Raw genomic sequence first — 288,358 nt, 5'->3', positions numbered from 1 at the left:
TAGCAGTCAGGGCTTCCAATCTACTGCTAACTCACTATGTGACCTTTGGAGACTACGCACACACCTGTTCTTGGTTCTAGTTTATTTTCTTACAAAATGAAAAGGTTGAACTAGATTATTTCAGGGTCTTTGCTACTAACAAGTTTCATACTTTAAAAAATTTGTTTTACAGATTTTGACATGACAGAGGATATAATTTGACTCTTAGTACCATACCTGTACAATAGAAGTCTACCAGGACGTTAAGCATCCATGAGGTAGATATCCCTTCCTGAACGGGAGCATTACTTTTTCTTTGTTACTTTGTTGCAGCCTGGCAAGTTATCCTCACTTTACAGAGAAGGAACCTAAAGTTGAAAGAGGATAATTTCCTCTGTCACAAGGTCTTATAAGAGGTGGAGCTGGGGTTAGAACTCAAGTCTAAGTACAAAGCTCATGCCCTTCACATGATACCAGAACAAAGTATCTATATATTTTTTATATTCTAGAAGCCACTGGAACATAATAATGATACCTAGTATATCAGGGCCTTCCACTGTGCTAGACTCTGTTCTAAGAATTTTACCCGTATTATGTCATTCTGTTTACAACAATCTCAAAGGGGAAACCATATGAGAGTTAAGATTTGAATCCCTATTATCTTATGGCAGAGCTTGCTGCCCTGTGATGTCTCTGCACAAAAACATCTCCAATTTGAAACTGAAGTTTATGCTTAAGCAAATGGAGAAAATGCTTACCGGTCTGGGTCACTGCATTGCTATCTGAAGGAAAACAATTTTTTATGTGGGCGCCATTGTGGGTCCTCCTTTCAGGCATATCCCAAACCAGAGTGTTTGATTAAATTCTGGTTCTCCCCTACTCAGCCTGTGCAAAAGCATTCCCAGGGGCCGTCAGTTACTGGTGCTCACCCCGTGGCTCTGCCACCTCCCTCAACTTCAGACTCAGCTCTCACCTGTTCCCGTTTACTGTGAGGGGCCCCCCATAACTCCCCTAGACTGATATGGCACAACAGTGAAGGTGTGCTTCACTACTGCCACAGCTGAGTATTTAATAAGTGAGATGTATGTTGCATACATGTGCAATGAATCATACTTTGATGTATTTTAATGTACAGGGACCAAGAAGCAAGTGTGTATATATATAAAGTAGATATTCCTTGTTTTCTTTTCAAATACATCTGCATCAGATTTTCAATTTTTCGTGCATCAAGTTGTCCTTAAGTTTGGCATAGCAGAAAAATCGAATGCTTGAGGAAGATCAGTTCTTAGGTTTGCCTTTTGAGAAATGAGTCCTTGTATACTGTACTGACATGCCACTCTTTGGGGAGATTCACGTTTATACTAAACATGCCTGAAGTATCATCTTTGGAGGGTGGAATGCATGGTCTTCTGTGACCTCAAAATGCTAAATTGTTCATTTGCTCAGAAGGGTGATGCTCCTGGCTGGGACACACTGAATACACCCATCATATTTTGTCACAAAGTAGTATCCCAATTTAGATTCCATAACCTAAACATTCATGCTGTGTCCATAGATGAAACGTGACGTGAAAGGAAACAACTAGCTATTGACTGAACTCGGCAAAGGATCCTTTTCACCATCTTCAAACAACCAGTTCATTAAATTGATCAACTACCCCAAGCCAGTTTGTTTCTGTGTTAAGATAGTTTGAAAGATCTCGTTTGGCCCCTAAGAATATTTTTACCTCACACAGTGAGGAGGAAAAGTGGCATTTGCCCCTATTACCCCCTCAACTGAACAAATATTGGCAGCCAGTCTTGATTATAGAGACCCCAAAAGGATGAACATCTGGGAATGCCTCAATAGCTCCACGGAACTGCTCCTTCTATCGGAAATGTTCCTCCCCCAGGCTCCTGCACAGCTCACTCCCCTTTCTGTTTCACACGTTTGCATAAACATCACTTTATCTGTGAGGCTCATTCCAATCAGCTAATTTTACCTTCCCACTGCATTCTCTAGCTCCCTACTAAGAAAAAAAAAAACAGTCATTTTTCTCAGTAACACTATTACCTCTGACTTTCCATTTATTGTTCTTGTTTTCAATGTCACCTGGACTGTAATGTAAATTCCCCAAAAGCAGAGAGTTTGACTGTTCTGCTCACTGCTATATTCCCAGCTCCCAGAGCAATGCTGGCCCAGAGTAGATGCTCAGTAAGTATTTGTTGAGTGAATGAAGGCATGATACCCTCCAAATACAGGTTTGTAACATTTTCGGTGGATGCTGTAACATCCCAGATTTATATCTCAAATATCTTCTTATCTTATCAGGGATAACGTCTACTAAGAGGCTTATTCTCTGTTCAAAACAATAACAAAAATGTTAGTTGTAACATCCAGCATTTTTTTTGTAAGATTTTACAAGTCCAGGAACCTGACAGCTGCTAGATTTGGTCCTTAGTCTTGATCTACTGCCGTCTTCAGCAGAATGACCTTGTTCAAATCACTTAGATCCTTAGAGCCTCAGTTTTATGGGAATGGAAATTAAAGAACAACTAAATGATGCCTGATTTTGTTTCACACTCTGAAAGTCTATGATTTGTAGAATATTTTCTTCCATCCAGTCGATGTTTTAAGCACTTCATATCTATAGAACCTGTACTGGTTGAGAAAAAAGATAAAGACAAAATGGAAGACCTCAGTGCTTACTCAGTAGACAGAGAAAATAAGAAATCAGAGAGCTCTATTATCCAGGTTTTACATGTAAATTTATGTAAAACTTATTTGAAAAGTCAAGCGCTTTCTTACTGTTGCCTCCACCATTGACAGATCTGAAATTGTGAATTATGCCCGACATGAGCACAGCTTCACGATCCTTTCTTTATCCAGATTACAAAGCCACTGAGCTGTCTTTTCATCTAGGATGCTCCATTGAACATACTATACAATTTTTCAACACCATAATTTGATCGGAAAACATCTGCAAAAAATCTGGAACACGTTTTTCCCTTTCTCAGCATTTGACTTCAAGCCACCCATATCAGACATTCTTCTACAGTTTCTGTGACATATTGTTGGGCAAATCATCAGCAATGCACTGTTTTGGACAGTGCTGATAGAAAAGAAAATGAGCCAGATTAACATCATCATTAACAGAATTCTTAACTACAGGCTCAGCGATGGATAAATTTGTCATTTGAGAACTAACAACCTAGGGCCATTTTCCCCACTATTATCCTTTTGAAATTGCTTATCAAGATTATTTCGCTCATATTTATTTTCCCAAATACTGTAAGATTTCTGGAAAGAACTGTCAGACATTCCTTGGGGTCATTGTTTCAGAAAGTGAAAAAGTTCAGGTAACATTCAAATTTTATTTCCATCATGTACATATAAAACCTAACGTGTACTTTCTTTTATTGTATTCTTTCCTTTTATGCCTTATAGTCATCTAGGCCTCATTGCCTCCATTTCCCAGAAATTTAACAACAACAACAAATGCACCGTGGCTATTGGTTCCCCCCTCCCCATTTTTCCTTGTTTTCTTAATTGCATTATATTATTTGTTTACTTTTCTTATTTTCTAGTAGCTTTCTAGCTACTATATCTGCTCTCCAAATACACTCAGATTCTCAGGTTCCAGGGATTAGGATGTTATGCATATGAATGGGAGGAGGGAGAGGACACAATTCAGCCCATAACTGGTTTCTTTCTTTCTCTTTGTTTATTAATCTACTATTATTCTATGCTTCACCAATAGGAGCTCATTCAATCCAAATAAAACACAGGGAAGGAGTTGTAGGAGATATTATCCCCATTTTTCTAAGTATCTTCTACCGATTTTACTAGTGAGGAAAGTAAAACTCAGTGAGTTGCCTGAAACCCCACGTCTTAAAGTCAGATCTTCTGATTTGGCATATATGGGTTTTATCTCAGCTCTTTGTCTTCTAAACAACCCCTATTCACCATAAACAGTGTGCTCCCTGCTCCCCCTCCCACACACACACAAAATTGTCATTGAATTAAACCAAGAGATGCCAAGTGGTATTTAGACACCCAAGAGTATTTAAGAGCAAAAACTAGAGAATTGAAGGATCTGGTCTAGACCTCAGAACAGTCCAGGCTCTCCCAGTCCAACACAGACTGTATGCTTGTCCTGTGCGTTTCTGGACAGGACAGAGTGGACTTCAGACCTACTTCTGACCATTGGCCCATCCATGACATTATTTTATCACTTACAAAAGCCCGAAGTTAATAGTCTAATACTGGTCTTGTCCATACAAAGTGAAGGTGACTTTTGTTCAACTTCTCCTGCTTAACATTTTACAGTACAGCTTTTGTGCTGAATGCTACAAAGCTCAAACAGTAAGGTAAATACTAAAGTAATTTAAGAACCAATGTTGCTTTTATGAGAATTCTGCTTCTGTTTTATCTAAACATTTTCCACCCAAATGAACTTTAAATGACTTGTAGACAATGTATGCCCCCATTTCTACAAGAACTACTTAAATAATGCTGTAATTAATATGCACAGTCACACAGATTTGCCCTGTGAATATAAACACAGTCTCCACTTAGTGTACCTATATTTATACTTCTCTAAAATAAGCATCGATTGAGTTAAGTGGAGTGATGTGTGCAATCTGCAGCAGCATCCTGAGCATGCAGAATGTACTGAAAGTGATGTGTATGTGATGGAGCCAATATTAAACACGTAGCAACATGACTGACGGGAATGCTCTGTGCTGAAAGTCCAGTGAGTGGGGAACACCTTCTTGTGCTATTCTACAGGGCAATACACGAATGCTAACACGTAACAGTTACAGAAGCAATGATTTGAATGAGTCTCTGTTCAAACTTCCAGAGGGATGTAACTGATTTTTGGTTTTTGTTTTAAGTCAAAGCAAAGTTATAACAATTTAAACAATCTTTTAAGGCAGAGCTTGCTTTTTGCAGCGTATGTGTCACTTGCTGGAAAGCAGGAAAGAGGAGGATTTTCGAGTGCCCCTGAGGTCCAGCCTTCTGTAGGACGACACCTTGGGTAAATGGGGTGGAGGACGCATGCTTATGCTCACAGTGTGGCAGGAGGTAGGAAGAGGAACTTTGAGGCAATTTCTTCAACATCTGCATTTCACAGCTGTGCCATTTGAGAGCCAGAAAAGCAAAATGACTTGAGATCACACAAGCAGTTAACAACAAAGCCAAGACCTTATCATCTCTCAGTTCCATGCCTCTATATGTTTGGTATTATTTAGAGGAGTTGAAGATAATCCACTTATAGTAAATACATGAGGCTCTATTCTATGTTTTATGAACATATAATAATTCATGCCTAAGAAATCACCTGTTTTTTTGTTCTGACAACCTACCTTCCAAAAAACGAAGTAGAAAGTGAATACTGACATGCAAGGGACTGGTTCCACCCAACTAATATCTAGTTGCATCCATCTAATATCCAAGAGCTGTTCGCATTCAACTTTGCATCCTCACAGGCCTTCATTCAGTGGCAGGAGGTCACTTCGCTGTCACTGTGCTCTAAGAAATCATGAGGCAGGGGTAAAATGTCTGGGTCAGGAAGGATCTGAGAATACATCTATTAATGTCCTTCCATCATGGATATCTTCCCTGTGATATCACTATTAGGTGGTGATGCATCAGCCTTTGCTTTAGAAATTCCAGCAGCAAAAGCTTGCTATCTATATATTTTGAGGCACTGTGGTCCATTACATAGTGTTGTTTATTTGGGAATTGGTGATCAGGACCATGAAGAACGATTGTATAAGCATTTTGAGATTTGCGCAATGATGACTGATCATGCAGAGAAAATCGCAACTCAAATATAGTAGCCCTGTTCACTGCAAACGATTGTCTACTTGGACAAATGCACCCGTGTCTCCCAAGCCGGACATCAGTGGGGCTGCCAGCAGTCGGGGGAAGAAAGGAGAGGAATTCCAGCTTTTTCCAATTTACACAGACACAGTATAAGCTAGCGGTAGCCCTAGTGGCAATACGTACAATGCTTTCAGACATCAGGAGAAAACTGAGCGGGAAGGGCCGTGAGAGAAGCACGCTAAGTGGGGTACTGATGCCCAGAAGTGGTTTCTCCAGTTTGGTAAATAGATGAACCAGTTCTTTGGTCCTGCAGCACCAGTGAGCTTCTGCATTCAACAAAAGTTAAAGGTATGGACCCCTTCAAAGATGAAAAGAAGCTGTGCCCAGGGACTCTGGCCGGACAGCCTCGAAGATAAAAGTAAAGAATGTAATGCTAAAGGCCCATGATTCTGGAAGGTCCCCTAATGTAGCCACACACCAGATTCTTCTGGCATCTAGCTCCAGCCTAACTTCCCAGACTCATTTCCTGCATGTGAACCCTCCCTTACCTTGACTTACCCCTCCCCTTTACCAAACTGACACCTTCAATGCTCTGGCCACACTACACTCCTCACCATTGCACAGACATCAGGCTCTTGGGCCTTCTGTCCCTCTGTGCTAAGCTGTTCCCTAGGACTGGTCTCACCTCTTCCCTGTAATTGACTTGCCATCTCTACTCCTGACCCAACTCAATGGTTATTCCCTTTGTGAACATATCCCTCCCCACCCCATTTCCGTAACACTCAGGTCTCAACGAAGGGGATCATTCCTTATTTGTCGTTGTGTCCTTGATATTCAGAAAGAATAAAGAAATTTCTTGCTGTATCTCTCTCTAAAGCAGGGCTGTCTGAAACAGTCCTTCACTGGACTGTGCTTTTATGTAGCTGTAATTTTCCTGCACCATCTCCCACTTCTTTTATCCCCCCCATTCTTGAAATTCCAAATCTGTTTGATCTCTAGAACTGAAGTTCCGTATTTAAAATGGAGCTAATGATACAAATATCTCATAGGTTAGAGGGTTAAATGAGATAGTGTATGTACAATACTGGGCAAAGTGCCTGGTTATATTAACCAGAACTTCATTATTACTGGTTTATATTCCATTCTCATGGTGCACCTGCTTTCAGATGTGACTGGAAGGGGTTTCACTGGGAACTAAAAGACTATACTTTTAAAACTAACTCAGGAAACCATAGACATTAAACTAAGAAAGATGTGAAATCAAAAAAAGAATAGGCATTCTTTGTTAAATTGCGACTCCCACATCTATCTCAGCAGACAGTCATTTCTTTGACTTTTTGTGGAACTCACTTCCAGTTCTAAAATTCCCAGGATTCCATGAATGGCTTTCAGAGACCCAGTGCCCTTAATTCTAACTAGAAGTGAGGTACGTAGAATGGGGGTAAATTACTCCTGATCCATTTTCCTGGTGGTTCTTGAATAAGCTAGATATCTGCATTAGAGAGGAAATCTGCCCAGTTTATAGTCCAAAAGTTTATTTCCTATGCTATTTAAAATCCATAGTAATTGATCTGAATGCAGTTGGCTGGGGCTCAGACTCTCTCCCTCTTCCATATAAAATTCACTTTGTTATAATTTCAGGTCATAGGTCATGACTTCAGATATTTCCTTCACAAAGCTAACTCATCGCTGTTTCTCACAGACCTCATTTGCATCCTGATTTTAAAGTCTACCTCGTTTAACTTAAAATCACTCTCAAGCATTATCAAAATGAGGCCTTGAATATGTCTTTCGGTTAATGAAAACCAGCATTATTGCCACATCCATATGTCTCAAAAAACAAATTTAATCGTACCCAGATCTGTCACAATTATTTGTCAGGCTGAAAGCTATTGATTATTAATGGTAATTACTGGCTTAAGAAATCCCTCCCCAGGTTCTGAATTTCAAACCACAGCACCTCCAGGCTTGCTGGCAGAGGCTGTTCCTGGGACTGAAGAGAGAGGGAGGGAGCTGAGGTGGCGGGCCTTTTTACAAAGGGGAGCCTCCAAGGAGATGGATGAAATCACAGATAGTCTTTAACCAAATACCAAGCCTACCTGACAGAAACCACACAGCAACTCAAAGAGTCCAGGAGCAAGAGCAATGCATTTTAAACATACTCCCAGCCTTCGGTCTGTCAGTAACAAATTAGACTTGTCACTTTCTGCAAGCAGATTTAGTGAGGACATTACCAATGTTAATGATCTGTGCTCGCCAGGGGAGGAAGAGGCTGGAAGCAGAGTTTGGTAGCGCCTAGGGAAAGCTTTCATTCTCTGTTCATTTCTTTTCTCCTGGCCCCATGTATCCTGACAAGTGCCGTTTTTCCACAGCCATCCCTCTCTCAAGTTTGGAAATGTCAGACCACATGAAAATCTCACGTATTCTATGCTGCAACAGATAGACCAACATGCCTACCCACTGTTTACTGCTATCCATGAGTTCAAGTTAGGAGTGTCAGGGGAATGAACCTTCCAGAGGAGTGTGTATGAGTATGTGTGTAAACAGAGGCTTGTTAAAGGACAAAAATTCTCTTAGGTTGTCCATAGATGTGTTTTAAATAGGACCCACACTCTCCTGGATCTTGATTCTTGTTTCCCCTGAAACCCATATTCTAGAGGAAGAAGCTTGAAACTAAAGTACAAGCAGGAACTCAGTGTGATACTTAGAGGATCTCCAGCTTTAAGAGGAAAACTCCTTTAAATGATCTTCAATAATTAAAGATTTTTCTCTAATGCAATCTCACCAGGCCGTTACAAGAACTTTTGAAACATGTAATACCTATTTAGTCAGGGGTGCAGACCTCTTTTCCTCTAGATTATCAAATACAAAAATGACAACAGCCAAAGCAACAATAGCCTTTGGGCGTGAATGACTTGTGTTCAACCATAAATATATAGGTCATATAATACAGTTGCATCTTATTGGTCACGTTGCATAATAAGATTGCATCTGATTGGTTAATTTTTGGTACCAGAAATTCTTAGATACAAGTATAGGCACCTGATTTTTTTAAAAAGCCATTTTGGAGCAAAAGGGGTAGGTAATCACTAATTTTTTTGTAAACTGATCCAAATTATACCTATTTTTTTTGCCAGATCAGCAAAAAAGATCCAGTATCCAGCAGTGGTAAGGCCTGCTTGAGTGTGGTTGGTAGGTTACGTGACTGTCTCACACAAGATGGACAGCAATTTGAACATTTCACCTAAAATGTCATATGGTGTTCTTGGGTCTGATAGTGTTATGCTACAGAATTACATGCTTATTATTTTATAATAAAAGAGTTTGTAATAAAAAGGGGTGTTATTTGTGCTGGACCCTGTATATGTTTTGGAGTGTGCCACTGAATTTTATGTTTACGTGTGCCATGAGATGAGAAAGGTTGAAATTCACTGCTCTAATGCATAGATACAATGCCATTGATAAGTATACTTTACATTCCTATATCATGTTTCAAAACTTCCTCAGAAATGCAAATGACAGTAAAATCAGGATGTTTCTCCTTCCCAAACATAACCATTGATTTTACAGCAGATAGGAAGTCGGTGAAAAAAATCAATCCATCGAAATCTACTAAGTTCCAGTAACTATTGCAGTGACCTGAACTCCAAAATTGAAAAATAAAAAAAATGTTAATGTTAATAGCTCAGATTAAGAATTAAACTTGCCAGGACTTCCACCAAGATGGAGGTGTAGGTGGAAGCACTGCACCTCCTCACACAACCAAGTTTAAAAACAACAAAGACACAGCCAAAACCACAGAAAATTGAACTATATGAAAGTCTGACAACAACGAACCCTTCAGCCAAGAGGGGCAGAGCCAGCAGCAGAGTGGGGTCGCGCAGGAAAGATCCACCGGACCGACCCAGGCGCGCAACCCAGGTGTGCTGGCAGCCGTAGGCGGATCCCAGGTGTGGAGTAGCGGGCAGACCCACTGAGGGCGCAAGGTGGTGGACTCACTGAGGGCTGACCATGGTCACACATTCAAGCACAGATAAACCGGTGAGGGAACAGGTGGAGAGACAGATCATGCAGGCCCCAGTGGCAGGAAGCGGCAGAGGGGACCGCCATTGTCCCTCTCTGACCCTGCCCCCACATACAGTGTCACAAAACAGCGACCTGGGTGGACCCACCCTGGTGAACACCTAAGGCTCTGCTCCTCATATATAACAGGCACAAACAGATCAAAACATGGCTCAAGAACAACTCAGAGCCCCAGAGCTGATAAATCTAAGCAATGAAGAAATAGCCAAACTTTCAGATGCACAGTTCAAAACACTGGTGATCAGGATGCTCACAGAACTGGTTGATTTTAGTCACAAATTAGAGGAACATTTGAAGGCTAAACTAATTGAAATGAATGGAAATGCACAGGAAACCAATAGTAATGGAAAGGATACTGGGACTCAAATCAAAGGAGTGGACCAGAAAGAGGAAAAAAATGACCAAACAGAAAAGAATGTAGAAACAAGAATTCAAAAAATGAGGAGAGGCTTAGGAACCTCCAGGACATCTTTAAACATTCCAACATCCCAATTATAGGGGTGCCAGAAGGGGAAGAGGAACAGCCACAAGTGGAAAACTTATCTGAACAAACAATAAAGGAGAATTTCCCCAATCTGGCAAAGGAAATAGACTTCCAGGAAAGCCAGGAAGCTCAGAGAGTCCCAAAGAAGTTGGACCCAAGAAGAAACACACAAAGGCACATCATCATTACATTAGCCAAGATTAAAATGAAGGAGAGAATCCTAGAAGCAACAAGAGATAAGAGGACAGTCACCTACAAAGGACTTCCCATCAGACTGTCAGCTGATTTCTCAAAAGAGACCTTACAGGCAAGAAGGGGTTGGAAAGAAGTATTCCAAGTCATGAAATCCAAAGACCTACAACCAAGATTGCTCTATCCAGCAAAGCTTTCATTTAGAATGGAAGGACAGATAAAGTGCTTCTCAGATAAGATCAAATTCAAGGAGTTCATCATCACCAAGCCCTTGTTATATGAAATGTTAAAGGGACTTACCTAAGAAAAAGAAGATAAAAAGATGAACAGTGAAAGGACAGCAAACTCACAGTTATTAAGAACCACACCTAAAGCAAAAGCAGACTAAGAGGACAGCTAGATCAGGAGCAGAACCATAGAAATGAAGATCACATGGAGGTTTAGCAAGAGGGGAGTGGGAGAAGGAGAAGGGGGGAGAAGGTACAGAGAATAAGTAGCATAGACGGTAGGTAGAAAATAGATAGGGGAGGGCAAGAATAGTATGGGAAATATAGAATCTAAAGAACTTGAGACACGTGGTCATAAACTAAAGGGGGGACATGGTGGGGGAGGGGTGTGCAGGGGGAGGGGAATGAAGGGGGAAATAGAACAACTGTAATGGCATAATCAATAAAATATATTTTTTAAAAAAGAATTAAACTTGCCAGACACCCACAGAGCTTACTAAATACAAGACAGACTGAAATGCTGTGTTATATGAAAAGCTATACATGGTTTCAAAGATAGGCTATAAGGCTGGTGTATTGAGATTGTGCTAGTTTTACTCTGGTTTGTCAACAGCTTTGTATTTGCAGTCCTTCACTCAACTCAGAGGCCTGAGCCCAGCGATCACAAATGAGTTAATAAAAACGATAATTAAGGATAACTCAGTAGGGAAATTTATTTTATAGTCCTGATATGATGGTGTTATGGGCTGTTCATTAACCATTATGGTTTTTAGGGTTGTGGGGGGGAAATATCAATGACAAAGAGAGCACATAAACCACTGGGATAGACCTGACAGAGTCAGCTTTGCTTTCAAGCCCTACGTTTTTTGCAGCCTGCTAGCCGAAAACACACCAAGAACAAGCAGAAAACAAACAAAAGCCTCAACAGGCAACTCTAAGGAAAGCTTTCAAAAGCAGCCCCAGTGTATTCTCCCCACTTGGTTAGCCCACACCAGCACCTGCCCCAGCCCCCAGGGGGCAGCAGAGCCTCTCTTCCTGTAGGCTGACACCTTCTTCGCTTTGATTCTCTGGGCTTTGAAGTACCTACATCCAGACACACACCCCAAACTGGATTTCTACTGGGCAGACCTCAGTTGTTTCTTTTTTTCAGGGTGTTTTCTTCTTTTGTCCCTTTGCCTTCTTGCCTCGTCCTCACGTACAGTTCTTCAGCATCTACTTCACCTCAACCCCATTTTTTTTCAAAGCTGTCATCCCCAGCTGTTCTCGTGAAGACACGGCTGAGTTCTGTGAGGCATCTCCCACTGGGAACCTTGCCTTGGTGCGAGAGGCTCTGAATTACAGGTTGGCTGCATTTCTGATGGCACCCTGAACATGACGTATCACCAACCGGGGATGGAGGCAGCCAGTGGCGCTTGGACTGGGTAGCTCAACAAACATATTTTTCAGACATATGGGATTTTGCAACATCCACATTGGATTTTGCCCCACAGGTATAGTACTTGTTTACTCCTTTAATCTCTAGGGCTTTATGGATTTAAGAGGGCCTGAATCATAGGAGCAAATTATCATGGAGCTTTTTCAAGTTTAGCCTAAAACCCAAGATACAAAGAAAAAATTAAATGAATGGCAATTCTGAATTTAGGGAACAATAGTTTATTTCTGACATGTACAACTACTTGTGGTTAAAATCCAGCAGTAATAAAGGATAAACACAAAGTAATGAATGCTGTTGTATATATTTGCCAGTTTTTACTGTGGCAGCAAACAAACTCAGGAGCTCGGTAGTTTATAACACATTCATGGGCCTATGAGTTGGTGATGTTCTCTCTGCTGGGCTCAGCTGGGTTTGGCTGGGTTTGGCTCCAGCTTGCACTTTGGGTTCACATCTGCTCTGCTGATTTTCATTTTGTAACCCAGGCTTGAGGAGCAGCCACTCTCTAGGGGGTGCCGTCAGGGTGACCGAGGGCAGAAGCTCAAAAGTATGAGCAGAAATGGGGAATTCCTCTTAAAATCCTGCACTTGGACCTCAGATAATGTCAGAGTTAGCCACATTTTTAAATTATTTTAAATTATTTTTTAAGTACAGTTTCCTATTAGTCCCATCCCAGCCCACTCCCTGATTTCCACCCCACTTAGTTGTTGTCCCTGTGTCCTTTATACTTGTTCCTCTAAATCCCTCCCCTATTTCCGCTAAAATTCCCTCCCCTCTCCCCCATGGCCGTTGTCCCCCTTTTTCTATTTCCGTGTCTTTGTTTTTATTTTTGAGTGAAATAAGCCAGGTGTTGAAAGACAAATACCATATGATCTCACCTTTAACAGAGTTAGCCACATTTTATTGTTCTAGGCAAGCCACATGCCCAAGTGCAAAGTCAGTGGGGTATGAAAGCTGTTGTATAGTAAAAAATGAATACTTGGTCTTTGTTTTTTGTTTCTTTCACAGAGCTCCTAAAACTTGTGAAATTTACTGTCTTTTATCTGCCAGTCAGGTGACACAAATGGAGGGGGCCCTTGGTAGCTTCAGGATGGGTGTTGGTTACCAGAAAAATCTACCATATGAACACAGGGTTAGACTCTCAGCCCTCACTCCCAGGGAGAAACAAGAAGCTGGGGACTGAGTTCAAACAGCAATGTCTAATGATATAACCCTTTGTGCCTATGGAGTAGGCACAAAAACGCCATAAAAACCCTATGATAGGGTGCAGGGACTCGCAGGGCTGTTCAATTCGTCTATGTGCCAGGAGGGTGGCAGCGCCAGGGAAAGCATGGAAGCTCTGTGCCTCCCTGGTTTCACCGCACCCTATGCGTCTCTTCCATCTGGCTGTTCCTGAGTTGTATGCTTTATAATAAACCAGTAACGTCAGTGAAATGCTTTCCTGAGTTCTGTGTCATTCTAGAAAATTAGTGGACCTGAGTGCAGGTGTGGAAGGGGGCAATCAGCTGGCAGAAGCGTAGACAACCTAGGGACCCCACCTGCAACTGACATCTGAAATGGGTGCAGTGTCGTAGAGCTGAGTCCTTAACCTGGGGGGTCGGCACCAACTACGGGCAGTTAGTATCAGAATCGAGTTTAACTGTTGGACATCTAGTCATTGCTGAAGAACTGGGAAACCTGATATGACACATTTGATGTTGGAAACCGAGCTTAAGGAATGGACGAATACTTAAAATCAAATAATGCAGTCCACCACAGGGCACTTTGGAACACATTTAAATGCATTAAAAATACTGAGTATTATTGAGGATCCTCAAATCCCAGCATTCTAGTCTACTTCCCAATCAACTGTAGCAAGTGGTATCATCTCCATTTTTTCCATAAAAACATCAACATAATCCAGCATAGGTCAAAGGAGGTCCTCCATTTTTTAGTGAATATTTCATATAATTTGTCTTCCACCCAAGTTACTCAGAGAAGAAGAAAAGAGGAATTATAAAACAATGCAGATAAGCCCAGCATAGTCCTTGGGGCTTCCCTTTCCTCAGTTTCTTTGATCTCACGACAGTTCTGTGAGAGGATTCCATTCAACACCCCCCCGCCAATGCCCCTCCCAGTTGTTCAGATGAGGAAGCCGAGATTCAGACATAGGCAATTTGTCCACACTGACATAAGTATCATGCAATGGAACCAACATTTGAACTTTGCCCTGTACAGCAAAAGCTTTTCCCTCTATTTTATATTTTTCCACGGGGAAGGTCACAGACCTGACTTTGTCCTCAGGAAAGACCAACTAAGAATTGCTGTCATATAGATGACCAATTCTATCCAATGATTCCTGTATTTGGAGAAGGAAGTAGTAAAGTAAAAACCATATTAATATCAGTAAACAAAGCCAGTGTTAGATATCTCTGGCAGAAGTTGTTCACAGCTAGAGTTTATTTGTTTATTTTTCCAGAGCCTTGTATGTACCTTGCAATCTACAAGTACATAATAGATAACCCCCAAAAGTGGGAAAAATATCTGAAGAGACAATTCACCCAAGAAATGAACAGATGGCAAAGAAACACATGAAAAAGATACCCAACACCCCTAGTCATTAGGAAAATGTAAATTAAAACCACCATGAAACACTATAGCACACCTATGCAGATGGCTAAAGTAAAATAAAAAGATAATAACAAGTATTGACAATGACATAGAGTAACTGGAACTCTTATGTACTGATGAAAAGTAATATTCTATAACCAAAATTGTACAACCACTTGGTAGAACAGTTCAGCAGCTTTTTAATGGTAGCAAACCATATGACACAACTATTTGACTACTAGTTACCCAATCAAAAGAACAACATATGTACATGATGATAGTTATCCATCAAAAGACGCACATATAAGTACAGTGTGGTACATCCACACACAATGGAATACTACTTGGTGATAAACAGAAATACACTGGATACGCACAACCACATGGGTGAATCTCTGTGCTAAGTTAAATAAGCCAGACCTCCCCACAAAATTATACAACCCAATTTATGTGAAATCCTAGAAAGTGCCAATTGATCTATAGTGACAAAAGCAGATCAGTGGTTGGACAAGGACAGGAGGTGGAGAGACGCAGCAAAAATTACAAAGAGCATGAGGAAACTTTTGGAGGTGCTAAATGCTTTTTAATTTGATGGTGGTGATGGTTTCACACGTATATAACTATGTCAAAACTTATTAAATTGTACCCTTGACGTATGTTCAGTGTGTTATATGTCAGTTATAACATAATAAAGGGTTTTTTAAATAAAAGTACATCATATAGGCACAATGTGAAGAATAAATTATTTCAGACACGAAAACAGCCATATCTGGCACATTGGCAGCATTTAATGCATGCTAAGGTCTCACTACCATTGTTTTTATTGTTTTTGAGAGGGGTGTTGCGGGGTCATTGCTGCCATTAAGTATATCTGCAAGGATCTACCTTCTACTTTCTGCAGCACTTGCCTTCCTATGTCGCTGCTCAACCATGACACAGTTGACAAATTCTAGGGCAAAGCCTTAAGACTGAATCTGACCGAAGAACACTGTCATGTCTACATTCTACAATGTGAGAAATATATTAGGAAAATAAAACCTACTCTGTGTGGAGACAAATAGTTTCTACTTAGAATGGCTTTTGAGAATCCTAACTGAGCTATGCTAATCACTGAGCTCAAGAGGTTAAGTTGTCCCCCAACCATTTTTCCTTTTACCTACCCAGAATGCTGAGTGGGACTCAGAAGCTTCTGAATGTTTTGCTGTTTGTTGGGGAATGTGGAGCGAAGCTAGCCCAACTCCAAGGTCAATCAGAATCCACATGCTTTGGCAGTTGTACTTATTTCCCAAGTATTAAAGGAGAAATTATTTTCACTCTTTTACTTGCGTTCTAATATCATCATTAGGTAGTTCACCTTCATGGTGTACAGATTCCTGCTGATACACAAAGACCCTGTAGGAAGTGCCCTTGGAAATGTAACAAATTTATGAGTTTCTCTTTCGGCTGCAGCCACAGGCCAGAAAGGACATGTGCTTCGTGCGCTGGGGACTGGCCAGGGAAGTCACCAGTAAAGTGGTTGTAAACCTCATCTTAGGTAGGAATATGAGTTCTGTCCATAAAGTATCCAGCCGCGTAAAATGAAAAACAGTGACACTTACTGAAGAAGATACAAGATACAAGAAACACTGTACATAGGACAATGATGCCTCAATCCCCTTCGAAGTAGGCACCTTAGGACCTCACACAGTTCTGCCAATTGCCATCAGTCCTATCGTATTTTCCTGAATCTCATCTACCATCTGAAATCTCTTCCCTTTCAAAGGTGATTTTAGTTTTGGGAAAAGCCAGAAGTCGAAGGACACCAAATCTGGGCTGTAGGGGGGCTGAGTCACCTAGGTGATTTGATGTTTTGAAAACCAACTCTACATGAGATGTGATTCATGAGCAGGTGTGTTGTCATGATAAAATGGCCAATCACCTGTTGCCCATAGCTGTGACCTTCTGAATCATGTGAATAGTTTCCATGGAGGAATCTTCAATTTTAATGCAAAATTTGATGCAGATTTGTTGTTTTACTTGCTATTTCATTTTGAATGCGATGGCCACACAGTACACATGCTCACTCAACAGCATCTGTCCCCACTGACCAATACAGTGAAGTCATCATTGTTCACACATGTGCATCCCAGTCCACTCTCCTTGGCTGTCAGGTTACATCAGTGTTGCACAAATTTTTCTCATTATGTTAACAACAGCTGGACTGTTTTTGAACAGAAATTCTATACAGGTTACTAGGGGTAGGTCCAGGCTGAATAGTGACTAAAAAATAAAAGTGGTGGAGTTTGGGGAGAAACTCAAACTCTACAAATACTTGGCTTGAACAACATCATTGCTATTGACCTTTCTAAGTTTTTTAAATATATCACTCTGAAAAGTGTTATCTGTGGTATTTAAGGACAAGATTTCTTGCTCTCAGCTTTATCCTAGCTCCTTATACATACTCTCTCCATCTTACTGGTCACTAGGAAGGAACAGAAAGGGGGAAATGTAAAATTTGTATCATCTTTATCTTCATCTAGTATAAATTGAGCACTTTTTGCCACTTTCTTAGAAGCACTCTATATGGAGATTAAGAGAAGGTTGAAATGAGGCTGAATCAACTGTGATCTTTGTCCTCCTAACTACAAGTGATCGAGCAAAATTCAACTCCATTGAAGACAGGGAAACTGCCAGCTCACCATCATAGCCATAGCACCTACAACATACTGACCAATAGACTTCATGGTTCCTAAAAAAGAAACAGAAAGAAAAAATTCCTTTTACACACTGAAACAGTTATTCATGTTCTTGTTGGTGACTGATTTCTTTGACTCAGCATCTTGTTTGTGAGACTCACAAACGTTGTATATGCCACAGTTTATTTGCTCTTCTCATTGTATAACATTATATTGGGTTGCCCAAAATGTCCATTTAGTTTTTTCCATAAAAAAGGCACATTTTTCATTTTCACCAATACCTTTATTGATTTGGATATCTTGAGTATGTCAAGTATCTCTCACGTGGTGTAACACTGATTGCTTCCAATGTCTCAATTTGATCATTATCAATTTCAATTAGTCTACCAGACCATGGGACACCATCCAGCGAGAAGTCTCCAGCATGAAACCTCACAAACCACTTTTGATACTTTTGATCAGTCACAGCACATTCTTCATACACAGCACAAATCTTTTTTTTGCATTCCAGTTGTGTTTTTACCTTTCTTGAAATACTAAAGCATAATATGCTAAAAATGTTACATATTTTCCTCCATCTTCAATAGTAAAATGGCTGCACAAAAATTCACCAATTTTGATAAGTTTTTTTAAAAAATGCACACTGATACGACAGCTGTCATAATAGCATCCATCAAAATTGTTTCAAATGAAACTAATCTTACAGAAAAAACACATGCACTTTTTGACCAACCCAATAAGTATATTGCTATTTATTTATCTGATGGGCATTTAGCTATGTTTTCAGTTTGAAGATATTACAAATAGTGCCACTGTAAGTATTCATGAATGCATATGTACCAACTGGGTGTACCCTGAGGAATGGAGATGGTAGGTCCTGGATATGCGCATTTCAGCTTTCGTAGACGTTGCACAGATCTCTCCAGTGAGTGTTCCAATTTACACTCCCACCAGCAGGGTGTGAGGGTCCTAGTTGTTCCACATTCTTGACAGCACTCGAAATTTTTGCTTTGGCAAGGGTGTGCTACATACTTCAGTGGAGTTTTAATTTTCATATTTGTGATGACTAAGGAAGTTGAGCATGCTTAGATCTAGCCATCTGGTTAACCCTTTTGTGAATTTCCTCTTCATGACTGCTGTCCTGTCTCTCTATTGAATTTTTCATGTTATTTTTTTTAGACTCTTTACAGATTCTGGATGTGTAAACCTTTTGATGAAATAACGTGTTGCAAAATAGTCTCCCCACTCTGTTGCCTGCCTTTTTATTTTCAAATATATATTCAATAAATAAAATTCTTAATTTTTATGTTTTTTATGTCAGTTCTTCTATGATTAGTACTTTCTCCCTTATTCTCAGATAGCAAAATCATTCTCCTAAGTTCTGTTCAAAAAGGGTAATCATTTTTCTTTCCCATTCAGATCTACAGTCCACCTGAAATTAATTTTTGTGTACAGTGCATAGTAGGGGTGAAGATGCGTTTTTCTTCATAAAAATACCCCATTGACCTTATATTATTAACTATAATATAAAACACCCCCAAAAAACCTTCCTCCCCTTTCTTTGCAGTAGCAAGGTTTTCATAAATCCAGTAAATCTGTATGTATGAGTTGCTTTTTGGACTCTGGTTTGTTCCATCAGCTGCTGTGTCTTCTCTTGCACTAATACCACACCATTTTAATTATGTAGCTTCATACTAAGATTTAATTTATACCTATTAAAGAAAGACTAACTTTTTCTATTTTTTCTTGTCTTTCCTTGGTCCTTAGACTTTCTATAAATTTTAGAATCAACTTTTTGGTTTTCAAAAACAAAACAAAAACATTTCTGGCATGTGACTGAGACAGCTTTGAATTTAAACAATTGGTCTATGAAAGAATTGACATTTTGAAATATTGAGTCTTCTAATTCATGGATAGTATAATTTCTTCCATTTATTTTAAAATTGATCTCAGCAAGTAGATTTCAGTGTAAAAATTCTTTCCACATTTCATTAAATTTATTTCTAAATAATCAATGTTGTTTATGCTACTATAAATGGCATTTTTATAAATTTCAAACAAAATTTATTTTAGATGAGATACAGAAGTGCAATTGGTTTTTAGGTTGACTTAGAATCTACTGACCTCACTAAATTAACTTACCACTTTTTTCATTTTTCTGTAGATTATTTTGTGTTTCCTATTCATATATTAAGGCTTTGGGTAAATAATGACAATTGAATTCATCCTTTCAAATCCTTACTATTTTTATTTTGTTTTCTAAACTATGTGCATTGTCTATGATCTTCTTACCTACTGGATATAAATGAAAATAGCATAAATTCTTTCATTCCCAGTGTTAGCTGCAAGTAAGACAGAACTAAGTATATTGTTCATATAGGTTATCTTTAATAAATACAGATCTTACCAGATTAAGAATGTTTGCTTCTATCACTAATTTGCTTGGAGTCTTTATTATGAATGTTTATTAGATTTTATCAAATGTTATCAGATACTTTTTGGCATCTTTTGAAATGAGTATTTTATTTTATCTTTTGTCCTAACCTACTTATGTAGTGAATTCCAAAATCCAGGAAGCTCAGAGAGTCCCAAAGAAGTTGGACCCAAGAAGAAGCACACAAAGGCACATCATCATTACATTAGCCAAGATTAAAATGAAGGAGAGAATCCTAGAAGCAGCAAGACCTAAGGGGACAGTCACCTACAAAGGACTTCCCATCAGACTGTCAGCTGATTTCTCAAAAGAGACCTTACAGGCAATAAGAGGCTGGAAAGAGGTATTCCGAGTCATGAAATCCAAAGACCTACAACCAAGATTGCTCTATCCAGCAAAGCTTTCATTTAGAATGGAAGGACAGATAAAGTGCTTCTCAGATAAGATCAAATTCAAGGAGTTCATCATCATCAAGCCCTTATTATATGAAATGTTAAAGGGACTTACCTAAGAAAAAGAAGATAAAAAGATGAACAGTGAAAGGACAGCAAACTCACAGTTATTAAGAACCACACCTAAAGCAAAAGCAAACTAAGACAGCTAGATCAGGAGCAGAAGCATAGAAATGAAGATCACATGGAGGTTTAGCAACAGGGGAGTGGGAGAAGGAGAAGGGTGGAGAAGGTACAGAGAATAAGTAGCATAGACGGTAGGTAGAAAATAGGGGGGAGGGCAAGAATAGCATCTAAAGAACTTGAATCTAAATATAGAATCTAAATATAGAATCTAAAGAACTTGAGACACGTGGTCATAAACTAAAGGGGGAGAATGGTGGGGTCAGGGGGTGTGCAGAGTGGAGGGGAATGAAGGGGGAATAGAACAACTGTAATGGCATAATCAGTAAAATTTTTAAAAATTTTAATGTTAAACATACAATCATAAAATAAATCCAGTTAGGTTGAGTTATTTAAAAGATTCATATATATAGTTGTATAAAATTGGCTAATACTTAAAATTTTGCACTGATGCTTCTAAATTCCTGATCTATATATTCTTTTCTTGTATTGTATTGCCCTTGGTATAGTATTTTGTAGCTAGATTTTGGTAACAAAATTATCTAAGCTTCTACAAGAGGTTTTGTTATTGTTGTTGTTGTGTTTCTCTGAAAAAGCCCATCTAAATTTGGTATTTTTAAAGCTATTTGTTCACCTCATTTAAACTTTTTAATGTATGGTTTTATCAATACAGTTGCTCTTTTTAAAGAATCAACATTTTCTGTTATTTATTCTTCTCTGTTGCAATTTGTTTCTATCTCATTAATTTCTACTCTCAATTTGTTTCATTTTTTCCACTTTCTTTCATTTTACTATAAAGTACCTTCCCAGCAGGATAATTTGATCCTCAGATCATTGATTTTTAGCCTTTAAAAATATTATGAATTATATTTTAAGAACAGCTTCAGTTTCATTCAACAAATTTGATATGTTGTACTTTTATTGTCATCCACACAACAGGATTTAAATCTAGAATTTCCAATTTAATCTAGAATTCCTTCAGCTAAAGTGTACTAGTCTTTCATTTCTTTGTTATCCATAAAGAAATGGTATTCGGCCCTGGCTGGTGTAGCTCGGTGGACTGAGCACAGGCCTGTGAACCAGAGGATCGTGCATGGTTCAATTCCCAGTTGGAGCACATGCCTGGGTTGCAGGCCAGGTCCCAGTGGGGAACACACAGGAGGCAACCACACACTGATGCTTCTCTCCCTCTCTCCTTCCCTTCCCCTCTAAAGATAAATAAATAAAATCTTTTAAAAAAAGAAATGGTATTCAAACTTTTATGTAAAAATACTTAGATAAAAAAAGGAATGAAACTCCTATTTTTAGTTTGCATATTCTGTGTCAGTAAATGGTCAAGCTTATTCCTTTTTTGTGCTTTTATATTTAATACTCAGAACAATGCTGGGGGTATGGATTATCTCCTCTCTACAAATAAAGTAATATGTATAAAAATATTAAGGGATTGTGTTCAACTAATGTGTATTAAACCCAAGATTTAAAGATGAACAAGATAAACTTTTCTAGCTCTAAAGTCTGTGTTTTCTTTCATCCTCTCCTATTCCATGCTATTTCTACATGTATATTACCATATATTCAAGTAATAGAATCTAAGAATTCCAACTAGAATGAGCGAGGTATCTCAAACCCTTCCTTATATTTTGCAACTAAGAAAACAAGATTCCAGAAAAGCTGTATGGCTGACCCAACTTGTATGCTAGCAAACGGTTTAGCCAGGACCGAATCTGAGGTGTCCTGGTTCCTAGAACAATGAACTCTCTGCCTGTCCGAATTGCCCCAGTTCACCATTCAGGAACGGGCAGTAGTGCCACACCGTCAACAGTGCTTACACGGCCACTCAGTTCACCTGGCTGTACATCCGAAGTTCCTCTCTCAGTGTAGCCACGAAAGAGTACAGAACATTGCTATTGGTCCCTACTAGCTCCTTGAAAATGTTTTTTGTAACTTCTTCAAAAGTTTTCTTGTCCCTCCTTGGTAGTCACTGCGGGCAGTTAATGTGGAGAGGAGAGGATGAGAGTTCTCAAGTGGTCAGGAGGAGTGTTTTCTGGAAGTGCTAGAAACTGTTAGCTGGGTTTAAACTTGGCTTCAGGGAGCGGAGTTCAGGTATGTGGATTCTATTAGGCTTGACTGATAAAACTTCACCTGCCAGGTTTTCCCCATCTCTTGGCCTCTGGAACTTTTAGCAGCTTACCCTCCTGCCCACGGGGGAATTCTGTGAAGGGTACCCAAAGCTTTGATATGGGGTCCCTGTGGGCTGTGACAGGGAAGAGGGGACCGTAGATGCATGATTTAACCTCTTTTCACTCTCCATACTCCTTGCCAGAGAGAATCTCTGTCTCATCAGCTAACGGCAGCGACAAGACTAGTGAAAGAAACCATAAACTGTGAAACTCTATTCTCAGAAAACACATCATCCAATGAATGCCTGGTGGCTTACTGCTGAGAGACAATAAATGCTACTGCTCTACAGTAAGGAGAAATGAGAAATCCTATTCCCAGGGGAGAAAAAATACATCTCCACGTGTGTCATGTACTTAACATTATGGATAGCATCTGCCTGCGCTCTCATCATGATGCAAATTTGTTTTCTATTCACTGGCTTGAATAGTAACAAAATAATATTAAAATGTGAATGAAACACCAGACACAAATTTTATTACGACTTCCAAGGCAATCTGACTGGTGCGGGGGTTGGTCTAGGAGTGAACAAAAGCAGACAGCAGTTAGTCAACTCTAGTATTTATAACCTCTATTGGAAAGCCAATCTGCTTATTAATAATAAGCCAAATGCTCATTGGAATAAGTTTTATAAGCTTTGCCAATGTTACATAACTGGGTTTTATATAAAGTTTCTGAAGTGCTGTGTACTAACTTGTTGACAAGATTGTTTACTATTTCTTTTGGATGAAATATAAAATGAAATTCTGGCCACAAGGATCATAAAAACTATTTTATGCCCTTTTTCCCTCCCTCAGAATAGACATACTAGTCGAGAGGTTCTGGATAAATCTCCTTCAGATCCATCCTTTATATTAAGCTGCCAAGAGAGAGGCCTCATATTTCTTATAAACTTAGTACAGCACCTACGTTGGGTAAGTTTGAAGGTGTGCATTGGTGACAATAAACTGGAGACTTGCGGGCTTATGCAGCAATAACAGAACTCCTACAAGAAGTGAACTCTAGCATTACAAGCAGACATAGAAGGTTTTATCTTTTTATTCCATATATACATGGTTTCTTCATGGGCATGAGCTGACTCTCAGAGAGCTGCTCATTTTTACCATAACTGCCTTCAGGAAATGGAGGGATGATTTCCTCGCTGCTAAATTTGGTTTAAGGAAATTCAATCAATTTCCTTGTTAGTACCTTTCAATTTACACATTTTATGCCTGTGTTCATGCTACAGTTTAAACAGTTATTTTTAAGTATTTATTTTAGGAATCACACTTTTATTTCCAAGATTTTTAATGATTCTTTTTCATTTTCTACCTGTTCATGTTTCATCTATGCATTTTGTTCTTTTCTACTAATCATTGCTACGACGTTTATCTTCTTGGTGATATAACCATTGTATACAAGTTTTTCAGATGGTTTACTAATTTCATATCACCTGGAGGAGTTGTATGTGCCACCGTTGACATTGTGCAGTCTTTTGTAATTGAGTTGTCTCCTTCTGCTTTGGAGTTTGGGTTTGCAGCTCCATTTGGAGGAGAGGAATTTCCCCCTTTAACTCCTTTTTTCTCTTCACTCATGCCCATTCTCTACTTGTAGCTTCTTCCCTTACACAGTCTTTGCCAGGCTCCCAACCCAGAACTTAGTCTCACATTAGTGATGTAAAGACAACCTGGACCTGGTTACTGAGCCCAGATTCAGTCTTCACTCTATACCCACGTCCTCCAGAAACTGCTCGCTGCAGACATGGCCTTGTGGAAGCCGCAGAGTCTAGGAGCTGCCAGCAGAAGTGGTTTTAGCTTTTTGTCACAAATGAGTTGGGAAAAAGGGACACCACTCTCCAAGTTCCTAGTTTCAATTTATCATTTTGTGATAGGTATTTTACCTGTCACTTTTAAGTGCTTGTATCCATAGAAACATTTCTGGAAAAGATATATTACTTTTATATAAAAGTATATATAATTTTGTTTAAAACACCCCTGGATGTGGGATACATTGACTAACAGATGTGAGAGTCAATTTTAGGTTAACCTAAGTGCAGAAAGTTGATCTTAGGAGCTGGAGAGCAATATTAGAGCTAGAAGCGTCCACCATTGTCGATTCTGGCCTCTTCCTTTTAAAACCGTAGAACTAAGACACAGAGAGGCTGTGAGTTGCTTCTCCAACATTTAGACTCCAGGCATGTGGGAACGAGGGGAGAGTGATTTCACTCTTTCACCAAGGCAAAGCCTGGGGTAAGCCTTTTAAAAGATGAGATGTTTCTCCCCTGAAGAATGCTATGCAAGGGCAGGGGAACTTGTGTCTGTTTAGGGAAGCAGAAACAAAAAAATCAAATTGCTGCTAGGCTTCACCCCACAAACTGCGAGGCTGGAGGAGTGAGGTCAGTCAGTGTGCATGTTGTTATTACATTTGGTCCTGGCTGGAACACTACCGCAGACAAGCCTTAATTCTGGTTTCTGCTCCTCAAAGCTGCGAAAGTCTGCTGGATCCATTGTGTTGGATTCTTATTGGTAATAGTCTTCCCACCACTGAAAAGTGTCAGTATTCTGTGTATGGACAAGGCTATTCACATCTATAAATTGATTATAGGAGCCAAGTAAGAACCCTCTTAAAGGGACAAAGTCAAATTAACTCACAATACACAGAGAGTATAGTAACTGGAAAAATATGAAAAAAGATCTTGCTAAATCTTCTGAGTTCCTGATCTACTTCACTAAGGAAAAAGCCAATGACAGGAATAGCAGAACTTTACAAAATATACATTACTTAATAAATTTAGATTTCCTTCCCCTCCACTCCAGTAACTAAATGCAATGTTAAAATCCCACTAATGTTTCCTGGGTTTCCCATGTCTTACATAACTTAATTCTCAATAAGGCTATGTGATCTACCTTCCGTAATAGCTACTGTGATCTCCACTCACATCTTGTCAGGACCCACTACCCATCCAGCAGCTGCAGGAGAACATCAGCTCTGACCGTTCACACTGCCTTCCTCTCGAGAAATTGCCCAGGGCCTCAGGGAATTGCCACACCTAAGACTTCTGCCCCCTTCCAGGGTGTAACATATAGCCACTATTCAGAGAATGCTCTGAAGAGCATCCATGCTATTGATGTGGCTAGTGCTTTCTTTTTTCCTCTATCAGAAAAGAAGTTCAGAAGCAGTTCTCACTCATCTGGAAATCTCACATAAGATTGGGGAAAGGTTTTTGAGTGTGTGTGTGTGTGTGTGTGTGTGTCTTTATATATGTCCTTCTATATTGCTAAATAACAAAGAGAAATATTTAATTGACAAATATATATTTTAATCAAAATAATTTTCTGCCCTGGCTAGTGTAGCTCAGTGGATTGAGCACGGGCCCGTGAAGCAAAGGGTCACTGGTTTGATTCCCAGTCAGGGCACATGCCTGGGTTGCAGGCCAGGTCCCCAGTAGGGGACACATGAGAGGCAACCACACATTGATGTTTCTCTCCCATTCTTTCTCCTTCCCTTCCTCTCTCTCTAAAAATGAATAAAATATTAAAAAAAATAATTTTCTGACAGGAAAGGAAGCATGCATACTTTACACCCATGAAGTTAAGTATAGTATATAAATATAATTGATCTCACATACCATGTTCATGCACAGGAAGACTTAACATCATTAAAATGTCCATACTACCCAAAGCAATGTATAGATTCAAAGCAATTCCTATCAAGATTCCAATGACTTATTTCACAGAACTAGAACAAATATTTCAAAAATTTATATGGAACCACAGAGGGCCCCACATAGCAACAGCATCCTGAGAAAGAAAAACAAAGTTGAAGAAATCAAAGTGCCTAATATCAGTCTATACTATAAAGCCATAGTAATCAAAACAGCATGGTACTGGCATCAAAATAGACACATAAACAAATGGAACAGAATTGAGAGCCCAGAAATAAATTCACACTTTTAGAGTCAACTAATATTCAACAGAAGAAGCAAGCACATACAATGAATTAAAGATAGTTTATTCAATAAATGGTGTTGGGAAGTGTGGACAGATATGTGCAGAAAAATGAAACTAGACCACCTTCTTACATCACACACAAGAATAAATTCAAAATGAATTAAAGAGTTAAATGTTAGGCCAAAACCATGAAATCAAAGAAGAAAATGTAGACAGCAAAATCTCGGACATAGCTCATAGCAATATTTTATCAGATATATCTCCCCAAGCAAGGGAAACAAAAGAAATAATAAACAAATTGGACTATATCAAAGTAAAAAGTTTTTGCACAGCAAAGGAAGCATCAACAAATAAAAAGCCAGCCCACAGAATGGGAGAATATATTCGTTGATACATCTGATAAGGGGTTAATATCCCCCAAAAAAGACCTTAAAAAACTCAACACCAAAATAACAAACAACCCAATTAAAAAATGAGCAAAGGACCTGAATAGACACTTCCACAAAGAAGACATATGGATGACCAATAGACATATGAAAAGGTGCTCAATATCACTGATCATCAGAGAAATGCTAATAAAAACCACTATGAGATGCCATCTCACACCTGTCAGAATGGTTATCATCAATAAATCAACAAACAACAAGTGCTGGCAAGGATGCAGAGAACGGGGAACATTTTTGCACTGTTGGTGGGAATGCAGATTGGTGCAGCTGCTGTGGAAAGCATTATAGACATACCTCAAAAAATTAAAAATAGATCTCCCTTTTGACCCAGTAATCCCATTTCTGGGAATATATGCAAATGAACCCAAAACACAAATTGGAAAGAACATAAGCACACCTATGTTCATTGCAGCATTATTTACAGTTGCCAAGATATGGAACCAGAGTGTCCATCAGTAGGTGAGTGGATAAAACAACTATGGGACATCTATACAATGGAATACTTCTTGGTTGTAAAAAAAGAAGGAAGTGTTACCCTGTATGACAGTGTGGATGGACTTGGAGAACATTATGCTAAGTGAAATAAGCCTGTCAGGGAAAGACAAATGCCATATGATTTCACTCATATGTGGAATCTAATGAACAAACTGAACTAACAAGCAAAATAGAGGCAGATTCAGAGACAGGGAACAGGATGACAGCTAAAGGCAGTGAGGGGAGGGGTTGTGGGACTGAGGAAAAGGGGAAAAGCATTCATGGACATGGACAGCAGTGTGATGATTGCAGGAGGCAGATATAAGGGGACTAAATGGTAATGAAAAAATACAATAAAAATAATAAAATAAAAAAAAATAATACCTGTTGAATCTTAAAACTGGTTCACATTTAGAAACTGAGTAAGGATGTTGACTATTTAGCATTACTTTCTTCAGCCTCTTAATCTAGTCTTGATTTATTTGGTGTATAAAATAAGTATTGTTCTTGGTGGCTGTTCATCTCTTTTGCTCCTGAGAACACTGTTCTAGTAACCATTTCACAGCTCTCTACAGGCCAGGCCTCTCAACTGCTGCTCAGACCCCGACATTCATTACAATAATTGTGCCAACTGGACTGCACTCTGCAAGTGCAGCCACCTGGACTCTACGATAATACATCCTATTATCCCACTGCTATGGAAGAGCCCAGCTGTATATTAACACTCCTATTCTCTTCCCTGGTCTACAGAAGTCAGAGTATCATTCAGCTTTCCAATGATATTTTTGCCCAGTCCTTTAGGGTGTTTCTTATTGCTTTGGTAACTACAGTATCTTTGAACTCTCTAGAATGCAGTTGGCAGGTGAGTCTTCTGGACCTCCTCTAGCATGCTCATTCCTCTGGGCTTTTTAATTCCTCCTTCCACGGTGTGCCATGGAAGTTCTTGCATTTCAGCTTAACTTACGGTGGGCCTTAGCCTTCTGTAAGCTTCCAAAGACATCCTATTAACATATACACATCATCTCCTAATGATCCTTATCAGAGCATTAAATTGTGTATGTCCATGTTTATAAATTCTCCATAGAGTTGAATAAATTTATGTTCTGTCCCTCTTGATTTACTACCCTCAAGTTCCTGTCCCATATGTATCCTCCTTGCTCTTGCAAACTAAATCCTTAGTTACTTCAAGCTCTTGCACCCTTTGGAGGCCCAGTACTTCCCAGGTAGGGTTATGTGCCACTTGACCTTAGTTATTTGACCTATGATGGCTATGAAGGGATGTGAAGGTAATTTCTGATGGGGTGATGTCATACAAGACAAAGGTCTGTGAACAGTCATTAAACAGATGGTGAGCACTAGTCTTTAATTTGACCAGGTAAGTCACTTCTGCAATCTCAGAGCATTCTAGACAGACTAAGGACTCAAGATTTTCAATTGCATAAAGTTCAGCCAGCCAACCCAGGGATCAAGGTCTTATTTCCATTCAAGTTCCTTACCTTGGTATACCAAACATACCAGAGCTATGAGGTCAACCCTATATGGAATTTTGCTCCCCATAGGCATTGGATAAAAAAATCCTACTGGAGAGGGACTGCCCTTTGGGTAAGGCAAGCTCCCTTTGGCAGAGATCACTCCCAGAAAGGAACAGAGCTTTGAGAATTCAGCAGCCAACACTTCTGATAGCTTGGGGAAAGGGTGCTTTATTCCAAGAAAGGGAACCTGGTCTATTTATCATAGCATCTTTTTGTAGTAAACCTAGGTTCATATAGCTCATGGATAAGGGTCTGAATCATCACAACCAACTGATTAGCCTAATCCAACAGAGGTGCCAGCCAAATATCAGATTAACCTAGACTAGAGTGTGTGGAGGAGAAAGGGGCTAGAGGTGTCAGTTATGACCTTGAGATCAGCTACCCCACTATGCCAGTCAGTGACCCTTCTCTTGTAAGTTTCTTCCGGAATAAGACCAATGAGAGTTCTGTAGAAGGTGTTCCTTTATAGGTTAACTTACTATGTGAAGCAAATGGACTTGATCCAATTAGGAATGTAGTATAGACAATTTTGTATGGATCTTCTTTGGGGGCCAAACTACCTATTCCCCAGAACTGGGATTATTAGCTGCTAACGGTTCATAGCTGTGTTCCTCAGTGGGACCTGCCTTCCACCAAGGGATCTGCTTCACCCAAGGGTGTGTTCTTCCCAGGGGGTGTCCCTTGGACAATGCCTGGCTGACACAGAGCTATAACAACTTGTCCTTTCACCTTGACTCAAGACAATAGAGGTCCAGGCTCCTCTGACCTGATTTGCCTGAATTTTCTGTATAATCCACTGAGCCTTTAATTGCAGCCCAATACTGCCTTTTTCACTTCCTAAAAGACTTATTCCAAGTGTTAGTTCCCCCAAACCCTGTAGCATTCCACTCTCCATCTCACAAATTGTTTCCAAGGGACCCAATCTAGAGAGTTATTATCATTCTCATTTATACATTAGGGAAAGTGTTCTCTAATCTATGGTTAAATCTCAGTCTTCTAATGGGGTTGTGTCTCTGAGCTGTGACCTTCGCAAATGTTTCTCCCCCACTCATACCCCATCTTAGGTGAGACAAGGGGCTAATAGAGGGGACTATATGGGGTAAATGTCCTTCCTCTGGGTGAGACAGAGAACTACAGAGGGAACTATGGTAGGGTAGATGTCCTTCCTCCAGGTGAGATAAGGCTCAAGTGGTCTTTTACCCTGGAAAGCAGGTCTTGGGAAGAACGGCCTGATTATGGGTCAGAGTGATGACTCTTCCTCAGCCTCCGCCGGAGCCATAATGAGGACCTTCCTCGGTTCATCAATGAGCAAAGCTGTGGGGTTAAATCTGCTAAGTGTGGCGATTCTCCCACGACTGTGGCTTCAAGAGTTTCTAATCCCCATGCTGGTGTATATTCAGCCTCCACCCATTTATCAAAATAACCACTTCCGTATTTCTAACATTTTATTGCTCAAGTGACAACTGCCCTCAGGTAAGAAAATACCGGCTGTGAGTCTCTGGATTTTCCTGTATCTCTTAATTTTGGTGTGGTTGTTTTTCTTGAGACCTCATCTCTTCCGTAGATCCAAGGAGGGTCATTAATTAATAGTTTGTCCAGTTTTTTGTATTGTGAGGTTGGGAGTGATGACTTCTAGCTCTTTATTTGCCAGCGCTGAAGCTAGATGTCCCCTAGTCGCTTTTAAAAGTTAGTGTCAAAATAAAGGTGGAGGTTCTAGAGAAAAAGGAAATTAATATAAATGCTGCCAAGTAAAATTTGTATTACTTTATTGGATTCCAGTTTGAACAATATGTATATTTTAGTACCACACATTTTGGGTACAATGGAAAACATTTTAATATGTACTTGTTATTAGATTATATTAAGGATATATTATTTTATTTTGGTGCCATAATGGTATTGTTAATGGTTTTTTCCAGATGCCATGCTTATTTTTTGAAATGTATATTTAAGAATTTAGAGTAAAATGCCATAATATTTATAATTTACTGTCAAAAACCTAGAACAAAAAGGTAAAATAAATGTCAAAATTTAACAATTAAAAAATTAAGGTAGTATATACATAAATATTCATATGTATAGGTTCATAGATATGTACATATGGGTATTAATTACACTATGCTATATAGTTTTCTAAATATTTAAACTCATTTCAAAATTTTAAAATAAAATTATAAAATTAACATAAATATTTATTATATTAATCAGTATAAATTATATGTTAATTATTGATTGTTTAATTAATATTAATTAATATTAATATTTAAGTCTTATAATGTTTAAAATGTTATAAAATTTAAAATATATCTATCTTGTCATGTAAATGAGTAGAAAATTATGCATATGAGATCCCAAAAACTTCATTTGGTTTTTTTCCATAAAATTTATTTTTACCAATAATTTTATTGACTTGGATATTTGGATATTCTTGTGTGGCATAAGGTTGATTGTTCTCAATTAATATTTTTATTTGATCGCTGTCAGCTTCAACTGGTCCACCTGACCATGGAGCATCGTCCAGCAAGAAATCTCCAGCACAAAACTTCGCAAACCACTTTTGACCCATTCAGTCAGTCACAGCACCCTCTCCATATACCGCATAAATTTTGTTTTGCATTTCAGTTGCATTTTTACCTTTTTTGAAATACTAAAGCATAATATGCTAAGAATCTCCAATATTATAATAAAAAATTGGTGCACAAAAATTCACCAATTTTGATCAGTTTTTAATGCACTCTGATTGACAGCTGTTATGATACAATCTAACAAAATTGTTTCAAATGAAGTTAAAAACAACTAAGCCCCGCTAGAGCCATCTCACGGAAACAAACAAACTTTTTGGCCAACTCAATAGAATGCAAGGCACACAGAAGGTGCTGAGTAAGTGCTACATGTAATATTATCCCCCAGTTGGAAATTTTTGGTCCTGGAGCAAGGGTGCATGTGTTGGCTTAGAATAAATAATGTGGCCCTCTGAAATTAGTTTCACTTCACCTAACGCTCATCTTTTTTGAGTAATGGAGGGCAAATCAATGTTGCTTGTCAGGCAAACACTATTAGCGTGAATGCAGCATATGTTAATGCCTTTGCCATTTAATGTTAAATGATCAATAAGTGAGGTGGACACCTGCAATGCCATCCCAGCTGTGAATTTCCTGACACTTGGTAGACATCCATTAAGTGGCTGATGCTTAGTGAGGAATTGGCAGGTCAGTAAATTTCTTGATTTTCTGTACTTCAAAGGAGTTTTCAGTCTGTGAAATTATACATTCGGAAGGCTAACTTGCATTTAGTACATGAAAGGTTTATAAACATGAAGTTGCATGCTTTCCTACCACCCCATTAAGCTATTTAACAATTCTGTATTCTGTGAGTTATGGATTGCTTTCAGAATCAGTTGGAAGACGGGAACCATCTGGCATAACGCTGTTGCTTCAAACATTGAGGCAACTAAGCTCAAGGAAATCAAAGGACTGCCCAGACCAGAAAAGAGGACTCTCGTCTTGGGTCCTGTCTCTTGATACATAAAACACACATAAAGTTACATAACATGGAGATTACTTCTTATTGTATTCTCAGATAATTGTGGTTCTCTCAAATATATGTCTATTAATTGTTTACCATGTGACAAGCAATCAGGACACTAAAAGAAAATTCTGCGTTTCTTGCCTTCAGCAAGCTCACAGTCCAGTGGGGAAATTAAAGGAGCGATGGTAAGCAAGTAACTGAGAACAATGGAAATATCAAATAGAGAGGAATGGACTTTGCCAGGGCTGCCCATGGGAAAAGAGTAGATGTCATGGACGAAATGGATCTGATCTAGGTCAATGAGTATGTATTCACTGGATGAAGTAGGAGTGACAAGGGACAACATGAACAATGACACAAAAACACAAAATGTAAAAGAAAAATGGAGATAGTAAATTTACCTGATGATTCAAGAACTTAGTTTGCTCAGACTGTTGGTTTTACCTGTTAAAACACTTTCCAATTCTCTGTAATAAAGTAAACATCAGATTCAGGGTTTAAAGAAACCTCAAAATTAAGAGACAATTTCTTAAATCTATCTCTCACTCAAATACCTAAATAAATTTAGATATGAAAGAAAGCACAATGGCCCTGGCTGGTGTGGCTTAGTGGATTGAGTGCCAAACGGTGAACCAAAAGGTCACTGGTTCAATTTCCAGTCAGGGCACAGGCCTGGGCTGCAGGCCAGGTCCCCAGTAGCGGGTGAGTGAGAGGCAACCACACACTGATGTTTCTCTCCCTCTCGTTCTCCCTTCCTTCCCCTCTCTCTAAAAATAAATAAGTAAAATCTTTTTTAAAAAGAAAAGAAAGCTTAATATAAGACATTCTCAACTTACACTCCCAGCCCAGAAGTTCTCAAGCATTGTTTTTATTCAATCATCTCAATGTTCATTCATTTAAAAAATATTTCATGCGTGTCAATGCTGTGCCAGGCCCTGACCGAGGTTCCGAGGGTCCTGCCTGAGTAAGACAAGCCCAGTTTCCGCACTCATGGAGCTCACACTCAGGCAGGGCCTTGTTTCATTCAGTTCATCTTGGGCCTTCTTAATGTCACCCTTTCATTCTTTAAACAGTGCAAATAACTCACAACAAACTGTATTTAGACTGAAATACACAATCACTTTTTCCCATGCCACTTCCTATTATTTCTCTTCCATTTATCTTCTTTATTGATAATCTCTTAAAAACATTGTCACTGCATGTCACTCCCTGTTCAAAAATCTCCAATAAGTCCCTATGGCTCTTTGCAGTGAATACGTGGTCATTTTTAATATCCTCTCCCATCTCACCTTTCTTTGAGGATCACTCTTGTGTCAGTTCCTTTTATGGAGATGAGTGGAACACATTCCCCAGGTTTATTGGGATAGAGAAAAACATACAAATTCCTTACACTGACTGCAGCTGTGCCTGACCCCCCAACTTCCTGTTCAGCTTTATCAGCCTCTGATACAGTGTTATTCTCATACTTTCCATATCAATGCCTGAAATCTCATTCATCGCCCTGTTTCTCCCACCTAAAAAGCCTCAATGTTTTTGGGTTCTTCCAATTTTCAAAAATTAATTCTTTTGCTTTCTTAAAACACCATCTATGTTATTATTTTCATTTCTATTTACCTCAAGAGTTGCATAGCCTTTTGATGGATCGGGGCCATATTCACCATTATGTGCATTGGTCATAATGCCCGGAAGTAGTGGGCACACAGAGGCAGCGAGGGATGAGTGTGAGAGCTTTGTGCTTAGAATCAAACAGACCTTGATTCAGATCTGATTTAGAATCTGACAGCTCTAGATTTATTCAGGTACCAATGAATAAAAGAAAAAACTCTGGATTTTTTTTTTTAATTACAACTCTGAGTCTCTTAATTTACCAACAAGGACGCATGCAGCAGTGCAGAAATTTATTTAGTTGTTCACTGGGTACTACAGAATATGCCCATAGTTGGAGACAGCAACCTTAAAGAGGTAATAATTAAGGTAAAAGGAAGTCACATAGGGATGTCGGAGAGCTAACCCGATGTGACTCGTGTCCTTATAAGAGGAGGAGATGACGAGGACCCAGGCACACACAGAAGGCTCATGTGAAGACAATGATCTACAAGCCAGGAGGCGAGACTTCAGAAAAAAGCAACCTCACTGACACCTTGACTGTGGGCTTCTAGCCTGGAGACCTGGGAGAAACTAAGTTTGTTGTGGAAGCCACCCTGTGTGTCGTACTTCCTCGTGCAGCCCTCACACACTAGTAGACATTGTGGTCCTGGAAGAGGGGTGCTGCTAGACAAATAGCTAAAACTGTGGGAGTGGATTGGAACTGAGTGATGGGTACAGGCTGGAAGGGTTTGAGGTGCGTGTTACAAAAAGCTTCGACTGCCTTGAAAAAGACTGTTGGTAGAAACCTAAAGATTAAATGTGTTTCTTGTAAGATCTCAGGCAGAAAGGAGGAAGGTGTATTTGGAACCTGAAGGAGAGTGATCCTTGTTACAAAGCGGCGAAGAACTTGGCTGAATTGTGTTCTCATGTTTTGTGGAGAGTAGAACTTGCAGTTGATGAACTTGGATATTTCGCTGAGATTACTATGAAAGCAGATCATTCAGTATGAATCAGAGATAATAGGAGGAGATGTGGGATAATGAGGGCCTGTCTTAGTTTTCAGAAAAGCAAGCTTTCCCTGGAAACTGCAGCTAGAAGTCAAGAGAGAAGCTTTCAATACAAATCTTACGACTTGCACTAACTTTCCAATCCCCCTAACGAGGATCACACAAGAAGTTTAAAGAGCAATGTGTTTAAAATCTGTCTCAACAAATGTCCCAAAGGACTAGTTAAATACACTTAGACTTAACTTTAGTTTGAGGCTTGCAAAGCCAATAATTCTTGACACATACTTCCTGTTCCTATTAATTGATGAAAAGTGACTTGAACTGTCTTTAGGGAAGTGCTTAGTTCAGAATTTTTCATCTTGCAAATGAAATTGCTGGCCTGGTTCCCATCCACAACTTTGTTATTCTTGGACCAAAGGCCAGAGTCCAGGAAGAGAGTTTGGTCTCTGATTTCAAGCAATCTGTATAATGTCAAATTTGAGCAAATAGACTTCTGTATCTTTCTCCCAGGTCATTATTTTAAAGACTTTAAAGATTTATTCAGGAGGAGGTCAGAATTCTTAACCAGACACACAAAATATATTAAATACTACATTCAGAATACCTAGTTCTTTTCCTCATAAACCACTGAGATAAGGCAATTTTTTCCTAGATTTTTTGCATCTTAAAGAGCACTTTTCTACTTTTAGTCTGGAATATATACTACAAAATAGTGATATTGTTAAATGTAGAAACATAACAGGACATCTTAATAGAATAGCATTTTTTAACTTTAAATTTTTCCACTTGTTTCATTTAGATCACATAAAATTACCACCAACTGAAGTGTGATTTTTCTTTCTATTCAAACATTTGACAATCATCTATGTGAGTCCCTGCATAATCTTGTCACACATTTGTGTGAATTTCTGCAAGGTAAGAACATGCCATACACTGCTGTATTTATTTTTATCTAGTATCACACCTTGCAGATGAGAGATGCAAGATATACATTTGTCAATCTAATCTAGTGAAAAACAATATGGAAAAACAACATTGCACATAGTACTTCCTTATGTCAACTTATGTAAATCCCAAACGATTAATAAAGCATCCAGAAAGACAGTAAGGACAGGCCACAGACCATCAGGAGCCCACTTCACTTAGTCATGTGGGTGTGGAGGTGCCTTTGTTTACTCCTTCCAGAGCACTGGGTCACAGTGCTTCTCCGAGTCCAACGGTCCATGGAAGCTCAACTATGCTAAAGATGGATGTGTCACTTCTATCCTCAAAACCTTTCACGCAGTGTTATTTCTTCTATAGTTTTTAGTTTAGATGCCTCTGTGGGCTTCACCCCAGGACTTGCTGAAGCTTCTGAATAAAACTTTGGCTCCAGACAAATTACTTCTCAGGGCATTCTTTTAGGGCAAAGATGGGAAAACTCTCTACATCAGTAAGAAATCAAACCCAGGTCTTTTATTTTCAAAACAGAAAGTCAATTTTGCCACCATTCTGCCTGGTTATTTAAATCTAATGGATCTCCTTTCAGCCCAAATTCAAAATATTTGTGTTTTCACCTTCTTATTAGTGTCCTAAACTTGAACATTTTTTGCCACCAATTTCCAACCTGATTTTTTTAAAACCACACCCACCACTAATAAGAGGGTAAAATGTCACCCTCTTTTGAAAGAATAAATATGAAAATAACTAGCATTATGGGGCCTCTGACATCATCAAGCATAACAACACCCATGTCATAGGGATATCAGAAGTAGAAGAGAGAAAGCAGGGGATTAAGAACCTATTTGGAGAAATAATAACTGAAAACTTCACTAACTTGGTGAATTGAAAAGACACACAAGACTAGAAAGTGCAGACAGTCCAAAATAAGATGAATCCAAAGAGGCCCGCAGCAAGATGCATTATAATTAAAATGCCAAAGATTAAAAACAAAAAGAGAATCTTAAGAGCAGAAAGAGAAAAGCTGTTAATTATCTACAAGGGAGCTCCCAAAAGACTGTCAGGTGATTTTTCAACAGAAACATTTCAGGCCAGAGGGGTTGACAAGAAATATTCAAAGTGATGAAAATCAAGGACCTAAAACCAAGGACCTGAACTTTATGCAGAAAAACTACCATTTAAAATCAAAGGGCAGATAAACAGCTTCCCAGACAAGAAAAAGTTAAAGGAGTTCATCACCACAAAGTCAGTATTACAAGAAATGTTAAGTGTTTTTCTTAAGAAGAAAAAGATTTTAAAAATATGAATAAAATGTTAACATGTATCTATCAGTAATTACTGTAAAAGCAACTGAATTAAATGCTCCAATCAAGAGATATAGGGCTGCTGAATAGAAAGAAAACAAGGTCCTTACATATGTTGCCTACAAGAGACTTGCTTCAAATGTAAAGACATAGATGGACTAAAAAGTAAAGAGATGGAAAGACAAATGCCATATGATTTCACCTACATATGGAATCTAAAAAATAAAATAAACAGGAAGAATAGATATAGAAAATATTTTGACATTCAGATGGCAGAAGACTTGGTGGGGGAGAAGAATGAAATAGATGAAGGAATTAAGAAGTACAAACTAGAAGAAAAAATTCAGGAGGTTATCTTAATTGGGTGGAATAAAATTAAAGGCAGCTTTTAAAACCTCTCAGAAGAGTTTAGACTTGTGGTAAAAAAAAAAAAAGAGAGAGAGATCAAGTAGCTAAACAAAGTTTGCTGTGGATAAAGTACTCTCCACTTCCAATAATCTTTTATTCATGTTTCCCTATTATACAGAATCCAGGAGAAGTACCGCTTGCCTGAGTGTGGTTGCTAGGGTAATAATATGGATGTAATAATTTGTAGTTTTAATTTGAATATTTCACCTAAAATGTCACACAGTGTGCTTGAGGGTGATATTGTTGTGTTACAGAATGACATTCTTATGATTTTGTAATGAAAGATTTTATACTAAAAAAGGGGCATTATTTGTGCCAGACCACAGTATATAATATATATAACACTTGAGTCTTATAAACTAGGGATGCTTGTACCTGTCACCTCAGGTGAAGGTAATGTTTCATTTCCCAGCAGATTACAAGCACCTTGAATATAGCAACACCATTTTTTGTTCTTTTGTCACTCCTTCTACACATATAGATACTGCAATGATTGTAAGTCACCAAGAAACTCATGAAAATTGCAAGAGGGAGGCGATAGATTATGATATGCCATAAATCTTACTCTGACCTTTATCCATGCCTCTGTGCAACATGACTTTACAGGGCTTCCCAGCCAGGAGCAGAATCTATTCATTAATCCTGTGCATCTGGCCTATTCTTGCTTTGACCATGGAATGGTGGCAGAATTGATGCTGTACCAGTTCTGGGCCTATTCTTCAGGAAGGCTTGCATGCCTCATTCTTTCTCAGAACCCTCCTAGTTACCACGTGAACCAACACAGGCTAGCCTGCTGTGTATTAAAAAATGCTTGACCTATTGTCCCTGATACCTCAGCTAATATGTAGCCAACCCCCCAGAAGCAAAGCCTCTGGGCTGACCAAAGCTGACTACAGATGCATTACTGAACCAAGATGAGAGTAGAATTACTGACTCATAGAACTCTCAGCTGTAAGTCTGTGCTCAAGTTTCATTTTTTTGCATGTAGCTGTCCAGTTCTCCCAACACCATTTGTTGAAGAGGCTATCTTTACTCCATTTTATGTTACTGCCCCCTTTGTCGAATATTAATTGACTGTAGAGAGTTGGGTTGATTTCTGGGCTCTCTGTTCTGTTCCATTGGTCTATGTGCCTGTTTTTATGCCAGTACCAGGCTGTTTTGATTACAGTGACCTGCCTTTTGACCCAGCAATTCCACTGCTAGGATTATATCCTAAGAATCCTAAAACATCAATATCAAAGAACCTATGCACCACAATGTTCATAGCAGCACAATTTACAATAGCCAAGAGTTGGAAGCAACCTAGGTGCCCATCAGTAAATGAATGGATCCAAAAATTGTGGTACATATACACAATGGAATTCTATGCTGCAGAGAGAAAGAAGGAGCTACTACCCTTTGCAACAACATGGATGGAACTGGAAAGCATTATGCTGAGTGAAATAGGCCAGGTGCTGAAAGACAAATACCATATGATCTCACCTTTAACAGGAAGCTAAACAACAAAACAAACAAGTAAGCAGAAAATAAAAAAACCCAAAAAACAAAGACACTGAAATAGAGAACAAGGGGATAGTGACCAGAGGGGAGAAGGAAGGGAAGTTAAGGGGAAAAAGGGGGAGGGATTTGGAGGAACAAATAGGAAGGACACAGGGACGAGAACTAAGGGGGGGAGGAAATGGGAGGGAGGTGGGGAGCAAGGGGCAGGGGAGGCTGGGATGGGAAAAATAGACAAAAAACTGTACTTGAAAAATAACTAAATAAAATTAAAAAAAAAAAAAGAACTCTCAGATGAATAAATGTTTGTTGTGCTAAGCCACTCTGTTTGGGGTGGTGTTTTGCAAAGAAAACCGTAAGTGATGGAAGGGATGATGGGGAAAGAAAGGAAGAGATGAGGCCAAAGTAGTCAGGAAGAGAGAAGAGGGCCTCTGTATGTGAATGACTTTTTCATGGAAGCTCTGAGTCTTGTATTTTATTTTTACTGTTGCACTGGTAGCATTGAGCAAAGTCACTAAAGTTATGTTGCATTCCTTCTTCAATTTTACCAAAATTGAAGTTTAAAATATTCATAGAGATAAAAGAACTCATTATAATTCAAGAGAAATGTCTTCGTCTGCCATTAGTTCATATGTACAGCAGCAGCACCTGTCTTCCAGCAATGGGTAGCTACTTAGTCTCGCTGGCAATTTCTCCTTTGATTAAGCCCACATATCAGAACATTACTGCTTTCCGGTGTCTATTAGTATGGTGGTGATTTACCTTTTTAAGGTTGTTGATAGAGCATTGAGTGAGGTAACGTTTTTCATAGAGATATTGATCAAATTCCTGAAGCCACATAATTCTGGATTCTAATATGAAGTTCTCATTTTTTTCCTTCTCTCCCCACCATACACCTCTAATATGTGTGTGTGTGTATTTTTAATCAGGAAATACATGAGAAATACTGCCCAATGAAAAATAGTTACAAAGACATTGGAAAAAAAGGAGGTTAAGGGGTGGAGGTATTGAACAAAAAGGAAAAAGTACTTGTTTATGTGGATAACAGTGTGGTGATTGCAGGGGGGAGGGAAGTATAAGGAAGTTCAATGATAATGAAAAAAGACAATTAAAAAAAGATCAGTATCAAAGTTAAGATAAGAGATGATTTACTTGATCCGCTACCAGACGTCAGTGTTCTGTCTCCACACTGGGCAAGGACCTCAGAGAGTATCTGTCAACAGAGGAAACTGAAGGAAGAAGTACAAGAGGTTAAAATAAAGAAGGGTAAGTAAACTCCTGAGTCACTCAACTGCTTACCCGCCTTGTTAAGGGTTTTTCAAAAATTGGAGGAAGACTGGGGATCCAAGGTGATATGCAAGGCAGCGATGCTGATGTTATTAGCGAATAAATAGACAGCAGGAAAATAGAGGAAGCATGGGATAGAGATATTTGACATTTTCTTCTGTAATTTTGGCTTTAGCCACCTTTGGTGGTCTTTTCATTCAGTGGACTGCCTGGCAGATCAAAATAAAATTATTAATGCAAGTAGATTTAGTTCTGCTTATCAGGACTCCTATCCCTGTGTATCCCAGTGACATCAGTCAAAGCACTTCCATGCCCCTTCTGTCCTCGCTCACTCTTGGGTGAAAAGGGCTGAAGGAGACTCAGGGTTCCCAACGCATTTGTGCGAGAGAATTGCCCTAGATATTTTAATAAACAAGGTAGACTTCTGTGAGGGTTGGGGCCTGATCATCCAAATTTAGAAAACTTCCCCAGTTAATTTCCTTGCAGTCATCCCAATTCTGATTTATGACCATATTTTTGGAAACCACAGGACAAGATGAATTAAGGTCAAGGTTCTAGCATAAAATATTTGTAGAGTTCTTGGTACAGTAAGTTGATTTCTACAGAATTCGTTTTAGCACTTCTATAAATACACCATTTTAATGCGCTGTAAAGCAGAGAATACAAACACGAACACCTACAGAATGAAGCAGGAAGACTGAAGACTTGAAGCAGGCAGGTGGAAAGGATGAAAAAATTGCCGAGTAACGCCCCTCCCTAAGAGTCACAGCCTACTACTGCCATCTGAACATCAGGGTGCAGTTTCATTTGTCAAATGCATTCAGAAATCCAGATATTTTAAAGGGAAATTTCCTAATTTTAAATGTTAACAACTTGTTTTTAAGAGCTTAAAACATTGTCCTTCATGGACTCAACTACATGTTTCTCTGGGCTGGAATCTGCCTGCTTCGAAAACTGCCTTCTGGCATCTGCAGGTGTGGCCTTACCTTTGTATAACTCCACCGTGTAATAAATATTCTGAGATATTTCAGGTATTAAAAGACTAAGCACAGCAAGGAAACTGCCCCAGATTTAATAATGACTAATCTTTACCAAATAGTACTTTTCTCCGTGTGCATTAATTATGACTTCATTCTAAAGACAGACCGACATGGGACTCAGCAATACCCTTCTGCCCGCACATGAACTCAAACATCCACACTTATTTCTCTTTCACCATCTTTTTGCATGGCCTTATCTGCACGAGGTGTTTGTTTCCTGGCTGGAGGGAAGCACGCATCCAGTGATGCTGGGTGTAATAAGGTAAAGGAACAGTGGCTACCGCTCTCCATATTTCCTCTGGCTTTTTGGTCCTTGTGGAGAACAATGTTAAAACTGCAAAATAAAAGAGCTCTTTCCTTGAGAGATCCTGTAAGGCTCAGACCAAACAGTGACCAGAACGTCAACATGGAGCCAAACATCCTATCTCTTTCTCTTCAGATGACTTCATGGCCCCAGCATCTGGGAAACTCAAAAACAAGGCAGCTTTCTTTGGCACTTTTTGGCATTGTAGCTTTTAATGAGTTGGGTTCAGCAATTTAGTATTTTTTGGAGAGTGGCACTGGCAGTGACAAATGACCTACCTAGAGTCAACTGTCAGCAGCCACCATCCACAAGGAAAGCAGAGTTGACATATGCCAACTCATTCCTGTGTATCAATGAAACTACCCAGGGAAGAACCAGAAAATTGATCTGTGCCCACCATATTCCTGCCTCTAGTGAATGCACTATTCAGCCTAACAATATTTTGCCATTTGGAGTCATTAGTTACTTTCTGGTAAATATCAGCTGTGTCCAGTGGTTAGAGATGGCTGGAGCCAATTGTTTCCTTGCATCATTATTGCCAGATATGATGGTTTTTAAAAAGTCAAAAACCATACCTAATTCTGCCACAGGTACTAATATTTATTGGTAAGCAGGCATCAAGACCTGCAAACATGAGGTCTTGCAGATTTGGCAAAGTCGCTGCTCTCCAACCTTCCTGTCCTGTGCTGTCCAGGCACGCCACCAGCCACCGGGGTGAAAGGTTCATCTTGCCATACCAACTATTCTGATAGCGGACCCAGCTGAGTTTCTAGTTTGATCAGAGTGAGGAAGTCACCATAAAGTGGGGAACTCGGGAAGAAGTGGAGTTCTAGAGCTAGAGTAACACTCAGAAAATATGATCCTGCTGGGCTTGTCAGAGTATTAATCACGCAAGGGTAGATTTTCCTGTACAAATGTTTCTGGCTGATATATATTGACACTATTCATTTCTCCGTGGCATAATGTAATATTCTTTATGTTAATTGATAAACCCTCTGGCACTAAATCAGGCTGTGATATGTGAAGCACTTTCTCTAGTCCCCTCTGGGGAGTATGAACCATAGAATAAGGTTTCCAAATTCTAACCAAGCACCTCTGAAGTGTTCTGAAGGGTAAATTATCAAGTAGCATACTTCACACATCATGTGACCATCCCTGCTCTACAGATTAATGTTAATGTAGCCATGTACATACACCTTATACTGTCAAACCGAAGCACTTCAAATAAATTTTAGAAAATAGAGCAACATTTCACAGAACACTGTGTTTGGCCAAGGAACTCACTTTTCGGTGAATTCACTTCCCAGGGAAAGAATCCAAGCCCTGGGATGATGGATCTTACCACCCAATCCATCATCTAGAAGCAGCTAGCTCTGTAAAATAGTAGAAAGGCTTATTGGGACACGCTGTTAACTAGAAGGACGTACCAGACAAGGCAGGGTGCTGTGCACAGATTTGGTATTCAGTCCGCAGCAGCAGCCAGGACTGGAGCCCCTTCTCACTGAAGTCACAGCTTTGGGAGTGAAAGGAGCCCCTCTCAGTTTACACACATAATGACCCTCTCATAAAATTTCCTCTTTTGCAGCAGTAACATTTCCCACTGGATAATCATGATCAGTTTCCTTGCCCAATATCCCCAAATCACCTCCTTTTCTGTTTAGTTGGAAGCTGGAGAAACCCAAATTAGCCAAGTAATATGTTACAGCTTCAGATTTATTGGAACCATATTTACTGGCAACACTATGCTCCTGAAATATTACTTTTTTACATTTTAAAAAACATTTATTGTATATTTTTATTGCCATTTAACTCCCTTTATCCCCCTCCTCCCTGCAATCACCATACCATTGTCCAAGGAAAATTTTCAAACCATAGGAGCTCTGGCTCTGGAAGGATCAGCTCCTGCTGACAAGCTGCCCAACTGCCTCGGAATGCCCGGGTCGGGGTGGGGATGCTCCCTGAATCAGCCTTTCACTGGAAGTCTCTAGGAACCAGTCTGAAAGGGGGAACATGAATGTTGAAGGCATTCAAAAGTGTCCTCTTATCTGACTGATGGACTGGACAGAAAGGAGGAAATTGAGGAGTATGTCTGGAAGAATGTGCCACCGCCTAGACATCAGTGAGGAGACAGGTTCTGAGAAAAGTGTGAAGCTAGCTGGCCAGTGCCGGCCAGAGCTCCGCCTCCACCTTCGGGTCACCTCACTGTCTGGGGAGGAGAGACCAGGCCTGAGGCGTAACAGAGGATCCTGACCACTTTGGTGCAAAAAATCCCTTCCAAAGAGCTGGTTGAAAACAGAGAGGGACATACCTGCTGCCATGCAGAGAGAAAAGCCTGTGTTGGTTGGGGAAGGGTTGGGCTGTTTGTCAAGGACTCTGAGATAGAAGGAGCAGCCATCATGGAAAGGTAAGGATATCTAATCTTTGTGTGCGTTCGTCCCCTCCCTTAACCAAATTCCTAAAAAATAATGTAGTGAAAAGGCCCCAGAAGTGCTTAATCAAGAAGGGGAAGGCTCTTAACATTGATATTTGTGGAATTACAGAATATTCATAGTGTCTGGTGGAAATCCAGGACACCTAATGGGTTACAAATAAAGGAGCCAAAGGGGTGATATTATCCTTAATTTAGATGTTTGACATTGAAAAGATGGCCTTTCCAATGGAAAAAGTGCCAAAGGATGTCAACAGATAATTTACTAGTGAATAAAGGAGACCAACCAGAAAATATTATCCCAAAATATATCTCTTTGACGTGAAAATTTTCTGAGCTGAAGGCAAATAAGAAATTCAGTAAATTCAGAAAAACCTCTTCTTTTTCTGCCTAGATACAGGGCGTACATTCTCTTTTTATTGCAGACAGACTTACCAGCCCAGAGGTGGCACCAGGGGACCCTGCAAACAAACCTCTGTTCAACTACCCCCGTCTCCCTAGTTGCTGGTCAGCAGTTAATCGTTTACTACCCCAGCACACACCCAGACCCCTTGTCTTGTCAGTCCTTCACAAATGTATTCACGTAGATTGTCGTTCTCTTTCTGTCTTAAAGTACAAAAGCTCCCTGTTCTGGTTACTTCTTTGGGTCTTTATTCCCTTGTGAAGTCTCCCCTGTGCACATAAAATTCAATTAAATGTGTACGCTTCTCTCCTGTGGGCCTGTCTTTTCTGCCCTACATGAAGAACTGTGACTTACAAATGCGTAATGTACAAACATTCAGTTTGAAAATCAAAAGAGAAATAAAAATTAAAGTGATAAAATGCATTCGATTACCAACCCAACTAATATTTTTAGAATGCTAAACACTACAGCGTGGGTGGAAGAGAGAAGACCCAGAAGCTTCCATGGGAATAGAATTGGCATGAGCTCGCCAAGTGGAGATTTGACAATAATTATTGAATGCTTAAAAATGCTCACGTTCTGTGACATAGTAATTTCACTTGCAGGACTCAATCCAAGGAAGTCACTAGAGATGAGGGCTAATATTTACAAAAATACTTATTTTTATAATAAAAACATCATTTTTGTAATTAAAACCCCGAAAACCTAAATATCTAGGGGACAGCTAAATAATTAAGGTAACATAAGTATTACACAGTCATTGAAACACTGTTTTGAAGTAATTTTAGTGACATGGAAAATATTCAGCATCTAACATACAACACAGGGAGAATAAAAGGACATGAAACTGTAAAGTATGATTACCTACAAGCCATCAAATCACTGAACCGTAGCTCAGGCACCAGCCAGGCCCCTGAAATCATTTTATGGATAAAGAAATTAAGGTTCAAAAAAGAAACGAGGGATGAGAGAGGATAAATGACTTCCCCAAAGTCACAGAATTAATTAAAACCAGACCAGGGCCAGAATTCTAGTCCCTCAACTCCTCATTCGTAGTTCCTGGAATTTGCTTACATAAATTCATTGATGCGCATCATGCACCTTCTCAGCTTTCCACCCTCCCACCTGTGTCAACACGGGGTTCTCTTTTCGTTAGCATTTCCCTCACTAACCAGTTAGGACTCTAGCTCAAGCTGTCCTATCTCCAGATCCTTACCTGACTAGGTAAAGGGAAGGGTTTTTTTTTTGTTAACTATTCTGCATCCACTCTAAATTATTTTGTTCTTTTCTGCACGATGCCATTAACACTTTAAATTATACACACTCTAGAGGGCAATGTCCTCAGGCCTTCTCAAATTCACAAATTTGAGACTATCATTACACATCACTTCACCATAAAATGCTATACAGTGTAACTTAAAATTTTAGGTAACCCCCTTAGACAATTAATGATTCTGTAAGTTGAGTACTAAAGTCTTTCACATAGCTATTAAAATAAATTCAGATAGAGGCAATTGCTGAAATAGTTACACAAATTGCTGACCCTTGTTTCTCTGTGATGGAAGTACCTCGCAGTTCTGAGCTGAACTCTCCATTTGAGTTCTTAATAGTATTTTCTGGCTTAGAAACACGACCTTTGGAGCCACTTAACTTTCATTGCAAACTTAATTGTTGACTCTCTTTCCAGGTCATTTTTCAAAAAATATAAATGTGGTTTTAGTTTTATTTTTAATCTAATCATGAGGATATTGTGAAAAGACAGCACAAAGTACAGAATAGAGTTGAGTCAAGATTTAGATATTGGGAAGCCAACTAAGGTCACCTACTTAGAGACTCACCATCATAGCCCATTTCTAGAATATGAAGTTCAAATTCATGAGACCTGCAAAATCATGGTGCCAAATAATTGACATTTAAAATGTTACCTGTAAATGCCAAGAATCTAGTCTATTGTTTCAATGATGATTTTTTTATTCTCAGTAGGACACTTTATTATCTACAGTCTTCTTTTTAAATTATCCTAGGCCTATCTTATCTCCCTTCCAATTAGCTTATTTCAATGTTTTTAACCCCAACCCTAGCACCTTAAACAGTTTCTCAGTACTTTCCTGTTTGTCTGACAAAAGTTCTGCAACACACCAGGCTCAGATTGTCAGTGGGACAGAGAAGAAAGACTATAATACATGTTCTTGGGGCACCCCTTTGGTTTTATGCAGTCAAACCTTAGGTTTTCTACATTATCCCAAAGTGAATGTTAAGGGGGAAGTTGCATTGTAAGTGGCTAGTGGAGGGATGAAATTCCACAATATATATCATTTACAAATTTTGCAATATATTTCACTTGCAGAAAGTAAAGATGAATACTCAAATTGTCATGTTCTTCCTTCTTTCTCCAGCAAATACCAATTCACAGAACGATTAGAAAGGCCTGTCAAAACATCATCTAGCTTTGTCACGCTGAGGACTATGAAAGGATTTAACATGTGCTCGAAAGAGCCAGGAAACTCAGACTTCTAACTGTTGACGTGTAAATGGGACCTGTTGGGTGTTCATTGTTACCTGTGTGTTTGGGACTTTGAACAAGTCAATTATTTTGACTCGAACTAACTCTTGAATATTTTTCTAGTATAAATTTGCTTTGGTTAAAGGAATATTTTAAGGATTGTTTGTCAATGATTACAATAAATTTCACCAGGTGTTAACAACATTTTGAGTCTAGTAAATAAATTTCAATTAGATTTGCACGGTAAATACTACTGTGCTTTACCACTGTTCCCATGTACGATCAGGGCTGAGTCCCCACAATTTTACCTCCAAAGATGTCTCACACTCATCCACTCTTCTTTGTTCCTCCCAACATCATCCAGTATCACACTGCCATATTCCCTGACTTGAACTTTAACAATCATGTTCTATTCTTGCTCTCCACCAATCTCTGCTCCCCATTACAGAGAGAGATTGCAAAACCTATCTGTTGTCAGGTCTCTCTGCTCAAAATGCTCCTAAGGCTTTTCAGTGCTGTCAGGATAGTAACCAAACACACAGGGTGTAAATCCCAAGACCCACCGAGCCTGACGTGGTCTGGCCCTGCACATCTGCCAGTGAGCTCAGAACCAATGGGCTGAAGTTTGTCTCACCTGGAGGGAGGAACCTGGGCCAGAGGAGATGAAGTTGGTGGTGGTGTTGGGGGTGGGAGTGGAATTTGTCGAGGATTTTTGAAAGCATCCCTCATGATCTAATATTCCAATATACAGAGTGGAGACCCAAGCCTCCCAAGTGGTCAGGGTCAGCTCACTTTGTCTTGAATTCCTATAGAAATGTGTTCACTTCATTTGGAGAACTTGGTTTCATTTGTCACTCTAGACAAGTTCAAGGGATTATTTTCTTGAAAGCATTGGAACCATTGTGGGCAAGTGCCTACTTTGCACTGTGGTTTCTCAGAATTTGTTCAGTGAATGAATAAATGAAGGACAACTGCAAGCTAGTTGATTATTTTATTTAAAACATTTACTACAAAGCAGTACGTATTCATTATAGAGACCATGAAAAATATATACTAAAAAATTCCTATAATCTCACCACTAAAAGATAACAGGTATCCCTGCACTATTTTCTTCAAATATTTTTTTAACCTAAGTGTAAATGTGTAAATATTATTGGGATAATAGTATACATTGAATGCTATTGCCTTTCTTAAAACAAGTTGTTATTTTATGATAATTTTCCATGCTATGAGGGGCAGGATAATACTCTACCATCTATGTCTTTATTCTTTTTCTTTTTCCATTTAATGCTTAGGTACTTTCTATTTTTTCATTATAAAATTAATTATCTTTTTAAAGTTTTTTTATTCTGATCTCTTAGTAAGGACAGGTAACTTAAAATAAATTATTGAGTCAAAGGAAATAAATATTGTGATGCTTTTGCAACATTTATATTTTCAACAGTGGTATTTGAGGCAAAATGTCTGACTTACCCTTATGAAAAGAAAATTTCCTTTAATTGGAATTTTCAGGTTGTTTTCAATTACTTGTTTTTATCTTCGTCACTGAATATTCATGTTCCTTTTCATTTTTCCAGTAGTGTTTAGTGTTTTGTATAAATTTTATAAGTTATTAATAAAAGGGATCAAAATTTGGGCCAATTAATTATACTAAAATATTGTTTGGTTTTAATTTTATGAAGTCTATAGCTATAAAAATGAATTTCCATATTATCAAAGAAATTCATTTTCCTTTTGCGATTTTTTTTCCTTTCTCAGTCTGCTTAGAAAATCTTTTCCCTTGCCAGATCAGATAAACAGCAACTGTGTTTTCTTCTGGCTTTAATTTCTTTTTCTCTCTTTTCTTCTCTCTCTCTCCCTCTCAGTCTCTCTACCTTTCTGTACATTTCTGGACATTCATCTGTAAATCTCATTTCTCCTTTATAGAACCAAGCTCTGGAATTAAGAAGAGACATGGTTTAAAGGAAAGAACACACACTTTGGGATCAAAGGATTGTGGCTTCTCCTTCTGATCAGGTCAATGATCTTAGACAAGTTAACTCACATCTTTGAGCAAACTGGGAGTCATAACATCCAGTGTCCAAGACTATTACAAAGGAGATGTTGTAAAATAGCTGGACCTCAAAGGTAATACTTCTGTTTTCTCTCCCCTTTGTACCTGTGTTCATTCTTTCATTTCATGACATATTTTTCTCTGTAATAATTTTGTTTCCTTCATCCTCTAAATTCTACATGATCTTTATTGGTGTCTCCTCCTTAAGAATATTCAGTGTTATCTGATCTCATAATCCCCTTTAGGGCTGCACCCCTCAGGGTATAATTAAGTACTAAATGCCTCTGCACAGTTTCTCACTGCTTTTTGTGTGTTTGCCTTCTCTGCACAACTACCTCCTCCACTAAATTCATCACTTAAAATGTGAAGAATGTCTGCGAGATGCTGTGGAGGAAACAAAAGAAAATCCTACAAATCTCAGCTGACACCTTATTTATCAAAATAAAATTGACATACAAGAACTTAACCCCTACTGCCATTTGTATGCTAACCAAAAACTTGCACCTTAAAAAAATACATATATGGAAGGATTAACCAAATTCCAGCTACAGAGAGCAAGGATCAATGACAAATGATGTATTATAGGTTAGTCCCCACCCCCCCTTCCCAATGCATTTGGGAGCCATGGAGCTATCTCCCTGTTCTGAACACAGTCTCAAGAATTGAGGCCTCAAGGTGAAGCATTTCTAGGTGGCCTGGGCCCACCGCCCAGAGTACCCTGTTTCCCGTCTCCCGTGGGACCTCAATGTCTTCAAAGTACCACTAGTCTGACTTCTTAGACGAGTCCCCTTCGGGAAGGCTGCAGAATGCTACTAATCAGGTGTGACTGGCCTCATTTCTTCAGCGTGCTCTGTCTTCCCTTCCGTCTATCCCCCACCCTGTTCTTTTCTCCTCGGTCTGCAGAGACCCCAGTAGGTAAGGGGACTCCAACAGAGCGGAGGAGGCAATCAGGACGGTCACAGAAGGCCATTAGAGATCCCTCATTAGCATCAGCGCCTACTTGTAATAACCCATGTGGCCTAAAGAAAGAAAGGAGGCTAAACCTCTCCGCAGGGAAGCAGCCTCAGATGCTGAAGGTTTCACTGCCCAAGACGAAGGCAGCAGCTTGCAACAGACCAATCCCTAAAACGATGTTTGGTTAACAGTCATGTCGAGAAGGAAAAGGTTTTCCTCGACACTCTTCAGGTCCCTGGTTGGGTCTGAAAATTAAACTGACAAAGCAAAATGAACAGGAAAAAAGAATACAAATTTTACTGAATTTGTACATGTTCACGGGAGCCTTCACAAGAGAAGGAAGACTTGAAGAAGTGATCGGAGAAGGAAGATTTTATACCTTTCAGACAAAGGAACAATACATTTGTGAAGAATTGACAAGGCCAAGGGGTTTGGAGTAGGGGTAGTTAACGGTGAAGGGGTAACTAGGAAAATAAAGACTAGTTTAGCAAATATTTTTACACAGCCTTCTTGGCCCTAAATTCCCCGTATGCCTCTGGTAATTAGAATGCTTTTTCTACCCAGAGTAGGGAGGGTACCTTTCACATGGCAGTTTTGTGACCTATTTCAGGGAAAGGCAAGGGGAAAAACAGAATGACCTCCTTGTTTCTGTCATTTAAAAAAATTCCTTCAGATATTTAATATGCCAAGGTGCCATACTTTGGGGTAACATGTCCTGAACTCCACCAGTGAAAAAACACTGGAGTTGAACAGACTGTAGACTGGGCTTTGAATTAAAATGATCACCTGTTAACTCAGAGACCTTGGATAAGTTGCTGAATTTTTCTAGACATCAAACTTTCCATCTCTAAAGTAGGGAAAGTTATCTCTCATGCAGTTGTGATGATTTAGTGAGACAATCTGCATGAAGGGCTTAATATGGAACTCTATGCTCAGTAAATGACAGCTATTGAGTATCCAAAATGCTATCCCACCGAGGGCTTAACATGCCTTAAATTTATAAAGTGCTTTTCTCACAGTACCCACTAGAACCTCATGCAATCTATGAGGCAGACAACGAAGGTGTTTTATCTCTCAGGAGGCTGTTGGGTTTCTGTTGTTTTCAAGTCTGGTCAGTAGTAAAGCCAAGGCTCAAAGCCATCACTTGGCAGTGAGGGCACTTTCTCCTGGCCACAAACAGTCCAGGGCACTTTCTCTTGGCCACAAAGGATGTCTGGACTTTCTAGGGTCGAAGCCACCGTCTACAGAGGCTGCGACTCCCCGGTAAATACTGAGTTTCTAAACGATGTGAGTGGGTTGATGTCATTCCATCTACTTGACCCAGCCAGGCAGTCCTGAAATTGAGAAGTCCAGCTGTGGTGTGCTGTCATTTGCCTAATGATTATTCCAGGAGCAGGCGATTTCTATCAGAGTGCAAGTGACAGGTAGCTTATTTCATAGAAATGCGTGTTTGTCAAGCCAGGAGCCCTCAGCAAACAGGGAGGCAGAGCTGTCTGGTCCCTAAGCCACACCCAACGGAAGGTTAACGATGTGATCTGAACATCTGGGGGTTGTTTGGCCAGGCAAGGGTTCTGGTCTCTGGACATCTCTACTCACCCCAGAACCGAGAGGCACATGGGACAGGTAGGGAGAGGGAGAATGAGCGTGTTTCAGGGGTTTAGAAAGAGGAGTCTAGGAATCGAAAGGGGCCCCAGAAGCTGATTTTTCCAGCTGGTGAGGAGGTTAGGGGGGTCTCACAAAGCCTCAGAAGAGTCCTGGACCACCTTTCTCACAGCATCACTGTCTTTCTGGAGCAAACTGTTGAATTTCTCCTGCCTTTCAGTGCTTTGTTTGGCATCATGGCATTCACTGGGGAAGGTTTTTAAAGATTCACCTGCTTATTTCTTGACTTGTGTGATGGATCTTGATTGTCAAGGATTGAGTTCACTCTTGTAAGGTGGTCTTTGCCCCAAGAAGACCCCACACTAAAGAAGACATTTTGAGTGGAAATGCAATGAAACAATTTGTCTTTTTGGTTCTCTCATTAAATTCACTAGTCCAACAACATTACTTCAGGGAAAGGGTTAACTTCACAAACATGTTCTGGTTCTCTGACATGTGAAAATCCAGGGAGGAAAGGTATCCTGTTACTGTCTCTAAACTAGTGAGATTCATGTGCACAGATGCAAACATCTGTCCTTCTAACGTCACTGAGGTGAGCTGAGGCACTGGCAGACAAAGGGACAGCCAGTATATCTCACTGTTGGTTGGGATTCCATTTCTTTCCCCCTACTCTGGGCGGGACACGCAAAGGTATAATTTTTTTGAAGGGTTTATTTGGAATATACTCCAGGTCCAAAAAAATACAAACAAACAAACAAACAAAAGGCTTTTAGGGCAAAAGTTAGTCAATGTCTCTCCCTTGTGGCACGATTTCCAAAGGGCAGTCTTTGCTTTGCTGAGTAACTGCAACAACGCTTGCTAGCTGGGAGCCTGGTCGTTCAGTGACATTACTGATCAGAGTAGTGTCAGGAGGCCCTGGATAGCTAGCTCCGTTGGTCCTGATATGCCAAGGCTGCAGGTTCAATCCCCAGCCCACACACATGTAAGAAACAATCAATGAATGCATAAACAATGGAACGACAACGTGATGTTTCTCTCTCTGTCCCTCTCTCCCTCTAAAATCAACAAATAAAAAGCAAAATAAAAAAAAGAAACAGTGTAAATGAGGAGAAGAAGGTGGTTACAAGCTCAGCAATGGCCATTCCATGGAGTTTGATTTTCTCAACTAACAAATAAAATCTTGCCACCCAAATGCCGCCCTGTTTCTTTTCATTATCTAGCCTGGCCAGAAAGGAGTTGATTCTTTGCTATGATACATTTTTCTTCCCACCATCAGTTTAATGGTTGTTAGAAGTGAGATAAAAAGATACTTTAAAGTACTCAGGAAGCTCAAAGATTTCACCAAATATCCTTGATAACTACTCACTATCAGGGGTTGACCTTTTTTTCTCTAAAACACTATGCATTTGGAGGAGTTGAGGTAGCTTTGCTTTCAGAAATTGAGGAATACATCCCCATGCCTTGGTCTGGGTTTCTTTGTTCTTAAAAGAAATAAGGAAGACTTAGGGATAAACAAACAGATTTAATGTTCAATAACCCTCATACCTAAATACACATGGTTTTTGCATATTATATTCTGAAAGGTCCTTACTTCCAGGATATCCCCCCAAAAGAAAATAAATGTATTAATACAACAGTTACATTCAAACTCTGAATCCAGGGCAGTGATTATAGAGGCAGGTTTTAGAGAAATGCAATTAAAATAATACCACTGAAGAATGTCAGAAATACTAATAAAATGGACAACACTATCATTTGATAGAAGAAATAATGGAGCAGGTGAATAAGCAAGGTGACTTAGAAAATGTTAACCCACTTAAAACACTTCATTTGCCCTATGCTAGCACTTTAGGTCACTTGTTTGAATTCTCTTCAAAATATGTCAATTAAAACATATTTGGTTATTATAAAGTTATCTGGTATCTGTAGAGCAAGAGTTTTTCTCCTGAAAAAAATTTTAAAACTGCTGTGCTGTACCCAAGCCAAAGATAGACCTAAAGGCCCATCTTTTCATCCCCAAAGCTTGCAAAGAGATGGGGCATTTTGATAGGAGTGTCTGGGTGAACATACCAATCCAGGGGGAGCTGATACAGGAAAGATGTCATTCATCTCCGATGCTGTTGATGAAAAGTCAGTTTTTCCACGTAATCTTCCAGCTGGATGTGATACCCAGAGACTCCAACACACACGCACACACACTATACTGAAACTGGAATTTGGGTAACACACACACATACACATAGAATCTGGATATCACAACCAGCTCCTGGGAAAATGCTGGGTGACTGGATAGTAGACCAGAACATCCCAAAAGGAGTAGTAGAGAGGATGGGCAAAGGGATGGCATGATGACCTCTGGCCAGAATCAGTGGCTAGAGCAGCCAACACTCCACTTTTGCTGGTGGGCAGGAAGCACCCCGATGAAGTCACTGGCTTGAAGCTCGGCTGGCCTGACTGCTGAATAGACCGGCTGCATTATTCATTTCTCATGAAAAGATTTTTAGGGCTCTCAAAGATTCATAGAGATATTAGGAAAAAAAACTCCAGAGTTATCAACAGTTTAATTTATCCTTCTATTCTTTTAAAAGAGGTAGTCACAGAGGATAAACAGAAACTGAATGGGAGATGGGTTTTTCATGAGGCTGAGTTGGGAAGCCCTGTACTTCATCGCATTGGATGTCCCTCTCTTCCTTGCTTAGCTTCTGTTTTTTTATTTCTTCTTTCTACTTCTTTCCAGCGGTGTCCTCCATCTTTCTTTAAAAAAACAAAAAGGAAACCAAATCGAACCAAACCTTGCTGCTGGTTAGTTACCTATGAAATACTTCCATCTACTGGCCAACTGGAGAAGTTTCACAGCTTAACATTTTTTTTTTGTTATACCAAAATTTATAAAGACCACCCTCCAAACATTTAGTGCAATAATTAAGAATAACAAATCAGAAATGAAAGAGGCTTATAAAATTCTCCACTTTGCACTTAGCAATTCACCCAAGTAAAACCCTCATGTATTTGATAGACACGTGGACCCACACGGGCAGTTTGCAAATACCCAAAATGAACCGTAACTGCATCGCTACAGAAAGCGAACAAGTGAGAAACAGGAACAGGAGGCGGAGCAGAGAGAGGGGACGTGATCATCTCTCTGGCAAACAGGTCAGCATATTCGTAATGAGATCACAAAGGAAAGAGGCTCTGGGTTCAGAGACGGAATCAGAGACTGTGGCCAAGTTAAGCCTATTCCCGCTGAAGAAAAGTAATTCCACGAGATCTGAGATGAAACTCAGGTTAATTTATCAAGAAGATATGCCTTCAAAACAAGAAGAAACACTCAGAATCAAGGATTCTTCCTTTCTGTTTGTTTTCTCCCAAAAAGAATCCATCTAGGAAATATCAGATACATCAGAAATATCATTTTCAAAAATGATAATCTGCTCAAAACGTAATCTGGAACTACACAAGCAAAGATTCAGAATGGCCAAAAGCGGGTAGGGAGCCCAAATACCAGTCCAGCCTCCTCATATTACTGATGAGAAAACTGAGATTGGGGAGCGTAAGAAGCTCATCCAAAGACTTGCATCTCAGAAGGAAACCGACGAATTTGAAGAAAAGGTAGAAACAAATCTCAAGCTTGTATGGATTTTAAATATAATTACACTGTTTTTAATATTCGTCTCCCCAGAACTGACGGTTTCTGAAAAGAAAACCACCCAAAGAGCAGGGACATTGTAGCGGATTAAAGGGCCTCCCACGTGGAGCGTCTTGCTGTCCTTCATCCATTTTGAAAAAAACAGAGTGAAGAAAAACGTGTGGTGCTTTTTTTAAAGGGTGAATTTGGGTAGGTTGTGAATCTAAACAGAATATGGACTAAATCATATTCCTTCACAAGTAACCTTTCTCTAGAAGTGGTAAATATACAATCTGCCCTATTCCATGAAACTTGAGGAGTTAAACCAAAAAGGAAACATTAAGAAGATGAAAGGTAAAGACTCAGGCCTGTAAACACCTTGAAAACCGGAGACATTAATCTTTTAAGTAACATTCCCAAAGTGATGGATACAATAAATTAGCAGAAAGATGTTTACCCAAGAAACAGCTAGTGTGATGTGCTTTCGCGCTGATGTGAGGGTTCTCGGGATAAAAACATCTTCGTTCTTGACCGTAGAGCTGGTTCTGTCACTGACGAGCTGCACGAACTGAGGCCCAGTGTGTCCTCGCCAGTGTTTGACCAGTGGTGTGGGGATTGTCTGGGGGTAAGAAATGAACGTCTGCCTACAGAACCAGAAGAAGGAGGGGTTTACCACTAAGTGTGACAGCTGGGTATAGGTCCTTAACAGATAACATTACAAAATGATTTACTTCTCTCAGAAGCATTAAATACACACCCACACATTCATGACTGTTAAATACACTTAAAAATGAAGTTCTATCCTTTTCCAAGTATGGCACATTTCTTGAAGAAAGTAAATTTTTAAAATGAAACATATGTTCAAACTCATTATAAAGTATAATTTTTCCAGAATATTTGAGTGCCCAGAAGTAAATTATGGAGATGTGTACAAAGCGAAGCTATTTTTTTAATCAAATCATTGACATGTTAAAAAATTCATCCTAAAAAAATCTTCAGTAGCATGTGTTGTTCATTTCTTAGATCTAGTTTTTAAAAGGGCCCAGCCACGACCCCGAGGTTCCAGCCAGCAGTGCAGGGTCGGCAGTGACACAGCCTCACACTCGCGTCCCACACACTGGTGTGCAGCCCTCCGGCCCTGGCCTTTCCTCGTGGCCGTCTACTTGTCCCACCCACCGCACGCTCACTGAACTCGCCTCCTCTCTGGCGCAGTGTCTTCTCCAACTGGAAGCCAGGGCGATCCTTTCACAACCGGCACTCAATCACGTAACTCCCTTCTTTCAAGTCCTTTCAGTGTTTCCTCTTATCATAAAGTGTGTGTGTGCATTTTCGTACCTCAAACTGGAACACAAGGCCTCTCTCGGATCGTGGCTCTCCACCCACCACCGATCGGAGTGCCATCCCTTTTCCACCCTTGCCAACAATACATGTGCCCAGTTTCCCCAGCCCACCAGGGCTCCTGGCCTAGGTAGCTTCTCGGGCTTCAAACCTCAGCTTCAAACATGGCACAGCCTCTGATCTCCCCACTTAGTTCGGGTTCCTCCTTCCACTACATGTTTTCCCCCCAAACACTTCCCCTGGTTTCTAATTGCAAATGTCCTCCTGGACCGCCTGGCCTGTCCGGGGTCAACCACGTTTGCTTTGTTGACCATTGTACTTCCAGAGCCTGGTACAAACACACACACACACACACACACACACACCATGTGTTCACACATACACATGCACACCTTTGACAAAGATTCTGCTGGTAGCCCACAAAATAGACACTATTTCATGCTTCTTTAAACTCTCGAGTACAGGGAGCACTTTCTTAGTTTCTGTGAAGGGTGACGTTGCTTCAAAGTTGTCTGCCTCCTGTGCTGTGAACACTGAATTGCTACCAAGTTACAAGTGGCAGCTTTTCTCTGTCACACACTGTCCCCTGTGACAAAAGCCTGGCTAGAACACCCCAGGTTCAAGAGGAATTTGGAGGGACTGACTTTGAAATCATTTTCGGACACTTTTGACTTATCCACAGAAGCTAATTACATAACAATAACAGAATATTAGAGGGACGAACTACCTGTCTATTTAAATTAAATCTATTTTCTTCTTATAGATTTATTTCTTGGAAAAGGGAAAAGACACCCACACAGCATCTTGGAAAGAACTGGTAATACTATGACAATATTAAAGAGCAAGTTAGGAAAATTAGAAAATTTCTTTGATGGTGATAGCTCCACCATTACTTAAGTGAGATCAGAATAAGTAAATGACATGAACAAACATTGACTTTGAAACTGACCTAATTTTCCAAATAGCTATAGGTGTGTGTATCAGTGTGTAATATTAACAAACAATTCCTCCTTCCCTCCCTATTTCTTTCCTTCCTTCCTTCTTCCCTTCCTCCTTCCTTCGTAATCAATGCCACTGAAAAGGAACAGAAATAACTCTTCTTATATGGAGCTTTATGTCTTTCAATATAAAACCTTATTGAATCCTGACAATAAGTAGATGTTCTCATCCACACAAAGTAAGACTATGAGAAGCACAGTGACTTGTTAGACATCACATAGTAACTTACTATAAGAACTGGGGCTGGGACCCAGGGCTCCGAGCTCCTCAACCAGAGTTCTTTGTCACACTGCCCTGTGCTAGTTCGCTAGCTTAGTGGCCTGGTTTTGTGGAAATTATAGGTGAGCTTAAAGGAAGGAACTCTAACCATGGCAATGGCTCTGGGAAATGCTTCTGTCTTCTACAACTAGTCTGACACCCAAAGCAGAGCCATGGCAGACTGCAAAGCACAACAAAGTTTCTCTCGGGTCTCATGTCAGGTCATCTTCCCAGTAACTGGGGGGAATAGACCCCCCCTTCAGGCTCTGACATTTTTCCTGCCACTTATAAACACTGAAAGGCAGGACATTTCTTACACCTTTGAAAACATCAGAGAAAACAGAAGAAATTGCTCTCATTCTGAACTTTACCTTTGCTGAACCAAAGGGCTTGCTGACCGGGCAGAGATAAACACAAGAAAGGGTAAGGTCCCATAAAGAAGTCAAGGGAACAGAGTCGCAGGTTCAAATAACAATTGACCAGTGCTCACCCTGGCAGAATTGCCTTCTATGATATCTGTACTCTATCCCATACTTTTCTTATAGAAAGGATAAACTAAAATCTTGAAGTTCTCCTCTCATCTGCCTTTCGAAGATTACTGAGAGTGTGCTATTTGCTCAGGTGAAGAACCAATACACCGACACACAGATGGTTGGATGTCATTTCATTCGAAAAGAGTAATTCTGGTATAGCTCAGTGGATTGAGCACGGGTTGCAAAACAAAAGGTCGCAGTTCGATTCCCAGTCAAGGCACATGTCTGGGTTGTGGGCCAGGTCCCAGCAGGGAACCCATGAGAGGTAACCACACACTGATGTTTCTCTCCCTCTCTTTCTCCTTCCCTTCCCCTCTCTCTAAAGATAAATAAATAATTTTTTTTTAAAAAAGAGTTATTCTGACATTGTTTGACTGTATAAACCAAACAGAGAGCCGGTTAACCATGGCCACAAAAGGATGTAGACTCCTGAAGGTCAAGGAGAAAGTAACAGAATGAGATCTAGAATTCATAGCATCTTAAGGCCCCTGTTGTGGACCCCAGCTTTCTCCCCCTGTTCATTCATTTGTATCCTACGAGTCAGCCCCTCTGTGATTAGCCAACTTGTGTTCTTAGAACACTCATTGTATTGCACCCAGCGTTAAGACTCTGTAATGCACTGAACTCTAATTCCTAGAATCATTACCACGTGATCATGACATCATAGAATTCTGATATTCAGTTTCCTGATGTTTCAAACCAAGCTACAAAATGCGAATGGGCAAGAACTGGGGAAAATATCCTGCACAACTGAGATCCAAGCTGCGTTTATTTTTTCCTCCTTGGGGACTTTCTTTTGTGGACTTCTCATCTTGTTCCTTTTCAGGCAAATCTGGACGGTCATAAGGAAATTGCACAACATCAAGGGAACAGGAATTCTCTTGGTCAGTTTCCTTATTTGAGATCCCACTGTATGAAGATCAGAGACAGGTTTGATTTAGAAATCATGTGTTTGTGTTTAGAAAATGATTAAGGCTTCGCTCAGTTTTTACAGGCTAACAGAGGCAGCTCTGATCTGGTGCCTTAGAAAGGAGCTGATCTGCTTGAGGCCAAAATCAGACCCCAGGTCACTGACTGCTTCAAAGGGACAAGGTCGGGCCTCCTCTCCTACAGTTTGGAGAAGAAATATCTTGTGTGGCTGCTGATGAAATGGTAGCTCTGGAGACAGAAATGGCTTTTCTAAAGAAAACAACAACAAAAACAAACAACAACAAAACCCCCCACCCACAAACATTATGTTTATGCCTCTATTTTGAATTTTTAAATGGCAGCTGTGCTAGGTCCTGTGAGGGAGGCAAAAAGGAGCACCAAAATTGCCCTCGCTTTCAGAAATCCATCATTCGTGGTGGGCATGCATTCACATATGTGCACTGCCCTTTGTATACCATGTTAACACAACACCTGAGTTACACATACTATCACATGGATGCCCACACCTACACACACATGACATCCTGCCTCAAATGCAGAGACCTTTTCATACCGAGACAAGTTTAGCAAGGGTGAGCGGTATTGAATGACACCTGGCAGAAGATGCTGAAAACAATGGTATCTTACCCAGATAAGATATCATGTAAGAGCTTGAGATAAAACTCTCAAATGCTACATAACTGCTATTCCACTACTAGTGGCCCCAGGGAAAGGGCTTTATTATGCCCTGTGTGGACTGTTTGTAAATCTTGTTTCCTAAACTTTGTTTCTCTGATTATAGTAATTTTCATAACAGAACACATTTCATCTGGACAGTATAATTAACACTGCAAGGTTGCTTAGAACATTTCTCTTCATGCTACACATTGACAAAATAACAGAATTTATAATAGCTTGGTAACTTTTTAAGATCATTGGCAATCTCATACTGCAGAACTCAGGCTTCTGCATTCGAGAAGCACCCAATATTGACGTTCACAGATTCTGTCACAAAATAAGTTCACTCTATTACTAATTATTTCTAGATGAAACACTTTAAGTAATGACATAAAAACTGGGGAAAGAATTCTGGGGTACTGACAGAGTATACACACAGGTTGGTGAGTTAGCCTTCTTTCCTATTTTCAATGCACAGTTAATTCAGTGAACAGAATTATTTAATCCTCTTAGACTCCTGTTCCAGGAACTGTATAGCTTCTTCTCCATTATATTCATTTGCATGTAGTCACCAAAATGTGAGAACACATTTGCCCATAAATATTTGCTATATTTTTCATTTCTTTGGATGTAATTCCTGTCTACCCTTTGGTCTGGAGTTCTACCTTTTAATTAAGAAGCAAATGTTACAAAATGTTAAGGAATGAGGTCCAAGAAACCAGAGTACTGTACTGTTCTGCTTTTGAGGTTTGAGTACTTCGATAAAAATTGAGTGACTTCTCAATAATTTGTTATACTAATACAAATTGAGAATGCCATATATTTTCTCTCAGCTTTTGGAAACTTGGTCTAATGTAAAAAATGTCACAAATCTGGTACTGTTTTGTAAAAATTATTTGGAAAGTCATAATTTTTCTCCTTAAATATCCATTTTAAAAAGGTTTACTATGTTAGTAAGTATAATTTTATTATATCTTAGGGCCAATTTGTTTTCCACCGAAGGCACCTCCAATTTTAGGATGAAATTCAAATGGGTATTCTATATTAATGTCATATTAAACATTTTTTAAAACTCGATTCTCAAACATCTCAGAAATGCACATGATGAATTATAGGTACGAAAGGGCAAATTGTTGATGAAGATATGAACTCGACCCAATAGTTATTTATTAAGATTTCTCTTCCTACCACTCAGAAAATATGAGTAGAAAAATCAAGTCATTTCAAAATCCTGGCCCTACCTAACATGAACTTTTCTAAAAGTCAAAGGGTACAAGGCAGCATGATGTGGTCAGTCCTCATTTGATTGTGTTTTTCTCGATGCTAGTTCAAGACCAGCAACAGACGTGGTGAGTTTAGACTCCATCTTTCCCGACTGCCTGCTTGTGGGCAAGTCATTTAATTTCTCCATACCTCAGTTTCCTTATCAACATAAAATGGACTTAATCGTAATTTGTCTACATCACAGGATTATTATACAGTTCATATATAATAGGTAAAGGCATTTAGCAAATGTGAGGATGAATTATAATTTCGTCGGGACACAATACTAGATAAGGAACTAAAAGGAACATCAAATTTTGAAAACTTCTTTTCTTCTTTTTCTCTCAGAAAAAGCAACTACTTACGTAGTCACCTAAAAATCCATTCGTAATCTTTTTTCTTTGCCCATGTATCTTGATGGAAAAGGATAAGACCCTCGTCCCCTGAGCCCCTGAGTGAGGCTCTCAGTCCTGCACCATGTCAATGAAGGGTCTGGGAGTGAGAGTGTGTGAGAGAAGCGTGATGAAGACTGTCAAACTCAGTGTTAAAAAGCTGTTCAGAAGACCAGTCAAATGCAAACTCAGTAAAATTCATCTCTTAAAATAGGGTTCCATGGGTTTGGGCTAACTATGTGGGGTAATTTCTGACTGATGCCACAGCAGAAGGATCTGTCAACAGATGACTTTGTCTGAGGTCCGGCTCACACTCAGTTCCTTTCTCTTCCTTATAGAAACTAATCTTGTCAAAGATCATCGGTAGTAAACATTTAAAAAGCCTCCAACTCCATGGGGAATTTCGGGATCATATAGAAATGTTACTTTCGGCACAGACCTTCGTGGGGCAAGTGTTGGTAAGTACATTTTCACTGTTACCTAGCTAGCAGACTTCAGCCATGGGCATGGTGATAGTATATATAATTTTATCAAGTGGTTAAGTGTCTAATGTTCTCTGATGGCCTCATCTAAAACATCACTTCCTCCCAACTGCCATCTCTGTGTCCACCCTCTTTAACCATTGTTTTCCTTGTTTCTTCTTTGGAGTGAATATAATTCCTTGGATTTATAGTTTATACTTAATGCCTGCCTACCCTCCAGAAGAAAAGCTGTAGTAGGGCAAAGGCTGCACACGTTTTGTTCTTCTTGTATGGATGTCCGGCATATAGCAGATGTTCAACACATTTGGATGTTTAGTGGGTTATCAGCCCTGAAATGTACACCTGTATTCCAGTCCTGTGAATACAACCGCCTCTTTTCTTCCTTAAATAAACTAGTCATCTTCTGCCCTTTCATAATACAGGGTCTGGTAGAAGCAAGGCCATTCCATGTGGTTGGTAGTGTAGGTGACTGTCTCTTACCAGGTGGACAGCAATTTGAAGATTTCACCTAAAATGTCATATGATGTGCTTGAGTGTGATACTGTTATGTTGCCGAATTACATGCTTATGATTTTGTAACAAAAGATTTTTATGTAATAAATAAGGGTGTTATTTGCGCCAGACCCTGTACTTATCATTTTACTTCGTATTTTAATCTGGGGAATTTGGACCTATTAAAACTCAATCCAGATGCCATCTCCTTGTGCAAATCTCACCTCATCTCTATATGAGGCTAAGAGTCTCTAAGACTCTATGATATGCCTTGAACACCGTTATTAAAATTATCTGTGCATGTGCCTCTCCCCAGGACACTGGAAGATCCTTGAGAGAAGAGATTATGCCCCCGAAATCTTTATATACCATTGTCTGGAAATACCAGATGCCCTACAAGTGAATAGTACACTGACCATCATTTCAGTAGCAGACTTTGGTGTGAAACATTAAAAATCAGAATCTGTAATTTGAGGGTATACTGCCATCAGATGGTGGTATGACAGAAATAGACACATGAAACTAGAGTTTCCTCTGCTTTTTTATAATTAATATTGCTCTTTCCTAATTAATGTTATTTCATTCCAAATAATCAATTTTTTTGAACTTATTTGAAAGTACATAAGTAAACCCGCTTTAAAATCTGCAAGGAACAGTGAATCATCTGGGAATGTGCTTCTCTTTTCTCTTCTTTCTAAGGTTTTGATCTTTTTTTTTTCCTTCAAAGTTCCCATCAAAATGATCTATTGGAGAAGAATTTTGTGATTCTGATTATAACATGGATTTCTTGATTAGGTTCTCTTGAAATTTTCTAACTGGGTTTGACCCTATGAAGATAGTATTGGAAATAATGTGTCATATTAAAGGTCACTGGTGTTGGGCAGAAAAGAAGTTTCATTCTCTACCAAAGCCCCCTTTTATAAGAACACTAGTCCCACTGAATCAGAGTCTATCCTACGAGCTTTTCTTAATGTGAATACATCTGCAAAAACCCTGTTATCAAACAAGATCACTCTCTGAGGTACTTACACATAGGACTTCAACATACGTTTTTGGGGGAACATAATTCAACATACAACCATTGTAATGATAAATGTCATCATCCTCAGCAAAAATATGACATCACAAATATCTTTACGCCAAAAATGTAATGTAAAGAGAATGAACAAGTGAAAGCTACAAGAAATAAAGAAGAAATATTAACAATGCAAAGGTAGAAAGAACTTTAGTTCAGTTATCTTACACCAGGACATACTAAATAGATAGAAAAAATAATAATCATAAAGAAGACGAGAGTAACTTAATGAGATAACTGATTGAAATGGTTAAACTCCATATGCTGAAAAGAAACTCAACTTACAAGTGACTACGGACTATTTGTAAAAATTCAGTGTATATTAAGCCACAAAAAATCCCAACTATAAAACAGATAAAGTACTGAGAGACAATAAACATTAACTGAACAGAGTGCAATAAATAGAAAAATAATAAATAAACCCAGGGAAAAAAAGAACCAGAAACAAAGACCTTCCAGCTAAAATTTTAAAAATTTCTCTCTTTAATAATCCTTGACTTGGAGATATCAAAATAATAATTTTGGCATATATAAAGCATAAAAATAATGAAAACACCACATATCACTTACATCTAAAGTATAAGCTGAGGGTGGCCTGGGGTTAAATGCTTTACGATAAAAACCTTTTAATAAATAAAAAATTTAAATAAATGCATTAAACATCAATCTCAAAAAGTTAAAGAAATAAAACACATTAATCAAAGAAGAATAAATATAAAGTCAGAAATTAATGAATTATAAAGCAGCTGATTATTTGAAATAAACAATAACTCAAACAATAAAATGATTTAAAAAATAAAATTCATGTGAAATATTAAAAAAAGAAATAAACAATAAAATAGAGGAACTAATAGCTAGTCTAAAAGAGGGGGAAAAGCACACCTACATATGAAATAAGACATTAAAATGGGAAAATAAGTGCAGATAAAAAGACATTTGAAAGATATTTGTGCAATTAAATTTGAAAACTGGATGATTTCTTAGGACAATACAAATGACCAAAAGTGACCATAAAGGAAACTTAAACAGACCAAATATCTGAAGAAATAAATAGGTTTTTTTCAAAGACCCACATTAACATCCCCACCATCACCCCTCCTTGCCTGCCTGCTACGGGAGACCGGCTGATTTCGAGGTCTAGTTCAACAAATCCTCAATGACTGGATTTCTCTAGTGATAATTCAATAGTGTCAGGACATGGAACATAGAGGGAAGAAAACATCCACTTTACTTCTTCAGCGAAGGCACAGTATCTACATCAAAACCCCCAAAGATGGCAAATTAAAAATCTCAACACACTAATGTCGGTAATACTTCGGGGGAGGATTCATGGCCAACCACCCAGTGGAAGAAGAAAAGGAAGGGGGAGGGACAGCAGGAGAAGAAGATGAAATAAGAGAAAAAGAAAAAGATGGAAAATAAGGAAAAGGAGGAAAATCCAATAAACAAAAGGGGAAAAAGTATTATCTTCAAAACAGGACACCTTCTAGAAATCCTTACAGAGATTAGAACATGACAAAGTATCAATCACCTTTATGGGTTTTGCTTTTAAGTTATCACAAGGTATGTTTTTATTACTACCTGTGGGACATTTGATTTTTCACTTAGTTCTAAATATAGGCCTAGTCCTAAACAGCCTGTTTCCTTGGAGAGGGTGGGGTATGTTGTTAATTATGCAATTAACTGTGTTGCTTCCTTTCTCTGATGACTAGACCATTTAAACCAAAATTATGGCTCATGTTTAGCACATGTATCTATTTTTAGCTTTATTCTAAGCACCATTTTATGTCCATATTCTGTTTCTCTGTCTTCTCTGACTTCTATTTTTTTAGGTAATCTAACACTTTATGTGTCTTTGTATTGTGCCTTTGCTCTTTCCTCATAAAAGAAGGACAACTTTTCTGTGAATGTATGATCCTGCCTGCAGATACGTAAATAAGCCCTTAGTGAGAACAAAGGTTGTCAGTCTCAGTACACAGAACAACTAAAATGGGCAAAGGGAGCATCACCATTCCTTTGGAAATGAGAAAGAATATTTCAAAAATGATTCTGGGAAAATTGGCTAAATAAAAAATTATTTTGCTGGGTTTTGCTCATCTTTGTAAAGTAGTGGAAAGAAAAATATAATACATAGTAGAAATGATCAATTTCTTCCAGTTTGCATCCATTGTTTATGTTATGAAATTAAACAACCTTTTCTACCACCTTGAAATGTTATATCTTCACCTATGTTTTATTCCATTTCCTTTCTTATTTCATATTTCATATTTAATATACCATCAAGTATCAGGAACTCATTTTGTTGTATAATATGAGATATGCTTTAGTTCATAGCTCTTTATCATATAAACAAAGAAAAGACTGGTAGAAAATACAATATTCACACTGATTATTTCTGGATGACTTCATTATTTATATTTTTATGCATGTGGTAAAATATCCAAGAAGTATCAAAGGGACATAGTAAGAAATTACTTTCTTCCTTACTCTCCTTTCCATCCACTGCCATGAGTTTATTCCTTCAAATCTGTAGATTCTTAGCAACACTGTCAGAAATATTTTCTTTAGTTGTTTAGGTAACTTAAGATAACTCTTCTCCCTCCCCCATCATAAATTCTATCTATAAAATTTAAATTATGAAATGATAAAATTTGTTATTCCTCGTGGCAGTTCTTTGTGGAGAATAGTAAAATGAATGATTAATGGAGCCAGTGGAGGTAAAATTAGATCTGAAATCAGGTTAGTCCACTGATCCTGTGTCTGCAAATTGAAACGCACCCTGGGAAGGAGGTCAAGGATGTTGCAACAGACTCCTGAGGGGCTGGCAGATACCATCAGTTCTCCAACTTTCTTAAGTGCTATTTCTTAATATGTATCTCCCTGAAGACACTTCACAGTGGTTCTCCACTCCTATCATCCTTTACAATCCATCTTATGAAAGAGATGTACTATCATTGTTACCGAACAAGAGGAGGGAGGGGCAATACAATATTTGGCCCACCTAGGGATGCCCAAAACTGCTATACAACAGGGGCCCCTCCCAAGAACAGAATACTAATATCTATTGGGCTCTTCTGTTCGCTACCAATTGGAAATACATCTCTCAATGCCAAAGATTTGTGAAAAGGAAACAAAATGTTTATTTAATGCTATTCAGGCCTAATGCCATCACTAAAATATCAAAGTCCTTTATGTATACACCTACACCCACACAGCGCTCCCTTCTCCCACTGTCCCAACTCCGGGTACCGTAAATCAGGAAAAGAGCACACGTCTGTGTTGCAGGCCGCTGGCACCGTCAGCTGTGTCACTGTGCAGGATCTCGAGTTAATCCAAAGTACTGTGGTACCCTCTCATGGTCCACTGGCAAGAGTCCTTTGTACCCAGTTCCAGTCAAAGTCCCTCTTGCTTTCCAGGCCACGCCAGCCAAACAGGGCACCCCAAAGCCGCGTGGGCCTCTTCTACCAAAGCTGCAGGAGTTCGCACTCCACCAAAAGCATGTGGCTGTCTTCTTCACCTGGCTGCAGGGATCTCCATTCTGGCAAAGCTGCGTGGTTTTTCCCTTTCACCTGGGAAAGAGGGGTCCGCACCCTGCCAAAACCACGTGGCTCCCTCTTTCACCTCACCAAGAGGGGGTCCTCACTTCGCTGAAACCGCGTGGCTCTCCCTCTTCTGGCCAAGCGGGGACCCTTCATGTCCTGGAGCCAGTCTTTTCCAAGCTCCCACACAGGCCTTCTCACTCCGGAGCCCAGACCCTAGTTTCCATCTTGAGTTCAAGCCCTTCTCACTCAGGAGTACAGCTTTAGTTACATCCTCCTGAGTCCCAGTCCACTCACTCAGGAGAGCAGCCCTTAGTTACATCCTGAGTCCAAGCCCTCCTCACTCAGGAGAGCAGCCTCTCAGTTCCCATCTTGAGTCCCTGCCACAAACTTCTCCTTCAGGAGTCCAGCTCCTAGTTTTTTTCTGAGTCCCCGTCTACTACCTTCTCCCTTGCTCCAAACTTGGCCACTGCTACTTAACATATCTATGAAACCAGTTAAAGGTTATAGATATGTTAAATAATCATTCCTCCAGAGGTTAGCTCCAAAACTGTTGCTATGCAAAATAGCTCTCAATGGTCTGGCTCCATTCATCCCTTCCCCCTGGGGGAGGTGGGGGTGAGGACATCTTATATGTCTCTCCAATATTCCTATACACCTTGAATTCTGGACACCATTCCAAATCTGTTTCTTTGGGCCCCCCTCCCCTCGCTGCGCCCTGTATCATCATTACCTCCTTTTGATAAATGAAGAATTTGATGCATAGAGATAAAATGTTAAACTTATAAAAGGGGGATAAATTATACTACCTATGGATAGTTTTGTTCAATGCATAAATGAGTAAATATATAAGATGATGAACCCTATCTCATTTGAGCAATAATGAACATCCATAAATACATATATTAATTTAAAAATCAATTTCATTTGGATGAATTTCCTATATGATTTTACTTTTGATAATTATCATAATTTGTAATATAGTTATGTGGTTTAACCAAATTCATCTTAACAACTGTAATAATTCAATCCAGAAGAAAAATTTTAAATATATTTAGATTTGTAGCTCTATGATGGCGAGTGATGTTGTACATTTTTCCATAAGTCTATGGGCCCTCTGTATGTCCTCCTTGGAGAAGTGTCTCACAATGAGCACTTCACACTGCTCAGAATGGCCATCACTAATAAACCAACAAACAACGAGTGCTGGTGAGGATGTGGAGGAAAGGGAACCCCAGTGCACTGTTGGTGGGAATGCAGACTGGTGTAACCACTATGGAAAACAGTGTGGAATTTCTTTAAAAAATTAAAAATGAAACTGCCTTTTGACCCAGTGATTCCACTGCTGGGAATATACACTTAAGCATCCCCAAACACCAAAAGAACCTATGCACCCCCATGTTCATAGAAGCACAATTTACAATAACCAAAATTTGGAACCAGCCTAAGTGCCCTTCAGTAGATCAGTGGATTAAAAAACTGCTATATTTACACAAAAGAAAATGACCCAGCAGTAAAAAAGAAGGAATTCCTACATTTTGCAACAGCATGGATGGAACTGCAGACTATTGTGCTAAGTGAAGTAAGCCAATCGGAGACAAATACCACATGATCTCAAGTATAAGTGGGATCTAATGACTATGGAAGAGGAGGGCAGGCTGGGAGGAGGGGAGGAAAAGGGGGGAAATTGGGACAGTTGTAACAGCATAAACAAGAAAATATAAAATAAATAAATAAACAATCTATTCAGAGACAGATGTCAGAAAATTTAGGTTCTTCTCGTTTCTCGTACCTCTCTTGAGATTTCACAACAGCTTCCTCATTTCTCCACTCAATTACTATTTTTTAGAGGTGGCAAGCAGTAATTACTGAATCAACATGACACAGGATGCTCAGAAACCCAGGTTCTGCCAGTTGTCCTGATGTAATTGATAACAGAGTCTCTTGCATTCTCAAAGTTTACATGTGGACAATAAATAACAGAACCACCTTTGTTTGTCAAAGCCACAGGACATCTTCCAAAGAAGAGCCACTCAAAAAAAAAATGCAACTTTGAAGGGCCCCTTAGCTGCTCCATAGATTAACACTCCCCTGTGGTTAGAAAAAAACACTTTTTCTCTCTCACCTGCTGATTTACACCATTCTCCCCTCATGACCTGCCCCATCCCTCCCTTTGGGTCTCATTTAGCCTTGCTGGAAGTTTATATTTTTCATTAGTCTCATGATATACATATACATATAATTAATATATTTTTATCATCCTTAATTTTGGTACCCAGTTTTGATGCGGACAACAGTCTGCAGTGTCTGCATCATTATGGATGAAATGAGACATTCACACGGACCACCAAGTCCAGTGAAGGAAAAGGGACAGCATGGCTTTTTCTCTCGAGGGGAGCGAAAGTCCTGGCCCTTGCCTTGACGGGTCTTTATTGGGTTTCTGGGCACGTTACATGATGGTCCTCATTTACTATGCACAGGTTGCTTTAGGTGGTTACCTTTTACAGAAAACAAAGGAGCCAGTGACCACAAAAGAGAGATATTTGCAAATGAAAAGGCAAAAGTGGTTGAACTGGTTACACTTGATACTGGGGAGGTTTAGCATGGGTTTTAGGAAGTTATTTTGCAGTAAATGTTTGCCACAAATCCAAGTGAGGGAGTGTTTAGCAAAAAGCAAGACTCAAAGCGGCCCAGGCACATTGAAGTCCTGATTCCCCACGGGAGACCCTATCCGTGGGCGTGGGTCCTGTGCATCTCCAAGTGGGAGCTGGGCCCATGCCACGCAAAACAGTCTCCTACAAGTCTTATCCCATTTATTTTGTTTCTTTCCCATCCAGTCAGTTTTAGAATCGCACCAGTTTAGGAACAGAATTTTCTAATAAGCCTCTTTGACACCAATACCTCTTTCTTCTCCCATCATCCAAAGGCCCGCCCCCAGTCTAGGGAAGAGTTGACTGGATAGGCCCTGAGTTGATTGGAAGAAATCCCCAAGTGGACATATTTTCCTTCTGCAAGGAGATTGGCCGGGGAAAGCAAGTTGTAGCCCCCCAAGAAAGAAGGATTAACATGCAATAAACAGGCTGTCCACATGTAAAGCTTGACCTAAAAGAGCAACTCCCTTAACCCACAGGTTACTTTGTCCACCGTGGCCGTGGCTTACATTGTTCTTGCGAGGACCCCGGTCTCCAAACACAAAGCCCGTATTTTCGTCACTGGGGCAGCTTTGATGAGCTGAGCCTTCCTGAAGTCTGAGTCAGCTCTGCCAAAGAGCTGACATTTCTTGACAATCAGGGATCCCCGTATTGTAGACCCTGGTGCCGCCCCTGGCCTGGTGTCTCCAGCCGGATGCCACAGGACTGCACCGGGCACACCCAGCGCCAAGTCTCACCACGCATGCGCAGTTTTCACAGACAGCCGTCAGGGCTGTCCTAACCTTTCTGGCCTCTTCAGTGGAATTTGATTTACACAAATTTTTTTCCTCAGAGTATTTCTTTGGCTATTTGTCACACACTTCAGCAAGTAATGCCCTTATTTTTATTAATGTCTAATTTGTCTTTACGTTATTTTAAACTTTAATTTATTTGATTCATGGTGTATTGAGATTAATGTGGTCTGCTTTTATTTTCTTCGGGATAGAGTGGCTGGCCATCTTTTTTACTTTGTTAAAATTGATGGACCAAAAATATCACTGCCTTTATGATTTCTCGTTTACAGAATGTATGGGGAAATTGTTTGCTCCCCAGCACATGATCATTTTTATTACTACTTAATGGACTTTAGAAAGAATATATGTAGTACCAGTTTGATATATAAGAACTGTTCATTGTGTTATATGTTTTCCATATCCTTAATTCTTTGATGACTGATTGAAAGGGAAATGTCAGACATTTTCATTGATTATTTATCCTTTTTAAAATATCTTGAGTTTCTAACAGGTTATGAATTATAAATTTTATGTAATGCCCATTAGTGCCTAACATTACTTAGCACATTTATTACATCTTCTCAACTCAGTGGGCCTTTCATCAATGTGAAATATCCATTTTTGTTACATTTAGCATTTTTTAGTTTATCTCTTTTTTGGGGGGCTGGAACATTTTAAAATACAACATTAGTATGTAACATTGCTTCCATTTCATTCAAACTTCCCTGGGATGTCTTTGCCCAGCTCTCTCTCAATCTTCTGTCTTATTTCCTCTTAAGCGTGTCTCATAAATATCATGTACCTGGATTTTTATACTTTTATTGACTTACAAATACATTTATCTGTTAATTCACCAGAGGAGTTATTCACCTCATGGTGATCTGTTTTATTGGTCTTTATAATATTTAGAAATTGAATTTGCTGCATAATAGAATATCTAATATCAGTGCCTTAAAAAAAACGGGATGTCTGTTAGTAAGAAAAGGGAGAGTGGGTATCGGATACACAACTAAGCTGCATCCCAGTCCAGGTTCCGGGTCTTACTGGGGAGGCGGAACTGCACGGTGGCTGTGATTTCTGAGAGACTCGGGCTCACACATCAGCTCCTCCACTTCCTACTGTGTCATCCTGGGCATACTGGGTTCTGTTCCTGCAATGTGAATAAGCTCCTTTAAAGTATTGTAGGGAAAATGACATGATAATAAGTGTAAACCGTTCAAGGTACATAAGCATTGACCATTAGCTGATATTTCCATTTCTGATTTGTAACTTTTTATTAGTTTTGTTTATTTCCCTACATCTTTGACTTGGATAATTCCATTTTTAATACGTAGCATAGGCACTCTGGGTAAATCAAACGCAGAACAAAATTCCCATTCCGTGTTTCTCCATGTAGCTCTGCACGTTTTATGTCCATACTCTCTTCTTACATGAGATCTTTCACATCGTTCTTCTTTGCTTCCAAAAAATTGAACTAACCTGACCTTCATTTCTAGACTACTATTTTGTTTTGAGCGTTACACACATGTTAGTACTATTTTCTTCATATTTGCTTCAGAATCAAGAACTGCATTATTTTTACCTTTTCTTAGGCACCACATTTATCTTTCCAATTTTTTTTCTTGAGTACTTTCCGTATGTATTTGTAAGGGAAAATGTGGGCAGTATCATCTCCGAGCTCTTGAATATCCGAGCATGGCTTTTATCTTGCTCTCCTCACAAGGGAACAACAGTTTGGTTGGATGTCAAGTTCTTGGCTTCCAGTTCTTTTTCTCTGAAGTGTCAGTAAATGTTTCAGTGTCTTCTAGCACTTAAGATGACCTGCTATCAGGGGCGTGCAACCTTTTGGTGTCTCTGGGCCACACTGGAAGAACAGTTGTCTTGGACCACACATTAAATACACAAACACTAACAAAAACTGATGAGCAAAAAAAAAAGTTCTAAGTAAATTTATAATTTTGTGTTGGGCAACATTCAGAGCCATCCCAAGCTGCATGCAGCCTGTGGGCTGTGGGTTGAACACCCCATCAATTAGATACTAAGCTCTTGTCTCCCAGCTCCCAGTCCACCCTCTCTCCTCCGCTTTGGGTGTGAGGCCAGGACTCAGCAACCACCTGTGTCTTGTGTGAGCTCCCTTGTGTTCCTAGCTGGGCTCTCCTGACAGGGGCTGCAAGAGGACACCGGAACCCGGAGAGAGGAAGGGAGATGCTTCTTCCATGTTCTGCATCTGTATTTTTCAGCCTCATCTATTCAGCGATATTTTCCTCCTGTAGCAGTCAACACTTAAAAATACTATTGAAAAACTATTTTTTCTCAACACTGCTAGCGCCAGGCTCGCAGCATCTCCTCAGAGATGCAATTGCCAGCCAAGCCAGGACCTGTCCTTACAGGTCTGAATCTCAACTCCCAAAGCACACCTCTCGTAAGATGCTAAATGTTGACAGTCCTGACCTCTTTTCGTTGATCTCTCAGCCAGGGTTGGGGTGCAGCTTCTCGCAGTTACGATATCTGTGTTACCCCCATATTCTCTTTTTACTTCCCAGATCCTCCAATACTACTCAACAGATTTTTAGAGCCTCACTAGGAACAATGATTGTACTTTTAAACAGTTTAATTACGTAGTCTGTGTTACCTCTTTCATGGGAGTTCATTTCATCCCTTTTCACGACCTGATCCCCCTGTTTTCTTATACTTCCCATATAACTGTCGATTTTCTGTTGTCTGCTAATATTCGTAAGTGAAAGTTGAAAGTATTCACTGTGTCCATTGCTAACCATGGTGACGGCTGTTTGGGTTCTGAAGATCCCCAGAACTGTCCCTGGGTAAACAGGGAGAGTGAAGCCTGACTGTGGAAGACAGAGCCTCTATTTGCTGTGCATTTTCCCACACGGACAAACCCAGAGGGAGGATGTTGTTGCCAGCAACTCGGCAGACGGGGCTGTCTCTGGGTGGGGTTTCAAATAATTCGGTTTATTTCTCTCTGACTGCTTTCCAGGGTGCTTCTGAGAAAAGGGGGCTGCTGCTAGCTAAAATGTCCCTCCTCAGCAACTGCTCGGCTTCAGAATGCTTCCGCCAGGCCCCTCTGTCTTTGTGGCTCCATCTGCGATCCACGCCTCGGGTGGAGAGCTTGCTGCCCTTTCCAGACAGCCGGCTTCTCCAGATTTGCCCCTTCAACCCAGCAGGTTGTCTCAGAATTATCTCCCATTTCAACCCAACTCGCTGAATGGTGTTCACAGGTTTTAGGTCCCACTGCCTTCTTTTGGGCTGGTGAGCACTTCTCTGTTCACACCATGTTATTTCTACGTCATGTTCTTCAGGTTTGTGACCTGAGGTTTGTATCGTTCTCAGTGTCAATAAAACTAACACTTTCTTCTTTTTTGTTGAGTTCAATGATTTGGAGGATTGTAAACATTAGTCTGCTGCCATCTTTCTGGAAGCCTGTCAATGTATGATTTATACTTGGAGAACCACTTATAAAATTTAGTAAGAGAGAAAAAATATGCTCATATGTAAAGGAAAGAAAAAAGATTTCATGAAAACTATGTATGATTATCAATATGCTGATACACACACACACACAATCTCCACATATCCACTCCCAACATTTTCCTTGAGCTTAGCAATATCTCAACACTTAATATAAATGATAAAGCAGAAGCCAGTAACTCCTGTGTATTAAGTAAGGGGCAACACTGCCACTTACAAAGCTGTTGGAAGAAAACCAGTTGAAGCTCTTAGCATTGTACCCAACCACACGCAAATGAGGGTAAGTCGGAAATGGAAAAGGACTTTCGAAACGATTTCTGTTGCAGCAGAGGTGTGGGATTATATCCTCTCATGTAAAGCCTAAAGAAAAAGGCTTAGGAGAGACCACTCAGAAGTTTCGATCTGCATCTCTAGAACTTTGGGACACAGTGAACTGACAGCTGGCTCAGCCGTGATAAGAGGCCATCTGGCTGCTCTGTGTCAGAGAAGGTGCCACACTGAAGGTGGTCTGTCCTTCTAGTGTTCGTTGGGGCAAAAAATGCTTGGGGTGGTCCACGGGCCAGATGTCTGTCCCAGGTGAGAGATTCTCCTACCTGCTCAGGCGGCATCTGGAGGGTCAGGACTCCAGCAGAATGCGAGACTGTGAAGTGCACTGAGCGGAGACTGGTGAGCCTCCAGTGGTTCACCCAGTTCACAGGAACCACAAACACGGCACGTAGCAATGAAACATCACCGAGATGACAACTCTCCTGCCCGCTCCTCTTGCATTTCTCATCCCCTTCACATTATTTTCCTAACATGTAGTATTCTCTGACATACCATACATATCACTTAAACTCCATACAGGCAAGGATCTTTGCATGAGTTGTTCACAGATGTATCCCCAATCTCCAGGGTAATATGTGGGTCAGGATAGGTGCTACAGAAGCAGTTGCTGAAAGACTTGAATTAGGTTTGCCAAAGAACAGTGAAAGAACCTGTGAAAGTAAACCCGAAACACATCCCATGCTCAGAGAGCCCCGGGCGGGGACTGTCGGACTCCAAGGCCAGTCAAGTCCAACTTTTCAGCTCTGACCTTGCCTTTCTGTTCACTCCCCTACATGACCCACAATTCTGCAGAGGCCATGGGTGGCCTAGTCACAGGGCAACTAGGAATAGAACCCCCAAAAGGGTTAACAGAGAAGAAACTGACCTCTTTCCCGGTACAAATAGCCTGCCCCAGGGACACCTGAGCTGGAAGAGTGTAAAGCTCTAATTGTAAATCAAATTCATTTTTATTACTAGTATTATTAAGACTGGACTGGACTGGACATACTAAGGAGACAGATGGCGTGGAAACTAGACACAGCTGGAGGAACATTCGCTTACCCATAGCTGACCTGAAAAGTCAAAGGGGCTGCGAAAGAGCTCATCCAAATGCACTGAGGGTTTTCGATGGATACATTTCTGATTGTATTCTGCACGCTCTGCTTATTTTATAGACCAGATACATTGGCGGGTTAAAGCATTCGTGTTTTTTTCTCACTGTAGCACTTTCCCTCCTGTCAAAATTCAGACCATCTTGTAGATGGACATGTTTGGGACTGTTTGTTCTACAACATCACAGGCAATTCAACTTCAAAGTCTACATCTAGGAGCTCTCATTTTCTAGCATGTACTAAAGTACAGAACTTACAATAAATGCTTAATAAATGTTTGATGAGTGAATGAATGAGTAAGTGACAGAACTTCTTGAGACCGGACGGCTTTAGGAGCAGCAGGGAGAACAAGCTATTATGAAGTGTGTGAGAGTGAAAACCAGGTAAGTGAAATGGATAGGTACATGTTCATTTACTGAATACCCAGCAAAGCTCCAATCAATTTTTCTTGAAAGAAAGAATGAAAAAAAATGAGTGAATGGATACTAACATAAATGAACTGTGAAAAATGACTACACATGTATAGGCATGACAAAAAGAAAAAAACAGTTTTCTTGATTTGTTTATTCATCTATGGTCATGTCAATAAAATGGATTTTGTACATTTTCCTCTGTTTTTCTTTTCAGGTGATCCTTGTCTTTGTACTAAGCATTGGGTCTCTTATAATCTATTTCATCAACTCTTCTGAGTAAGTACAATCCCTAATCACTTTGTCGGCTATATCATTAGGTTACCCACTAATTTGGAATTTTCTGTCAGAAAAAATGGTTAATATACTTTCCAGTGTATTCATATGCACAAGCTCATAAAGAGGATAGTGTTTAGTTCCCCCAGGAAGCACTAAAAGCAGCTTCACAAAATTGCACGAACTACATCAGCATCCAGCCAGGCTGCGTTGCCCGGGGCTCGGGTGCCATGCACGTATCTTCTCTCCAGTCTCAGGGGCTGCAAGCCTCCAGCAGTGGTCTGCTCCTTCGGGCTGCTTCGGAGGGCTTTGCATGCCTTTGGACGCTGTGGGTATTAAAGCAGAAGTTCTGTGGTCATGTCAGGATATCTCATAGGTTTGAAACAGTTTAGGGTGGTCTTGAAAAAGAAGGATGCTAGATCTCACCTGAGACAAAGGAGCAAACTGCTGTCAGCTCTTCTCAGAAGGCATTTTCTCCTTTTATGCCAAAGTGAAGGATGAACCCAGTTTAATGTGAGCCCCAGGCTGAACCTCTGGGAATCATCTTGGATTTCCAGCCGAGGTAAAATTGGGGTTGCAGGGCCATCAAGCCGCTTTAGAGATCCTCAGGAAGCTAGTAGTCTTTGCTTTGTGAATTCCTTACCGATCTTTTAGGAAATTTGGTTTTTGTTTTTGTTTTTTTCATTTGTCTTGGGTCATTTCATTTGACCTGGAGTAGCTTTGTATCAAAAGGGTGATAAATAAAACCTAAAATTTACGTTAAATAAAACCCAAATTTTTTGGCCTGAGTAGATGGTCATACAAACCAAGAAGAGCCACCTAATTTCTAGGCCTCTGAATCCCTACTGATAAAACAGAAGTAGATGCAATAAAGTCTGTGAAAGGAAAGCAGGTCATTTTCTGGTTATTTTCAGCTCCACGCACAGTCCAGTGCTTTTGTTCATGCATGCCTCTAGTCCCAAGATAAAAGAAATTTCCTGGAGACGTGAATTTAACTGTCTGGATTGGTTCTCTTTCTTTCGCCCTAAGTAGGCACAGCTTTTAAAACGTGCATCTTTATAAACTGTCTTTGTTTCTTTTGCAGCCCCGTTGGAAGCTGTTCTTCATACCAAGACAAAACCATCCCTATTGATTTGACTTTCAATGCTTTCTTTACTTTCTATTTTGGGTTGAGAGTAAGTACCTATTGAAAGTGGGAGTAAACAGACAAACAGGACAGGCACAGCACAAAGCCATCTGTGTGTGCCTTGCTTACACAGTCAGCCTATGTTTGCTGGCCCCAAAGGGTCTATGCCCTAAATTGTTAAATGTATACTGAGACATAATAACTCTCTCTCCTGCATCTGAAGCTGTAACCCAGGCCAAAAATTCCAATACAAAAATATCATCAATCTGTCACACTGCCCTCCTTGTTGGCTTTCCACCTACCATTGAGAAAGCTGTACTAATAATCACAAGCTAGCAGAACCTGAATAACAAGCCTCCAAAAAGTCACTGGCTTCACTGACAGCGTATGTGCCATGTAACTATATAAAGTACTTCTATATCTTCGTTTAATTTTTGTTATACTCATGTATTAAATAGTTCTCTCATTCCACAGGCATTTATTGAAGACCCATCCTATTTATCCATCCTCTGTATTTATATACATATAATTTAGATATGTTATACATACGAGGTCTGTCTGGAGAAAGTCCAGCTATTGTTAATACAACAAGAATGGTTTGTGTGACATTGATGTAACCTGGCAGCCAAGGAGTGGACTGGAATGCACATGTGTGAACAATGACTTCACTATATTAGTCAGTGGGGGCAGTAGATGCTGCTGAGTGAACATGTGTACTGTGTGGCTGTCGCATTCAAAATGGCTGAGTGAGTAGAGCAACGAATCTGCATCATATTTTGCATTAAAATTGAACATTCCTCCATGGAAACCATTTGGATGACTCAGAAGGCGGCAGCTATGGGCAACTAGTGATTGGCAGCTCCATCACCACAATGCGCCTGCTCATGCATCACGTCTCACACACTTCTTTGGCAAAGCATCAAATCACCCAGGTGACTCAGCCCCACTACGGCCCAGATTTGGCACCCTGGGACTTGTGGCTTTTCCCAAAACTAAAATCACCTTTGAAAGGGAAGAGATTTCAGACTGTCAATGAGTTACAGGAAAATATAATGGAGCAGCTGATGGCAATTGGGAGAACTGTGTGAGGTCCCAAGGTGCCTACTTTGAAGGGAACTGAGGCATCTTGTCTCATTTACTATGTTTCTTATATCTTGAATCTTCTTCAATAAATGTCTCTATTTTTCATATTGCATGGCTGGATACCTTCTGGACAGACCATGTACGGATGTAATATGAGTCTCTATGGCCATCTTTCAGAACATAATCTGACCATGCCGACCATCAAAATCTTCTTTTAATAGCAAACTCTCCTTTCTGGAAATGCTTACTTTCTTAATCTAAATAGGGAAGCTCGTAAACACAGGCCTTGGCCAGCCAAAATTCTACACTGCTGTACCTTTTCCATGGAAGACCATGCTAAATCATGTTTCCTCATTGCTTACAAATAGAGGGGTTTGGTTATATAATTATAAAGATGTAGGAGCAGTAGAAACTGCTGTCAAAGTGTGACAGTTAAGATCCAGGAAGTAAACTGGTTTCCTGTTTGTTTATTGAACACCTACTAAAAGTATAATCTTTATATCTACCTAAATGTAGATCTATCTATATAAATATATATAATATAGCCCTGGCTGTTGTGCCTCAGTGGATTGAGCGCAGGGCTGTGAACCAAAGAGTTGCCAGTTCGATTCCCAGTCAGGGCACATGCCTGGGTTGCAGGCTGGGTCCCCAGTAGGGGGCACTCAAAAGGCAACCACACATTGATGTTTCCCTTTCTTTCTCCCCCGCTCCCTAAAAATAAATAAATAAAATCTTAAAAAATTTGTATATACATACTATATATATATAGCTATATAATATGTATGTGTATATGCATATAATGGAATCAGATCAAAGAGCCAGTTGATGAGTGAAATGTGTCTGAATAAATCCACTCTAGTGTTCACACAGAATTTGGGATCTTTTTATTTTTCTTTCATAGTTTTTGGCGGCTGATGACAAGATCAGGTTCTGGTTGGAGATGAACTCAATTGTGGACATCTTTACCATCCCACCAACCTTCATTTCTTATTATCTGAAGAGTAATTGGCTAGGTAAGTGTATTGTGGGAATCGGAAGCAATCTCTTTTTGAAAAAGCCTCAACATTTATTTTATTCTTCATTTTCCTTTAATGCCTAAATGCCATTTTAAGAAACTCCTCACTGTACTTTTATGGTTTTATAATATATTTTCAGAGCCCATTTTTTTTTACCGCAGTACCTAGCAGTGTGACGCACAGTAGGTGTCGGTATTTGTTGTCGGTATCAGACTGGCTCATCCATGACTTGAGAGGAGAGCTCCCAGCATCCCACCCCGGGGGCCCCTCCAGGCTGGGACCCATGAGTGGGAGAGATGAAACCCCCCCTTGGCCTTTAAAATCTATAGATCATCATCTCCAGACACAGTGTCACATGTTAGAGATTTATTTAGTTACTTAGTCTTCATGGTAGACATATTGACAGTACATGGGAGTCATGGCTTTTACTGATTTTTATGTAACTTTACCTTATTATCTATAAAATATTTCTTGCTATCATTATTATCAAACTATATAAAATAAAGCATCACACAAACAGTGAGAAACATATCATAGATGTTCTGTAGTTAGAAGTTTAAGTGGCTTATGGATAATTTGTTTTTTATTCTAAGGAAGAATTAAGTAAAATGTGAGTAATGCTTATTATAATATATGCTTTCTGTTAGCTCAGCAACCCTATGTGGTAGGTACTATTATAATTCCCATTTTATAGATGAGAAATTAGAGAAGTTGAGATCATTGTTTTAGATTACAACAGCTGTTAAATGTCAGGGCTAGTATTTGAATGAGAGCTCACACTCTTGAACCTACGACATTATAATATAGTGTGAGCATTTCTGGGAGGGAAAGAGTGTAATCACTCCCAACTGGGTTATAATGCAGGTCACTCCCCGGAGTGACCCTCTTCTCTTGGTGACTTTCTCCTTCCCATTGCTTCCTAGGTTTAAGGTTCCTAAGAGCACTGAGGCTTCTAGAACTCCCTCAGATCTTGCAAATTCTGAGAGCCATCAGGACCAGGTACATGCCCTTCCTCAAGTATCACTCACGCCCTGTTTGGGGCTGGGGAACTAAAATGTTAACTGAACCTTCAGCTCAACTCATTTCTCATCAGAGTTCTGGTGCAAAAGTCATGAAACCCTGTAGCTCCAGTGGTATTACTCTGCTCACTTTCTCCCACCGTGCTAGTCTCACACACACTCGCTGAAAAGTTTGCAATCATTTTGAAGATTTTGTTTCTTCTTTGTTTTGTAGAGCTACAATGTGTAAATCCATTTAGGCTTTAATTCCCCTACCACCGCCACCTACTGAAAAGCAAAACAATTCAGAGGCTTTGGTTCGATACATTTGATACATTGGCTGCTATGAATCACGTCTTTCCTGCCTAGGAACGTAACACAATCCCTCTGAGCGCGAGAGCTGCCCAGTGGCCTCAGTGAACTGTTGCTTCAAGAAACAAACCCACCCAAATGTCTCAAAAAAAAGCTACAGTTGAGCAGCAATACTTACAAAGTTTTAAGCAGTTTGGTCTTCTGTTACCCACTCAAAGTCTCCGTGCCCCTAAAGCCTCACTAGAAGGATCGAATATTATATACCAGGGAGATTTCACTTCCACCTGCCTGAGTTTATGCATGATGGAAAAGTCAAGATCGTAAAAGGCTGTTCTTCAGTGACAGGTGGCCCCATCTGAAAGCCACAGAGATTCCAGTAAATGCCAGGCCCTTATTTAGGAGACAGGAGCTGGTCTGATCCTCCTCACTCAAAGATGCTGAAAGGAGCTTGGTGATATGAAACCACATTTCTGTGACTACCCAAAATTTCACTTTGCAAGCCCACTCTGGATTCCTGGGACACTGCAGTTCATACAGTCACTTTAGGCAACTAGCAATCTCTTAAATTTATTTTATGATGATACACATATACTATACTTTTAAAAGCAGAATAAGATTAGGCTAGAGGATACCATAGCAAAATCTAAGTTTTTCGCACACGCATCTGTAGCTGGGTCTGCTCCAGAGCTCCGCATCTTCAGCTCTGATATGCGTTTGAATCAAGCGGAAGATCTTGTAGCACTGCAGATCTGTAGTCAGATGGGGCCTGGGATTCTGCATTTCAGATACACTCCTGGGTAAGGGTACCATTGCTTCAGGTCTGTGAACTGTACTTTGAGTGGCAAGATTTCAGAGGGCGAGGTAGTTGTGTTTTCTGGGACTTGGTCAGAACCCAACAGCTCTTTGTCTTTCTTCCTCTAGCAATTCAGTGAAGTTTTCCAAACTGTTGTCAATAGTTCTCAGTACCTGGTTCACGGCTGCAGGATTCATTCACCTGGTAAGCATCTCCTGTTGCAGGTCAGCATGAATGTCTTTTCTTTAAAAAATGGAGGTTATCTTTCTGAACTCCTGTCTCCATCACTGTAACTAGCGTGAGGCTTATCTTTTTACTTCCCATGTAGGGTTTTCTCCACCCCCATATTTATGGTGAATATGTATCTCCTACACTTGAGGTATCTATATTCTTTCTTCCAGCTCTCAAAACCTACCCTAGTAAAGCTTACCCTTCAGAGGTATAAGCAGTAGGTAAAAGTTACTGCTGTATATTCAGCATTTTAAAAAAGAATAAAAAGTAAAATAATTGAAGCTATAAGGATAATTCTATACTTTTATAAACCAGAAAATTGTGGGGGAGGTGTTTCTGAGTTGCAAAAGGGGAACTTTGGGGATTTCTTGGTTCTGAAATTAATCTGCTTCCTTTGCCTATAGGAAAGGTTAGTTTTTAGCCCATGTTAATCAGCCATATAGTAAGTGGATTTCAACAGTAGGAAAGTAACTCCTAGAGTTTGTTGCTCTAAGACAGTGGAGGAGCAGTGGTGAGAAAATGCAGAAATTAAAATGGGATGATAAGAGCCTGCACAGGCCTCTAAGAGAAGCAAAGCAAAACAAAAAAACATAGCAGAAGTCATTTTCACGTGGGCCCTTGTCTCAAAATTAATTAAAGCAGTAACAAGAAAAAAGAAAAATGTCAAATACGAAATGCAAGTTGTGACAGAAACTTCAAGAAATCTGAAACCAGCCACGCCCTTTCTCAGCACTCAAGCAAGCAGAAGGTTTTCCTGAAATGAAGTGTCGCAGCAGTGAAGGCAGGCCCCTGGACCTAGAGGACTGGTCCTAGGGTCACGGGCCTGCCATGGGAGAAGCAGTGGCCCGTGTCCCCGCAGAGACCTGCAGGCCATCACAGGATGGGAGGGAAGCGTGTGCTGAAGGAGCAACGACCTTTCGCCTTCAGCGGCAGTTCCAATGAGGGGCTCTCAGGCCAAATGCAGCCTACAGGCGTCTTTTGTTTGACTCAATTATGTTTACATTTATTTTTTATTGCCTGCTCTTCCACATAAAAAGATTTCTGGATTTCGGGGGAAAACACAAGCCCGACCCCTTCCGCCAAGGCCACCAGAAGTCCTGGTCGAAGACTAGCTGCTCCCTGTAAGTAGCGTGTGCTCCTGAGTTGGGCACGGTCTCTGCCAGGCTTCTTGGAATCATTCAAGATTTTTGCTTGACCCTTCTAAGCATGTGAATATGCGTCCTTGTCGGGCATCCAGTCGCCCAGGCAAAGAGACCTCCAACAAGGAGGCGCGTAGAGAAAGAAGGAGAAGTAACCAGATGGTGTATAATTTAAAGGGATCTACAGTAAGTCCCACCAACATCTAGAGTGTTAACAACCTAGAAGAGCTATATCCCAGAGCAGAGAAAAGAGCAGATTTTGGTGGGAGGATATTTGAAATGACAAAACAAAATAAAAGTGTGATTTGTCTCAACTCACCATCTTCCCATAGTCACAGCTAAGAGCTGACACCATTCAAAGGTGAATATTTTACCAGAAAGCAGTCAATATGGTGCTTCCCCTTAGATTCTACCAGAAATGCCAAGAGTATATGAAGGAGAGCAGATATCGATTTAATAACAGTTGCATAACATAATAGTTATAAGAGCAATTACAAGATAATTTTCCCAAGGAAACAAAAGTTAAGGAAAACGCTTTATATTTGAGAAAAATATAAATGGGGAGTTTTAAAAACTGAAAGTGATCGTTCAAACTACATGCATAAGATTTTAAATAAAGGAATATTAAGCAGCAGCAGGAGTTGAAAATGGGCTGAAAGCTATCGGAGAAAAGGAAGAGTGTCACAGAGCTGAAAGCTGCACAAGAGGATCCGCCATGTAGTCCATGTGATGAAGCACACTCACAGACACGGCGGGCGGGACGGAGGCCAAAACCCTGGCATGGAAGGAACAAAGGTGCTCAAATGATGCTGGAGCGGAACCGTGGACGATGGGCGATGTCCACTCAGAACTCTCTTAAACCGGTGCGGAAAATGACATGGCAAAGGGCACCCGAGAAAGATGTTTAGAATAAAGTTTTGAAGCTACACTGTATCTTTAAAAGATATACTGAATCCAGGAAAAATAACTCTAAATTATTTATTCTAACCATATTTGGGGGCAGTTTAGTGACCTTTGAGGATAAGGAGAGAATCCAAGCAGAACAAAGCAAAGTCTGTAGAAAAGGGAAAAATTCAAACTAGCCTCAGATTGCTTGGCAACATCAATCAGCACAGAAAGACAACAGAGCAGTGACTGCAAAGCTTGTGTGGAAAACAGTGTAACCTGTCCTGTCATTTTAAGAAAAAATAACACTGATGAGCCTTTTTAAAAATGTGTCTCGATGATAAATTCCAGCCACAGAGGAGACGAATCAAAATTAAGAACTCAGTAATGAAGAAACCATGATAAAAATTAGTGGTGGCGATTATTGAATGACTTTAAAATAGAACTAAGACGTAACTAAGGGAATTATGGTCAGAGACCAGAACTCGCATCTGCAATGTGAAAGTAATATAAAACCAGTACGAATGATAGGGAGGGAGGAGACAGGAGCACGTCCCTCTGTCCTCCTCCTCCACAGCATTTCTAATGTAAAATCGAAACACAAAACTTAAAAACATAGAAACTGCTCTGGCTGGTATAGCTCAGTGGATTAAACAGGAGCCAGTGAAGCAAAGGGTCACCAGTTCAATTCCCAGTCAGGGCACATGCCTGGGTTGCAGGCCAGGTCCCCAGTAGGGGACACATGAGAGGCAACCACACATTGATGTTTCTCTCCCACTCTTTCTCCTTCCCTTTGCCTCTTTCTAAAAATAAATACATAAAATATTTTTTAAAAACATAAAAACTCAGTTGCTTCCAAATAGGGAGTTAAAATTAGATAATTCAGTATCCTAACACGTTTCATAACCCTTTTTCCTAATTTTAATTTACTCCCCACGTGGGACTGACAGGCGGGTGCTAGCAGAGACTAGACAGGCGGACCAGCAGAAGGCCCCCGTGTCTGGGGCGGGTCGGGGAGGGGGGAGGGCTTGGAGACACTAACATAATACTCCCAAAAAGAGTGAGGGAAACCCTAAATTGTTATTTAACTTATTTTGAAGGAGACTTCCAGGTTGAAATCAATTTAGTTGTAGTTTGTACAGCATGTGGTATAAGGATATGATTGAAGCCATGTGCTACGATGTTATTAAAAGACACTGTAAGGTTTTAGCTTAAAGGAAACTGTCCCAAGTAACTCTTGTAATCCTGGGTGGAATATATACAGAGTGGGGCAAAAATGGGTCTACAGTTATTTGTATAGAAAATAATGCAATAATTAATAAATAATATGACAATAAACTGGTTTTGCATACTCAGCTGTGTGTATATATTTCTAGGTGTATGTATCTATAGATAGATAGATAGATACATAGATAGATAGATAGATAGATAAAAAATCTGTGTGATTTAAACTTGGTTTTCTAACAGTACAATAGTCTCAGAAAATAGTGACAACTCCAGAAGTCAGTAAAAAACAGATTAGTATACTTTGTAGCATAATGCACAGGCCATGGAGATTGAGTAGAGACATACAATTTCTTTCTTTTTTTAGAGTGGGATTTTATAGGAGTCCTCACTCATAACCTGCTCATCAGGTTTAAGAAAGAGTCAGCACTGGGCATGTCACTTTTAAAAGGTGACCACATACCTACCCTGACTGGTGTGGCTCACTTGGGTGTCATCCCACAAGATGAGATGTCGCTGGTTCGATTCCCAGTCGGGGCACATGCCTGGGTTGCAGCCTGGTCCCACCAGGGTCATGTGAAGGGCAGCACCTCCATGTTCCTCTCCTTTCTACCTTCCTTCCCCTCTCTCTAAAAATAAATAAAATTGTTTTTTTAAAAAGTGATCATATACCTGAGCAAACTACATTATTTCTAATTTCTATTCCAGTTCTTAATAAAACAAAATCCTACTTTGCCTAGGCATCTTTAATTTAGTATTTTATTATTTTTATATCACATAGAAAATGAATATGTCAAAGGAATATGTAAGGTATTTGGAAAATATGCCTAAAATGGAAAAGAGGAAAATTATATATGTTCTATATAATTGTTATATGTTATTTGTTGTGATATATTCAGATACTGTATATTTATAATGAGTTTATATACCCTATATATATAGATAAAGTATAGTGTCATTATCTAGGTTACTCTTTTTATTTAATGTAACAAAGATAACTTGATTAATTTAGTTTCCTTGAAACATGGAGACTGAGGGGGGCAGTCAGAGGAAATATTTTTCAGAGTTATTTTAGTCACTGAAGAGATTTTTGTGGGAAGTGGGGGAAACAACCTGGGAAGCTCGTTTTGCTTTTCCTCAGACACCTGCTTTCATGAGGTTAAGCTCGCTAAAATAAAGTGCTGTCTGGAGTGCTCCTTCCTTTAATGATAGGTAATCCTGATTTGGTGAAAAATGAGAATGAACAGCAATTGCTCCAGGTGGTGGTGTTGTGCCCACTCGAAAAGAGAGAGATATGGGCAGTGAATTCCACTATTCCGCCCGAATGTGGGCTCGGGCGACAAGATTCCAGCAACAATCACAATGGAAGAAAATAAGACTTCACAATCACTGCCCACAATCTGCCAACACTTTGCAACAGCATAGGGGTCATTTAGACTGCGTTAGAATTTAGAATTGAATTACGTGATTTCATCTGTCCTTTGTAAACTTCCCTTGTAATCCATTCAGAGACCTTTGCTGTGTCTTTTTCTTTTTGGACAGGTGGAAAATTCTGGGGATCCCTGGCTCAAAGGCAAAAACTCACAGAATATATCATATTTTGAGTCCATTTACCTGGTCATGGCAACAACGTCAACTGTCGGCTTCGGAGACGTGGTAGCGAAGACATCCCTGGGACGAACGTTCATCATGTTTTTCACCCTGGGGAGTTTGGTGAAGAATACTTTTTAAAATTTATTTATTTATTTTATTTTATTTAGCTATTTTTCAAGTACAGTTTTTTTTGTCTATTTCTCCCATCCCAGCCCCCCACCCGGTGCTCCCCACCTCCCTCCCATTTCCACCCCCCTTAGTTCTTGTCCCTGTGTCCTTCATATTTGTTCCTCCAAATCCCTCCCCTTTTTCCCCCTTAAATTCCCTTCCCTCTCCCCTCTGGTCACTGTCCCCTTGTTCTCTATTTCAGTGTCTTTGTTTTTATTCTGCTTGCTTGTTTGTTTTGTTGTTTAGCTTCCTGTTAAAGGTGAGATCATATGGTATTTGCCTTTCAACCCCTGGCCTATTTCATTCAGCATAATGCTTTCCAGATCCATCCATGTTGTTGCAGAATACTTTTAATATCTTTTGAATGTAGCTACATAAATTATAAGTGTTTGGTTAATGGTGAGAAATGAAACAGTTTGGGCTTGAGCGTGAATGTTACATTGTTCAGGTGTCAAATGGAAAGCCCTATGGATCCCACATTTTCCCAAATTGCATCCCCTGGAGCATGAGATGCGATTGTTTGGTCTCCAAAGATGAGGACTCTGGACAAAGGAGAAGTAGACTTTCCTTATTAGCCTCTACATTGATTTGAGTATCAGTATCTTCCTCAATCTCTGGCCCTTCAGATGAAAGTTTCTTCCAAAGAGGAAGGGCATTTGAGATTGGATCTGAAAAAAGGGCTCTTATTTCCAACTCAAATGAGTAAGCCCTCCAAACCAGCATTGTACTTCAGACGAGTAAGAGTCTGTGTGTGGTTCGGGACTTTGTGTCAAGAACAATGGAAACCTCCTTTTCTTTAGTTTCTAATTTCAGTTCCTTAAAAACCATACCAGAGTCCTCCACTTCACCTTTGTGACATTGCACTGTCCACATCACTACATCTCTTCACTTTATTTCCCTATGTGCGCCCCCCACTAGCGCCCTAAATAACAGCAAGTCTTAGAGTCAGAAGGGCAGTTGGTAGTGATAAAGGGACAAAAAGGGAAGGAGGTTGCCTCACTGCTTGTCCTTGTTTCATCGCTGTCACCATTTTGAATGCTGAAAAGCATTTTATTCAACTTTAACCAAATGTGAAGGTTGAAGTAAGAAAAGAAATTATCTCTTTTTAAATACATAGTTCACAGTGATGCCCCTCAAAGATAAAACAAAGTTTTGTGTACCTTCTTTCTTCTTTATAACCTCAAATTTTGGGTGTATCCTTTAAAATAATGAGATTAAGGTTTTATTTGCTGACCATTTTAGATAATATTTGCAAACTATATCCCTGAGATGGTGGAGCTTTTCGGTAACAAGAAGAAATACACCAGTTCCTATGATGTGCTCAAAGGAAAGAAGTAAGTAGCTTTCAAGCATAATTTCTACTATACTTGTTTGAGATATTCTGCTAGTCACATATCTGTTTCTAAACACCGAATGCTTGGCCTGGGTGGATATATTGGCAGAACACTTCATTCACTAAAGAGGGTTGTGCTAAAACAAATGCCATAAGAAGATAATATTTGCTACTTGATACAAACTACTACACAGATGTCCACAAGAACATTAAATTAACTAAAATGATAGATGATATTGTCATTCATTATCAAGTATTGATTGTGACAATATTTTGACCTTCCTCATTGCTAACTATTCTCTTATACCCATTACTATTTGTCTTATTCATTTCAACCATGTGGTTAACTCAGGCTAACTTTACATAATGGGTCAAATTCAAAACACAGATTGAATTTAAAATAATTTAGTTGCCTTAGCCCTAGCTCCCCTAAACCTACGGGGCCAATTCACAGGCGGGAGTTTGCTAGAGTGAGGAGCAATCTCAGCCCCTTCTCCAGCATTTCACAGATCTCCTGTGCCCATGCCACAGACACTAATTCCCAGGAGGAAAACGGATTTGTTCTTACTCTGTTTCTTTGATGATATACTTTACTTCAGTTTCCATTATGCTTTTCACATCCAAGGGAAAAAAAACAAATTGGAGACCTTAAATTTGAAGTGATTCTCTTTTGTTTAGTCTTTGTCTCCCACAGAGGAAGGAGGTGCAGTGGAGGTAAGTTCCTTTGGAGTGGTCTCTTCATGCAGTTGGGTGAAAATCGAGACTGACCTAGGACAAAAAATAACAAAGTGAATCAAAACGATGGAATAAACTACATAAGCCAAAGTTCAATCCAGTTTATTTGGGGAACAGATATGTGACCCATGGTAAATAAGCCAGTATGGTCTGGAAAATTTAGGGTAAAGCAGGTTTTTAAATATATATATATTAAGCCTAAGGCAACTGGCAACTCTTATTTACCATAAAAGTTACATGCTTACACTTTTGCAACTGTCCTAGGTGTCTCTTCATTAGACTCACTTTTTCTCTGACTGCTGGATAATTTTAGATGTGGAAGATAAACAGAAATACCTAGATCCCAGCGCTACCTCAGCCATAGCGTTTAACTATGGGAAAATCAATAAAACATTCTTAGCCATTGTTCCTCAGTGAAAAGTGATTTTATCATCCAATCAGGAATCAAGTAAAAAGTAAAATCAAATTACACATTTACAAGTCCATTAGAAGTTATAAATAACTGACATCCAGCCAAGATGGAGTCATAGGTAGATCACTGTGCCTCCTCATACAACCAAAAGAGGGGCAACAACACATTTAAAAACAAAAAACAACCCAGAACTCAAGAAACTAAAACTGTATGGAAGTCCACCGACCAAAAAGTTAAAGAAACATTCATCCAGACCAGTAGGAGGGACAGAGATGGCGGTGGCTGGAGGACATGAGTGGTGAGGTGGTTGGTGGTAGAGCAAGCAGTCCCACATTTGCTCACAGATAAACCGGGAAAAGCAACTGGGGAGCAAGACAGACAGTGCAACTCAGGGTTCTAGAGCAGGGAAATGAAACCTTGAAACCTCTGACTGTAAAAATCTGTGGGGGCTGAGGTGACAGGAGAAACTCCCGGCCTCACAGAAGAGTTTGTTGGAGAGACCCACAGCATCCTAGAACGTACACAAACCCACCCACCTGGGATTCAGCACCAGAAGGGCCCAGTTTGCTTGTGGGTAGTGGAGGAAATGACTGAAAGCTGGCGGAGAGCCAAACAAGCAGCATTGTTCCCACTCGGACCCCTCCCCCACAAACAGTGCCACAAGGCAGTGATGTCAGTTGCCCTGCCCTGGAAAATACCTAAGGCTCCACCCCTTACTATGTAACAGGCATGCTGAGACAAAAAAAATGGCTCAAATGAAAGAACAGATCAAATATCCAGAAAAAATACAACTAAAGATGAACAGATAGCCAACCTATTAGAGGCACAGTTCAAAACACTGGTAATCAGGATGCTCACAAAAATGGTTGAGTATGGTTGCAAAATACAGGAAAAAGTGAAGACTATGAAAATTGAAATAAAGGAAAATGTACAGGGAACCAACAGTGACAGGAAGAAAACTGGGACTCAATGGTTTGGACCAGAAGGAAGAAATAAACATTCAACCAGAACACAATGAAGAAACAAGAATTCAAAGAAATGAGGAGAGGCTTAGGAACCTCTGGGACAACTTTAAACATTCCAACATCTGAATCATATGGGTACCAGAAAGAGATGAGGAAGACCAAGAAATTGAAAACTTATTTGATAAAATAATGAAGGAGAACTCCCCCAATATTGCAAAGGAAATATATTCGAGGAAGTCCAGGAAGCTCAGAGTCCCAAGAATTTGGATCCAAGGAAACGAACACAAAGGCACATCATAATTACATTACCCAAGATTAAAGAAAAGGAGAGAATCCTAAAAGCAGCAAGAGAAAAAGAGAAGTTACCTGCAGAAGAGTTCCCATAAGGCTATCAGCTGATTTCTCAAAAGAAACCTTCCAGGAAAGAAGGGGCTGGAAAAAAGTATTTAAAGTCATGAAAAGCAAGAGCCTACATCCAGGATGACTCTATCCAGCAAAGCTATCACTTAGAATGGAAGGGCAGATAACATGCTTCCCACATAACGTTGAGTTAAAGGAGTTCATCATCACCAAGCCTTTATTATATGAAATGTTAAAGGGACTTATCTAAGAAAAAGAAGAAGATCAAAAATATGAACACTAAAATGATTAAACTCAGAACTATCAACAACCAAACCTAAATAAACAAACAAACAGCAAACAAACAGAACAGGAACAGAATCACAGAAATGGAGATCACTTGGAGGGTTATAAGTGGGGAGGGAAAGGAAGGAGAAGGGGGAAAAAGTGCAAGGAATAAAAAGCATAAATGGTAGGTACAAAATAGACAGGGAAAAGTTAAGCATAATATAAGAAGTGTACAAAGAACTTCTATGTACAACCCAGGGACGTGAACTAAGGGGGAGGAATGCTGGTGGGAGGGGCAGTACAGGGTGGAGGGGAATAAAGGGGGGGAAATGGGACAACTGTAATAGCATAATGAATAAAATATATGCTTAAAAAGTTGTAAGTAACCATGAAAATCATAGTAGTTGTGAGTTATTGTCGTAGTCCTAAAAAGCCATGTGTAATCCAAATGTGTGAAGTGATACCCTATATGAGATGAACTAGGGGCAACAGAAATCTTATGCTTCTTTTGTATCATGGAGATAAAGTTCTGATTGTTTCTATTTTTCAAATCTGTGTGATTCAAATACCAAATTTATTTAAAATTAAGTGTAAGCTCATGGTCCATCTCTAAATCTAGACAGGAAGATGTCTACTTGTGTTCCTTAGCTAATCTACCTGACATGCTCTTGCCCCTAGGTTCATCGTGGTCTGTGGAAACATCACCGTGGACAGTGTGACTGCTTTCCTGAGGAACTTCCTGCGTCATAAGTCAGGGGAGATCAAAACAGAGATTGTCTTTCTGGGAGAGTGAGTGAATCCATTTGGCTCATGAGCTCTAAATTAATGCTTGCAATACATGTGAATGTTTTAAATGGAACAAAATTAACCTTGTAATAGTCATAGAAAAGTTAGAAATAATAAGAAGCAAAAAGAAAAGAAAAAGTGAGCTCATGATCAAAGTTATTTTCAGAAAAAGTTTGGGACTGTATCTCGCCAGAAGTTTTTCTGTATATGTACTATTAAGTGATGCCGTATCATTAAGGTTATACTATACTTATTACTATTATAGATGACCATGATTCTGTGCACAAGTCTGGCACATTTCATAATTACAACTCTAACTGTTAATGATCACAGGTGGACATCTAAAGTTCAAATAGATGCGCCAAGGATTTTTTTGATGATGTTTTTGTTCTATGCAGTGTACCTTTTCATAAGCAGAGTCAAAGGTTTGGTGAAGCACTGAGAAGTGCATATTTAATACAAAAAGATTTTGAAGTTGGCAAAATGGTTTCTAATTGTTTATCTTACAATTTTAGTTCCTCGTGAGATGGGACAACATTTGTGTGTTTTGATGATTTGCATTCCTTTTTGAAATTCCTCTTCATTTCTTTTATCCCCTTTTCTGTGAGACTGGTCATCTGCTATTTTACTGAGTTAAGCACTCAATATGTTTTGATATTAGCTGTTTTATGTCACGTGTTATAAATATTTTTCTCCCTCTTTGCCTTTTAAGTTTTGTGCTTTTATTTTACTACAGGAGCATTTGGTCCACATGCACTTCAGCCCATTCACTCTTTATTTTTATTTTTTGGTTTGTTGTTTTTCTTACATTCTTAGGCCTCTCTATTCTAGAATTAAATAAATATTTCTCTAGCATTTCTGTGTTTTCATATGGAAATTTTTCTTATACTTCAGCTCTCTGGAATTGATTTAGTATAATGTGAAGGAAACTAAAATAATAGTGAATCAGTTATTCAGACATCACTCAAACAAGTCAGGCAGATTTGAAATGATATTTTGATCTTACATAAGAATATATATAGGATTAACATGAACTTTTACACATTTTATAGTTGAAATAGAAAACTAAGCATTTTTTCGATACTCCTATCTCCCTCAAACCCTGTATACACTTTCATCAATATCATCAGTTTTGTCTCCTAAATACATTCTAATCCCATTTCTACCATTTCATTTCCACTATCACAACCCTGTTCAAAGTTAGTATCTTGTCTCTCCTGAATTTCTATAAAGGCTACTTTATTGATTTTTGTTTTTGCTCAGAATTTCTTCTACCTTTATATAACCAGTTTATTTTCATCCTTCAACACTTGGAGAGAATTTTTCTATTCTTCTAAATTAGTATCTTCTAATCCTTCTGTCTCTTTACTCTGTCATATTTTCTTTAAAGCACTTATCACCATCTATAATTATGGTAGATTTTCCTTTAACACAGCTATTAACATTTTCTTCCCTTACTGTGCATTCATGCTTCTCCTCTTGGTAAAATATGGAGTCTTTTTTTCTTCCCTTTGAATCTGACCTGGCCAGTGACTTGATTTGATACATAGAATGTGGTGGCACTTGGCTAGTTTAGGCCTGGCCTTTCGGAAGACTGGCAGTTTCAACTTTCACTCCAGGAGAGTCCCTAAGCCCTAATACATCATATAAAAAGTCAGACTAGCTTGCTGGGGAGTAGGCCCAGCCAGACCTCACCTGCTCTATTCAGGTAGCTGAGACAGCAATTGTGAGCAAAGTCATTTTGATCATTCCAGCATTTAGTGAAACTCTCTGATGAGTGTACCCACATGGACGGTCATGGTGGACACTATGTAGAATTACCTTGCTGAGGCCAGCCTACCATAAACTCCTGAAAAATAATGTATTATTTTTGTTTTAGGTCAGTAAGTTCTAAAATGGTTTGTTTTTCAGAAACAAAACAGTAGTATGGTAGTGGCAGTGGGGTGCTATTATAACAAAGGCCAAAATGTGGCCTTTTCCTAGGAACGAGTGGTAGGCAGAGACTGGGAGGGTTGCATGGAGACTCTTAGGAGAGGCCAGAAAAATGGTGAGGAAAGCGCTATTAGGGATTGGAAGAAGAGCAGAATCTTGGTAACAGTGTCACTAAAAGTAACTGGGAAGATAGAAAAATGTACTTACGCAGTTGTGAAGTGTGGTTAAGAAAATTTCCTGTGAATGTTGAGTGTCATTTGCCATCACATAATCATGTGTGATAAGGTAAGAAAATAGAACTGGAGAAGAAACTTTTTAGTTTTTAGCATAATGTAAAAGAAATGTAGAAGCTTCAGAACAGTCTCTCTAGCTGACCAAAAATTTTTTTCAAAGAGGAAAATGATCTAAGCAGAAGAAAAAAAGTCAAATCTAAGACGCTGCCTATAAAATGTGACCTCAAGGTTCAAGGTCAAGATCCAATGAAGGATGCAACTGAGGACACTTTGTTAAGACCTCAGAAGGATTTAAGGTGGTGACTTAACTGATGCTCCTTTCCATCAGGCAAGGTGATTCATCTGGTGATTCATCACCAGAAGAATCATGACTGTGACTTTGTGGACATGCCATGCCTGAATAATATGCACAGAAATGTGCCAGTTCTTTCAAGAAAATTTTATTGGTAAAAGCACTGCCAGCTTGGGATAAAAAGGACAAAGAGAATTCAAAATGAAAAATAAAATTGCCTCTGAGCCTCCAATGTAGCACATGCAAAATTCAAGTCTAGAAAGCTACTCAAGTACAAATAGGGGACATTTATTAGGAAAAAAATGGGTGAGTCAAAGGGTCAGAGGGCAGAAACAAGGATCAAAAAGAACATGGCTTAGCTCATAAGGACAGAACTGAGCTCTAATCAAAAAGTACAGGGATTTAGAAGTACAAATTGGTAGGTACAAAATAGACAGGGGGATGTAAAGTACAGTGTAGGAAATGGAGTAACCAAAGAACTTATATGTACAATCCACAGACATGAACTAAGGGAGGCATTGGTAGAGAAAATGGGAGGCACCAGGTACAGGAAGACAACAAAAGTTGGGACAGCTGTAACAGCGTAATCAATAAAATATATTTAAATATACCCTCTGCCCCCTGAAGTAGGGGGTCCTAATAATATATACTCAGAGAAATTTTAGAATTTCTATCTGCTGATTTCTAGCAATTCATGCATGCCTTTCATTAGAAGCCACACCTCTTTTGCCTGGGAACGTCTTTTGCAATTTTCCTATTACTTTTCATGGTGTATTTGGTGTGGAGATGGGGATCGTAAGACTTGACTATTTATTTAGTTCATGGGTCTTTAGATAGGGTGGAGCCATGCCTGAAGAGCCCCATCCACGTCGAGACCTGAGTTAAGAAGATAAGATCCAGGACTTGGACCTGATTGCTATAAAGAGAGGAGACTTGGAGAGGAGAATGTGGGAGCATTTTGTACAGGGGAGGATGTGAATTCTTGTGGCCAGAGGGAAGACTGTGGCAGATTGGTTTTAAAAGATGGCTACCAGCAATTTCTCCCGCGTGTTTACACATGTACTATTTCTTTATCAAATTAGACCTGAGCTTCAGACCCATCCCTGGAATCAGGCCCGCAGTGTCAACATGACCTGACCATGTAGATTAATAACAAATGGAATGTATGTTTCTTCCAAAAGGAGATTAGGGGTTCCATTAAATGCAAGTAAATATAACAGTCCCTGAAGCAAAACCAGTCATCTTTTTCAATCTTTGGGTCTGCATTCTTTGTCCAGGGTTCCTCCTTCCTTGGAATTGGAATCCATACTTAAGTGCTCCATGGCCTACACAACCTTTGTTTCTGGATCTGCACTGAAGTGGGAGGATCTGAGGCGAGTTGCGGTAAGAACTAATTTTTTTCCCTTGTAGTTAACCTCAACTGCAGTAATTAAGATGATAGAATCTATGCTCTTTTAAAACCATTACTCTAGACCCTTAAATTTGGGGAAATACGACTTTCTTAATTTAAAAATTGATCATAAAAGAAATGTAGTAATTGACCTCCAGCTCCTCTTTGACAAATAGGAAGCAGACCTCACTCCGCATCTACACTTACAGTGGAGTCATTTAGTTCATTAAATTCTCTATCAAGAGCTGTTTTATTTGCACATTCTAAGAGATCTGTAAAAATTACGGGTAGCCAAAGTGTGTTTGATCTTACCATTTGAATGGGATTCTTACCAAAGGACAGATTTACCAACTTCTAAATACACCTATGTGCCTCCTGATAGGAGGGACATGAAGAAAAATAGCAGAGATCCCATTAAGGTTGGGACCAAAACTAATGATTAAAGGCCAACCCTGTAGACAGCTTTCATTTAAGATCAAAGCCATCTTCCTCTCATTATGTAGGTTTCACAGAATCGTACAAATCAAAAGGCTTCAGTTTTTTAAAGCAGAGATCTATAGAGTTAACATAGAGAATTGAAGCAGAAAATGACAGACTCAGAATAATCATTCTTTTTCCTGCCCTTGGGTTTTATAAGAGCCACACTAATAATTTTCTAGAATCTTAAGATTCAGAATCCACAGAGAGTCAATGACTGCTTCCTTTGAGCTAAGCAGATGTCCAGTTTCATCATTCTTTGCTGTCCTGAAAGGCAAACAAGTATACAGGCAATTGCTTTAAAAGATCTTTTGACCCATCAGTAGGCATAAACTGATGATTATGATGATACGAAAAATATAACTATGCACCCATTTTAAAGCAATCTAGACTCTATGTTGGAGACCCTGTGTCTTAGTTCCATTTCAGCCCTCACAGCCCTTGCTGCATTTGCAGAACTACAGTCCTGATGTTATTGCATCCTTAATACAACTTCTCCCCAAGTGTGTTCTATCCCTTATTGAAAATTTTATGAAAAAAAAGGCATAAGAAAACCCAAAAGAGGAACACTAGAGCATTTCCCATGTGGCTAACAAATGATTGCTGTTCAATCTTGAAGAATAGGTGGAGTCTGCAGAAGCATGCCTGATTATAGCCAACCCTTTGTGCAGTGATTTACATGCTGAAGACACTTCAAACATTATGAAGTAAGAAGTTGGTACTGTGTTTTTAATGCTGCAATGTGAATTTATTTCTGCCTCTTTTAAAATAAAGCCTGGAGCCCTGGCTGGTGTAGCTCAGTGGACTGAACACAGGCCTGCCAACCAAAAGATCGCTGTTCGTTTTCCCATCAGGGCACATGCCTGGGTTGCAGGCCAGTTCCCAGCAAGGGCCAGTTCCCAGCAGGGGATGCACCAGAAGCAACCATACATTGATATTTCTCTCCTTCTCTCCTTCCCTTCCCTTCTAAAGATAAATAAATTAAATTAAAAAAATAAAATAAAGCCTGGTGCACAGGCCTAAACAGGAGATGTCATTTACCATAGCATTGGGTCATCATATTACAGGTTTCTGCCTATGTTCTTTTTTGCTCTCAGAGATGATGCAGATGTATGAAAAAAGTAGTTGAAAATACAGTATCCTAAGTCTCTATGGTCTTCTCTACATACTTTCCTGAAGGTTCATATAATAGCTATCTAAATTTAAAAAGCAAGCATACAAATAACAGATAACTGTTCAGATAGCATCATTGTAAGTAGTACACCCTCTCCCACTCAACAATAATGATGCCATTGGTGATATGAGAATGCTATTAGTAGGCTTTACTTACTGGGCTTTTTCCCAGTAGTTCTGATAAAAGATTGTACATGATTCAGTATGATATGCTTGTGACTACTGGAAATTCTTAAGATGGCTAGACCCAGTTACCATCTTTAACTGCGAACTATCTATGAGCAGGAACTTGACTTGTAACAGATTCAAACTATTGTGATGGCAATGGCATTGTTCTTAAACCAGATGATCTTCTGGCCCTCAAGGCAAAATAAACATAAATGGCTGAAGGTGACTCCACAAATAGTAAGAGACAGCTGAGAATTTGCACTGTGCACAATATAATAAATATGACATGAACTTTAATTTCTTAATTTGTAAAATGCAAAAGTTGGATATGAGAGTCTATAAACTATTTCAAGCTACAAATAATAATTCAATATTCAGCTTTTCTTATAATTAATGTGTTTGAGTTTGAAGGCTAAAATGTATATGAAACTGTTTATTTCCTTCTCAAGAATTGGTCCTAGAAGACCACAATCTTCTAATAACAAAAGCTGACCTTTTGATGGATTTATTTTACTAAGTCCCTAAAACCACTGTATCTTATTAAACAGGACATTTTTAGAGGACAGCATAACAATGAAACTTATAATATGCCATTTTATTATGCTTACCCACATACCAACTAAACTCTGAATTGAATTGTACTACAAAGCCTTTGTATGTGGTACATCACGTGACCATATTTGTTGTTTTGTAGGGTACTGTCTATCAAGAACTATAGCCCTCATACCAGAGTCATCATACAGATACTTCAATCCCATAACAAGGTATTGTAACTTTCTAACCTATCCAGTTACCTTGTCTGTTAGACTGTGGAGCTAGACGAACTTAGTTCATCTAAGTAATAGATGAATTCATTCCTTTCAAATGGCTTTACACTCAAAAAGTTTTTGCCAACTGTAGGTGAAATTTGGAGTCTCATTAAGATTGTTAATCACTTATAAATGTAAATTCATAAAAAGGTATATTTGTGTATTTTAAAAGCTGCTACCTGGTGGTCTAACTTCCAAATCATCTTGAGAGCCTCTGCTCTGGGACATTGACAGGTTTTGGCACCCTCTCAACTACTGGGAGCCACTGAAGCTCAAGTATACTGACTAAACAATCACAAAAGTTGGAGAGATAAGAAAGACCTAGGGTGGGCGTGACTTATAAGGATTACCATATACATGAGGCCATTCCTTTAAGACTAGGAGAGGTCCGTGTTTTCTATAATGCATAAAAACCAACCCAGAAAGTCAATAAAAATGAAGAAACAGAAATATGTGTTCTAAACAAAAAGCAAAACAAGACAAAACCTCAGAAAAATATGTTAATGAAAGAGAGATAACTGGCTTACCTGACAAAGAGTTCAAAATAACTATCATAAAAATGTCACTGAACTTGGAAGAAGAATAAATAATAAAATGAATATTTCAAAAAACTGGTAGAAAATATCCAAAGTACTAAAGAGAAGTCACAGAGCTGAGGAATATAATAACTGAACTGAAAATTGCCATATAGGGCCTCAACACAGACTAGATGAATCAGAGGACAGGATCAGTGAAATGGAAGACAGAATAGGGGAACTCACATTTTGGATGTGATGGCCACGCAGTACACATGTTCACTCAACAGCATCTGCTGCCCCCACTGATTCATGCAGTGAAGTCATCATTGTTCACACATGCATATGTATTCCAGTCCACTCTCCTCAGCTGCCAGGTTACCTTGATGTCACACAAACCATTCTTGTTATGTTAACCATGGTTGAACTTTTTCAAGACAGACTTCATAGCCACCCTTCTGTTCATAGCAGCATTATTTACAATAACCCAGATGAAAACAGCCCAAGTGCCCATCAGTAGATGAGTAGATAAAAAAGATGTGGTACATTTACACCATGAATACTATACAGCTGTAAAAAAGGAACTCTCACTCTTCGAGACAGCATGGATGAACCGAGAATATTATGCTAAGTGAAATAACCCAGCCATAGAAAGACAAATACCATTATGTGGAATCTAATGAATGAAATAACACCAGAGGCATGGATACATGGAACAGACTGACAGATCTCAGAAGGGAAGAGCTGCAGGAGACTGGAAGATATTAGTCAAAGAACATGTATACATTTATGCACAGTGCCTGGGCATAGACAGCAATGTGGTGAAGGCTAGGTGGAGGGGGTTTATGGGGAAAATGACGGGCATCTGTAACAGTATCAACAATTAAAAATAATATTAAATTTTTATGTTATACACCTGAAACTAATATAATGTTAAATATCCACTATGCCTTAATAAAAACAATACCCCTCAAAAATAAATAAACAGAAAAGATTGTAAATTTTTAGTAGAATCAGAGCCTAAGCCATTTGACCTGTTTTTGCAACTTGCTATTTTTGTTTTACAAAGTGAAGCAGCTGACCACTAACTACTTCTAAATGTTCAATTTGTTCTTTTCTCCTGACCTGGGTACAATAAATGCTTTAAAGTAAAATAAAGCCATTTGGATAGAAAGAGCTTTCTCAAATTATTTTTAGTCTTAATATCTGATCTACTTTCTACCGTGAAACAGGTTTTTCTGCCAAAGATCCCCAGCTGGGACTGGACTACCGGAGACAACATCATCTGTTTTGCTGAACTGAAGCTTGGACTTATGGCCCAAGGCTGTTTGGTGCCCGGCTTGTGTACTTTTCTAACATCTCTATTTCTTGAGCAAAACAGTAAGGTAGCCTTGTAAATCGATGTTGGGTCTTGGCTCCATCCCCATGTTCTCACACATTAATATCAGAAATAGATACAAAAATTGGGGAAAAGCAAAAGGCCCCAAGAAATTAGATTTAACTTCTCCCCGAGCTGGAAAGGGATTGAGAAATCTAGATTGAGTTCCCAGGGACTGCACTGACCTTGAAAAAAGCTATTTATCTTATTCTTGCCTAAGAATATTTATCTGTATCTCATGCAAAACATAGATCATAACTCTGCTTCCTACCTGTTCCATGATAATATGAATGTAAATGTATTCATAAATGTAGGAGCACTGTGAGTTATTGAAAGTAGAAATATAATTAAAGGTTATGTTATTAGTGGATAAGTCATATATTTAAATATAAATTAATAGAAAATAATCAACATGATAATAAATAATTGTATTTATCAAGCATAAATAATAATGCAAATAATAATTAAAATCCAAATTTCTAGGTTATTTGGGAGCCATTCCATACAGCATAATAATGACCACAAATCAAATACCTTCTATGTGTTATGCATTTTAAATACATCATGTCTCCCCTTAATAATATTTCAAGGTAGTGTCTCAGTCATGGGTCAACGATGCTAAATAACCTGGGCATATAACAAGTGAGTAGCAGAACTAGACTTTCCTGACCTGCATTCTGACAACTCTGCCCCATCCTTATGGTTGCTGGGGCTCTACAGTCTCCCACATCACCTTTGAGACAAAGTAACCAGCTAAAAAGGGCTGTTGAAATGAAGTAACAAAGCACAGAGTATGGCCTTTGAAGTACTCTTCCCATGAAATGTTTTAACCCTCAGCTGGGCCTGGTATCCCATTGTCCAAAGGCTCTCCAGAAACTGACCTTTCTCTCCATTTAATCACCAGTCCACATTTGCCTTTTTACATGCAATTTTCCTCCTGGTCTCTCTTCACACTTACTTCCCTTGTTCAAGAAATTCAAAAACTGTGTACATTTCTTCTGGTGCTATTAAGGAAAAGCATCAAAGGTGAATGATGCTTCGGCCAACATAATGCTACTTGGAACACATAGAATTCCTCTGCGATTCTTTCTGTGAATGTGAGGAAACGTGATATGCAGATGAATAGAAATGGCCATCGGGCAGACAGAAATGAGCTTGGTGCCCCCAGTGACCATGTTTTAGCCTTTTGCTTAGTGGTCACTGTGTCTGGCCTAGGAAATGGCTTGTCAGGAAGTCCTCTTTGTGTTGTACAGTTAGAAAGTGGAAGAAAACGGCAACATCAGCTGGGACGATTGCAATTTTAGTCTCTGTGGAGAGAACGAAAGGAATGGGTTCTCTATCTGAAGACCTCATCTCTCTCATGGGAACAGGAGGTAGAAATGTAAAACCAGCCCTTGTATGCTTTTCTCTTTTTTTCTTTTCTTGCTTTATTTTATTTTTAAAAATATTTTATTGTTGATACTGCTATAGTATTATAGTTGTCCCACATTTTCCCCTTCACCCCCATCCACCCAGCCCACCCCCGACCTCCGTAAGCAGACCCTTCACCACTGTCCGTGTCCATGTGTCCTTCACAGATGTCCTTTGACTAATCCCTTCACCTTCTTTCAACCAGTCCCTACCTCCTTCTTCCCCTCTTATCACTGTTAGTCTGTTCCATGATTCTGTGCCTCTGCTTCTTTTTTGCTCATTAGTTCATTTCTGTTCATTAGATTCCTCTTCTAAGTGAGATCATATGGTATGTCTTTCACCCACTGGCTTATTTCACTTAGCATAAGAGTCTTGGTCTTAAATTGTATCCTCCTCACCGAGGATGATCATCTACCAATATTCGTCATAAGCTGGTTTTGGGAATACAGGAATTGAGAGATATTTGTGGTCATGATCATTTTTTTTAGAAGTAAACTTACTTTCAGAAATCCTGAACTGGGTAGCGTGAGTCAGAGCAAGACTTTTTAATGCTGTGTGCTGCTCTCATGTTTTGCATTCTGTAATTAACTACTTGCTTAGGCTTAATGGTCTGAATTCCAATACCTTATGCCCCACCTTTCTCAGGTTAGGTGCTGAACTTTCACTGTTAGGTTTTGCCTCTACAGATGAGAGTTACTGCACCTACACATGAGAGTTATTAATCTCATAACCAGATTTTTCCAAGTATTGAGTTAATATTTGCAAAACTCCCGAGTAGTCAGATCAAAAGGCCTTGGATCGATAGCATGTCTTTCCTTGTTTTTTACTATATTGAGTATATGGTGAGAACTCGTAGCTTGCAAAGCAGTCCCGTCAGTGTTAGGCACAAAGAAATCCCTCACAGGCTTACATGTGGATTAGGTCTAATCCAGCCGGTTTACTCGAGCTCCCCGATTCTACCATCCAAATCCAAAATCCTTTTTGTCTTCCTGTTTCCCTTTCTGACCTTTTAAAAACTAACTCGGAAAGTCTTCTCTAGCTCTATGGTTATCATTTTTTTTATCCCTTTCCAAAAGTGAAACATTTAGATTAAAAACACTAAGTCAATTTCCTCAGTAGTAGGGACTTAAGGAGTGGTATGAACTGCCCAATGAGGTGAGCCCTCCTCAACAGAGGGATCTAAGAGACTGGGAAAAGGCAGGAGACTCGGCTGAGTCTTGGGAAGCATTAGGGTGCCTGGGTTGCATGAAATAGTGATCTTCTTTAGCAGGGCAGAAATATTTGTTTGTGTTTATGTTTTTTCATTTGTTTTTCCTAAACCACAAAATGACCATTGGAGAAGTATTTCTGAACTGGCATGAACTCTCCATGGCTACGATGTTGCAGAGTTTATACAAATCCCAGACTTTTATCTGAGATTCTGGGCTTTAAGGCGCATGCTCCTGCCACGTCAGAACAGCGCGGTGGTGGCTCTCGTGGAAGTAGGTCTGGGAGTGTGAGGAGGATCCGTGAGAGCGCAACAAAATTGTGAGTGATCTCACACAAGTAATGGAGGTGGGCAGTGCAATCGCCCCTGTCTTCTCAGGTTGGATCTAGCCTTTTTGAGAGAGACCATTTTCCCTTCACATCTCCCACCTATCTAGAAACCAACTGTTAATCTTTGATTTTTACATTTGCATTTCTATTAGTAAGGGTGGCTCTTTGAGTTCATTTGAATCCATGAAGGGTTCTGATACTGAGCAGAAACCATGTGTATTTTTTTGTGTGGTAAGTACTTAGAATCATTCCTCCGAAATATTTCGGGATGGTTGTAGACCATCACCATAAAGTGAGTACCTCAATAAAGTGACTCATTATCTTTGCTGGTGGAGGGTCTTGCAGTCAACTTGTAAAAAAAAAAAAGCAACATCTGTGAAGTGCAATAAAATCAAACACAGTAAAATGAGGTATGCTGGTAGTTAGTCAGTTAAAAAATACTATGTTTAAAAAACCAACCTTAAACAGCCATATCTAGGGAGAGACAACTTAGATTGTATATTATCCTCCCCATCTTATTACTAATTTAAAATCCAGGCCACTTTGCTGAAATTATTGGGAGAAGAATTCTAATTTCCAGCAAGGCTTCTTGGATGCCCTGTGGGAAGAAACTATGTTATGCTTCTACTTCATTGTGAACTCTTTAGTGAAAAGAATTGAGATGTATGTCAGAGTTTTAGTTCTTCTTCCTTTGATATTTCTTCAGTTAAGCACTAGGACAAACCCCCTTCCTACCACCTAAGTGCAATGGGTACTCGTTTGCTGCTTAGCAAAATATACAGCTTGAATGATGGCATCTCATATTCCATGTCCAGTGCTTCATGTGGCATAATTGTATATTACAGGTTAATCCGAAACAGCCCTGGCAAAAAATTTTTGTAAATGGCCTGAGGAACAAAATCCTGACTCAGCGTCTCTCTGATGACTTCGTGGGGATGACTTTTCCTGAAGTCTCCCGGTAAGTTAAAAGAAGGACTTTCCACATTTTGTTATGCAACGACATTCTTCCAACAAGGGTCATTGATGACTCTCTGTAGGTCGGGCTCCATGAAAAGCACGGAAGATATAAGACTATAAGACATAAGAGTGAATAAGTCTGAGTCTTTGCAACCTGGAATTTGGGGGACAATTTCATCTCTGCCCCACTGGCACGATGACCTTGAGTTACTTCAGGCAGGATTCCCCCACAAGGGGGAATTCCAGGTTTGGGAGGCACTTCCTCCGCCGAGGGGCCGGCGTTCTCCCGGGTGCAGAGCGCCAGTCTGAGTGGTTGCTAGGCAGCGCTCAGCTGTCCTCCCCTTCCTCACGACTCTGTCTTCCTTTCCAGGCTCTGCTTCCTGAAGCTGCACCTCATGCTGATAGCCATCCAGCACGAATCCATGGGTTCCGGTTCCTGGTAGCAATGAGGCTTCGAACCTCTTCAGTTTTTTTTTTCAGGGGAATTTTATGATTAAGAGTTTTCCAAAGAATACAGCCATAACTAAGCCTTCTGCTACTTGTTGAGAGCCAGTCAACCTGGGCACCCGGCCTGCTGTGGTGCATTTAGCATCACCTCGAATGACTGGGGTTAGACTGGTTGCTCCTATGACCCTGCCCCTATTCACGTGAGCCGGGGAGAGAAGAAAGGGTCACCTTCTCAGGTGTTCCTCTTAATGTATTGCCAGCTCTTGCAGATCATGACCATGAAACCATACTATGAAATAGAACTGTTTATGGTAAAAATGTTCTCACAAACTCTAGCCTTAGAAAAAAAATCTGCAAAATATGGCAAAATGGGAATTTGACTGGCCTACTAGATAAAGTCTCCTGTTAATAGGGGAGGTGAAAGAAAGAGGTAACATTACCAGCATTCCCCGAGAACCCATATCATATCATATCATATCATATCATATCATATCATATCATTGGATGATATGAGAAGTAAAAGAAGTTATTGTGTACTGCATTTTTCGGACTATAAGATGCACCCTTCCTCTCCCCCCAAATTTGGGAGGAATAATGGTTGTTAATGCTGCTGTTGAGTTCTGTTTGCATTTACATTGGTGAAATAATTGTGTTATTTATGTTATTAGATATTTTACCACATTTTTTGCTTCAAAATTTTTTTCCTATTTTTCTCCTGTAAAACCTAGGTGTGTCTTATGGTCCAAAAATACAGTAATAAAAAATAAAAATTTGGAAAAGTAGAGAATCGGCTACAATGATACATAGTGAAAAGATGATGAAAAATAAAAGGGGGGGCTTAAATGGATGGGGAACAAAAAGATGTTAGCTTCTGTATGGTTTTAGTTTAAAACTCCCTTAAATTAAATCAGAATCCACACATTAGCCTGTAGTCTTGATGATGATTTGCCAGCCCAGCGGCCTCGGCAAAGGGAACATCAGCTGTAAAGTGAGGAACTCGTGTTAACGAGCCCCCAAGACCCTGCCAGCTCTAACGCTGACATTTCCAGGAACACCGCCATTGCAAGGAAACGGTCAAAATTCAATAGTTTTGAGTGATAGCACGTGGACAACAAAGGAATGATTTTATACCAAAGGCTGGAAAGAACAACAGTTCTGTGTAAGTAGAACATGTGCAGAAGAAATCAGTGGGGCGCACTGTGAAGCAAGCCGTTAAGGAGAGAATAACAAGAAGGGTTGTCTGGCTGGCTACCATATACTCGGCAGTCCCTCCACGCTCAAGAAAAATCTCAAAATCTAAACCTTCACCAAGCAATTTGGATTTTGGACCAGCCCACAACTTGGTCAAGGTGTAACATCTTTTTTGGACTTTAACAACCTGGGCTACACATCAGAATTATGTGCAAATTTTAAAGATGTACAGATTCTGAAACCAGCACTTCTGAACTTGACACAGTCGAAATCTCCAAGGGTGGAGCCTGAGACTCTTTAAAGTCTCTGCGAGATAGTTTATTCACTGGCAGTTGGGAGCTATTGGGCCAAGTGCTTTCAAGTTCCTCTTCGACTCTGACGGCCCAGATTTTTATAAACATTATTCGAATGACTAGTAGGACACCATCCACTGGCAACAGGAATACCTATTAAGGAACTAATGTCTCTATATATCCAACAGGTCCTGGTGCTGTTTCCTATGCCATACACACCTACCCACAATGAAAGGAAAACTTGTTCTATCATAGATTTAACTTCAGTTTCTCACCAAAAAGTCAGGTGAATCAAAGAAATGAAATCCCATTTTGGCACAGATACTGATAACAGCAATGTCTTACATGATTGCTGGTTCATGATGCACAGTGCTGTGGGCACTTTGCTGACCCTAACTCTTGAGTCTTCCCAGCAGTGCTGTGGGATGTGCACAATTATTAGCTCATGTCAGAGGAGAGGCCTGAGGCCCAGAAAGGTTAACTAATTTCCCCAAACTCACATGACTCCCAGTCTGAACTCCAGCTGGCTCTGGGGGCTGCGCCTGAGATGGCCAAGCAGTACTAAATCCGTCATAGCCACGTATAAATGGGAGAAAGCCAGGGCACTCAGTGACTGGGTTTTCTGATGGAAATTCACCTCTTTTCTCACCTTTTATTTTCTCCTTTAGTGAATGCACTTGAATGTACTCTAAGACTTGCAAAACCCCTGGGTAATCATAAAGATTTGTCTTAGGGAATAATTTGTCACCTGCTAAGAGATATAGTTGGACCTGACCCAGTTAGATAATATTCTGAGATTGTTCCAGCAGTGAACATTCTCTAGTAAAGCAACTGGCCATGATTAATGAGGAGGGGAATTAAGCAATAATGCCAGTTCAGAAAGATCTTCAAAAGTTCACCTCTTTTTTCAAATGTAACCAGAGATATTAATAATGACAGTCTCTTCAAAACTAAATGTTTAATAGAAGTTCAAAGAACCGTCCCTTTTGAAAAGGAGATGTGAAGATATAACTAAGTGGATGCTTGCTAGCTAGTGAACTTTCACCAGTGATATTTGCAGCGGGAGGCACAAATCCATGCTCCTTCTCTTTTTTAGTTAAAACAATCATTCCACTCATTAACATGAGTCCGAAAGCACTCAGAAAGTGCCATCCAATGTCTTCAGTCATAATCTACCCGAACATAGCTATTTGGCATCCTCCTCCTCTTTGCCTTGGGCTGAAGAGCTTTTGCCATACAAGCTTTTTTATTTTTGTGAGCCTCTAACACTTGGAAGTTACTTGGGAGTACTCTCACAGCAGAATAAGCTTTGCCAAAATAAAGACTTAACCCCCTTCTGATGTGAATATAAAAGTAGTGTGCTTTCAAGAACAAAAGGAATACTTTCATCATGCACAACTGCAGTGCAGGGCGTCATCCGGTTATAAGACCTTATCACACTGGAGGTCTGAAAAATAATGAAAGATCTGACAAACGTAGGGAGGAATGTGGGGAACTCGAACAGCCGTAACAGAGTACTGCACCAAGGAATATCAAGGATGGAATTTGCAAGACAGCATTTTCAATCCCACGAGCAACAAGAAAATCAAATATCAAAACATCCAAGTAATGTAGAAATGGAAACAATTCATGTGGTTGTTACTCTCAAACCTTGCAGGTGGGAGGCAAAAATTAAGTCAAAAGAAATATACAGGTTCAGAAAATGCACAGGCCAATAAAAGGAACCTTTGAACCCAGCTGATTATTAGACTTCATTGCATTTTAAAGGTCAAGTAGCCTGAATATGGGCACCAATAGTAAGTCTAGCTACTGTGTGGCCTTGGCCTAGCTAGCAATGGACACCTTCAAACATCAAAGCGTCATGCATCGGAGTTGGTTTGACCATCTCAGAAGCAGGACGCAGTCTAGGGAAGAACCTACCCTTTGCTCCACCGAGTACGCAGCTCAGGAGTTGTGCTGTGGCCTGCCTTCCCTCAGCATATTTAGCGGCAATCAGAGTATCAAACACAGTCAAATTCACACTTCCTACCATGTCCAGCAGTAAAAGGGCACTCAGTCCTATTAACTCTGCAATTTAGAGAACCCATTTGTAATGACAGGACGAAACACCAACTGCTGGCACAGAAATTGAAGGGGAAATTATTGTATTTTTATTTTCTGTCTGTAGTGGTCCAGTATTAAATCCACCTGCGCAGGTTAAGATGCATAAGAACACATTAGGTTTCTTCATTGCTGAATCTGCAAAGACTGTCAAAAGGTAATTTTCTTTATTGCTTTATGGGGAGAGAGTCCTAGTGCACACACAACTTAATGGCAGGCAGACTGAGTCAGCGCCATGCTTCCTTAGTGTGAAGCCTCACATAAGTCATTCTTGATTTGCTTTCATTGTCCAGAGCCGCCTTTTACTGTGCCACCTGTCACAGTGATGTGCCCTCTCCTGAGCTAATTGGAAAATGTAGCTGCAAAAGCAAGAGCCATCGACCCTTCACAGGTAACTGCGCTTTATATCTGGCTGTCCTCACTGCAGCTTCTGGGGGCGTGGCCAAGGAAAGAGGAGATCTTCCCTTAAAGGACAATGCCCATTTGAACTTGGCCAAGAAGTGGCAGATGTTTCCCCACTGGGCATGCAAGACCTGAGTACCAGTCTTTTAGAGCTGAGAGCAACCTTCCTAATTATGTAGTTCAACTTGACCACAGGCCAATTGAAGGAGTTCTAAAGGAGACTCACTGGGGAGCAGGTCCATGGGGCTTCTCATGCTGCCATTCTGCATGCAAGATTGAAGGTTCTGTCTTAACCCTGTCTTTGTTTTTTCTGAATTTCTCAATTTCCCCTTGAGAATATAAGACAGTTTGGGGTATAGAAAAGCAAACAAAAATCCATTCCTAAGGTGGCCATATACACGCCCAAAAGACAGGCCTCAGATGATATCAATCTCACCAGTACTCTGACCTTGAACTTCCAGCTTCCAGGACTGGGAGAAAATAAATATATTTTTATGCCAAAAAGAAGAAAAACTGTTGCTTTGTAATTTCCCAAAATGCTTTATTCTGAAGAATATGATTAATTAAATGGGCTTTAAGACCTGCTGTGGCTTCAGCAGTTAAACATTGACTCTTTTTGGTTTCTGTAATAATATGAATCTTTTTTGAGGGAATAGATGGAGCTGACCAAATACGGAAAATATCCCACTAAAGAAGGTGTGAATAAGAAGGAAAAATATGTAAAAAGTATCATCTCACTGTACATGCCTTCATGCCCTTATAAAAACTTAGCACAGTTTTCTGCGGTAGACACATCCCTACAAACACAGCATTCAAATAAAACTTTTGCACATATATTATACACACCCATGTACTCAGACAGCTGTCAGTAATTTTGCAAAATAGTTTTATGAAAATGTGTCATTATCCCTCTATTTCGTTGACTTTTAAGTGTGGTTTACTATAAGTATTTTAAAGCAGGAAGTTGCTGTCATATAAAGATAGAACATTTTTATTTAAAGAGAGAGGCTCTGCCTTTATATTTGTATATTTACTAAATTTTACCCACTTCTATGACATGTATTTTATAGTATTAAAGGAAGACTTTCAGATCTAATGTTTGAGCTTCGATGTAGTTAGCACATTCCTCAGAATTTCCTTATTCTTTTTTTAAAAATATTTTATTTATTTATTTTTAGACAGAGGGGAAGGGAAGCAGAAAGAGTGGGAGAGAAACATCAATGTGTGGTTGCCTCTCATGTGTCCCCTCCTGGGGAGCTGGCTTGCAACCCAGGCATGTGCCGTGACTGGGAATTGAACCGGCAACCCTTTGCTTCACAGGCCCATGCTCAATCCACTGAGCTACACCAGCCAGGACCTTATTTATTCTCATAATAGAATCATTTCTTCTTTCTGCTTCTTATGGACCCTCAGTCACCACTCCTGCCAAGCCTAGCCCATGGGACTCAGGAGAACTCGATTAATCTGGCATGGAGACTGAAATACCACGCGATGAGCGAGTCAGCTGTGCTTTACTTCAGTCTGCCAGGTGATGGCAGCAGAGTTCCATGAAAGTCTCACTGATCTGGTGGTTATGGCTCAGACTCTAGTGTGAATTTGAATGTGGAGTTAGTTCAAGCCAAAATGTTCCGAGGACATCATTATAGAAGCTGACTGCTTGGCCTTATATACTTAAAAGTCATAATAATATCTGGAAATTCTCCCAGAGAATTAACTTTCAAAAAAGGACTTAGAAACTTACCAATGGGTGTCAAAATAGATACTGTACTGACTTTGGATTAGTACCAATTTCAGGTTGAATATTTCATGTTTCATAGCTAGATGAAGGATATCCCTAGTCTATTCCCTTCGAATAAGTATCACTTGGTTGAGCTAATAAAGTTTTCCCAGTTTCACCAATTTCTTCCTCCTACCATACCAAACGAGAATTCAGAAAACGAATTCTGATCACAGCTATAATATCATTGGCTGTGGTTTAAGGAAAACATGTTCTCTTTTGGGGTCTTGGTATCATTTCCAAACTTGGAAGTTCTCATCACCTCTATGGCCCTTTTTCATTCTGATAGTCCAGCGATTTTCAATTGGTGTACAGCAAGAATTTTTAAAACATGAAATTCCTGACTATTTAGTTAGGGGCACAGACCTCTTTTTCCCGATTTTCAAATAAAAAAGAATGACAACAGCCAATACAATGGCCACCCAGTGCAGATGAATTAAAATTGTACCTGCTTTTGTCAGATGAGAAAGAAATACATCTCGTGATGTGCTGCAGAATTTTAGTAATTAGTTTATGTGTACCGTGAGATGACAAAGGGTGAAAATGCTGTGGTAGTCTAGGATTCATAATCCCTCTCCCTTCGATTACTTTCATTTTTCTAAACTAGAGCCACACCAGAGGTTCTCCACTGAAGTTCATTGTCTGCAGTCTGAGGGAGGCAGCCGGGTGCAGTGGTCCAAACAGGGATCTGGCACTGGCCACTCAGCTGAGTGGCTAAGGGCACCTTATTTAAGGTCTCCCTGGGTTTCACATTCCTGTAAAATGTTGATAATATCACATATCTCAGAGAATTAAATGGGAATATTAGTATATAAAGGCAGCATGCATTCTGAGTATATTAATATAAAAAAATATTAAGACCAATGCTTGGAAAATGGTAAATACTACATATATGTTAATTATCATCTTACCTATGGGAACGTAAAATAAAATTATTATTTTTTCTAATCAATGTAGTACAGATGAACTAAAAATTGGCAGAGGAGTTCTGGTAGACTATACTGATTCTACCCCACTCATTAGCATGAAGGATAATAGGCCTAGCCTTCAGAGCAAGAGAGGTCATTGGCTTCCTGCTTTTCTGGGTGATGTAAGTTAGATAAGTTGTTGGGCAGGAACTTTCCTAGTGCCACCTGCAGGGTACACTGCCTGCTACTTCACCACTGACACCTTGAGTGCTGAAGGCAGCTCTTCGAGAAGGGGTCCGCAACCAGGGCAAGGAAGAGAACACAGAACCCTCGCATGTGCCGGAGTGGAGGGAGTGGGCAATGTAAGAATGGCCCCCGGGAAAGTTGTGGCCAAACACTCCAATCTGAACCCCTGAGAACTTTCAGAGGTCTCCTTAGAATGCTCATTTTTGTAATAGAGTCACACCTGAAAGGGAAATTATGGAAATGAAATTGGAGACAGGATGTGAAAAGAGAAATAGTTTGAATAGGTGGCCCAAACTTGAATTAGCCGGTTTGTCCCTGGGTCTCTTTTTTCATAAACATCCAAGACTAACTGCCCCCTCTGAGACAGGAGTGGTCCCAGCCAGTGTTCCTTAGGGAGGAGAGTTCCAAACCCAGAAGGTGGAAGGATAACCACCCTAACGACTCCACCAGCTCCTCTCCCCAGGATGGCTTACCTCAGCCCCTCCGAAGTCATCAGAGCTCGCCTCCTGTGCCAATGGCCTGGGGTAGGAGAGAGAGTAGAGGTGCTTCTGTGTGACTCCTCTAAAGCACGGTCATCGTCACATGCCCACCGAATTCCAACAAAAAGAAACTCGATTTGGTAATGAGTCCACAAAGAACATACAGAAGTATCTTGAATTCCTATATTCCTTCTTTCTAGTCCTACAGTTGACTCTGGGGCTTCATATTCTTTGGTCCTTATCGTTCGTCTCCACTGCAGCCATGGCCCCCTTATTTCTCATTCCAATGATTACAGCAGCTTTCTAGCTGGCTTCCCTGGATCGATAATGATGTTCCTGAAGTCAAGTTCTTATCCCAAATGGATATATCAATAAAGAAATAAATAGATGATGAATGTTACCCTTATATTTGCAAGACTAAGGCAGTGGCTTGACCTGTCACCCTGGTGACAGACTTGCTGGTGCTGCGGTTCTTAAAAGCAGCGGTTCTCACCCAGGATATGTGACATCACTCTTTAGGTGTGTGACAGTGATTGGTAAATATAAAATTTTACAAATACCTGCAACAAATTAGCTATTTAGGAGATTAAAAAGATTCAGAATTATCCAAATAATATAGAAATTATTTTCACTCATTTGAACATAGGCTAAGATTTCTTGAGGGAGATAGGAGTAGAATTTTCGCTATCCATTTGGAAATCATGTATGAGGCCTGTCTTCATATGTGATCTTATCATGTATGCCAGGGAGAAAAAAACATTTACATGTAGCTTTCAAGGAAATCACTACTTGAGGAAGAGAGAAAGGTAATGATAATGTTGGCTGTATATAGGACTTCCACTTTTTCACAGTCATCCCCAGGTCTTAGGTGCCATGCTTTTTTAATGTCTAATGCTTTCTTCAAAAACTTACTTTAAGTGGATTGAGCACGGGCCTGCGAACCAGACAATCGCGGTTCGATTCCCAGTCAGGGCACATGCCAGGGTTGCAGGCAGGTTCCCTGCAGGCCAGTTCCCAGCAGGGGACGCACGAAAGGCAACCATACATTGATGTTTCTCTCCTTCTCTCCTTCCCTTCCCCTCTAAAGATAAATAAATAAAATCTTAAAAAAAAAAACTTATTTTAGAATATCCATGGGGAAGTCATAGTAAGCTGTGGGAAGACACCATCAGTCTAGCTAGAGTGTTAGGCAAAATCCGTTCCATGATTTTCTTGCCTAAAATACAAAAAAGTAATTATGTGTACACTGTAAGGAACCGATAGGTAAAAATATAAATAAAGAAAATTATCAAATTGTCTCAAAATGAAATCAAAGAAACTTCAGTTACTTATCTACTGCCTTTGAGAGAGGTGACTTTATCTCCTTGTTTTTGTTTTTTGTTTTTTTTTCAAATGAGCGAATCAGCGTAGAAACTGGAGACAAGGGCAACAATAGATTGAGGCTCGTTCTTAACTGCCCTGTCTGCTCTCTGATAGAACACTTTAGACTTTTTTCTCGAAGGCCGTTAGGACTACAGAATTCATCGCTGTAAGGGTCCAAAGGAGGTCTCATGTGCCAGTCCATCTCTTACCTTTAGCTGCCAACACACAGCCAGTCACTTGGCCAGTCCTCACACAGGCCGTTCTTTCCACCCCCTGCACCCATGCATGTACTTCAATAATTATGGAAGCTTTCAAAATTGTACAGATCATGAATGTGCTTTCAGAAGAGATTTTATAAAGAATGACACAAGGTAAGATTCAAAGCTTTAGCAAAAATTTCACACCCTTTTTTTAGTACCTGGCAACTGTTTTTGGCTGGAGAGTTAGGCTTTGAGAAAGCAGAGACTTCCCGAAAGTTCTATTGTTCCTAAGCCAGTTTGAGCATGTCGCTTTTTACATTCCGTCGTTCAGCTCCTATCACTGTCCTAAGCCACTGGCCTTTAAAGACTGACAGTTGGTAACACACTAGTTCTCACTCAGAGTTTTCTTCAGACATTCCCTTCCCGGGTTGTTTGCCCAGGGCCAAAGGTAACCTCGAGATAAGGAAACATCAGTCAATCTGAAAGGCCCCACCAAGCCTCCATCTGTAAGTAGAGGCTTCTGAGGATTACAGGTAGGGACCAGTCTCATGCCAAAGCTGGCTCTTAGCACACCTGCATGACGCAATTACTGATGATTTAAGCCGACAAATCACATACCCAAAGGATGTCCCTCTTGTTCCAGAAGTCTGTTTTGACTCGATATTTTCTATGGATTAGAATGGTTCAGAAAGGATTACAACAAAAGAAGAGGATGCCAAGATTTTTTTGTGTGGCTTTTTCCGTCTGCCAGGATCCAAAGCCTGGTGACAAGTGGGTCTGAAGCCTTGTTCTGCACGAACTTCCCATTCTGAGTGGTCTCGGTGTGGAAGTGGTTCTTAAACTAACACGGGAGGCAAAGGCCATGTCTCTTTTCTCTCCTTGGGCGGGCAAAGGGAGAGGAACAGCAATGATGGCTACTCTCTGACTTTGTCCCTCACCTTGATAACTTCTCCTCAGACAGTCTTCCCATTTCTGATCAAGTTCAGGCAAGCAGGTAACGTAGTGTTCTTGACGAGTGAAAGAGAAGCATTTAACTCAAAAGCAAGCTTTAGAACGTCATTTTTTATCATAATACCAAGCGCCAATTGACCAATAAAGTCTTCCTATCCGAGTGTGTGGGAAGGATTCCTAGGTCCAATGTGGGTTCTGGCCTAAGAATGTCATGATCGTGTGACCAACGTGTGGGGACACCATCCCGACGAGTGGGCTCGAGCGTCAGCTCTTTCCATCCCACTGCAGCTCCATGTTGCTTATGCAATTATTAAATTTCAATTCTTCTTCATTTTTCCTCACAATCGCCCTTTGAAGTCCCAGTATTATCCCCACTTTTCTGAAGAAAAAATTATTCGCTTCTGCATTATTTCCAGATTTTGAACTTTATGAAAATCTGGAGAATTAATAACAGAAGAAGCTGTGTAGGGAAAATGAAGTAGGAGGCAATATCCAAGTAGAATGAATTCTAACCTGAATGCTATCTGCAGGAGGGAAAAGGACACTCACAGTGTTTTTTCTTCGAGTCATGTAGCAGCTGTAGACCCTGCCTATTGCAGGAAGGCCCCCTGGTCGGAGTGCTCTTGGCTGAGATGGGAGGAGTGATGGATTAGAAGAAGACAGCAGCAACGCAATAGGTCCTCTTTGTGAGCATACTCCGTGGTATTGAAATCCTCACAATTGTTTTTCACCCACTATCAATTCTATAGAAGGAAATTAAATACTCTTTTATCATTTGTCCTCTAACAACTGGTCTGTAGCTAAGGATCCCCAGCTTCTACCCAGCTAAGGACCTAGAAATGTCATAGCCAATAGGAATGATTCAAAACTCCTTATGGATAGATATTATGCCAGCTGTCTAAGCTCACTATGTTCTTGCAGGGACAACAATAGTGGTAAAGACCAGCAGCGTGAAGGGATCTCCTGGGACAGCACGGAGGGATTCTTTTCCAGGGGAACAGCCAAGTATGATTTCCAACACCAGCTGTGCTACCAAGTAAGAGCCTCAGAGAACTCTGGTCCCCTATGGTTTTCTAAGAGTCATGGGCAATAAAAATTTCTCTTAAATCAGAATATTTGCTTTATCAGCTCTTATACTGACCAATGGAACTGTTTCTCACCAACATGACTTCACTCCTACTTCTCCCAATATCATTAAGCTAAGCAAATATACCTCTCCCAACACCCTTGAAATAATCTATGCCCACCATAACCGAAGGTTATGTATCCAGTTTTTCAGATCACTTTCAGGCACTCCAGAAATGTGAGTTGAGATGAAATTTCAATTATTCCCAAGTGGCTTTTTTATTATTAATATATTCCACATTTTCCATAAATCAGTGATGAGACTGACTTTTTTTGGAATCTGCAAAGTAGGGTAAGGAACCCCCACCCCTTTCCGTACAGCTCTGATACTTTACAACTCTGATGAACTAGAATTCGGGGTTGGGAGGGGAGGGTGATCTGACCTGTCTAGGAATTTTAAATAGAGGGTTGATCTAAAAGTCCCATTGCCCTGAACTCCATTATGAATGTAATATGTTGGCAACATTGCAGTCTAGTAACTATCCTACATCAAGAAAATCTTTAATGGCTGAGAAATGTGATTGTGTCCTGTTAAATATGGTATTATCAGCAAAGCATAGTCATTATGCTCTGGCATTGCATAAAGTAAGTTCAGATTATCGGCTGTAAACTTCATGATTTGAGGCAAGTTCCTTAACTTCTAGGTATCTCAGTTTTGGTGTCTTCAATGAGTATAATCATAATGAATGCTTTATATGTCTTTTTTGTGGTGAGATTAAGTAGTTAAAGCACTTGATTCCTAGCTGAGAGTAAGTGCTCATTCAATATTCCTTGTAATGCAATTATCAATTAGTATGTTTAAGAAGGTGTACAAAATTGGAATGAATGTATAAGTGAAGGGCCTCCCAAAGATGTGAATATTGAAATGAATCATTGATCTTGTTTTTGCTGTAATTCGCCCCTTTCTTTTAACACCCAAACACTCGTGCTTTGGTGTAAGGATCTGGACCGAGGTGTTGCCTTAATGGAGGTTTGACTGTACCTCTTCTACAGGGGAGGCAGGTGTTAACTGCCTGAGCCAGCAAAGATACCACCGTTTCATGTGTGTGCTGAGAAGAATGTAAAAAGTCCTAGGAATTTTAGTTTCTACCCTTCCTTGCTTTTCATTCCAGGATTTCATGGAACTGAGATACCATGCAAGAAAGGGTTAAGAACTGCTTTGAAGAAAGGTGCTATGAATTTTGTGAATTCATATTTTGCCTCACTCTTAATGGCAACAAAACAGCTACAGGCTGGCATTGGGATTTGCAGATAAAATTTTTTTCATTGAAAATGGTTGGTAAAAGTTATTTATTGAATATGTGCTTGGTAGGCACTGTGCTTGATGTGTTTGGAGACATAGAAATCATGTTTCAACTCTCAGGCAATCCAGTTAGGTGAAACAGGTGAATTCATGTAAAGTCAGGCAGAAGCCAAACAAGGCAGCATTCGGGCCAATGCTGCCTTGATGATTCCAGCAGCGGGTCAAAGGAGGAAGAGGCCGAGGTCAGCTGGACAGATTGTTCCCGAAAGTTTTCTCTGGGAGGTGGGATTTGGGGAGGTGGAAGAGAGTGGGAACCTCAACTCCTCTGAAGGATATGACGTGGAGCAAGGCATGGGGCAAACACGGACACTTCCATACACTGGCTGGCCTGACAAGAAGTGAGAAGTCATGGTGGAGTTCTGTGAGAAATAACATCTCAAATGTCTTAGGAATACATTCTTTGCTATTGATATTATGCATGTGTTCTATATACATATGTTCACACATGTATATATATGTGTGTGAACATTACATCTACATTAATGCAAAGTTGTTACAAAAGTTGTTGAATTGGAAAATTGTTCGGGTCATGTAAAGGCTAGATGTGTGAGAACACATGAAGTGCTCAGCCGTGTTGATACTCCCATTTATTCTTTGTCTTGTCTTCTCTGTGGTGACAGCGGGTGGGCAATTCATGGATAATCAAAGCCACAGAAAATCCTCAAGTGGAATTTTAGCCATTCAGTTTCACTGGCTGTTCCCGCTATTCTTGGGCACAGCCAAAAAAAGACCCAAACAAAATAATTTAACTGATTGAAATTTTTCTCATTGCGTTTCATTCCCCCATTGTCTATGATAAATAAGGACATGGTCCAAAGCAGGCATCTAACAGGGGAATTGACCCACACAACTGAGTGCATCCACAGACTGAGCCCATTAGCCTTATAGCTAGCTGGGTGCTCCCTGAATATGCTTTAACAACCTCTAACTAAGGTGAGAGAGTGATAGTTACCACCCAGATCATCTCTAAAGTTTATACTTAATTCACTTATACCTTTAACAGCAAGATATGTTTACATTAACTAGAGGGTAAAAAAACACTAATCAAGGTCATAGTGTGATTAGGCAGTGGTATACCTACCCTTCGATAGGTAAGTACTATTTGTGGGCAAATTTCTGTGGCACTTCAGCAATGGAGTTGGTTAGCTCTGTTGATTTAAGTACAGTGTTAATAGGATCAATGACAAATCTAATTCCCACCATGTACTGTAGAATAGGGTGGCTTTTTGTTTTGCTTTTTTGTTCTTGTTTTTTAAAGGGCAAAGGTAACTCCAGCCAGCAAGTAGGCAAACGTAAGTCCTGGGTAACAACAGTGAGTGATGAAGTGGACTTGATGGCTCAGTCGAGACAAATAGACATTACTGGGGGAAAATGCCTAATGCATGATATGTGCTATTTGTGATCCATTTTTGATGCGTTAACAGTATTACATTCACACACCAAAATCAGCATAGTACTATTTATAGTTTTGCTGACAATGGGCTTGATGCTTTTAAAGATGCGATCTTCAGGCCACCAGTGGCTTTTCTGGTCAGTTCAGAAACTGCAACTTTCTACTTCTGCAAAACAGAAATAATATTAGAACCCAAACAATTGAAGTGTTATAAGGATTGCATGAGATAAAACAGATTACATTTTTATGTAGAGCCTACTACACAATAAAAGCTGAGCAAGTGAGAAATGGTTCATGCTGTTGTCGTTCTGTCCCCATATACCCCTCTTCAGCATTTCCCTGGCTCTTAGATTTCCATGCTTTGCAGCCACTTTTTTGCATGTTCAGAGGAGAGGGTTTGATGTTTAAGACCTTACACAATGTCACTATCTACTACCCACTACTTACGGACTGTCAGTTTAATGGGGCGTATCAATAGGTTTTCAGAGAAGATCTATAAAGCAGTGCCTCCCATCTGCTCCTTCACTGGGCCACATCCAAATCCACCTAGACCTTGCCCTTTCCCCTCCAGAACACTTGTTTTTATGGCAATTCCACCTTCATTTTTGGCTACTTCCCAGTGTCTTCTAGCCCAACCAATCCCATGGAAGTCTGCAGTTTCAGAGAAAATTAGAGTCCATTCAGAAGGACTGCTAGGATATTCTCTTATAGGCCAGAAGCCTGTTAGCATAAGAGGTATACTGTCCCTAAAGGCACAGAGAAATCCACCCGCCTGGGAGAAATGGGTTGTTTCTCTCAGGCACGCCCACTTCCAGCCCTGTGTAATTTATGCCCGGGCAGAACTCCTGATATATCTGTCCCTGTGACCTCTCACTTTTAGGTACTGTGCCCCCTCACACCGAACACATGTGGATACACACGACACTGTTCACTTAGGAAATGAAACAGGACCCTATTTCCATCTTGACTCTCAGTTCTGCGCATCTTATTAAACATCGGCAGCAGATGATCCCGGCAAGAGAAACATCATCTCTTAGCCTCAGTGATGTCTGAGCTCCTGCTGAGGACCAGCTTCCAGGTCCTTCTGGGGACAGAATATTGGCTATAAATTATCATGCACAATTCTTCTCCATTCATGTACACCCTGTCAGAGTTTTCTACAGAGACCGATCCCATGAGACCTGAGCAGATACTTTTTCTTTCCCTTCTTTCATATTAAGTTTTTAAAATGACGTTTCCTCTCAATAAGCATACACTTTCTTATTTGAGTAAAATATAGTCCATAGCTAAGATATCAAAAGCATACCATTGGTATGAAGTTGAATAAGCATGTTATCACGCTGCAGTACAAAGGCCAAAGAAAACAATAATACAGTATGTATCTACTTACATTTACAGGTATAGATACGGGGAAAGGGATAGAGATAGACATACAGAAATGATATTTTTTTAAGCACAATGAGCCTGAGTCCCAAAGACAGATAAAAGAGTTAGAGTGGCAGAGACTGGCAGAATGGAAGAATAAGAATTTCAAAGGAAGGAGTAGGTACTTTCCTTCAGACCCTCTAAATACCTCTCTCCTAGTTCTTGTCTTGTACCTACCTAGGCAGAAACTGGATTTTTGAGAAGCGATGTGGTACAGCCCTAGCAAAACACCATATATGTGTATATATATATATATATATATATATATACATATATATATATATGAATCATTTATCAAGTGTGCATTGAATAAATGATTTTAGATTTAAAACAATATTTTATTATTACTTGAAAATAGAAGGCAATAAAAAGCTTCAGGCATCAGAAAAGTGTCAGAGTAATAGCCTAGAAAATTCAGCATATCCCTCCCTTGCTTTTGTCCTACTCACCCTGTCTGTTTGACTAGCTTAGGAGGCTGTAATAAAGGAGAGACAAAGGCCTTTCTGAAGCCTCGTTGTGATTCTGTGGACAGGTATTAGGAAACATGAAGTCAAATTCTCCTAGGACTTGAGGTTTGGAAATTCCCATTGGTTCGGCTGGGTGGTAGGGTTAGGAGACAGCCCTCATCACAGGGGGATAAAAATTGCAGTGTGACAGCCGATCATTTACTGCATATATTTATTTGCATTAAATAATTAGTTTTTGCATGTTTATTCTTATTTGTAATCTCCTAAAAGGCCAGGTTGAGACCTTGTCTGTTTAGGGTCATATATAAAAGACCAGCTCGACAAGACAAGGTGAAAATTATGGGAAGCTTAGTCACTCTTTTTTAAGAAAAACTCTGTTCAAGGACAAGGACATGACTTACATAGTTTCTACAAAAAAAAGTGAAGTTAGCACTTGCCATGGACTCTTTGTTCTTATTTTTTGCCCTCTGTCTGACACCCCACCGTCACCCTTCTCGGGGACCTGCAGTCCCTACCTACTTACTGCTTCCATCGACATCTATCTGAACCATCACTTTCAAAAACAGAAGTTTCAAATATTAACCCATCCAAGGGTAGCTTTTCTCTTACCAGGGATCAGGACTTCAGCTAAGGAACAAAGCTTGAACTGGGGGATTGCAGGCATCATCCAGACCGGGAGTATGGTTTTAGGCAACAGCCAGCAATGGCCTCCTGGGCACATCCAATATCCTACTCCAAAGCCTGTTGCATGCTATGGCATGTTTGCTTTTAGACTGCCGCAGGAGTAATCAAGGAGGGGGCCACCCCGTTCTATGACTCCGGTTGGGGGCTCCAGAGTGGGCTGTCAAAGGTCAGATCTCAGCTCTTTGAATCCCACGCTGCTTAATCATGAGCAAGTCTCTGATTATTCTTGGCTCAGGTTTCTCATCTATAAAACAAGTGGCACCAATGCCATGGGTTCAATGAGAAGATTAAGGGTGAGACTCTCAGCCGAGTTCCTAGCAGAGAGTAAGCTCTCAATAAATGTTAGCCATTTTCACGATGCAGGAGACAGGATTGCCCACAAAGCGATTGAACTCGTGATCTGGAAACTCACCACGAAGTAGCTTTATGCTAAAATTTTGTAAACATTCTGCATTTGTGTATTAAACCAACAGTATGAGTAGGAGAGATGACGTACAGAGAAATGTAATTTTAGTTAAAATATGAGGCCAGGCCACAGCAGGACTCACCTTTAGTAATGTGAGAGGTGGGCCCAGTGTCTGTCCCTCCATGAGGCAATAGGCTCTTTTGCTGGCAGGAATGATTGCTTTTTGTTAGCCCTTTCTCTAAGGATATGAGAATGTAAGAATTTCCAGCCTATGGTAGAGCCATTCTTGGCTCCCAAAGACTGTGCTGGCTTTGATAGTGAAAGTCAAAAACAGAACCAAAAGCATCCTGAACTCAACATCACATGTCAGGGATGTTTACTCAACGTATTAATGGTTTTCGTGCAGTCGTCTATAATTTTCCCTCAAACTTGTCAAGAACAAGTTTGCTTCTGAGTCTGTAACTATCCCCAAATAATTGGGAAAATCTTTCTTGCCAGGAGAAGATTAAGAAAAGGCACCTTTAACCTACTCCTTTCCTTCCTACTCCAGAACCCACTTCCCTTCCCCTCCCTCTGTCCTGTGCAAGGTTCTACAGCTGGTTGATGAAGGCCAACTTAAGGGAGATGGAACTTCAGGGTTGCTGGGTAGCTTTACACCGTAGCAGCTGCTAGTCTCCAGCACATACACAGCTATCAGGACAATAACACATCGCTCATTGCTTCTACCCCACAACCAATTAGGTCAGCTGTAAATATTGGAATTGCTTGGTAAACATGCTGGAAGATTGTGCTGACTTGTTAATATAAGTGAAAATGCAATTAGATTTATAACACTTTTTTTCCAAACCGTAATTTACAACAACAACGGAAGAAAAAATTTCTCTTGCAACCTGCTGAAATATCATTATTAAAATGCACATGAAAAGTCAATTATGCCAGAGGGAGGCATTTAAGAGAAGTGAGTTTTCATACCCTGGGATTATACTGTGGGGATTTTATATTTATTTATTTATTTATTTATTTATTTATTTATTTATTTATTTATTTTCCCAGAGATCTTTGCTGCTGCCAAATGAAAAGCAAAAGATACTTCATTTATTTCACTTTGAAATATTGCCACAGATAGCGCTAAAAAGTAAACTAAATAACTGCTCCCTGCAAACCGGCTCTGCTCTCCCCAAAGCCCAGGGAGAAGTCTAGTTGTCAACATTTGTTTTTATTTACAAGGCTGTCTCTCTTTAAGCAATAGTCATATTCCTTAAAACACGTGGAAGTTAAGTATTTTTTTAAACATTATCCTGTTTTACACTCTCATCAAGTAGGCTATTGTGTATAATTCTATGGAGAACCCCTCTGTAATGACAAGAAATAACCCTTTTCCTTTTTTTTAAAAAAAATGCGGCGTTTCCTCTGCTCCCAGGGCCAGACTAGAAGCCCAGCTGTGCCCCCGGCAGGAGAGCGCAGGTGCCTGGTTTGCAGACCCCAGTCAGTGGGGCGGAGTGGGCTGGCCTTTCTCTGCGCAGTGCCCCCCCCCTCTTGTCAGGCGAGGCTCCTCCCCTCTTCCGGAGGCCAGGATTCGAATCCCGAATCCAGTTTTAAGCCAGACCAGTTGCTGCCCCTCTGCTGTCTGGTTCCCTCATAATGAAATGCAGGTATTATTACATCTCAGCCGCATTTAAGGCAACAGTGGGGCAGAGCCAGTTTTTAAAAAAAAAACATCGTAAAGCAATTTATAAGCATGAGAGAAGCTGCCATGTTCAGTCTCACACTTCTCCCAAAATGTTCAGTTCAGATCATGAAAGAAATTTTAAGACATATTTTTTTTTAAAAAATCACTAGTATGTATATTATGGATAAATGACTCCTTAGGGGACAATTCTGGTGTTGCTATGTAAGAATTAATAAAGTAAATCACATGTATCTGTGAATATATATATATATATATATATATATATATATATATATATATTATTTACTTTACACACCCTTTACACACATACACTACAGATTTGCGTATTTACAGGAAGACCTACAAAAGCCAGAGGTGGAAAGTGGCAAACTCACAGACTTGGGTTCAAAGTAGCATCTTGATCTATGGGTGTGGCTTAGTAATTGAGAATAATGCAAAAGGTCTTCCAGCCTACAAAGGTTCGCAGATTTTACTTATTTGCTGACATTATCCTGATGATTAGTACCTTTATATTCCCATTTTATTACAAGTAAAGAGCACATTAATATTCCTAGTTCTTACAATAATATTGCATGAAAAAACATTTTCATACTGATCAGTTAGATTTGCTTCAGCTGAAATATTCTGTTGGCTTATATGGTCAGCCAACCCCGGTGCCTGATTTTTGCCCTGTTAAGTAAATCCGAATGTCGCTGGACCTTTCTAAAGATTCCTGGTTTCAGCTTTTGCCCACAGCATAGTATTCAGCCTTCGGGACTGTGGGTAATATGTTTTCTTTTTTTTCTCCCTTAAATTCTGTTTTATTCCTTTGAAAAACCCTTTTGTGGATCAGTCTTGGGAACCAGTTTTGAGAGATTTAGTGATGGCTGGGGGGGAGGGGGAAGGGGAAGATAAAAGGGAGGGGTCTGTAGGGCCAGGTCAGTGTGGTACTTGGCCTGTGAGCTCAGCCTTCCAGGAACAGTTCTTCGAAACCACACTGTGGCCAAACGAACGGGTTTTCATCTGCACCCCTTAAGCTCCCCCAGGAACAAGCTCTGAGGGGGGCCAGGGGTGGGGATCATCAATGAACCCAGTGCAAAAGGCTCCGACCTCTCTATGTGGATTCTACCTGTTGTTTTTTAGCAGCTAATTTTTAGGGAAAGAATGAACACATTAAAGTATAAAACAGGTAGAAGCCACTCTGGGTGAGTTTATATTCTCTGTTTTTCAAAGTCAGGGTCTATGTCAAGTAACTCTAAATCTTAAGGGATATTGGGGACCAGGAAGAACGCAGGAGAAATGTTTTTACAATCCATATAAGCAGATTATCTCTAAAATTCCTGATTATATTCCTCCTTTTAGAGGGTCTTTCAAAGCCCACCCCTCCACCTGGGCTCCTTTTTCCTGGAGGGAGGAGGAATAAGAGTAAGTTGTTCTGAGGGGAAACATCATTTCACCAGAGATTCTCTTCTCTGCCTCCAGATGTACAGAGCCACTCCAGGCTCTCCTGCTCCTTCTCTTGCTTCTCTGCTTCCCTTCATTTTACCATTTCGGCCACTGGGTCTTGTCACAGTGTTTTTCCAGGTGTATTTTCCTAAGCCAAGAACTAACAGAAGGGTAGAGAAGGTATCACAGCAGTTCCCAGGAGTGCGGTGTGTGTCCATAGGAATGCTCACAACTAAGAACTTCAGGGAACCAGGAGGCTCCTCCAAACTGTACCCTGACCCCTGATCTAATGTCCCCTGCTGGCTGCCTTGTTTCACACCGAGAAACACAGTGCAGAGGGCTAGATATCTGATGAGGTTTTGAAGTTGCCAATGAGAAGAAATGGAGAAGTAGAAAAAGTGACCGGATTCTGGAACAATTTTATTATACCAAATTAGGGAAGAAAATTATAAAACTTTTCCCAAGTACCTGATTTCTGCTTCTATTAAGTGCACTCAGAAACACACTCTAAGGCTGGAAAAAAACAAAAGCAAAACAGTGAACCTAGTGAGATTGGCCAACGGCTAACACCTGGGCAAGCAGTCTGGGTCGGGGGTAGAAGAACCCAGTGAGGAAGCTGAGACAGACTTCTCTGCTAAATTACATCAGTTCTCGTGTTTTCTCTTTCACCTGTAAAAACAGCTTGAGTCTCTCTACCCTTTCCATCGCTAATTCTAATCCCAACCCAGCCTCCACCTTCTCTCCAGCCACTGTTGAAATGGCTTTTGATCTGGTCTCCCCACATCTCCTCTTACCCCCTCTTATCTATTCCTGTATTACACTTAGGATGATCTATCGAAAAAGAAAATTTGACAATTCCCTTCCATGGTTTTTCAGTGCCCTTAGGAATAAATAAAAAATTCTTAACATTGCCCTTGATCATGTGGCCCGTCTCTTAAAAAAGTCCTCTGAACCCAAGCAACACTACTGTATTCTCACTCCCCCAAATACGCACTGTGCTTCTCTTCCTTGAGCCTGTGCACATACCTAAAATGTGCTTTCCTTTTCATCTTTGTCTAGTAAATTCTTCCTCTGTTCCAAGGGTGCTCCGCAACTCAACTCAAAAAACTCTGGATTACTAAGACACAAAGGTATTTGGCTAACATCCAAAAATAGTCCAACACCTCATGATAAGGAATTGACTCCTTTCAAACAAAAATATGTCTCTCATATTGTCTCTTAGAAAGCTGATTTATCAACAAACTATATACATTTTAACAAATATTCAATTACTTGCAAGTAGCATAAATCCTTCTAAAATAAAGACGAGAATTTTCAAATAATAAATCACAGAACAGAAAGTATGTAAAGGAGAAGGTGATATATATCTTCTGGCGAGACTGGAGCCAGGAGGTGGAAACCTGTGTGCCATGGGTCCCGGGAGCTGCCCCCTTGGCTTCATCCTCTGCACAAAGGCTTTCCATAATGCTGCTCACGGAATTTGGCTAACTCCTGCCCAAAAGCCACACCCCAGCTCCAGTTCTACAAACTAGGTGCCGAGGTGCCCAGCATCCAGTTTCCCATTTCAGGAGGAGAGTGTCTGATTGTGTCCACTCAGTCAGGTTCCCTGACTTGTCCAATCATATCCCAGAAGTGGTGTAAACTCGGCTATTATGTGGGAGCTGAGACAGTTCTCGAAGAAGTAAAAAGGTGCACAAAGCCCTGGCTGGTGTATCTCAGTGGATTGAGCGCGGGCCTGCAAACCAAGGGATTGTGGCACAATTCCCAGTCAGGGCACATGCCTGGGTTGCAGGCCAGTTCCCAGCAGGGGACGCATGAGGGACAACCATACATTGATATTTCTCTCCCTCTCTCCTTCCCTTCCCCTCTGAAGATAACTAAATTAAATCTTTTTTTTAAAGTGTACATAATGGGCCTGATAGATACCCCAAAGGTTGTACTTCAAATGAACATAAGAACCATAATAATAATATATAAGTACATTTAAACATATCAGTTAGAGGAGATATATATGTATATGTGTGTGTGTATATACACACACACACACACACACACACACACATATACAATGACCCTACAGAGGACACAGTGGTATAGCAGACCCTTGTGGTGCCATTAAATAGTAAATGTATCTTCACAGAGGATGTATGTGACATGCAAGAAAAAAAAGTGAGGCATCAGTTAATCGTGGAATGGATCGCATATATCAATGCACTGCCTATTTCCAACTAAGATTTGGTGAATGCCTTTGATGTGTATTGTACTCTCATGGATTCATTAATTACAAAGTTGCTTTGAGGGATGGGTCAGGTATGGTGCTAGAGATCAGAAAATTAGTGAAATTAATAAGGAAGGCTTCCTGCAGGAGGCAGATACTGTGCTATGTTTGAAATGCCAAATGCTTTAACAGCTGGCATACTGTGATCTGCACGAGTAACAAATAGTTAGTACAAAGCAAAGCAAACCTGATGGAAGGAAAATACAGGTTGGCTTTCCCTCCCTCACATGAAATCTACCTGGCAACTGGGAAACCATTAGGCCTTTCCTGAAGTCACTGCCTTAGGTATCCTTGAAGACCTGCCTAGAGTGGGCACTGTAAAGATTAGTTTATGGCTTAGGTATTTGGAACATTTTAATAAGGCTTGGAAACTTAGATGTTATTTACTGCAGCTGCCAATCAAGTACCTGCATGAGAGCAAGACAGACATAACAATAAACGCTAAGCACCCCAGTGTTCAGCGATGCTGGTAGGATGCACTGCAGGCTTTATGAATGTGTGCTAGTGAATATACAGAAGCTTGTGAAAAGGTCATTGGTATTTCTGGAGCAATAAATCAAGTATGGAAAGATTTGCATTTTAGCTGTATAACATCCAGGGCTGGATTAGGGGAGAGAATACTTTGAAGTAATATTTCTCTGCTGACTTGTTTTATTAGCTTCCTTTAAACATGTTACATTATTGCTTATAGAATTTCATTTACTCGGATTGGCAGCTTGATAAATACATCTATTGGCGATAATTTGGATTGCTCTGGGCATTAATATTATTAAAACCTGTCACAAGGAAATGTCTGAAAGATGACTTACTGTAAAGATTACAGCGTGAAATAAATCATCCTGTGGTATTTGTTACCATTTATGGCCTCTTGGAGCTGAGTCAATCCCTTTTTATGTTGCATTATTTTTCAAGTTTTTATAGCCTTACATTATATATTGCTGTCAGGAATGAACAGATGGGGTGTCGAACATGAGCCTTCTGAATAATTCCCACCCTCCAGTTATTTGTATGAAGGACAAGTGCAAAACTGTGTGTTCTCAAGCAAAAAAAGGAGAGAGAAAGAGGTGGAGAAGCTGCTGTTGAGGAAAAGGGATCCCTTTTGTCAGATTGTTTGGGCCAATTCCACCAGCTGGTCGGAATCCCTGACTGGCATTCACCCTGTTTGGGTTTCAAGCAAGAGCTGAGGTAGCTGTATTTGGCTCCAGAGAGCCAACAAATGCCGTTTTCAAATGCATTTTCTCAGAGTTCCTCTTGCTGAGACACTTCCACATTTGGAGGTAAATGTGTCATTCTGTCTTACTAAAAAAGCTGGGACATTAAATAAAACCTACAAAACAGTAGAACAACAAGACATATTGAAAGAATTTAATATTCTTTGAGTGAATGACAAATGTGTGAGCATCCCGTGGGAGTGCACAAAGGGTTCTGTGCAATCTGAATTGTTTCGAATCAACATAAAAGGAATAAAAGGAGCCCATGGAGTTTGGGGGGTCCCTTGAAAGAGGCAAGAACAGAGGTCTACAAAGCCTGTGCTGTCTGAAGCCAGGTGTGCCTTTAGGAGTCTAGCTATTCTCACCTCCTCTGATGGGACCCAGCAGCTGCTTAATTGTCCCACCAGCCCCTCCTAGAGTCCTCCCTAAGGTTCTGCCACTATCGGAAGATGACAGGAAACTGACCCATGAAAAAGCCAATCAGCTTTTAAAGAGGATGGGGGCAGAGGGATGTATGTGTGAATTTTCCTCGCTTACCTAATCTACCCACCACTACATCCATTCCGTGCATTCCATAAAGTACCAGAACATTTTAGAGGAACACATAATAGACCCAGAAACTTGGTGACCATCACCCAATGCTTACTGTCTTCTGACTTTTTGAGCAAGTTCCTTAATTATGCATCCTTATAACTTGTGGATAAGAATATTCTTTTCTGCTTATCTCTTGCTATTGCTGCAAAATGTCAAATCATAGAATAGACAGACAGACAGGCAGACACACACACACACACACACACACACACACACACACACTTTAAAGGTTATTTGCTTTCACGTTGGTCAAAGGCAGGTATTTTTTTCCATTACCCTTTAGACCCTTATCACCATGATCTACCCAGTCTCTGGCCTTCTCTCTTGCATTTTCTTGAGTTTATCACTTTCTCTTACTCATCTCCTCGTCCCCAGGTCCCCTAATGTCTAGCCCTCCCTCCACCGTCCCTTCAAATTGTCACCTTACTGGGAGCGATTTGTAGACTGATCATCAGAGCGTTAGCAGCCCTCCCCAGACAGTACCCATTCTCCCAGACTGCACCTCTGACTCTCCTGGCCCCGTCTCTTCTTCTTCGTCATCTTCCCAAGGATTGTTTACATGGGTTTTCGTTTGTCTCATTTGCATGAAGATACCATCTGGATGCACAGTGTAAATGCTGACCCGCACCAGTCACACCTGGGCTGAGGCAGGGCTGAGGAGCGCTGCCTCAGTTTAGGCAAACTTCACCGCTTTCCTGTCCTTCACTTGAGATCGCGCTCTTGCAGCACGGGAAGTTTTCTGTCCTTAACCTGGGGGGAGAGGGCCACAGGATAAATTTCCGGTGGCGGATAAGTTGGTAAAGGCGGTCAGTGTGACGCAGGGTTGAATCTCCGCGTTCCCGTGAGAAGTGCCCGTTCTCCCCCTCTCCCTCTCTCTTTTCACCATTGCCCCTCACAAAGGAGCATCCACATGAGCCCCATCCCTAACCAGACCAAACTGGCCGTGCTGAGCCTACACAGTCTAACTGAACACAAATCGGTAACTCTTAAATGTTAACTTGCTCTATAAAGCACGCAGTTCCCCTTTTTACTTTCTTCCTCCCCTCTCTCTCGTCTATTTTTCCCTTTCGTATCTTTAAATGTTATTTAATTTTGCTTCTGCAGAGATGTGCTGATTTATTTATTTACTTATTTATTTATTTTTAGAGAGAGGGGAAGGAAGAGAGACAGAAACATCAATGTGTGAAAGAAACATCCATCTGTTGCCTCTTGCACGCCCCCTACTGGGGACCTGGCCTGCAATCCAGGCACATGCCCGGACTGGAGTTAGAACCAGCAACCCTTTGGTTCCCAGGCTCACACTCAATCCACTCAGCCACACCAGCCAGGGCAGTCATCAAAAGCCTTAACTGCTTTTGAATAAGCACCCTCTATCTGTGTTTCTGTATATAGTTTCTCGCTGTCTCAGATGAAACCACGATGCTTTCCTAAGTTAAACAGCCAGTAAATTGCCTTTTTTGCACTCTGGCAACTTGTCACGGACCTGCCTTGATGTTCTCTCACCCGCTCCCACATGGAGAAAACTCTGATGCTCACCATGTTCCCCTTAGTCTGGGGCCTTCTATACAAAGAGCAGCATGGCTTAAGCTCGGAGCCTGGATCTCTTATGTACTAGAAGCCTTGTGATTTCTCTACGCTAAGTTCTCTATCTGCAAATTTAGGCAAAAGGTGAGATATGATCATCTAAATCTCATTTGAAATTTAAGCCATAGCTGGAAACATCCTCATAGTAACTGACTTGTCCTTGTGCTTTGCATTTTCTGGAGAGAAAGAATTCCCCTGATAATAATAACCAGTGTCTTTCTGTGACCAATTCCACCGTAATACCTCATTTAGAGTTTACAGATCCTTCCTCTCCTTGTTTTAGCTCTCATTACAAAAATTACCATAAATCCACTAAAACCATTCATTAAACTACCTTAAAGGGGTGTGTGTGTGTGTGTGTGTGTGTGTGTGAGAGAGAGAGAGAGAGAGAGAGAGAGTGTTGTGTTGGATGTGGGTCAGGAAGAGATGCACTGTGACCTAAACTGATCTGACATAATAAAGTTTCATAGTAATGTTTAATTACTGCTACTCACCTCTCTATTATTAATTCCACAATTGCATCACATGAAATAACTTCATCATTTCAGAATTTGCATGACTAATGGAGTGGGTTCTGATAGAATAAGGATAAGTTTCATAATTAGGTTTTGCCAGGAACTTGTACAAACCAGTCGATTTATAATTTGGTCAGCTCCTGATTTTTAATGAGGGCACCGAGAGTGACTGAAGCCTCTGGCAGCATTCACTTTACATTTTAATTACCCACAGTAATTCTGACAATTACACACATGTCATAAATCACATCATAATGACCCATGAAGAAAGTGTATTTAATTACCGAAGGGGGAGTTAGATTGAACAGGTAGATGTGATGTGCTGAGATGTGAGCCGCATTTGAGAGCTGAGCTGCCTGGTTCTGTGACGCTGAAGAACCAGCCCGTGGGACTTGCATTATAGAGAACAAGGCCATTGCCACATGTGCCGTTTTAGCTTCAACATGTAAAAAAGCTTTCAAGTCTTCAGTCCTGTGCTCACAAGAAATACCTGGTGAAACTGAAAATTAAGAGATTTCTTTGCCCATCAGAAAACGGATTGCAAGGTAGACCATCCCCCTGAAGTTGGGAGAGTCACAGCGGAGAGTGCTTCCTTGGGAAAGGAGCCACTGGGGCCATGAACTTGTAGAAAGGTAGGGACGCCTAACTGGCAATTTCGATGAGTGACTTCAGGTTGAGTGTGGACTCAGAGCAGGGTGAGAAAGTCCTGAGGGCTATAAGCCTAGCGGGACCTCCTCCCTTTGCTGAGTTTTACCTCCAGCAACTCTACCCAATTAACATACCACGGAGCCAAGAACACTCCCTTCAGTAGTTCTGGCAGAGGGAAGGCAGAGTAACTGTAGCAAAAGGCACCCAGGGAAATCTCCAGAGCAGAGGCCTGCTCTCCAGGGGAAGAGATCTTACCAACGCCTGATCTCAGCTGAAGGAATGGCATTGCTCCCACTCCAGCCCCTCTGGCCTTCCTGTGTCCCCTGAAGGGAGCAGGGTGGGGCTAGGATACACTTGTGAAGACCACAGTCCCAAGATACAGAATCCACCGAGAAACTGAAATTTAATCATAAAATTGCATAATCTTTTCTCCCACACTTTACCACCATACTAACAGGATTTGAGTATAACAACAGTGAATTATAGTCGAAATAGCCTCAAGATGCAGACTACTCAAGAAAGAGTTCTTAGAGAAACCCACAGTCAACAAAGAAGACAAAACTGAGAGCAGTGCAGCAGTGTGAAACCTGTGCAAACCACACAACAGCACACGTGAAGTTGGTGTGGTTGCTAGCCAGAATAGTGTAAAACCTCGCACTAGAGGTCTCTTTACCTCAGTTCCTGTTATCCAACACACCATATGCCGTTGTAAAACACACCGTATATCATTGTAAAAACACGACAAACCATGCTAGAAGGCATGAAAAAACACTACCTGAAAGGGAAAGGCGAGTATTAGAACAAGATTCAGATAGGACATGAATTTGAAATTTTTAGGGTATTCAAAATGAGTATGATTAATGGTAAGGGCTCTAATAAAAAAGGTAGACAACATGGAAGAACACATGGGTAATGTAAGCAGGAAGATGAAAACCATGAAAGGGAATTTTAAAAAAGCTAGAAAAAATACTGTAACAAAAATAACTAAAAATGCCTTCACGGGCTCTTCTGCAGACTGGACGGAGTGGAAGAGAGAATAAGGGAGCCTGAAAATATGTCACCCAAAATTTCCCAAACTGCTATGAGAAAGAAAAAAGGAAGGATAAACCCCCCAGAAAATACTGACGAAATATGGCACAGTATCAACATGTGTGATATGCATAATGGTGTGTGAGGAGAAGACAGAGAATGGAGCGGGAGAGACACTAAGGGCTGAGAATTCCCCAAGTTAACAACAGCAGATCACAGATACAGAAAACTCAGCAAATACTGGTATGATGAACGACCAAGTGACTGCAACTGTGCGCATCGCATTCAAACTGAAAAGCGAAGGCAGAAGACAGAGACAATTGAGAAAGAAGCTGGGGCGGGGGCGGGGTGTGGACACCCTACCTATGAAGGAACAAGGGTAAGAATTACAGGGTGGGAACAAGTAGGCTTACAGTTGAGACTGCAGTGAAACAGAGTTCATTCTTTTATTATTTATCATTATTTTCATAGGAACAACTCTAAACTTACTTTCGCCCCACCCTGTATAGTGGTGTGTGTGTGTGTGTGTGTGTGTGTGTGTGTGTGTGTGTGTGAGAAACTATAACAAAGAAGAGAGTGGAGTAAAATATTTAAAGTGTTGAAAGAAAAAATACCAACCTAAAAGTTTATATGCAGTTTATATTTTTCTTCAAAAGTGAAGGAAAAATAAAGACATTCTCAGAATAACAAAAATTTAGGGAATTTATCACAATCAGACCTGCTCTGCAACAAATGTCAAAAGCAGGTGGAAGGTCTTCTGAGGAAGAAGAAAAATGATATAGGTCAGAAATTCAGATCTACAAAAAGAAAAGAGCATTAGAGAAGGAACAAATGAAGGTATAACTGGTAAATGATCATAAAATTGTACTAGGTAATTATAGCACATAGTTACATGAAATGAGTATAACAACAATGTTATAGGAGGTGGGAGGGAGGAACTGGGAACACTTTGTTATAAGCTTCCAGCACTAAACATGAAGCAGAATAGTATCGTTACCAGACAGGGCATGACCCTGAGGGGGTCTGCCCAGGGCCAGCGCCAGTATGTGGGTTCCGAACTTCCTGTAGGAAGGATTTCACAGCATGAGTCCCGGTGACCATAAGGATACATTTATTAAAGCTGGGGCAGTGAAATGAGGAAGGGCTCAGCATAGATAGAGGAGCAGCAGGAGAGCCTGGGCTGAACTGCCTGAGCTCACTGGGAAGTCAGAGGAAAGGGGGCTCTGGGGTCAGGTAGGTTCAGGAGATCAGCCAGGACAAGCTGTCAGCTGCCCATCGCCTTACAGTTTAGGAGATGTGTGCTGTGGGGACAGACGTGTGGGAGACGGGAAAGGAAATGGGGCAGGCTGCTCCCCAGGGGGCAAGTGCCTGTGCTGGGTCCTTTGTCTGGAGGCTTCTATCTGTCTCCCACAGGCGGGAATCCCAGGGGAGGTCTCAGGTGAGCGTTTAGTAGGACAGTCATCAGTTCTCCAGGTGCGCCCTTTCAGGGTCATGGTCTCCACTGATTTGCCAGTGACAGGGCGGGGGTCTTCAGTTGTTGCAATTGGTTCTGCTGACGCCCCCTGCCCCTGGTTTTGCTGCTTTTATGGGCCTGGAGCACAAACACAACTGAGGCCTAGATGTTCTCTCCAGGAAGGAGAGACCAGGGGAGGAGAGGTGACCCTGTGGGTGAGGTCCTTGACTTCCCAGTTCTGCCTCCTGCCAGGTGCCCGAGGACCCCCACCCTGGTGACCCTCTGTGCCTGGCTGTAAGTTGCTCAGCCACTGTGTTCAGCTGTGTGTCTGAGTTTCCCTATTCTATTTGCCAAGGAATTTTCCTAGTGTCTTACTGTCCTGTCTCAGTATTATTTGAAGTTTTACTTAGATTAGTTAAAAATGTATTTTTTAAATCTGAAGAACTCCATTAAAAAAAAGAAATACATGTAATGTGCTAAGAGGGAAGATAAATGAGATAATATAAAAATGCTGAATTAAAACCAGAGAAGGCACAGAAAAGTGGGTGGAAGAAAGCAAATACGCCAAATAGCAAACAATTACAGACATGGTAGACAACCGGACAGTATCGGTAACCACTTTCAATAAGAATTGTATAAATAAAACAAAAGTGATATTGTCAGAATTGGATAAAGAAACAGAAGTCAAAAAATAAAGAAAAGAACTCAATTATATGCCATCTATAAGAAATCCACTTTAAATATAAATATTTTGATTGGTTAAAAATCAAAAGATGGAGACAGTTAAACCATGTTGATAACAATGAATGCAAAACTTGAATAACTATATTAGTTTTAGTTATGGATAAAGAGAATTACATGATAAAGAGGTCAATTCTTCAAGAAAAGACAATAGTTCTGGATACATATGCACCTAAAAACAAAGCATCCAGATACGTGGAGCAAATATTGTTACAACTGAACGGGGAAATAGACAAACCCACTTGTAATGCTAGAGATTTTATGACCTCTTATGCAATAATCGATCAAGTTATCAGTAAGTAAGGATACAGTTGATCTGAATAGCATTATCAATCAACTAGATGTAATAAACATTTGTAGAATGCTCCAACAACAGTAAAATACACATTCTTAAGTGTGCAAAACACTATATTCTGGGCCATAGAACATACATGAACAAATTTAAAAGAATAGAAATCATGTAAAGCATGATTTTTTAGAACACCATGGAATTAGACTAGAATTCAATAATAAAAAGGGAGATGGAAAAATCCCCTAAATATGTGGAAATAAATAACTTATAAATAACATGTATGTCAAAGAAGTCTAAAGAGAAATCTAAAACCACTTCGAACTAAAGAAAAATAAAAATATAAATTATCAAAATTAGTGGATGAAGCACGAGCTGTGCCTCAAGCAAAATTATGACATTAAATGTTTGTATTACAAAAGAGGAGAGAACTAAAATCAATAATTGAAACTTCTATTTTAAGAAACTATAGAAAGAAAAAAATTAAGCCTAAAGCAAGCAAAGAAAGTAATGAAATTGAAGAATAAATTCATTAAAATGAAAACAGAAGGGAAAACGGACAAAACCCAAAGGTCATCCTTTGAAAATATCAATGAAATTTATAAGTTTACAGCCAGACTAAAGAAAAGAAGGGTCATAACTTGTGACCCCATAGACACTGAAAGGATAATTTGGAATTCTATCAACTTTATGCAAAGATCTGATCATTTACATGATATGGAACAATTCCTTAAAAGACACAAAGTACCAAAACTCACACAAAGAGAAGTAACATTTATTAAATAAGCGATCCAATAATTAAATTCCCCCACCCTGACCCCAAAAGCACCAAGCCCAGAAGATTTCACTGGTGAATTCCACCAAACATTTAAGAAATAATACTAATTCTTCCCAATCTCTAAAGATAGAAGTGGTGTGTATATTTCTTAACTCAAGGCCAGCATTACTCTAATAACAAAATCAGATATAAATGTTACAAGAGAACCATAGGCTGATATCTCACAAGAACATAATGTAGAAATCAACAAAGTAAAGGCAACTCAAATGCAACAGTATATAAAAACAATCATGCACTGTGACCGTGTAGATTTTATTCTAGCTAAACAAAGCTGGTTCCACATTGAAAGTCAGTCAGTGTAATCAACTACATCAACAGCCTAAAGTAGAAAAAGTGTATGGTTATTTCAATTGATGCAAAAGATGAAGTTGACAAAATACAACACAAATTCATAATTTTTTAAAAAATCTCAGCAAATTAAGAAAATAGAGGAACTCCCTCATCCTGTTCAATAAACAGTATCTACAAAATACCTACAGGTAACCATATGTAATAGTCAGAAATTGAATGTTTCCCCCTTGAGATCATAAACAGGGCAAGGATAAAACCTCTCATTACTCCTATTTCAACAACATACTGGATAAATTAGCAAGTGAAATAAGGCATGAGAAAGAAAATAAAAGTTATACAGATTAGAAAGGAGGAAGTTAAATTATCTTTCTTTACAGATGACACGATTATTTGTAAAAGCCCTTCAAGATTCTACAAAAATATACCTGCAACTAAGTGATTATAGCAAAATCACAGGATAAAAGGTTACTGTGCAAAAGTCTATTGTTTTCTTATATACCAGCCACAAACAACTGGAATTTCAAATTTTAAAAATACTATTAACAAGAGCAACAAAAATTTACATACAAATTTCACAGAATATGTATTGGATTTATACTAAAAAGCTCTGATTAAAAAAAATGAAAGATCTAAACAAATGCAGAAATAGTCCATATTCATTAGATTGGAAGGCTCAATATTGTTGAGATGTCAGTTCTTCCCAACTTGATCTATAGATGCAACATAACTCCAATTGCTATCCCAGTGAGCCACTTTGTAGATAAGCTGATTCTAAAGTTTATCTGAAGGAGATTTGAAGTAGCCAACACAATACTGGAGAACAACAAAGTTGGAGAACCCATATCTCACAATTGCAAGACTGACTGTAAAGCTACATTAATCAAGACATCATGGTATTGGTAAGACACATCAATCAATGGAACACAAAATGAAGCTCGAAAATAGGACCACACAAATGTGGTCAATTAATGTTTGACAAAGGAGCACAGCGAATTCAATGGAAAAAAGATGGTCTTTCAACAAGTGGAAATGAAACTACTCTATGTCCATATGCAAGAAAAACAAAAATCCCTAGATGTAGATATACTTTTAAGAAAAGTTGACTTGAAATGGATTATATATTTTAGTGTAAAATGCAAAACTGTAAACTTCTAAAAAAAAGTAAGAAAATGCCTACATTAACTTAGGTTTCTGGATGAGTTTTTAGATAAAACACTGAAAAGTACAGTCCAGAAAAAAATACATCATAATACCAGTAAGTTGGACTTGATTAAACTAGAAACTTCTGCTCTTCAAGGATACTGTGAAGAAAATGAGAAGATAAGCCACAAATTGGTAACAAGCATTTGCAAAATATGTTTCTGATAAAGGACTTGTACCCAAAATAAACAAATACTCTTAAAACTCAATAAGAAAACAAAGAATCCAATTTAAAATGGGCAAAATAACTGAAAGGACACATCAACGGAAAAGATATACAGACGGAAAATAAACACATGAAAATATGCTCAAGTTATGTGTCATTACTGAATTGCAAATTGAAACAGCAATGAGATACACTACCTACTCGTTCATATGGCTAAAGTTCAACAAAACTGACAATGCCAATTGTTCCCAGAGATGCGCCGTAAGGGGAATTCTCATTCATCGATGGCGGGAAGGCAAAATGACAGTTACTTTGAAAGACAGTTTGGCGGTTTCTTAAAAACTAAACCTCATCTTACCATGCAATCCAGTAATTGTGCTCCTAGGTATTTCCCTAACCCCTCTGAAAACTTATGTCTACACAAAAACTTCATGTGAACGTTATAGTAATTTATTTAGAAACACCAAAAACTGCAAATAAAGAAAATATCCTTTAATAGGTGAAAGGATAATAAAGTGTGTTTTATCCAAAGAATAGAATTTTATTTAGCAATTTTTAAAAAATGAGGTATCGATCCACAAAAAGACATGGATGAATCTAAAGTGTTTTTTTGCTAAGAGAAATCAGTATGAAAAGGCTACATACTGTATGATTCAAACTATAATAATAGTAAAACAAGTCATTACCTACCCATCTACACTTAGCCTAAATGGTTGCTTATAAACAAGATAAAATTTGTGTATGTTTTGAAACATAGCATGATGTCCCATTTGTTCTTCAGTGAATTCATTTTACCACAGAAAGATATTTTTCCAGATAATTTCCAGTACTTTTGCCTTTGTAAATGTTGATAACAACATTTAAATGGGAAAAGCAAGCAATATTTGCTCGCTTTCAAGCCTTCTCCTAGTATGATACTTATTTAGTTATTTGCCACACACGAGAGTTTGATTTTCAGCTTGATAGGTTCTGCTTTACCCGTCCAGGAAGGAAGTATACCAACCAGGCAGTCATGTGACTTTATAATAAAACTATATATGAACCTAAACTTTCAGACTGGCATGGCCAAAGCACCCCTCCTCATTCACAGAGCAGCGCGGGGATCTTCATGAAGTCAGTCAGAAGCTCCCTAAATTCCTCACTGAAAATGAGGTAATTGCAGAATTGCTATGAGCATCAACAATAGTGACTACACAGTGCCTGCCACAGTTCCTTCCAAGCAGGGATTACTTAATACATAGTATCTATTATAAAACAGATTATGATCTGAAATTTGTCTGAGAACACGAAATTAAAGCAAAATGAGTTAGTCGAATGATTCTTATGCTAATCAGAGCCTGTTGCATCAACACATCAGGGCCAGAGTCATGTTTCCAATCTGTTGCTACGTGAGTCTGAGCCCAAGAACAAGGGAAACTTTTCCTATGGGAAGACATTAGATAAGTTATATTGACCCTGGCTGCTCTTTTCACTTCCTAGGTCGAAGGGAGTTTATTCCAAGCACATTTCTTTAAAAATAGCATTTATTAAATTCATTTGCTAAATAACAATCATATTCGAGCTACTATCCTGAACATTTTTCCCTGAGATCTGGGGACTTTAGATAATCTCTTGGTTTGTTCTTGTATGCATTCAGTGGTATTCAGCATGTCAATTCTGTTACTGTAAATTTCACCTGTCATTTCTCATATATTTGGTGGGGGGCACACCTCACTGTAATCACCATATATCTACAAAGAGATATGAGTTTCCCTATGGAAAGTGAAAGCTATAAGGAAGTTGAATTTTATTTTTGAGTTTGAATTTCTTAGTAATAAGGGAGATGGTCTGGACTTATAACTTTCTTAAATTAATAACATGTGGCAACACAAGTAGCCAAGTTTAAAGATTTGATCAATGGCCATCATCAGTTACTCAGTCTCCAATCATTAAGTCGGTAAATGTTTACCGGGAATTCCAGGGATGTCCCAGTAATGTCAGTGTGCCAGACTCTGCGCGGGAAGCTAGAGCCCATCTGTGATTTTTGTTCTCATGGAACTCCATCGAACACATAGAGGTTCTCTGTAAGACTTACCGCAGAACTTTCAGTCATCCTTCTCCTTCATCTTCTACAAATCTTAAGGTCATATGCTATACTCATAATAATTGCCAGATATTTTCAACCTCGGTGACTCAGAACTCTTAGAATAAACAACTGTATAACTTTACCTAGAACTTATATAAGCATCATTACTGTTTACATAATTTTAGGTGTAAATAATCCTAGAAACATTGTATGTATTTCCTGATTCTTTATGGCAGAATGTGTTGACCATAACTTCTTCTAGATTATTCAATTACCATAAGTAATTATATATATATATATATATATATATATATATATATAGTACATAAGACAGTTATAGTTCATTGAATTGGAGGAGAATTTGACACTATAGAAAAATAAATAGAATTGTGTGCTTTGTTTTTGTGGTCACTTTTTTAATGAAGGCTTTATTGGTATATAATTTACATACTATAATATTCACCCTTTAAACTGTACAGTTCAGTGGGTTTTACTATAGTCACAGAATTGGGCAGCTGTCATGACTAAGTTTAGAACAGGTTTATCACTCTCAATGGAAACTTCACAGTCATTAGCGATCTCTTCTCAGTCACCCCACTCGCATCTGCTGTCAGTCACTAATCTAGTTTCTGTCTTTATGGATTTTTCTATCCCAGACATCTTATAACAATTGAATTATACAGTGTAGGGCATTTATCTTTGGCTTTTTTTTTTACTTCACATCATGTTTTCAGGGTTTACCTAGGTTGTACCATATCTATTTTTTATTCCTTTTTTAAGACTGAATAATATTTCATTGTGCTGAAATGGATTTGTTTAACCATCCATCAGTTGATAAACATTTTATTTATTTCTATCCTAGGCTATAATGAATAGCACTGTAGGGAACATTTGTTTACATGCTTTTGTGTAAATACATGTTTCCAATTCTCTTGGATATATACTTAGGAGTAGGAGTATTAGGAGTAGTCATTTTAGGTTATACAATAACTCTATGAATACTATTTTGAAAAACTGTTAAATTATTTTGCGAAATGGGTGCTCCATTTTACAATATACCAGCAATGGGTGAGGGTTCCAATTTCTCTACATCCTCTCTAACACTCATTATTTGTTTGTCTTTTTTTATTACAGCATTCTAGTTGGTGTGAAGTAGTGTCTGATTGTGTTTTTTATTTGAATTTCCCTAATGACTAATGTTGAGAATCTTTTCATATGCTTATTAGTCATTGTATGTCTTTTGGATGTGTATCAGGAATTTTACCCATTTTTAAATTGAGTTGTCTTTTTGTTGTTAAACTGTAATATATGTGTATATATATTTATTTATTTACAATGCTCTTTATCTGTAAATGATATATTATTTACAAATATTTTCTCATATTTCATGAGTTGTCTTTTGACTTTCTTCATGAGTCCTTTGAACCACAAAGGTTTTTGATTTTGATAACATCCAAATCGTTTATTTCTTCTTTCATTGCCTATGCTTTTGGCATGATGTTTATGAAACTATTGCCTAATCTAAGGTTTTGAAAATTTGTACTTGTTTTCTTCTAAGAGTTTTACACTTTTAGCTCTACATTTAACTCTTTGATTCATTTTGAGTTAATTTTTCTGTGAGGTATGCTAAGAGTCCAACTTCATGCCTTTCCATGTGGATATCCAGTTGTCCCAGAAGTATTTCTTGGAAATATCATATCCCCCCATGAGTTATGCTGGCACCTTTTCAAAATTAACTCACTATTAAAGTGAGAATTCACATCTGGCCTTTTAAATCTATCCCATTGACTACACACACACACACACACACACACACACACACACACTCTCCTTATGTAGGTAATGCCATGTTTTGGTTCATGTAACCTGTAGTAAGTTATGAAATCCTACTCCAACTTGGAATATGTTGAGCTTTCTGGATGTGTACATTTTTTTCATCAAATTTGGGGAAATTTTTTCCATTATGTATTCAGATATTTTTTCTGATCTCTTCTCCCCCCTCTCCTATTTTTGCAACTGCCGTTATGTACATGTTGGTACAATTTGATGACGTCCCAGTTTTCTGAATCTTTGTTCAGATTTCTTCATTCCTTTTTCCCCTATTCTTTAGACCAGATAATCCTCATTCACCTATATTTGAATTTGTTGATTCTTTCTTCTGCCAGCCCAAATCTGTTGTTGAGCCTGTCTAGTGAAATCTTTTTAATTATTACCCTTTTTAACTTCAGGCTTTCCATTTATTTCTTATATTCTGTCTCTTCATTGATATTCAGTATTTGGTGATATGTTATTCTCATGTTTTTCTTTATTCTTTAGACCTGGTTTCCTAAAGTTCTTTGGCCATATTTATAATAGCTATTTTAAAATAATTTCCCAGAAAGTCCAAAGTGTGGGCTTCCTTGGGGACAGTCTCTACTGACTGCTTATTTCCTGTATATGGGCCATATTTTCTTTGTCTTTGTATGTCATAACTTCTTATTGAAATCCACATATTTTTAATAATGTATAATATAATGTGGCAACTCTGGAAGTTATTTTCTTCCTTTGCCCTAGAGTTTGCTATTGATGTTTCTGCTGTTTATTTGTTGAGTAACTTTCCTGAACTAGTTCTCTGAAGTTAGTATACTTTGTGGTGTACTGACACTGAAGCCTCTACTCATCCAGCTTTGTGGTTTCCCTGATTCAGTAAATCTCTCTGCCTCTTGCCGAGGGACTCTGTGTGCCTGTTGGGGGTGCCTTTAATACTCTAGAAGCTTACACCTCTGCCTTAACCTTCACTTCCTGCTTGTGCAAGGTTTCAAGGTCAGCCAGAGGTAAGAGAAGGAATTAGGGATGTCTCGAGTGTTTTTGGCTATCATGTACACATGGTTTTATTTTAGATCCTTAGAATGAATAAGTCAAAAATTTTCAAGGTCCCCACTGGACTTATTCTCCAGCTTTTCCATTTGAAGTTTGTTGGTTTGCCTCTCGCTTGCCACACTCTCATCTCTGCCTCAAGTATCTGGAAGTTTAAACAATTGCTGCATATCATTTCTGGAAAATTTCCCAGAGGAACCAGCTAATTCCATCGAGAAAACTCTGAGTCCAATCAATAAAGAGAAGTCTTTTGACGGGTTTTCTTGAGAGAATGTCCTCAAGCTGAAATAATGCTGTTCTCTGCGAATAGAGTCTCTTGGAAAGCTCAGGATCTTCCCTCTTCATTGCCTGTTAGATGGCTCCTCTGATTACCAGTCTGTTGGGTTTCAAAGCTACTATAAAGCAGAAGAAAATGAAATGGGAATAAGGCAAGTTAAAAATGCCACAAAACGCACCAAGATTCTGCCATTTTTCTTGAATTAAACACTTTTTGGAATCTTCGAGCCTTTGGTTCATTTCCATAGTTATGAAAAAGTTGGTTTTGAGAATTTTTGTTAGTGTTCTCCTCGACTTCACAAAGTTTTAGAGGTTCTTACTGCTGTTCAGGAAGTGCTTTTCTCCAGGGTTACTTTTTCAAGCTTGTTTTTCATCTTATTAAACGTTAAATGATCCCTTGAGTACATATAAAACCGTCTTTTTATCACACTCATCTCTTCAAGTAAAATTTGCCACTTTTAATCTGAAAATTTTTTTAAAACATGGTATAATTATAGATAATGCATGCAAAAAAATCACCATTAACCAATGCTACAGGGACTATGTGATATCTTTGGTTTGTGAAAATGTTATTTTAAAATGATGTCAGGGTCTGGTCTAGATCAGGGTTCAGAAAATTATGGCCTGAAGGCCAAATCCGGCCCACCACTTGTGAGTATATTGGTTGCAATGGCAAAGCCATATGTTTAGTTGACAATGACAGAATAGCTGTGCTGAAAAAATGCAGTATCCATTGACATCATCAGATTAGTCACTTATCCTAGTTCACAGTAAAGCACTGGTTTAAAAGTTACAAAGTATTTTATCACAGCAGAATTTGCAGCCAAAGTTTGCTTAACAGTGATTCATTTGGTAGCCAAGAAAGGAAACTCATTTACTGACAGTAAGTCAATTAAATTTTATTTCATTGCAACAGCCAAGAAGTGCATTCAGAAAAAAATTAAATTGTTTTATATCATTAACCTTTCAGTAAGAACAGTTACTTGAAGAGTTGACATTGGGAGCAATATCAATAGTCAATTAAAAGATAGGACAAATGACTCAGAGTAGTTTCTCTTTGCTCTTCAGGGGACAACAAATGTAATTGATACTGTCTAGTTGTTTACTAAGAGCCAATACCAAGCTTGAAACAATGAAAATTACCCTCCTGAATTGTCTACATGACACAACTATCTGTGAAAATATATTTTAAAAAGTAAAGAAACACTAATTCAGCATAATATGAAGTGGAATCTGCTAAGATGTATTACAACTGATAGTGGTAAAAATACATGTGGAACAAAAAAATCCTACTTAGACAAATGTGTAAAATTTGTGAAATATAATATGTGTAAAGACTGGTTACTCATTGTATTATATATTAGCAAATATTTTGTAGAACATAACTGAATTTATCATGAGTTATTCAGCCAATGGTGCACTTCATTTGCTCTCATGGACTTCACCATTGTTAGTTCTGTGAATTTTTGTCAGGCATAGAAGCTGCATGTCCTGACTTGTCCTAACACAAACAGTTTGAGACCTGAACAGTGGTTAAGGTTTATTGTGATTTTTTTGAGCTCTGGATTAAAACTGAAATTTTTATGAATGAAAACTTCCATCAGTCACTATTATTTAACATGAAAAGGCTTTGAAAATTAGCATTCACTGCATGTTTGATAGTTTTTTTAATGAAATCAACATAAAATTAAAAGACAAAACAGAACTTATATGTGAAACTTATTCTATGATAAAGTCATTACAATGACAATGGTTGTTCTTTCAAATGTAAGTGATATCAAGCTTTTTATACACTTCCCATGATGTCAAAAGTTAAAAAAAGTGAGATCATTATTTTCACACAAATTTACAGTGAGTATATTTTCTAATTTAAGTTCCAGTGGCATTATTTTACCTTGACATAAATTCAAAGGACATTTCCATATTTTTAAGTTCATGTAACTACAGTTGAGGGATCCATGTAACCTTACATTGCAGGTGATTAATCTGCCATATAATGATATGCTAAAAACAAATATTAAGAGAAAAGTCTAACAGAATTTTGCAAATGCCTTCTGAATGATGAATATGCTCGATTAGACTCATATGCTCATGGAGTACTATCAATATTTGGAAGTACCTATCAGTGTAAAAAGACATTTCAAAGATGATATACATTATATCTCATCGGGATCATCACTAACATATGAACCTTTGCAACTGATTTTGATGATAAAGAACACTAAATTTAAATGCTAATTAATTCAGAGACTTTAGGCCAAGATGAAGGTGTAGGTAAATACACTTTGCCTCCTCACACAACCAAAAGAAGGACAACAACAAATTCAAAAACAAAAAATAACCAGAACCACCCGAAAGTCAAACTGTATGTAAGTCCAACAAGCAAGGAGTTAAAGAATAAATACTAATTTAGACTGGTAGGAGGGGTTGAGATAGGCAGCCGGGGTGGAGAAGATACATGGCAAGGTGGTGGCTGGAGGACCGGGAGGTCCCACATTTGCGTGTGGATAAACCAGGAGGAATGACTGGGGAGTGAGACAGACCACGCAACCCAGGGTTCCAGTGCAGGGAAATAAAGCCTCAAAACCTCTGACTGTAAAAATCAGGGTTGTGGCAGCAGGAGAATCTCCTGCTCCCTAGGAGAGTTTGTTGGAGAGACTACAGGGTCCTAGAATGTATGGAAACCTGCTCACCTTGGAATCAGCACCAGAAGGGCCCAATTTTCTTGTGGGTAGTGGGAGAAGTGGCTGAAAGTTGGCCAAAAGCTGAGCAAGTGCCATTGTTCCCTCTTGGACCCCCTCTCTCACATACAGCATCGTAAGGCAGCAACAGGGGTTGCCCTGCCCTGGTAAACACCTAAGGCTCCATCCCTTACAATGTAATAGCTGCCAGGAGACAAAAAAAACATGAGCCTAATGAAAGAACAGATCAAAGCTCCAAAAATAGAACTAAGCAATGAAGAGATAGCCAACCTATCAGATGCAAAGTTCAAAGCATTGGTAATTAGGATGCTCACAGAAATAGGTGAGTATGGTTGCAAGGTAGAGGAAGAAGTGAAGCCTATGCAAAGTGAAATGAAGAGAAATATACAAGGAACCAACAATGAAGGGAAGGGAACCAGGACTGAAATCAATGATTTGGACCAGAAGGAAGAAATAAACATTCAACCAGAAGAGGATGAAGAAACAAGTATTTGAAAAAATGAGGAGAGGCTTAGGAACCTCTGGGACAAGTTTAAGCATTTCAACATCCAAATCATAGGGGTGCCAGAAGGAGCAGAGGAAGAGGAAGAAATGGAAAACTTATTTGAAAAAATATTGAAGAAGAATTTCCCCAATCTGGCAAAGGAAATGGATTCTAGGAAGTCCAGGAAGCTCAGAGAGTCCCAAAGAAGTTGAACTTAAGGAAGCACACACCAAGGCACGTTATAATTACGTTACCCAAGATTAAAGAGAAAGAGAAAATCTTAAAAGCAGCAAGAGGAAAGGAGACAGTTACCTGCAAAAGAGTTCCCATAAGGCTATCAGCTGGTTTCTCAAAAGAAACCATACAGGGAAGAATGGGCTAGAAGGAAGTATTCAAAGTCATGAAAAGCAAGGACCTACATCCAAGATCACTCTATCCAGCAAAGCTATCACTTAGAATGGAAGGACAGATAAAGTGCTTCCCAGATGAAGTCAAGTTAAAGGAGTTCATCATCACCAAGCCCTTATTATATGAAATATCAAAGGGATTTATCTAAGAAAAAGAAGATCTTTATATGAACAGTAAAATGACAACAAACTCACAACTATCAACAACTGAACCTAAAAAAAAAAAAACAAACAAAGCGAACAACTAGAACAGAAACAGAATCACAGAAATGGAGATCACTTGGAAGGTTATCAGTGGGGAGGTGGAGAATGGAGAATGGAGAATGGAGGAAAGGGTACAGGGAATAAGTAGCATGAATAGTAGGTACAAAATAAACAGGAGGAGGTTAAGAATATTATAGGAAATGGAGAAGCCAAAGAACTTAAAGGTATGACCCATGGACATGAACTAAGGTGGGAGGAGTGTGAGTGGGTGGAAGAGTGCAGGGCAGAGGACAATAAAGGGAACAAAATGGAACAACTGTAATAGCATAATCAATAAAACACATTTTAAAAATAATAAATAAATACAGGGCTTGGCAGAAGTAATGCCTGCATGAGTGTGGTTGGTAGGGTAATAATATGGGTGTAATAATTTATAGTTTCAATTTGAACATTTCACCTAAAATATCATTGTGCTTGAGTGTGATATGCTTATGTTGTAGAATTACATGCTTATGATGTTGTAATAAGAGATTTTGTAATAAAAAGGGGCATTATTTGTGCCAGGCCCTGTGTAATGAGTTCTGCCTTAGTTAAAAAAAATGTCAATTAAGCAAAATCCCTTTTCAAATTTCTTTCTTTTCATTAGTAAATCTGTAATGCAAACGTTATTGTTACACTTGAATATCCTTAACGAAAAATTGTGAAAATTTATTTTCTCTTTTGTTATATATACAATGAGACCTACATAATAGCAATTTTGCCTTTTGGACTGAGAAACTTAACATATTTTTACAATCTGGCCCTTCACAGAAAAAAATTTGTCACTTCTGTTTTAGATCCTTAAGTTGACCCATATCATTTCAAATATCTGGAAATAATAGATAAAAATAGGTAAAGATCATTTTTAGGATAATTTTATAGAAGTGATAGCCCTCATTTCAAACTATTACTAAACGTTTTGAGTTTAGATTGAAAGGGTGTTGAGGAACTTGGAGAAGTCGAGTTAGGCAAAGAGTGTCCACGTAAGGAACAATTGACTCTTCAATTACATAATCTCAATTTTCCAGTGAAACCAAAAAGTGTACATGATAAAGGGATCCATGGGCAGAACAAAACAGTCATTAGAACACCGGAAATCTGGTGTGGTTTTGGTTAGAGCTGGGCCCTGGAATTCTGAGTGAGAGAAGATGGTCCAGTGGAGGAGGCTGGGAGAAGACTCCCTGGAACCCACAGTTCCTCTACTCTTCCACAGCGAGAGGAGAGCTTGACATAACTTAGACTTCACTTCCATGGAGATTTCGATAGGGAAGAGGAAGAGATGATAGGAAAGCATTTGTATTCTTGCAAAATAAGAAACAACTCACCAGAAAGGCAAATATTACTTACATTTGTATTAAGTATCTGTATAATTCTATGCAGATGCCAGTGTATTCTGATCTGTAAAAGCCAGAGGTTCTCATCTGTAAACTTTGGCAATGCTCGGTCTTCCATCTGGTCCACAAGGGCAGTACAAAGGTGCATGCATGCACTTTCACCTTCTGGATGGCAGTGGTGGACCATGGACTGATGTCCCTGATAGGAGACGCAGCAAGAAAGGTCCAACTGAAAACTCACCCATTGGCCTGCACAGTGATTCTGTGGTACAAGAGACCACATCTAGATGAGAAGACTTTTATTGGCGAAAGGGATGTGTGCATGCATATGAGTGTGATTTTTTAATTATAAGAAAGTTCCCAGGAAGTTTTGGAGAATCATGTTCACATTCATTCTCTCTCTTCCTCTCCCTTCCCTTCCCTCACCCCCTGCTCTCCTTCCTCTTCCCCCCTCCCTGTCATATAAATGGCTACAACTAAGTAAACAATATTGGAAAGGTAACAAATGCCTTCCCAAAGTTCCTTCTGGAGCTAAATCAGTAGGGGTAAGAGGTGAGTCATTCAGATAATTTCTTGATTTGAAAAACCTCAGCTTAAAGAAATTCAGATATTAATGTCACCTGTACAGTCCCACAAAGGGCAAGTCAAGGACTTGATGTGCTCCAGAAAGTTAATTTCAAACTGGAGGTGAACAGAACAGTATAAACATTCTACTTCTTTTCTTTTGTTCCGATTCCTCTTTAATTTAAAGAGCTAAAACACAGGGAACATCTAAGTAAGAGTGCCCATGACCTTCCTGCCTTATTAAGGCTGTCTCACCCTGGGACTCCGCTCTCCCACTAAAAAGCCCGCCTCGTACCTTTCATCCCTAATAACAGTGCTACTTTAATCACTTCTTCTTGTTAAAGAATGCTAACCACAACCTTTTCCCTCCCACCAGAGACCCCTAATTCTAACTTTTCACCTTTAATTAAGGTGCACCACCTTTTTAAAATAGCCATCATGTAACACACAGAGCAGAAGGGGGGCTCCGTGTCATGAGTGATCCTAAGGGACCTCCATCTCCATTATCTCTGCTGCTTCCTGGCAGGTCACTGGTGCTAAGTAAAATGTTATAATACTCAGGACGCCTTTATTCAACAGGCTTCCTTCCAGTGATCGCTTCCAGATGTGAGGAGATTTTGAAAGTCTGTGGCCCTCAACACATCATTAGATCCTTCCAACCTTTCCAAAGATTTGTAATCACCAGCACACTAATAATTCATCTCTATTTTGACATTCAACCACAGGTATTTCAGAGAATTAAGGAATGTGGATAAGAAGACTTCACAAATAACTTCCTATTTTGAGGCAGAAAAAAATCTAAGAGTGTTCACGTACCCTGGAATTATCTTTATTTTATACCTTTTCCATTTGACACCCTCCTGCCTTTCACACACACACACACACACACACACACGTGCACACATGCACACTCACACCAGTAACATATTGATGAGTGCTCGTGTTTTCAGTCCTAATTTTTTAGGGGGCAGTTATTGTTAGTAATTGCCCAGGCGAAGCTTCTCACCCCACTGCATAAGGAAAGTATTTTTGTCATGCTAATCTCTGATCCAGGCTTAATCCCCTAAAACCTTAGAGAGTATATTGATGTAATTAAAAATGAGCTAGTTTTCAGATATTTTAAATTTCTACCTCCCGCCTCCACATCCCACCAAAAAGCTAAAAGAAGAAAGTCTTTTGTTTGAAAATTGCATTTGTTTCAGGACTGTGTTTCAGAGAAAAAGTATCGGAGTAATTAGTTTGATTGTTGAGTTCCTAGTTCGTGGAACAGAGAAGACCGTATTCCAAACTGTCAATGGAAGGAAAATATGTTTCATTCAGGTCAACCCCTATGCTTACTATATGACATGACATCTAGAAAGTGTTGGGTGGTATGGAAAAGAGCACCTAAAAATACAACCTCACTCTGTCAAGACTGGCTGAGGAAATTGTCCCCAATTAGATGTGAGGCTTGCCGAAGCCCTAAGGTCTTCTGCCCTGGGCACCAACTCCAGCCTTTATTAAAGGTACCTGCTGCTTGAGGTCAAGCCTCATTTGTCTTCACACTGTAGGAAATCCCAAATGCAGAATCCATAAAGTATAAAGGGGTTTCAGTGAGGGTTCATCTGGGGAATGGGTGAGGAAGAGGGCAGTAGTGTCCTTTATCTTTCCTGACCTTACATCTGGAAACAATTTTAAGTTCTGAGATGCTTACAGGCACGTTTTCACTGAATATACTCTGCAAAAAAGCTGTCACTTTACACTTATCAGAAATAAAACAAAACAGGGATTCTTAGATACCAGCTCGGATGTGGGTTTATCTGTTAGAAACACCATTCTAATTTTGCTTTTACCTGGGCTGAGGCCACTCTGACCCAGGCCTAACTTTTAAGCCAGAGGATGGAAAAATTCTTTGCAAAGATTGTAAATTGTAAACATTGGAAACAGAGGCCCTGGATTTGATACACTCCATCTGTAAAGCAGCATTTAAAGACAAGCAGAACACCATTCACAGCTGATTTGGTTTACCTAAGGACACAGTTTATATTCTCATAGGTAGACTGAAATAATGTTAAACTAAATACAATGATATTTTGCATTTTAACATCTTAAAATACTTTTTACAGATTTTTAAAAAAATCATGCTGACCATCTTTACTATTAAAGTTTATAATTCCACCATGGCTTCTAAAAGACTTTGCATGTGGGAAGATCTAGGAGACAGGAACCAGAAGGAGCCGGTTAGATATAATTCACTGGGACCTGTTTGTCTTAAACCATGCACGGCTCTGGCCACCCAACTGTTTTTTCTTTCACTGAATATGATCCAAACGCATCTGTATACAGAGAGATGGGGACAGGTTTCTGAGTGCACCATGAAAAGTTTTCTGGGCATAGAGTTTCAAGTTTTACTCTTCCTTCTCCTTTCTTCCTTCCTCCCTATGAGCTTTCTTTTCATATTTGCAGAGAAAAATATCCCCTTTCTTGCAGTGAAATGACCAGATCAGCACTGAAAGTCTCCTGCCCTGAGCAAACCAGCGTAGTGGGTCACCCTAACTTCCCCACAGGGGTGTCTTGTTCCCCTCCTTTCCTAAGGTTTTCCCATTTACCTAGCAAAGGAGTGCGGTGCTTTAGAGACGGCCACTCTGCTGTCAACGTATGTCATGTCCCATGAGACTTCATGGCAGGGTTTCTCTCATCTCACCCAGGAAAGGAGCCTCAGCAAGGACAGCTTGTCAGGCTGGAGGGAAGGCACAGCGCCTGGTGCACGCTTTCGCTTTCTAATGGGCAGGGAAGGGGTCACAGGGACCTTGCTAGCAGGGCAGGTGGGTAGTGCTCTCTGCCTCCTGAGATTCTCTAGAGTTGCTTGGTCCTGAAAGGTTCTCAGCACTCCCAGGAGCCATTTTTCACTTGTTCGTATGTAGGTTCCTAGGCGAATAGACGGCAAAAAATTATCCCTGTTTTTAAATCCTAAGTTTACCCCCCAGGGTAATAATAATGCCTTACAATGAGTAAATGCCAACGAGGTGAAACCAAAAAAAATAAAGTCGAAATGTGGCTATAAAGGTGCATATTCTGAAATTTCACTGTAGCATTTGTGTAGGTGTATAGAGATGAAGGTGTATGTGTATAAGATCCAGAAAGAGGGAGTAGGAGGGAGAGAGAAAATGGTCAGGAGAACGTGGGAAGCACTAATTATAAAACTTGCTCTAGTGATTTCCTTTCTCAATTCACAAAAGGCGGTGGTCAGAACTGACCTAAGTGAGTACTTTCTGGTTAAATATGGACTAAATAGACTTGTCACTATATACAGAGTCATCGGAGAGAAGGCAGTTGTAGCCCGCAAGATAAAAAATCCCAAGTAGCCCCAAAGGGATCCTCAGACTAAGGATTTTTCTTCCATTTTTGGTGGGAACTATAGCACTGCCTTCAGGAGACTGTTACAATAAATTTTTCCAAAGATTGAACCAAGAAGGACACTGAAACTCCTGCACACACGGACACATTCCTCCTTTTTCCACAACCCTCAGCCTGAGGACTTGTCATCCTCCCTGCGTTAAGACTTTATGAAACTTGTTATTTTTATTCAACTCAGGTCTTGAGCAAAAATATATTGTTCTGCATCCAGGCCAGAAAACTAACTCCTAAGAATTTATAAGCTGCCTATCAAGTTTTAAGGAGGTTTCAGATGGAATGGTCACAAGCCAGGATTTGCTAACACATCCAAAATTGAGGCCTGTAAAAGAAAAATAAAAACTATCAGTGCCTTTTGAACTTTCTAATAGGTATTGTGAACAGTGGAGGATCTCATTCATTGGGAGATCATTTTCAAGAATAATCTAAGTCTGCTAATTGGAAGAAATAATGACCCAGCACTGAAACCTACCTCACCTTCCTAATGGAGGCTTTTCTGCATGGTTTATCCTCTCTATCATCAGGTGCCACCGTTACAAACCAAAGGCACATTGTCCTTCATTTATATTTGCCTTTAAGTGGTAGAATTTTATATAGGATCAGTGGCTATGGAGATGGTGGAACAAGTTCTCTTGAGAATAGCTCCACAAAGCATAGAGGAAAGAGCCTGCCTTCCTCGGTGGGGACATGTTCGAGCATGTGCTCACAGGACCTTGGCTTCGTGCATAGGAAAGCAGCCTGAAACAAGGTGGCCGTCAGCAAAGACAGTGGGGGGCTTCATTCACATGCTGCTCTGCACATCCACAAAACATGCTGGCTGTAAAAGCTGTCTCACCCAGCACACATGACCTATTGCCTCTCAAAGATGGATGTCAGGGACATGACTCTGTGGGTATTTCAAGGTTCAATGCCTCTTGGATGATCCCAGGTGAAAACACCGCACATTGCTTCCTTAATAACAAGCCTATCTTGTGATGAGTAAACCAAATCACCTTCTTCCCAAACGTGTCTTGCAGAGGGTCCCCTGAGATTATCCCCACCATGTTTCTTTCCAACCTATCCACATGGAGAGTGCCCTCACCAAGATGCTTCCACCTGTGGTCAAGCTATAACCTTTTCCTTCCATCGTGAATGACCCAGATGGTGCTCTGTGTGTGCCTTTTCCTCAGATAGCATCAGCCTTTCCGTTATAATCCCTGTTTCCAAGTTCTAAGGCTGCTAATGCTGCACATTCTCATAGATGATTTATTAGTCTCTTTAGGAAGGTATATTTCTGCAAGGATCATGTCATTTGCAAGACATATGGCAGAAGGAAACTTTAGTTAAGGGATGGTGAACTAAATTGCATCAGGTTTTGCTTTGGCAAGGACACCAGATGGATGCCTTTATGATGAAGTGGGTCTCCTCCAGTCTTTTCTCTTACAAAGGTCTCCAACAGGTGTTTCCTCTAAGGCATATCTGTTTTCCATAACATCAGAATGAAAAAAGAAATGAATGAAGAATGAAGAAAGCTGTCTGTGACAGCTTGTGTACATAGATCATACTTTTATTATGATAGAAAAGAAGTGTATAGTGAATGATGTGCTATTCCAAGTCAAGTTAAAATGTGCTTGGGAGAAGATTATCTTCCATTTGCCAAAAGGGCATTTAATTTTCAGATTAAAGACTCTTCACTCATTATGGATAGGGTGGGGCCGTGGAGGATTGAGAAGTGGGGAAAATCTAAAAAAAGTGACCAGGAGAAAGGTTGCAGCAGTTGCTGTAGACTTGAGTGCTGAGGACAGTGCGCAGAAAGCCACCTCCTTAAAGGTCACTTAGGACATTTTAACAACATTTGAAAGTCTCTAGGAAACTATACTCGAGAGAAAAGAAGGTTCTATGAATGGGTAACATAATCAGTTCTTCAAATTCTGATATGAATCGAAATCAGACTTGCCCCAGGGGTATTGCCTTCAACAAGCTTGGCCTAAAGCCATCACCATGATCCTGTCCAGAACCATTCAGAGAGCCTGTGTGGCTCTTAGGATTCTAAGCTGGGGCTCATGACTCAGGGATATTTAAACCACCAAAAGACATGTTAATTTAAGTAAACAAGCTAACCCATTGTGGCCAAACTGACCTTGAGGCTTACATTAGAATATCTTTTGGCTAAGGAGATGATTAGAACCCACTGAGTTTATCAGTAGGTCTTAAAATGAGAGGAAAATAAGGAGTGTATGTCGGTCATGGCTGATCTCATCAGCAATTAGCCTCCCGGCTGTTCTACACCCTTTCCCGTGCCCCATCCTCCCACCCCTGCTTCTCTGTCTGGTCTTTACCTCCTTACTGTAGGTCTGACATTTCAATCTCAGTTTAAGTAAGTTCTTCTGTTTCAAAACATATGACTTGAGATAGCAATTTAGAAACAAACCTGGTTAAAAGAGAAAAAAATATGTATCATTAGCTTGGGGTCTGAGAATTTGGGCCAGGTGGTGAATAACAATCTATCTTAATTCACAGGAAAAGCCCCTAACCCTTCAGCACAGAAAGCTATAGGTGGTATTGTTCACAGTGAACAATGGATAGTGAAATCTCACAGGAGAATGCTGTCATAAGCTATTGATTACCAGGGCTGAACCTATATTGTGAGATAGTTTAGTGTGTCCCAAAATGGGTTTCAAGGGATAGTAATAGATTATTTAATATGAGTAAATAACTAAGTACATAAAAGAAGAAATAAAGAAAAAATAAGTAAGTACATAAGTAAACGTGAAAGCTTTGTGGTGAAATAAGCGTGTAAAACACTGGATTATACCAATTTTATACAATTTTATTTTTGCAAGGCTTTTTGGAACCTTGCAAAATTTTCCCAAAATTTATTGGACTACAGAAAACAATTCCTTAGAGCTTCTCCAGTTACTGGTGTTCCACGGAACTCGTTTTTTAGAGAAGGAATCTGGGTTAAGATAAGATGGATTTGTGGTAGCGATCATGGGATCTCAGGAGCTTAGCACAACAGATGTGTGTTTCCTGTTTGTGGTACATGTCCAACAGCAGTCAAGGTCAAGGAGGCCAGGGCATTCTCCTCCACATAGTCATCTCTACAGCAGGTGAAGAGTGAGCCTAAACAAGGGCATGGGGGCATTCACAATGTCAGTCAACACTTCTCACGTTTCATTGGCCAAATCAAGTCATGTGGCCCCACCCAACTGCACATACATTAAGGAAGGAAAGAACTGGATATGGTGAGCCTCAGTAAACTCAGCCTCGGCATTATATTCAATGCCAGCTTTACAATTGCTTGGCTCTTTGACTCTTACCCATAAAATAAGTTGTATTCTTTAAAGTCTCTGGCAGGGACAGAAGTGCTCACAAATATTTTAATTCTTTCCCACACCCCTTAACCCCCTTAGAGTTAGAGGGAGCCATGTAACTAGTTCTGGCCAGCAATACACTTGCCACTTTGGCCCAAGGTACTTAAAGCCCAGGCTCAATTCTCCAGTTTTTTTCCCTTCCTTCTCCTTAATGACTGAGGAGGAGAATAGGCCCTTTTGAACCCTAAACTTTCTGTGATTTTAAGAGTTGCCTTTATTCGCTAACAAGCACATGTGCATGCCTTAGGATATGTGTGAGTTTTTTCACAAGATTGTCTGAGCCCTTTTTGGTGATTGAATACATTACATGATAACCAACCGTGCCTAGCTGCAACTCAGTGTGATCACGTGGAGGGTTTTGCCAAGATTTAAATCAAGATGAAAGCAGGGTTTAGTCAAATGCAGGTCAGTTATGGAAGCTTTAAATAATGCAAAATGCATTTAATCAGTAAGGATGCTTCAGGAGACCCATAGGAAAGACATGGAAAGGAGAAGGGAGGAAAACAGTCCAAAGAGAGATGCTACCCAGGACTTACCTCACAGCCCTTAAAATTTCATATTCAGGTGCGCAAAATAACTCTCATGATTTCCCCCAAACAATAATATCATCATGATGGTAGCAAAATCAGGAGGAGAAATAACTACCTTCAAAGTGCATATAATCAAAGCACAGATGTTAAGCACACACACAGGCCTGTGCACACACACACAATCCTTGTGCCTTTTGCCCAGATTTAGTGTATCTTCAGCTATGATATAGTCCGGACATCCAGCTCCTGCTGTTCTTCAGACACAAATCTTTGATCTGCAGTCTCAGACCTGAGGTCACTCTCCTTGAGTTATTCTTCACTTTGCGCTCCAGGCTTTAATGCATTTCACATCCCGTCTTTGTTACACCGGAGCCCCAAACATGCTCAAGCTAACTCTCCATTCTTCCTGTTTAGGACTTTTCTCTACGAAGATTCTGACTGTCTTGATAGCAGCGGCATGTTTCACTGGTGCAAAGCAACCCATTTGGAAAAGGTGATTCTGGTAAGTGATCATGCACCAGATCTCAATCAAAATTAAGCTTCTCTTAGTCATAAGTACCTGTCATTTCTCTTTGTAAACTATGAATTTTGAAGGAAAAACACACATCTAACCAGCCAGATGAATGGTTTACAGGGTAGCAGATGTGGCATTGGACAAAGACTATGTGGATAAAATACTGGGATTTAAAACAATTACACCAGATGCTTCAACTACTTCTTCCCTCCTTTAACAGTTTGGCTGAGTCCGTTATTCAGAATAATGTTCCCCTGAAACTTCACTGCTTTGCTAGTAATAAATCTAATTTAAACACACCAGGGAAACCTACCATTTACAAGAACTCTGTAGTCTTTCCTATTTTAAAAAGTATTCATAATACACATTATCTTAATCTATTGGTTTTCAAGTTTGAATTTTCTATTGCAGTTTTTCTTAAAGCTGACTATATTTATACTTCACTCATTAGTCAAGAATATATCTCCTAGATGCTTGCCCCCTACAATTGGATGAATCCTTGTAGATATTAGAATCCTGACCCTATCTCCACCCTCTCAAGATAATAAACTCAGCTCAATGAAATGCCAGCGACTAAGATGTTAAAAGCCTTGTATATTAATCCAGGCTCTGAAGCCTGTTTCCCGGATCCCCATCAATTCTCATTTTCCAGAGTGAGGAACTCAGATACGATCTCAGTGGTTTGCCTCGCAAGCAGTAGTTAGTAAATTTAACCAATAAAAGTGACTGCTTGCATATTGTATGAACCCTATATAATTTTTTCATCTATGACTAATTAACAATTATGTATTTGCTCTTGCTTTCCAAAACTAGTTTAGTTCACTTTTCTGTTACACACACATACAAAATCCATGTGCCTGTGTCCTGATCAAATACATTTCAATTTTTGTAAAAGCATCATCAATCATTTGATGAGAAGCACAAAATTGTCAGAGTTGTCACATCAACTAGACTATTAGGGTTGCTAAAACTCACCAATTTAGCCATTGTATCTTATTCTAAACTCAGCAAAATAAACCTCCACTGAGCAGGCAGTCAAACATGGTTTCAGTGGGACAGAAATCTTTAGAAATGTTGGGAAGTTGGCTGCAGATGGAGGCATCCAAGAGACCAAGAGATGGAAATAGACGCTGTTTTATGAGGCCGTATTTATTAAGCACATAGACAGGTTTCTATGGCAGCTATCTTCCTGTGGCACTTGATGTGGAATGTAGGTCAGAACACCAGCTGAGTCTTTTGATAAGTGTAGAAAGGCTTCTAGTTTAAGAAATTGTAAGAGTTTTGGAACTTGTGACCCTGGAGGAGAAATGTCCAGATTGCATTTGAAATAGGTTTTGTTTACAGAAGGGTCAAGTGGAAGTAGTCGCTTGACGTTACTTTGAACAAATAGTGCAACCTTCCCTTCCCTTCAAAGCCACCATCTTTCTCAGTTGGGAGACAGCTTTGTGCCACAGTTTCTTGGAAAAATTGCCTCTCTGGTTGTGCCCATTGATGCACTCTGCCATGTAACTTGCTTCTAATTGTTTTCCTCGGAAGCACAATCATTGGACTTGAGGCACACTGTATTAAATACTGTTAGAGGCTTCGTTATTCAAGTTAAAATAATTGTATTAGCTAGAGATGATTATTTAGTAGATGTGGTTAAGATTCATATCACTCTCTAGAAAGGCTTTCCAAACAAGTAAGTAGCTTTATTTCCCCTCACAGGGGGAAATAAATGTACAAATTTCCTTTGGAGAACATTTCTTCCTATATGCTAATTTGACAGACTGGCATTGTTGAGATGTCAGATGTGGCTGTTTATCCTGTTAGATTTCATCAGCCCATTTTCACAGAAGCCTGTTGTTTCACCCAGCTAATGACTGGCATGAGTGAGGAGGGTACATCTCTTTGAAACATTCTGAGTCTTCGTGTGCTCAGGAATGTAAAACACACAAAATTCGTGGCATGCTTTTAAATACTTTATTTTGTTGCCTACCATCTTCCAAGAGTTCTCCTCTGAAAATCTAGGAATTCTGTAAGAATCCAATTTGATTAACAGTTAATGAGTTGAACACTGTATTTTCCATGTATTATTTAGTTTTCACAACAGAATTAACTTCTATGTATGTTTAACCCATTTAAACTTAAAATCAGGGAGATTAACTATCTTGTTCATAGTCATACAACTAATAGCAAAGCCAGGTTCAGGACTTGCTCAGCTCCAACCTGGCTCCATAGAGGAAACCATGACTCATTTCTTTAAAGAAATCACACAAAGATTTGAAATAAGTTTCCTTCGGGAACACTATTACTTATTTAAAAAGTTACCCTTATCATTTTGAAGAGTCTCTATGAATGTGGGGAAAACCTAATCTAAATCTTTATCATGTGTATTATTTTCTTTCAAATTAGAGCTATAAGGGAGATGTTACCATTGGATGTTACCATACAATGCTGGTAATAGTATGAGACATATTCAAATATTTGGGATCAAATGAAATTTTCAACTTCTTTCCTGCACTTTCCATGAAGAGTGATTTTTTTCAACTCTAGAGTGTCTATGGAAACAGCTCAGTTTTTGTAAAAGCATGTTGATCATTTGATGAGAAGCACAAAACCGTCAGAGCTCTCACATCAACTAAAAGACTATTAGGGTAGCTCAACTCACCATGTTAGCAATTATGTACCATTCTAAACTAAGAAAAATAGTTATTAAACATAAATGTTAGTTTGGACCATGTGAACTTGCCAATAGTCAACCATTTTGGACCCATAAAATGTAATTTTATGTGGTTCAAACTAATATGTATTTTCTTACATACAAAAATCTGCTGAAAACTGTAACCTGTTTGCAACTTGATGCAATTTCCAGGGCTCACTGGAAGACAAAGTTAGCAATGGAATTGGAATGTTTGTCATTGAATCTCACTGTAGCACATACAAGGCTAAACACATATAATGGAACTGAGAGGTATTCTCCCCATTTGGTTCATTGATTTCACACTGAACTGAGGAATGATGCTGATTTAAGTTTTAATTGATACACTCCAGGCTAAGAGAAAACTTAAAAAATAAAATAAGAAGGAACTCCACAAAAAGATCAAAAGTATAATTGCCCTACTCTGAATAAGTCCATTTTTATGAGCAGTTTGCAGAGCTCTGATGTCCTTGTGGAAGTGCCCCTGTGGGTGGGCCTGGAAGAGCTGGGGGAGGAGAAGGAGCCCTCTCTGAGGAACTCTTACCTCGTTTCTGAAAATGACCAGATTCTGGTATGCTTACACCTAGAGACGGACTGACAAGTCGAAACATGAGTTTCGGAACCACATTGTAGCATGTATCTTTGGAGATGCCCACTCCACCCTGATGGGGCTTCGGAATTTTGTGATGCCCTTGAGAGCTAGCAACTACACCCAACAGGAGCTGAAGGACATTGTGTTCGTTGGGTCTCTGGATTATCTGCAGAGAGAATGGCGATTTCTCCGGAATTTCCCCCAGATATACATTCTGCCTGTAAGTATGACATAAGAGATAGTAAATATTTATAATAATAACACAAATAATACTAGCATTACTACTACTACTACTGCTAATAGCTTGCAGTTGTATAGTGGCACCAGAAACTGCTCTATGCATTTTTACATATATTATTTCATTTAAGCTTCAAAATGTCCCTGTGAGGTAGATTTCAAAGTTGTTGGGCTTCAGGCATGGAGAAAGTAAGTAATCTGTCCAAGTTCACATGGCAGGTTAATAGCAGGGCTGCAGTTTACATCCGGACAGTGTGCTCCGGAGTCACTACGTTTAATCTTCAAAACTATGTTTCCTGTTCTTTATACGAACGAGAGTCTCTCTGCATTTCTGAACCAGATTCCAACTGAACGTCTAAACCTGAGCTGACACTGGCCAGCCTTTATGCTCTGACTTCCTCATCTTTTCTGGAGCTTGTGATGCCATATGGTTCTTGATAGATGTATGAAAAGAAGGAATTAAGTTTACATTCCTGAGAAATGGGTCCATTATGTGTATGTGGCATCAAGGTTGTGATTATGTTTGCTCTGAACCCTCAGAGGTCTATATCCCATTATTGCCACCATTACTCTGAAATTTTAAAAAAGCCATAAAACTATTACATGTAGTGTGAAATGCACCAAAGCACTGATTTTTCATGAGAGAATGCTGGTAATATGTAAGGAATATTTTTCAAACCTCAAATATTATTCTCTCAAGAATTTCATTTGCTTTTTTAAAAAGCTACCATAATCTCCTCCTAACTACTCCCTTGGTTTAGTTTAAAGAAAGGAAGAAAAAGAAAATGACCAGAATTTTTTCTGATCCAGCTAATGTGAGAAATTACCTAGCTTCCAGTCAAGATGGCAGTGAAGGCAGACACGGCTCATCTCTTTGCACAATCACATCCAAATTACAACTAAAATATAGAAAAACCATTACTCAGAACTGTCAGAAGCTGAATTGAATGAAAAGTCTGATGACTATGGAATTAAAGAAACCACCTCCATCTGGACTATTAGGAGGGGCGCAGACACAGAACTGGCTGGCCCCATACCTGCATGTGTTGGTAGGGATATCCTACCAATCCAGGAGGGATATCCCAAGACTGAGGAGTCCCAGCCTTCAGCAGTCTCCCCAGCCCAGGGTTCCAGCGCCAGAAAGATAAATCCCCACAACTTCTGGCTGCATAAACCAGCATGGATTGAGTTGGTGGAAGAAACTTGTGGATCTCCAAGCAGTTCCTCTTAAAGAATCCACACACAGACTCACCTACTCAGACTCACTCCCTCTGAGTTCCAACACCAGTGTGGCAGCTTGAAAAGCACCAGTGGCATACTGGTAGAAATGGAAGTGTCTGGCATGAAGTCAAGAAAAAGCCATTGTCCTTTTTCTAAACCTTTCCCCCACAAAGTCAGCAAGCTGGTGCTATATCTGAGACTCCATCAACCTGGCTAACACTGTTTGAGCTGACTTTCAGATCCCCAGAGACACAGCCCAACCCAACATATGGGCCCACCCATGCTGTTTTTTAAATATGAATAGCTGGTATTTTCTCATGCTTCATAACTTCCTAAATCGTCTCACACAAGCAACAACTGGCCTCAGTGAGCCTCAAGCCCGGCACTAATAGCAGCCAGCCTAGATTCATAGCTTAGTTTCACCTGGGAGTCTCCAAGCCCAACACAAGTAGTAGCTACCTCAGATTGCTTTATAACTTAGTCAGGGTGGCCCCTGGCAAAACACAGGTGGGGGCTGACCTTGGCCTTCACCACCTAGGAAACCCCATTGCCAGCATACCCAGTGGATAGCTGCACTGCCACCCTCGCCTATACAGTTGATCCTCCATAAAGGATGGAGGTTGGTGGTCGCTGGTGATAGCCAACCCTTGCAGATGACTGGCCCTGATAAATCCCTCCCATTTATCTGCCAACAGCAACCAAGTTTCAACTACAAAAGGAGGGTATACTCAGCCCCCACAAAGGGTACCTTCAGTACCCAGCTTTGGGTGAAAAGGGAAGTTGTGCTACCGGACCTTATAGGACACCTACTAAATTAGGCCTCACTATCAAGACATGGAATCAAAGCAGCTCCACCTAATACATAAAAACAAATGCAGGGAGGCTGTCAAAATGAGGAGACAAAGAAACATGGCCCAAATGAAAGATTAAAACTCCAAAAAAAGAGCCAAACAAAATGGAGATAAGCAATCTATCAGATGCAGAGTTCAAAACACTCATTATAAGGATGCCCAAGAAACTTAATGAGGACCTCAGCAGCATAAAAAAGATGCAGTCAGAAATGAAGGATACACTAATTGTAATAAAGAACAATTTACAGGGAAATAACAATAGAATGGATGATATGAGAATCAAATCAAGGATTTAAAACATAAGGAAGCAAAAAACAACCACACAAAACAACAAGAAGAAAAAAGAATCTAAAAATTGGAAATAGTGTAAGCAGCTTCTGGGACACCTTCAAAAGGTCCAACATTTGCATCACAGTGGTGTCAGAAGGAGAAAAAGAAGAGCAAGAAATTGGGAATCTGTTTGAGAAAGTAATGAAAGAAGACTTTCCAGATTTGGTGAAGGAAATAGACAAGCAAATCCAGGAAGCACAGAGAGTCCCAATTATGATGGATAAAAAGAGGTCCACTCCAAGACACCTCATAATTAACATGCCAGAGGTTAAAAATGAAGAGAGAATGTTAAAAGCAACAAGAGAAAAGAAGTTAATTACCTACAGGATAGTTCCCATAAGGCTATCACCTGATTTCTCCAAAGAAATTTTAGGCCCTCGCTGGTGTGACTCAGTGGATTGAGCATGGGCCTGCAAACCAAAGGGTTTCTGCTTTGATTCCCAGTCAGGGCACATGCGCAGGTTGTACACCAGGTCCCCAGTAGGGGGCACACAAGAGGCAACCACACACTGATGTTTTGCTCCCTCTTTTTTCTTCCCTTCCCCTCTCTCTAAAAATAAATAGATAAAATCTTTAAAAAAGAAGAAGAAGAAGTACAAATAGGTAGTTACAGAATAGCCATGGGGATGTAAAGTACAGTATAGGAAATGGAGTAGCCAAAGAACTTATACGCATGACTCACAGACAGGAACAAAGATGGGGAGATTGTTTGAAGAAGTGGTGTGATCTAGGTGGAGGGGGACAAAGGGGGAGAAATCAGGACAACTTTATTAGCATAATCAATCCAATATAATTAAAAAGAGAAATTACTAGTATTCGAATCTAAGATACCTGAAGGCAGGGCCAGATCTATCCCTGTTTTTCTACCAAAGGAAAAAATCAACCACCACTTTGCCAGTTCATCTGGAGAGTACAAGAGGGATTGACTGTAAGTGAAACTGTGAGGATACAAAATTTGCCTTTAGATCCATAACTTCTCCTTTCTCTGATTTTTTTTTCCCTCACCACTGTTTCCCTCCCTCATTTCTCTCCTCCCACTTAGTTTTTTAAATGGGCCTAGGCTTCCCACTCTCTAACCTCCTTTGTCTCATCCAAATTTCTTCTCAGGAATGGGTCTGTGAAATGTAGCCACACTAAAGTATTAATGACTGATTGACAAGGGTAAATGTGGCAGAGATCAAATAACAAAATCTTAGAACCAAGTCAGTGGAGGCTGGGAGAGGCTTTGGCTCAAAAACAGTTATCACCCATAAAGATTCACCACCAGGGGCCATGGCATAAAATCTGTTCATGCGAGAAGTCCCTCCTCTACCCGGCTTTCTCTCATTAGGGGTCTGCACTCTTTGTTGGAGACCTCCATGCGGTCAACATAGAGGAATGTGCCATGTGTGCGGTCTTATCGTCCCCATCCACATCATCAGGCAGCCAGACTCTGGTAGACACAGAGACCATCATGGCCACCCTCAACGTAGGATCACTGCGGATAAGCTGCTGTGCCCCAACACCCTCGGAGCCAGGTAAGAACAACAGGAAGAGCCGAGGGAGAATGCACCAAGGAAAGAGAATTAACTTCCCTCTGAAGTACCTGCATCACGGGGAGGAGTAGCGGACAGCTTAGTCCTCGGGACTCCTAGAAAGTCAACTGAAAAACGATGTTTATCTTCTAAACAGAATGCATGTAACACTTTGTCCCACTAGAATTGGAAGCGCTAATGTTGTCACTAATCAAATATCAGTGAAGACAGCACTTGGAATATTATTATAATTAATAGCAGGTATTATTATCAATGAAATTCTCATTAGATCTTGTAAATGTTCAAGTTATTATTCTTAGTCTCATGGTTGAGAGAATGAAGTATAATGCTCTTTCATTCTTCAAGATACTTTCAATATATGAATTTTACAATATTACCTCTAAAGTCTCTTCCAACTTCCATAGACTAAAAATGTCACAGTTCAACTTCAGATTGGAAAGAGGTAGCGAGAAGTGGAGAGATCTCCAGGATGGGGATCGTGACTTTCCCTCCTCTCAGTGCCTAGCACAGTTATGGATCACTCATTGGATGCTTACCACATTTACTGAACTGAAGCAAACGGGCCAGTGAGCTGGCCTCATGAGTAGTTTTTACACATCTCCTGTGCCCAATATGTGCTTGACATAAATCCCAGCTAGAAAACTGTGGTTTCTCCTCTCCACTCCCTAAATAGGAAAAGGCTTATATATTAGTCTATTTCTAAAAATTGACTACTGGCCACTGAACCTAATATGAAAGCACTCTTACTGAAGAATTTTCTGTATCTGAAGCAGATTTTCCATTCCAGTAAATCATGATTGGAGTTCCCTGGATCCAGCATTGCCTTTGGGGATGTTGATTCTCTGGGTCAAGATCAGGTACTCAGTCCTCTGGCCACATAGCTGCTGACTACAGCTATTCTACTTTACATGGAGCTTGGAGAGGTCAGACGCTGAAGGCTTTGCAAGGCTTTCATGATTATGGATGTGGATAAAAATGTTCATGAGTCAAACTGGGAAACCAAAGGAACTCTCTCTGACCCCTAAGCACTGCTACTAGATGAAAAAATATAATGTTCTTGGGACAAAGGGATAAACAAGTAATTTAGTCTAATCTTCAGTATGTGAACTAAGCCAACTATGTGACACACCCTCACTAAGCAACCGTTTGGGTACCACTCAGTATCCAGGGTTTCAGGGTGTTTTGCAAAGCAGAACTAAAAGCAAAGCATGTCCTGTATTGCAAAGTACACTGAAAATCTGTACTAAAGAAGCGTGAGCCATACCTCTGCTAAGCATATCTGAAGATTCATAAGAATGTTGTGTTCTGCACATTAAATCCTTAGGTCAGCCATTAGGGTCACTTAGATTCACCCAGGATTTGTAGGTGGTGCGTATGTATTTTGTGGGGACTAGAGAGAGGGTGAGGGTGTGGTATGTGTGTGAGTACATGTATGTGTGGGTGTCTGTGTGCACCATGCTTGCAACATCCATAACTGGGCAGAGAAGAAGTATTTACTTTGAAGGCAGTATCATCAATATGCAAATGAAAATGCCCACTCCATAAAAGTCTGGATACACTGACAACATCATAAGCCACCTACTTAATCATCTGGGTGATTTGTCCTTCCTCTAATTAGTTTTTAATCTTATATCCTGTATAAACTAAAAAGATATAAACCTATGATTTCAATTCTTGTTTCTTTTATATGTAGTGAGTTTCATCCTTCCACTTACTCACTCAACAAAAACACTGATTCTATATATGATGTCCCATGTGCTCGGTTACAAGCTAGAAGGCTGCCCTTAACAGAGGAACTGAGTGGATTGGTAGAAGGAGGTAGAGGAGAAAGAAGGAAGAGAGTGGAAGGGAGGAAGAGAAAATAAAGGAATGTCAAATACATGGGTGGGTATAAGTAGGTTTACAGTTGTGAGTGCACACAGTGGTTTATTCTTGTATTATTATTTACCAATTATTATATTATTCATTTGCATAACACATGTAAACCTAATTTTGCCCTTCTCTGTATTTGGACCATCATGAAGCATGTATAGGTTCTTCCCCAAAGATAAAAGGGGAAGTTTAGAGGAAAATTATTGTGTAGGCCCTGCACCATCTTCTTATGGATGCTATGGCCACCTGGGTGGTGGGGAAATGTAAGCCCAGATGGGCTCTGCTGAGCAACCTCACAAAAGTTATCCAGTCTGCTCATCTGGCACCATAGCATCAGCAAAGTCACCTTCTGAGCACATGTGAATAGCAAAGGACCACTACTCAGAAACCTCACCAATTACTCTAGCATTATAGGACTCTACCTGAAGTTTAGATATAGAAATCCCAATCTGCAGAGAAGCCTGTTTGGTTCTCTTAACCACTCATCCCATTTCATGGTAATACCCTCTCGCACCACATGGAAATGGGAAAGCCCATCTATAAGAGTTAACAGTGTAAAGGACTGTGAAATTCTGCCTCGGAGGTAGAAAATGTCTCTCATGCTGAGTACCAGCGTAAGATGAGCTCACAGGCAGTTTCCTTTCCCTTTCTCTAGGACAGTGGCTCTCTACGAGGGGCAGTTTTGCCCCCAGCAGTCACCTGACAGTGTCTAGAGAATGTTTTGGTTGTCACAGCTTGGGGGAATGCTACTGACACCTAGTGGGTTAAGGTCAGAGATATGGCTAAGCATCCTACAATGCACAAGACAGCCCCACATGATTTAAAAAAAAGCCTTTTTGGCTCAAAATGTCAATAGTACTGAGATCAGAAATCTTATGTGATGAGGCTTTTGGGGGATCAGTGGGCTTTTCTACATCTTCACAGCCATGATACACTTACACATGAAGCCCACGTGGTACCACCAGGCTATTCCACACTGTGATTCCCCAAGGGATGGTGGGAACGTGGGGACAGCACAGGGAGGAATCGCCAACGGACCCCAAGAAAGCCAGCCCCCTGGACGTCTCCATGGAAAACTTTGGGGTTTTCAGTGATGCTCTAATCGCTGCCTGTCACGTCACAAGGAGAAGAGGTTGGCAAACCCAGGGACTGAACTAAATGATCTACGGCATAATCTAAACATATAACGGTAATTAAGTCTGACAATTTAATATGCTACTGAAATTTAAATGTACAGTTGTAATCTACAATTAAGCACTCTTTTGTAATAGCACCCTGCCAGCCTGGAAGATTTCAGGTATAATACTGTGTACTATTAGCTACCAAAAATATTGACATTCGCAAAATGTACCCAGGCTATGATCAAATGAACCATTGCTCCCCACGAATGGATGGAGTTAAGGCAGAAATGCAGTTACTGTCCTTCAGCCAAGGTCAGAAGCAGATACTTAAACAGTCTCTTCAGCCAGTGTGGCCATGTGTGTATCCAATAAGAACATTGAACTTCGAAAGTCAGGATAATCCAAGCCTTTTCTAGAGGGAACTGCAATCAGAAAGTGGAGGTCAAAGGAGGATTGCCTCTTTGTGGGGATCTGAACTAAATATTTCACTAAAATACCAGCCAAGCCTTGTGTATTTTAATAGGGCTACAAAGTGGCCCTAAAAAGGGCATGGGCTTTGAAGTTGGTGCTGATGGGGGGGGCGGGGTTGAAAACCCATCCATCATCTACAAGCCATTTAATCTTGGGCTAGGTATCTAAACTGAATCGGTTACTTCAAAGGTGACCCGATTATATTGATTCACAGATTCTTTGTGACCCTGATGTAATTCTCATCTCCCTGCAGCTTCAGCTGCTCACAGGAGCCAGAGGAGTCTTTTACAAACGTTTATCAGATCGTGTCAGTTCCAGCTGGGAGTCTGAATTTTCTCCCACCTCATCCTGTTTATACTGGCTCTTTCCTGCCTCGGGTCCCACACCCCGTTTCTTTACCAGAATGGCTTTTTCTCACCACTCAGGACCCCGTTGCAAGTCACAGAGGCCTCTTTTCAGACCCTAACTAACGGCATCTCCCTGACTCAATCACAGAACTCATTGCTGTCTGAAAATATTTTGTAATTTTGTACTTGCAACACGTGGCATGTAGTTGGAGCAGAGACTTCCACAGTCCTAGTGTGGAGCAGATACTCTCTCAAAAGTTGTAGAAGGAAGAAGGGAAAGAAGGAAGGAAGGGGACATGCAACAGATGAAGCATCTTGCACCGTTCTGAGAATAAAGCAGAATCTCAGTTCCCCCAGGCTGCCCTGCATTATGGAAACCCCACAGTTTAAAGTATGCGGGTTCGTCATGACCATGGTTCGCCATGACCATGGTTCGCCAATGAATTAGGGTGTCTCTAGCTGGTGATGATCACCTTCCTTTCTTTTCTTTTATTGAGGTAACTGGCTCATAACGTATGTTTCAGGAGTGCCACATACTTCAATGTCTGTATGCATTATGGCACACTCAACACCAAAATCAGATTCTATTTCTCACCACGGATTCCACTCCCTGAACCCATTTCGCCCTCCCCCACCCGTCTTCCTCTGTGGCGACCACCCATCTGTTGTCTGTATCCGTGAGTTTGTTTTTGTTTTGTTTGTTCATTGTTTCTTTTTGTTGTTGTTTTTGGACTTTCTGTTTTGCATTCTACACATGGGTGGATCGATTTTTGTGAAGAGAAAGGGTGCCCGCACGTGCTGGGCTCCTCCGGTGCATTTTCAGTTTTTGCCCCAAATCCTCCCTGAAGCATGACTCAGCATTTCAGTGACTATCAGAAATATATTCACCTCTTCTCGGCATGGAAAGAACTAGCTGCTTTACTGAGTATTTCTCGGTGAGGTGGAAGAGGCGGTAAATATTGCAGCATACGGTACTCTGTCCGATGATAACCTCCCTCTGGATTTATTCTGTTCTCCTGTCCCCGTCTCCCTGGCCAGAGCTCCCACAGCCCTCCTTTCGTCTGTCTGTCCGGCTGTCTTACCTGCCTGCTCACTCCGTTCATTTTGCACCTCACTCTCCCACCCCGCAACTTACCTGGCTCAGTAAACAGAAGGCTCTCCAAATACTTCACCTTCTTTCCAAGGCAGCATGGCATTTTAATTAAAAGCAGAATTCTAACTTTCACAGAATTTTTGCCCTGTTACATAGTATTCTCAGAAGAGTTACAAAAGGTAACCAGCCCTTTTAAAGCACAACTTCTGATGAGATAACTGGGTGTGGGGGGTGTTTGTTTGTTTTTTTACTGGACTCCAACTTCCCTTTTCTTTCTTTATACTTTTTTAGTTTAACTTGGAAACCCAAACTCTGGTGTCATGCTTGATTTTGAAACTCCATAGTTCACTACCTGCTAAGGCAGTTTCTGGCCGGTGCCGTGCACGGGCTGTCTTTTGGAGTCAAGGCCCATGGACGTAAACGGCCTCACCTCCCACGGAGGGAAATCTGTCTGTAAACTGAACACAGAGGGCAAAGGTGCTGGATGACAATACATCTTGGTCTTTAAGGAACTCACAAGGCATTCTGGGCCGGAGCAGGCCAACCAGAGGTGGGAGGCAGCCAGTTCTGCTGAAGAAGAAAGGTGTGAGCGGTATCTCGACCCAGATAAGAAACCAAAGAGGCAGGTAGCACCATCAGCCAGAAACCAGTTGCAATGTTTCCAAACGCATGAATGGAATGGAACCGTGCCTCCTATTTATTCAGGTTTCCCAAAAGTCCTACAAGCCAATGCACGTGGTTAGAGGCACTGCCTGCCTGAGCCATGACCCAGCACCACCCCACCATGGAGAGCAATCATTTTATGTGTGATGTCAATAAGCAAGTACTGGGACAGCTTTACCTTTTATTGTGATTCATTTGAAGTGCCATTTAGGGAAAAAACCGCATGCACCCATGTGTGCACACATACGCACTTACACACATAAACTGTCTCAAAATGGGATGCTGAGGACGCTCATGTATTGGTTTCTCTGCACACAGAAAAGGGTTTAAGATGAGACCATGAGAGGAACTTTACAAAGACAAAGCACCAAGTTACAGGGTGTACTTCTACATCCTTATCGTGTTTGCCAGCCACTTTGTTTGCATTTATCAATCTCTTTTGTTCTTTGTCGTTCTCTGTCTACAGAGCTGATGTCGCAGAGTTTCGAGGGACCTGGGAGATCAAAACACCAAAGAGTCCCCATCCTCACTGAACTGAGTAAGTTCTGTTTCAAGGACAAAGCTCAGGGGAGAAATCTGTATGATCCATAACCGATGTCTCAGGTTTGTTTTCAGAGTCTGCCCATCCAAAGCCTGGAGAAACAGAACGGAACCCGAGAGCACTAGTGCTCGCTGGGATGTGACACTGGGCTTTTCCCCGATTGGCCACATCATCTGGCGAGCGTGTTGCGTATGGGCGTCAGGTGCAGGGATACCATCTGCCTTCTCTGCTCTTCCAGTTACCAGCACAGAGAGGCCAGCAGCTGGCTCAGTCTTATTCAGAGGGACTCTCCCGTGGGAGGGGACATGAACTTGAAGACTGCCAAAAGAGAACTGCCTATACCAACTTATCCACCCGTCCTGGGACTTTAGGTCAGGCACCTTCCTTTCTTATCGTGATACCAGGGCGGCACCAGGATGAGGCAAGTGAGGCACCAAGGAAGTTACAGACTTGAAGGAGGCGCCTACTCTCAGGGTTCTTCAGTTTTGTGTCCAGGTGTCCCTTGTGTCAGTCATCTTAATTCCAGTCCTGAGTGGTGGTCTTCTAAAATGCAAATACTAGATGCAGAAATATCCAAATAAGCTGTTACCTTTCATCAACACCCTGTGGAAAATGCACATTATGCAATGTTCCTGGATGTGAAGAGCTCTGGGAGCAGAAAGCAGGGCAGGGAAGGTGCCTGTGTGCTTCGGGAGGTGGAGGTGATTGTGAGGCACCAGGGGATTTAACACCAGTGATAACCGATGCAGAAAGGGGAAGGCATCAAAGAGGGGGATGGTACCTTTAACGCAAATTAGACCACCTCAAAGATGATGTGTAAAGCTGGTCCAGGGTACGCAATTTGACTGGAGTCTATAGTGTAGCAATAGTTTCAATGGGCATTTTATGACTTTGAGCATCTGAGCTGGGAGAGACTTATACCAAACAAGATGAATAGTCCTCTTTGCCCCACAAAGGAAGAAGGGGGACCTAGAGAGGAACCAACAGCTGACACCACTACTGCATGATCTGGGAGTGACAGTGACCCACCGTCACAGGAAATAGTCCATTCATAGGGGGTCTGGAGCAGCAGCTCTGCAGACTCAGCTTTGAGGTTCTCGGCTCTCTCCATCCTGACTGGTAGCAATCAGCCTATTTGTACCTCCCTTTAAGCTATCAGCTGCAGTTTTTATTTATAATTTAATTTTATTTTTTCAGTCTTTTGAACTAGCTCTAGCCCTGAGGTGTAGCTACACTAAGGACACTGATTAGAAGGCTGGAATGTGAGTGAGAGTGGCTGGGAAGAAAACAGTCAGGTTCTCGCTGGCCCAGAAGTACAGCTGGTCACTCTCGAGGGACTTCCAGCTTTGTGCAACTGAAGACTTCCTGGCACCAGGTGGCCCTTGTCAGATTAGCCTGACAAATCACCTGCCAGCTCACTGTTTTTTGTTCTTTGGCTGACTGGAAAGGGTCACAGTGACATGGGAGCTGCAGATCTGACTGCCAGCACTTGGGTACAGAACGTACAGTGGCCTGCAGGAAAATGCCTGGGAAAGCTGAGGCCCCTGGGTTGGGACGGCACAGCAATGCAAGAAGAGGAAACTGTGTGTGCGAAGGAAATGTGGGTTGGTATTACTCAGACCTTGCTCCTCTTTTGTAAAAATATATAGTTCTAGGGAGAAAATGTTTCACTGATGGTAGCAGTACATCACTTCACCCAACCTTACTAAGGAATCATTTAAAGAATGAGGAGAAAATCCAGTCTTAGTCAGCAATGTATTTTGAGTTGTATGCCCAAGAGACTTGTTTTGATCTGTATATGACTGACAAAAGCTGTGAAGGTCTAAGAATTTAAGCTACTTGCAAACTAGCCTGTCACGGTTTCATGGAGACTGACAGAAGACAGGAAACCTCTGGCTCAGAGACAAAGAAGAGTTTATTACTCACAGCGATAGCAGTAGCCAGAGCATCATCACTTTGTGCCTGTTTCCCAAGCCCTTGCTCCCACCACGGACATGAACAGGGTCAAGTGATACCTGGACCCACCGTGGATTGCTTTATAAGAGAAAAACTAGGATCTTTCATAGTGGGCAGTAAGCATGCCTTCCCTTTGTTCTGGTGGGAGACACTGTCTCTGTGCAAACATTTTTAAAGTAATAGTCTTAGAACAAAGACAGTTAGTGCCTTGGCTCTCACGCCCAACAAGGACCAGTTCCATTCACTTCAGAGGCTGCTTACTGGGGCCCGCGTTGCAGCCCTGGGTCAGTATAGATATGTGAATGGGTAATATGGCTAATATGGCCTTAATTAGGATGATTTTTGAGTCCTCGCTACTCAAAGTATAATTCATGAACCAGCAGCAGCAGCATTTAGAAGCTTATCAGACAGGTAGAATCTCAGGCCCCACCCTAGACCCAGTGAATCAGAATCTTACTGTAAAAAGATCTTATTGCAACAGGTGATTCATACATGCATTAAATTTTGATGGGTACTGTTTTAACTCACTCAGGACCAGACTATAAGAAGTACCAAGCCATCTGTGGCCCAGTGTTATGAAAAAGACTACAGTGGGGGTGATCACACCTTCCTATATGTGCCAGTTGTCTCGGTGCAGTTATTGAGACGGCCCCCTTTTACTTCTGAAAGGTCCTGGTTTGAAAGATAAATTATATAAGGGTGACAATCAGGACACTTGCATGGAGAAACTGAGTCTGAGGTGTGAGGATATCCCCTTGACAATGAAGGTGCCCAAAAGGGATTCATGTCCTTAAGAAATGAACAAGAAACTTGGAAAGAAAAAAAATGCACTGTAGTAGGGGCAAGTCCCACACTGACCCCAAAGGAAGCCTCCAACCCTTGGATCTAGTGGTCACCCCTTGGTCTGCATCTATTCTTAAGGAAGATGCGATATTCTTAAGCCTGCCTGCCTGCCTTTTCCTGTTTGCCTCTTTTGTCTTGCAGAAAATCCTTCCAACATCCACTTCATTGAACAGATTGGTAGGATGGAAGGGCGCCTCCCAGGAACAAGCCTGCATCTCAGCACTTCCTTTTCCACAGGCTCTGTCTTTTCTGGCAGCTTCTTGGATTCCCTCCTGGCCACAGTAAGTGCCTCCAAGCTGAGGAGCCCCCAAGACCAAGCCCCTCAGAGAGGAGAGTGTGGATGGCTTGGGGCATGGGTAGATGATGATAATGTCTCATAATTCTAAATTCTCTTTGGTTTTTCAAAAAAACTTGTTCACATACAGTATTTCATCTTTTCTTACAAGTATGTGGCAAGGAGAGCAAACTCTTTACATTTTCAAGATGAAGAACTTAAGAGCTGGTGCACTTGATACCAGGGAGAATGAGCGCTGCATGTCTGCTTTTCACTTCAAGTGCATCAGGCCCTTTGGTGTCAGAGCTCAGGCGATACTGCTTTCTCTTCCCTCTAAAACATCCCCAAAAGCTTCCACAGAAACCAGCCATAAAGGGACATGGAGTTCCAGCACAAAGCTTTGGCCTTTGGTGGTGTGAGTTTTGTCCAGAGCCAAGTCAGGTGTCCCTCCACACTGCCCCTCCCTTGGGGTGGATTTTTTACTGCATTGTTGCTCGTCAGCTCTCAGCACCTCTTAGCATCAACTACAAAATTCCCATAGTAGAATTAATTCACTGTGCAAATACCTATTTAATAGGTAGTCTTTGCAGGCCTTTGTTCTAGGTGCTGGGGACACAGACCAAAGTCTGCCCATGTGGGACTTGTGCTAATGGAGGAGACTGACATAAACAAAATGAGTAAGGAACAGGTAGGGTATGTCAGCTGGGTACCAGGACCAAGGCAATGTCAGATAGGAAGTGTCGGGTTTGAGGAAGGGGTTGCAGATTCCAATCACGTGCCAGGGAAGGCCGCATGTGTGTCAAGTCTCAGGGAGAGGAGAGTGCCGGCCATGCTGATCTCTGAGGGGGGAACACGTGGGGGAGCAAGGCAGTGAGGTGGGAGCCCTCCCGGTGTGTTCTGGGAATTTCACTAAAACTCCCAAGGTGTGTGCCTAGCCATTTGTGAGAGTCTGTGTAACGTCCTCCAAAGGCAATCCTTGTAACCCATTGTCTCACAGACCCCTCCTACCTGAATTTTCCAAGGGAAGGACAGCACAATGGCTGAATGTCTGTACACAGATGCTGAAATGCACAAGGCTAAGAGTACAATGTGATGAACATGTCTGGAATTCCATGTGGAAAAGGAAACATTCCTTAATTGTGTGGTGCCTTATAATGCAGCTTTCACATTGCAGGGAGCATGGCAGATGCACATGTCCCCCTCACAGATTCAGTGCCCTTTGGTACAAAGGGAATTACGTCACTCTGGGCTCAGCCTCCCCAAGCTTTGGAGAACTGGGGGCTCTCCTAAATCCCATCCAGCTTCAGAGAGAGAAGCCTATGTTAGTGACAGTGTAACAAGTCAGGAGACTGAGTTTCCTGGAGGCTTGAGCAGCATCCACCTTTCACTGAGCCAGGGAGAAATACACTGCGGGGCGTTGAGAGAGGTTACTTTTATGGGAAGGTGGCTGTGTCTGTCATCGATGCATCGGTTACCTTGCCTGTAATTAATGACTGGCTGTCAGTCAGAAGGTGACTGTTGATGAACTGGATCTGTCCCAAGGATACATCTTTGATGGCTTTAAGTCCCAGTTCTCTTCAGAGATTCCTAGATGGCAGGTAGCTTTGGGCCTTAAATTAAACTTGAGCCTTAATGAAACTCTACTGGCCCACACAGGTACAAACACAGCCACAGATTCTATTTGGAGCTGGTGGGAAGAGCAGGATGGGCATAGAAGGGCTGAAGGAATAGAAATAGAAACAAATGAACATATAATGTAAGCATAGGAAACACGGCCTTGGCAATGAGTCAGCACCCGGGCCTGTCATTACTCAGCACATGAGTGTGACCTCCTAGGAGGACACCCCTGGAGGCTGCCTTCAATATTATATCAACAGGTGCCTTGGTGGGAGAGGACAATGCTGGCAAATGAAGTGAACATGTAAAAGCTCAGTTGTTTTCTGAGGCCCCAGGATGAATTCTGTGGGGGAGGGAAAAAGCCACGTGCTGTGGCTGATATATGGGATAGTCACTTGAGGTCAAAAGCCACGTTGCCCTGAAGGACTTCTGGTAAGTGCTTCGTTTAGGGGTGACATGTGGTCACTGATAATGGGATAAGGATGGACATCCTTTATGTTTAGGGGTGAGCTGGGATCTTGAACCTCTAAACCTCTGCCTAGCGACCTCTGCCTCAGCCCTTGAGTCTTTAGTGATATACGGCACCACAAAATGAACACACTTAATGCTACATAGAGCTCCAGCCCCCAGTCTCTGGCCATGATGAGCTGAACTAGCGCTTTGGAAAGATTCAGGGAACCCTGCCCATTGTCATTTTCCCTCCCCCTGGTCCTGGTAGTGCTCAGCCTCCTGAGGGTGACTTCCTGTCATCCAGCCACACGAAGGAAAAGCCTGAAGGACAGGCCTGTGCCTCTGAGTCTATCATCTTCCTCACTCTCCTGAGGACCACTGGATCTCGGTCGGCCTTTTGACTTTACCTGCTCAGGAGCCTCAGAGAGGAAGAGAAAAGTATCCTCTTGCACCACAAACATTTGGGGCCACTGTGGTGGCTCCGGAATCTATTCTCCAATATCCCACTTTATTCTCCAGACATATCAGATCATCTCCTTGGGGGGAAATGTGGGAGAAAAGCAGAGCTCCAGGTCTCCCCAGGAGTGAAGAGAGCAGTTAGGGCCCGAGGTCCATCGCTTCCCCTAGCACACGCCCATGGCAGACACCATTAATGGCTGCGGTTTTCTGCCTCCAGATCATACCTGCGTTTTTCCCGCCTCAGACCTCAAGTTACCTTCTTCTGCTAAGTCTTGGTGTTGAGATAATCTTAATAATCAGATATGCCATATCACAAATAGACACTCCCTTTGTGCTTATTTGTGATAGGAACAGTAACATCTTAAGCACTCACTTTGAACTAAGGTCTTTGCTAAGAGTGATACCTGCATTACCTTGCTTGATTCTCCAGTCAACCCAATCAGGGCAATACAATCACGAGCCTCATTCTACAGAGGAAGACTCTGAGGCTTGGAGAGGTAAATAACGTGCCAAAGGTCACAGCACTCACAGAGGACAAGTTGGTTTTCGGACCCAGATTTGTAATAGCCACCACTCCGGGAATCTCTTTCTGTGATAATGACCATTTTCCCAATATACGGACACTGAAGTTTTACTTAGAGGAGCCTGTCTCCCGAAGTGCTCTGGAGATACTGAGGGCACAGGCAGGAAAGATGAGGCCCAGACGCACCCACAGCACCGCACCCACCCGCCCCTTCCCTCCAGTCCCAACAACTCTGCTCCCATCTGGGTCCTGTAGGAGGCTCCTACAGAAGATCTGGTTTGCAGAAGGATTTCTGCTGTTAAGAAGACTTTGAAAACCACTCCTTAGAAGTTAGACCACATGACCAACAGGAAGACATAAAATAAAAGAATCAGAATGCTGCTCTCCTCAATTCTGAAACAGGTTTCCGATTTCCAATGGGTAGTCCTACATGGGAGTGAGTCCACCACTCTGCCCCACTTTGCGTGTCCCTTCTGTCCCATAATATTCTCTCCCCAAAGAACATCTTCTGGGTTTGGCCCTTCCAACCTGCTGCCTGAGCTTCCTGCACCAAGAACCATGTTTGGCCGCACAGTCAGGGATTATAGTTAGAATCAGTGTGTGTTTCTCTGATGCCCATACTACCCAGAAGGGCAAATGGATTCAGAGCAGACTCCCTCAGGAAAAGGGCAGCTTATACCTCAGCAGTTTCTGAAACAAGACGAGATCATCAGTCTTGACTCCAATTTGGGGAACTATATTTCCAACCTAATATTCAAGGGCCCTCTTCCTTCTCATGAGTATGCAGAAGACATAAGTCCCAGGGACAGAACAAATCCTGAATAATGTGGTGTAAACTTGTCACTGAAGTTTTGCTTTAGATTTTCAAATAGGTATTTCCCATTTCCCTTGCTATACCTGTGATTTTTCTTTTTAACATTAAGTAATGTGGTTTCCCTTCAAGTCTCTTGATTCAGTTCAACACTGTGGCTTCAGTTACCCCCTGATCTGCTAATGTACACTTCTGCCCCAGTGGAGAAACATGCCTACGAGGTCTAATTCAGAATCACCTTTAATCCACTGTCAGTTCCATGCTATGAAAATGAAATGTGGAGAGACACTCAGAACCACAAGCAGAATTCCAGTATGGGTTTGCAACAATAGAACTTCAGAACTGGGCACAAATTAGGCAACATTTCTCTTTATATCTATAAGAAAATGAGGCCCACAGAAGTGACACTACTTTATCAAGGTCATTTAGCCTGTTAGTTGCAGTTGCCACGCCATGTAAGTTCATTCTCAATTAGAAGTATTTCTCAATGAATGTTGGGTCTTAAGGCCTTTTGAGATTCTCAGAAGAAAAAGCAGCAAGTGGCTACGATGTTAGTAACTATGCTATTAAGTAATATTCTAGGTTATGAGAGACCTCAAGCTTAATTGTAGCTAAAAGTTAAAATACTTTGGGCTGCAGCATTTTCTAACACCAAGAGCCCAAATTCTAGTCAACAGGGTTCTATTACAAACACTATTCAAGTTTAGAAGTCATAAAATATTTCAAGGACTTTTCAACTTCCATATTTTCTTCAGAAATAAGAAAAGAGAGAGAGGGTGGGAGAGAGGAATGAAAAAAAAAAAGAGACCAGTAAAGTCAGTACCAGAGAACCCCAAATGGTAAAAATACAAGATGGGCCTACCGAGTAAGGGTGACTTGCAAATCCCATTATTCCCCCCAGTACAGCATTGCAATCCTTTTGATGTTGAAACTGAAGAAATGATATATTCAAAAGCTAAGCCGGTCTCAGTTAAATATGTAAAGCACATGTTTCCCCAGTGTTTCCGACACCAGGATAACGCTGGAATTTACCCCCTTTTCTTTACTCAGTAGAGAATTATTCTAACAGCATTATGTTTGATCTCTCTATACTACGGCCTCTTGTTCTTAAACGGGTTGTGGCTCAACCTGGATTTACATCCTCTATTCCCTCCAGGGGTCCAGGGAGCTGAGTCTATAAGTAGGCATCTGGGTCGTAGCCGGACAAAGGAGAAATGGGAGGAGGAGACAAGCATCACTCAGGGGACGGACACCTTTAGTCTGGATGTTAGTCTGGGGAGGGCATTGAAAGTCATCCTTTAATCTGAAAATATGAAGAAAGTTTTTAAACTTTTTTCTATGCAATTTTATGTAGATTGTGTTATTTCCCGGGTCACCTTGTCCCAATAGTCCCTACATGTTACTACAATATTTATTTGTTAAAAATCAGCTGCCAGTTGCAGTCAGTATGCCTACAGCTCTCGGACGGGGCTTTGTTCAGGGCACTCCTGAGGGTGTGAGTATTGTGGAGGTTGAGTCCGTGCTTGAAAAGAGCACGGGATTTAAGGAAGTACTGCTCAGAGTGTGGTCTGAGAACCACCAGTGTCAGAACCACCGGGAGTGTCCTTTAAATTCCGATTTCCACCTGTCCATAAATGCTGATCCATTAGAGCTGGGATCCCAGAAATCTGTGCTCACGAATATCACTCCAGATGAGCCAGGTACGTGAGAACCAGTGTTGAAGAGAACAGAGTTTAGTAAGTAAGGTATGCTGTATATCTCATTTAGTCCCACAAATAACACTCAAAGGTGGGTTTCATTCTGTCCTCTTTAACGATTGCGAAACTCTTGCTAAGGAAGAGCACGTGAATTGTCCAAAAGTATTCAGGTAGGACATGCCAGTCCTAAATTCAAACTCAGGTGTGTTTCAGACAAGCTGTAATATAAAATACAGAAGACTGAAATAGAATAATAGTCAGTGGCCATGGGACCACCAAGAAAGGACAACTTTATTCTGATACGGAGGCCACATACCTGTTGCCAAACTGAGGACAGATGAAGGAGCCGTTCTGAGCAGGAGCGTGGGGAGTAAAGGCAGAGCGTGAGCAACTGCAGATAGACTGCGATGTGCTGCAGGGTCCGCTTCGGAGGAGCTGGGTTTGTTTCCGTGGCAGGGGCCTGACCATGAAGGTTCGAGGAGGTGGACAACATGATCGGATTTGCTTCTAGAAAACCTCTGGAAGCGTTTTATGCAGTAGATTTCAAGTGAGAAGAAAGCCAGCAAACAGGCCCATATTGTAACCCAGGCTTTAGGAGATAAGTCCCTGAATTTGGGAGTAGAGAAAATGAATGGCAAAATTTCTAGACTAATAACAGTTGAAGTCATTCTTATTTATAATAAAATCAAAACTATTGACTTTTATATACATAACATTTAAACAAACTCCATTTCTATTGGAGTTAAAATCTAACAGATAAAACAGAGAGTAGAAAATTTGAAACTACATATTCAATAGATTTGGAAAAAACCTGGTGGGTAATATATTTACACTGCTATTTATATGTACGGCAATGCCTAGTCTACACTGACTTAGGTGAGAATCCTTTGGAAAAGAAGTTTCAGAAAATGGCTAGGGCCAGTCATTCAGATGCACAGTACTTTCAAAATAAGAGTTTGCCCATATATGTCTTCCTTTACTTTGATGCCAAAGATTTCAAAATTTCATTCATTTATTCAATAGCTACAATCTGTAAGGTTTACAATAAGAGCTATGGGAGACCTAGATATTAATAAGACCTAAGTCAACACCTGTCCTCTAGTAGGTCACCATCAAAAGGAAAATAAAGACTTTCACATCCAGAGGATTCCAGTATGGATGACAACATCTGTAGTCCCCTAAGGAAAAATCTATCGCAGTCTCATTGAATACCTATATTTGGAAATACCTTGATGATTACTAGGATGTCTGTGGCCTGATATACTCCTCTGGTCTATTTTTGGTACGGGGGACATACTTTGTGTCACTATAATTACCCATTTTCTTCCTCGTTATAGTGTGACCCCCAAGGGAGCGGGAACTGGGTCAGTGTTATTTTCTTTGCACTTTGGCTAACTCAGCACCCCAACCAAACTGCCAGCTACTAAGTGATTTTAATAATAATAATGAGAGACACTGCTTTGCACCATCAGATCCATTTCAGTGACACCCTCAACATCTCCAAGACTACAGCAAATCCACCACTTAGGAGCTGGCTCTTCTAACTTCACACATGGCCCGCCCTTGCTTTCCAGGCCTTCTACAATTATCACGTCCTAGAGTTGCTGCAGGTGCTGGTGAGAGGAGGGATCAGCTCTCAGATGGAGCAGCATTTGGATAAGGATAAGTTCTATGGGCTGACTGACAGCTGCAGCACACTTTTGTCCGGACGGAAGCGCTGTAAGCTGGGGCTTCTGTCCTTAAACCAGACCATGTTGTTGGACATTGAGGTGAGCCTGCTCTCAATAGAGTTTCCTGCTTTGCTTCCTTACATCTCTGAGTTTCTGAAAATGGTCCAGGCTTTCCATGTCCCTAGATGGCTTGTAGCACAGAAATAATAATAATAATAACAGCAAATTAATACAGCTCATATTCATAGAGTGCTTTACAATTCGCAGTGCATTTTCACATGTGTTATATTTGTTTCAACAATGCTGAGAGGTAGATAAAGCAGTTGTTATTATCCCTGTCTTCCACATTAAAAAAATCCAAGCATGCAGGAAGCATCAGAGGATTCCAATAACTTATGCTTTGACAAGGGTATTAATCATTGCAATAGCTAATTTTTACTGAGTATTTCCCCTGTGCCTGTCTGCTTTTTTCCCACTTAATCTGTCTGAGGATTTACATGGTAGGCGTCATTATTAACCCCCCTGAACAGATCAGGATGCTGAGGCCCAGAGGAACAAGTACTTGCCTGAAACCACAGTGTCTACCAATGATGAAGCAAGGGTCCCTCTACAGCAACCTGACCCAGGTCTTCACACTCCCCCTCTACCCGACCCACTACACAAATCTGATTAGGTCAGCTAAAATCAGGCAGAAGGACTCTGTGTTTGGGTCTAAGAGACTGACTGGGCTAGCCAGTAGAAAAGACTTGAGTTTCCTTAACTCATGAGCTAGTGAAACAGTAGGTTGTAGCAAGGGAGAAGTTAACTATTTTGGAAGATTCCAGTGAAGCATCTGGGCATCTGGAGATCAAAGTAGAGTCCAGCCTGGAAATGAGTAATCTTTCTATCAGTGTGGTGCCTTTTGGTTTGGTTTGCCTTGGCATTGCATTCAGCTCTCCAGTGTGATTGTAGGGACAAGCCTTTAGAAGGAAATTTCTCTGGTTGCTTCAGAGCACATCAGCAGAACCCCCTTCACAAGAAGCAGGCTCTTCCAACCCTCTGTGCCTGGCATGTCTCAACAGATATTGTACTTTTGTAGCCCCGGGTCCCTCACCTATTGTCAACTTGTTAGTGATTACATGCCAGGACAACAGGCACCTGCAATTCCCTGCTGGTATCAGAGTGACAGTGGACAGCACTGTCCACTGTCAGCACACTTCTCCTTTCTTTCACCAGTTAGGTCTTGTCCTCTCACATCATTCTTTACACTGAGGAGTCACCCATAGAACTGAACCCATGAGTTGCTATTCCTGAACCTTTCGCTTTTAAAACGTCTGTTGGCCACAACCAGGTATCAATGTCAAGAGGAGCGCTTGGGGCCATAATCTTCTGCAGAGTGGGCTAAGAAGATCAGTCTCCAGAGGTCACTTAGCATCCCAACTATTTATATACCCTGAAGGTGGGATGTTCCCACCTGTTCATTGTTGCTTCTTAATGGTCACCAGAGCAGCAGTCCCCCAAAACACAGCATAATGACCCGAACTGCCACACCCAATAGAAGCCCGTAAAAGACCAGAGTGATAAAAACAATCACTGGGACTAGACGCTCAAAACCAATCATAAGCCTCACTTACAAGCCACTTGATGCTGCCACTATAAAGATAATAGGAAATAATTTTAAGGTCTTCCAAACTTTTATCACAAGTAAAAGCAAATGGCAGGCCAGTAAGTGCTTGTTATTTCCTGGTTAAAGTACCAACGGATATATGCTTTTCTCTTCTCTCCGCAGCCAAAAAAGACCTTTGGGCAAGTTTTCTGTGGCTTGTTGGATAATTTTGGAATCCTCTGCTTTGGCTTATACCGCATGATAGACATCGAGAAGCGCAACCCGGAGCACAAAAGGGGAGTACGCTAGTTTGGAAAGTGCTAGCCACCCATCCGAGCATAAATGCCAAAGCTGCTTTATTGTCTGTGAAAGAGAGGTTCAGAACTCAGGTCCGCAGTCGCAAGGAAGGGCACAAGGAAGTACATTATAATGTAAGAATGAGGAAGAATGCATCTGATGACCTGAATAAACCCTGGTAATTGGGATCCAGTGTAAGCCATGTAAGAATGGTGTCTCTGTCCCCAGTGAAAACTGAAATGCAGACTCAGATTTCGAATCTAGTTTTTTCTTTTTCTTTTCTCTTTTTTAACTTAGCCCATCCCTGTCTGTGTAACTTTTTAAAGCTAAATGGCACTGTTCGCCTTGGAGAGATTTACCTATTTTATGCTGGATTCCCTGGATAAATATTTACTGAGTGCCTATTTTCTAGCCACTGTGCTTTGTACTTAGAAATTATGGGAGTTAATGCAAATTGAGGTTTAAAGAAGCATCAGTCTGAGAGCAGTGGGGAAGATTCAGGAAATGCAGGTAGGGAGCAGGAGGAGGGAAGAAGTACAGTAAATGCAGGTCGGATCAAAGGTCTGCGCAGTCAGAGGGAACAGGATTCAGGACAGGAGGAGACGCTAAAAATAATAAAGTGTAACTAGATTGGTAGAACCTGGTCCTGGAGGAAGGAGGAAGAAGCCAGATTACTCAACATGGAGTAGTCTTGAATAGAAAGAAAGATAATCTCTCTGCTCATAGAAGAAAAGAAGGGAAAGAATGGAGGACAAGGCAAATATAGCTATCAGTGAGGTGTGTGCTTGAGGGAACCTTTATGTAACACCAGGATTCCCAATGAAGTACAGGCATAGTCCTTGCTGAGAGGAAAGATGAAGGAAGTATTCCAGGGAGTTGAGAAAGAAGTAAGAGTTTAGGCTAGAGGAATGGAGAAGAGCTTTACCACAGATCTGTAGGAGCCATGCTAGACTGTAACGTGAAAGGACACAGGATTGGAGGTCCTGATGAAGTTGACTGTAATCAAGTCACTGATTACAATCAAGTCCTGATTACAATCGAGTCACTGTAATCAAGAGTATGGGACTGAGAGAGAAAGAATGATAGGAGTCTGGGGTCTGACTGGGATATGTTGAAGCATAAGATTTTAGAGGTGATACATGTCAGGAAACTAGGGTATCTGGTATATGATCAGGAAAGTGTACTTTGGAGATAATGATCCCTGGGTAGTGGACATCAAAGAAATGTGTCTGGATGTTGAACTGTGAGCATCCTTAACACTGTAGGTACAGAAGATGATGGGGCAACAGAGCTTTAAAAAAAAGGTGTCCCAGGTGCCAGTGGTCTACATAAACATGGAGAGCTACAGTACACCACTGAGTCAGGAGGGAGGGCGGTAGGGCTGGAGAGCACTAAGCGCAAAGGTGGTTGGGAGGAGTGAATGATGCTGATGTCTCTCTGTCTCTGTCTGTCTCTACCTGAACTCCTCCCCGACACCTCTGCAAAACTCATGGAACATGGTAATTGGGAGAATGTGCAGCCATACTTGAGCGGGCCTCAGGGAAGCAAATGAGTTTTCTGTTTTAAAGGGAGTGTGTGATTATAGAAGGCCTTGTATAGGCCATTATAGTGGTTACAGGGGACTCCACGGGAAAGATAAAAGTGGGAAGGTTAATCAGTAAAAGAAGGCCAACTCGCATTGAGATTGGCATTTAGGACAGGAGAGACGACCAGTCGTTTGGGGCAGCAATGGAGAGATGCAGGATCAAAAGCATGAATGGTGAGCCTGTCTCAGTGTTCCAACAGGAACACGGGTGCATTAATTAATGTGACTCACATTTACTGAGTCTTTGCTGTGTGCCTGATACAGTGTAAGGCACCCTGCCTCTCTCCATTTTTTCCATGCAGGCCCACACTCCGTGTTTTTTTCAAGATTCATCAACAGTCAGTATTTACTTACCAGTCAAGGTTTCAAATACAACTTTAATTTTTGTTTCCTTTCCTCATTGACCAAACGACATTCTCTGTGAAAGGTGGTGGCATTAGCCTAACGGCGGGCCTAGGCCAGGACAGAAATATCTGGAGTGCATGTCATCCTCCACTCTTGATAAAGCTTGGATACATGCTCACAGTATTGTGCCAAATGAATTCATCAGTGTAGTAGATGTTGAAATCAAAGAAGCCTGCAGTCAGAAAGGTCTCTAGAGACCTATCAGTCCAAACCACAGCCCCATCCCTCTCCCATTAAAATAAAGAGAAAAGTAAGGCCCAGAGAAGAGAGATTCCACACATGAGGATGGTCAGTGGCAGTGGCAAGAGTAAATGCTAGTTTCCCAGTGTCCGGGCTGGGACCTCTCCTGCTGCACTGTGCCAGAGACAGGGACTATTCACAAAATGACCAAGAAAGCAAAGTGAAGCAGATACATCTCCTCTTTTGGCCCAGCAACATGGCTGCCTTATTTCGGCCACTGCCCGTAGCCACACTGTCCCGGCTGCAGAGGCTCAGACTCATCTTTGCTTTTTCTTACAGGTTTGTGATCACCCGGCCACCCAATGAGTTTAAGCTGCTGCCCTCAGATCTTGTGTATTGTGCCATCCCTTCCAACATGCCGTGTAACAAAAAGGATAATTCTTATCAAGGTTCTTTTGAATTTATAAATTTAGCACCACAGGCATCAGGGACCCCAGAGGCATCTGAAGAAAAAAATAATCCTCCCACAGCTGACCCACTTGGCCCGATGACAACATAGCCATTGAATACATCAATCCATTTTTTGGATCCCAAAATTATCCCTGTTAGCGATTCTAAGCGAGCTGTTTTTGACTCAGACTGGTAAACTATCTCCCCAGACACATCCAGGTAAAACCGTGAAAGAAAATGAAAACATGAAGGAGCCCACTGTATATTCAAACTAGGCCTGCTGATATTCTCCACAAGCTCCCAGCTTGCTACTTACAAGGCATCTCCAGAGATGGTGGTTTTGAACAAGGAAAATAAAAATGGAAGCATGCCATTTTCATGCCCATTGCTGAGTGGTTGATCAGCAAGCCCACACTGTTTGGGAAGAAGCAAAATGCTGTTCCAATCCCACTGGATTTGGTGTGATAAATAAAGATGTGATATTAAAAATGCCTTGTAAGGCAAGTTCATTGCTCTGTGTCCCATGAGAAGAAAACATGTTAGTTTGAGCTGTGTTCAAGGAGTCCTCTAGCAGTTCTGGGTTCCTCCAGTCAGAGAATGTAAGTGATCAAAATAAAATGAGAAAGACTTGGACACAGGAGACAAGAAATGAAGGGCTGCCAAATAAGAATCTCACATTCTTCCTCCTCAAACAGGCAAGCAGTAAGCTAGTATCTTATTTCCTCTTTTCTTCTCATGGTTTTATTTCCGTCATCTCTCTCTGTAGAAAGCGAGAAAGACCAGATGGGGACATGCAGTTTGAACTGGAAACAAATTTGTGTGAAACTAAGACCTAAATATTTGCCAAGTACAAGAATAAATATGAAAAGTATCTTGGGATGGGGTGCCTGGGTGAGGTCAAGTGTATTGAAATAAATAACCTTCTAAATTCTCTAGTTCAAGAATAAAGACATAAAACAGAAAAGGTATAAAACCTTTCCCCATATTCCACAAGGAACCAGTCCACTGCTCTATAAATCTCATCTTTAATTAAGTCATTTCATCTAGATATTACTTAGTTAACATGGGAGACAAAAGCTCAGCACACCCAGGAAGTATTTATTCCCAACTGGCAATCTTATAATGATGAGCTTCAGAAGCAATGGCTTTTTTTGTTGTAGACACCACAGAGGAGAAGGGAAATGAAAAGAAAAACCATATTTCTCACAAATTGTTTTATATAATGTTTGTAGTGTCCTTGTCATTTTTAACAACATCATTGCTGATTTGGTATTACTGCCCTATTTTACAAAGGAAAAAACTATGGCACAAATAGAGTTGCAAGATGAAGAATATCCAGTTAAATTTGAATTTCATATAAACAACAAGTATTTAGCAGAGATGTGTCTATAAATTATTGCACTTAACTAATGATCAAACCAGCATGTAAACCTGGCTTATTTTACTCCAGCGCTTATACACATTTTAACTCCAAGCACACAAAATAAAACTAAAAAACACACAAAAAAATTCATCCACAGGAAATACAATTTTGTATTAGTTTAGCCTAGGTTGTAATGAAATCAGATTAATCTATGTGGAAAAAAGCATAAATGTAAAGAAAGTTGTCAGAGACCAAGGAAATAATTTTTTAAAGTTTGCCTCTCTTCATCTTTCTCTCTTTACATATAAACGGTAAAATTCCTGCAATTCCAAATTTGTAGGTAGAGTTAGAGGTGCATAAAAGATTTAATGGGCCTGTCTTTGAATCTCAAGTCCTAATTTCTAAGAGGAAGTATGTAGTGGGCTCAGCTTCGGCCACTCTGTCCCACTGTTTGTGGCTGAGAAACAGGTGCCTCTGAACAGAAGGAAGAGGGAAGGTTCAGGGAAGGAGGGAAGAATGGTGCATGGCCTGGGAAGACATGCTACCAACATCTCTGCAAAGCTATCATTCTTTCCACTCCCTGGGCCATTTTATATACATAGCAGGTTTAGCATAAACAGAATATTTCTGAGAAAGTATGGAGGAGCCCTGTGTATATTCAAAAATATACCACCTCTGTATATGTATTGACCAATCTGTTTAGCATCTCAGCCTCAGTTCTCCACATTGAAACCTTATCCCACAAAATGATCTTATTTCCAACAGAGCAGAGAAATTAGGATGAAAAATTCTATATTCTTCACTATTTTATTAAACTGGGTACCAGAATATGCCTAAAAAAACATTGAGGTACATGCAACCATAGCCAATGGGTTAGCTCTCATACTGCCAATATGGATCAATAAAATTGGTAAGTACCCCTAGATTATGTGCCAAGTGAGGCTATAGCTTTAGAATCAAACCATTTATGTACAAATGGCCACATTTTAATACAAGGCATAACACTAGATCTTTTGGCAATACAGCAGATACTTCACTCATAATGATTGTTCAATTCTTATTAATGGAAGAACTCATAATGAAGACAAGAAAAAAACATGCAAGCAACTTATACTTTGTAAACAATATGTGGGCCAGTCGTTTTTAAGGGTTTTTTTAATCCTTTGAGCCTTTTTAAAAATGTATAAAAGCTATAGCCTTCTTGCCCAGAAATATTAGTATATACATATATTCCACAAAATTCATTATTGAAGTGTGAGGGAGGCCATGGATTATTCTATAGTGTATCCATGGTCTTCCCAAATTGCTAATATAGCTCTTCTATAACCAACCAGTGGAGGGGTCACCAGAAAGAACATGGATCGGCAGAGGCAGGAGACCAGAGTACTTGTTTTAGGTATCTCATTAAAAACATCTGTGACTTGGGACAAATTCCTAAAACTCTCTCAGCCACTTTACCAGCTCCTTTTACATTTTGTAAAATCAGGAAGCTGAACTGGAAGATTTTAACATTACTTCCATCTTCATTATTGAACCATACATGTATTTATTCACTACATACTATATATCAAGCACAGTGCTAGATGCTGAAGATAGAATAATTACCAAGATAAAATTGCTTTCTTCATGGATCATAAATAATGAGATTATTACAGATTGTGTCAAATGCTGTCAAAGAAATAAACACATTGATATGGTAGAGGATGTGGTTATCAGGAACCATCATAGCCTAGGATCCTGTGGAAAAACTGTTTTAGGAAAGGGAACTTGAAGTGTTCAAGAAATCAAGTCAATGTGCTTAGAACATAATGAATAAGCCAGAGGAAAAATTATAGGAGATAATATTAGAAAAAATAGGTATGACCTGATTAAGAAAGTTTCTATAGACCATGAGAAAGAGATTATATATTATTCCAAGGGCAATGAGAAACTCTTTAATAATTTTAAATAATAGAATGTTGTGTTGTCATTAATATTTTCAAAGAGCACTCTGGTTCTTATAGTTTCAGCAGTGTAACTAAGTGAATTCAACTGGATTTGAAATGTAACTTTCCAACCAAAGGCAAGAAGAAGGTCATATTCAAAACGGTGTTTGTGAGAGAGATAGGACTCATATAGAGAACTGGTTGGTCATTGGCTGAGGTTATAGTGCCATGTGGAGCCAGGAGTTGTAGATGAAAATCGAGACCCAATTTAACCATCACCTGGGAAGGATCAGCCCATTTGTATGAGAGACAATAAGCAGACTCCTCCTACTGGTCCAAGAAAAGAACAAGAAAATTTATCTTTGCTTAGGGATATGGGTATAAAACAAAAACAAAAACACATCTATCATGAGAAATTAAAACTCCAAGCTCATATCACGTGCAACTGTAGTACCCAAATTTACATCCTGTGTAGCAGGAATTTAAAACTGAAAACATAATAGAAAAAAAATCTGATTCTGGACCAATAAGTACCTTGAGGTAACTGGTAGAAAGAAAATTAATAATGCTGGGCAGGACAGAATTCCACACTGAGGGCAACTAGAACATCATGGGGTGGGGTAGGGGGCAGTGACTTTAATACTTTTTAAAAACTGACAATAAACCCATTAAAACTTACAAGTGAAATGAGGAAATTATCTTCTTAAGTGTGAGCCAGAAGACAAGACAAGAGCGTTAGCATGACCCCAGATTTTGGATATTAAAACAATCTGGAAAAGATCATAATACTGATACATTTAAAATGATAAAATTTTTAAAAGTATGATTAGAAGTCATAAAGAAAAAAGGGTGAGCAGAGTTGAAAAACAATACAAACTTATAGAAAATGTAAATTAAATTTAAAAATTAATGTAGAATTAGAGCAATAAATTAGATACAAATAAATCTGAAGAATTGACTTAATATGTAAAGTGGGAAGATAAACACATGATAAATATGAGAGAGTTGTTAAGAGACACGGAGGAAAGAATAAAAAATTCCAGTATAAATAACTCAATTTTGAGATGGGAGAGATAATAAAGAAGATGTCTCCCAAAAAAGTCTTAAAATTTTTAGAATTGATAAAGTACAAGAATACTGAGATACAAGAAGTTCAATGAGTCCTAAGCAGGAAAATTAAAATTAATCTATATGTGGATAAATTCATACTTAGAAAAGCAGATTTCCAACAAAGGGGTTGCCACTGAGAAACAGAAAAAAAGAGATCATGGACCAATAACATTTAAAAGTTGAGGGGAAAATAACAGACGATGTAAAAATATGCATACTATACTGTCTAAATCACCATTCAAAACAGTTTTGCCTAAGAACACTTAGAGACCTGCATGGAAAAAACGAGAAAAGGTATACTTCAATGAAAAGAGAATGAACCCCAAGGGGTGGAGAAATATATAAGGCACAATTATAAAACAATAACTGGAAATTGTTGAGGTAAATATAAATAGATATTACTTATAATAATAATAATTTTAGAAGGGGTAAGAATAAGTTGGAACTAACAGGTAGAAAAAATGGGGACTATGAAAGAGGTGTGATTAAGTAAAACTATTGTAAGATCATAGCATTGTTCAGGAGGAAAGCAGAGATAACTGTAGCATGTAAAATTTTCTGAAGAATAAAGTCTAAAGACAAAAGGAAAAATACATGACTTCCAATTCAGTTGAAAGAAACTAAGTAGCAAGAGGACAAATAAAAGTCAAGAACGTTGACTCAATTTATAAAAAGCCAACATTTTTTTAGAAAAGCAAATTAAAGAAATTGCATATAAAAAAGTAAAGGGTAGTAATAAGTATAGGTATATAAGACATTAAATAAATTTAGATGGATTAATCTTGTTAAAGGATAAAGAATTTCAGAATATATTTAAAAACAGTTATATGTTCTTTATATCATAAACTGTAATAATTCAGAAAATATGAATTTAAAAGAAAATAAAAGAGGTATTCTAGAAAAATACAGACCAAAAGTAGTGACCTACTATTAGCAGATCAAGTATACCTCAGACCAGAAATCATTACTGAGGAAAATAATTTCATTTTATAACCATAACACTGATCTTCAGCTAGCAAACAACATAAGAGTTCTGAAATTTTGTGCATATAACAAAACCTTAAATATATAAAACTAAAACTGACAAAAATTATAAGAAGAAATTGAGAAACTCACAATCATAAGGAGGAATTCTAACATATTTTTCTCAGAAACTGAGAAGCATCCATAAAAAGTTAGTGTTTACATGGACTAATATGAGCTACATGGTTCTTTTCCCCCCCACCCTCTCTTTCTTTCCCACATAATCTCTAAAGGTATGACTCGCACTCACCGTCTAATCAGGTAACTGGTGCTTCAGCCATCTCAGCCATGGTTCAGGCAGTCGCAGAAGAGGAAGAGTGAACACAAAACATTTTCTTCATGAGGACACACATTGAGGAAGTACTACATGATGCTCTCACTCACAAGCACCGAGTCCTCTGACCAAGTCCACTGCAAAGGATCCTGGGTGATGTCCTCTGCTAACTGGACTGCAATGCACCAACCAAAACTTGAGGACCTGTCACTAAAGGAGATGAGACTGAGGGAAGAAATGTGTATTCCCTGCCACTGCCTTAACATAAATAATATTATGATAATTTAAAGATGCTATATCTCTTTTCATAGTACTTTGAATTCTGTTAAAAAGTAAAGCACAAAAAAATTGATTTAATCAGTACAGTATGCAGAATGTAAATAGGTCCATGGTGTCAGCAATGCATGGATGAGCTGCGTTTGAACAGAGGTTGCTTGGAGGGATGCAGCTGCTTGGGGAGCATCACTGCCCCACCCCTAACTGAACGATTGCCCTTATTGTGATCTGAAAAGCACATACCATCTCTGTGAGTCTAACTGCAGAACCCAGAGCTGGGAGACAGAAGAGAACAGGAGGTTAAGTTGCTGTCCCAAAGACACTTCCATTTGGCCCAGGAAATGAGTTAAATAAATCTCTCAACTCTTCATGTATTCTCTACACAAGATCTCAATACAACAATAGAAGACAATTTACAAGGCAGTGTGTGGTATTTTTGCAACTACATAGTTTTAACTAGTTTGATCTAATAGAGATTACATAGAGAGATAACTAACAAGTAGCAAATGGACATTTTTTAAATCAGCACACACATCATAATTTTCCATGAATTCATCATCAAGGCCATTCTCTATCAGCCAGTGTTACTCTACCAACCACATTGCAATGCAATTCAAAATTGATAACAAATACCCAGACCTCAACAAAGAAAATTTACCAACATATTTGGAAATAAACTCAAGCATAGATGAAATTTAAAACTTCATATTGGGTATTAACAAACTTTTTAGATGTAAGTGATGGTGAAAAGACTGTATATTAAAAGTTGTGGCATTCTTCTTCAACAAATGGTGGTGAAAAAATGGATACACACATGCAAAAAATAAAATGGGACCCTTTACCTCATAGCATACACAAAAAATAACTAAAAATAGATTAAAGACTTAAATGTAAGTCTTGAAACTATGAAACTCCTATGAAAGAAGTAGGGAAAAAAACATCATGACTTTGGATTTGGCAATGATTTTCTGGATATGGCACAAAAGCACAGACCACAAAAGCAAAAATATGTAAGTGGGACTACATCAAACTTAAAAACTTCACAGTGAAGGAACTAATCAACAGAATAAAAAGGCAATCTACTTAGTGGGAGAAAATATGTAAAGAACTTAACCATAAAGAAACCCAAACAATCCAATTAGAAAATCATAAAGAACTTGAACAGACACATTTGCAAATGGCTAAGAAGCATAAGACAGTATCACCAATCATTAAGGAAATGCAAGTCAAAATCAAAATACATACATATAATGAAATATTACTCAGCCTTTAAAAAGAAGGAAATCCTTTTATATGCTACAACATGGATGAAACTTCAGGATGTTATACTAAGTGACTTTCAACTTTTTCATCACATGGCACACATAATTACTAAAATTCTGTGTCATACCAAAAATATATTTTTTGTTGATCTGACAAAATAATAGATATTATTTTGATTCACTCACACCAAGTGGGTATTTTTGTATCGGCTGTTGTCATTTTTTTATTTGACCATCTAAGGGATAAGAGGTCAGTGCTCCTGACTAAATAGTCGGGTATTGCATGTTTTAGAAAATCTTGCAGTGTACTGGTTGAAAATCACCATGCTAATGGAAACAAGCCAGGCACAAAAGACAGATACTGAAGACTGCACTTATATGACTTTTCTATGGTACTCAAACTCCTATGCACTACAAGGAGAATGGTGATGGTCAGAGACCTGGGGAGATGGAAAAGGGACTTGTTCAATGAATACAGAGTTTGTTTTACAAGATGAAAAAGTTTTAGAGATCTGAGATTGGTTGTATAATAGTGTTCTTATAGTTAATCATACATATAACATACACTTAAAAAGGGTTAAGATGGGCCCTGGCTAGTGTGGCTCAGTGGACTGAGCACCAGACTGGGAAGCAAAGGGTAGCCAGTTCGATTCCCAGTCAGGGCACATTCCTGGGTTGCAGGTCAGGTCCCCAGTGGGGGACACACAACAGGCAACCACACACTGATGTTTCTCTCCCTCTCTTTTTCCCTCCCTTCCCCTCTCTCTAAAAATAAATAAATAAAATATTTTAAATGGTTAAGATGTTACATTTTATTTTATGTTTTGACCACAATAAAAAAAGAGCTATACATATAAATCAATACAAAGGAATGAATTTGTAACCTTATATGTGTGGAAATAGATTAAAAATTAATTTAAAATGAATGAGATAATTTTTAAATTTAACAAATTAAAGAAATAGTAGTAAGAAAGTAAACTAACATAAGTCTAAAGAGATTTCACATCACCTTTGTTATTTATTTCCCTTGTGTACTCGTCTGGAATGGAAAACCAGAACACAAATCCAGACTCCTTCACAAAAGAGCTAGCCATTTGTTATTTTGAGAAATAGCAAAAATGCCCTCTATCAGACAGATTGTTCAGGTATACATAAGATATGTAATATATAACTATCATATTACACATTTAAATATATACCACATATGCATACATATATAAGTACACACAGATATAGTAGCTTTGGGAAAACTAAAATATCTGGAGGCTTGATTTTAATGAAAACGACCTCCTCCAACATTCAACTATTCAGCATGCTAACTTCTACTTAAGACCTACAATCCATTCCGAACAACTCTAATTAACTATAAAGTCCTCAGGCTAAGTACCTTCAAACTGTAAAGAAGTTGAGGGAGGTTGGAGTTCAGTGAAGGTGGTGGTGCATGGTTTCCCGGAGAAATAATAACTCACGGCTCAAAGCCAGGAGTTGATTCTTCCAGAAAACAAAGAGCTCAAGCTCCGAAAGCCATCTGACTGCCCGTCCTGGACAGATGTGTTTAGGGAGGGCTGGAAAGGGAGATGGAGGGGGTGCAGGGAGAGGAATGATGGCTGCTGGAGACGGAAGAGAGAGAGGGGGAAAGGCCCTAACACTAATTGGATTTGAAAGAATGCGGAATGAATCCAGCCCCTGCGTGCAGAGAAGAAAGGACCCTGGACAGCTGATGCTAAATTCAGATTAAACTAACTGCAGGTCCCCTGGGGACCTCACAAGGTAAACCTGATTGTCTCTGTCATTTACAATCATTATCAGGCAGACGGCCTCTGTAATTTTACTGGGGAGCCAATTAACAGACCCCGAAACTGGGGGAATGCCCTGGCCCTCCTCCTGTTTCGAAGGGGAAAAATAAGGCAGAATTTGTGCTGCTGTCTCTGCCAGCCGGATAACTTCAGACAACGCAGGGACCCCTCAGCTCTCGTGAGCAGCTGAAGTCAGCTGCTTTCTCCACTTTCTTTTACTCTTTTTCTCTCACTGTTCAGATTAGCTACAGATAGCCCAACAAGACTTGCGACTTTCTTTTTTGGAAATATGAAAATGCTAGTCATCTTTCACTCCTTCTTGTCTTCAAGAAAATATCTTTGCAGCATTTCGTCTTGCAAGTGAGTGGGGAAAGGCCAACGAAGGCACTGAGAAGACAGTACCTCAAATTCATCACTCAGCCCTGCTCTGTGCCCTGACACCAACTTTTCTCGTGACTTTCTGTCACAGGCAGACTTTTTAACTATTTGCCTACAGTACTCACTACCTTATTTCCACATCTCTGATCGTGAATCAACTCAAGCCATCCCAACCTGACTGCAACCCCCATTATTCTGCTAAAAATACTCTCTCCAGTCACAAGTACTGAAGTCACTCTGTGGAGTAGAATATTTAGTGTCGGCCTGACTTCTCGGCAGGATTCAACACCACTGGTCTCCATCCTAAAACACCGTCTTCCCTTGACTTCTGTGGAACAAAACTCCTCTCATCTTCCTTTTGCTTTTCTGACTGTACACTCTCAGTTACCTTCAGCTCTGCTTTGATACAGCACAATCAGGTATCAGCATTACTCAAAGCTTGATTTTAGACCCTCTTTTTTTTTGGTCTCAGGAATCCTTAAGTGATCCAGATAATTAAAAAACACTGGACAGCATATACCTGCCATTAAAAGCATAAGGACATTTACCAAAATCCATCATTTTCAGGTGAGAATATGGGCCCACTCTTGCCAGGTTTTTAAAAAAAAATTTCAGAGAAATTGAGAACTCTAATCTTTACATAAAATATTATACTTTTAAATTTTTGTTTAGAACTATGATGGAGTTGTTGTAGCAGACCAATGATAATGCCAAGAAAAAAATTTTTTAACTGGATAAAAACTTTTCAAAATACCAGTGTTCAGTAACCATAGAACAACATAGTAAGAAATGAAAGGCTAAGATCCAAGAGAAAACAAAAACACAGAGGTGAGCTCACCATTCGACACTCTTTTTCCCTCAAGGCGTTTGCCAATTATTGTAGTAAGTGGTACTAAACTAGAGATCAAGTTGAATGCTAAGGCTAAGAGCTTTCAGCAGTCCCATGGGGCTAGGAGGAAAAAAAATTGGAATCGAAGGTTATCAAGGCAGCTTGGAATTGAGGGGACTCAGTTTTAAAGGAAAGAGGATTGGAAAACTGTGAGCATGACTTTATGCTGTTTTTTACCCAGAGGGAACTGTTTATTCCTAATACTTTCAACATGAGAGGCTGAGAAGCTAAGAAGAAAGGATCAGCTATGAAGCTAGAAAGCTAAGGAGAGCTTTTGCCAGCCTCCAAGAGGGAGGTGAAAATTGGCATCCAAGGCCTGGCAAGGGGAACAGACCCAGGTAAACAACCTTTGCTTTCAGTGAGAGTCTTGAAAGGTCCTGCTTTAGGGCTGCTTGAAATTAGAAATAGAACAGCTCCCACGAAGCCCGGACTCAGCTCGAATCCTCCCATTTTCTGATTGAATCAAGATGATGCATCCCTGCTATGATTTCTTATAAGTAAGAAATTAATTCTCTCTGCTGCAAGTTAGCATTATTCAGAGTTTCCACACTTTCTCTACACAGTGTCCAGTATTTACTAAAGTGGTTGGAGTCAGTCTTATCTCTGCCTCCATTTATGCTTTTCTCTAGTAACCTGAATTAACCTCCAGATGAACCTTTCTGACATATTGTAATGTTAACAGTCTTAACTCCATTTTTTTCTTTAAGAAATAAATAAACAAATAATTACTATGAATGACAGTGGAGAGACTCAAATGACAAAAAGTAAAAGAAAAGAAATAGAAAATGGAGAAAGCCCACAGGTGATCTTGATATAACAGAAAGACTTTAAATTGTGATTAGCATGTTCAAAAACTGGGAGACACTTCCAGACAGTATCAGTGTGGAGGGGTCACCCTAGTACGACAGGTGTGGGTATTCTGCCTGCTTTTTAACCATGAAGAAAACAAACCAGGAGGCTCTTGCTACAGTGGTCCAAAGGTTTGCTGGGATGCTTCAGGGTCTGCAACAGCAGAACAAAGTGGAGCAGTAAAACAGAAGAGAGGCCAGATTGAAGGCCCCTATCTAGTTGTATGGGGTGTGCATGGACCTGAGCATGCCCCACAATGCACAGAATGATGTCAAAGATATCCACTGTCATCAGCAAAAACTGGAGTCAGAGCATCAGCGCCATCTGGAGCCTCAAGTATGTGAAGGATGCTTTGTTTGTGCAGCTCAGTCAGCTTGCTAAAACTGTGGAGAACCTCAAGCATATCTCAGTGCCCCAGACTGTGAGGAGACCCAGGACCTTATTAAACAAGGACTCTTCTGCAAGCCTACCAAAAGCTAATGGACCTGGAGTGCTCCCAAGATGGGCTAATGTATGAGCAGCACTTCATGGAAAGTGGGAATATGCACAACTTGACCCTCATCCATGGCTGTTCAGAAGCATGGGGGACTCTCTGGTGAGCAGGCCAAGAAGCTATGGATGGTGCTGCAGAGGTCACTGGTTACCATCCCCCATGACTCCAGTTTGCCAGCCTTGGTTGTCAGGATCACTGGAAGGGGGAAAAAGTTGACAGGTGTGCACCTGACCAAAAAAAGCAAACTGGTGTGTTCCTTCCAGGAGGTCCAAGAATTGGAAGGAGAAAATGTCTGCCATCTTGGACAGAAATACGAGAATTGAAGGCACACAGGCAGACACTGGGGAGTCTGACAAGGGGTGGTTTGTCTGCCACCTGGAAATCATAACTAAGTACATCCTGGATGACCTCATCTTTGCCTAAAACTTGACGGTTCCATGTTTTCTGCCCTTCTATGAGGTTTTTAGAAACCCCCTGAACATGAACCACAAGGCCCTGAGTACGTAGATACAAGAGCTTGAGCTGGGAGACCTAGAAGCAAATGAGATCGTGAGCCTGTTTTCTGGGCCTTAAACACCTACCCCAGCACAGGCATGATGGGGAAGGTGGAGCTGGCCCTGGAAGTGGACTTCAATGGCCTGGAGGTTTCACCCTCTCCAGACATGATCTCTGAGCTGTTCCACACGTACGTGTCAACTCTTCAAATATCATTGCCTGGCTGCAGAAAGGGCCAGAAATATACAAGAAAGACTGCATTAAAAAAAAACACTGAGCCTCAAGCTGAGCTACCACTGTGGATACTGCCACCCAACAATCCCTGTCACCATCTTCCAGATGTTTGAATGAATTCTTCAAGTTGCTGCTCAGACACATACATGGAGACTTGAAAATAAAGGTACTAGTTTGTGTCTTCAGTTAAATAGATACAAAGATGAAGCTCAGTTGTACAAAGAAATATATATGGGAAACTACCAGTGTATATAATAATAGCAATTATCAGTCACTGCCAGAACCCATAGTCTGTTTAAAAAGGAAGCACTTAAGAAATGAAATAGAAGAGGGTATGTCTCTGAGCCAACCACACATGGATGGGATTGGAGACACCATTGCACCGGAGAGCTGCTGCAACCCGCCAGAGGGGGTCTTCCTGGATCTAGAGCAACATCTCAATGAGCTGATGCCACAGAAATGGCTCCAGCTCAAATGCTATAGACATCATCTGTGCCACCATGGAAGAGTAGCTCAATGATTTTTGCCAAAATTGAAAGGCCATTTAAGTGAAATCATATGGTATTTAGTGAAATCATATGGTATTTGTTTTTCTCTGACTGGTTTACTTCACTTCGCATAATGTTCGTACTGAATTAACAAGCAAAATACAAGCAGACTCATAGACAGAGAGCAGGCTGAAATCTCTGGGTGGTGGTGAGAATAGGGGGTTGAGGGATTGAGCAAAAAGGAAAAGGACTCATGGACATGGACAAAAGTGTGGTGATTGTGGGGGGCGGTTATAAGGGGGACAAATGATAATGGAAAAAATACAATAAAAATAAATTTAAAAATAAAAGGCCATGTAAAAACAGGATGATCATGAGTGGTGGTGGAATAGCCATGGACCCTCATGCAGAAGCATGTCTCATTCTAGAGTCCAAAGGGGCACAAGCAGGGTGCCGAGAGGAGGGTCAGGGAGGCTGAGCATCTCCTGCTTCCAGAAGCTAGCTCCTGGATTTGGCGAAGATACGGATGGGCATGGTGACACAATTGTCACCATTGCAGAGGTTATTAAGCAAATAGGCCCTTCTCTGCGCTACCTGGAAGTCTTGACTCTGGTCGGCAAATACCCAGACATCAGGGATGACTACATCAGCATGCTGCTGGCCATGCCAGGGGACACCAGCTGGGACATGAAGACCATCACTGAGACTCTGGAACAGGGCCCAATGCAGGCAAATCAAAATGATGTGTCCATCTTTAAGAAAATCAGTTCTGAGTCTGACTGTGGCAAAGCTTCTCAAGTAGCTAGTCAGTTTCCAACTTTGTGGACATTTTCTGCATTGATCACTCCCACATTCAGAAAGATATTTAAGCAAGAGTGACTCTCAGAGTCCCCCATTAGGTGTTTTAGTTCCTAATGTCTGTCTTTTTAGGAGCCAAGTGTGTTGTTTGTGAAGTGCCTGAGCACATGGCTCCTTGACTACAAGTCCTCTGCCAGTTGTGATTCTTCAAGCTTTCTCATTTTTATTGTTGCCATCTTTTGTGAGACAGGATGCTGATGTCCAATGCTTCATGGTTGGTTGTTTGTCAAGGTGGTTGAAAGGAGTATGGAGGGGACAGAGGCTCTGTCTTCAGTCATGTCTTGGTCCTCACTCACTTCTGCAAGTGCTTAATAAAAATGTCTAAAGTCTCACAGAGAAAGAAAAATTAGATGACAAGATGAATACATTTACTAAATTTGTTTACTAGCTCTAATCCTTCTTAGTGGAGTCTTTAGAGACTTCTACATACAAGATTGTCATCTATATACATAGACCATTTTACTTCTTTCTTTTCCATTTGAATGCATTTTACTTTTCTTACTTGCCTAATTTCTCTGACTTTCAGTACTATATTGAGTAAGAGTGAAGAGTGGGCATCCCTGTCTTGATCTGGTCTTAGAGGAAAAGCTTTCAACCTTTTACATTGTTTTATAATTTTCAGCCTTCAAGTCTTTAATTTCTTCAGTTAGATTTATTCCTGAGTATTTTATTGTTTTTGATGCGATTATAAATGGGACTGTTTTCTTAGTTTCTTTTTGAATGGTTCATTATTTGTATATAAAAATGCAACTGAATTTTCCATGTTGATTTTATATCCTGTAACTTTACTGATTTTATCTATTAGTTCTAACAAGTTTTTCTAAGTATAACTGCAATGTCATTTGCAAGGATAACTGTATTCTTCCTTCCTAACTTGAATGCCTTTTCTTTCTTTTACTTGCCTGACTGACAACTTCCAATACTATGTTGACTAGAATTGGTGAGAGTGGGCATCTTTTTGAATGGGCACATTTGTGATTGTATTCTTTAATTTATGTTAGCATTTTGTAAATAAAATTTCTGACAATTCCATTATTTTTGTTCTTAGAAATGTAAATTTTTGTGTTTCGTTTCTGCTTTTAGCTTTACTTGCATTCTGTTGGCTTGCTGATATTTTATCTTAAGAATATTGTTGATCTTGGTCTGTGGAATCATTTATTAAATTATTTCTGCTTCCTAATAATAACTTTATAATAGTCATCAGCTTCTAGGTCGACCACATCCATGCAAGCCATCCACTTTGGGGGCTACCAACCTGCTGCATTTCTGTCTATCGTATATGGATTCTTGTTTGCTTCTCTGTTTTGATGGGTAACCCATAGACAGTTCCTTTAATTTTTGTGTAGCCAACAATGCCTCAAAACACATTTTCTATGCAGGTTGTATATTTTCTTCAGTGAAAGGGCCCTCCCAGAACTCCTGCCAACTATAGTGGCAGAAACAAAAGTTTTAGCTTACCTTGGCTAGAAAGCAAATGAGATGTTTTTGTGACCAACTTGGATGAACTCTGGCCAAAGCAATGCTATGCAGGGGTCAGGTGGAAGTACGACACAGAGACGGTGGAAGTAGATGCCAACGAACTCAATTATTTATCAATTTCAAAACCATCTGGCATTTTGAAGAGTGACAGTTTGCAGGAATTAGGAAGAGAAAAGCACTCTTGGCACATACATGGGCCTTCTTATGGAGGGCCTTGGCAGAGACAGTGGCATGCAGGCATAACAAATCAGATTGAATGTTGTTACTGTATAGAGGGAGCACATACAGTTTATACCATTAAGCTGTTTATTGGCTTCTAGAAATCTGTATGCATATTATTCTCACATTCATGTACCCTTTCTTTTACCTTTCTTAAAAGGTGACTTAATAATCTATCACAGAACCAAAGAAATTAGACTTCCTGTTCTACATAGAGCTCCTCAGGGACCTCCCAGGTTGCAGGTCTCTCCAGAGTGGCCTGAGCAGGGTTGGAAGAGCAAACTAGAGGCTTTGCAACTAGGAAAAGGTTAAGCTCATGTGTCAACAAATATCTGTCTGTCTTCTGTCACAGCAGAACTGTTCTTTTATTTTGAACAGCAAAGGCCAATCACTTCAATAGTTCAGCAATTCTTTTGAGTGGTCAATTGATTTTGCACATGGATTTGACCTGTGTGTTTGATTTTGAATCTGCTGTAGGAGCCTCCAAACAAGCTGATTCTCTTTTGGATGATGGGATATGAAATCCAACCAGCACAGTGGCGCAAAGAGTAATGATTAAACTGCTTCCACTTGACAAATGGGAATAAAACACACGGATATTTGAGAAATGGAAATACTTGCTTTGGGGCGCCTAAAAGTCACTTTTATTTTTCAGAAAATACAAAGCAGATAGCTACAATCTCAGCTGACTGAATTTCTGCTGTCCTGGCTCCTAGAATAGCCTCAAAATAAGGTTTACTTTGATAGTAAAGCTAGAAAACACAGACTTCAATAAGCCCTGGGCTTTTGTTGAGGGGACCAGGGGCCTAATCAGAGACAGAAGAAGTAACTCTGACTCTTACAGAACCTGTGTGGTCAAGAATTTGATTTATGTGTCTCCCTTAATGGATATCCACAAATTAACATGCACTAAAATGGACTTGTCTCTTTATATAATTATCAGTACTCAGCTGACTGCTACTGGCATTTGAAATCATGGATCTAAGTGGCAGTGCTATCTAAAAGATGTGTAGATTATGAAAAATCAGATTGGCAGTTATCTATACAGAGGGAGCAGAACCCTTGATTGGCAACCCCTCCCAGATGTTGTTTGTGGGGACATAATTGTTGAATTCTGAACAGGGCTAGATGGCTGGGTCTCTTGGTATGGTGGAAGGGGACCTTAGAATTTTACTGGGTGACTGTGTACCAATCATCATAGAACTATTTTAATACTATATTGACCAATATTATCATGTCAGTGAATACTGGCTACATATCAGTCTCTTGAGAGACTTTTCTAGAAGTCCTACTCCTTTCCAGATGAAACATGTAATATTCATTTGGTCATGTGGCTGAGATTATTTTAAGAGTCCTTATATCATATTTTCCAGTCAAAGTGGTTGTTAGTTGCTTGACTTATTTTCTTAGTCCTTATTGTTTCTTCAACCCACTGCAGTTGGTCTTTCTATGAGACACACCACAGAAACAATTTTTGCCAAGGTCACCAGACACCTGCATCTAATTCCATACAGGGGCTAACTTTGTGTTCTTATTTCATGTGAACTCTCAGCATTGTACATAGATCATCACTTCTTCTCCTGAGAGCCCTTAATTTATTTCACTTTCATGATACCTCCTTCCCCACTCATTGCTCCTTCCCAGGTATATTGACTAGACCTCAATATTAGAATGTTCCAAAGCTCAGCTCTGGTTGGTGGGGCTCAACAGATTGAATGCCGGCCTGCGACCCAAAGGGTGACTGGTTCATTTCCCAGGTAGGGCACATGCCTGGGTTATGGGCCAGGTCCCCAGTTCAGGGCACATGAGAGGCAATCACACATTATTTCTTCCCAACTCTTTCTCTCTGCCTTCCCCTCTCTCTAAAAATAAATAAATAATATTGTCCAAAAAAAGAATGCTCCAGAGCTCAGACCTACACTGCCTCATCTTCTCTATGTTTATTATCTTCCTTGGTGACTTCGTTCAAGCCCATAATTTCAAATACCTTCTATATGTTGGTGACTTTAAAATTGATCCCTTCAGCCTTTATATCTCTGCTAGTTTCATGAGTTCACTAATTTCAACACCAGGATTTCTGAAAGTACATGAAATTTAATATGGCCAAGACAGGGTACTTATTTCACCATCTCTTGGCCCCGATCTTCTCCTCCTCCATTATACTACATCTCAGTTAACTCCATGCATATGTACCCAGTTGTCCAGGTCAAAAGAGGAAGGAAGGCCCTATCCTTTCTTTTCCTGAAGCCCACAGCCAAACAATAGGAAGTTCTGTCACTTCTTCCTCTAAAACACAACTTGGTTCCACGTACTCATTGACCACCTAGTTCACCCTAGTTCATCACTTTAAAACTGGACTCTTTTCCTGGCCTCCTGAGAGATTTTATTTTAAATTACAAGTAAATTCATTTTCAGGTGTTTTTTAAAAAGACTCATTGCCTCTATTCACTACTATATTCCTGTTACTTAGAATAGTGCTTCACACATATTAGGTTCTGTGAATAGATATTAGATAAATGAATTAATAATAAATGTGAGTTTTTATACAAAAAAGACACTTTTTGTAGTTTTATACAATCTTAATTAATTGACAAATAAATGTATAATTCATCAAAACATGTGTCCTGAAGTTTCCTACCACTAAAGACAGGAACAAAAGCAGTTCAGAATAATGGCAGCTCATTATTTCACTGCTATCAAAGATATCCTGTGTTTAGGCATTTTTACACATGGTGTTCTGATCTGAGACTCAGAGGAAATCTTCCTAGCCTGCTGCTGAGGAGTTAGCACTCCAAAAAGTCTGGGAGAATTGTTCTTTTGAAAATATTCTTCAGAAAATGTGTGCTTTCTTAATCCATGTGTTTAAGGTAGACTATTAAGTTTCACACTTAATAGAACCTCCTACTTTCTTAAGTTACTCCAACATTTCCCAAACACGCTCCTCACGGCAGTCTCATTTTATTCTTGCCTTTAAGTAATCTTCAAACCAAAAAACCTAAGCAACCCTCATTAGGCAAACATTGTCTTCCTATTGGGGTAAGGGAAAGCTGAGCATTGGTCACGTGTGGCATGCAGAATAAAGCTGTCTTTAAGGCTGAGAGTCACGGGCGTCAGTTCTAGCTCTGATGATTTGTTGGACATGAATTTGGGGGAGTGACCTAACTTTTCCAAATATCATTTTCTGACCTAAGAATGGTTGCTAACAATGCCTCCCTTATAAGGTGCTTGTGAGTATAGGAAAATTTTACCTGGGTCGGTGCACACAGTTAAAGTGCAGACCCCATGCCTGGAGCTAGTTAATTTTGGGAAGTGGCTTCATTCTTGACTTTCCCACCAAGGGCGTCATTTTGATCTCCGTCCATCAAACATTACTGATTACTATTACTAGAGCCAGTGGCGGGGCCTCCCTCTTCCCAAGATCCAGATAACTGGACAATGAGAAATAGGGGAATCCTGAGACAGTTGTAATGTCTCACTCATTACATTAAACATGGCTACCTGAGCTGACTACAGTCACTCTGGAGATAATCAATAAACATTTCAGAATGAATTAATAGATGAAGATGGATGTTTTTTCCTTGATCATTTAACTACTAGATAAATCTGATCACATTTTTCATTAGTTTGCTGTACTTTGCAGGTAAGAGACTGGGATTTGCAAGACGATACACAAAGGAGAGAGGCAGGGCTGAATGGGACTGGAAAGCCAGGAGGAGTGGGAGCTGAAGGGAGGAGTTGTGAGTTCCAGAGCGTGGAGATTCCACTCCAAAGAGATAATTCTTTACTGGGTCAAGGCTGCTTTTGCATGATTCTAGCATCGCCAGGAAGAGGAGAAATAATCATATTAGGTGTCTGCTGTACTGTTCAACGTGGCTTGGCCTACGTTACTTTTGAAGTCAGACAGTTTTAAATGCTTTTTGTGAGCGAGGTATTCAGAAGACACCTGATCAATAAGGCAGGTGCTGCCAGAGCCAAACAGCAAAGTTTTTTGATCTTGACAATGGCATACATTCTTGTGTGGAAAGGAGTAATCCATTCAGTCACAGTTAAGAAAAAGTTATATGTGTGTTGATTTTAGGATCAGAGGCAGAGCCGTTTGGAAATGTGGCCTCCAGGCAGGCCAGGCAGGGTATCAGCACAGTGGTGAGTCCCTCAGGAGCAAGAGCAGCCCTTCACTGAGCACCCCGGCCTCTGAGTGGTAATATTCACACACATAGCCCTATAGGGCTGCTATCAGCATGAGCTCCACTTCCTTTTGTTTACTGATCCTGAGCATATCAGTTTGTATCCAGTTGACTCCTTCCATGGCTGGATCCCTTCCCTGAAGTCCAGCACAGTCTATAGCAAGGCCCGTGCTCATTCGGTGCTCTGCTGATTTCAGGTCAGGCTTATTAGGAGCCCAGGATGGACCATAGGTGGACAGGAAAACATCTTTTCACCGTCCCTCATCATAAAGATGGCCATTATAAAGAAAGAGAATAATTCTATGGTTGAGACACATGGTCATAAACTGAAGGGGGGTATGGTAGAGGTGGGGGGTGCAGGGTGGAGGGGAATGAAGGGGGGAATAGAACAACTGTAATGGCATAATCAATACAATAAAAATTAAAAAAAGAAAGAAAAAATTTTTAAAAAAGAGAGAATAGGAACTATGGTCTTGTGAAAGTCAACTATGAATGTTTTTTCCAAACTCCAATGAAGTTACTAGGTTGGAATTGGCTTTAGTGGGAATATTTGCACCATGGATACTAGTAAACTCTACAATAATGTTTTATGTTTTTTGTTTTAAGTTTTGAGAGTTCTTTGTTGAACATTTACCAGTATAACCCTGAATAAGGTGCAGGGGCAGAAGGAGAAAATCTACAATTTAAAGTCCTGAATTACCCTTGCTACCCTCTCTCCTGGTGGCTGCTTAAATGGCCCAGATGAACCTCTCCTGTAGAGCTTGACAACCACAGCCAGCCACAGAAGGTTTTGTGTGTGCTTTTTAAAAAAAATCAGATTTGTATTTCAGAAAGGGAACCCTGGCTGGCCACAATGAGTTGGGTAGACTGAAAGGGTATAAAATCAGACATGATATCCAGAGGCAAAGAAATCAGATGGTAATCTGATTGCCCTTGTCCAAATAAAGGATTATGAGGCCTGAACTAAGTAAGGCAAGAGCAGTGGAAATGGAGAAGAGAAAACGGATATAATACATGTTATAGAAATAGATATCACATAACTCATTAATTGATTGGGTGTCAGGCTAAGAAAAAGAAAAGACTGCATGATAACATTCTAGTTTCATATGGCACTGCTGTTCACCAAGACAGATTAGCAGACTTTGGTGGGACGACAATATTCAGAGCAAGTTGAAATGCCTGAGAGACAGGTGGATGGGGCTGAAGGAGTGGAGTTGACTAGAACGCATTTGAAAGTCAGCAGGTGATAAGAAGGGATCACTAGGGATGGTATGAAGTAACAAGTGGACTAGGGAAAAAACATGCAAAGAGTTAGAGAATCTCTTAGCCATTAATATAAAATATCAGGTCAAGACCAAGAGACAGGAAGTAGACAAAGAATGCATACTGTTTAGCAGCAGATTGTTAGAGGTTCTTGCCAGGTCAGTTTCTGGGAGTTCAGGAAAAGAAGGAGCCAGACTGCAGGTGTTTGAAGAACAGTGTACAGAAGGTGGAAATAATAGAAAGCAAGTAAGAAACACAAATTCAAAGCTCAGAAGGTAGGAAAAGCTCCAAGGAGAAGCAGAGTCAAGAGAGGACTTTATTTTTAGAGCAGAGAACAGATTTGATCAAATCTTATGCTATGCAGAAGAGACCAATAAAAATGAAGTTGCCGGTTTGAGAATGAGAAAAGGAATCACAGATATAGTAAGGTCTTAGATGAGACAGGCGGGTCAGTCAAGAGCACGAGTGAAGGGAATAACCTTCAGAACAGAAATAACAGTTCTTCTGCAAGACTGGAGGGATGGGGGTGAGAATAACTGCAAACACAGATAGATTTTTAATTGCTGGAAATTGAGGGATCTTAAACCTCACATTCTCAGATTTCTTTTCTTGAAGTTCTGAGAAGTTTGAAGAGAGTGGTAGAAGTTTGCAATAACAGTCATCGGGAATGGGGGAGGGCATAACACTCCATTTTAAGCTAACATTATAGTTAATGTACAGACATAATCTTATTTTTCTTTTTTTGCATATTTTATGACCCTCCCTTTTAGCATCTGCACTATCACAAATATAATAGCACATCTCACAGTATTACTATTGCTCACTTGATTATCTGTCTTTTCATCTAGCAATAAACCCAGATTAGGTAGGAACAGTGCTTCAGTTCTAGCGGAGTGCCTAAAGTAGGATGAGTGATTAACAAATATTTGTTGAGTGGAAGAATGAGTAAATGAGGAGATGTCTGAATTCACACAATCTTCTCAACTCAACTGCAAATGCCACTGTGTCTTAAATTTTGTTGAATTACTCAGCATTTTAAGTACAGGGTAGCTGCACAATCAGAATAAAATAAAATGAATGGGGCCACTTCAAGACCAAAGTCTTGGACATCAAGAAGTAGACACCGCCCTGGCAAGTGTAGCTTAGTGGATTGACTGCAGGCTTGTGAACCAAACAACCGCAGTTCAATTCCCAGTCAGGGCACATGCCTGGGTTGCAGGCCAGTTCCCAGCAGGGGACGCATGAGAGGCAACCATACACTGATATTTCTCTCCCTCTCTCCTTCTCTTCCCCTCTAAAAAGAAATAAATAAAATCTTTTAAAAAAGAAGAAGTAGATGCAAAGGAAGATGCCTGTAATGAGATAATGAAGAAATGAGATTCAAAGTAGCTAAACCTATGTAAGAAAATGCACCTATCCTCCTCCTCCTGATGGCTTCCAGTTATTCATTTTCCCCCAGTTTTAGGGAAGGTGTCTTTTTATCATCCTAGTACCTAATATTTTCCAGTCAATCATGGAATCAACAAGTCATGCACAAAAATTAGCAGCATCCCTCATCCAACCTGTTCTCTGGCTTCTTGGACTGTAACCCCCATGGTCTGAAGACTGAGCTCCAGAGGGGTAACCAGTTATTGTCAGATATGTCCCTGCATTGTCCTTTCTCTAGTTCTAAAACTGTGCTCCCAATTGCCAGCCCTCTGTGCTAATAGACAGAGAGAAACCCTTCAGGCAGGCAGTGAAAGGCAGCTCCTGCCTGTACTACTCTGAGGTGTCCCATAGCAAATAACTGTGGCAGCAAAATGTCTTAATACAGCATGTTGTTTAGCATAATTGATGTTCAGATGCAGCATTGGTAGAAACAAGCCCAGTTAATTGGTCTCTCAACCTGCATTAGCTCTTGCATTGCAGCCAATTAGGCAAGGGCCAGAGGGCCCCTTGCTTGGCTATTAGAACCCCACACACTGGGACCAGAAAGGTGCTGGCAGTCAGACAGCGGACCTGGTATGAGTGGCTGTAATAAACAGTGTGCGCAGCTGCACCGCAGCCAGAGCCATCTGTCCATTTAGGAACACGGGGCCTTACACAACCAGTCTTAAAGGAGACAGAAAGAAGATAACGTTCAGGGGAAGGAAATCTGAGCTCTTTTAAGGGATAGAGCACTGAAGGAATCTTTGAAGATTATAGGCTTGAACGGCATACACCCAATACTAATCCTACAGCAAGATTTCTAATGAACTAAGAACCTGTCTCTGCTCTCTGAGACTGTGTTTTCAGAATGCCCTGGACTTCTAAAGGAAGGACAGACTTCAAGGGGGCAATATAAGGTTAATGCTCAAAGTGAGATCCTTGGCTCAGCAGCACCATTGCCATCCATCAGGGTGTTAGGAATGCAGATCACAGGCCCAGCTCTGACTCACCGACTCAGAATCAGCATTTGGACCAGATCCCCAGGTGTTCCACTTGCCCATTAAAGACTGGGAAGCAGCCCTTTAGGCCAGGGATCAGCAAACATGTTTTATGAGAACACAGCATGACCACTCATTAGCCTCTTGATTATTCTGCTTTCACACTAAGACAGCAGGGCTGAGTATTTGCAATAGAGATCTTGTGGCCCTCGAGCCTAAATTACTACCCTCAGGCTCTTTGCAGAGAGAGCTGGCCCACTGCTGCTCTAGGCAGAAATCTCAGTAACTCGCCCATGTTTGTCCTCAGAGGTTAGGTTAGTACCAGATATTTTATTTGCTGTTTAAAGGTTGTTGTGGACTTTATGGACAGATGGAGCAGTAGACAATGTCCGGCAGAAGTGAGGCCTGCTTGAGTGCGGTTGGCTGGGTGTAACAATATGGGTGTAACAGCTTATAGTTTTAATTTGAACATTGCACCTAAAATGTCACATGGTGTGTTGAGTGTGATATCGTTATGTTACAGAGTTACATGCTTGTGATTTTGTAATAAAAAGCGGCATTATTTGTACTGGATCTTGGATGTTCCATGATAATGATCCCAATTCTAGGGACTTCGGACCATCTAAGTTTATACAGCAAAAGTGGGCAACAACTGTGTACTTCCTGCCACCTTGCCGGAGTCAAATGGCTTGAAGTATCCCTTCCCTCTCTCAGTCACCTGGAGAATTAAAAAAAAGTGATAACCTGGCACTCGCAATAAAGTGATCACCACATTTCTGTGTTGCATCCTTGATAGCATATTTGTTGTGACTGGAAGTAGCGACTTTTCTCCCAAATATACTAAGAGATTTGATTTTATGCCAGTGTTTGGGGATAATTCCATACCCAATGAATCACCTAAAGAGACTGCATTCCCTTCCTCCCGATTTTCACCAGGTGGGATGGTAAAACAGGTGTGACTCTGCTGCTTTACATATGGTGGCAGGATTGTTGAAAATGTGCATTCCTTCCTGCGTGCCATAAAGAGAGCTCAGGCAGAGAGTCCGTGAAAGACTGTGGTGACTAGTGGTGAGGAGACATGCTAAACCGACACTTCTGAAACTGCGGAGATATTTTGATAGGAGACCCTGGCCTGGAGCTCGTAGGCTTGCACTTGCAAGAATATTAAAAAAGCACCGCATTGTGTTTCTGAAAGCCTTGGCGTTTTTCCCAGCGTGTGCTTCCCAAGCCTCTCTCTCCCACACACACATGCACGCGCACGCACACACCGACGAAAGCCAATCTGCAGCCTCAGACTCCAGACGCACGCATCCATCATGATCGCAGCACTGCCAGCAGTCATGTAACTGCCTAAAGACCTCAACAGCCTTCTGGCACTTAAAGGGGGGAAAATCATCTAATTAATCACAGGTGAAACAGCTTGGACTGTCTCTAAAAGCCCCTGAATTTACTGCCAAGCTTTGATGCTAATTTTCTTTCTAAGTAACCCCCTAAAGAAATTTACGATTAGGTAATTAAAGTAATGAATAAAGAGATACTTAGGTGGAGGGAAAGGAGGTGAGGAAAAAAAGTCTCTATTTCCACCCTGTAGTAAAGGCATTTTGGCATGCATCATTTGTGAACCCCAGGTTAAAGTTCCTCAAAGTGGCTTTCTCCCAAAGAATATTTTAAAAATCGTATTTGAAAGACCAAAACGAGCCACGTAAATGAAGTTAGGAGCAGGTCACTGCTAGAGCCTGTAAAACAGCAAAGGAAATCCACCTTCTGCTGGATCCTCTGGACTTTATTTTGACTGGCACGGCGTGCGTCCTGTGGAAAGATTGGTGGTGGGTGGTTCCTTCCTGGGAGCTGATTGGCTGGCATCGCTAGGTTTGATTTCTGGCCTTCGCTCACGTTCTCTGTATCCCTGCTGGGGATCAATCCTGCGTTTCCGGTTTAACTGGCTGGAAAGAAATTGCTCTGAGCTTTTATATGGGACGTGCTCAGGGAAAGAACTTTGGATTTTATCATCCCAGCCGTTGCTCTGTCAGACACTCAATACTGGAACACTCCGGGAATGGGAGCTTTAGTTAGGTTTTAGAATTAAATGGAAACCCTCCTTATTTCCACAACGCATCAAACAAGTTCTTGCTACACTCCAAAGTGTCCAGAACTCCAACCGTTACTGAAAAGTGTTTCTAGCAACTGTTTTTCTGTCTTAATCTAGGGTTTACGCAGAATGCTTTTTCAAAGTAATTCAGAATCTTGAATTTTTTATTGAAAAGCTCTTTACTCTGATTTATATCTGCCTTCAAGATAGTTTACGAGCTTTTTGAAAGCAAAGAATGGAACCCCAGTTTGTCTCTATACCCAGTGTAGCCGAATACAAGTTCTAATAATTTATTTTTGCCTGATTGTATCATCGGTTTACATAAAGGAGGTAGAAGAGATTGTACTCAATAAGCACTGGCTCAAAGATGCTTCCTGGAAATCTAGTTTTTGGTTTTTAACTAAATTACCATATGAACTCATGTGTTTACTTTTTTCTTCTCCCGAGAGGGGCGGGATGAAACACATAGAATCAGAATTTTGCCTTTGAACTGAGGTTAGAGATTTTATAGTCTTAAGCCTCACTTCAGAGCTGAGGGCAGGGACTGAGGCTCAGAAAGGTAAAATGATTTGGCAAAGACACACGGCCCCCTAATGGGGAGTTAAGATTATAGCGGCAAGACGTATTTCATTTGTAAACTGCTCTGCTGCTTACCAGCCATGCACTGCGATAAACTACCTGCCTTTGAGCTTCTTTTTCTCACTTTCAAGAGGAAAACAATAGCATTTATCAGCTACAGTGAATATTAAATGCACCAATATAAGTAAGATGCTCGGCGTCGTACAAACACTAGAAAATACTGAGCTTTATTATTTATTTTTAATTAGTATGTATTTAATAATAATTTTATTTTTGTTGAACGGATCCTCTTTTATTATTTGCAGTTCCTTACTGCCTGCCCAGAAAGGTGGTCAGATGGGGTCCTTAGGTGGCTTGGGACCAAACGGCTGCAGGTGTCCCCGTTTGGGGAACCGGGCCAGAGCTCCGTTGCTCCGCATAAGGAAAAGCCAGTATTTGGGAAGTCTCTCTGTCAGACCTTTACCTTCTTCCAATACAACCCAGAAGGATTCAAATTTTGAACCTCATTCCTAACAGAGGAGTGAAAGATCTTTCCTCCCAGAGAAAATAATCGCAGGACATAACTGAACCCAAAAGGAGAGGCAGAGGGCGGGAGTGAGGGTCATTCAGGGATTTAGGTTCCTTCCTTGCATTTCCGTAATCAGCCAGTGTTGAAGGTCACTGTCTACTTGGCCCCCATCTCCCTGTTCTGCTCCCCAGTGTTAAAAGCCTCAGTGCCTCATTCTCCTCTGGGCCTTTATCTAAAAGGCCGAGGAAGTTGGAGAGGCCTGCCAAGTAGGAATTAAAAATGACAAAACAACTGATTAGATCTGAGGTGACAAGAATGAGAAATAAAAGCCATTAGAGCCCATTTGCAACGTACCTTCGATGAGTCAAGTTTCAAGGTGTTCCTCCACAGATTATTAATGGCATGACAGTGTTTTCCGTGCAGGAATCGGGTACGTGAAATAACACCAGTGTACACGCACTGCATTCTAGATGGTGAGAAGGGCATGTCCTCATTCATTTAGTTTCACTGATTTGAAGAGACGCCCTAATTTGGCTGTCGGGGTGGGTGCTGGGAGAAATACCCAGGGCCTGGACGAACAGATCGCTGCAGTAAATAGTTTTCTTCTATAGCAGGGGTCGGCCAACTATGGGCCGTGGTCTAAACCTGGTCAGCTGCCTAATCTTTTGTACAGCCAAGGAGCAAAGAATGGTTTTTCTATTTTAAATGCCTTTTAAAAAATGAAAAGAAGAGTATGTTATGACATGTGGAAATTTTATGAAGCTCAACTGCCAGTGTCCATAAATAAACGTTTACACAGGCATTTGTTTGCATATAATCTGTGGTTGCTTTTGTGCTACAACAGCAGCGTTGAGTAGTTATGACAGAGACTGAGTGGCCCATAAGCCTAAGTTATTTACAATCTAGACATTTACAGAAAAAAAAGTTTGCCAGTGCCTTTTAAGAGGATTTCTCAGCCAAACTAATTTCCTTTGCAAAAAGAAGTTACAACTTAGCCAAATACTGTAATGGTTGTCTATAGAAGAATATCTCTTCATTTTAGAATCACAGCACAGGAGTCAATTTATCCACTGTTGCCTGGGAAAACCACCCAGTGTAGCATCCACCAATACAAGCAACAAATGGTCGGAAGCTTTCAGGAGTTTAAGATGGAACTTTATTGGCCAAAGCTTTACCTGCGCAGGGGCGAACTCTCGGGGTGTCCAGAGACATGGTGCCAAAATGGCTGCAAATGAGAGTCGTGCCTGGAGCTTACAGCCTAGGGTTTTTATTGGGGTGAGCAAGCAAGCAAATACAGAAGCAGACGTAGCTGTTAGCAATTGGCTATCTCGAGAGAACACACATGGCTATGTTCTCTGCTTGCAACAATGGATACTTTTCTGCAAAGACAAGGTCATGCACAAGGCGGTTTATCCTGTTCAGCACTCTTTGTACTTTCTGTACTTTCTATCTTCCTTGCTGAGACAGTCTGGAGCCTGCCTCGGGTTCCTCTTGGCTACTTTTATCTAATTCCGGGCCTAAAACCAGCAAGTTCCAGGTTTTGTAAAAGTCACTGAAGTTGAGGTCCATGTGGCCATTCAAACACTAGAGAAGGTGACTGTTTGGGAGGCTATATAAACATCTTTTCAGAAGTCACACCAGACTAATGATCAGGAATCTCTTAGAGTTGGTGCCCTCACATTTTACCTTCATTTGTAGAGATAAGTGAGAGCTCAGAGAAGCCCTTATTATAGTTCTATCCACCTCTGAGTTATCACACATTCCTGTCTCACTCCTATGCTTGGACTTTTTTTGCATAGTTTCCTTCCCCCTTCAAATTTGGTTGTGGCCCTCAACTGGCACAACCAGTGGTGTCCAAAGATTCTCATTCTCCTGAGTCACAGGTTGCTTACAAAGTCCTTTTCCAATCAGTTTTTATAAGGGAGAGCCACAGGGGCGATGTTGCAGTGGGGAAGGATGTTGCTGTTGTTTGGTGGACAGAATGAATGAAGGCTGGAGATGAGCAGTGGCCCTGGCCTGGGAGCCTCAGGCCGCAGCTTCATGGGATCACCCAGGAAGTCTTTCACCCACAGACGGGCTCAGAAGAGCTGTAAGGTCCCAGTGACCAAATGGCCTTATCATCCAGCTGGACACATGCACAGACACATTCATAAATAACACCTGGGAAAGACAGGACACACCAAAGAGGAGGGGCGAACAAAACAAAGGGGCATTGGAGGACACACACCCTGAACAACTTTATGGAAGAGGTAAAATCAGAACCGAGTTATGAAAATGGTTGGATTGCACTAGTCAGAGAAAGGAATTAATAGAATTTTTGTGATGAGAAAATTCTTTTCTTTTTAGAGTTGTTTATTTATTTTTAGACAGAGGGGAAGGAAGAAAGAGAGGGAGAGAAATAGCAATATGTGGTTGCCTCTTACATGCCCCTCACTGGGGACCTGGACTGCAACCCAGGTATGTGCCCTGACCCTTTGGTTTGCAGGCCTTTGCGTGATCCACTGAGCCACACCAGTAAGGGCTATGGTGAGAAAATTCTTAAAAACTGTTAGTTAATGCCTCCATGAGAGTTGGTGGCGCAGTGAGTCTCACGACTGCCTAACTGAAAGTTCTTCAGAAAAATAAGGAGTAGACAAAGAACCTTTAGCCAATGTCTCGAAAGCTTGGGGAATGAAGTTTCATAGTTTACAGTTTTTAAAACATAAAATCCTTCCTGGGTAGCCTGCTCTTGGGTGAGGTGGAGGGAGGAAAATGAGAGGGGCTGTTAACCCTGCTCTTTTATCAGAAGAGATAACATTTGGGAAAGCAATCTTTTTCCTGGACTAACACAGCCACAGCAGTCCCAGTGTCCGGGGCTCCTCTGCAGGAGAATCTCTACTCTGACTTAGGGAACGCAGCTCAGGGTCAGCCCAAGAAAACCCTGTACCAAATGCGGGAGCTGCAACACAGAGATGACGTTTCTCCTCTTTACTCTTAAGAAGTCCTTTCTTATGGATCTGCATAGCATGCTTTTTCTTGTTTTCATACTGCAGGATCTCTCACCTATAGATGTTGAGGTTTCTTTCCAACAAATTTGGGAGGAAAAAAATTCTCATTTTTGAGGGTGACCTCATGAAGTGGATGGAAGGAAATGTGTGGAGTTCATTGAAATGACTTCAGAGGGTTTTTTTGCTTTCTCCGAATTTCATTCTTTTAAAAATCATCCCTGAGTTATAAGCAGGTGCCGTCACGTGCAACTGGACAGAAATTGTGAGACACTCAAGTTAATGGTCTTGCAAAAGAGCAGGTCGTATTTGAACCTGACAGAAATGGTGTTTGAAAGCAGGAACCATGACATAAAATCCAACTGACTCACGAGTAGTATCACAGTCCCCCCAGAGCATCACAGGGAAACAGAGGCCCTGTGAGCAAAAGCTGTGTGTCAGCAAAGGCCCCTGTGCCTCCCTCTGGGAGTTGCCAATAGGTAAACTACTGGGGGCTGAAATTTCACCGGAATACGTCTCTGCCTCAGGTGGTCTCTTCAGCTCTGCATATGTCATCAAGTGCCCGTCCTTTGAGAAATGCAGAGGATGGCTGATGTCAGTGGCTTATGTTTGGTGCTTCAGGGTAAATTTCCCGATCACTGAGATCCCTGCCTGCCATCCCACCTGATCTTCAGCTAACAGAAGAGCAGCTTCACCAAAGGCTTCCCAGGAAGCGTGTTGTTCCACTTATTACCTTCCAAAGAGCCAAAATGAATCTTCCAAGAGGCACAAAAGACCACCTTTAGCCCAGAAAATATCAACAGAGAAAGGAAGGCAAGAACAATTGCTCTATTTAGGCATAAATGTATACTTCTATATAGAGAAGGAAGATAGCTTTCCTCCATCACATAGCCGGGAATGAATAGTGTTGCACAGCGTAACTACGCTTCAGGAAAAAAACCCACTAATTGACAATGTGCAATTGCTAAAATGAAAAGCCTCTTTAACTAGAACCAAGTTTACTCCTGTCGAAACTCAGAAGAGCTCCAAAGAGGAAAAGGTGGCTGCAAGTTTCACTGGAAAGCCTTCAGGTTTGAACTTGCCTTTCTCCTCTCCTCTATTCTGCCTGTCACAGGAAGCCTGAAACCCCTTTGACACTGCAGTGATGACAGATCCTCCCTGAGGACTCCACAGCCGCAAACAAATGCATTGTTCTCCCTGTCAACCTAGCGTTGAGAGATGATCCACAACTGGCCTCATTTGTTAGTGCTAGCAAGTGCAAGGCTGAAGCTCATTATCTCAAGGAAAGCAAAAGCCTAGAACAGGTTCCTGAAATCAGCTCCCTGTGGAATCCAAGACCTGTCAGCAAGCCTGGTACAAAAGCACCACCTCCAGCTGGGCACTGAGGGCTGCTTGTTCCTCTTCATGAGTCTGCCCGTTCTCACCTTGAACAGTCCATCTCTGGAAGTGTAATCATGGAGATGTTTTGACCTAGGACACAGATGTTTCGTTGTCTAGTCCAATTTTCTTTCCATCACTACATACTGCCTCTCTATAAAGCAAGAGAACCCACTGGCCATGGCTTGTGACTTTCAGGAGCATGAAAATGGTTACTCCCTCATCCTAGTCCTCATGTGGGAAGGCGCTACCCATGTCAGCATTGCACGCAAGAGTTGCATTTCACAAAAGCACTAGTGGTGCACTAACATATCAGTCGTCCCTTGTTAGACTGTGATCTCTTAAAAGACAGGGGTTTTTTTTTCCTGAGAGGGGAAGGGAAGGAGAAAGAGATGGAGAGAAACATTGCCATGAGAGAGAGAAACATCAATTGGATTCCTCCAGGTAATGAACCTGCAGCCTAGACATGTGCCCTGACCAGTAATCCAACCTACAACCTCTTGGTTTGTAGGCTGATGCCCAACCAACTGAGCCACACTGGCCAGGGCCAAAGACATGGGGCCTGAGGACAGGTATGGGCATGAGGGGTCATGGGCCTGGGTTCAAAAGCTGACTTTTCTATATTTTCTATATCAATTCTTAAACCTTTCCAGGACTCAGTTTTCTCCCCTACACAATGAAGAAAATAAGGAATTTTGTGGAATGAATTGTGTCTCCCACCTCCCCACAAATTCACATGTAGACGACCTAATCCCCAGTACCTCGGAATGTGACTGCATTTGGAGGTAGACTCTTTAACAAGGTAATTAAGGTTAACTAATATCATTAGGGTGGGCCCTCATACAGTATGACTGGTGTCCATGTAAGGAGGTTAGGACACAGACAGGCACAGAAAGATCATGTGAAAATCCAGGGAGGAGAAGACAGCCATCTACAAGCCAAAGACAGGCTCAGAAGAAATAACCCTGCCAACACCTGACTCAGACTGTTTGGGCTGCTATAACAAAATGCCATAAACTGGTGGCTTATAAATAATAAGAATTTATTTCACATAGTACTACAGGCTGGAAATTCAAGATCCAGGTGCCAGCATAGTTGGGTGCAGGCCCGCTTTTGGGCAGCAGACTTCTCCCTGTGTCCTCGTGTGGTGGAAGGGGCTGGGGAACTCTCTGCAGTCATTTATGAGGGCACCAATCCTGTTGGTGAAGGCTCTGTTGTCATTGATCTAGTCACCTCCCAAAGGGTCCCCCATCTAAATACCATCACCTTGGAGCTTAATTAAGATTTGAGGGTGGGAGCACAAACATTTAGACCATAGTACATCTTGATTCTGGAATTCTAAGGTCCAAAATTGTAAGAATATAAAGTTCTGTTGTTTAAGTCACAAGGCTGTGGCACTTTATTATGGCCGCTGCAATATTGTGATTTATAAGAAATATGTTTGGTCATTCAGACAAGCAAAATATGTAACTTGTACACATTTGATCTTTGTCCATGGTTTCTGGCTCACAGCCCCCAAACCCTTGAAATGTCCCAAGTGACAAGAACAATGGAGCCGTCTTTTGTCATAATATTTGGTCTCCTGTCCTCAGTTCTGAAATCTTTAGAGCCATAAAGTTAAAATGAGTGTCTTGTTATTTATAGCAAGCCCTTTCCACCACAAGTGGGTTTACCTCCATGAGGTGACTTTTGGAAAGCATCTAAGGATGAGAGGTGGTTGCCAGGGAAACCAACTATGAATAGAGGGGTGTAATTTTAAGTCCCATCCCTGATTTCCAGAGAGGGAAGATGAGATGAGCCAAAGGTTGAATCAATCACCACTGGCTAATGACTTAATAATCATAACTATAAAATGAAGCCTCCATTAAAAAATGGGGTTCAGACCACTTTTGGGTTGGTGAACATGCAGAGCTTCAGGAAGAGTGGACAGCTCAGAAAGGTCATGAAAGCCCCACTCTACTTCCCATATACCTTGCCCTGTGTATCTCTATATCCAATTGTTGATCTATAGGTTTTAAACTTCCTTTGTAATAATCTGTCATCTAATGAGTGAATGGGTTTCCTGAATTCTGTGAGCCGCTCTAACAAATTGATGGAGCACAAGGAGGGGGTCAAAGGAACTTCTGATTTATAGCCAGTCATTCAGAAGCACATGTAAAAACCTGGACTTTCTGTCGGCATCTGAAGTGGAAGGGGGGTCTTGTGGGACTCTCCTTTGACCTGTGGAATCTGTTGCCATCTCCAGGTAGATAGTGTTAGAACCAAAGTGAGTTGTAGGACACCCAGTTGGTATCCTGAGCATTGCTTGGTGATGTGTGGAGGGGAACCCTTTCTCCACACTTCAGAATTGGGTCCAAAACCCAAAATAGCAGCCCTAGCAAATTAATACAGGCAGGTCTGAGCTAGAGGTCTTTTCACCCTAACAATCTAGGCTCATGGTTTATATCTCTGAAGATCCCATACCCCTTTGAGAAGGTGCTGGAATCTAGGGACTCTCTGGGAAAAGGAATAAATACACAAAAGTTTGCAAACCCTTCGGGGCCTCAGTGACCTACCTATGGGTTATTAATGTCCTAAGGCTTTCTGGAAGCTTGGCTGATGACTTGATCTTTCATGAGGCAGGAAGAGAAAGGGAATAAAATCCTTAGATGGTAATAAGACATTTTTGTGGACATAGGCCCCTAGAGAGAGTTAAAATCTTGGAAGAAATGTTGCCACTCTCACTTCCCCTAGCTTTCCCTGAAAGTACCTTCAGTCCCTTGTTTCAGGGGAAGAAAATAGATTCTTGAATTTTTAAAAAGTATCTTTGCAGACATTAGGAGACTCCCTCAGAGTATTTCCCCTACTTGTCCACCTTTGCTTGAAAACACAAATAATTGATCCAAACTTAATATGCTATAATATTGATGGAAATTTCCCTTTCCTACCCAGCATTTTAGGATAAAAGCATTTGGCCACCTCACTCTGTCTAAGGGATTAGGGGATGTGAGGGACAAGGAAGGGACTGACCTGGGTTCTACCTCTAAAACATTTAGCTCTTGCAAGTCACAGAACCTTCATTAACAACTAAAGTCTCAGACTTTAGCTAAAAAAAAAAACCTCTAATGTTTAGCAGGTAGATCCTTGTTATTCCCACCAGTGGACATCCACTCCATGGTCTACAACTTAGCATCACCAGCAGTGGACATTTCTGGGGCTAAGCCCCACTTCAGACTCTCCATCTATCTCCCCTCCATTTCCCCACCATGTAAAATCTCCATGGTTCCTTCCGACTAAAATAGTTTATGACTTTGTGATTCTCTGAATCCCAGTGCTGTGGTAGCTCTAATTTCAGGCTTGTCTCTAATTCTTTGTTTTGCTTCACAGAGCAGGAGAACAGCTTATGTTGCAAAATGCATCCCTGAGAGCAGTGCCTGGGAGACCAGGAACAGGGGGAACTGCAGGCGCAGCTAATGAGGAGCACAGCAGCCAGGCCAGGTAGAGGAGGGGGAAGGGCCTGTTCGTTGATTGTAAAAGGCTTTGCTTGGCAATTTGGCAATGCTGATAATTACAAGGCAGGGGAAGTTGGAGTGAAATGACGGTGGAGAGTTTGGTTGAGAGAGCGGTTCCAGGGGTTTCTCTCTAAGCGGTTGTGTTGGAGTATGGGAGAGCTGGCAGATGGCCAAGGGTAAACCTTAAAGGGAACACACCAACTTCCTTACCTACCTAATTTTAGGAGATGATCCACAGGTCCTGTGCACATTGGTTTTTTTCTGCTTGCTTTTGTTTGTTTTTCTTTCTTTCTTCTTCATTTTTTTTTTTTTGCATAATACTGGGGGCAGGGGGAGGGACTTTCTTTGCCCTGAAATGGAAGGTCACTGACTCACCCTCACACTTGCTGTAGCACATCTTCCTAGATAGTCCTATCAGACAGAACACAGGATAAGTAATGCATAATTTAGGGAACTTCTATAAGAATTAAATGAGATAAAATGGGAGAATGGGATCTGGACGTTATCCTAGGACAATCCAGTGAGGCAGGGCTGCAGCAGAAGCACTGGCTGTGTAGACAAAAGAACTGGTTGAGATCTAGCTTTGCACTTGGCACTTAAGGAGACCTTGTAACCAATGCTCTTTAAGTCACACTTCCCCTAACCTTAAATCAGTGTAGACATTTTGTAATTGTAGTAACAATTACAGGATGAGCTGGGGTTAGTAATAGTAATAACAATAACAGCAACAACATAATAATAATTTTCTGTCAAAATAAAAATAAACCATTAACTAGAAACTTCAGCTATATTCTTGACCCTGAAGGATTTTCTCCTTGACATTCTCTTTCCATGGAGTCTGTTGGGTCAATAATGTTCTGGTCATGATAGATGCAAATGAAATTTTTAACCAGCCCTGGCTGGTGTAGGTCAGTGGATTGAGCGTGGGCCTGTGAACCAAACAACCGTGGTTTGATTCCCAGTCAGGGCACATGCTTGGGTTGCAGGCCAGTTCCCAGCAGGAGACACACAAGAGGCAACCATACATTTCTCTCCCTCTCCCCTTCCTCTCTAAAAATAAATAAATAAAATCTTTTTTTAAAAAAGAACTTTTGAACCAGACCCAATTGCAGCCTTTAACATTGTCCAGTGAGGAATCACTCTCCCTGGGCCCCCAAGGGCATCAGCAAGTTGGTGATTTACGTTTCTTCAATGTCTCCAGAGGGCACCAGCAAGTTGGTGGAACAGACTGGTTAGTCTTTATGCAGCTGTCACGAAATAATCCCAGCTGTGGCATAGGTGTAAATACTATATTTGTAAGTGTTATGCCCGTATATAAATATATGTTGCAGAGACACCATGGGCGTCTCAGGTGATGAAATTACAGAATTCTATACATTTTTTAAATTATCCATTTTTCTTAATGAACATATTTTTTTTCTTTTGAATCATAAAAAAGATTAAAAGTGTTCCAAAAAGTTGTTGAGTTAGTCCAGTGTCTTGTCCAAGGATAGCCTCATCTCTTAATTATAATTATGTCTCTTTTGTTTTACAGAGAGATTCCAGTGGCCCTTTGAATCCCAGGAGGGTCTTTTTCTGAGGTGTTCATTTCTTTAGAGATGCCCAGGAGAAGCCAGTTAAGAAGATTGCTCACTTCCTCCTAAACCTATAAGAGCTTTGTATTTCCCCTTCTTTACCAGAGAATATGAGGCCTATTTCATGTCAAAAACAAAACCAAAAACAAACAAAAAAACAGCACCAACAAAATCAGAAGTGCTTGGCATAGGGGTTGACTCAGGATTGGGGTTTTGCCAGGTTGATATTTTGAAGGGAGAAAACAAAGGTATTCAACGTGTAGACAAAAAAGTAGTTGTAATGATGAAGCAAGTAAGGTAAGCTGGGTAAAGAATAAGTTGAGGTTATTGTGGACCGTGTAAAGAATAGAGAAAAAGTATAAGGATTGATAAATGGGCAATCCTTGTTATCCCCAACATTTATTGCAGTTAAGTTGCTTAGAAGAAATGAGCAGAAAGGTTAGGAAGTGGTGATCAAGTGTAAAATTCAAGAAATCAAGATTCGGGGGCCAGTACTATTATCAGTAATGATAAAGACTATGCTGTGACCAAGGGGATGTGTGGCTAAAATGAAGATGCATTCTGAATTTAGAAGGAGGGTAAGAAACTGGGAGACCAGGGTATTAGCAGGATTTTTGCGCCTTTGTGTTGAAATCACCAAGAATGAAAACAAAAAAGGGGGGAGGGAGGGCCGTCACAGTGCAGGAGAAGGGAGGAAACAGTGTTCAGTCTTCCATGATTGCAACTGGGAATCCCAGGAGCACAGTTTGAAACTGGCTGGAGGTTGATGGTGTGGGCTTCAAAGAGCAGGTGCCAACAAAAGCCTGGAAGCTGCCAAGATGGAGAAGGTGGGCAGTTCCCTGCCTCATCGCTCTGCTGAGAGAAAACCCAGCCCCTGCTGGAGAGCACAACAGGGGCGTCAGTGTCCCGTGGGCAGCTGGGCAGCGAGGTTTCAATAGGAAAATGGAGAAATCAGAGGGTCTGAACATAGACCATTTTGCAGATGACAGACAGCACTAGCAAAGGATTTGAAGGGATCGAGAAAGGTGAAATCTTGAGGTGTATTAAAAGGTAAACTGAGCATATTAAAAAACTTTAGTTTATTTGGGCAAAAATCAATGAATTGAGCAGTGCCAAACCGGAAGTGGTTAGGAGTCCTCCACAGATAGGTGCTATAGGGGAAAGATGTCAGAAAGGTGTGGAAGCAAAGCAAGGAAGTTACTTGATTGACTGTAGCTTAAGCATTTGCCTTATTCCACAAAAGCCTGGTTGGCTGTTTGTGATTGGTTGTCCTTAGGTTTTGATTTCTTAACCTTAAGACATTTAGTCTTAGCTTTGGGTGCTGCCAAAGTATTAGAAGCACCTCAGTCTAACGGGCTTCTTGTTTAAACAGCTGAGTTAGTCAATGCACAGAGCTCTGTGGGATGAGAGCCTTGGAAGTCAAGAACTACCCATGAAGGCTTAGAAGTTTGGTGGAGAGTGAAGAACAGAGGAGTGTTGAACATAATTGATGGTCCCTTTTGGTGAACTGAGTAAGCCTTTCTTGGGACTGATTTCTCTGGAGGACCAAAGCAGAGAGATGAGACCATGACAAGGGGTGAGAGGATGAGCAGATAAACCAAGAGCTCTTTGTCATTGCTATGGATAGTTTCCAGGTCTGGTGGAGGTAATGAGAAAGCCTGGTGTTCTTTGGAAGGGACCTGCAATCACATAAGGGCAAAGCACCTTCATCTTCCCCATTAAGAGAAAAATTAAGAACACTCGAGAACAAGAACCTCATGTGTGCACACACATTCTCACACATGCACACATATTGCAAAACATACGTCTGATTCAGGAAGCTTGCTTCAGATGCCTAATTTCTTAACCTCCTCACAGCAAGCAGGGGAAAACTAAAAGCCCCACATCCCGAGCAACTAATGGCTTTTTCTTTTATTCCACAGTTTTCTAGTGATTTTAATTATTCTTTGGGTTAAGAAGAGGGAAAGCCATAGAAAAAGGGAAAGGTCCACAGCAATGCCCAGGCCTGCTTCAAGGGGAAGCGGGACCCCTGACTGTTGGCAGAGGAGGTACACGTGTGTCCAATTCCTCCTGAAAGCCAGCCCAGCCTGTTTTCTGTTGCCTCATGCAGACACATGAGTGATTTATTGCTTCTAACGTCTCTTAGTTTGTAATAAACTTTTCAGCAGCTCTTTTTAGCTGCTGCAACCTCTGCCCTTGTAAACACACACACACACACACACTGACTTCACTTTGTTCTTTTTTTCACATAATGTCAACTCATAAAACTTTCACCAAGTCAACCAGGTGGAAAAATCCCCTTGCTGAAAAGAAGCGTTCATTCAGGGTGGTGGAGGCAACCCGTTGGACAGGAGAGGGGAGTGGTAGACAAGGGGGCGGGGAGAAGAAAGTGTGTTGATGGGAAAAGGTTTATGGGTGAGGAAGTGAGTGTAAACTTCCCAGGGGTGTGCCCTCTTGATGAAAGGTCTCTTCACCTTACATTCCCCACCTGCCAACATCCACAGCGCCTGACAAATCTGTCAATACAGGAATGAAGAATGGAATCCACAACATACATATTCCAAGGAGAGCTTTGGGCATAACACCCAAGGATGATAAGAAGGCTTAAGCAAAGTCAGGTATTGCGCCCAGTGTTACGGCCCTGCATCTTGTAAGGACTTGGTTTTGGCTTCTTTTCTCCCAGGATCCCTCTCACCCCCTGGTTTCCAGCTCTGCTAGGTATTGCCATTTTTGTCCCAACCACCGGACCCCATCCAGCCCCTCAGAGCCCCCTCAGCCCACTCTCTTACATACCCTACTACCATGTAGGGAGCATAATGGCTGCTGGAAGAGCACTGGAGAAGGAGATACATGAAGGGATCAAAAATACAAGGAGTAAGAAGATCTGCGATAGCCTTTATTTCTCAAGGACTAGTATCACTGCATAGGAGTTTAAGATTTGGCGAAGAGTTGAGTATGGCCAGGGCCCATCTAGCCCAGTTTTCCTCAACAGAGGTTAATTTGGTGGACATTCCCTAAATTCCTAGAATCTAAATGAAAGCCTCATGATAAATTTAAGATGTTCAGGGATCCTGTGTAACAAGTGGATATTAACCTTGTCTTTCTGAGATTAGATGGGAAAAGAATGCAAAAGAGGTGAAATGGCCTACCCCGCACATGAGGGGTACATGATTGTCCACCTGACATCATCAGTGGCACTAACCTGCATCACTTGGTTAAGGTCATGTTTGCCAGGTTCCTCACTGTGAACTTACTATTTTTCCCTTTCTCTACTTTATTCTCTGAAAGTGATTCACTAAGTCTAGCTCCCTCAACTTTGGGAACATGGGGAGGGCTAAGCTTCACCTCTTGAATGGGAGATTTATCTGTATATATTATTAAGACTTCTCTTATAAGGAAGATTTGCCTCCTCCCCCATGATTTATTTGTTCAGTCATTCATTTATATCAACATGAGCTCATAGGTCTTTATCTTATATTTCAAGTTATAATTCAATACTACTTTACTTATTTTTTTGTTCAAATTGTTCCTGCTTTGACCTTAAGGAGCTCTTTTGGTTGACTCCTGCATCCCTTTGCATATCTCCATCTTTTCTCTGTGTGTGTGTGTACCTCCTTACTTTCTGGTACAACAGGATGCTCCAGGCTCATCCTGTATTTTTCCTATTCCAGTCCTTGACTGTAGAATCAGCCATTTCCCCAAGGAATCTGGATTTCTTTCTTTCTTTGGAAATATTTAGAAACCAAGATCTGGGTGCTGCCTATGCCTATTAGTATCTGGTTGATTTTTCATTTTAGATATTTATTTGTGGAGGGGCTCTGCCCACAGGCCCCCCTCCCCAGCCACTGTGGATGAGAGTAAGTCTACCAAGACATGATCTGCTTGGGGAGGAAAGATGGCCAATCTCTCAAAGGAGAAGGGCCAATAGCCTTGTCCTCAGTGGTCTTTTATTGGGTTCAGTTTGCACAGGAATACAGGTAAAGCTCATCAGTCATTGTCAGGCAGTAAGGATCAAACAATAGATAATATATAAAGAGCTACTAGAATTTATTCTGAGTCAGGGTCTGTTAGCTAAAGGGCTATAAAACTTTGGGAAACAAACTCATATCCTGCTTGGACCCTCATCAGAAAATTGAGAGCATTCTTAGCAAAGCAGTTTTCACAGTATTTTATGTGTTCTTTCTTAGGCCTGATCACCCGGGGAGCCCGCCCTTTCCATAACAGGGCTGCACCACCCTCTGTCATTGTTTCAGGCTTAAGTCAATCAGGTGAAGTAAGGCAGCCAAGACATTAGGAGACTTCTTGCAGACAGAATGAGGACTCAGGCTATGTCAAAGCTGAGGAGGGAGGGTCCATCACCCCCTTTTGCTATAGCCCCCCAAGTCCTTCCCTGGGGGTCCCCTGTGATCATGCCTGTCTTAGGTCCTCCCTACCTTGAGGAATCTTACCTGTCATTGGCTAACTGATTATGCATTGGGGACCAAGCAGGGTGAAGTAAAAGGGACAGAGGCACCATCCCTGTCAGGGAGATGAGCTTTGTCTTCTTAGTGGTTTATGGTCTCAAGGTCACTCACTCAGCCGTAGCTATGGTGGGTGGGGGAGGGGGGGTGGTTATAGCTTCTGAAACCAAGCAGGGTGGTTCCTAACATTTATTTTTTAATTTTAGAATTGATTTGTTTCTTTTCGTGGTTTCTATTTCTGTGCTGATGTTTTTTATTTGTCTGTTTATTATTACAAGACTTTTTTTTAACATTCCTGAACATGGCTGTGTTAAAATCTTTTTTGCTAGTTCCAAAATCTGATTATATAGTGGTTAGCCTCTATTGATTGCTTTTTCTTCTAAATATATGTCAAGTCTTAGCTTAACATGTTTAGTAATTTGGGATTGCATCCTGGACATTGTGAATCTTTGTGTGAATCACAAAGATTTTGTGTTTTTATTCCTCCAAAATGCCTTGGTCTGTGTGTGTGTGTAAGTGGGGGCTGACTGTCAGCAGGACTCAAGCTCCAAACCCTGTTTCTCTGTAATGTAGTGGGAAGTAGCTGATCTCTCCATTCCACTCTTTTAGGCTTAGTTGTATTTTTGTAGTCTGCCCTGCACATGTGCGGTTCAACCAGATATTCGGGCCGTTTAGGTACCATATTTGGAGTTCGTGCCCTCTAGATATATTCTTTTAAAAATATATCCTTACACCTTCCTGTTTCTGCAGTCTCTCTTCTGGTTCTTCAATTGGCAAAACTGCAAGTTTCTACCAGAGTTTAGCCATTCCACATGAGGCCAAACTAAAGCCAAAGAGCCTTAAAAAAATAGGCAATTCTCCCCAATGTCATTCCCTTCTTCCAAGTGTATATGTCCACTTTAGTTTTTGTTTTGGATCATTTGTAAGTGTGTTTGAATAGTTGCTTTATTGTTTTTTTTCCCTAGGTTTGGGAGGTATCTGGTGTTTTCTGGGAAAGTGTCCTTTTCTTTTCTAAGCACTGGCCAAGAATCACTCCTGTCCTTGACTTGGGCTTGTAGCCCACAACTGTTATGTCCAGGTTAGTGCCATAGCGGGTTTGTGAACTGAGTGGTGCTGTTTCCATCTCCTGAATCCCTAACTTACCTAGTCCTCTACCCTACAGCACACTTCTATGTAAAATTACCAGTCACTGAAGGGACTTACTTTTCTGGCCTTTCCTGTGAGAACCTCCCAGAACTGCACATCCTCATAGTATTCATCTACAAGAAACTCCTCAATATCTTGTTTTGTTTTGTTTGTATTGTGCTCTGAATTGATCATTGCTATCAGTCGAATAGTTGGCCCAGTAGGAGCTACTCATAATTACTAGAAGCAGGAGCTTGCTACTGCTTATTAATGATAGGAAAAATGTCCATTGATTATACTATTGTCACATTTTGAGTTGTCTAGAAAACATTTTTTAAACTTTAAAAGTGAAATTTTATGCCATGTTCATTTAATAAAACATGAAATTTTATCAAGAACTTATTTTTAACATCTTTGAATTTTACTGAGAGCATAGTGTTCTTATGGTCCTATAATTCTATTTGCCTTCAGGGAGGATACAGTCTACTCAGAGAAATAAGACTTAACCATAACTAATAAGCAGCATTATGTAGCAGGAAAAATAAATACTGACCTAGTGATATGATCATAAATACTGGGCAGGAAGAGGTCTTAATGAATTTAAATAGTTCAGCAAGTCTTCTGGGACTAAAAATTGAGCCAATCTTGAAAGAGGGAACACAATCGTAAATGGATAAAAAATTAGAAAACTTTGTAGAAGAAGAATAAATATGTGAATAAAAAATCTCAGTTTGATTTGAGAACAATAAAAATACCAGTTAGACTAAATCATAGTGTTCAAGTAGAGTTATGAGATATATGTTGGACCAGGTGGTAGAAGACCAGCACTTTAAAGCAAAGTTATTTGGATTCTATCCTGTTATGAGTGATGGAACTGAAATTCGTTATACTGGTTATGCAGTGAGCTCAGGACAAGATATAATAGAAATAACTGCTGTTCTACTTTTGGCTATGTTCTGACATGACAACTATAAAATATGGGGAGTAGCCCAGAACCCTTTGGTTCAGAGAGGGGTCTCTCCCTGAAGTGGGTAGACTTTCTTAATGTCAATTTTCTGTGAAAGAAGTAGGTTTCAGAAAGAAAACTCAAACCAGTCTGAAACTACCTAGAAAGGAGATTTCTTTTCCTTAGCCTTCATTCTCTTAATTTCAACTTCTATTTTTTTCTAGAAAGTAGGAGAAAGATGATCCCTCCTACAAAGGACAAGTTTGAAATGAGTTGAGGAGATATGCAGACTAAGCTTCAAAAAAATCAAAGATGTACATACCCATGTCATTAAACAGCCAAGGGCTTACATTGTCTGGCAACTAGTGGCCACTGAAAAGGATGGGCATTTGTATTAAGATAATGAGCTCAACCATACAAGTTAATTGCATATTACTCTTTACGTTTATTTTCCTTACTTTTTGTGTTATTTAAAAATATTTCAGCCTATGAGTTTAGGCTTAAGCAGTAATTAAAAGTGGTAGTAGGAGTACAAATTAGTGACAAATCCTCAAGGAGATTCTTCATGGGATCTCTGGGTTTGCTTGCATTAAGGAAGCTGAAAAATTCCCCACTGGGTAATTTGAAATATGTTTTTCATTTTGTATTTCCACCAACCCTGTAAATGTGGTATCATTATTTGCACATTAAAGATAAGGAGAATGAGATCTAGGAAGGCTAAATACCTCACCCCGAAACACACAGCTAGAGGTTAGCAAAGCTAGAATTTAAAACTAGATGACTCTCAACTGGACTATCAGTTCAAACTAAAGACAGGCTCACAAGCTTAGCAAGGTGTCATGTCACAGATGGGGTCAACAGATAAAGGGAAATTTGCCTTCAAGAGGGATGGTGGTAGGCATAAGCTAATGACAGACCTAAACATCAACATGCTTCTCCTTGACATGATCCATATTGACCAGTCGAAGAGTAGTCTGAACAAATAAAATTTAGAAAAAAACTGTAAAGTATTTTTATTGATCATGCTATTATAGTTGTCCCAATTTGTCCCCATTTGTGCCCCTCTACCCATTACACCCCTTCCCTCCAGCAGTCTCCTCTTAGTTCATGTCAATGGGTCATGCATGTAAGTTCTTTAGCTTCTCCATTTCCTATAATTTTCTAAACATCCCCCCTGGATATTTTGTACCTACCAATTATTCTTCTTAATCCCTGTACCTTTCCCCCCATTCTCTCTCTTTCCATTCCCCTTTGATAACCTTCCAAACAATCTCCATATGTAGGATTCTGTTCCTGTTCTATTTGTTTGCTAATTTTGTTTTTGTTTTATAGATTAAGTTGTTGATAGTTGTGAGTTTGTCATTTTCATGTTCATAATTTTGATCATCTTCATTTCCTTAAATAACTCCTTTTAACATTTCATATAGTAAGTGCTTGGTGATGATGAACTCATTTAGCTTTACCTTGTCTGGGAAGAACCTTATCCACTGGATAGAATAATTTTGGTTGTAGGCCCTTGCTTTTCATCACTTTGAATACTTTTTGCTAGTCCCTTCTTTCCTGAAAAGGTTCTTTTGAGAAATCAGCTGACAGTCTTATGGGAGATCCTTGGTAGGTAATTCTCTGCTTTTCTCTTGCTGCTTTTAAAATTCTCTCTTTATCTTTAGCCTTTGGCATTTTAATTACGATGTGTCTTGTTGTGGTCCTCTTTGGGTCCAGCTCATCTGGGATTCTCTGTGCTTCCTGGACTTGTATGCCTATTTCCTTTGCCAAATTAGGAGAGTTTTCTTTTATTACTTTTTCCAATAAGTTTCAATTTCTTGCTCTTCCTCTTCTCCTTCTGGCATCTCTATGATTTGAATGTTGGCACTTTTGAAGATGTCCCAGATTCTTGTTATTCTCTCCTCATTTTTTAAATTCTTATTTCTTCATTCTGTTCTGGTTGACTGTTTATTTCATCTTTATGTTCCAAATCACTGATTTGAATCCCAGCCTCCTTCCCTTCACTGTTGGTTCCCTGTAGTTTTTTTTTTATTTCACTTAGCATAGCCTTCATTTCTTCCCTTATGCTTGTGCTATTACAGTGAGTTCTCTGAGCATCCTTATCACCAGTGTTTTGCACTCTGTATCTCATAAGTTGGCTATCACCATTTCACTTAGTTCTTTTTCTGGACTTCTGTTCTTTCATTGGCCCATATTTCTTCATCTCCTTTCTTCTTTGTCTCCTTCATTTGGCAGTTTCCCTGTGTTTGTTTTTGTGTATTAGGTAGAGCTTCTTTGACTCCCTGTCTTAGCATACCTGTTAAGATGTATGGGACAGATCCTTAAGTGTTTGTAAGGGTGTGGCAACCAATTTCACTGCTTCATGGCTCTGTGTGTGAGCGAGGGGTTAGAGAGGAGACAATGGTACTGAGGTTTGCTCAGCGCTCACCCCATTTCCAGTCACTTCACCCTTTTCCCACATGTAACTAGTGCCCTTCTAGCTGCTGCCTCAATGGTGATTCCCAGAGTGGGTGGGTTTGTGTTCATTCTAGGATCATACAGTCCCTTGAAATGGCCTCTCCTGAGAGACTGGTAGTTTATTCCACCACCCCAGCCCCACATTGGCTATTACAACCAGAAGTTATGAGACTGTATTTCCTGGCGCTGGAACCCTGGGCTGCCCAGTATGGCCTAGTGCTGGAATCCCTCACTCCCAAGGTATCCCTCCCAATTTTATCCACAAAATGTGAGGTGGCTTTCTCTCTGCTGCCACCTCACTACTGCCTTGCTACTACCACACCGTGTCCTCTCCACTCCAGCTCCATGTCTCCGCCCCTCCTACCCATCTGGATGAATATGGCTTCTTTGAATCTTTGGTGGTCAGACTTTCATACAGTTCAATTTCCTGGCACTTTTGGGTGTTTTTTGTTTTGAGGTTAGTTGTGATCCTTCTTATGGTTGTGCAGGGTGATGAAGCATGTCTTCTTACACCTCCTTCTTGACCAGAAGTCCTAGAGCAAATTTTCTTGAATCACATCAACAGAGATTACTAAAGGCAAAACTAAAACTGTGAAGAGATCTTAAATTGTCATAATGAGAAAATTACTGTGTCTCCTTCTTGGAAATTCTACATTCCCTATTATTTCTTTCTCCCCTCCCCTAGTACTCCAAATTAGAATTAAACTAAGGCTAAAACTCATTTCAGAAAATCACCAAAAATCATCTCCACTTGATTTATCTCACTAAAATAGTCCAATCCATTGAAGGACTACACAGCTGAATTTAGTCTTAGTTCTCTCTCATTTAATTAGCTCATGCAACAAAACTTATTGAAGACTTATTACATCTTGAGCATATTTTTGTGGGCATACAAGGCATATGACACAATCCCTACCCTCAAGGAGCTCACAGTACAACTACATGATCCAAAGAAAATGACTTCACTGTCCTCCAACAAATAGAACAGTTTTCATCTGTTTTGAGAGAGACTAAATATTCTCATAATATCAAAGCAGCCTGTGCTGCATTGCAGAATAAAAAGTAATCTATGAGAAAATTATTTTTACCTTTTATATACTGCTTCATTTAACAGTCAATATGCTAAACCTAAACTATGTGGATGAATTAGGCAATTTTCTGCCAAGTGCTCTGAATTTCTATGAAATAACTAGCAGAGTAATATAAAGTCACCTCCTCTTCTTAAGGATTTGGGATATAAAAGTATAAGAATGGGAATTGTTTTACAGATTCATGAAATATGACATTATTAAGGATTTAGTTTGTCTGCCAGTAACAGGGGCCCAGAAAAGAGTAATTTAAATGGGCAGAAGTTTATTTCTCACATAAGAGAAGTTGGAAGTAGGTAAGTCCAAAACTCATAATGGAGTTCCAAAGTTGTCTGGATGAAATCAAACTTGACATAGTCTTTGTCTACTTGGTCGAAGAGAGTTCCTATAATTCTAGCCATTACATTTATTTCCCAGTGGCAGGATGGACAAAGAGAGTTGGGAAAATATACCCTCTTCCACATGACCAATTCAACTTGGTCAAAACTGAGATACATGGCCACAATTTCCTGTAAGGGAAGTCAGGAAATATAGTTGTTAGTCAGGGGACAATGTGCCTAGCTAAGAGTATAATGAGAACAAATATTTGTAAGGCAACTAGCTATCTCCACCGCAGGAAACACTAGAAAGACGATCAATAAGTACTTATTGTTCTCTCCTGCATACTTACTTCCTTTCTAAGATGTACCATCTGCTATTCTCTAGGACAAGTTCAACTCTAGGCAGTGGTTTTAAAACTTTAGAAGGCATCAGAACCACCTGGAGGACTTATTAAAACACAGATTGTTGAGACCCAGCCCCAGCATTTCTTATTCAGTAGATCTAAAGTGGGACGAGATAATTTGCATTTTAATGAGTTCCCAAGTGATGCTGTTGCTGCTGGTCTGGGAACCATATTTGAGAGTTACTGCTCTAAGCAAATGCACAAAACAGGAATGAAAGGAAAAGGGGGGAAAGCAAGAGATTATGAGTATTAAAGATGGAGTAGACAATGGAGATGTAGAATTGGCAAATAATGATGCCATCAAGCCATGAAACTGGGAACATTGTAACTCAGCACCTCTAACCCACTTACTAAGCCTCAGAAGAGTTGTTCTAGTGTTCCAGGACATTTCAGCACTTAACCTAAACCAGATGCTCTTATTCGAGAAATCTTGGGTGTAACTGTGCCCTGACCTGCTCAACCTGCCTTTTTGGAATTAGCAGAGAACATACCTCATTGCTCCAAATTGCTGAAATGTCATCTGTTCCTTACTTCTAACACATCATCTACATACTCATTGGAATTGCTGGCCTGTGACTTGCCTGGGATATTTGACTCAAGTTTCCCCTGGAAAAGTACAATGCTGACCCTGAAATAGTCATAATCAGCTTCCCTTTTCTCCCAGACTTGTGAAATCAGTAACCTGGGAGCTCCCACTTTCCTTTTCATGTCTCTAGGACTCCTAATGATGACCTCTTTCATTTGTGGGGTGGCCAGGAAGGTCAATGCAGAAACTTCTAGCCACCGATAAAGAGGAACAGCCACATTCTCTGGTTAGGTGAGGTACCCTACTTTATCTCTGGGGCTTGTTTTTCTATTTATTCTACATGCTTTCCCCCCAGAACATGTGTTTGCCATTGGCTACATACATGGGTTGGGACAAAAGTAGGATTACAGTTGTGAGTACATGAAATGGAGTTTATTCTTGTTGTATTATTTATTAATTATTGTATTATTTGCCATATGAACAACTGTAAGCCTACTTTTGCCCACCATCTCCTCTCTGCTCCAGCTCATGTGAGCACCTACAGCATTCAGCATGGGGCCCAACATCCAAGGCAATTTTTAAGGGTTGAATGGTTGATTTGAACCTGGGATTTTCCCACTCACATTCTGTCTATAAAGCTTGGAGATTCAATGCTGATTGCCCTGTCAAAAGCTCCAGGCTTTACCTTCACCTGTGAGCACCACCAGTTTGCAGTCTCATTCTTTTTTCTCCCCTCCCTCATCTGAAAAAAAAAAGACTGTACTCAGAACACATGAATCCTACTTTTGAAAGAGTGCCAGGTCCTAATGCAGGCCTTTGGCAGGGACGCACAGAGATAAAAAAGTGGCAGAAGATAAATTCCTAAAGATGTCCTGTGCCAGAGGAATAGCAAGCACCTGAAGCTACCACAAGGACCCCCAAAGGCAGCGGGCAGTGGCAGACTCAAGGACTGGTCCTGACCCACTGGGTCAATGAATGTTCGATGAGAGTTCAGTTTACACTGGTGTTCTCTCTCTCTCTCTCTCTCGTGCATTGAAGACCTCTCAGAAACTATTTACTGAGAGATCTTTGAGGAATGTATAGAAAATAAAGAAACCATTAATACTCCAAAAAAACTTGCATCTTCCTTATTCTTCCCTGTTTGTTTGGCAATAGAAAACTAAAGCTCAGCCAAAAAGCAAGAACAGAGAAGATGTTAAAGTCACCCAGACCTCAGGTGCCAGGTAGTCTATAGAAAATGAAATTGATCTGTTTAAAGACTTGATTGGGCTTAGGAAGATAGTTCCTTGAGCTCTGTTCATCTGTCCTAATCAGCTGCATTTGGGGAATGGGGAGGTTCATGTAACTTTTCTTGCCACAGGGATAAAAATAAGTGAGAACAATAAGAAGCAAAGGAGTGATGGAAGAAGAAAAGGAATTAAAGGGCTCCTAAGTGAATAAGTAATTTGATTCACTGTTTACATTGCTGGTAGAGATATTTAAACAGTTGACCTACCAATGACCTTTTATATTGAAATTTCAGAGAAATTTTTAAAACCAAATAAACTTTAGAGACATGAAGACTATTTTGGAAACTCTAGACTAATCCAAGTGGTCAGACTAGGAAGAGGTCAGACAGGGGTCATTATTGGTAGGGGCGGGGATCTGAAAAGATAAGTTTTTTTCCTGCTTAGAACTATTTATTATAAACCATTGAAATTTTATGGCAACACATTATGTGCAAAGCATTATGTTGAGAAATCAAAACACAGCTGGGGAGAAAATTGTATAAAGCACAGAAAAATATTATATCTTTGTATGTTAAGGTATAAAATGGTACAAACAACAACAATAATGATGACGTTAAATGCTGGAGAGAGATTACCACACAATGTGATATTTAAGAAAGTTTTCACGTAGTTAGTTAAGACTCTATTAGGGTCTTGAATGATAGGCAAAACTCAAACAGGAGGTGGTTGTAATTCTAGGAAAAGGCCTGAGATTAGACAAGGAAATAGAGACTAGAGATTAGTGCTTGTCACAGTAATAGCAGAACCCCATGAAGAACTGTGGGGAAGGATGGTAAGGTAAGTGAAAGTTTACAAACCTCTTCTCCCATATACTACCCAAAAGAACAAAAAAGAAGACAAGTAGGAAAATAAAATACTTTATATTCACCACACTAAGGGAATGATCCTTGCTTTATTCATTAAACCCTGAGAAAAATGTGTCAGATAGAATCTGGTCCAAACAGGAATGAGTCATCAAATGCTGAAAACCTAGTCCAACTTCTCAAGAAATCTATGCAGTGTTGTGAGAAGATAAAAAAAATCTATACAATAATTTTTAAAGACTCTAATCCCAATTTATAAAAATGAAAATTGAGTATATGAATTGCTCCTGGCGGGGAAAAAGCAAACACCCTATTGTAAATTTTCTTTCCTGACATAGGCCAAATGTACCCTATGAACCCAATAGTTGTAACAAAAAATTGCATGGTCATGCCACATTTTTTTTTCTTGAACATGGCTTCCAAGGCTGACTCTGCAACAAAGAGAAACCTCATAATATGAAGAAAAACAGTTGGAAGTAGAACCCGCCTTGGTAGTGTTATTTCCACTACTATAGAGAGAATGTATTTGCACACCAAGTGCTTTAGCTACCCAGGGCTTGAGTTCCTCACCCATTGACTACTGAACAACTGAACTAATTATTTATATTCATTGTCTAGGCCTTCTGTTCCCTTTAAATTCAAAGGGAATATTAAAATGGTATACAAGTAAATTGAAAATAGAAACAGGAATAATGTAACTCAATCAGGCAAATAGCAACCCCAGGAAGAGTTTCTTGCATTAAAAAGATGACGAATAGAAAAACAGACAAACCAATCAAACAAACATAAGACCCATGTAAAAATCCTGCAATGATGAGTGAGTACTCCAAAAATTTAAATAATAAATTTTCAATGAAATTCATCCTCCAAAATAAAATTTAATAAGAAAATATAAGAAAAAATTAGATTGCTCATACTCTCAAAAAATTAGTCTCTGTAAACACATTGAAAATGAAGATAATTAGTAGACTGAGTTTCTTATTAAACTATTAAAAAGATCACAAAATACTAAAACCAGCAATATTTATGGAGAGATGACATAATACAGATGACAAGATGGTACTAAAGAATAAAACAGAATAAATGTGACAGAAACAGTGTTCGAAGACATAACAGAAGAAAATGTTCCTAAAGTTAATGAAGATTATCAATTCACAGACTGAAAAGATTTGCCATAATTTATCAAATTTATCTATAAACTTCAAGACATTTTCCAAAGAATCTTTTGAATTTCAAAAGTAAAGAAAACAAGTACTATAAACAACCACACAAGTTAACTTACAATGGGAAAAAAGCAGACTGACTTCAAAGCAACAGAAGGACAAACTAAAGATTGAGGCTCCTGAAAACCTACTTGAAGGTAGAGTCTAACTAACTATGAAATTAATTAAGATTAAAAAGACATAGTAAACATTATTTGGGAAACGTCAATGTTGAATATTTATTGTATGTAAATAGAGAGTTAGGCTTAATTAATTTTGCTAATTATATTGAAGGAAAAGATTGTAGATATCTAATTCTTCAAGGACAAGGCATATAATATAGAAAATAATAACTAAAATATAACAATAATTTTAAAAATTATTTTACTGAGAGAACTATACAAGAATATAACAACAAAACCCAGGAAGCAAAGTCTAAGTGACCTAATTTCTATATCTTTAATAAAAAAATAAGTTAATGTTACTTTCTCAGCTTAATTAAACAATAAGTTTTGATGCATTAGTTAAACACATCAAGTATTCACAGTCAGAAGAAGTAGCATGGAGTCCTCAAAAAACTGACCCACAAGGAAGATGAACATAATATAACAAAAGATACTCTAGTAAACTCATACCATAAGGCAACAGAAAAATTATTTCTAAAATAAAAAATTAATTAATTAATTAACCCACAGAAAGAAAAGGTACACAAAGCAAAAACATAAGATAACAGAATGATATCAAATATGCTTTTTAAACATAAATATAAATTAATAACTTACCTATTCAAAGAAAAACTCTCAGACTGGGCTTAAAAAAGACATAATTTCAGTCTTTAAAAGATATACAGTGGGCTGAAACTTAAATTATGTGCAAATATATAGCACATAATTGAAAAATAAAATAAAACCATGTACAACTAAATCAGAAGGAACCAAGTTTTCAAAAGCTATGTCTTGCAAAGTTAAATTTAAAATTAAAGGATTAAATAGGACAAAGAGAGTCCTATTTTAATAATGAAGAAATAACACTCAATGAATGTGTATTTAACCTCTACCTGTATATGTCAAGTAGAATAAAATTAAACTATATAAAATAAAAATCTGTTTAAAGTGCAATAAAAATTTTTTACTGAAACACACTAGGAGTGGAAAACTTAAACACAATTCAAAATCAAATATAAAAAGATTTTAACATTTTAAATAAAACATACCTGTTCTGAAATATATAATATTAAAGTTGTAATACACAATATTTCATTTCAAATTCTATGTATAAAACTTTATATCTAATAAATAAAAATATACCTACTTTTTATGTTCAAATGCTACTTTTTTAAAGATGTATCATATAAAATGTGAAGAAAATTTAATAAATTCCAAAGATAACAACACCTTATTTGGCTGCAATGCTGCAAAATGCAAAACAAATACCAGAAGGACAAATAATTCACAAACAAATATTTTAAACTCTAATGAAATGTGTGTTGTGTTAAGTCATTTGACTCAGGTCAAAGAGAATGTCAAAATCATAATTAAAACAATAAATGACAATAAAGGAAACTTTTGCATTCAAACTTACTAAATGCAAACAAAATTGTGCTCAGAACATGATTAATAGCCTTAAATGACATCATTGTTTAACAGAAACTGGTATAAATTATTAGTTTTAATTCAGGAAGTTGGGAGAATATGTAAAAAGATTAAGGAAAATATGTGACATACATCTACATAAATAAAACCAAAACTCAGTGAATTCAGGTTTATAAACTCTAAACTGCAAAATACATGAATCCATTAACTTGTCTATTAAGAAATTTCAAATATATATAATAATGGATAAGATAAAGGCATGTATACTCACAGATTTAGTAAAAATTAGAAGATTTTTTAAATAAAAATCTTTATCTGATACTATACCAGTAAAATTTTAAAATAGATGAAAATAAAGATTTTATTGAAAAATATAAATTGTGCAACTTAACTCAAAACAAATAAAAATCTTTAAATTGATTAATAATCACTGGGGATTAAACTCAAGAGTACTTCAAGAACCAAAATATTGGGTTGGCCATAAAGGTTTCATAGTTTTTTCATAAGATGGCTCTAGTAATGCTTAGTTGTCTGTAACGTCATTTGAAACAATTTTGTTAGATTGAATTGTGACAGCTGTCATATCAGTGTGCATTTAAAAAAATATTTATCAAAATTGGCGAACTTTTGTGTAGCCATTTTAATATTGAAGATGGGAGAAAATATGCAACTTTTCAGCATATTGTGATTTATTATTATTTTTTAAAAAGTAAAAATGCAACACAAACGCAAACAAAGATTTGTGCAGTGTATGGAGAGGGTGCTGTGACTGATTGAATGTGTCAAAAGTGGTTTATGACGTTTCAAGCTGGAGATTTATTTCTCGGTGGACGATGTTCCACAGTCGGTTGGGCAGACCAGTTGATGTTGATAGAGATCCAATGGAGACCTGAATCAAGAACAATCAGCATTCTACCGCACGGGAGAAGGCCAACATACTCAAAAGATCACTGAAGTTAGTGGTGAAATTTTAAAATGTGTTTTTTTTTATTTTACAGAAAAAAACCACACAGACTTTTTGGCCAACCCAATACATCCCCCCAAAAAGAGTAAAGACATGGCTGAGTCAGTTTCAAACGTGATTCATAGGGACTCAGTAGTTTTTGAATGAAATACCGAATTCTCAAAAAAAATATGAGGATTTTTCTAATGTTTTCTTGAGGCTGTATCCCTGGGAATAGCCTGGACTCATGGCCAGCTAAATCAGAAATAAATTTTAAGCCTTATTTTTCTAGGCAGCATCAGGAGCCAGGAGAAGGTGGACAGTTAAATAAAACATCAGTTCACACCTATTAAAAGCAGTAGAGGCAAGGTTCTGTGCCAAATTGGCTTGAACAAATAGTGTGGCAGGTATGCTTTTAATGAAGATCATTTCTCCACCTTCCTGTTTTAATTTGATTTCCCTGGCAGAGTTGTGCTTCTTTGGCTTGGAGGAAATCTGCTTAACTACCACCGTTTCAGCTGGGAGCCAGACGGGACTGGATTTCTTCACCACTTCTGCAGTTTGGCTTTTGACTTCCACAGGGTGAAGTCAAAAGTCCTGGAGAGGATCCAGCAGGAAAGGAGAGGCTGCTCTGTTTGGCTGGGCCAGGCCGCGCGATGTCAGTGGCAGAGGCTGTGCCCACTACACACTACGTTCTGAACCATATCCTCTTCGCAGATTCACAGCAGTTACAGAGACTCTCTTTGTAAACTGCTCCAAACGGCAAAGGACCTCCTCCAGCCAGGAGCACAGCCGAGGCCTAAAACCCCTGTTCAGTCTGGGAGCAGGCTGGGGCCGCATTCATGCATTCATACCTTGCCTCTAGGGCTCTCCATATACAACCACGCTTTCCTTATAGATTACATGAAAATTTCATGGCCATTTCATTGTTTTTCAAATAGGTTCAAAATTCTATCTGCCTGCAGAATGTCCCACGAGGCCTTAATCCGGACAGACAAGTGTTTGCTGAGCATGTCTGTATTTGTTTCCTATCGCTGCTCCTGCAAATTGCCACAAACTTAATGGCTTAAAACAACACACGTTTTTTTAAATCTTACACTTCAGGGGGTTAGACGTACAAAATGGGTCTTACAGCTCAGAATGAAGTGTCAACAGAACCTCCTGATGGAGGTTCTAGACAATCCATTCCCTTGCCTTTTCCAGCTTTTACAGGCCACCTGTATTCCTCAGCCCTTTTTACCGTCTTTAAAGCTCATTACTCCCCTCTACGTCCATTGTCATATTAGTCTCTGCTGACTTTACCCTCTTGCTTCTCTCTTAGAAAAACTCCTTTGATTACATTGGCCCCACACAGAGAAGCCAGGATAATCTCACCATTTTAAGATCTTTGACAAAATCACACCCACAAAGACCCTTTCACTATGTAGAGTAACATAACCACAGGTTCCAGGAACTAGAACATCATTAGGGGCCACTTTTCTGTCTACTATAATGTCCTCAATGGATAGCCCAGCCTGCCTAATACAATTCAACCAGGCAAGAGCTGTCACAAAGTCGTAAGTGATTAAGATCCAATAAAAGAACAAGAGGTGTAACAAATGCCAAGTTGTCAAAGGAGAGAGAGGACATCTTGATTGGGCACAGTCACATGAGGCATCTTGGAAGGAGAAGCAGCTGAACTGGATCTTGAAGGATGAGGGAGAAGTTGCTTTCCTGAGTCCCAGAGGGAGCCTTGACAAGCAGTAAGTGGTCAGTTAAGGATATGAAATGCCAGCACTTTCATTGCCCTTCTTGTAAAGGTGTTGCCGGATATACAAACACCAAATAAAGAGCTCTTAAGAGAGGAGAAAATCAGAGTTTATCTTTGGAGCCACCCCTTTCACTCCCATCTGTACTTTCCCTCAACCCCCAGAGAAGTAGCTCAATATTCCTCAGAATACACTGGACATGATTGGGTCAAGCCTGTGCCTAAATGGAGTCTTTATTCCTCTTGGAAGAAGCCTTGTGAATTCCTCTATTCACCAGAAGGGAATGTGTCCTAAATTCTTCAGCTGGAACTCAAACCCCTTTCTCCCTGAAACAATGTTCATAACGAATGTCAGTTGGAGTTGGAAAGGACTTCAGAGAGGATCTAGCCAACCTTCCTTCAGCAGCAAGCTGGTGATACCAGCGTAAGTTCTCCCAACCACATTAAGACACGTGGAATCTCCATTCTGCCCTTATCTTCCTGTTTTTAATATACTTATTTTTAGTTTAGTTCACAGCTATCTGAACTCTACCATTCTTTAAATAAATAATATTGAATAGTTATTGTGAATAAGGCACACTCTTCTTCACAGAACTAAGAGGACATGGCCAGAAGTCATGTGATCCCACTGCCAATAAATCAGGCCAACTAAACAGGTCCCTTAACCAGCTGACTCCAACATGGGCTCACTGATGTACAACTACATCTGTCCTCCTAATTTCTGACTGAGGTTGTCAATTCCCTCCTAGATCATCATCCAACATATTAGTTCCTTATCTCATGAAACCCTTTCTCCAGATTTGCCTACCAACACCTACAACCATTCACTATTCAATCATAGCTCACCCCTTCTAAGTTTTCTGTATCCATCCTCAGAGCTGAGAATGTGAGTGGACAAAGAAGAACCATGTACACCTGGACCGTAGTATTCTTGCAATCAAGGGCTGGTGTGCCCGAAGACCAAGGATGATGCTACCAGGGTAGCCACGGTATATACAGAAAAGAAAAACTCAGGTGTGGTCTCACGCTTAGAGCATGCTTCCATGATCTCACAGAGCTTATAGTCCAGTGCAGGAGATTAAAAAAATAAACAATCACCAAATGAACACATACAGTAATTCTAAGTTTTCATAAGCACTATGAATAAAATATGTGCTATGCTCTTTGATTATACTTCAAGACTTTCTGTGATGATGCAAATGTTCCACATCTCTTCTGTCAAACATGGTAGCAGCCACTAGCCACATGTAGCAATTAATCAAACACTTGAAATATGACTATTGTGACTTAGGAAATAAATTTGAAATCTTATTTCACTTTAATTAATTTAAATGTAAATGCAAATAACCACCTGTGGTGAGGTGTGGATATTCAGGCTGTGTAAAAACTACAGCCATAACTTAGCCATCCTTCCGGTCCCAGAGCCATCAGTGTGCCTGATACATACTTTGCACTAAATAAATATTTCCTGTGTCACTGAATGAAGAAAGGAAATAGCATTAAATGTCCCTATTGTGCTAACGTGGAAAGGATCCAACAATTTCTTGCTTAAATTCTGTCTCTACTTCTTCTTATTAGTTGTATGAGTTTTGTCAAGCTATACTTTTTCAATGACATAATATATTAATACTAATTGCTGACATGTATTAACTGCTCTGTGCATGAAATCCTTTATGAGAATTTGTTTGGTGCACAAGACAAGTAAACCAAGTAAACCTTTTCAGTTGAGTAAATAGACCAAAACAAGTAAGAGGTTAAGTCAGTGATTTCAAACTGAAGGTCATGACCTATTACTAGGCATAAAATCAATTAAGTTGATTCTACCAGTCTACAGGTATGCAACATATGTATGCATAGACACGCATATGCATATATACTTAAATATGTACATGTAGTATGTGTATATGGTATGTGCATATGTGTATTATATATATATATGCATTTTCATAAGCGTTTAAAAACCACTAGTTTAAGTAGCTTTGTCAAGGTTATTCAGGTAGCTGATGGTGAGCTGAGATTTGCCCCCAGGCTGTGTGACTCCAAGTCTCATATGTTAACTGTATACTCTACACTTTCTCTGGTTTTGCAAGAAATGTATTTAAATTGTAAGCAGCTTACGCATAAACATAGAAAACCCTCGCCCACCTGTTAGATATGGAATGTGCACGTGTATGCAGGTACACAGACACACGTACACTGTCTTTGAGTGATGCCCAGTATCTTTTAGATTGAGTCCATGTCTCCAGATGTGGACCAAAGAAAATTCATCCTAATTTGAATGTCTCTAAATCAGCCTAAAGGATTCCACTTTGGCAAAGATTGCTAGGGCTCGTAGGGCACGCCAATATACATATTTTCATATGGGCACACTTCTGGGCTAAGTTTTCCATTTGCCTTCAAGTTAGGTGAGGCCATGTGATTGAGTGCTGGTCACTAGAATACAGGTGAAAGTGATGTGCACCGTTTCTAGGACTGGCCTCTCAAACCTCCCACACAGTCCTCTAGACTCCTTTTGCTCATCACAGGCTGAATACTTAGAAAGAAGTGGAAGATTCTAAAGCCTAAGGGGATGGCAGGATGGAAGGAGCCTTGGCCCTGAATGACTGTGGAGGGCTCAGCCCCTGACCTCTCCCCTCAGCCTGCTTTGGACTGATGTGAGTGGGAAGCAGTCCTCAGTCATTTATGACAACTGCAGTTTGTTGTTTGTTATCGCGATTGTCCCATCTGACTAATACATTACTGCAGTTGATGAGATGCACAAAAGAAAACAAGTCTGAGATGTATCCTGCTCCGGTTTCACCCACTGTCATGCTGAGTTAAGGAGGGCTACAGGACCACCCTGGAGTTCCTGGAGTCAGGCTGGGTGAGAGGTCTACATCCAAATGCTTGGGCATCAGAAGACAAAGACAATGCATGTTTGGTCATCTTAATAACACAAATTTCAATTTGTAAAGTGCTTTGTAATTGCAAAAAGAGCTTTCTCAATACATGATTCATGTGATTAAATTGAATATAGACAAGAATCCAAATTTTACTGACGAAGAAGCTGAGGTTCAAGTATAGCAGTATTTACCTTCAATCTCCTATACACAGTGTGATTCATACCCAAGTCTGCAGACCCTAAACCTAGTGACTTACTGAAAAGAAGGTGGAGTGAGAGGCACCAAGCATCCCAAAGCCAAGGTGATTGCTGGTTTTTATAGGTCTTGCTTCATAAGCTCAAGCTCCTGTCTGCTTGCTAGAAGAAAGGCATACATTATATGTGAAGTTTTAAGCTTTCTCAAGTATTTTTACAACTATCATCACATTTGAGCCTCATAATAACTCCATAAGGTGAGCAAGGTTAATACTATTAACTCCATTTCATAGGTGAGTCCCCTGAACTCCAGAAAGATAAACGTTCCCAGGTATATAGCTTGTTACTTAGAGAATTAAGATTAGAATCCAGGTCTCATGGCTCCCAGATCTAAATTATTGTTGCTGGATTATGCTTTTTCTTTATCCCTGACCTAAGAGAATTTCTTCATAGAATGGTAATTCTTCATCAGCTGGAGGTTTGTTGGGTTTTTTTCCCCCTAGGACTCGATAGCTTTGCATGAACTAGACATTTTTTTTCCTCACATTTTTTTCTAATGCATTTTAGTTCAGGGGAAATCAATAGTTTTAAGGAAAGTGGAAGTGTTTCTTAATTTACTAGGTGCTTTTTTTCCCTCAGTTTTTCTTAGTGCTCCTCATTTGGGGCCAAGGAACAGTTTGGCTTGGTATCTGATGTTGCCTGCATGGAGGCTGCCCTTGCCCTGGCAGGGAAAGGATGGATGGGGCAGGGAAGGGAGCTACAGTACATCCTGGGCCCTTGGATAAGAGAACACAGGCTCCAGTTTTCCATCTTGGAATCCAACAGCTGATGGACCGGAAATTTTAAAAACAAACGAACAAAGTCAGTGAAGGGTGGTCATCACTGTCAGGCACACGTGCACTTCACTGCACCAAATGTCAGAGAGTTAGAAGATAATTCTTGGGACAGGAGGTCATAAATCATTTCAGCGATGTGGCTCAACAGAGAACATACCTTCTGCACTCTGAGGACTGATGGCAGGAGATGGAAATGATGCAGGAAGCAAAGACGGTACAGTGGGCTGAGCAGCGCCCCCCGTGGGGGTGGACTGTAAATGCAGTTGTATGTATCTTTTTAGGGGAGAGGCAGAGGAAGTTTCCAGACAGATGCACAGAAGAGACGGTGATATCGAGACGCCACACAAGCCGAGGAGTGCTGACAGCCTTAGAGGTCGGAAGAGACCAGGATTAGGTTCTGGCCCAGAGCCTCCAGAGTGTGGCTCTGCTGCACTTTGATCTCGGACTCTGGCCCCCAGAACTGGGCGATAAGAAATCTGTGTAGTTTCAAGCCACCAAGGCTATAGTAATTTGTACCGCAGCTCTGGGATATGGATGGGTTTATATTAGCGGAGAGGAGATTCTGAAGGATCTAACCCTCTTTCAGGGAGCAAGAGCATCCAATATGCAAGACCAATTGGACAGCAGACCCCAGCTAGTTGGCTCAGAAAATAATTCCAAATTGAGTTTTACTGTGAAACCCCAATGGAGAGCAGAAAATGAAAACTCAAGTTCTAGGTTACTTTGGAGACTAGACATTTAACAGACTAGTAAGTAATTCATAATAAACAAGAGAGATGATTCTGATCTCTACATCTCCCCCAAGACACACCCCTTTGATATCCTCTGCTGCAGTCAGGGGAGAAATCCAGAAGTTGGGAAGAAGTTAGATGAACAGAAAATAATTTTGAAATGTAATTCAATGTCTATGTGTGTGAGTGTGTGTATGTGTACAGGTGTATGTATTCCTTTTTCAGGGCCGGTGGCCAAGGCGGCATCTGGAGCAGGGAGAGCTAATATTTACCTCTCCATGGCCTATGGGGCAGAGGTGGGTGGAGGGTACTACCCGCAATGGACAATCTATAGGAAGAGACAACAGGTTGATTCTTCCAATTTTCTTCCCAGAAAACAACATAAAAAGAGCAGGTACACAGATTACTTAAAATATTTCTTAAACCTCATCACATTTTCCCATGGCTTTTGGGAGGTATGCTGAAAAGGACACAATCACCGCAATCAGATAAATTAAGTCCCAGCTCCAATAATTAGCTGTGTGTCTTTAGGCAAATTACTAAATCTCTCTGAGCCTCACATTCCTCCTCAATGAGAATGGCCAATGTCACACAATTTCAGAACTAAATAAATGAAATACATAATTAATTTAATATATACACACAATGCACATTAGATGCCCTTGAATGCAATATTTGCTTTGACATCCCTTGGAACCCAACTGATATCTGAAATACCCTCTTTAAATGCGGAACTCAGACTCGACCCTGCTCTTCTTAATGCAAATTTCAACTGCTCCATTTACTTCATAACCAGACCTCATGGAACATATTTTCTTACTGACAAAACTCGGATTTAAAACTGGACTTTCTATCCTTTTATTTGATGTCTTCATTAAGTTTTACATTTACAGAGGTCCTGCTAATAATCACTGATAGCCATTTACCTACTTTTTTAATCTCAAGGAGTTGCCATAGAGTGGTGAAAACTTCCTGTTCAAGGGCAATCAGCAAATTAGGGCCAAAAAAGTAAGACCTCAGGGCCCAGAATTCACTCTGTGGGTGTTCAGGCCCCTCCCTCTAAGCTTTCTTTTCACCAAAGGAACAGGCAAAGGCCTCAGATCTCAGCTCTCTACCACAAAGAGAAAAACAGGAAAATCGGTGCCTAAGTTTCATTTTTTGCATGTAGCTGTCCAGTTCTCCCAACACCATTTGTTGAAGAGGCTATCTTTACTCCATTTTATGTTACTGTCCCCTTTGTCGAATATTAATTGACTGTAGAGAGTTGGGTTGATTTCTGGGCTCTCTGTTCTGTTCCATTGGTCTATGTGCCTGTTTTTATGCCAGTACCGGGCTGTTTTCATTACAGTGGCCTTGTAATATAGTTTGATATCAGGTATTGTAATCCCTCCTACTTTGCTCTTCTTTCTCAAAATTGTAGCTGCTATTTGGGGTCATTTATGGTTCCATATAAATTTTTGAAGTGTTTGTTCTATGTTTGTGAAATATGCCATTGGTACTTTATAGGCACCGACTTACACCATACACCAAAATAAATTCAAGGTGGATAAAAGACTTAAATATAAGCCATGAAACCATTAAAGTCCTAGAGGAGAACATTGGCAGGGAAATCTCAGATATTTCATGCAGCAATATTATTACTTATATGTCCCCTAGAGCAAGGAATATAAAGGAAAGAATAAACAAATGGGATCGCATCAAAATTAAAAGCTTCTGCACAGCTAAAGAAAACAGTATTAAAATAAAAAGACAGCCAACTGTATGGGAAAACATATTTGCCGATGATACCTCAGACAAAGGTTTAATCTCCAAAATATACAAAGAACTTACATGACTCCACTCTAAGAAGACATCTAACCCAATTAAAATGGGCAAAGGACTTGAACAGACACTTCTCTGAGGAGGGCATACAGATGATCCAGAGACACATGAAAAGATGCTCCGTATTGCTAGCTAGCAGAGAGATGCAAATTAAAACCACAATGAGATACCACTTTACACCAGTCAGAATGGCTATCATAAACAAAGCAACAAACAACAAATTTTGGACAGGTTGTGGGGAAAAGGGGTCCCTAGTTCACTGTTGGTGGGACTGCAGACTGGTATAACCATTATGGAAAATAGTATGGAATTTTCTCAGAAAAATAAAAATCGACCTGCCTTTTGACCCAGCAATTCCACTGCTGGAATTATATCCTAAGAACCCTAAAACACCAATCCAAAAGAACCTATGCACCCCAATGTTCATAGAAACACAATTTACAATAGCCAAGAGCTGGAAGCAACCTAGGTGCCCATCAGTAAATGAATGGATCAAAAATTGTGGTACATTTACACAATGGAATTCTATGCAGCAGAAAGAAAGAAAGAGCTCCTACCCTTTGCAACAACATGGATGGAACTGGAAAGCATTATGCTGAGTGAAATAGGCCAGGAGTTGAAAGACAAATACCATATGATCTCACCTTTAACAGGAAGCTAACAACAAAACAAACAAGCAAGCAAAATAAAAACAAAGACACTGAATTAGAGAACAGGGGCACAGCAACCAGACGGGAGAGGGGAGGGAATTTCAGGGGAAAACGGGGAAGGATTTACAAGAACTAGTATAAAGGACACATGGAAAACAGCTAAGGGGAGTGGAAATGGGAGGGAGGTGGGGAGCACGGGGGGGGGGGTGGCTGGGATGGGAGTAAAAGACTCTAGAAAACTGTACTTGAAAAATAATTTTTTAAAAAACAGTAAATAAGCCCTGGCTGGTATAGCTCAGTGGATTGAGCGTGGGCCTGCGAACCAGACAATCGTGGTTGATTCCCAGTCAGGGCACATGCTGGGGTTGCAGGCTGGTTCCCCGCAGGCCAATTCCCAGCAGGGGACCCACAAAAGGCAACCATACATTGATGTTTCTCTCCCTCTCTCCTTCCCTTCCCCTCTAAAGATAAATAAATAAATAAAAATTTTAAAAAATTAAAAAAAAAGAAATGACAAAAAAAGTAAAAAAGAGTAAAAAGAAAAACAGCAAAATTGCTAGGCTTTGCCTACTGTCCCTTTCCATTTCATTAGGTCAGTGAAAGGGAGAATCAGCAAAAAAAATTTTTTTTACTTTTGATTTCAGTATTGTCAATTATAATAAATTCAACTAAGTTTCACTAGCAAACTGCTTTCTGTTTGTTCAGGGGAATTAAGCTGTAGTCTTCAAATCTTGCCTTAACTAGATATTTGGTTTTGGAATAAAACCGCAGTCTCTCATTGCACTAACGAATTCTTCGGGCTGCTAAAGATCTGCAGCCGATGCCGGACTTGGTGGGCCATTTGATTCATTTATCTCTAGAGACTCACTTAACACAATACATAAACCAAAGAGGAAATGCCTTCTGAGGTATTGGAGGCACTTAATGGCATCAGACAAGATAGTCATAGGAAGTTTGTTGATTCTTCCCACAACTTAAACAGCAGCCCAATTCTCTTTGCATAAACATGCCATTGAGATTGAAGTATTATGCAAACAGTTGAGATGAATAAAACTTTATTAATTGGGGCCGAGTATTGATTGGGTGACTATGGAGAGCTGAGTGTCAAGTGAAGGCACCCAAACGCCAAAGAAGGGGTTTCTGGTTTCCAAGGGGTCCCCTGGCTTCTTCTCAGGAGCTTTCGATCTGAGCGTGCTCTCTGGCTGGCAGCCTTCTGGGACTGGCTGCCCTTAAATGGGTGTCCTGCTCACGTCTGGCTGAGAACGCAGCAGAAACACAGTCAGCGCTCTGCACGTTTGCCACTTCCAGCTTGGGAGAAACAAGGAAGTCCAGAAGAATCTGAACTCAAACCACAAAGCCACGAGCTTCTACATATCTTAAACCAGAGAAGGAATGGTCGGAACATGTTGGCCGGCAGGAGGAAGTCACAATTCTCTGAAGTGAATTTCTGACCATGCTTCCAGGTGAGAGTTTCAAAGGTGTCATCTGAGATAAACTCCTTAACACTGCTGTCAGGTTCTGATCAGATTCCTGCCTGTCTCTCCACTCTTGCTCTTACTAATTCCAGTTCTATTTCAAAACTCACTGGCGGTCTGGCAGCTACCCTCCTTCCTCAGGTTTCCTCTTCTGAAGGATCTTGAACAGCTGTCTTCTCTGCCAGAGAATTCTTCTCCTGAGTAGCAACTCCTATTCATTCTGACTTCAGGGCTTCCTCTATCTGCCCTCTCTGCCCTGCCTGAAGTGTTTGAGCAAAGTGTCATTCCATCTGTGTGACATTAATCTCCTCGGTTCTCTGGGTGCTTGTTGGTATGGCCCCCTCCTCCGACCTGAGTTTTATGAAGGGGATCATGTCTACCATCAACTGCTAGAGCCCTGGTACCTAACAAGATTTATGGCACATGCTTATTAAATATTTGCAGTTTCGATGGTCAACACAGAAGCTGTGTGTCTATACGTATGTATGTGTTTGAGCCCAGTGATGAAGGGTACAGAAGGAAATAAAAACTCCAAATCAAACTGCTGATGGTTTTATTTCTTGGTCACACACCACCTCTCCCCTTCACAGTAGGCATTTGAACTGTTGATACAGAAACCAAAGCAGCTCTGTGATTGTTTTAACCGACCTTAAAAAAAATGAGACCCGGGTCAGTATACCTTCAATTCCTACAACTTCGAAAACACTTAGGTGTTCCCAGTCTATCTGTCTGGGCTAATCGTACCCCTTGTGACTCTTAAGCCCTTCCTCTACACTTGGGTAGTTTCCTCTGTCCAGCTAGCTCAATTCACTCATTAGGCTCGGTTCCGGAGTCTTGGACCTGAGCTCTACTCTTGGCTCGAGCTGAACATGCAAGATTTTCCCTTCATCAGGCTAATGAAGTAAGAGTCTTATGTCATCATTAGTGCTGGTGTTAATCCAAGCAGAACTAATGTTGGTGTTGTTCCAAGTAGAATTAAGCAAGCCCAGCCCCCATCAAGCCAGATGTTAGGCATCCCTTACTGATGTTAATGAATAATTCCCTTGGGTTTCACAAACAGCTGAGTCCACCAAATGAACTTCAGGGACCCAGAAGCAAGCCACATGCCTAATAGAGATTTGTCCTCCTTAGGAAGATACTGAGGATCTGAGGATACTGAGGATTTGTCTTCCTTAGGAAGATACCAAGGACTTAGAACTTCTGGGCTGAAAGCAAGCGGGAGTGTTCTTTTCTGGGTAGCAAATTGTCATCCCACTCCTGGCTGTCCGAAGAGCAAAGAGGGCCACCTGAGGGCAGCTATCAAGCCCCCGAGGCTTCCTAGGAATGTTTGCCTCTGCAGATCCCTCCCTCTTTCTGTGCCAGTCTCCACAGGGGCTAAGTGTATGTGTGTTTATGTCCTCCACTGGACTTTGAGGGCGAGGACTGTGTCTTCTCATCTGTGTCTCTGGTCTCAGGTAGAGAAATCACCTCACTGTTGCATGAAAATAAACAATGGTAGAATGTCTTCCTGAGATACTTTGCTTTACCTTCCAATTCCACATGGTTCTTTTCTCCCTCTCCACCAAGTAAAATATATCCACTCTAGACTTTCCATTTGCACTTGATCACTACTGTCATAGGAATTTGATAATGGAAATAAAAACCATGTATAGGAAGGGTCAGACACTGTGTCAAAAAAAATTGCATGCAGTTTTCAATAACCCATGAAAGCAGTTTATCAGGGTGAGGGAGGGGTTAGTTAAATGATTTGCTGATTTGCTTAAGGTCATTGGACTAGTCCAGAGAAGATTGGCCAGTGATATATCCATCCATTCCACTAGCAGTTGGGTGAAATTACCCCACCTGGAAATAATGGAACAGATGTCTATAATATTTCCTCCCCAAGACATAAAATCCCCATAGTAGGAGACTTCATGAATGAGAGGCTTAAAATATTGTGAGAAAAAAATAGAAGGAACAAGGAGGATAAATGGGAGCCTTTAGGAGTATTCTTTGGATTCCTAAAGTAATGTAGACAACACACTAGAGAGACCATCAAAAACAATTTGCAGAGCCTGGCTGGGTAACTAAGTTGGTTAGAGCATCATCACAATATGCCAAGGCCATGGGTTTGATCCCTCATCAGGGCACAGATAAGAATCAACCAATAAATGCATAAATAATGGGACAAAAAAAATCTCTCTCTCCCTCTCAAATCAATAAATAAAAATTTTAAAAACCAATTTGCAGATATTTTATATATTACTATTGGCTATTCTATAGCTGATTTCCATTTACTCTACCACTTGCCTCATGCTAGAATGTTTTCAGGCTCTTAGTTTCACTGAGATACATATAAATGTCTTTTAATTAGTAATAAGTAATATGAAAACCAAGAAGATTTTTCCCTCTGTGGTTGCTCCTCCAACCAGATGTTCAGAGTCCTGTCTATCATGATTCAGCTTTTGACTCCCTCCTCCTGAATCCCACTGAGACCTAGAGATGAAGAGGCACTTGGACTCCTACACTGGAAAAAGCAAGGCTTTATCAACCCACCTCCCCGCTAAGTTGTAGCTTGCTTCCAACCTTGCTAACTTCACACAAGAGTACAGCAGAACACCCTGACCTACCTCTGCCCATCCTCTCACTCAAATCTCAACTCCCATCTTAGTAATAAAGACACATATGTGTACCAAAGGCCCAGCGTAGTCTGTCTCCATTTTCTTCTTCTCTTAAAGTGTCATGGAAGAAATCTCTAAGCTTATTCTTTTTATCGTCTCTTCCATTGTATGCCCTTTCTCTCTTCCCAAACTACAGTTTTCTTTTTCTTCTAATTATCCTTGTCAAGAATGGCTAAAACTTTCAGTATACTGTACACAGACTGAAATACTCAGTAGGAGGAAAAGTATTTAGAAGGAAATTAATTTATAGTAGGTTTTTCTTAAAGAACCCTCATGGTTGGAGACAATTACTGATTATAGACTCTTTTTATGAGTCAATGTCTAGTCAGTCATTTGTGCAAATCTGAGCCAGACTATGACAGTAATAATAGACCCATTTACTGAACACCCAGCCTTGTTCCTTAAGCACTGCACTGGGCTAGGTACTTCCTGTACAATATCTATAGTTTAATGACCCTCAAAAGAAAACATGATCATTTTCATATTACCAATGAAGAGCCTAAAGCCCATTATCAATGTTAATTGATTTGCCTTAAAGTTACATCATTGGAGATGAATTCACTTCTTTTTCTCCTATTGAGAAAACAGCTGTTCATACCAAAGAGGGGGCAGACATGCTGTGTGCCTAGAATAGCCAGCTCCAAACTTCTGCAGGTAATCTCTTAGGACAGCCTTTCCCGGGAGAGCTATGACCTCAGAGCTCCTAGAGCAATTGAGAAACATACCCCACAGACCACCACTCTGTGCCCTCCCGTGCCAGCCTTGCTCTATGTGGTCCAAAGTGTAACGTGATCAGTTGTTTCCAGCCAGATAAAATGCCATATTTTGAAAGCCTCCCTTTTGTGTTTGGTTTCAATATTCACCACCAGGTCTATCTCTTTTCTCAGCCCTTTCAACTACTTAAATTTACAGCTTATAGTTGAGACACAGTTCATAACATTATATGATATTTTATAATGATAGATTAAAAATCAAAGTATGCTTTCAAGAAAACAGTTTCCCAACTGGGCACAAGGAACTTAAAACATCAGATCTAAGCCCTTCCTTTAAAACTAAATCTAACCCCAACTTGAAAGAGTCTACTTCAAAGCATCTTTTTCCCTCTCTTTCCATGCCATTTGCATATTCCCAGGGGCTTTAGATAATCCTCTAACCTTCCCAGGACTTGTCATGGTCAAGACCTGTTAGGTGACAACACCTAGGAAGGTTCTGGCAAAAGCAGAGCTGATGAGGATCCCTACCAGCCTCCTTCCAGGAAATGAGGAAGATTCAGGAGTGGGAGGAACAGCTGATGATCGGGCTGAAGGCTGGGCCAGGCCTCGTGCTCTCCATGGCTCATGGACACGGGGCTAGGCTTTGCTGTCTTGCCAGCGAGTGTCGTCAGCGCTGCAGCTGCCCAAGGTGCAGAACCCGCAGGGAGAGGATATAAGGTGCCAACATGGCAGAAATAGGAAAAAGAACAAGTCGAGGACTGGAAGTTGATTGAAAGCAAATGATGCATTTTGACTGGTGGATTCAAAAGCGGATGCCTATGGAAATAACCCAGTATAACACATTCAAGAGCGTGGAGTTATAAGTGAAGGTTATAAATATGCATTGCTATGATTATAGTTAACAATACAGTATTATATTCTTGCAAGTTGCTAAGACAGTTGATCTTAAATGTTCTCACCACAAAAGAGAAATGGTAATTATGTGACTTGGTGGAGGTATTAGCTATCCCTATGGTGGTAATTATTTTGCAATATATAACTGTATAAAATAACCATGTTGTGTATGTTAAACTTATCTACCATTATATATAACTTATATCTCAAAGCTGGAAAAAATAACTAATTATAAAATAATTAATTAATATGCAGTGCTATAATCTCTTAGTTATATCTTTCATTCCTTTCCTTCCTGTGTCCTAGGTCATAGGGATGATACATAGATTGTGAGAAATTTGTGTAACTGTGTTGTTTATCCCAAACCCACCTCTGTGTCTTTCTCATACACACACTCATGCACATTCATAGGCACAGCAACGTGTTTGTGAAGTTCCAATGTCAGGCAACGCTCTAGTTTTGGAAAGAATCATTCAAAGTTTCTCCACACATATGTGCAAAAACACACTTCCAAGCACGCAAGTATATTTTTCATTTGCATCTTTTCATAACAAAAGCCCAAACATTCATCATAATAAAATGATAAGCACATGCTGAATGCACATTCAAAGCCCCAGAGTTCTTCAGTCCTCCCAGACACAGAAGAGTCACGCTGACACACACCTACGCACATACACCCTGCACTGTCCCCTGCCCACCTCTGTCCAGAGAGTCACTGGACTCCAATGCCCTCAGCTCCCTCTCTTGACTTTGAGGACTGTCAATTTGCCAGCCACCTCTGATCCCTGCCCTCCTTTTCCTCCAAATTAAATTTCAACTTTTTGTAAACCTCTGTGACAATGACAAGCCAGTGCCAGAGCTGTCTTTTAATACACAAAAGCATAAATAATGCCATCCATCAGGTCTGTCACTCAGAAAGATGGATTGCTCGTTGTCCAGACCCCCGAATGACACCAAAGCCAAAGTTAGAAAGTGTCTCTTTTCTTTTCTGTAGTGGCTTTCTCACTCCTATGCTTGCTTGCTCGCTCTCTTTTTTATTTGCCGGACTGCTTGATTCTGATTAATGGTCCTGTCAGGGTGGGATTCCACTTGCTCGGATAATGAGTCAAGAATGTATTCCCTGTCACAGGCGCAGCAGATGTCAGGGGCAGAAGGGCTCAGGGATGCCAGAAACAATATACAGTTTCTTCCTAGTCCCCTGACAGGCCAATATGCTGCACAAGGTCTAATTTATGTAGACAAAATGCAGGCGGGGCTGCAGCAACCAGAAACCTGCCCCAGAAAGCCCGGCCACAGTGCAGCTCACAAGCAGTGCCTGTGTGTTGGCCGGACCGGCAGCCGTGAGCTGGTAATGAGCATCCACCGTAGACTCAATAGTGCTGCCTCTCAAGGCCTGAACACACCGAGAGGCCCAGGACCCCTTTGACTTCATTAAACAGCACTTTGTATCATTATGAGAAGAAATCAAACAGGGCAGAGGGCTTCTGTTTCCTGTAATGGCTTGATTAGGTTATTCACTGTTGGGCATGGGTCTTATCATACTGGAGGCTGCTGAAGGGTGTTAAGAAGTGTCAGCCACAGAACCACTCCAGCCAGACACTCTTTGCGCTCTGACAGGACTAATTTGATCTTCGGAGTTTGTGCACCAACTAGACCTGAGTCAGGGCCCCCCATCACTCCACTGGCACTTCAGGAAACAGAGCTGCTCCTTGGCCAAGACACAGATGCCTGTGCTTGGTCTCAGCCCAAAGGCAGACACACTTGCACACAATCAAACTATCCATACAGATCTTGTGCATATGCGTGTACCTTTTTTTTTTTCAGGAAAAATTTCTCGGGCTGTTTCTTGAGTTATAGCATTAAATCAATATACATTTCCCTTAGAAATGAAAACAGGGCCACATTCCTCTTACAAAGAACTCAAGCAGTTAAACATTTAAGACACACCGAAATGAAATAAATCAAAACCAAGCAGGGGACAGTCACATCACCAAGACTGCAAAGGTAAAGCTCGGATTTACCAACCTCCATTCTAATCTTCACCGTGTCACAAACATCTTCCTTTAAAAAAGAAAACTTCAAAGAAACGGTAAAACTCCATGTATTGAGTGTTGTGTTAGGATTAAGTAAGTTCTGCATGGCGTCTAGACTTCATTTCTGTGGTTTCAGTGGAATCTTTTGAAAGGGTCTCTGGCTGCAGGTGCAAGGTCAAAAGGCAGCAGGTAGCAGGGTTGAGCTTGAAAGCCAAGTCAAAATGTTATCAGCTCAGCTGACATTCCTTTCTTTCTAATGGTAGTCCCCCCTATTTTATTAACATAATTTTTCTCCCTCACAGATACTTTTAAAACTTAAATAGGATGCTGCCATTATGGTAGCCAATGTGATGTGATAGAAAGCATGTGGATTCCAGAGGTAGGCAGGTTGGCGTTTGAGCAGATCTGCCTCATGCGAGGTTCAAGGCTACTGGGGAATCGCCTAAGCTCTCTGAACCTTGTTCCTTTTCACTGTAAAATGTGAGTAACGCCATGTACTTTGTGTCATTTGAGATCATGTATACACCGTGCAGAATAGTGTTAGACCTTGTATAGGCATTTTCCGAAAACCAGGTGGCCAGTAACTGGCAGCAACTATTATTACACATTTTGTTCCACTGTCTAAAATTATACTATACAAAAGCTACTGCTATGAAGACATGATACCTTCCCCACTACTTAATCGGAGAAAACAAATTAAATTGGGCCCCTGTAGTCATCACCCACTTTAACTGAGTCCGGATCCACCAATCACGTGTGTGTCAGTACCAGTCTCGTCCTTACCCATACTGCCAAAGCTCATCCTGGTTCCAAAGACATTTCCAGCTGGCTCTTGGCCTACAAATCTAACCCTGTTCCTTCCAAATCCTGAGTGCTGATGGGGCCTCTCCTACTTCCATCTGTATGTGTTTCACACTGGTGGCCACCTCAGATTGTTCCAAGACGTAGCAGTGGGAAAGGGCAGCTGGAACAAAGTCCTACAATAGTTTTTCTCCACTGAGATGAAAAGATGTACTGTTATGTTGGGGGGGGGGGAAGCAAGCTGCAGATGAGTTATGTAGAATAAAGTCTAGTTTATATGAAATGTCTATTTATTTAAATTTATTTAAATTCTGGAAGGATACACAAGAGATTTAACAGTAGCCCTGGCCAGTAGGGCTCCGTTGTTTGGGGTATTGTCCTGTAATGAAAAGGTTGAGGGTTTGATTCCCAGTCAGGGCACATACCTGGGTTGTGGGTTCAAACCCCAGGCCGGGTGTGTATAATCCCTGTTCTGAGCACATACAGGAGGAAACCAATTGATGCTTCTCTCTTGCATCCATGTTTCTCTCTCTCTTCCTTTCTCTCTAAAAAACAGTGAAAAAAATGTCCTCAGGTGAAGATTAAAATAATTTTTTTAAAGATTGAACAATAATTACTTCAAGCTAGTAGGTAGAAGGCCAAATTTTTTATCATGAATCTACATTACTTTTATATTAAGAACCAATTTTAAAATAAAGAAAAAAGAAGTGGGAAGGCCAAATTAAGCAAAGCTACTTTTTAAACTGCCTCCTACTTAAAACACTGACCCCTCTCTAATGGTCTCAAATTGATTAGAGAGCCATTAGGCTAAAACAAATATCACAATCTCAATGAGTCCTCCTTTGGGAAAATTCAGTGTGAAACACCCAAACAGCAGGGTTCCAACAGAAAGAAGCTGCAGCGAAGAGCCTGGCTGTGATGCAGCAACAAGGGAAGGTCAGATGGCAGGAATGGAGTTAGCCATGGTCAAGGGCAGCCATGTGCCATGGGACTAGTGCTTGCTAAGGACCTGGTGAGGAAACAGTGCAAAACGGAGGGGCTGGGGAGACTTTACAATTATTAGAAGATTTTCATGTTACAAACAATTCTGCCAAGGGTAAGCTTCTGCAGTATGTTTATGCATTTTTATACCTATATCACCAAGGGACTCAGGGCTGGGAAATTAACATCGGCAAGGGTTAAAGACCATATTGCCAAATGGTGAACAATCAGACAGGTAGGTTGGCAGAGAGTGGCTGCCTCCTCCAAAAAGGAAACCAAGAGAAGCAATTTGCAGGCACCTTGTGGGAACACTTACTGTGTAAAATGAGCTGCTTTGCACCAGCTTGACCTTCAAACACGCCTATTTTGATTTATCTGAGTGGAGGTCATTCATCACAGACTAAAAAAACCCCAGGGCTGAGGAACTAAGCAAGGTCACCAGAAAGATGTCGGGGTGAGCACACTGGAACAAAAACTGAGAGGAACACTGGAACGGAAAATTAATTTTAAATCCCAGTTACTGAACTGTTTCCAAGGCCTGTCTTTTCTAGGGCACGGGGAAGTGCGGTGTGGAAACTGGCCCAGGCTGATTTTATGCGCCTGTCTAGGGCCTTGCTAAAGTGTGCTGGGACCAGAGGGTCAGGCCTGTCGTCATCGCAGTCATCGGTGCAGACAAGCATGGAGACAGTGGCGTCACTGGCGGTGAGGGGTTGAGAGTTACAGAGATGAAGGGCATTCCTGTTAGGAAGCTGTTTTCCTCCAGACATGCCCTGAAATGTCCCTCATAGTCCGAGTGACAGGAAGAGCTGGAGTTGATAGCTGGTTCATCTCTGGCCACACACGTGGTGCTTCCTACCTCAGCGTCCACAGGAGGGTCTCCCCACTTCCCCAAGGTCCTCAGTTTTTCTTTCCACCTTAGTCAATCACCCATGCTGCCTTCAAAGCCAGCTCAGATCCACCACGTTCTGCTTTTCCTGTTGTAAGATACCCCAGATTATTTTTTTGAAATCTGACTTTCAGTTGTGAATGTTCTCTTGGAATGTTCTCTCTAGCAACACTGTGTGGAGGGGAAGTTGGAGGGACAGACCTCATTCTGTCTAGTTGGGGAAGCATAGGTCATCTCTGGCAGCTTCCATAGTGCCTGTATAGGCTACTGCCCAGTGGACGACACTGCTATTCCATGGTGGGGTGGGGAGCAGGTAGTGATTAACCCCAATGTGGAAATTACTCTCACAATTATCTCCCTTAAAACAAAAGCATGGCATGCCCTGATGACAGCTTAAGTAAGTCTTCTTTGAAGAGGTTAGTAATCATTCCAGTTCACTTACCATCTCCCAGGAGGCCTCTCTCTTTGGAGTAGTTCTCTCCCAATTCCTAGTCACTGTATTGCTTTTACCAGTGATGTTCTTCATCAAGCCTATTTGAAAGTCTGGGTTTCCTCAAAAGCAGGACCTGAGGCGAGAACTTGGGTGTAGGTTGTTCAATGGGCAGTGAGCCCAGGGAGCAGAACAATGAGGAAGAGGGAAGGCCAGTCTATACCTGCATTGTCCCAGGCTGCGGCAAAGATGGTAAGAGGTAGAAACAGCCCAGCTGTCCACCTCAAGGGCTGGGAGACCAGAGCATTTGCCCACCACTTCCTGGTGTCCCCTGTTAATTGAGGGTCATCTCTGGAAACTGAAATTGCTCCTCACTGGTCTGCCACTGGCCAAGGAGCTCCTGAGCGATACCTGAGAAAACCCTGGGCAGAAGACAGGAGTCACAGGATGCAGGCGGGCAGTGGGCAGGCTCAGTAAAACCTGAGCTCACATAAAATTGTCCACCAGGGGTATGGGTTGAAATCAGAGGTGGGCCAAAGGAACATGGCATGGGCACATCACACAGCAGGTGCATATCCTACAGCATTTATTATGAAATCCTCTTACATATATGATGTCTACCTACTTAATGTCTTTTACACCCCACTTGACCACCCCATGAGAGCAGGAACCACCCGCATGGCCTCCAAGGGCCCATAATACACCTCTGTGGGGTTTAGAAAATGGCACTGGACCCCACTCTCACTCAGGTGGTCACAGCTTCTCAGACACAGGACAAGGGAGCTCACCCGTGGTAACTGCCCGCTCTGCTGCTCGGTGGCTTGCTCTCATGCAAGGCAAGCCCAGCACATCCACAGAGGAGCCCTGAGTATTTCTTCTGTCTTGCCCACTGGCTCTCCATTGCACCTGGGGTAGTAACTGCCTCACGGTAGGTGCTCAACAAATTCTGTTGGATAAAATAATTCAAGTCACCTTGGCCAATCCCTTTATGTGCATTGTAAGCTTTATAACTTTTTGCATCCTTTGACCATCAGAAGTAGTTTTCTTTTCTGGATGTCTGGTGGTTATGTGGAACAGAGCCATGTTTTCAGACCTTAGGGTCCACCAGCCCCTCCAGGGCTCAGGGGAAGGATGAGGTCTGCCCTGAGTGGTCCTGGGGTTCATAGTCCTCCACTGCAGGCTGCAGTGGGTTTCTGCCTAAATAATCTGAATTGGAACACACTCCCATATTCCCAGTGCAACGCACACACTTCTGACTCTATTTTAGAAGTTATGCACCTCCTCCACATTTACTCAACTTTGATTGTATTTCTTATAAAATCCTAGCTCTGGCTTTATGATTTAGCTATCACATATTAACTCATCCTGTTCTATGTTATTTTATAACAATAACTCACATTAGCTAACAATGAATCATACACACCCAACTCAGCTGCTTAAAAAAAAATCAGACCTTTTTCCTGATCATAGGGCAGAGACGAAGAGGATGATTTTATGATAAGGGTAAGTATTGGACTTTACCCACCACAAAAACAAACAAAAAGCCCCACATTTCCTGTCCTTATCTGGGGCTTTTCCTTGAATTGTCTTAAACCTAAAAAGTAGACAAGAGGAGCAGATCCTGTCCTAGTGTCTCTGAGAAGTGTGGGGCATCACTACTAAAGCAGAGGGCATCGCCAGGGCTCTCAGATACACGCAGGTGTCGTTAGCACACATGTGCATATGCACACACATAATCCCACAAATGCATCACTGGGAGTCAGAGTTTGATTACATTTTATGACCTGAATCTAGTTACAATCACAGGCAGAACTCTAGACCCTTAATCTGATCCCAGTGGACCACATGAAAGCTAGAACCAAACCTTACAGATAAATTTATTGCAACAGATGTGCAAGACTATTTTCAGTTTTGTAAAAGACTTTGAGTCTTCAGTTACCCCCACCCCTCCACCTCAGTCAAGTTCTAGAAGATATTCCCTTAGGGAAAGAGAGTAGCTAAGTTTATAGTGGCTTGATGAATTCTGAAGTCTGATCTCAGAAAAAGTAAAGAGGGTGCTAGGGAGTGTTATAGCTTGAATTATGTCCCCCAAAAGATGGGTTGAAGCCCTTTCCCCCAGTATATCAGAATGTGGCCTTATTTAGAAACAGGGTCATTGCAAATGTACTTAAGATGAGGCCATCCTGGAATGGGGGGCTTTTAATTCAATATGACTGGCATCTTTTAAAGAAAAAAGAGCACCACATAAAGACACAGAAACACACAAGGAGAAGATGGCCATGTGACAACAGAGGCAAAGATTGGAGGGATACATCTACAAGCTGGAAATTGGCAAGAACTGCCAGAATCAAAAAAGAGGCAAGAAGGACTCTTCAGTAAAGCCACCAGAAACAGTGTGGCCCTACCACCACCTTGATTTCAGACTCTGAGCTCCAAGAGCTGTAAGAATAAATTTCTGTTGCCTTAAGCTGCCCAGTTTGTGGTCCTTCGTTAAAGCCCCAGGAAACCAATACCAGGAGCAAACTGAGATGACAGCATAGGAAGTAGATCCCATTGGAGCTTTGGAAATTTAAACATCACCACCCCCTACTGCCCACAGAGTGTACACTGGGGCTCTGGACAGGCTGGACATGCTGCAGTGAGCAAAGAGACCCACAGGGAAATTTTGCTCAGTGGCCAGAACATTTTAGCTACAACACCAGGCTGCATGCAGATGAGGAATGTGGTTCTTTGGACATAAAGCAGGGTTCCTGTGGAACCAGGAAATTCAGCCCTCCCCACCCGAGGGTTTTCAGAGCTCTGAGGAAAATGAGATGTGAGTTAGATATTATTGGAGTTTAGATAAGGCGGGAAAAGTATGTTCCTTCAAGAAAATAGCTCCCTTTCTCAGGGAAACTTGGGGAATTACTGGTCGAAGAACAACAGGGAGGGGGGAAAAAGGAGGACGAGAGGAGGTTATGGAAGGGGAGAAGGTAGAGGAGGAGAGAGCAGGAGAGGAACAAGAAAAAAGGAGAAAGAGGAGAGGGGAGAGGAGAGGTGGAAGGGGAGAAAGAAGAGAAGAACAAGGCAAGATTTTAAAAAGAAAGAAATAAGGCTCCCACCTTAACTCCTTTTCATCCTCTACGTCCTATTTATGCCCAGGTATGCATTTCTGAACCATCAACTTTCTCCCTTCCCTCCACCATGCCCCCACTCAACATTTCATACCCTATCACCTTGATTACTATTAAAACACGTTACCAGGCCCTAGAATCCACCTCCTACACAGTTGCCAGGCTGAGCATATACCTCCCCTGCACATCCCTAAAACAGAACACGAGGACCTCCAAAACCATACTTCAACCCCACTTCCTGTATTATCTCGTACTCCTCACTGCCTAGCATCCTAAACTCAGTTCAGTTATATACCTGTTTCTTTTTCATAAGTGTCTGCTAGAAACGACCTTCCTCTTCTTCACCCTATGGACCTCTACTCATTCTTTTTGATTGAGCACAGATATCGCCTCCTTTGTAAAGACTTCCATTGCCTCACATCTACTCCGGCCATGGCAGAATGAACTGTTCCCTCTCTTGTATCACCATAGAACTTAAAAAATGAACTACCTATTACACTGAGTTGTGGTTATCTGACTATAGGACAATTTGCCCCAACAGACTGCATGTTCTATGAGCACCTTATTAGACCACAGTATCCCAAGTCCCGGCATCATGTCTGAAATGTGGAAGGTTCTCAATAAATGTTGAAAAAAATGAAGAACTTGAATGAGAATAACATACACCAGGCACAACAGTTCACCCCTATGGGCCCCCCAAGCTAGTGTCCTTCCTCAAACTCATAAGGAAAATTCACCTGATTCTCGAAAACCACTGCCATCACCTTCTCTGCACTCTGCACAGGGCTCTCATCAAGTTCAGCATTGGCTGCAGTCTAGGAAAATAAATGGGCCTCCCTTTAGACACATAGAACTGGCTAATTTATATGACAGGCGATTCCAGGCCCCCTGCTTCCTGGACTGAGCAGAGAGAACAAGATGAAGCGCTGTAACATGAGTTACTGTGTCCAGCTTGGCTTCCCTCTACCATTGGGGCCTTCTGCTCCTTTCACAAAGGTTTATGCTAGAAGTCATTAAGGTTTTCTGCCAAAACACAACATGTTTCTTTTTAAAGGCCCTTATTCCCGCTCAGAAGTTTCTTAATCAGAAACAGTGACTAACTGTTAAACTCCAAATAAAGGAAATAAAATTAAATGTCCCAATTGCTTTTGCTGATTTGGGCTTTGGTTTAATTTTATTATTATTTTTTTTACAAGCCTTAGGCTTATGGAGAGCTCCCCAATGCCCTGTTCACTTGCTTGGCTGTGGAGGGAGAGAGGTGTAATACTCCGTGTGACGCTAGAGTTGGAGTTCCTTAAAGCACATGACAGTGGTGACTGGAAATTTAAAGCTAGCATACCTGGCCTGTGCTTGAGAGAGTGCTGTGGACCCCAGCCTGCTAAAGGGCTGGGGTGTTTCCAGAGCCAAAGACACAATGGCTCAGGAGACCAGAAGAGGGTTCTGCCAACTTATATTGGGTTGGCCAAAAAGTTTGTTTAGTTTTTTCCAGATGACGACTCTAGTAGGGCTTAGCTGTCTTTAACTACATTCAAAACAACTTTGTTAGATTGTATTGTGACAGCTTTTATATCAGTGTGCATTTAAAAAAACTTATCAAAATTGATGAATATTTGTGCAGCCATTTTAATATTGAAGATGGAAGAAGATATGCCACATGTTTGGTGTATTGTGCTTTATTATTTTGAGAAAGGTAAAAATGCAACTGAAATGCAAAAAACGATTTGTAAAGTGTGTAGAGAAGGTGGTGTGACTGATTGAACGTGTCAAAAGTGCATTTGCAAAGTTTCTTGGTACTATTGATACTTGGCCAAATAATTATTTGCTGTGGGGCTGTCTTATGCATGGAAAAATGTTTAGCAGCACCTCTGGCCTCTACCCACTAGAGGCCAATAGTGGGAGATAGCCAACATACTCAAAATATCCATATCAATAAAGTTATTGGTGAAAATAAAAAATGTGTGTTTTATTTTATGGAAAAAAATAAATGGACTGTTTGGCCAAGTCAGTACCTCCTTGAATAAATTCCAGCTGCCTTTCCTAGTTACGAAAGGTGATTGCAGTTGGCCTCCTTGATTCAATCATAGAAACACCTGGAATATGTCCATTTGGGGACAGTCTAGAGAAGAAAGAAATGATGAGAAAGAGAGAAACCTGGTAGAGAAACTTAGAATCATTCGTGTTAGGCCAGGGAACATCTATCTCATTGTCCATATTGTACAAATAAGGAGAGTGGAGCCCAGAGAGACCCAGACACCCAAAAGAAGATAAAAAGTTGTTCATGCCATCTCCACTTCACTGGATGAAAGAAAACTTGATCCTTCACGCTTTCTGACCTAGGGCAGGTCAGCCTCTAGGACTTAGCACGGTTTCTAGCACAAAGTAGTCATTAAATACTTGATAAAATAATATTAAATAATAGCTCACACAGGGGAGAAAATAACCCAATACGCACACTCCTCACAAAAAGGTCTAGGGTTCACTCTATTTGGAAATTATTTCAAACTTAGAAGAATTGCAAGAAGAGTACGCAGGATCTCTGTACACGCTGCTCAGACTCACCGGCTTCCTGCTTCTGGGCACATTGGTGCCCTCTCTCTGCCTCCCTATACACACACCCCTATCATTTATTCTGAATCATTGATGGGTATGTGGTTCCTATGGACCTGTTTCCCTTTATTACTTCAATGGGCTTTTCCTGAGAACAAGGAGAGTCTCTTACAGTTTTCAAATCCAGAAAATGTAACATTTACAAGATATGTGTCTAAACCCCAGCTCATTTTCAAATTTCATCACTGTCTCACTAAGGTCCCTTATGGCATTTTCCCCACACAAGACCCAATCCAGGGTCACGTCGTACAACTAATCGTCACGTCTCTTTAGTCTGCCTAAAGCCGCACGGTTCCTCAGCCTGTCTTTGTCGGTCACGAAATTGACACTGTCGACAAGTGCGGCCCAGGTCTTTTATAGAATGCCACTCGTTTTGCATTCGCCTGATGTTTCCACACGATTAGAGTCAGGCCACGCCCTCTCAGCTGGAGCGCTGCGTGACTGATGCGTTCTCCTCGGGGTATCACACGTGGCGGCACGCGAAGTCCCTTTGCCCCTTACTGATGATGTTAATTTTGATCAGTGACTTCTCTGCTGCAGAGTTACAACTTTTCCTTTTGTAATTAGTAAGCAATTTGTAGTACTTTTAGACCATGAAAATATTCTGTTCTCCATCAATCCCCACAACAAATTTAACAATCAGTGAATGTTTTGCTTTTTACTCCTAGGGCTCTGATCCGTTACTGCTGACCTTATTTGTTCCGGTGCTCAGGCTATCCCAGTTCTGGCCAGAGGAACCCCTTCAGGCTCTCTTTTGTCCTTTGTTATGTACCCATTTTTTAGCTGCTTTTTCACTTTTTGGCAATAGAAGGTATTCTAAGAAGCTGTGTCTTCCCTGCCCTACCCCTGAAATCAGCCTTTCTCCAAGGATTCCACCTCCCTCCAAGTAAGGAACAGTCTTTGGAAAACCGGACCTGCGTGCCAGCTGTGCTTATCACCCTTGGGATATCACTGCTTTTACATCCTATCAGCAGGCAGACCTGATAGATACACACTTTTTAAAATTATTTACTTATACCAGTACCTCCAACCCAAACCAATTCTTTGGGGCCATTTCTTGGCTTTTGTTATTTCCTATCTGTATCTCATTGCTTCAGAGTGAGAATTCTGGCTCACAAAACAAACTTAACAAACAAAAACAAAAGCCTCACCAAATAGCCCAGATTTGTCCATGGGTCATGGGGAACATAACCACTCTTATCTTCTATGCTATGGGCCGCTACATCCCCATCTCTGAGAAGGACTAAACTGAACTTGCCGATACCCTCAAACCAGTCACTGTAACAACACACAGAGTCTCTCGGGCCCTGGGAGTTACTAGACCTGGGTGTTCGTGGTAGAACTGAAGAAGCTACATGGATTAACATGAAGCCTTTCTCCTTCCATCCTCCCCACCTACTTCCACCTCGTTAGGGCTCCCCATCCTTACTAGGAAGGTATGATACACAAAGAAGAATAAAATGTAAAATTCACAATTTAAAGTGGAAATTCTATTTACCAACTGGTGTGTTAGGTATTCCATGTTCGTAATTTTCAAAACAGACAAAGTCCACATTTTATTTCCATGTTATAGATCAAATTAGTGAAGTGCCTGATTTGAATGGATACAGATCTTCAAATTCGATAGTATGTGTTCTTTTAATGTACCAGGCTGTCTGTAGGCAACCTGGGGTTGCCTCTTATTGTCATTATTCTTTCCAAAACCTAACACAAACTTAGCAGGTTTTATTGAAGGCCTGTTTTCTAGCCCAGGTACCATTAGATCCGTGTGAGATTTCCTGAAGCCCTTCGCTTGAACACCGATGTTCATCTCTACTACCAAAGATGCATCTGAGAATGATGAAGAAATTAGCTTGGGCTCATTCAAGTCCAAGCTCCCAGAACACCATGCCTGTGTGCATGACCGTGAGTGAGCACCTAGGTAGAGCACATAACTAATGGGAGCAGAAATAGTATATTGTAAATATCAGCCCACCTTAGCTTGTGTGCAAATCATAAGTGCCAGAGAATGTTTTTCTCAGTTTTCTATAGTATTCATTACAAAAGAGTTCCCAGATGGCAGATGGCTATTAGCTCACTGTGACCTATATAAATGTCAAATGTAAAACTATTGCCCCAGCAAAAATCTCAAAATAAATAACAACAGAAGGGATGAGATGCTGTTGTCATCAGTATTTACAGTTTATGCATTTGGGCTCTTCCCTTCTCAAGCCAGCCCAGAAATGCTTTCATGCCACTAGGGAATTCAATTAGCCAGAGCAATACAGGGACTGGAGTCCCAGAAGAATAAGCAGCACAGATGAAGAATGGCTACCCCGAAGACCGAAGCCAGTGGCTGGGGAGAGTGGCTAGGGCATTGCTCAGCCCACATTTTATAGGTTTATTTCCAGATCTTTATCCTCACAGCCAGGCATTACCCCTAGCAAGGATGTGCTTTGTCATCAAAGGGAAGATTCCAGATCTTAAGCAATATAGAATAAGTTATTTTTGTAAAGGGGTTAGAAGATCAACTTCTTCCTTATTTGAAATTCACAGGGTTTCTTTCTGCCAATGGCCAAACTTAGAACTGCTTTCCACCAAGACGTGTCCGTATATGTGGGTGTGCACACAATTTATATATATGTATATATTTTATGTAGATCTGTCTTTATGTATATATGTTTTATAACATATCAGTGTTCCCAGCACAACACAATTTAAATCTGGTTCTCCAGATGAACAACTAAATAAATTTTTTTTAGTCAATCTGTTCAGTAAACTAAAATCAGCTTGCATTGCCTTGTTGGACTTGTGGTATAATGATTCTGTTTAGATTATATCTTCTCTGCATGTCTGAAGATCTAAATTATTCTAGGAGCTAAGCAGTTAAGCTGAAAAAAAACAAAAATAAAAACCAAAAAACTACCCCTTCATCTTGGGCAAAGGATTCACCAGGAAACAAATGAGTAAGCGGTGTGATCTCCAAGTTCAAAGAGAGGGTGACCAAGTCATTTGTAATTTGCCATCCAGACTGGGACAATTCTGAGAGTGAACAGCAATGTTATTAATAACTTCACCAAGGCAACAGGCATAAACCAGGGGTGTCCAGGACAAACAAAGACATAAGGTCACCTTTTTCAAAGATGATCTGTAAACACCACAGAACGTTTATTTAAACAGTCGTGTATCTGTGGAATAAAGTTTTCATTGTGAGAAATAACCAAGGCAGAAAGGCAGCAGGGTAGAGTAGGAAGAGCTTTGTAATTTGACAGCATTTTATTTTTGAACTGGCTCTCTTTCCTAACTGGCTATGTGACCTCACACCTCTATGTTCTCATTTGGAAAGTGAGAGAAAAATACCTTGAAGAACTGTTGTCAGAATTATATGAGATGAAAAATATGAAGTGTCTAACACATAATAATTTTTATTTCTCTTCTTAGGAACATGCAGATCCTACTTCAAATCTGTTTCATTCTATTATTCCTTGGTTTTAAATCAACAACTACTAAAAAGGCCCTTGAAAATGAATTTTCAGCAAAGTTTTTTTCTAACCACTGACAGCTGGAAGATTGCAAAATGACTGTACACATATTTTCATGAGTCCTATTGTGGAATAGATGTCTTAAATCCCAATGTTTTCCTTTTTACTTTGGAGAAAAACTGTGATTACACAAATAAAACCTGAAGCCATGATGTCAAGCCAAAGCTTAGACTGGAAGCAGAAACGTCCGTTTCCAAAAGAACCTCCCAGTTCAGGGGAAGGTCTGGCATGCTAGCCGGGGACCGCGAGCCTCATCAAGCATCTTGTAACGCCTGATGACTCTGTCATGCAGGGGCTGCGGAGTATCCCACATACTAATTTCCTATGTTGCAGAAAGGAAAGGTTTTAGAGCAAAGAATCAATTCATATTATTTCATTCACTTCAAATGGCCGACCAGTCCCCAACAGTAATGGCCCATTTTTCATGTCAGTGCGGTGCTTACCTGCAGTTCCCCTCTGTTCAACCCAAGGAACTTGCCGGCGGAGACTTTATGTGCAAATCTCTCGAAAAAACAAACCTGCGATTGTTCCACCGGAGTCACATTCCAAAACCCTACTCACAGCATGGAAAAATCTCGGGAAGAAAATTGTCCCTGAGGCTCTTATTACTAAAGTTGGACTCACGCTCTGAACACCACGCATGGTCTAAAATGAGTTTTGAACTTTATTATCCAATAAATGTTTATAAAATTCCCATGACATGATGGTATCAGAGTAGGTTCCGAGGACACGAGAAGAAAGAACTCAGTCTAGACATTCAGGGCTTCACAACCTCCCGGAGAAAGGAGCAATTAATTACAATACACCAAGTGGTTGCTTTAGGAGTGTCACAAACAACTAAATTGGAGCACAGAAAAAGAAGCATCTAAACAGACTTAAAGACTGAGGGAAGGTTTCAAAGAGGAAGTGGTATTTGAGCTGGGATTTAAAGGTTAAATTTGCAAAGCTCTCAAGGCTGAGGAAGAGGACACAGCGCATGCCCAGCTTGAGGCTGGAGTGAGGGCGGTGTGGCTGGACCCGACAGCATCCATGCTACACGTGCAGTGTGGGGATGGTGAAAGCCAGCGAGGCTGGGCATGCAGCAGTGCCTGGGCATGAGAAACTCTCCAGGCTTTGAAAGGCATGCGAGAGCTTCTCTCCCAGACCGGCAGTTACCCGAGGGTACTCCGAATCTGCAATGCAACTGCATTAGACACCCCAGTCAGCTTTACCGTCAGAATCACCTGACCTCCTCTCACCTCTTCTCCTCCCCGTCAAATTACCACCATCTCTCACCTGGTGTTTGAGAATCGCCTTCTAAATGGCCTCCTTTTTCCATCTTTGCCTCCTCCCATGTGACTGTCATTTCATTGTGTTGGATCTTCTGCTCAAAACTCTCGGGTTTCCCAGCTGCACTCAGAGAACAGGTTGACCCAAGGCGCTTCCCATGAGCAACATGATCTGACACACTGGCCCTAACTTCCCTGATTGTAAGTCCCATCCTGTCCCCCACCTACTCATTTGTAGCCACACTGACCTCCTGGCTTGGGACCTCAGAGCTTTGGCACTTCATTCCTCGGGCCTGGAGGACTTTTTTCAATACAAACATGACACCGGGTCACCTCCTTTGGGTCTCTGGCCGAGCTATTAGAGAAACTGTTCTTGCCCATCGTATTTTAAGTGATAAATCTACCCTCACTTCACCTTTGCTAATCTCTTTCCATGCTTAATTTTTATCTGCATTTGACATTTAGACATTTACTTACTGTTTTGTCACTCATCTCCTCATATATGTCTACCATAGCTACAATGTAAGCCCTACAGAGGTGGGGACTTAAATTAATCTTTGCTCATTGGTTTATTCCCAATGCTTAGGGTGGTGCTGGCACCTAGCTGGCACTCGGGAAATACACAAGGATGAATGAGTGAGCAAAACCCATTAAGGACAAAAGGGGAAGGCCGAACAGATAAGATTCAGTGCCTTCTACTTTTATCTGTGATGTTTATCAGGGTTTCCCACAACTTTTATTTTTTTAATTGTGTTTTTCTCCAATCACCATTTAGTCCCTGCTTTTTTTAATTGTCCAACAGAGTAACTGAAATTTAAATGGAAGAGATGGAAGACAACGTATAGTTCCTAGAACACAGGAAGCTTTTAATAAATGTTATCGATATTATGATTTATTATATTGTATCAGATAAAATGATGCCAAAGAGGTCAACACTTTATAGGAAGAGCAGAGCCACCAAACTCAAGGAAGAAAAGAGTTTCAGGAAAGGAGTGAATGGTCAACACTGTGAAGTATTGCTGGCAAGACAAATGAAATGTTTAAAAATGCCACAGATGTGGCAACCGGGGTGCTTGATGACCCCAGCATAAGTGGTGCAGAGAGAGTGGTGAGGATAAAAGCCAGAGGAGGTGAGCGACATGACTGAAAGAAGGACGGAAGGTAGCCCCAGTTCTAAGTCAGGCTCAACTCTTCTCTAGCTGTGTGATCGTGGAGAAATTACTTAATTTTGCACCTCAGTGATGTCATCTATAAAGCAGAAATAATCAAGTTCTTATGATAGAGTCTTATGAGAGTGGCCAGTGATAGGTGATCAATCAAATCTGAGCTTTCTTCCATTGTCTCTTCTGCTTTCTCTGACAGTGGAAATGCAAAAAGGACCCCGACATCATGAGTGATGCCGCCTGCCTCAAACTCTTCAGCATAAAAATCCACTGGCGGTGTAAAAAGTAGGTGCCCTAGAATGGCGTGAGAGTAATATGTAGTAGGAACATCAAATAACTTAATTATAGTTTGCATGCAGTATCTAGAAAAGTATGTAAATCATCCTATCAGTCAATGTTTTATTTTTCTCTTTCCTTAGCCCAAGTTTCCTTACCCAACAACTACTCTCACATTAATTAAATGTAATTACACAGCGACTGGATAAACCCTGCACATGTTTTTTCTTAACACCAATCATGACTAGCATGCTCACAGCCTTTCCCCAAATTTAACTCCCTTGGATTTCAAGGGACCCTGTTTTGAGCTGGGCTATAAACTGCTGTTGCCCTAATGAGGAGGTATTTACAAGGTTTCTATGCCCTTCTCTTAAACGGCCAGTCTACTATTTTTCTGTTCAAATGACCTCATTTTTTTAGAGTCAAAGGGGGCTCAGTGACCACCCCCCTTTCCTTCTCCCACATCCTGCTCCAGGGAACTGAACGCCAAAGAGCAAGAAGCTACATTTCCCTGACTCCGGAGAAAATCACAGAGTATTTATTTCCTGCCCAACCTCCCTTTGGGAAGAGATTCCCTTGTTCTTCTTTGGTGAGGACAGAGTTAACACGGCCCCAAAGCAACAGAATAAAGGCTTTCCTCTCTCGTTATTCTGGCGTGCCAACGTTTCTCTTCGATGTCTATTTGCACGATCATAAATTCTGAACTCAGGAGAATAATCCCAGCCAAAGCCTACATGTGCCGGATACCATAATGTAAACTGCATATGTTGCGAGAAGCTGTTAAATGGAACCAATGAATGAAAACGTGGCCAGCTTGATGTCTGGGCCCCTGGATTTCCTCTTCTCTGTAAACGAAGGCCTTTCCCCGCAATTCTAACTTTCCGACATGCCCATAAATAAAAATATTTTTGGCTACCAGATCCCCCTGAAATGTTCAGGAATAGCCTCAATTCCAGCGTGAAAGTTCAGGCTCTTCTCCAGAGTGCAAATGGCCAGGCTTGCAGTTCCCCTCTGTCCTGCCTGTGAGCAGACTGTGATGATGTACAACAAAAAGTATAGCAAAGGGGCTGCATTTCTGTTCTTCCTGGGCCCATCCCCACTGCCTTCTCTCCTCCGGCTCTGCCCTCAATCCAACTGGAAGGTGACCCAGCTCATGGGCAGACTGGTTCAGCACATGAATCCAGTCCTCAAAACCTGTTTCATAACAATTTGAGCCCCCATTCAGCTAGAAAGGTAGCAACTCATCTGAGTCATTTCAGCCCTCCTGCCCTCACCTTTCCGGGGTTGCACTGAAGTTCAAGGCTATATTACACAATGCCAAGGCATTTGGGGCAGATACCTGGATCCTGATGTCCTCTTTTAGGGGAGCATCCACTGAGGTGCACATCTCCCCTCCCAGTCCTTGGTTGCTGGTCTGTGCACAGTGCTGCACAGACATCTCCATTTACCTGTGGCCACTTGGGCACCGGCTCCATTCTCTTGGCTTCCCTTGCACTATGATATTTGTGACTTCTTCTCCTATACCCAGGCCTTGCTGGATTCTTAGAGTTTCTGCAAAAATTACCTTTCTAGACTTGTATTGCTGCCTCAGGCTTCTGTTCAGAAAGCAGGGGCCAGCACTTCCTGACCTGCTGGCTCCCACACTCTCATTGCTTCCCCCCTAGAGCCCAGCATTTGGTTCTGCAAAATGCCACTCCATAGTTCAGCACAGTTCTGCTCAAGACAAAACGAAAAATTACACTCCTGGAGGCCAACTAGAGATCCGTCTTAGAGCTGGTAGTCCATGTTTCTGTGACACACGATCCCCAGGAATCATCAGATCTCATGCCGTGTTCTCTTCTGCAACACAGGCTCTGAAACTGATGCAGTTGTTTGCATCTCCGTGCAGAGTGACCTGAGATGTGCCTAACACTCCACATGCAGCATTTTATTTTCTGTTGTTTAAGGACTGGCACCCCTGAGAGACTGAGCTCACAGAGCAGTCCACAAAATTAGAAAATATAAACAGAAATGTAACCATAATGCTCATTTAAAATATCTCATTCAATATGAAATACAAATCTTGATTTATTATTTTGTTGGAGAAGGGAGTTATTGCAGGTCAGGCAGCCAGTGAACATAAACGTACGCACGGGGAGAGGAGAGTTGAAAGCATCTGAGTGCTCAGTACTGGTGCTCCCTAAGGACAAAGGCTAGAATCATACCTTGCAGGGCCACAGAGATGACGTGGCTCCTCTCAGCTCCACCATGCACAGCTCCAGAGATGCTTGTGTCTGCAGCTGAAGCCCCAGCCTATCACCATGACCTCAGAATCCATCTCCAAGTCATATCTGGATGTTCTATTATCACTTCAGTAGCTTTCACGTTCTCTCCTCACTTAAGACTGCCCACTCAGCTCATTCCCCTTTGGTCAAGTGCCTAAGTGGTTAATTGAATAAGACCTCAGGGATATATAACAGGAATCACAGAATTAAAAGACAGTTAAGCAGGTTTGCTGCAAAAAAATATATGGGAAGATTAAAATAATATATAAAAAATAAAATGAAAATCACTGACAGTCTCAACCGCAGAGATATCTACTCTTAATATTATTCTTCCAGTTTCATGTGTGAGTGTGTGCATTCACTGTTTTCACACGTATTTAACAACAGTGGGATCACACAGTTTGATTCCCTGCTTTGCATGTTAGCATTTTGCCATGTGCATGTTGCATATATTTCAAAAGTGATTTTCAATATATGCTCAGCATACTGTGTCTTTATAAAAAAATCTGAATTTGCAGGTTACTTACAATGTTTAACTGTTATAAATTGTTCTGTTGTAATATTGTGTTGGTCATCTTTGTGCCCAGCTTGTATCATCATCACTTGAAAAATTATCGAAAAAGTGAAAGAGCTTGAACACTTTTAAGCAGCTTAATGAATATTGCTAAATTGTCCTCTAAAAATAATTTTCAATATTCTATCAGCCAGCCCCTTACAAACACTGGTTTTATCATCTTTGCCTGTAAATAAATACAAATAATGCTCAATAGCTTAAAATTGAATTGATTGCTAGTAATCTGCATCATGAGCCCCCAAACTATCAGGTCCTAATCCCTAGAACACGTAAATGTTATCTTATTTGGAAAATGGATCTTTGCAGACATGAGGAAATTAAGGATTTTGAAGTAGAGAGATTCCCCTGAATTATTGGGTGCTTTTAGGTCTCTCACTATCTGATTGTTGCATATATAAGCAATTTTATTCCAGTCACTTCTTGTCACCATTTACCCTCACGTCCCAGCATGGTTCCTGGGACACACAATGCTCAGCGTCAATTCCCAACCACTGTGCATGCTCAGTAGCCTGGTTAGACTGTTATCCCAATGCCCTGTGAGACTGTAAACACCTGGAAGTAGGGGTCATGTCTATTTATCTTCACAAGCCCCTAGGACCTAGCTCAGTGCTGGGGCCATAGTAATAAGCCCATGCTCACTGAGCCATACTGACTATCTTTTATAGCTTTTCTCACCCAGCACAGTACCATCATCTGTGACATCTGTTACAAATACTCAAGGCTTATTCATTGATCCAAGTTTCTGCTTTCTACAATTATTTTTTTAAGTTTTTCTCTGGGACATAATGTAGATCAATATTTCATAAATGTTTTATTGATGATGAAAATAAAGAATATTCTCTGCAGGGTATGAAAATCAATATATACACATTTACACATATAACCTTATTAATTATATTATTCAGGACTTGCAAAATCTGTGTTTTTTTCCTATTTGATATATAGAAGATGTAGAGCTATGTGTTACAATCTTCCATTACCATTGTAATTATGTCAATTTCTGCTTTACTCTCTTACTCCTTTTTGTTTATTCTAATGATACCAGTGTCAATCAGCTTTCAGTCAGATAAGCAGAACAGCTCTGAGTTATGAGATATGGGATTTGTGCTTGCAATTAGATATTAGACAATTATGAGAAGAGCTCAATAGTGCACTCTGAAATGGGATTCGGAGGATCAAAGAAGTCAATAACAGGCTACTTCGAGAAGCCTAGTAGGTCCAGCCATTAAGGTCAGGCCACCTCTGCAGGCCACAGCCAACTGCCTGGCTCTGGGACACTTGACAGGAAGTTGCACGTAGAAGTGGCAGTTGTAGAGGAATGCTGGACATGGAGCTGAAGGATCCAAAGACAGGCAGGAAATCTCTGGCCCCCTGAGTCTGTTACCACAACTCAGCCACCATAACCTTCTGCCTCCGAAAACTCCTGCAAGTGCCTCTTTTGACCATTTCTAGCTTGGAAGGAGGTTCTAGAAAAACTTAACCAAGTTGATGATATAAGAATTTAGTAGAGTCCAACTCTTGTTGATGTAGCATTTATACATACATCTTTTAACTGTATTTAACTTCTAAGTAAAGGCAATAAAAAAAATCATTGTCCACCTAACATGAGACAAATATACCCCTCATACAACCTAAAGAAGTTTCTCTTCCCAAATGATAATACAAAAGTCCCATGTCATTTCATTCATATATACGGAGCAGGGCAAAGTAGGCTTACAATTATAAGTACGCAAAACAGAATTTATTCTCTTTTTATTTATTAATTATTGTATCATTTTCCATATGAAGAATTATAAGCCTACTTTTTCCCCACCATGTACATAAAAAACATAAGGAAGAAATTATCTAAGTAAGAAATAAGAAAGACATTATCCTCTTTTGTGTAGCTGGCTATGTCATCATTGAAAATGTTTACACCTTTTTTCTTTCTCTATTTATTCTACATTCCTTTTTCCTCAGCTAGTTATGGTTCCTTGCTTCATTTCTGAAGCATCCGTGCATTAGCAGCCCTCTTATATTAGGTATTTGCCATTGGCTATCTGTCAGTATCAAAGTTTGATGGTGGTATGAGTTTTTACAAAATCTTGTTCTATAGCTTAGTATTTTAGTAGGAAATATTTTCATAAAGGGCTACGCAAAGAGACTTAAATCAAATGCCATTTTGAATTGAACATGATATTTACTGATGTAGAAAAACGTTTAAACCCCAAATATATACTTACTAGTAACTGTCTTTCGAGAACACTGCTTGGCTTGGGGAACAATGAAATGTTCTCCTAAGGATCTCAGATTCAGTAGAAGGCATATGCAATATGAAACAGAAATTGCAATGGAGTGGAATCTATTGTAATCTTTGAAAGCACAAGGCTGAAATAATTGGCTTTGCTGAAATGTTGTTGAATGAAAACATCACAAAGGGACAGACATTTTAGCTGCATCTTAAAGAATGAGAAGGAGATTTCCATAAAGACAGGTTGGGGGAAAGCAATCAAGGACAAAGAGCAGCAAATGCATAGGTAAGAAGTAAAACGTCAGGTCGAAAAAGCCACCTTAATGGTATAAAAGTAAAAGCATACCAGATACCAGTGAAGAGGTAGAAAAGGGTGTAGAATTGGGTTAATATCACCACAAAAATGGGGAGTCAAGAGAACTATTCTTTCTAGAATATGGTATGGCACTTTGAGTGAGATGTTTAAAGTTGCAAACGGGACACAAAAAGAAGAATTTATAATCCTTAACTCCACTGAGAGAAGGTGCAGAAAGGCAGAGAAGGTATGAGCTATGCCACTGTCTGAAAAGACTGGAGTCAGTGGACTTCAAACAACAATAAGAAAGAAAATAAAGATATGATCACAGCATTTAGATACTTTGAAATAACCAAAAAAAAAAGCAAGAAATGCTTAAAATTAGGTTTACTAAAAATATATTTCCCAAATCAAGACATTTTGAATTTAAAGCAGATGTTATTCATAATTTGTCCTGGCTGGTATGGCTCAGTGGATTGAGTGCTAGCCTTCTAACCAAAAGGTCACCAGGTCAGTTCCCAGTCAGGGAACGTGCCTGGATTATAGGCCAAGTCCCCAGTGAGGCAACCACACATTGATGTTTCTCTCCCCTTCTTTCTCCCTCCTCTTTCTCTTTCTCATCTCTCTAAAAAATAAATAAAACAAAATCTTTAAAAAGTAATTTTGCTGAGAAAACAGGCATAAACCTGGACTGAATGGGGCAAACTGAGAAGCACAGTCGCCACCTCGGGAGAGGATCAGATAGCCTGTCAGTACTGTTGAATTTTCTTTCTGTGTGCACGCCTTTGGCTGAAAGAAAATTCATCACCCTGTCTTTTTATTTTTGGTATGTCCAAATGATAGTAGGACTCTCTCATCTGTCTGCACGATGTACTTGTGAACTCCTAAAGAAAAAGTCATGTCCAACTCACCTTTCTGTAACAGCAGGGCTTCCAATAGAAGTTGGCACACTTGTTGAATTAATGGATATTTCTTCTCCTTCTGAGTGTATTTTGCTTTCACATTTTATTGCATCTATTTTTTTAATTAATCCAAATGTATCTAATAGGTATGAGTCCTGGATATGGAAAACAAACAGTCCTTGTAGCATTACAAGGATCACATGAAAGAAACTCTGCTTTCTAATTTCCCAACACATGAGGACATAAGTTATTTTATTTGACCTTCACGAGAACTTTACTTGGAGAGATTGTACTACATCTATCCTGCAGACAAGAAGATAAAGTTTGGAGAAGTCAAGTGGCTTGTCAGGAGTCACAGATTTTCAATGCGTTAAGCCCAGATCTCAAGAATTTTAATTGCCATCCCAGTTCTCAGCCCATTACCAAAACCACATTTCTAATGAATCATTTTCCTATCTGCACTGAAATGTACTGGCAAGAGTTGGATTTCTGGCTGTAGACAACACACTCTGCGTGCTCCCCTTTCTCCCCTGCACAGGCTCCTCATTCCATGCTGCCAGTTTCCTATGATTGAAATTTGAAAGCATGTAACTGTTAATCTAGGAGTGATTAAAGAGTTTCATTTCTCGGAAGAGTCAGTACTCATCATTGGCTATGATGAATGAGCCCCTAACATCCCCTGATCCCATTATATTGTGATTAATTGTGCCAGTTTAAGTCAATAATTCATTTGTTAAAAATAGGCCTGCAAAGTATCATTTGTCTCATGGGAGATATCAGAATAAAAAAAATTCATTTGATACTTCTCATTAAATTAGTGTTGGAAGTTATATTGAAGAGCCCTGTTCATCAAATACTTATTGCAGGCTTATTTGATAAGAAGTTGTATTTGTCTAAAATTATGTCTGCTAACTGTCATAATGGTCTGCATTTTCCCTGTGTTAATGAAGGAATAGAAAGTCTCCATATGCGCATGACTGGAGAAAAGGATGGGGCTTGCAACGGGGATTAGAATAATTCCTAAATGGTCTGGTTTTTATTGCATTAAAATTAAAAAAGAAAGAAAGTGAGAGAGAAATTGAGTAAGGCATCTTCTTCATGAGCTTACAGACTGTCCCTGGAGGTGCCAGGCTGGTACCCTAAGAGATGGATCTTCCCCATTGTCTCTTATCCAGAAATGATTATAAATGTTGCATTCAGTCTCATCGGGCCATTAAGACATTTTCAGCTGTAAGTGATTCTGAAGGAAGATAGAAGTGAAGAGCAGCTTCACTGCAAATGATAATGGTCACCATCAAATGAGACACAGGATTAATATCTTAATATTTCCAAGGCAACATCATGGTCGCTGTGGAAAGACTCCCTAAGCACTCCTGAAACATTTGGTTACAAGAGGGGAAAGGATAGGTTTTGCAAAGCTTAGATAGATGCCTTTGAAGACTGAATTCCTGTACTTCTTTGCAATCGGGGGTACCTGGGGGTAGGAAAGAACAAAGGAGGACTAAAGTGGGATGACTCTGACCCAGTGGGGCAGGGCAATAACGTATGAGGCCAAGTTCCAGGCACACATTCAGAACTTAATATCTGAAGGTGGAAAAGGGAAAGAAAGAAAGAAAAAAGCAGAGGGAGAAGCAGGCAAGGTATAGATGAGGAAGGAACCCAATGAAGGGAAGAGAAAATTAGACTGACTAGTGGGAGAATGTGCTTTACAGCAACAACCCATAATGGCCAGTCCTGAGACCAGCTACCTAAGCATAGCATGTGAAAAGTTTTCAAATTTTAGAATTATGGGCTGTGAACTCAACCTACTGCCACCCCAAATCCTGTTTAGGCTTGAGATGACACCGAAAAGGATGGTTTTTAAGTTTCTTGGGTGACACTGGGGTACAATCAAGCTTGGGGAGGTAAAGCGAATGCTCAGGTGACTGACCAAATGCTCAGAGCAGCGTGGGTAGGAGGTGCTGGGCAGTGGGTGGTCACGTATGAACCGTGCCACTTCAGAGTATAGAAAACGAAGTCATTGTGAAGACAATAAAATGTTGTACCAATGTAAAAGGTCAAGTGAGAAGAAAATGGAATTTTAGAAAATCAATTATTGAGGCTTTTTCTTATGTAGAGGAGGTGCTCATTACACTTGGCCTCTCTGGACTCTTCTAGCTCTCTCTGCAAAAACACAGCCAGAAGAGTCTTCTAGTCTAATTATTATGTCCAATCAAAAGCAGGTTTGCTGATGTTCTCTTTGACACTTCATGAGAGAATGGGGGTCCTGAAATGAAGAACAAGAGTAGAAACCAGAGACAGCTACAGAGCACCAGCAAGAGTGGCCTCTACATTTGAAACACCAGGCAGCCTAGTAACCAAGATATTTTCTGAAAACCTTCCTAGAGCAAAAAGGCTGAAAACAAGGTTTCAAGTTCAATGTTGTTTTGTGCTACACTGTGGTGCTCTTCCTTTCATCCCAATATCACAGAGTTTACAACATGTACTGACATTGGGCTAGTGTTGCTGGATAAACTAAGAAGGAAGGTATGTCCACAGATCTGGAAAAATACAATGGAGAAGGGATAGTGAGTGGCTGGAGGAGCTTAAAGAGAAAGCAGAGGCCAGGGATTTATTCCAGAGCTGGAACTTGATGCAAAAGGTGATGGGACAAATCAGCCCTTACCCCGTGCTTCCCTGTGAGTTCTGGAAACTTCTGAATTCTTTAAGATACACTTGGGAGGGTGTCAGAATTCCCACAGCTAACCCATAGGTAGGCTTCTGTTACCTTCAAACAAGGGGTTTATGCAAAAAAAAACCAAAAAAAATAAAGGAAAGCTTCTTTTACCAAAAACTTTCGAGTGGCGACAACAGTGGGACAGAGATAACATCTGAGAGACCTCAGATCTAGTTTTCCTACATTTCACCTCTTTTTGAAGCATTTCATTAGCAACTTCTTCTTTCCTTATAGTCTGCTAATAATCTCTTCTTGGTCTTCAGATGGCAAGTAAAGAAAAAGGAATCCACTAACCCGATGTTTCCCTTTAACGAGCGCCATCAGTTCCTATCCTGACTGCCTTTTACCCATTTCTATTATTTGACTGATATGGGGAGCACAGCCACTGTCATCCTTCCCTCTCTCCAGTACCAATGCACAAATCAGCAGTGAAGTCTGCACCAGCCACCTCCGAGAGAGATGTTATGATTCTTAATGGGCCCTAGAAATGCCGTTGACTTCTTCTAAATATTTTTTGAACAAGCCTGTGACTTCAGCTTCATTGTCTTCCCTATAACATCATCAGACTTGGATAAAACCAAACCCCAGACATCACAAAATTAGAAAAACATCTTAGAATATTAGCACTAAAGGGAACTTCAAAAATCACCTTATGAAAGCCTTCTCTTTTTTGAAACATGGAACTAGAAGCTTATAGATATGAATTAATTTGGCTAAGGTTATATATTTCTTTGATGTCATGTCTAAAATCAGAATACATAAATCCCATTCATTCATTGATAAATATTTGTTTAAAAATTCCTTGTGCTGAGCCTTTTCTAAACACTGATTTTAAAAATTTTGAAAAGATATAATCCCTTCACTCAAGTTGGTTATAGAGAAGAGACAAATATGCACAAAATTACATTTTCAGAAATATGATTTTTAAATATGAATTTCATTAATCTGCCAGGGGATGAGTGGGGACAGGAACAGGGAGAGGAATGTGATATGTGGTTCGCAGTGGTCATGCCTCTTGACCCCTGAACCACAGCAGTAATGGTATGTTTCTGAAACAAGCGGTTGCACTGGTAGCTTACCCACATTCCAAACCTTTGGTGGGGCTTGTGTTAGTAATTTAGAAATACTGTATATACTTCTGACTGTTCTAAATACCACACTTCAGAAGACTCCTGATGAAATGAACCTCTGTAGGTTCATAAAGATGGACTGAAAAGGTAGGAAGTTAAAAAGAAAACCACAACTTTGGATTGGAAATGCTATGTAGGTTGTTAAGACTACAAGCTACTGAAGAATATTTGTCCTAAAACAGGAAGAGAAATGAGAAACCCAGCCATGCTCCTACAAAGGAAGTTTGCAAACTCAGGGGCTTAAATCTCTCTCTTAATCCTGGATCCCTGCAGCGCACAGTTGGCATGACAATGCTCTGTGGTCCTGGCAGGTATCACACACCTCCTAAATCCAGCTACCCGGGACCTGCCCAGGCTGGCAGCGCAGGGCCTTCACTGTCCAGAGAGGACCTGCCTATTTATTGACAGAAGGTTCTGAAAACATGTCTTCTCATTCCCAAATCCCACTAAGAAACATTAATGCTACAAACCTCAGGCCAAAAATGTATTAGCACCCAAAAGAGGTTACAGGAAAGAGCCTTCTGATGGAAGGACAAGTTTCATGTGTCAGGAGTGGGGCAATGCAAGTGCATTGGTCCAAAGCCATGGGGAGACGGGCATGGTCACTTACCCACAGCAGGAGACAAGGGCCTTGATTGCAGCTATCTGGTCAACTTTGTGGAGGGATTCAGCCAAAGGCCCTACCTCCCAGCTTCTGTGCCAAAGCAGAATTAAAGTTTCCAGATATTCTTGAGATTACAGATCACGTTATCCCACAGATCATATTAAACAAACCTCATGTGCAAGTAATGGCGAGATAATTGTCATGTTTAGAGCAAAAAAAATAGGTGAGGAGATGAAATAATCAGGTTTTTCCCTCCTCTCAAAACAATCTTTCCATGAATGACATGGATTTGGAAAAGCAATAGTAAGTGTATGTTACAGAATGTGCATTTTGTTGTGTGTATAACCAGTTATGCATTACCCTTTTTAAATCAGTGATAGAAGAGTTTACAACTATGTTTTAAAAACAACTAAAGGTTAAATTTGCATATTTCAAATGAATGCCTCCTAGGACGTCAGTCTATCTCTTGGACAGAGGAATGTTCGCTCAAGTAGCTATTATGTCTACTTTCATTAGAGAAAAGTCCACACATCTCTGAAAGTCACTGAAGGGATTCTGCATGTTCACAGCCTTAAACTAGGATACCTAGTGTCTTAGATATCATCTATCTCTGGTCTGCCATTTTACAAACAGGGAAAATGAAGCTAAGAGGAGTGATCTGACTTCAAATGTGGCAGACACAGAGCTATAGCAAAGATCCAGGCTTCGAGACTCCCAGTCCAGAGCTTTCCATTCATGACAGTGATTCATTTAGGGGCATGATTGGATCGATAGCCAGCTCCACATTCAATAGCATTGGTGAAAAGCTTAACTAACGGGAGATGAACAATATAGAAACATGCTGATAAATAGTATTCTACCACGGTTTAACTCAGAACAAGCGTATTGTGGTCTTAGGAAACATCACTGAATCAGCCTGTTACATGGAGAGGACAGGGACTGGGGCAGTAGTGTTCTGTATGCATGTGTACTGTGTACCTGTCAAGGTGAGCCTGGGGGAGATGGGCAGGATTGGAGACAGACCAAAATCACAAGCTTGCCTCATAGATTCTGACTTTCTCAGCTTCCCACAGTGCCTAACAGGCAGAGAAAAGCTTGTGACTTTTCTGTGTGTTTACTTTCCATTGAGCTATTTTATTGCTTCCTATTTTCCTCCTCCTCTATTTATTCAGGTTGGGTCCATGCTTGGGAGATGAGGGTGGGAGGAAATTCAGAGCCACGTAGTGCGGCCTTTGTGCCTCCCCTGAGACTTTCAGGGCTGGCTTGGACATCTACCTATTTGCCAAGCTTTCCATCGATGATGTTAAGCAGGGAGTTAGTTACTGATCCACATTATGTGTCTGAATATGCTCTCGGCAAGCTCTCATGCCTATTTGTCTTGGGACAAGGAGCCCATGGTGGCTTTAACAAAGGTGTTTTAAAGTATTAAATATAAAAGCGACATTGGTTGAAATTAGACTAAGGACCACTGATGTAAAGAATCAAGGGGTTCACAAAAGCCTGGCCATAGATTTCATGGGATCCATTTATATTCCTATTGAAACAAAGTTAGTCTTTTATTCTATTATATAGCTGGCAAAAATATAACTTGCATAGCATTCATGTTTCTGATTTACTCACATCTATTGAAACAATAGCAAAAGCCCTTCTCTTAATAATTTCATTATTATTTTATGGGGCACTAAATATTTGCACTTACCATACCTCATCTGTTCCTCAAAAGCATCCCATGATGATCAGATCCCAGGAGGCACCGGTCATCGTTGTCATGCTTCCTCATCATTTGCTGAGGAAATCAACATAAATAGAGATTGAAAGCCTTGTTAGTACATGGTGAGATGGGAACCTCTCAATCACACTCTCCTGTTGTGTTGTTCACACTGGAAAATGCCATTTGATTGGTACAGAATGAACAAACATGGATTTAGCATTAACTCTGAGCCTTAGTGGAGTTAATGTCTCGTAGAATTTCTGTGACAATAAAATAAAGTAATCTATGTAAAGTGTTAGGGACAGAGCTTGGCATATGAAAGGTACTTAGTACTGATGGTTCCTTTCCAAACTCCATGGCTACAAGGAGGTATACTGGTTATGCTTTGGAAGCAGACAAGACTGGGTGTTCTGGGTTGCCATGGAGAGCTGGCAGTGTCTTGTGCACAAGTAGAAAATATAAGGGCGAGCTTTTCTAGAGATCATTCTGTTTTGTCAGTGGTCAGAACATATCAAGACACATTATTCCCATGCTGGGTTTCTCTCTTTTCCTAGCTTTTTTGCTCTAGCCTAGCAAACTACTTTGCTTCCAATCCAGAGCCCTGGGGATGTTCCTGAAAGAGTCAGCAATGTATAGAACTAGTTCTTAGAACTAGAAAGTAATGTGGAAGTTATTTAGTTCAACTCTTATTTCATAAATTATCAGTCTAAAGTTTAAATGTGTACAGTGACTTGCCTAAGGTTTCACGATGGTAGGTTCAGGATGAGAACCCAGGTCTCTCACTATCCTTATGCCATTCTTGATCTTGATCAGTTAACCAATAAACCAAGCAACAAATACATATTAAGTTCATATACAAGGTATTTTCTAGAAATGTCTTACGCTTCCCAAGTGTAAGGTATGTCTGGGGAGCCAAGAAATGGCTATGAAAAGCAAGGATTCAATTGAACAAAGTACATGTCTTATATTACAGTTTTGTTCATGACATTGTGCTACACATAGCGAGAGATGCAAAGAGCTGCAGCAGCTTCATCAGACACTTCCGCTTCCTCCAGAAGTGTCCATTGGTCTGGAATTGACACAAGACCGCATTATAACACAGGAAGAATGGGAAATGTGCCACATTTTGAGATGTGAATGTTTACACAAAGGGAAGGAAGTCAGGGAACACTTCATGGTTGTTACCTTTGAATGGGTCTGGAAGGAACAGTAGGACTTTGTTAGGTGAAATGGTGATGGCAGAGGAGAAAACAAGAGGAAGTAAAAGCAAAAGGTATGCTTTAGAAACAAGCAGTTCCATTTGCAATACAAGGGATTTTTAGAGGAGTTAAACTGAGCAAGGTTTCTTGGGGCTAAACTTAAGAACTTCTTGAAAGTCAAGCTCAAAGCCTACAACTTAAGTCATTGGGAAACGAGTACATTATGTTTGATTTCTTTATTTTGCTTTCAATTAAGTATCTATAAAAACAAAACAAAAAAGACTCATAGAAACAGAGATCAAACTAATGGTCACATTATGTTTTGTTACTGTGATGACCCTTTCCAAGCCCCGAATGCTGTCACTGTCAGGGACTGCTTGGGCTCAGCTGGGTCCCTTCTTCCACTCTTCTTTTGGCTCATAGCGCCAGACTACATTTCCCAGTGCTGTCCATTTCTGTCAATGAAATATGGGTAGAGGTGATGTGTACCACTTCAAACCTGGCCTCAGGCCTTCTCCTGCATTCCTTCTTGTGCTCCCTCTTATGCTGACTGAATGCAGAGAATCCAGGGAAGGTCTCCAGAGCTCTAGAAGATGAGGTAGCCAGCCAAGGAAAGGATGGGGCATGAAAAGTCTATGTGAAACAGAGCACTGCCTCCCCACTGCTTCAAATCTGCACTGAACTCTGACCCCACTGTGCTGGGCTACTGAACTGATGGAGCTGTACCTCATAGCAATGAGCTAATACCTTTTTGCAAACACTACTGTGCCCTATTTTACTCGACTTCCCATAGGACCTTGTACAAAGTAGCAACTCATATATCTTAAAAAGAAGTGATTATATTGAATAAATGAATGAACACAGTTGACTTTAGAAAGCAACATACAAATGACAGCATGAAGGTTAACTATAAAAAAAATGAAGATAATCTGGAAGTAAAGAGGTTACTTAAGCAGGTATTATCATTGTTCAAGAAGATGGAACCCTGAATCAATTTAGAAGCAGTGGAAGTAAAAAGGAGACAAACGAAAGACATCCTGGAGATGGACTCAAAGGAAAATGGCAGTTGATAGATACAATGATTATGATAACAAATTTCAACAGCGACTCCAAAGTTTTAAGTCTATGGAAAGGAAAAAGAGTGGTACCATTCACAGAAATATAGAAGATAAAGAGAAGGATATTAGAGGAGTAATGGAGGGCTGGTGGATGGTATATGACAACTTATCACAGATGATAGCTCAACTCTGATGATAACTGAACACATGAAGTTTGTGCCCAGCAGGAGACTGGAAGTGTGCTGAACCTTCAGCATGTAATTATGGAGTTAGATATGGGTATAGAAGACGTGGATATGGGAGTGAACTAAACCACTCAGACAAAAAGTATAGAATGGAATATAAAGTCAATAGGTACAGCCTAATGAAAGCTTACAATTAGGGGGTGGGAAGGAAAAGAGAAGATAACAAATAAAACCTTCAAAGGGCAGATGGTGGAGAGGTGTCAGTTAATGGAGGGACCAGAATCATGCAGATCGCTGGAAGCCACAGAAGAAATTGTCAACAAGGGCTGCTTTACCAAGTGGCTGAGGAGTGTGACAACTGGGTTGGAAATACTTGCAGGATCACAGCCTTAGAGGAAGTAGCAAAGGATGGACCTCAGAGCACAGGTTAGAAAGACTCATTGGGATTAGGGAAAAACTCATCGGAATTAGGCATCTCTGTGAGAATAAGAAGAAAGAGGTGGTGGAAAACACGACACACAGAGAAAAAGCAGAGGTGTTAGTAGAATGCAACACCCCGAGGATCTCCAGTAAGAGAGCTTGTCTTCTCCAGGAATTGAGAGAAAAGGCAAACCACTGAGAGTGAAGAAGGGAGTGGAGTCCTGGGGGCAGGTGCGGGGAGGCTGGGACAGGCAGGCTCAGGGTGTAATAGGAAGCCAGTGAAAGTGTGTGATGGACAGGATCCCAATGAGAACTAAAAGTTGCTTTAATGAACTGAGGGAATAAAAAAGGTAAAGCAAGGAGGAAGGTTATGGTCTCAGAAAAATTAACAGTCAAGATCTGAGTAGCAGAGGAATTCTCAGGGATGATGATGATGATAATTACAGCCGACATTCATTGTGGTATTGAAGTGACAAATAGCATGTTAAGCAGTTTCTTTGTATTCTCTTATTAAATCTCTATAACACTCCAGTGAGTAGGATATTATTATTATCCCATTTTACAGATGAATAACTTAAGGAAGAAGATGGCTAAGCCCTTTGCTCAGAGACCCACACTGACAGGTCTAGAACACAAACGGAATCCCATTAGCTCCAGAGAATTTAGGGTCAATTCCAGAGAATTCGCTCCAAAGAATTCAGATGACCGTCACTACCAGCCAGTGAGCAGCTCTGTGAAGGCAGGACAGAACTCCCTGAGGATACAAAACTTGAACTGTGTCTGACACACAGTTGGCAGGATGACCAATTATTATTTTGGAGGCCTTCGAACTGGAGCAGGGAAAGGAAGTCTGTGAGCCAGATGCTGGGATCACTAAGGAAAGCAAAATAGTGCTATAAACAGTGGTATGTGAATGTCAACTCGGCAAGATTGTTGGATCAAGGTCACCCACTGATGGTGGGGAGCTGTGGTGTGGAGAACAGACATGCCAATCCCACTTTCTGTTCTCTTCAAAGAAAGGAAGAAGAGATGGATAGGTTGGAGAGGATTGCAAGAGAAATGGCGTCTTCAGAAAAAGAGTTGGCTAATGCCAGGAGATGAAAGGTTGCGCAAAGAGTTACTTGGAGAGATTTATAGATTTTTGCCATTGTTGTTGTTGTTGTTTTTAATATAAAGACTCCCTAGGCATAGGGTGCACAGTTTTGAGTTAGACAAATGTTAAGTCAAGAGTTTAAGGCTCTCTGATTAGGGATGAAAATATGGCTGCCAATAAGGGCTAAACTGGAAGGAAGATGAAATTGGGGGTTTGAGACTGTAACTGTAATGGCCAGGACTTGGGGAGAAGAGGTTGAGGAGGTGACTTGTGCGTCATAATGGAAGAGGAATGGCAGTGAGGCAGAAATCAGTGAGTGTGGGAACTGTTGGTTTTCCATGGTGACCACTGTGGGGAGCTCCAGCCTATTCCTCAGCTAACAGTTCAGAGGTTAAGGGCACAGGGTCAAATTCTGAATCCACCTACCAGATGTCTGACTTGGATGAAGCCACTTATCCTTTTTGTTCAATGGAGATAATGATAGTTTGTCAGAGAATTGTGATGTACTGGGCACAACACGTTTTACATAATAAGCCCTAAAGATAAGTCCTCAGCACAGTCCTGAGTGGAAGAAATTCCACTGGGCATCAGAAACAAGACCCTGAGGACACTGGGCAATGGCACCAAGGGCTTTAGTATTCACTACGACAAGGAGAACTGCTAACTTTTGTTGACTCTTCCAAGTTCTTCAGGGACTGTCTTTCTCTCCAGTATGGCCACGAAACTCATGTGGCAGAAACAGGGTAAGACTACCTCCAGTTTAGGAAGAACCCTTTGACAAGGAGACCAGGTTGGGGAGTTCTAAGCCTTTCTAGGTTTTCAAAGGAAACCTTCTACCTTTGAGAGATGCTTTGCTCTTTCTTGGCTCTGCTACATAGTTGAGTGGGGAGATGGTGGGGTTGGGGGCAGGGTCTGGGGGGAGGGCCAAGAGGCTCATCACCCTGCTCTGGACCTGGCCCAGGAGGTCTCTTGGCTCAGGCAACACCCTGCTCAGCCGTCCAAGACCACACAGCAGGTGTACACAGCTGGAGAGTGGCGATCTATGATTGCAATGAAGCGATAAGGAGAAGAGCCATTTCCACTCTCCATTACCATTTATAGGGCCTATCCCTCAGCACACTTTTCTCTCAGCTGGGGAGAGGGCTGCCTCAACATGCATCAGCTTGGAATAGGACAAGGTCTGCCAGGCTCTACCAACGGGACTAGAGAAGCAGCAGGAAGCTTCCTGGAAGTAACTACTTCAGCAACAGTGTTTTGGTGAGGGGCCTAAGCGCCCTCATTATCATTTTATTACATTTCTCTCCTCTGTGCCCTGAGGACTTTCTGTAGAATAAACATAAGACCAGTTACTTTAAAATAAAATGTGGTTTTCATTAAAATCCTATTCTGGCCCCTCCAGTCCCAACAACGCATTTTCCTCCTAGTCTAACTGGGTTTCAAGTTTTCAGGGACACTGTTTCTCTACAGGAAGGTAGAAGAAGGTAGGACATCCCGTGTGCTACTGGTAGCCCACCTGCTGCCAGTATGAAATGAAATTTCCCTTTGGGAAGGTACAGAGAAATATACATAAGGTCACTCAGGCATTGAAGAGAAAGTATCTGACCCTTGAAGAATTCTTGGTACACATTTCTTTCTCTTCCAAACCATTCTCCCTTCTTACCTAGGTACCCTCTCCAATCCTGTGAGCTCATATATGTCCAGGGCTATGAAAATGATGGCCTATTAGCCAGCCCACATTGGATGTGTCTAGAATGTATTCTAAGAACAAACTCACTGGAATTGTCAACAGAGAAAACCCAGGTAGATCTGTCCCAAAGCAAACCAGTCTGCCTCTGCACTCCTGTCCACACAAAGAGAGCCATGGTGAACACCAGACCTACCGCAGCAAAACCCCTGCCTCTCCCTGAGCAGTGGTCCTCGACCCTGGCTGCACGTTACAAACACCCAAGGAACTCCTACGACATCAGATGCCAAGATGCCGCACCAGAAACCCAGGTTTAAATGCTGTGGCTCAGGGTCAGGTTATCAATACTTTTTAAACCTCTTCAGTGGATTCAAGTGTGCAGCCTGTGTTGAGAACCACTGTTCTAGAACTATGCGGCCACTCGCCACATGGCCCCTGTGACTATTTAAAATTCAATTCATTAAAATCAAATAAAGTAAAAAATCAGTTTCCAAGTTGTACCCGCCACATTCGAGTACCAGTGGCTAGTGGCTTCCATGAAGGGCAGTGCAAATATTGGACATTTCCATCAGCACGGGGTGTTCTATTGGCTGGAACTGTCCCAGAGCATCAAAATGTCATAGGTCACCCTGGCTGGCATGGCTCAGTGAATTGACTGCTGACCTTCAAACCAAAAGGTCGTTGGTTCAGTTCCCATTCAGGGCACGTGCCTAGATAGGGGGCCAGGTACATGGCTGGGAGCATGATGGGCAACCTATCAATGTGTCTCTCATACATCAATGTTTCTCTCCCTCTCTTTCTCCCTTTTTTCTCCTCTCTCTAGAAATGAAGAAATAAAATTTTTTTAAGTTTCACAGGTCAAAACTCTCATTCTTCTACTGACTCCTGAAGTCCAATTGTCTCACCCTCTCCCTGAACTACAGACCCCCCTCTGCTCCTGACAGATACAGCAAATTACCTACAGGACAGGAGCTTTGCATTCGTCACCACACTGTGAAAGGGACACACAGAGACTCCCTGACTACACCAAGCCGCCTAGCCAGCCAATGGCGGTCAAGATCTTAAACCAAGTCGGTTTTTATCAAAATTCAAGCAGTTCCACTCGACCCACTAGCTCTACTCCCGGGACAACTAGCTGCATGGGAGCTTTCTCCTTCCAAAGGAAAGGCCCTAAAATGCTCTCTGTCCACCACAGTGCTTCCTCATATGCCGGCCTCCTTCCT

General features: G+C 40.5%; 1 protein-coding gene and 1 pseudogene across 1 annotated transcript; both read left to right on the top strand.

Moving 5' to 3' along the window:
• The first annotated feature begins 59,326 nt into the window (after positions 1–59,326).
• On the top strand, positions 59,327–184,474 carry KCNU1 (potassium calcium-activated channel subfamily U member 1). The gene is given in 28 exon segments (XM_053660081.1): positions 59,327–59,521; positions 62,218–62,337; positions 76,423–76,484; positions 77,566–77,656; positions 79,592–79,703; positions 80,630–80,705; positions 81,938–82,013; positions 86,831–87,001; positions 88,292–88,383; positions 91,800–91,910; positions 95,642–95,747; positions 96,856–96,938; positions 98,267–98,336; positions 100,129–100,281; positions 104,066–104,178; positions 104,548–104,616; positions 108,276–108,365; positions 108,502–108,599; positions 115,455–115,569; positions 155,910–155,997; positions 159,277–159,501; positions 163,251–163,437; positions 167,196–167,212; positions 169,512–169,560; positions 172,504–172,643; positions 179,768–179,962; positions 181,632–181,756; positions 184,255–184,474. Coding segments are annotated over 28 exon segments (3,249 nt in total).
• An 11,111-nt stretch (positions 184,475–195,585) lies between these two features.
• On the top strand, positions 195,586–196,775 carry LOC119065020 (exocyst complex component 3-like; annotated as a pseudogene).
• Positions 196,776–288,358: the final 91,583 nt, after the last annotated feature.

Source organism: Artibeus jamaicensis, unplaced genomic scaffold (assembly GCF_021234435.1).
Source record: "Artibeus jamaicensis isolate MK-2021 breed Jamaican fruit bat unplaced genomic scaffold, CSHL_Jam_final scaffold_833, whole genome shotgun sequence".
Classification (NCBI taxonomy): Eukaryota; Metazoa; Chordata; class Mammalia; order Chiroptera; family Phyllostomidae; genus Artibeus; species Artibeus jamaicensis.
This window is presented reverse-complemented; position numbering and strand designations above follow the sequence as displayed.